Source organism: Lissotriton vulgaris, chromosome 10 (assembly GCF_964263255.1).
Source record: "Lissotriton vulgaris chromosome 10, aLisVul1.2, whole genome shotgun sequence".
In the NCBI taxonomy this organism is placed as follows: domain Eukaryota; kingdom Metazoa; phylum Chordata; class Amphibia; order Caudata; family Salamandridae; genus Lissotriton; species Lissotriton vulgaris.
Window position 1 is genome coordinate 259,276,104 of NC_141698.1, and position 288,358 is coordinate 259,564,461.

The 288,358-nt window shown below is 46.1% G+C and overlaps 1 protein-coding gene and 1 pseudogene across 1 annotated transcript; one reads left to right on the forward strand and one right to left on the reverse strand.

Moving 5' to 3' along the window:
- Positions 1 to 29,307: 29,307 nt before the first annotated feature.
- LOC147685072 (succinate dehydrogenase [ubiquinone] flavoprotein subunit, mitochondrial pseudogene) lies at positions 29,308 to 30,948 on the forward strand (annotated as a pseudogene).
- Positions 30,949 to 101,190: 70,242 nt separating this feature from the next.
- On the reverse strand, positions 101,191 to 223,956 carry LOC147685073 (aurora kinase B-A-like). Its single transcript, XM_086940954.1, is given in 10 exon segments — positions 101,191 to 101,540; positions 135,878 to 135,983; positions 135,985 to 136,050; positions 165,542 to 165,690; positions 172,130 to 172,268; positions 198,155 to 198,346; positions 198,816 to 198,879; positions 221,074 to 221,233; positions 223,417 to 223,468; positions 223,883 to 223,956. Coding segments are annotated over 9 exon segments (1,098 nt in total). The 5' UTR covers position 223,468; positions 223,883 to 223,956; the 3' UTR covers positions 101,191 to 101,369.
- Between the last annotated feature and the right edge of the window lie 64,402 nt (positions 223,957 to 288,358).

The following is a 288,358-nucleotide window of genomic DNA, read 5'->3' on the forward strand; positions in this document are numbered from 1 at the left end:
CTCCGGTGACCCCCCATTGCAAAACCAGGTCCTTTCAAAATAGGTAATTTTGATTTCTCCACAATTTTTTTTCGGCCCTTCCCTGCTGCGGGTACTTGGCCCACCCACACAAGTGAGGTAACATTTCTATTGGGATACTTGGAGAAATGCTGGGTGGTAGGAAATTTGTTGTTTCTTTCTGAAGCGTGAAAATTTTGGCACAACAATGCTAGGAAAATGTGACAATCACAATTTGAGGTTTGCAGGACATTGTGGGTAAGATAACTTGTTGGGATCCACAAGAGACATCACCATGTACTCCAATGGGTGTTTAGTTTACGACAATATCTACAGTTGGTAGATTTTTTCTTAGATGGAATGTACACCTTGGCAGAGAGATAAAAAAGACAAATATTAGAGCACAGCCATTTATTCCTCAGGCGCACACACATACTGGTTGGATTTGGCACAGGGCGAGTGAAGGTTCAGCATATAAAATGTTCACATCTTTCATACGCGATACACACAAGACCATGCACACCACCAGGCACGAAACCAACACATTACAACATTCACAAAAAGGGACAAGGTACACCCTGCTTGAGAAAGACAGAACAAGACAAATATTTCTGCACAACCACCTATTCCTCAAGCAGACATACATACCGGTTTGATTTTGCACGAGCGTGAGTGATGGTTCAGTATATACAATTGTATTAACAAGAGATTTCACTAAAATGAAATGCACTGTTAATAATTGAAAGGATGAAAAACAACCATTGACTCACAGCTCTTGAGTTGAAAAGCATCGCCAAACCACCACACCACCAGCCGCGGCCCATCACATTACAACACTAACACCAGCAGACAGCGCCATTCAAGGGCCCATCACTTTCACACGCCCACATTCCTGACACTGCAACCACACCAGCTGACGTATTGCGTGGAGTGGCGTTTGGCTAGCAGTGTGTGTAGTGACCAGCAGCAAGTCACTACTCACACACCGCCAGCTAAGTGCCAGTCCATGTACACTGCCAGCCAAGTGCCAGTCCACGCACACCACCAGCCGAGCGCCAGTCCATACAAACCCCCAACCAAACTCCAGTCCACCCACACCACCAGCCAAGCGCAAGTCCACGCACACAACCAGCCAAGCGCCCGTCCACACACACCGCCTGCCAAGCGCCAGTCCATGCACACTGCCAGACAAGAGCCAGTCCACCCACACCACCAGCCAAGCGCAAGTCCACGCACACAACCAGCCAAGCGCCCGTCCACACACACCGCCTGCCAAGCGCCAGTCCATGCACACTGCCAGACAAGAGCCAGTCCACGCACACCACTAGCCGAGCATCAGTCCACAAACACCGCCAGTCCACGCACACCGTCAGCCAAGCGCCATTCCACGTACACCACCAGACAAACACCAGTCTACACATACCGCCAGCCAAGCACCAGTCCAAGCACACCACCAGCCTACACACGCTGCCATCACTTTTAGGGTTTTTTTTTTTAATACAAAAAAGAAAATACAAACAAATTACAAATAGATACAAATTCACTAACACAAAATCTGAAACTAAATACATTGCACAAATGCCAACCTTGTAACTGAACAAAAAATATAAAACAATAGAGACCAAGCAGTTCACTTTATCACTCATGGATGTTCCCAAAAATTATTTTGCGTGTGGTACATTCTAAAACAAGTAGCCACACACAGAGCAGGGATAGGACACACGGGGCAGTACATACGAGCCTCCCGCTGCACACCTCTTCGCCAACAGACTCTACATCTCCTACTGGGAAAGTCTTTTGAGGGTGTGGGAGGAATCTGATCAGGAAATTGGCGATCTTTAAATCTTCAGATGGGTAACAATGGTCTAAATTTGCCCTAGGTGTCCTAAGGAAGGCTTGTGCCTGAAGCAACTTCTGATATGGTTTAGTCAGGATACACCAATTAAATTGGTGGTCAAGTATTATGAAACAGATGCTTGGGAACATGATAGAGGCAATGTAACATTTATTAACTCCATTAATGATATATCATAAAATATATGCTAGTTCCAGTGCTCAACAAATAAGTGTATAGTTCGTGGTGACAAGGTGATAGTGAAATTTAAAGAAAAGATCGCATTGACAACATTGTAAAATCGCCATAGGTAAATTCAAACAATTTAGGGAAGTTTTTGTTGTTAGCTGGACGACGACATTTTGGTCTTAACTAGTTGAAATCATCATCAGTACGTAAAAGTGAGCACCCGGAATCTAGGGTAATGTAAGAACAACCGTACAAGTAAATTAACCTTGAATACAATGAAAACTGTACATTTAAAAACCAATTGGAATCAGAGGTTACGTGAGACTCAATCAAGGAAACTTTAAGCACATTGGAATTGGTGAAGAACGGAATGACTAAGAAATTACGGGATTGGAAGAGGTAGAAGAGAAAAATTCACGGGATGAACGTTCAGTGTCAGAAGGATCATGAGCTGTGAGTGTATAAGGGAGTAAGTGAATGAACAGCAATATTCATGCTTACATACTCTAGAATACATTCTGAGAGGTGGGTCACGCAATCACGCCTTATTGCTCAATAGCTCCACAGGTAGAGCAACTCATGAGGAGATACACAATATTAAATGCGTCCTCCCATTACTCATGACGCGATAATTAGTAGTATGCAGTCAATTATGCTTCCACAGATAAAAGAATCTGAATACTACCGAAATGAAGGTAGGTGAATCAAATTAATGGCAAGATAATTCTGCCATCTTCTAGATTCTGCAAGGTGAGCAGCCGGTCAGATATCCATTCATGATGTGACTCTAAAGTAATTCACGCAGGCGTCTAAAAAGTGGTAGTTTTTTTGGGCCATACAACCCGTGGTATCAGAGTAATTCCATTCATATTCCAAACATCTGGTGATAAAACTAAAGGATTCAAAGCTCACATACGTATCGGGCGTACAGCCTATTACTAATAACGCATAAGGCAGGTGCTCATAAGGTGAAAAAAGTTCACGGTGTGAGTGTGCGTGCTCACGTGCGCTCAGTATGATATGGGTAGTTCCTGGGGGTGGTGCTCACCATGACGTTGAATTGGAGAAGATCAGAATTCTTGAAATGGCGGGAATTTACACAGCAGTGTCCTGTATGGCAAAGAAGGTTGTTAGGAGACTGGCGATAGTGCCGGTGTAAATCAAGGAAGGTGAGGGTGGGTACTTACTGTGCCCTATCACTTGGGTAGGCGCTTATTGAGCAATTCAATGCGAGGAGTTTCACCATACACTTCAATCTAGGAAAGAATTGGACCACGTTAAGTGAGCGGTAGAGTTGGTGGGAAGGGGGTCGGGGGGAGTGTTTCCTCATGAGAAGAGGTACTTACTGCAGGGATCGTGGGGATTGGTCCGCGCAGCTTATGGCAGCACTCAATGCCGAGTTAGAGGATTCTCTGTGTGGCAGATACTACTGCTAACAGGAACTGATCTCTTTAAACATGATTGCACAACTTGAGCGTGAATTATGCATGCGCAATAGCGTTAAGGCGGCCATATTGAGTGAGGAAGGACTCGCTGTAGCAACCTGTGTGATAGTATTTCACCATTCATCCGTGAAGGTTGGAGAAAGTGTGGGTTAATCTACGTTTGGAATCCAAACAATCCTTCAGAGTTGGGTTGAGTGAGGACACGTTGCTATGTGCATTACCTAACCTTAGGTTACTGTTAAAATGTATCATGTGTCCAACCAATCACTCAGACCTAATTAAGTTATGGGGAAAGAAGGGAGAATACAAGATAGTATTCCTCAAGACATCGTGAAAGGTACATAAAGGAAGGGAGTCATGTGACAATTTACATGGTCATAAAATCCCAGAGCAGTTTGAAGAAGTTACATAACAAGTAGTATTACAGTATTGCGCTCCATTTTTCAAGTGTGTTGAGTCCTTGTTCTATGGATTTACAATTAAAAATCTTTCAATCTAGCCACATCGTCCACTACTCCAACTCTAGGAACACTTACTTGTTCCACTACAATAAGGCTGCCTTTTACAGACTCCTGAAACTTAGCAAAAGTCATCTTTGACTCAGGACAACAATCCTTGAATACAACAAAAGCATTAAAGTTTGCCAAGTTAAAAAGATGGATAGCCAACTTCTTATACCAAATGTAAGCCTTACGAAGAGCAGTGTATGGTTCCAACCTCTGATCCACTCCATCAACACCACCCAGGTGCCTGTTATGGTCTAAAATGCACACAGATGTGCGGGCTTCAGCAACCTGACCCCAAACAGTCAGAGGTGAAGTGCTTTCATCCTGGATGGTAGACAACATGTAGACATCTCTCCTGTCTGAAAACTTCACAGCTAGAAGTTCCTCACAACGCAATGCACTGCCCCGGCACATGCTTTTGAAAAACAAGTTATTTTGGGAAAATTTTACAGTTAGAGCGGATTGTGCCACAAGCAACAGTGTCTACTTTGGCCAATTCCCTGAACAAATGTACACCAGTGTTGAAGTTATCTACATATAAATGGTGACCGTTGTTAAAAAGTCCTATACCAAGTTCCCACACAATGTTCTCAGTCACTCCAAAAGTGCACGGACAACCAGGGGGTTAATCCTGGAATCCTTACCGGTGTACACCCTGAAATTAGAGACATATCCAGTCCTACTGTCACACAGCATATACATCTTAAGTCCATAGCGTGCCCTCTTACAAGGAATGTATTGCCTAAAAAACCAAGTGGCACTTGAACAAGTCCAAAGACTCATCCACTGCTATTTCGTTCCCTGGAGCATAAATCTCAGAAAATCAATCTACAAAGTGATCAATGACAGGCCGAATCTTAAAAAGACGGTCACAATCAGGGTGATCTTGTGGCAACACTAAACCATTATCGACAAAATGCAGCATCCGAAGCAGAAGCAAATACCTATCACGACTCATGACTGCCGGAAATATAGCTGTTGCCAGCAAGGGATTAGTGGACCAATATGAAGACATTGATGGTTTCCTTTGCAAGCGCATCAAAAAAGTTAAACTCAAGAACTTTTTTTTTTATTGAAGAAGATTTACAAACAAAGTTTCATCATGAATTCATACTTAAACATATTGTGATACTTATTGTATTTTCGGCAGTTAAAGTTAAAATGGCATTTAGTGTGCCTCTTATGTAGTAGAGGGAAAAGAGAAAAAAAAAGATGTTATCTGAGCACAAAGAAAACGAAGAAGATAAAAGGGTAAAAGAGAAAAAGGGGAGGAAACACACAGGCTATAGCACAGTTGTTAGACAAATCCCCCGACCGCCTTTGTCTAAGTGATAGCTAGCTCTGCGATAGTTGGATCGGTGATCCATCTTTTAAGTGGAGCCCAAATTGCTTGACCCCGTTTCCGGGCAGCCCGACCTTTACATTTATACAATTCCTTCACTATGTGATATATGGCCAGCAGCCGGCCAATCCATGCTTGAAATCGTGGGGGTTCTAAAGCTTTCCAATGAGTCGAAATTAACAGTCTCATTACCGCAGTTGCAATAAAGATAAATTTACTCACTTGGTACACACAATGTACGTTTTCATCACATCCTAATATCATTAAGGTAGCAGATATTTTGATGGGATTTCCTACTACCGTTGTTAAAAACGATTCCAGTTGTTTCATCACAGTATTTAATTGTTCACAGCTATAAAACATGTGTATCGTATCGGCAGGTCCTTGATTGCATCCAGGGCATTTATTGTCGTCCCTTTTCCTCCAACGATGTAGTTTTTCAGGAGTAAAATAGAGATCATATAATGTATAGTATTGTTGGGCTTTTAGATTATTCAAACAAGAAAAGAGTGTCTCGAAAGAGCACATAAATCAAAAAGACAAAATGGAGCAGAAGGGTGATGAAGATATGGAGTTGACCTCACTCAGGTCAGTATAGAAAGCCCTCACTCACCATCCTGGTTAGTGACATGCTTCATCATCAGACCCCACTGGATAGGCCGAGTGCCTCCCCAGTGTGCTTCAACGCCAGGTCTACTGCGGAGTGGGTTTCGTGAAAGATAGGCGTGAAGTGAGTTAATGTACAGTGATAGTGATGGTTAAAAATGTCTTAAGTGTTTCCAAAAAATATTTATTGATTGATCACTTGGACATGGATAAAAATAGTGTAGGAAAATGGTCCAAATAAATTGTTTGGTTATTTCCAGAGGGTTAATCGTCAGTCAACATGTTTCTGCCTTGAAACGGTGTAAATTTACCAGGCATTCATCAGGGCAAAAGGTGAACTAAACCCTGGCGGAATGAGCACTCTAAGGCCCACCCTGACCTAGGGGCGTGAAAGTAAAAACAGTGAAAAAAGTGCGTGAAGAAGGAGCGAACTCCTCCTTTGGTGCTCCTGGATTAGGAGACCATGTAAAATAAGTAAATGCACCTGTAAGGAAAAAAAGACAAAGACATACATATAAGAGACAAAACAAACGGTTAAAAGTTGGTCTATTCTCATAGGTATATCTGCAGTGCTCCCGTTGTCGTGGGAGGGCAGTGGGTGGCGTTATAGCACTATTGTTAACACCAACCTCTGTCCCTTGGATAGAGCAAACTACTTATAAGGGGTGCAGTGGACTACAAGTGGTGAAACACAAAAAAGGTAGCCCTTGCTTAAATGCTTGCACGTGTACCTATAGGATCAATGGACCAGAAAGGCCAGTGACCCCGCCTAAAACATATAGGTCAAGAATAAAATGTCTCACTCAATCGGTAGGTCAGTTGCACACCATGAATTTCGGGAGGGGGGTGGTGGCGTAATTGGCACACCCTTTGGGAAGAGGAAAGACACGAACCAGAAGTTAAACATTAAAGTGTAAAGGACGTTCTACTTAGCTTGGATATGCCGGTAGAGATCATGGCTTCGTCGCGCTGTCTCTCATGAATTCGGATGCAACTTACGCCCTCAACGCCAGGCACCCTCTTGGAACCTGCAGACACCCTCACAAACCGGATCCTGTAGATGAGTGCGGGCTCTGGAGAAGCCGTATAAATGCCTGGGTGTCCGGGCGGCAAACTTCCGTGATGGGCGTGGCGGGGTAGAAAGGTGGGAGGGGTTGGCGACGTTGACCAATAGGATTGATTCTATGGTGACGTATTACAATCACGTGGCAACTGGAACGTGATGTTCAAGGAAGAGGCATTGCAGGGTTAGCCCGTCTCTATGACGACTGAAGTAAAAAAAACTTTATTGATAACGGAGCGGTCAACAAGACAAAGCTCGTTCTATGTGACCGTTTGAAAACACGACATGATAGATAAAAGCATGTGTCGTCAGCCAAGAGCAAAGCTCATCTCTCTGGCGGATGAGGTGTTTGCAGATAAGACGGCAAACAAAGTCCAGTCAACTGCGGGCTCCGCGAACTTGGGGTGTCACGCCGTGTAATTGGTGTGAGCATACAAACGGTCTGAAATAGTGGTGGCTGGTTGGTATGGAGCCACGCGCTAGTTATGGCAATTGCAGCTATATCGGCAAACACAGTAAACCAACTAAAAGCCCAACGGACAAGGGGGTGTCACATAGTGCAATTGTTATGGGTGTGCACATGATATAAAATGACCGTTTAGCATGGCTCCACGGGGTGGTGGTGGCATGGCAAATTCTAACGTTTATTAAAATCAGGGGCTAACAGATATTAAATACTACAGTTATGAAACGAAGATGGCCGTTCTCATAATCACTAAATCCATGGTGAAGGCGTAACTAATCATAACTGGGTTCGGGAGTGCAAAATGGTACGGGACACATATCACTGTACTCATTAAAAGTTATTTCAGTACTGAGTTTCAGGGGATGTCATCATTGAGTCCTTTATGATGGGTCCCCAGCCTATACACCCATCTTTGCTCCTTTTCAAAGAGTTTATTTGAGATGTTGCTTCCCCCGATCACTTGTGTGAATATGGTCCACCGTAAGTCGTTGGTGGTATGGTTGGATTCAAGAAAATGTCTGCTCATTTTGGTAGTGGTCTTGTGACATCTGATATTACTCCTATGCCCACATATTCTCTGCTTAACTTTCCGGGTGGTCATACCTATATATCGTAGGCCACAGGGGCAAGTAATTAGATAGATGACATTAAGGGAATTGCAGTTGGTGTGGGCTATCTGTGTCCATACCTTTCCCTGTTCAAGGGACAGTTCTTTGGATGTGGTTGTGAGACGACACATGCTACAGTCTGAGCATGGGAAATGTCCCACCACTTTAGGCATGCCCCAGGTGTCTGTGATAGAGCGTGGGCCTGGTGGTGTCTTATCTTTGGGACGTGTGTGGACCAGAGCGTCCTTCAGGCTGCGTCCCTTCTTAAAAGAAAAGAGTGGTTTCTCCCAGGTTTTTTTGATACTGGAGATGATCTTCCAGTTTTTGTTAATGGACTTCTTCATTAAATTGGATAGGCTACTGTACGTAGTCACACAAGTGAGGGGAATTTCCTGGGGTAGGTTGATCTTGTCTTCCAGGAGAGCCTCACGGGGTTGATTGCGTGCTCTTTTATACCCTTTGGTAAGGGTCGATGTGGGGTAGCCTCTGGATTGTAGTTTTTCTGTGAGGCCTGCTGGTTGTTCCTTAAAGTCCTTTACATCACTGCAGTTGCGTCTTATTATCAGATACTGGCCATACGGTAAGTTCTCTTTTAGAGGGCGTGGGTGGAAACTTGTGAATTCCAGCAGGTTGCTCTTGGCTGTTGGTTTGTAATGGGTCTTGGTTGAAATGTTGGTGCCAGTGCCACAATGGTCACATCTAGGAAGACAATCTCGGTCTTACTTGTGGTATGGGTAAACTTCAGATTATGGTCCAAGGTATTGATCCATTGGAGGAAGTCAACCAGCAAGTTGTCACTGCCCTTCCACACCAAAAACACATCATCGATGTATCTCCTCACAGATGGATTGAGGAGGAAAAAAGCCCATTTGTTGGTAAAATGTGTTTGGCTTCAAAGTCAGCGACGTACAGACCTGCCACACTTGGGGCGAAGGTACTTCCCATCGAGGTACCGGTGCTTTGTAGAAAGAGCTGCCCTTTGTATGAGAAGAAAATTTCTTTCAAGGCTATGGTGGCACATTCCAGGATGAATGGCTTGGGTGTTTGGTAATCCCAAACAATTGAATCCAGAGCCGATCCCAGGACTTTGATGGTGTCATCCTGAGGAATGCTGGTATACAGGCTTTCTATGTCTAGAGTAACAAGCATCACTGTATTCTCAACAAAAGTCACTTCCTGTAACAGCTGTAGAAGGCTCTTAGTGTCCTTTAGATAAGTTGGGGTGCTCTGTACTATGGGTTTTAGGTAGTGGTCGCAGAAACGTGATAGTGGTTCGAGTAGAGAGCCAATACCAGAAACGATTGGTCGTCCTGGTGGCGGTAATTTGTTTTTATGTGTTTTTGGCAGAGTGTAAAAGTAGGGGGTAATGTTATTTCTGGCACTTAGGAAGTCAGCTTCATTCTTTGATAGTTGTCCATTCTCTTCTGCTCTTCTTACTAGATTTGTGATACGAATCTGTAATTCAGCTGTAGGGTCTCTGGTGAGAGGGGTATCGTTTTTCCTCTCATCCAAGAGGTCTTGGCAGACCTTCTCAAAATCAGTAGTATTTTGTATCACTATTCCCCCACCTTTGTCCGCTGGTTTGATAGTGATATTAGGGTCGTTCTGAAGGTCTTGATGTGCTTTATATTCTGCTGTGCTGAAATTGCCAAATGTGTCAGGTTCTCGGCATGTTTCCAGATCCTGAAAGACAGCTTGTTCAAACGCAGTGATGGCTGCTGGAACAGTGTGGGGTGGTGGCGTAAAGGTGGAATTAAGCCTTAAACCAGTATCCCCTTTGCGAGTTTCCTCGTTTGGGTCATCTTTGCCTTCAAAGAAGGATTTGAGCTTGAGTTTGCGTAAAAAGCCTGCTAGTTCGCAGTGTAGTTTAAATTTGTCTGGGCGTGCTGTTGGGACAAAGCCAAGGCCTTTTTCCAAAACCTTAGTTTCAATTGAGGTCAGAGTCTTGCTTGATAAGTTTGTGATTAGGCTTATTGTCCGCTCGTCCCCGGCAGTGGTGTTTTGCTGCGTGTGTGGTTGCCTACGGGATCGTCTGTTTCCCAGGAAACTTGGTTTGTTCCTCTCCTCTTCCCTCTCCCTCTCCGGCCCCTCTCTAAAAAAGGTGGCTGGTATTGATTTTGGAAGTTGGGTGGTGGCATAAAGGCTGGATTCCAGCCCATAAGAGGGAAGGGGGGTTGTTGGAAGGGAAATGGATGTGCATCTCCTCCTATCTGCGAGGCTGTGGCCACCTTTGTTGTTGGTTATATTAGCCCGATCTCCCTCTGTTGCCTCTTCTCTTCCCTTGTTTAAAGGAGTTGTTACTCGAGCCGTTACTCTTGGACGAGTTGTCATCTGAGTAGTCAGAGTTATTCGAGTTCCTGGATGGTGGTGTGTAGTTGGCAGAAGAATAAGGGTAGACCTTTTCAAATTCGAATTTTTTGAGGTCTTTTTGGAATTTCGTGACCTTCGACTGCATGAGGTTGTCCTTGTATTCGTTCAGTTCTTTGTTAATTTCATCTAGCTTTTTCTTATAGCCTGTGACAGTGGTCTGAAAGTGTGATTCAGTTTTTTGAATTTCGACCATTAGTGCATCCGATAGTCTTAGTGCCGTCTTGATTATTATCGCTAGCCAATCGTGGGTACAATGCCACGCGATCATCGCCCATTCCTTGCGAAAGGTGGCGTCATTCAGGAAAATTGGCGGTGCATTAGTTACTAGAAGGCCTCTAGGTGCCGTGTTGGAGAGGAGATATTGTTTAAGGATAGTTCCATGTAAGATCGCTCGAATTCAATTGCGTTTAAGCTCAGTGAGCTTGTCCCATTCTGAGGTATGAGCTATGACTTGGGAAATCGCAGGATCTGCAAATAATGAGGAGTCAGACAAGATTGCTGCTATTTCTCATTCGGAAAATGTCAATCCCAGGTTCGCCATGGTGTAAAACGATGAGAGGAGACAAAGTGGTGGTAAAATGCAAAATGATACAAATGTGTATCACTGCTCAGTAAAAACAGCTCTCCCAGCTCTGCGCTGCTAAGTACTCAACAACAAAAAGAGAGGTAGGGAGAATGAGGAAACACTCTTTGTCCCCGGTTATACTTTTCAAACAAGAAAAGAGTGTCTCGAAAGAGCACATAAATCAAAAAGACAAAATGGAGCAGAAGGGTGATGAAGATATGGAGCTGACCTCACTCAGGTCAGTATGGAAAGCCCTCACTCACCAACCTGGTTGGTGACATGCTTCATCATCGGGCCCCACTGGAGAGGCCTAGTGCCTCCCCAGTGTGCTTCAACGCCAGGTCTACTGAGGAGTGGGTTTCGTGAAAGATAGGCGTGAAGTGAGTTAATGTACAGTGATAGTGATGGTTAAAAATGTCTTAAGTGTTTCAAAAAAATATTTATTGATTGATCACTTGGACATGGATAAAAATAGTGTAGGAAGGCGCGCATCCGAGATGGCCGCATGAGCACAGGGCTCCCGAGACCCTCGCCGCTTCCCGCATATATCCTGAACGGTATCCCGATTACGAAGACGGGTTATTGGAGAGGATACTCAGCTGATAGATTGGCTGCTTTCAAAAATTGATTCGTACTTCGGGAACCGCTACTACGATAACCTGAACTTTTGAGGCCCAGCCCATAGCGACGCCTGGGGCTCGAGCCGTTGAGACGCCCAGGCAGTAGTTGAACAACAACAGCCCGCGGGGCTCTTCTCATTGCCTTGGAGGTAACTTTTGGTTTCGCTTTTGGGTCTTTGGCCTTATCCTATCTCAAGATCGATCTTGTTGCCCGAGGTCTAGCCGAACTCTGTGAATCCACTGTGTGACAACGGTCACGAGTGTCTGTGTGCTGAGCTACAGCCGCTGGCGCCTGCTTTTGAAGACTCCGATGGGTTGACCGTGAAGGGCCATTTTCACCAGGTCTCACAGGCCCCTCGGGGGCACATTGCCCAACATGGCGGGCAGGCCCGACAACGAGAAGCGGAAAACCAAGACGCCTCTTCGGGGGGAACCATTCAAACGAATGTGATGGATCGATATACCCATCCCAAGGGGTCCCCCGGTGGTACGAATAGGACCCTGGAAGAGGCAAAGGAAGACCTGGCTGCGTCGATCGAGTTGACTCTACAGGATGTCATGGGCGCCATTGCTGGTATTAAGACTTCCATTGGCCAGCAATATGAGGCTCTCGCCCTTAAGCTTGACACCGTAGCCATTGACTTCAATTTGATTAGAGTGGACTCATCAAAGACTAATGAGAAGGTCAAATCCTTAGATCTGAAGACCTCCAGCCTCACGACCGACGTGTCCGACTTACAGACGGAGGTCGGAAATCTGCGATCCTCCAATGATCTCATGACTCGTCGACTGGAGGATTTTGAAAATAGGGCCAGACGCAATAATGTGCGTATTATTGGGGTCCCTGAAAAATCGGAAAATCCCGCTGCAGATCTCCTTGTGGAGGATATCATCCTAAATTACCTCGCCCCAAAGGCCTAAGTAAATTCTTTGCAGTGGAGCGTGCGCACCGAGTGCCGGGTGGGAAGCCGAAGCCGGGTGCCCTTCCAAGGCCGATTATCGCCAGAATTTTCAACTTTAGAGACAGAGACGCTATCCTGCAGGCATTGTGGGTGGGCAGCCCGGTGAAGTTTGAAAACACAACGGTGAGCTTCTACCCGGACTTTACCCAGTTCGTTCAGAGGCAGAGGATGGGGTTTCAGGGGGTGAAGCGACGGTTGAGAGACATGGACTTGAAATATGCGATGCTATTTCCAACCAGGCTCCATGTCGAATATGAGGACCGGACGTTTTTCTTTGATCGTCCCGAGAGAGTGAGTGACTGGCTGGATACATTACCAATGCGGAGCGATCGAACGGAGCACCCGGGTGGAGCAGAGGGTGGCGTGCCGCAGCAAGAATGACAATGTTGTTCCTGATTTCCGAACAATTAACATACCATACAGCTCGGTTTGATGTCTTTCATACTTATGTGATTTATGATGGCATACCCGAGGGTGGCGAGGGAGTGGGACTCTTTACTCCTCTGGGTTTCTTTTAGTAGACTAGTTTAATGTTAGGGCGACAGGCACACTGCAAGTTGGGGTGGCTTTTGAGTCTAATGCAGGGGTGCAGGGTGGGGGGTATTGTAACGGGTCCATGTTGGGGGGTGGAGGGGGGAGTTTGGGTATGTTTCTTTTTTTCTCAAGGCAACGTATTGTTTTATTCTTGGATCTGGGTACTGTGTTCGCTATGGGGTGGATTCTGCATTCATTTACGGGATGGGGTAGTGGGTTGAAACTACTGTGTTGGAATGTCAATGGGTTGGGTGATAGGATAAAGCGGGGAGTAGTGTTGCAACTGCTGAGACGCCTCTCCCCTGATGTTGTGTTGCTGCAGGAGACGCACTTGATTGGAAACCCTTGTTACGCCATGAATTGGCGAGGATATCGTCTTGCAGTACACTCTGGGTTCACTACTGGTTCCAGGGACGCGGGCATCCTAGTCAAGAACTCTCTCCCCTTGGAAATAGACAACATGATCCTTGATGACAGGGGGCGCTACGCTGCTCTCACAGGGAGGTGGGAGGGGAGGACTGTCTCACTGATTTCTGTATATGTCCCGCCTGGTCTACAGACCTCGACTTTTGCTGATCTTGGGCGTGTGGTACTGGGGCTTCCGGATGGTATCCTGGTGATGGGTGGAGATTTCAACTCGGTTGTCTCTGGTAGTGTAGATCGCTACCCCCCGAGAGACCTCACTAGGTCACAGTCTTAGTTAAGTGGGTTTTTGGAGACACTGGGTTTGGTAGATTGTTGGAGGTTGATGCATCCGGGACAGGTACAATACACCTTCCACTCTGAGGCCCATGGCAGTCTCTCTAGACTTGACTATGTTTTGATGCCGGCAGTGCAGGCCTCCTCTGTCAGGGAGATTAGGCATCTGGCCCGGGGTATATCAGATCACTCCCCACTGTGGCTCCAGATTGGCACTAGTAGGGGTTGAGGTTCCGTGACAATTGTAAGTGGTGTTTTTAACCCACACAAATATGGTCGAGTCTGGTATCTATGAACCGCAAATGACGAGTTTAGTAAGTGTGCGCAGTTTCGCTGTGCTACCTTAAACCGTTCGTTTGTTATGTGGGTTTTTCATCTGTACCCACGGGTTCCATCTTAGATACGGCATCCATTTTGTCTCTTGCCCTCAAGTAGCCAGCGAACGGACGCTGTCCGCTTCGCGACCCTGGGACTCCCAAGATATTTGCGGAAGACACATGTTCTTTGTAAGTGTCTTTATGACGAGGGGGATGATACTGTAAGGCAGATGGCCCCGCTCGAGGCTCATCTCGCCGTGCCGGTTTATTGTCTCAGCCGTGCATCTCATTAGGCACGTCCCTTTGATGCCTGTATCTCGTGTTTCCCGATACCTCCCCTTTTACACCCTTTCCGATCTCCCCACTGTCTCCGTCTTCCTCTGCACCTGTCCTTGTTCCTATTTCGATCTGTTTTACTGCTGATTGGAATGCACTAATGTTGGGAAGATGGGTTTTTACAGTTGGGAACCACCAAATGTTTCCGCACTTATGTTCCGGATCTTATGTGTATCAAAGTGACCAAAGCGACCCCTCTGAGGGATAATGGTGGGAACCGGGTTGTAAACTTTTGTGTACCATGTTGTCCTATGGGTAAAAACTGTATAAAAGGAGCGATCCACAGAACCAATTTGAAGCAGTCTCCCCAAGTTGCACGAGTTGTACTTGTCGTGATATCTGTGTTCCCTGCAGCAAATAAACCTTGAATCTTTGACGCCGAAGGAAGTGTCCCGTGTCTCTGTCATTCGTACGCCGGAGCAGGTTACCCACGAAGGTTTCAGGTGTTGTGCCCTGGCACCGCTGGGTCTTAAAGAACCCAGTCCTTCAGTTGGCGCCCAACGTGGGGCTGCATCAGTGGTACCGGTCCAAGCCCGACGATCGTGAGGAACTTCGTGTGAAATCTCCGAGGGAAGGTGCACTCCGCTTCATCGATCCTGTTGTCGAAATAAGTGGCCCGAAGACTTTTCCCGCGAAGATTCCCGCCTCCTGACGGCTGCGACGGACTGCTGCCCTGACTGTAGACCTGTTTTGGCGCCTGGCATAGACCTTGGTATAGCGAGACGATTGATGGGCCTTCCTGGAGACGCCATCGATCTTTGAGTTAAGTATTTGTGGGTCGCTCCCAGAGTTCTTGGTTGTTGACACTTTAGCGAGTGTTTTTGTTGTTAACGCTGTGTGAGTGTTTTTGTCGGTGACACTTTGCTAGCGTACTTTGTTGTGTTGTTTGACGACTGCAGCCGCCAAAAACCGAGGGTTTTGTTCTTTGCTGGGACTTGGTAAATCCCGTAACCCTTGAAGTTTGTGAAACTCGGCTAGTGTGCAAGATGCCTGGTCGCAGTACTTTGTTTAGTTGTTTCAGACCTTGTGGTACGGATTCCCGACTGGAGGACTCGTGTCCGATACCTCCGGTTGGAACTCCCACGTATGAACTATACAGCAAACATGGGCTAGGCCCGATTACTTTTAATGAATACTGGATCAAATATACGAAGAAAGATGGTGACCTTCGTTGGCCACCACATGGTAGCTTCGAGGCCCCGATCTTAGATAATCTAGAGGTTAAATTGTTCGCGAAAAAGTCAAGGCCGGCCATGTTTGATGCCTTTCGGTTGTGGCGTAAAGAAGCCCGACAGAAAGAAATCAGACAGACTAAGCGAAATCAGAGAGATAGTGCTGGTACCATTGTAAAGAAAGCAGAGCAGTTCCAGCATGATAAGGAGGTTAGGGAAAAGGAAGTGTTTGACAGATTACAGCGTATGACTATAGATAAATGCTATCCTGCTTTGCCTACGGAGTCGGAAAAGAAGGATGAGGCAGTTGAGGATCCTTTGATGTCTTATCTTATGAAATCGCCACCTCCGTACGTACAGGGTACCACAGCCCCTGTGATTCCACCTGTACCTGTTCCTGCACCTATTCTTCCTCTGCCTGTTCCTCAACCTGCACCCGTCCTTCCGACTGTTCCTGCTCCTTCGTCTGTTGCTATTCCTACTGCTCCTCCACTTCCACATACTCCTGCTCACGCTACTGCTCCTGCTCTATTAACCCCTGCTGTCGTTTATGTTTCTACTCCTTCACTTGTTAGTCCTGTGTCCTATACTTCTCACTCTACTCGTAGTCGTAATTCTCCTCTTGCGGCTAGCTTCTTTCATTCGCTCGGACCTGTTCTTGGGTCCGCTGGTTCAGATGGTCCTCAGAGACGTAGTCAGCTTCCTGGTAATAGGGAACGTGCTTCGCTATATAATATGGCGATGGGTTGGATGACGCACCCCCTTAGAAATCCACCCCGTGTTGTACTCGACACGTTTTGTCAGTTCAATATACCAACCCAGAGATTTGTGTTTGAGGAAATGTGCAAGGTCCTTCGTGATCAGATATCGGCCGACGCACCTGACGAGGTACTGACCGCGTTGTCTGATTTACAGCTTCAGTTTTCGGCTGGACTGATAGTGGATACCAACGTTCGACGAGCCGTTGAACGGTTGCTATCTTTTCGTCCCACTCCTATACCTCAAGCCTTGTTTGTTGAGGATATTGAAAGGCAGCCAGATGAGTCTGGTCAGTTTCCTATGCGAGATGTTCCACCGGTTTGGATACCAGCTGATCCTAATGCTCAACCCCCGGTGTTGGCGCATTTCCAGAAAGTATGGATACATCTCCCATGGAAACGCTCAGAAGTGTTACAGGTGAAACAATCACTGCCTGACCCACGCAAAAATCCTACAGGATATTACAAAGAATTATCGCAGCTCGTAGATGCTACGGTGATGAATCTTGCCGATATCGATATGTTGTTCGGCAATGTTGTACCGCAACCGGTATGGGCTAAGATTCGTCATGAAAACCATCCGAATGAACTAGGTGGTGCTTGGGCTGCCATTGTAGCGGCAGATGCCGGACAAGCGGCTGCTACTAAACCCGATCAGTTGATTATTGACCTTCCTCAAAGAATTATAACGCTAATGAAAACTCTTATGCCAGCTATGAGGGTAAATTGGGACAAATTGTCAGCTTGTAAACAAAAGAAGGACGAGAGTGTTTCCGACTTCTTTACGAGGTTCGAGGAGGCATTCATCGACCATAGTGGTCAGGATATGAGCACTGAGGGTGGTCAAAGGTTGTTCGTGGATAAATTTGTTTCGAACTTATTGCCCGGTTTGAGCAATAAATTAAAGAATTCAGAAAGTGCATGGGCCGTTTCTACTTCAGCTCAGATATTGGCTACGGCACAATATTATGAGAACAGAGAGAAAGAAGAGAATGACCGCGCTGATAAAAAGACGAAAGAGCTGAAAACTAAAGTGCTGCTTCAGCAAGCGTATCCTCCACGTTCGAATCAGAATAATTCGCAACAAAATAGATCACAGCCGCAATCGAACAGATCCCAAACTCGTAATGACTCCCCTTCCCAAAGACCTTCGTTAGGGTACAATCAATGTGCTTATTGTAGACAAGAGGGTCATATTAAATTCAATTGTCCTGTTCTAAATGAACGTAATAGTGGTAACTCGTCTAGAGGAGGTCGTGGTGGTTCGCAGCAGGCACCACGTGGTAGAGGTCGTGGAGCTCAGAACGATCGCTCAGATAATTCATCAAATTCCGGTAATTGTTTTGATCAACGTGAATCGTCGCAAGGACGGTCTGCACAGTACAATGTAGACGATTATTACGTCGATCAGGGAACTGACGACAGTAATTACTAGGACAGCTATAGACAAGGAGAGGGAGTGGTATCAGTTCCGGTTGATCAGAGAGGGCCTTACGTCGCAGTTGCTACATCGGGCGTCGTTGAGCCCTTTCTGTTGGACACTGGTGCAGCGAAAAGTTCCATTAAGCATTCGAAACTCCCTGGCGCACCTTTGTCTGGCTTTACAAATGTGTCTGTTGGATTCTCTGGCGCCCCTGTTCGCAATCCAGTTTCGTGCCCTTTGCCCCTTAAAATTGGGCCACGTGAGCTAGAAGCTCCGTTGATTCTAACCACGGGTTGTGGCGAAAATCTTTTGGGCCTGGATTTGCTTAAACGTTTGTATGCGACTTTGTATTGTTCTCCTGCGGGTGTAAAGCTTACGTTAGGAGAGAGGGTTGTCTCTCCCATGTACTTGTCCCTCGATAAGCTCCCACCGGAATTGAGTTCTCTTCCTGCGTCCTTGTGGGCAACGGGTCCTAATGATGTGGGCCTACTTGATATCTCACCATATGTTGTTCAGTTGAAATCTAATGTGCGATTGCCACGTATTCCCCAATATCGTATCTCCCTTGATGGTGAACGAGCACTGTTAGCGATCATTTATGATCTGATCGAGAAGGATGTCATTGAGGAGACTAGGGGAAACGTGTGCAACAGCCCTGTGCTGCCCATTCTAAAACGTACTGATCCTTCTAAACCGCCTGTTTATCGCTTTGTTATCGATTTACGGGAGGTGAATAAAATTGTGGTTCCTCAATTCCCTGTTGTGCCTGACATCACGGCGCTACTGACTCTGATTCCAGCTTCTGCATCGTGGTTTTCGGTGATTGACTTGAAAAATGCGTTTTTCAGCATCCCGATTGCCGAGGAGAGCAGAGACCTTTTCGGTTTCTCTCTCGGTGGACGCAGCTTCCGGTTCAAACGCGCTCCTCAGGGCTACTGTGAAAGTCCATCAATTTACAGTCAAGCCTTGAAGGGCCAACTGGATGCGTTTAGGTTGCCGGCTGGTGCGGCCTTAATCCAATACGTCGACGACTTATTGGTGGCTGCTGATTCTCAGGACATTTGCAAAATTGCTACGGTGTCGTTGCTGCAACATCTCTGTGAGCTGAATCATAAGGTGTCCCCTTCTAAACTCCAATATTGTTGTCAAGAAGTAACCTATTTAGGTCACTTATTGTCAAAGGAGGGAAGGAGGTTGACCCCAGAGAGAATTGCAGCAATCGCGCGCATGGCTGTGCCAACAACCCAAAGAGATGTGCGTGCCTTTCTAGGTATCACGTCGTACTGCAGGCAATGGATTCCTAATTTTTCATTGCTAGCGAAACCATTAGTGGCTCTTACGTGCAAGGATGTTTCGACTCCTTTACCATGGACGGAAGAATGTCAGAAAAGTTTTTCTGAACTGCGTGATTCATTATGTTCGGCCCCTGTGTTGGGTACTCCCGACTACAGCAAGCCGTTTACATTATATGTTCACGAGAGAGAAGGTTGTGCTTTGAGTGTCTTAACGCAACCTTTTGGTGGTAAGCAACGTCCATGTGCATATTTTTCCTCGACTTTGGACCCGGTAGCTAGAGCATTGCCGAGTTGTTTGAGAGCAACAGCGGCAGCCGCGGTCTCCATCCGACAATCAGCAGGATTGGTCATGGATAATATGCTTACGGTGATGGTTCCGCATGCAGTCGATACTCTTTTAAATCGAACGAAAACTCAGCACTTGACGAGTGCAAGGTTGTCTGGGTACGAGTTGACGCTGTTGGCAAGCCACATTCAAATAAAACGTTGTAATGTTCTGAACCCGGCAACTTTGTTACCAATTAGCACAGAGTCAGATGTAGTAGCAGAACATGATTGCTACTTGAGGACAGAAGAAGAAACAAAAGGTCGAGTGGACCTTAAAAACACCCCATTGGAAGATCCGGATGGTACGCTGTATGTGGATGGGTCATGTTTTAAATTGCCGAATGGCGATGTGACTACTGCTTATGCTGTTGTAACGTTGAATACTGTTGTAGAGACTGCAAGATTAAATCAGAATTCTGCCCAAGCTGCAGAGCTGATTGCTCTTACTAGAGCGTGTGTGTTAGCAAAAGGGAAACGTGTGAATGTGTTTACCGACAGCCAATATGCATTTGGCGTCGCACATAGTTTTGGACGATTGTGGAGAGAGAGAGGTTTCTTGACGTCGCATGGTACGAAAATTCAGCATGGCCAGCTTGTGAATGATCTTTTGGATGCACTGACGTTGCCTAAACAAGTAGCGATTGTTAAATGTAGTGCGCATCGTAAGGTGACGGATGATGTTGGTCGTGGTAATGCGTTTGCGGATGAGATTGCTAAGGAGACTGCCCGGAACCTTAGCACTCGAATGTATGCGACGAGTTCGGTTAGGTGGCCTACAGAATCGAGTATGTGTGAGGACACTATCGAGAGTGTGAAAGCAATTCAGAATGAAGCCACCGACACTGAAAAGACGAAGTGGAAAGAAAGTACGGGAAAGTTGGATGCGAATGGTTGTTGGATTGATTTGTCTGATCAGAAAAGATGGATGTTACCGGATGCGTATGTGCTGGCTGTTGTGACTATGGCGCATGGGTTAGCACATATTAGCTCAAAAGGTATTTGCAAATTGTTGTCTCCTGTATGGAAGAATGATGGTATCACGAAATGTGCTGAACGTCTGGTGAAGAACTGTATGGTGTGTATGATGTACAATCCTGGCAAAGGAACCCCAACTCCTCCTGGCAGTTTTGCTCCCCCTTCATGCCCCTTTGAGGTGATTCAATTGGACTTCATCCATATGGAGCGATGCAATAACCTGAAATACGTTTTGGTTGTGGTTTGCGCATTCTCCCGATGGATCGAGGCTTATCCTCTCAAAGACAATACTGCCTTGTCTACTGCGAAAATCCTACTGAAGGAATACTTTCCTCGGTATGGAATGCCTAGAGTCGTGTGGTCAGATAACGGAAGTGAGTTTGTGGGTAGTGTAATGAAGAGTGTGTGTAAGGGCCTTGGAATTAATCAGAAATTCCACAGCGCCAATCATCCCCAGTCAGCTGGTTTGGTTGAAGGGTATAACGGCACCCTTAAGCTAAAGTTAGCGAAGATTCAGGCTACGACTGGTCTTTCGTGGCCTGACGCTTTACCCTTAGCATTACTGTCAACTAGGGCAACTGTACACTCCCGAGTAGGGCTTAGTCCCTATGAAATAGTGTTCGGTCGTCCTGCGAATGTGTGGGGGGTTCCTAGGCCAGGTATTTTCTGTGATCTTGAGTACCCAATGTTGATCGATTATCTTCATGACTTGACTGCTAAACTGAGGTTAATTCACCAACAGGTTCACGAAGCATTGCCGACGCAGACGGAGGGTCCAGGCCACCAGCTCCAGCCCGGAGATTGGGTGGTGACGCGGAACTTTTCGCGCAAGAAAAACTTGGACCCGAGGTTTACCGGACCCTATCAGGTCCTCCTTGCCACGAGAACTGCAGTTCGTCTTGAGGGGCGGAAGAATTGGGTGCACGCCACCCACACAAAGAAAGTCCCCATCCCGTTGCCAGCAGACTCGTGGGTGAGGAAAGGCATTGCATCAACTGAAACCGAAGGATTGCCGGCGTTTGTACCTTTTAGCGACGCACAACCTGTCGGAGAATCCTCAGTGCAGCAGAGAGACACTGTTGAACAATTGTCAGCAAAAGACTCGAGAACGAAACATTCAGCTGATCAACAGGACGCTGTCCCTCCAACGGATCCTTTGTTTGACGAACAGACACGTCCTGGGAAAACTCGATACTTTTTACGATCTAGCACTAAAGACTAATAAAAGATCCTGCTTTGCTGTATTGACAACTGCATTATCCCGTTTTCCGTGATCAGTTTGAACATTCGTACCACTGTAATTATTTTTGTACATATTCATTGAGTTTCGTTCCTTACATACATCCACAGCTGAGAGACATTGTTTTTGCATACATATATATATTGTGCATTAAAGGCCGTAGGGCCGCGCGCGTACTTCCTTCTGGATAGTAGGTCTTGACGCTAGGTTAAAGGCCGTCGGTTCCTGGGAACTCCTAGGGACTGACTATTGCTACACAGAACGAAGTGCGTCAAGAAACGTTGCGGACGGTCGTAGGGAATGGCATTCTCGAAGCTGAATGATTTGGAAGGAGCTCAGGCTCATAGATTCAAGCTGCAGCAACTTAGCCGTACCAAATGCTTTATATTCCAACTATTTGTATTGTTTTTGACTGCTTCTGCATTATTGGCGGGTGGGGTGTATTACACGATGTCTTACTTCCTACCTTCTGCTACACCTACTCCTACCCCTGACCCTACACTTACCTCCACTGTTTCTCCTCATTCCTTTCATATGTTACCCGAACACGAGCAGGCTAGACGTGTAGAATTCCGCAACAATTCCTTTATTCAGCTCCTTCATCAGCATCAGTTAGTGGTTAACACTACTAATTGTTGGGTGTGTGGGTTGATGCCACATACTACGGATAAGGGAATTCCATATCTGGTGTTACCGTATAGTTCCCAAGGGTCTGCTCGAGCATTTCAGACAATGTTTCGAAGCGAACTGGGTTTCCACCCCATTCGAGAACCACGTTCTCCCTACTCTGGTCCTACCTCGTATCAAAAACCTTTGTCGATAGCAATAGAGGACCTAGATAGCGATATCTATGATCCCTCGCTTATTCCCGAAGAAGAGATACAAGCTTATAGGGTCCTAAGTAGAGGTGAATATAGTGTGTTCACCAGTGAAAGGCAGCTTAAAAGCTCGCCTCCGATATGGGTCGTACCCCACATTGGTAATTTTTGTCTCATGGGTCGTGGCCGAAGATCGCAAGCCCGACTTGGAGCAAGTGCTTGCACTGAAAATTACATTCTGCCGATGTTCTCGTCCCCTGTGTTTCTGGCTGCCAAGGGTACATACTTTATCTGTCATGATCGTGCATACGCATGGTTGCTCGCTGACTTCATGGGCTCATGCTTCATTGCAAATTTGTTGCCTCCGACGTTCACTGCAGATGCCGATTATCATAAGACTAGAGTTGTGCGAGGCGTAATTAGCGAAGAGGATACTGCCGGTCAAGAGGCAGGAGACTTTTTCAAGGGTTTCCTCCCGTTTTGGGGACCTATGGTCAATAGTAGGAACCTGAGACAGTTGACTCGAGTGGTAGAATCGACAGCTAATATTACTGCCAGTGCCCTTGGTAATATCACCACAGAACTTCAGGCGGATAGACTCATGACGTTACAAAACCGTATGGTTTTAGATGTCATCTTAGCAGATCGAGGTGGGGTATGTAAGGTGATCCATTCGAGCTGCTGCATTTTCATTCCAGATAACGCTCCAACTGTCTATCAAGCCATCTCGAGGTTGCATAAGATCTCCGAATCCATACACGTGGATGTAGGGGATTGGACGCTACTTGGATGGTTTTGGGGCCTGATGTCGACTTGGGGTTGGAAGATTCTGATGATCATCGGAGTTGTTGTGGTGTTCCTGTTCACGTGTTGCCTTTGTGTGCAGTGCGGTCCTGCCTTATGTGGCCTTTGTGCTACAACGTGTATGAGACAGCCACCTGTTACCAAGGGGACTCGGTTGGACAGAGCTATGCTACAGCAACATCTCGATGGTCTGATGAATATCGAATATGATTCCGACTAGTGCTTGCCTACATGAGGGCAAAAGGAGCGTCTGAGGTTCCGTGACAATTGTAAGTGGTGTTTTTAACCCACACGAATATGGTCGAGTCTGGTATCTATGAACCGCAAATGACGAGTTTAGTAAGTGTGCGCAGTTTCGCTGTGCTACCTTAAACCGTTCGTTTGTTATGTGGGTTTTTCATCTGTACCCACGGGTTCCATCTTAGATACGGCATCCATTTTGTCTCTTGCCCTCAAGTAGCCAGCGAACGGACGCTGTCCGCTTCGCGACCCTGGGACTCCCAAGATATTTGCGGAAGACACATGTTCTTTGTAAGTGTCTTTATGACGAGGGGGATGATACTGTAAGGCAGATGGCCCCGCTCGAGGCTCATCTCGCCGTGCCGGTTTATTGTCTCAGCCGTGCATTTCATTAGGCACGTCCCTTTGATGCCTGTATCTCGTGTTTCCCGATACCTCCCCTTTTACACCCTTTCCGATCTCCCCACTGTCTCCGTCTTCCTCTGCACCTGTCCTTGTTCCTATTTCGATCTGTTTTACTGCTGATTGGAATGCACTAATGTTGGGAAGATGGGTTTTTACAGTTGGGAACCACCAAATGTTTCCGCACTTATGTTCCGGATCTTATGTGTATCAAAGTGACCAAAGCGACCCCTCTGAGGGATAATGGTGGGAACCGGGTTGTAAACTTTTGTGTACCATGTTGTCCTATGGGTAAAAACTGTATAAAAGGAGCGATCCACAGAACCAATTTGAAGCAGTCTCCCCAAGTTGCACGAGTTGTACTTGTCGTGATAACTGTGTTCCCTGCAGCAAATAAACCTTGAATCTTTGACGCCGAAGGAAGTGTCCCGTGTCTCTGTCATTCGTACGCCGGAGCAGGTTACCCACGAAGGTTTCAGGTGTTGTGCCCTGGCACCGCTGGGTCTTAAAGAACCCAGTCCTTCAGTGTGTCGAGGGACGGGTTGCCCCGATCAATCCCTGGTATCTTCACAACCCCAAAACTCGTGCTGAGTTGATTAAGTCCCTGGATCAGTACTTTGCTGAGAACGAGGGGTCCGTGTCCTCTTCTGTGTCACTGTGGGAGGCATTTAAGACGGTCATCCGAGGACAGGCATTATTGTTAATCGCTGGAGTTAAGAAAAGTAAAAAGGAGGAGGTGGTCTGCTTAGAGACTGAAATAACTGAGCTAGAAAGGGATTTGGAACTAGGTGTGACGTGTAACAAGCTTCATGCCCTCAGCCTCAAACAACTGGATTATAGGGCCCTGGTGACGGATGCCGCTAAAGTCATGAGTAGAGAGCAGCAGGGCAGACTGTATGATGTGGGAGATAAGGCAGGGAAACTGATTGCTTGGCTGGATAAAAAGGAGAGGGCGAGTTGTGTGGTTCCTGTGATTGAGAAACTTGATGGAGTGTGTGTGACTGACCCGACTGAGATTGTCGAGTGTTTCGCAGAACATTTCCGAAATGTGTATTCCCCAGTCTCTGATAGACCGGAGGAAGACTCCCACCTGTTGCTGCGTGACATTGCATTGCCTCGCCTGTCGGACTCAGATGGGGACCTAATGGACGCTGCGTTCTCAGCTGACGAGGTGGCCCTCGCTATTCGCTCTGTGCGCTCGGGCAAAGCGATGGGCCCTAATGGTCTTCCCATCAAACTCTACAAGTTGCGTCCTGACAAAATGGCGCCGTATCTCCCTGATATGTTTCTAGAGTCGCGAGACATCAGCTCCCTTCCTCGTGATCAGCGTCTTGCTACCATCGTGGTGATTCATAAGGAGGGGAAACCGCTGGATCGCTGTGCGTCCTACAGGCCCATTTCGCTCTTAAACGCCGAACCAAAGATTCTCGCTAAGTTGCTGGCAAACCGCTTGATAAAAGTAATTAGTGACTTGATTCACCCGGATCAGTCCGGTTTCATCCCACACCGCAATACAGCACTTAACCTGAGGCGCTTGCACAGTGTCCTCGTGAGGGCGGCGCCGCTGTGTGAGCCGGCCATTTTGGCTTCCTTGGACGCTACGATGGCCTTTTGTACGTTGGAGTGGCCGGACCTCTGGGCCGCTCTTGCGAATTTGGTTTTGGTCCTGGTTTCATTGGCTGGGTGAAACTTCTGTATGAGGAGCCATTGGCGCAGGTGGTAGTGAATGTTCGAGTGTCTAGCCTTTTGATCTTGGGAGGGGTACGCGGCAGGGCTGTCCGTTGTCCCCACTTCTTTTCGCCCTTGCCCTGGAGCCTCTGGCTGCCTGGCTGCGATGGGAGCCTTCGATGAAGGGTATTCAGTGGACCCCGGAAATCGAGGATCGCATATAGCTCTATGCAGATGACATTTTGTTGTACCTCAAGTCCCCTCGTAAGTCGTTGAATGTATTGTTAGATGTGCTCACCTCGTTTGGAAGGAACTCCGGCCTTGTGATCAATTGGACCAAGTCCTGTGTGTATGTGCTTTCGGGTTATAACCCCCCTTTACCGCGAAGATGTCCCATCCAGGTGTCGCAGACGGGATTTAAGTACTTGGGGATTTTTATAACTTTAGATCCCGTGGCTCGTTACGATCGTAATCTGCTCCCTCCACTTCAGAGGTTAAAATCTGACATTGCGGGCTGGCTCAGGCTACCACTTTCACCACTTGGGCGCGCAGCTCTTTTTAAAATGATGTCCTTACCGCGATTTCTATACGCACTCCAGAATACGTTTGATGTTATTCCGGCGAGTTATTTTCGGGAGGTGGAGAGTCTGCAGAGACGATTGTTCTGGGATGGACGCTCGCGTATTGCCCTCGCCAAGCTCACACTGCCCTGGTATGACGGAGGTATAGCACTTCCGGGCCTATCAGTTGGGAGCGATTAACCATGGAATGTATGGTCCAGCCTCTAACCCTGCATTCGAGATGGATAAGTACTTGTTACCGGGTGGGGACTATAACAGGGCCCTTAATTCCAAAGCAGCAGCATTTCATTAGCGATAGTTGTCGCTCTCATCCGTGGTGATGTTTTTTGCGCCAGCTATCGCTGGAAAACTGTCAGTTTGCACCAGCTTGGGAATGGGGCGATAAATCCATCGCCACTTTTGCCACGCTAAAGTCCCGTTAAATCGGCAATGAGTCCTTGAGAATATGCCCTTAAGCTGCTTCCAGGAGCTGAGCAGAAGTACAGGAAGGTAGAGGGTACAGAGTCTAAATGTACAACAGAAGGTCATGAGTCAGTAAATATACTTTATTTCATTACATATTTACATAGCTCCCAGAGGCCCAAGTAGAGTCAAAATCGCCAGAGTGTAGCTGCAGGGGCTCTAAGAATGGGTGAAAGAACAACAAAGCCTTGTTAAGTAAATGGTCCGGACCAGAAGCAGTGTTTTCTCCTGACACCTCTGCACCAGGCCACCACAGGCAGGCCAATGGGGGTGTGGATACAAGGGATGCCAGGCCTTCATTCCACCTCGTACCTCTAATTGAGAGTGCTAATACCAGGTATTGAGTTAGGGGAGCATGTGTAGTGAGAGATCCATTGGCTTCCCATGAGAGCTGTTCTTATCATACTCAAAAATAATTGCAAAAGAGTGTATCACGGTACAAAAGGGGATGGTGATAGACGGAGCATCTGAATCAATCAAACACTCACACCCAGTCAAAAGATCTGGGTTTAATCCATCCCCGTTCTTTAGCCCACTCTGCCACCCCAGTTCAGACATGGCTATATGCAAATCAGTCTGACCCTGTGCCTCATGGGAACAGTCCAGCCCGAACTGCCAAGCCATGTCTTCCCTGGACCGGAAACAAGCTTCCGAGGACCGGTTTCTGGCATTCCAGCCGTCTTCAGCCCAGCTTGCTTGAATCCAGTGGCAAAGTGAGCAAAGGATTCACGTCTGAGCATACCCTGCCACACTTATGGCGGCCAAAAGCGGTACATAAGGGGGTGGTGATGGACGGAGCATCTGAATCAATCAAACACTCACACCCAGTCAAAAGATCTGGGTTTAATCCATCCTCGTTCTTTAGCCCACTCTGCCACCCCAGTTCAGACATGGCTATATGCAAATCAGTCTGACCCTGTGCCTCATGGGAACAGTCCAGCCCGAACTGCCAAGCCATGTCTTCCCTGGACCGGAAACCAGCTTCCGAGGACCGGTTTCTGGCATTCCAGCCGTCTTCAGCCCAGCTTCCTTGAATCCAGTGGCAAAGTGAGCAAGGGACTCACGTCTGAGCATACCCTGCCACACTTATGGCGGCCAAAAGCGGTACAAAAGGGGGTGGTGATGGACGGAGTATCTGAATCAATCAAACACTCACACCCAGTCAAAAGATCTGGGTTTAATCTATCCTCGTTCTTTAGCCCACTCTGCCACCCCAGTTCAGACATGGCTATATGCAAATCAGTCTGACCCTGTGCCTCATGGGAACAGTCCAGCCCGAACTGCCAAGCCATGTCTTCCCTGGACCGGAAACAAGCTTCCGAGGACCGGTTTCTGGCATTCCAGCCGTCTTCAGCCGGGCTTGCTTGAATCCAGTGGCAAAGTGAGCAAGGGACTCACGTCTGAGCATACCCTGCCACACTTATGGCGGCCAAAAGCGGTACAAAAGGGGGTGGTGATGGACGGAGCATCTGAATCAATCAAACACTCACACCCAGTCAAAAGATCTGGGTTTAATCCATCCCCGTTCTTTAGCCCACTCTGCCACCCCAGTTCAGACATGGCTATATGCAAATCAGTCTGACCCTGTGCCTCATGGGAACAGTCCAGCCCGAACTGCCAAGCCATGTCTTCCCTGGACCGGAAACAAGCTTCCGAGGACCGGTTTCTGGCATTCCAGCCGTCTTCAAGAGTGTATCACTGCGTACCTCTTTGCGTAGTGAACATGTTAATGCTAATATTTGTGGGATCAATTTTGTGTTACTTTTAAATGTCTTTTAATTTCCTATCTTTGCACCTTTTGTTGTCTTTTAGCAGTTACTGTACACAGTTTGCTTTTTTATTTATGCTTGTGATTCTTTGTTTTGCTCTTTTATTTTCTTTATTGCTTTTTAAATTGCACATTTGGTTTATTTGTTCTTTCTTATTTTTAAATTAACTTGTACCTTATAATATACTCTTTCTTTTCTGGCTCCCGTTTTCTTTTCGCCATTTCGAAATGCTTTTAACTACACACCGTGTCTTTCTCCATGCCTCTTTCCAAGCAATGTTGAGGCATTGTTCTATAAATGTGCCCGCACCTGTCCCAGTAGATAGTGCCTGCCTAAATGCTAGCGAAGAACTTATCTGTGGAATAACGCTACCCTATGGGATTTAGTTGGTCACAATGCACGCATAATGTCAGGGCTACCGATTTCTGCTCCTGGGTTTTTTTTTTGCCTCTCGTAAAGGAAAAAAAAACACAAAGTCGTGGCATTACGGTTACATAAGCCTCACCTGCAGCAGTGCTCGCTCCAGCGCCCATGCACTTCTGAGACCATTTGTTTAGCCGAACACGGTCTCTTTGAAGTGTCTGCAAATGTTACCTCTCCTTTCCAATTAAAAACACAGCAGGGCCGACCACCTGCTCTGCATGGCCTTCCCCGGCGCCCCTCTTGGCTGATGGTTTGTACAGCTACAGGCCGCACGAAGAATCCTTGCTCGCACAGCCCTTTGGTACAGATTCCACAGTGAAGAGATTCGTCTGATGAGTGATAACAAGTGTAAACTGAAGTGTGAATAGGCTAGTCTTCCCAAACTGAAATGTTTCAAAACTTTCATTTGCATATATTTGCAATGCAAGTGAGCTTTATATGATGCTGATGGGGTTGAAATAATTAACCACAACAGCGTCTCTAAGTTATTGATGGGGCCGTGGTGGACTGGAGCTACCACAGTTGTCACTCGAAATTTTAATTTCACCGTTCCAGAAAGGGACAATTCTGCTAAAGTTTCAGATTCGATTTCCACCCAGTACCCTGTGGTGGACCATGAATTCGATACCATTGTGGTTGGTGCTGGAGGGTCTGGCTTGTGGGCAGCCTTTGGCCTATCCGAAAAAAGAGAACAAGGGAGACCCTACTCACAAAGGAACCAGGGTAATGCGTTTATCCAGAAAAACAATGGTTCCTGTGGCATATCACTTTATAAATATTTGATAAACTGGGACTTAATAACAATCCAAGTATTAGAGAAAGGGTGGCATAAAGGAGAGAGAAACTCAATTATTTCAGTTTCAAACCATTTTTTTATGCTTCAAATGACAAAAATAAATAAAATAAATAAATAAAATAAAATAAATTTGACTATGACATATAATACAATATACAAAGTGCAATGTGTCCCCAGAGTCAAATTTATTTTATTTATTTTTGTCATTTGAAGCATAAAAAAATGGTTTGAAACTGAAATAATTGTGTTTCTCTCTCCTTTATGCCACCCTTTCTCTAAGCTTGGATTGTTATTAAGTCCCAATTTGGCCTATCCGAGGCAGGGTTTAACACCGCATGTATAACTAAGGTTTTACCCACCAGGTCTCACACTGTTGCTGCACAGGGTGGAATCAACGCCGCTCTGGGCAACATGGAATCGGATGACTGGAGATGGCACTTCTATGACACGATGAAGGGCTCGGATTGGCTGGGAGACAAGGATGCCATCCACTACATGACCGGGCAGGCACCCGCCTCTGTTATTGAGCTGCAAAACTATGGCATGCCTTTCAGCAGAACAGAGGAAGGAAAGACCGATCAATGTGCCTTCGGAGGGCAAAGCCTTCAGTTTGGCAAAGGGGGGCAGGCACATCGGTGGTGCTGCTGCGTGGCAGCAGGACAACCCACTGGCTGCTACACCCCATGTATGGCCGGTCTCTCAGATATGACTCTAGCTATTTCGTGGAGTACTTTGCTCTTGATCTGCTGATGTAAAACAGCGAGGCTCCATCCACCGCTTCAGACCCAAGAACACGGTCATAGCCATGGGGGATACAGGCGCACCTACTTCAGCTGCACGAACGCTCACACTGTAACCGGGGATGGCCTGGCCATGGTCACCAGGTGGGGCTCTCCTGCCAGGACTTGGAGTTTGTGCAATTGAATACCACAGGTATCTATGGTGCGGCTGTCTCATTACTCAAGGGGCTCGTGGCGAAGGAGGCTTGCTCACGAACAGCGAGGGGAGATGCTTTATGGAAAGATATGCCCCTGTTGCACAGGATCTGGCTTCGCGAGATGTTTCCCGTTATATAACAATTGAAATCCGCGAAGGAAGAGGGTGTGGTCCTGACAAAGATCATGTATATTTACAGCTGCACCATCTTCCACCTCAGCAGCAGGCCACGCGTCTCCCAGGGATCTCTGAGATTGCCATGATTTTTTCATGTGTTGATGTCACGAAAGAACCAATCCCAGTCCTTCCAACGGTGCATTACAATATGGGCGGCATCCCGACTAACTACAGAGGTCAAGTATTAATCTATGAAGGCGGGCAGGATCAGGTGGTGCCCTGATGTTTTCTGAATTTATGCGGGACAGCATTCACTTTCTCCTCTCGTCTGTCCCACGCTCCGACCGCGTTTGTCTGTGTGACCGGGACTGCAGCAGCCCCCCTGCTCTGTCCTGTCTGTCCTATCACTGTTCACGAGGATGCCGGGCCCCTCCCTGGGCTGTCAGGGAGCTCGCGGCTGCAGCGTCCCCCCTCGCCTGCCTTTCTCTGGCTGTCAGTGAGCTCGGGATAGCTGAAATACCGCTATTCCCACCTTTTTCCTAGTTACCCAGTATGTGAGCTCAAATATGCAGCTCCCACCTTCTCTTGCCCTCTCTGGTGCTGGCCTCTTTTGCTACCCCAGTACTTTGGAGACTCCGACCCGCGTGCTCTTGGACCGCGAGTCTGCCTCTGTACTCAAGCGATGCTGCTGCTCCTCGCCAAGAATTTCTTCTCCTTCCACATCGCATTTCGTGCCCCTAGTGGCAGATCCAGCCAGATGATGATGTGAGTTTTTTGTTGTAATGCTTTGGCTCCATCAAGTGGCCAAGTGGTGCAACAACTATGAAAATCAGCGACAGTCGGTTTAAAGCTGATTTTCATCCGGTAGGGTATTATCGGGCAGAGTCCGTTTTAACCGAATTCCGGACAGCCTAATAATAAACCTCACCCAGTATGAGACCAACCCTTCTGCACTGCATTTCTTTACCAAGACTAGCAACATCCAGTTAGAGGCAGACAGAATTTCGTAGAAGGAGCACCACGAGGGGCACTGTATGGCCCCAGTACTTTGTAGAAAAGAAGTTCCTGGAGGTAGCAAGACCACTGCACTAGTGTATAAATATACCCGCTCCCGCCTGTGTCTGTGGTCCCAGGGCGGCCCTTAACATCTTTGGGGCCACATTCTTTGATGACAAGTGGATCTTGGACATGGAATTCCAGTACAGGGCCGCCTCACGTTGGGGGAAAGGAGTCACATGAGAGGGGGTTCAACGCTAATATACCCACCCTGTGCCATGAAATCTGGGATAGTGAGATTAATGGGTACACATGGTTGGAGGGGAAGGGGAAACCCTCAATTGTACAGAAACTTACATTGTACTCTTTGTTTCAGAGGCAAAAGAACCAAACTGTTGGACAATAATGGGAACTGCACATGATACAACACATACTGGGCCTGTAATGGGGCACCTCCTCGTTGAAGGATTTCTACTGGCAATGTGGTGGCCTTGCCTGCACCTAGCTCGTCCCCAGAGGGCGAGGCCTCTGCACCCTCGAGACCATACACACCCTAACCCTGGTCATCCATTGAGAAGATCCGAGTTGTCTCTGTTATAGCAGAAACAACTCTGTTGCATCAGGCTCGAAAGAAAACCGCTGAATATTTTGGCTGGGCTCAGTACAAGGACTTCCCAGACAAATCCAGACTGCTCACAGAGACTCAAGTAAACGCCGGAGGGTCAATTCCCTTCTTCACCATGCAAACAAGTGTAAACGCTCGTTAGTTACCAATAATGAGGTGGGAAATGATGAAGATGATCCAGAATACTGAGCTCGGACAAATTGCTATCAAGTAATAACTTGGAGCCATCCACCTTTCGGTGATGCTACATCTGTACCTATTGGACTTTAAGACTGTAATAGAGGGTGGGGTCTGTGCCAAGATTGGTGCTTCCTGTTGTACTTTTAGTCCCAGAAATGATATGTACAATGGGACATTAGCTCATGCCATCAAAGAACTGCATTGTCTTCAAGCAGACATGAAGCATGGATGTGCCCCAGAGCAGGACTGGTTGCATAGGATCTTTTAGTGGATCCCCCTATGGGTGTCCAAACTATTCCCGTCATTGATGTCAGTTTTCATTACCGTACCCCGGTAATGTGGTTTCCTGCTGAAAAAACACATTTCCAAAATTAAGTAGCATGCACATAGCTAGGGAAAAAGTAACAGCCACTACAGACAATATAACTATCATGACATATGAGGAGGATAGAGTAGTACAAGAATCAACTACAGGGAGGAGTGCTTGAATGGGTAAATGCAATGTTAATGGATACCATGATATGTGCAGGCAATACCAATAAATGCAATGACAATGTATGCCATAACCTGTGTCCACATAACAGTGTCAATACCCATAAATGCAACAGCAATGTCTGCCCTAATCTATCCCCACACAACAGTGTCTATACCGGCAGTAACAATACCAATGTCTGCCATAATCCATGCACGAATGACAATGTTTCCAGTAGAAACAGTTTTGATGTACGCCATGATATGGGCATGCATAACTATGTCAATATCAGGAAAGACAATTTAAATGTACACTATGACAACTGTACGCACAATGTTGAGAACGTCCATAAAAATTATACTAGTGACTGCCATGTTATTTTTAGGAGTTTCATTGAACTTGTATCATTGCTGTCAGATTCACCCAAGGTGACCTCCCCATTAACCCAGTCATAGAAAGTGGTCAGGCAGGTCCTGCGACCCAAACCCAAGCATATTGAATGACAGGTCACAAGTGGGGTCATACTTAGCCCAAAGACAAACATGCACCCAGGGAAAACCCTGATCGATTACACTGAAAGTTGCACCACAAACATGTCGGAGGAAATTGCCCTCAATAAAACATGTTTGGCCAAAGGCTTGTATTCTCCAAAAAATACCACAAAGCTAGATACCACATGTAGATAGGAACACTCAGCCAATCACAACATGACATGCACACTGCACATAGTGATCATACGCTCCTCATGCCGGACATCTGGCATATACACACTGGTCCACACAAGCTCTCCCCGATGTCAAGAGACATCTGTGTCCCTATCAGATGCATAAACTCGTTAATTTATGATAGAGATGCTTTTTCAGGAATGCAGAAATTACTGTATTGTACCGCATGAGATGTATATGTTAGCCAAAACTCTGTACACCAAGAGATTTTCCTCAGACGCATTCCGTCAAGACTTTCCCGGTCGCTGCGTTTAATTAAACCAACTTGTTCCTGTTTTGCCAAATACCTCTTGTCTTTTCATTTCTTTAAGGTACATTTATATCCAAGCAACAGAAGGAGGAAAGACAAGAGATGAGGCTGCAGACATTTGCCTTTTGACTAGAATCAGACACCCACCATTGAAAAAGTTATTGTAAACAACTCAAGCAATTTTCTTAATAGAAGTTGATCCCAATTGATGGTGTGCAGAGCTCCTTGTACCCTCCTCCACGTAACCTAGAGCTAAATGGGTGATTGCAGAATGCTAGATTTGGTGGACTGGCTCGGAAAGTTATTCTCCCGACTTACATGCTAGGTGACTGAGATCCAGAATGTTATATGAGCACTAATACCCTCATCTCTTCCCCAGCTAGAGTGAATTAAGGGGGGTGGACACGGGGGGAAGGGAATCAATGTAATGCCATCCTTAAGGAAAACCTGTTGTATGGTGTCAGGTAAAGGGGATGGGTGGGTAGTGCATTGGGGCACTGTCCCCTAAAACATTTACCCCTTTGAGGGAAGAATTTACCTTAATTCTTTGTTCGGTTATAAATGTGGAAAAGGATAGGTGGGATAAATAACAATTAGGCCAAGTAGTTTTTCCGCCCTCTTGGCAATGACCTCTAATCTATCCCACAACAGATGCTTACGGTTCTCAAAGTTTAGGGTGAATGGAGGGGTTAGATTTAAAAGAAAAATGTTTGTTCCGAGACACACTGCAATACTACACAGGAGCTACTACATACCCTTACCTTATTCCTTACTGCTAAGCATAACCTAGCGTATCATGAAGGACAGTTGTGTAGTATCACTTGGAATGTTAAAGGCCTGCTTGACAAAATTAAAAAGAGAGAAGTCCTAAGAGCAGCCAAATGCTGTAGCTTAGACATCCTCTTTCTAGAAACCCATCTTACAGGTAAATGTCAGTTTTTTAACCAAATGGCTTTCTCACAGGCATTCTACATTGTTTTCACTAGATGATATAAAGGATCAGCCATTCTAATTCGCAACTAATTGCCCCAAGAAGTTATGGCATGACAATCTCTGAGGCATGAGGCTTACCGGGATGATGCATGGAAAACCACTGTCTGATTAGCTTATAAGCAACCCTCCCCCAGATTTTCTCCAGTCTGTAAGCGCAGCTTTCATCTTGGCTCCAACTACCCCCATTCAAGTTTCCACCAGGACCAACACAGGCTTGGGAGGGGCTGACACCCCAGCAGAGCCATTCCATTCTTGCCAAATTCCTAGATGCCTAGGGGGTGAAAACGTGTGGTGAGCAAACCACCTACAAGGGTGAGGCTTTGCATTCTACTCTAGGTTTCCCAGATAGTTCTCCAGACTTCAACAGACATTGATGGAGGAGTTGTGGCTTACAGCTGAGCCAAATAGATCAGCGGGTTAACAAGGCAAGTAAGACACTGGTTGCGCCACAACACATCTAACCGAGACCCCACCATACAATTATCCAGCAGCCAGGGCTCAGTGGCTAGGGGTGACTGGGACACAGCTCTCCTACTACTTCTCCCTAAACTCTCATATGACCGCTCCAACAGCAGACACACTGGTCCCTTTTATTGTCAATCTCCCAGTGAGGTGCCTGGAGGATTAGAAAAGTCTTCTTGAAGGGGAAGTCCCTGGTAAAGAGCTAGTAGAAGCCTTGGAACAATTACACTCTAGCAATGCAGAGTTTTCACACTATGCAATAAAATCAGTCAACCCACTCCTAGATGTAGACTCAATCAGAACTAGGTTGACTGTATAGTTAAGTCAAAGAAAGCTTTATTCGATTGCCATATGAAACAATCGTAAAAGCACATAAAAAGACAACTCTTATTTCATGAAATAAAATATCATACAAGTAAAAAATGGCACCCATAAATAATGGTGAATAATGTACATAATGAGATTGATCATATTTCAAATTACAGATAAAAAGATTAAATAGACATACATTTCCTTTGGCTAAAGACTTGTATAAAAAAAGTTAAAATCCTAAAAACGTTGTGCACATTGTCCAGGAGTTGTAATGCAAGAAAAGCCAGTCTGCATTGCCGAAGCCCCAGTGATTTCAAGATCGTTAATAAACAAGCTTTACACGCATAAAGATAACATTTACAAAAAAGTACGACATGTATCGTGGACTTAACTGAGTGGTTGTCACAAGGATACATCAAGATCTTGTGCCCAATCATTCATTTTGAGAATAGTGACGAGTCTGTGAAAAACCCCCAGCCTGAATTCAGTAAATAAAAATCTGTCAAACACCTGGAACAAAAGTTAAATAGGGTTGAATGTTAAAAGTAGTTGAAATCAACTGGTTGTACATAACTGTTGGCTTTGTGATCCCGGAGGATATTCTAATAGTATCCAGGAGCCTCAGAGCCTCCTTTTTAGGTCTCTGCCTGCGTAGGCTGCGCTTGCGCAGTCTCGCAGGCGAGTTCTTATGTCTTAGAGTAGGGGGCTTGAACCCGCCCCTCTTCTCCATTGGCTGGCTTCCTAAACAGAGGCCAGCCATTGGAGGAGAGGGGCGTCTGTCCCTTTAAGCCCCGTGTTTTTGGGATTTAGGGGCGTGTTTCTTTAAGTTCTTTCTCTCCTCCTCCCATTGGCTGGAATTTTACATTCCAGCCAATGGGAAGAGGAGAGAAAGAAAACACTCCTGAATCAAAAAATGACGCTGCCTTTCTCCGAGGCATTCTTGCTTCGCTTCAGAGAAACGTGGTGGTGTCATGGCGGAGCTCGCTTGAGGAGTCTTCTGAAGGAACACCACCAACTCCTGCTGACACATCCGGCAAGTAATCACTTTCCACGGAGCAGCAAGATAAAGTGATCCACTCCTTGGGGCAGGCATTGTTGCGCGTCGGGATATCCCCGTACAATAATCAACCTCTGGGCCCAGGGAGCATGCGGCGCTGCGGCCTGAGGCGGCTGGAGACCCTTCCCACAACGCAGTAGAGGGTCCGGCCTGCCGGAGCTGAATTTTGGGCCTATTGGGCATGGCACACACAGAGAAAGCTGTCGGCTCCGGAGCCCCTGCATGGACGAGACATCTTGAGGGAAAGGAGGGCCGGTGATTGCGGCTGCGAGAGCAGAGCGGGGCCTGCGTACCAGCCAGTGTGAGGGAGGAAGTTGCGGGGCGCCGGCAGTGGACAGCGGGACTCTCTTGACTCTCCCCCAGGTAAGCGGGCTGGTGAGGCCGCGAGGTGGTGAGAGGCGGTGTAGGGCGCCAATGCTGCTGCCGTGAAGGCCACGCTTTGAATCTGACCGGGCCCTGGGTGCGGAAGCCAGATCCCTGCCCCTCGCTGGGCCCAGTGAGGGGCATTGCGTTAGGGCCTGCTGTGCCTCTGTGGCGGTGGCAGAGCCCCCCCGCATCACTCGCTCCCCACCTGCGGTGGGCCAGCCCTGCGAGCCGCGTTGAGCTGGTTTAGATCTTACTTAGCTGGTCGCTGGCAGGTGGTCTGGGCCCCCCATACTCTGCCGAAGTGCCGCCTTTGGAGGTCGGAGTCCCTCAGGGGTCGGTGTTGAGCCCAACTCTCTTTAATATCTTTATGACCCCTTTGGCGGTGCTGGTAGAGTCCTTTGGGGCTCAGATCATATCATACGCCAATGACACCCAGCTCCTTTTCACTTGTGGTAAGGGGGCTGAGTTTGATGGAGAGAGCATCCGCGGGTGTCTTGGGGCTATTTTCGAATGGTTTCAGCAAAACAGCCTCAAGTGCAACCCTGATAAATCAGAGGTGCTTTTCTTCGGATGTCAGGCCGACCCAAGTTGGCGGGATTGGTGGCCTGTGAACATGTTCCCTCCTGCGTCCTCCTCCTTGGCTGCTAAGAACGTGGGGGTCAAAATTGACAACAGCTTATCGCTTAAGTCCCAGATCCTTGGTCTGACTGGCACTTGCTATGGTCTCCTCACAATGTTACGCAAGTTCCTTCCTCTGCTCCCGCTGGCGCATAGGAAGACTACGGTCCAGGCTCTTATTTGTTCTAGGCTGGATTATTCAAATGTTTTATACTTAGGTCTTCCAGATTACCTACTACAAAAACTTCAGGTGGTCCAAAACTCGGCGGCACGGGCGATTTTTGTCCTTTCCCGTCGAGCGAGAGCCTCGGACCTACTACACTCCCTTCATTGGCTCCCTATTCGGAAGCGGATTGTTTTTAAAACACTAACGCTGGCACATAAGGCTCTTCATGCTGTGGGAGCTGAATATATTCAGAAACGTCTTGCTTTCTACAAACCAACTAGATCCCTTAGATCGGAATCTCTTGGTCTTGCCATTGTCCCTGCTGTTAGGAAAGCAAGGGTAGGGGGACGCTCTTTTAAACATCTGGCTTCCCAGCTCTGGAACACCCTCCCTCTGTCACTCCGCTGTACTCCTAACTTGTTGGCTTTCAGAAAGGGTCTGAAGACGTGGCTCTACGGACAGTGATCCGCTTGCTTTTTCTCTATTTTTCTGCCTGCCCTCTATAGTCTGCTGTGGGTTTGAAAGCGCCGGGACACTCCTTAGAGTAGCCGAGCGCTATATAAGACACCCATCACATAACAGGAAGGTAAAAATAGGCTGCGACTGGTGGTCGGCGGAGTTGCTGGGCCATACCTGGGAAGGCCTCTGCAAGGACCTGTGTTCTACTGCAGCTGACTGTCTTTCATGCTTTGGGGGGCGAAGACGGGCCTACAGATTGTCTGCTTGGGTCTGCTGTGACCCCTCTTCCCTCGGAGTGGAGTCCTCGTGTGGGCCAGGAGGCTCATCTTCTGCTCTGGGCCCCCTCTCCTCCCGTTGATTTCGCCCAGGTGGACTGTGTGGGGGGGGGGGACCTTGGCCTATTGCCTGCCCTGATGCTAGGAGCACTGGACTAGTCCCTGGAGTATCCTGGCTGAGCCCCCTCCCCCCTGCATCAATATGGGCAAGACAGATGGCAAGCAGCCCAAATTAACATTTGAAAATAAGCGACACACTAGGCAGGGAGAGAATGCGTCAGAGGCGGAGGAGCAGGCTATGCAAAAGGAAGGCGGAGCATCCCACAAAGTCAAGTCAAGTCAAAGATTTATATAGCGCGCTACATACCCGGAGGGTCTCAAGGCGCTTGAAGAAGGGTGGGGAATTACTTGTCGAATATCCAAGTTTTAAGTTGCTTTCTGAATGCTAGGTGGTTCTGAGTGAGACGAAGGTGAGTGGGGAGTGAGTTCCAGGGTTTAGATGCGAGGTAGGAGAAGGATCTACCTCCCATGGTGGTTTTATTGATGCGAGGTACGGTAGCAAGCGCTTGGTTGGAGGATCGTAGTTGGCGGGAGGGGGTGTAGAAGGAAAGTCGTGTGTTGAGGCATTCGGGTCCAAGTTCGTAAAGTGCTTTGTGTGCGTGGGTTAGGAGGCGGAAAGTAATCCTCTTATTGACGGGGAGCCAGTGGAGGTTTTTCAGGTGATTAGAGATGTGATCTTTACGTGGGATGTCTAGTATGAGTCTGGCTGATGCGTTGGAGTTTATTCTGGAGTTTTGCAGATTACCTATGGACACTCCTCCTGCATGTAAAAGCCAGTTTATGCACAATCGACTCTAAGTTCAACCAGCTGACAGAAAGGCTTCACCAAGTGAAGGCCAGAGTTGATACCCACAAAGCAAAAATCACGCCATTGGAGGAAACCATGTCAGGCAATGACGACGCCCTGGCATCCGGGAACTCGAGGATGCTAGAAATGGACAAGATATTAAGCCTTATCAAAGCTAAGAATCATTGTGATTGTTTTTCTGCCCTCTGTTCCCTCATGGTCATTGTTTTTCTGCCCTCTGTTCCCTCATTGTGATCTGTTTTTCTGCCCTCTGTTCCCTCGTTGTGATCGTTTTTTCTGGCCTCTTCTTGCCTCTGTTCCCTCATTGTGGTCGTTTGTTCTGCCCTCTGTTCCCTGTGTGTGGCTCTCTGTCTATGGGGAGGGGCTCTGTGTGTGTGGCTCTGTGTGTGTGTGTGGCTCTGTGTGTGTGTGTGTGTGTGTGGCTCTGTGTGTGTGGCTCTGTGTGTGTGTGTGTGGGGCTCTGTGTGTGTGTGTGGGGGGGGGCTCTGTGTGTGTGGGGGGGCTCTGTGTGTGTGAAGGGGGGCTCTGTGTGTGTGTGGGGGGGCTGTGTGTGTGTGGGGGCCTGTGTGTGGGGGGGGCTCTCTGTTTGTGTGGAGCTCTGTGTGTGCGTGTGGGGGGCTGTGTGTGTGTGCTGGGATGTGTGTGTGTGTGTGTGTTGGGCTGTGTGTGTGTGTTGGGCTCTCTGTGTGTGTGTGTGGGGCTCTGTGTCTGCTAATACTCTCTACTACTCACTAATGCTCACCTATTGCCATTGTAAATGACAATACCATTTATTTGTTAAAAAAAAATGAAAAAAATGCCATTTGCAATGCCAATAGCTCTAACTTTAACAAAGACGAGACCATTGCATTGTAAATGCTTGTTTGTATACCCAATTGGTTAACAGGACCTCGGCTGGACACGTGATCCACAGATGAGACATGTTAAAATATTTAAGGGTTTACATAATGCAGGATTCAAAGACAGTCGGGGACAGGAACATTCAACTGTGAATGGCTAAATTACTTGGAGATGTCAAGTGTTGGGTGGCTAACCCTCCATCCTTGCTATTCAAGGTTGCCGATGTTTAAAATCGTGTTTTTGGCATGTCTGGTATATCAGTTAAGAACTTCTCTTTTAAAATACCCTGCACATTCTTTATGCAGATCAACTTCATTTGAAGGAGTTCTCTCTGGAACCAGAATCTCCCTAAAAAAGATTAAGCAGAATATGTTAAATCCACTTAGGGAGGTGGTGGCCAACATTACTTTCTGTCACAAAGCTACACAGCTAGGGATTCTCAATGAGTGGTGGTATGACATGCGAGGTGACTCAGCTTTTCCATCAGAAAAGTCGGTGATGGATGGACTTCCAATTATATCCACTCTATGCTGGAACAATTAATCCCTCCATCCCCTGGCTACCAAATGGATATTCAAAATTTGGAAGGACGCAGGCACCAATTTGGCATGAAGGCAAAAATGAACAGAAGAAACACGGCTGTGGGTTGAAGGAAGACAATACCAAGTTGCTGCTATACGTGGATATAAGCAATGAGAAAATATAGGAATCACTTGCCTGAGGTAGGTAATTTCAGGTACAGTGATGAAATGTATGGATTCGCTGGAATAATATAGCCTTCTTCCGCTAACATCAGCTCTGACGTGATTACCTTTTACATGACTGAGCTGGAGAACTCACTCATTTTAGTCCACTGGTGGCAAATGTATAGATTGGTGAGCTGAAGGGTCATAAGATCAACACATATTTACCACTCCTTAGTTTTAAGTACCCCAGACTTCTTTGACCAGCTGTATTGCACTTGAGAACATGATCTAGGACCACTTTCCGATGAGAACTGAATGAAGGCACGGGCCTTCTCATAAGAGACTGCCATTGCATCACAATTTAGAATTACCCAATGAAAGTATCTGCATTACACTTAACTCACTTAAGATAGGCTGCAGACGTTTCACGCAATAGAATCACCACTATAAAATGCAAATCACACACTGGGAATCTTAACCATACGATATGGAGTTGCTGGGCAATTGTCCCTTTTGGGGAGAAAGAGGGGGTCTCCAAAGTGTTGGATTGGAGACTGCCTGCAGACCTCAAGATGACCATTTTACATATCATTGTTGATTTAGATACAAAATAACACTGATGTGGATGGACTCCTCATTGCCAAAAGGGATATTTCATAAGGCACACAAAGGAGATGCCGCCCCACAACATACACACTTGAGTGATATTGGGTGGGGATGCGGGGGGGACTTGACTACTGTGAGCCTTGATAAATCAATTTACTTAGCTAGAGGGTGCCCGCAGAAACTAAAAGAATTGGAAGGACTGCTGCAATATTGGAGGATCGTGCTAGATCAATGTGGGCCTAAATCATGGTATGTTGACGCTGAAGTTTGAGGTCGCACAGATACGAAAAAAGGGTAGTAAATGTATTCATACCCACTGCTTTGAAAAGCTTGTGTTGTGGAAGTTATCAAGGTATATTGCCTCAAACTGTGGTTGATTCTTTTTGTTGGTATGAAGAAAGAGGAAACAAACAAAAACATATATAATGGGGTGGGGTGGAGACATAGGGCCATCTTTTTGTCAAAGCACTAAGATTCCTTGATCGATTTAAAGGAAAGCATTTGTGTTCACTGTTAGACTCGGGGGTCTCTGGTTGGCACAGGTATGCACTTGTGACAAACAGGGCCCTCTTCTATAGTCAGGGTAAGAGAACTACTCCTTTAGAAATACCCCTTTCTCACCCTTTAGGTAGTGTGGCGCGAGCAGACAAGGCTAATCTTCAGGGCGATAGTTAGTCAAGCATTTATGATCACATACAGGAAACCCACTGACCCACCACAAACGGACACCAGTCGTAAGATTATATAAAAAATACGTAGACTTTATGTAAAATATATGCAGGTTTATCACAAGACCATATAACGTTTTGCGAATGAAGGCCACCAGATTTAAATAGGCAATTGTTCGTAATTAGTAAGATACGATGACCGGGAAAACAAAACGTTGCGGACCCTGGATCTGATGCGAACTCAGGATAGAGTTCCAATGTACCTTGTGAGGAATGGTCGAGGCGTTTCAGGCACAGCTACTGGTGAGGGCGGACCCTGGACAAGGCCAACGGTTCTCCTAAGGATCTATCCGTCTCGGAGCCCCCTGGAGGTGCGAGGCGGGTGAGCGGGACTGTGTGGAGGGTTGTGGCGATCCGGGATCTGATGCAGCTCACGGGGCGAGGCGCCGTTCAGGCCTGCGGGCGTACTACTTCTTAGCACACCAGCTCGTACCTGTGGATCTGTGTGGGGCGTCGCGTTCTCGGGCAGACAGGTGCAGCACCGGGCCTTCGGTACCACAGTACGGAAGACCTTCTTGAGGTGCGGCACGGCCTTGGTATGCAGGAGGGCAAAGCGAGACAGTCGGGTACATTACGACGTACGGACCGTCTGAGGCTATCAAATGCGCTCCGTGCAGATTCCGGCGAGAGAAGATGAGAGGCGCACAGCGTGCTCCGTAGCAGGCGAGGTGACAGGAGAGTGGGCGGCCCGGCACTGAAGCGGAGAGCGACTCAAGCTAGAGCGGGGCTCTCTGCTGCGGGGCGACCAGGCTCCGAGCTGTCACGACCTTGGAGGGCGAAGGCACCCGAGTCACAACTCTGGCCAGGGAATAAGAACTAAAGGCCCAACAGCAAGGGCACAGTCAGAATAGAACCCAATGGTCCTGGGGTTCCGTTCAGGGGGCAAGCTTGTGATCAAGCCCTTGGAGATAGTTTCAGGCACAAGTCTTCAAAGTCCTTTCTGGTCTTTTCCTCTCCGTTCTCAGCAAGGCACCACTGCAGGATTCCTTCTTCTCAGCTTCTCTTGGTCCTTCTAGTCGGGCAGAGGTTTGTCGTGGTCAAAACTGGATCCGATTTCTTAGGAGCAAGGCTCCTACCTTTATACTCGATTTCTTTTGTCTTGGCAGGCCAGGGGGCCTGAGCCGGATTCAACCCGGTTTTGGAGTACTCTGTTTACAGGACGCTGCCGTCTTCTTTCAGGGTGCAGGGCAGGGACATCAGACGCTCCGCAGGAGGTGGAGCCAGCATTGTGGTGGTGGAGCCCAACCCTATTCAGAGTCAAGGACTACTCCGCCCGGTGTAAGCACTCTATTCACCACCTGGTCACCCCGACTGTCCCCGGGAATTCCCCAGCCCTGTCACTCACACAAACCTAGACAGCAGATACACATCCTGGCAGAGGCGGGCTGAAATAGTCAGGCAAGCAAATGCTAACTTTCTAAAAGTAGCAGTTGCAAACACAGGATATTAAAATAAACCTTGCTAAAGGAAGTATTTTATTATTCTGAGTTCAGGCATACCAAACTCGACATGCCACCGTGTTCCCTGAGCCGGTTGGGACTATAGGGTGTAATAGTTCCAGCCGCTCACCTTGGCCTAAGAGAACAGGCAGCCCCTCAATAGTGAAGAATGAAAAAGGCGGTAATTCACTACTAGGACATGCCACACACATCAGGCTTGTCCTACCTTACGCTTACAAAGCACCCTGCCCGTGGGCCTACCCTAGGGGTGACTGATATGAAGGTTAGGGAAGGTTTAGGGACTGGCAAGTGTGGGCACTTGCACAGTCAGCGTGACGGTACCAGACTGTACGCGTGGTCTGCAATGGCGGACCCGAGACATCTTTTACTAGGCCGCTTCTGTGGGTGGCACAACCAGCGCTGCAGGCCCACTAGCGGCATTTTTATCTGCAAGCCCCGGCACTCCTCGTGCACGTTACTGGGGACTAACAGTAAACCAAATAAGCCAATCATGGAAATCAATTACGGATACACTTTACATAGGGAGCACTTGCACTGCGGCACGGATTGGCCGTGGTGCAGTGCCCTGAGCATCGAACACCAGCAAAACATCTGAGGCACATCAGCAAAAAGTGGAAGGGAGACTCACGCCAAGGTGCCAGGTCTAACACGTGTCCCCTCCAGCTGAAAGGTGAGGAGAACTACCCTACCCCAGGGAGTTCCTCATCACTAAGGTGGAAAAACCTGGACAGACAGTCAGCATTGGCGTGATCTGTGCCAGGGCGGTGTTCCACCGTAAAGTCCATACCCTGTAGGGAGATAGACCACCTCAACAGTTTCGGGTTCTCACCCCTCATCTGCATCAACCATCTGAGGGGCCTGTGGTCTGTCTGAACGCGGAAGTGAGACCCAAACAAGTAGGGTCTTAACTTCTTCAAGGCCCAGACCACAGCAAAAGCTTCTCTCTCAATCGCACTCCACCTACGCTCCCGTGGAAGTAACCTCCGACTGATGAAGGCTACAGGGTGGTCCCAGCCCTCTTCAGTCATTTGTGAAAGAACAGCCCCTACCCCATGCTCTGAAGCGTCTGTCTGCACTAGCAACTCTTTGGAGAAGTCAGGGGCCAGGAGCACGGGCGCCGTGCACATGGCAGTTTTCAGGGTGTCGAATGCTTCCTGACAGGCGTCAGTCCAGATCACTTTCCGGGGCTGCTTCTTCGAAGTCAGCTCTGTCAAGGGGGCAACGATGGTGCCATACCCCTTGACAAACCTCCTGTAGTACCCGGGGAGTCCGAGGAAGACCCTCACCTCCGTTTGGGTCTTGGGGGGTTCCCAATTCAGGGTGGTCTCAATCTTGGTCTGAAGGGGCGCCACCTGGCCGCTCCCAACTTGGTGTCCCAAGTACACCACAGAACCCTGCCCGATCTGACATTTGCTTGCCTTGATCATGAGGCCTGCCTGGCGCAGTGCCGACAACACTTCCCGTAGGTGTCGCAAGTGTTCTTCCCATGTGCCGCTGAACACTGCGATGTCATCCAGGTAGGCGGCACTGAACGCGTCCAGTCCAACCAACACCCGGTTGACCAACCTCTGGAAGGTGGCAGGGGCGTTCTTCATCCCAAACGGCATAACCCAGAACTGGAAATGCCCGTCTGGGGTTGAGAACGCTGACCTCTCTTTGGCCCAGTCAGTCAAGGCGATCTGTCAGTACCAGATGTTAAGTCAAATGTGCTGAGATAACGAGCAGCCCCCAACCAATCGATGAGCTCATCAGCTCTGGGGATGGGGTGCGCGTCGGTCTTCGTGACCGAATTGAGTCCTCGATAGTCCACACAGAACCGGAGTTCGAGTGTGGCTCCCAGCGTTGCAGCCTTCGGGACCAAGACCACTGGGCTGGCCCAAGGACTGCCGGAGGACTCAATCACCCCAAGAGCAAACATCTTCGAGACTTCCTCCTTGATACAGGCTCTTACCTTGTCAGTCACGCGGTAAGCCTTGTGCTTCACCGGCAAACTGTCTCCCATGTCCACGTCATGGACGCACCAATCTGTGACACCGGGAACCAAGGAGAACAGATCAGGAAACTGCCCCAGCAGCTGGCGGCAGTCACTCTGTTGTTCAGGAGTCAGGGAGGGTGAGAGGTTAACTCCGTCCACTGACCCATCTTTCTCAGAGGCTATCAAGAGGTCCGGAAGAGGTTCGGTCTCCTCCTCCATTCCGTCATCGGTTGCCAAGAGCATGCCCACTTCGGACCTCTCCAAGTGGGGCTTAAGGCGGTTGACATGTAGGACCCTCAAAGGGTTCCTGGGAATTTGCAAGTTCACCAGGTAGGTGACAGGACACTTGCGCTCCACAACCTCAAATGGACCTGTCCACTTATCCTGAAGTGCAACGGCTCCACTGGGGCCAAGATCCACACTTTTTGTCCAAGTTTAAGCTCTACCAGAGTGGCATTCTGGTCGTACCACCGCTTCATCTCTACCTGGCTGGCTTCCAGATTTGCCTCAGCAAGTTGTCTGAATCGCCTGGTCTGGTTTCGGAAGGCCAGCATGTAACTGTATACATTCTGGGGAGGTTTCCTGGGAGATTGCTCCCAGCCTTCCTTTACCAGACTCAGAGGTCCGCGTACCGGGTGACCGTAAAAAAGTTCGAAGGGACTGAACCCAAAGCGACTTTTGCGGCACCTCTCGGTAAGCAAAGAGTAGACATGGCTAGAGGACGTCTCACTTACGCCTCATTGGTCCTTCTAGGCCCATGATCATTCCTTTCAGGGTTCGGTTGAATCTCTCAACCAACCCGTTTCCTTGGGGATGGTAAGGGGTGGTGAACTTGTAGGTTACACCACACTCTTGCCAAAGGGACTTCATATATTTCGATATGAAATTGGTGCCCCGGTCAGACACCACCTCTAGAGGGAATCCCCCTCGTGAGAAAATTCCCATCAGCGCTCGTCCCACCACGGGGGCCGTCACTGTCCTCAGAGGGATGGCTTCCGGGTACTAGGTGGCATGGTCCACCAAGACCAGGATGAACCTGTTGCCCATGGCTGTCTTGGGGTCCAGAGGCCCCACAATATCAATTCCCACTCGCTGGAATGGGGTACTGACGACGGAGAATGGTTGGAGGGGAGCCTTGTTCTTCCCTCCACACTTACCACTTGCCTGGCAAGTTCTACAGTGAGCATCTGAACTTCTGTGCATTTGGGGCCAATAGAAGTGGGTAACAAGCCTGTCATAGGTCTTGTCCATCCCCAAATGTCCTGCTAACGGTACATCGTGAGCCAGCCCCAGTAGGAAGGCTCTGAACTTCTGGGGTACCACCAGCACACGGGTCTGACCCAGGTTCAGCAGCCTTAGGCTCTGAATACAGGAGATCGTTCTCCCAGTAGACCCAGTGTTTCCGGACTGAGCACCATTGGCCTGGTCTGCAGCCTTTTACCGCATACCCGCGAGAGAAGGGCACTCGCTCTGCTCCTTGGAGAATTCCTCCCTGGAGGGACCTCCTTCTTGCTGTCAATGGGTCAGCTCAGGCAGGTCTCCCAGTTCGGCAATCTGTTCCCCGGTAGGCTCCAGGGCATCCCCCTCGAGGTCTGCTTCCTCCTGGGCTGTGGGAACAGTGGGGGCCGGCTGTCCGCGCCCCCTGCGCCTTCTCTCTAAGGCCAGTTCCTGGGCCTCTCCTTCAGGCTCCAAGACTTCTTCAACACCCCTACTGGCTGCCATGGACCTGGTCGTCACACATGCCCATTCGGGTAGACCCACCATCCGCAGATGAGTCGTTTTCTCCACCTTTCTCCAAGGGGAGTTCTCCAAATCGTTCCCTAGCAGGCAATCTACAGGCATGGAGGTCCTCACTGATCCTAAGTGTCGCTTGTATGGAAAACCCTCACCCACTGGTGCTCCCCCCGGCAAATAGCTAGCGTTAATTTTGGGGGAGAAGTTACAATCCCAGAGGGTGGGGATAACGTACACATGACCCTAGTCTCGCTAGGAGACAGTGAGATGGTCCCCGAAAACTACCTCCCCAGTAACACTAAGAAGTATGGGCAGGAAGTGACCATCAACGGTAAGAAGGTGGAGGCTCTTCGAGACACAGGATTCAGTGTGACTGCCGTCCGGCAGCAATTGGTGTCTCAGGAGCAGGTGGTTCCACACGCCTACTGTAGGGTTGTCAATGCTGACAATTCTGAGAGCCAGTGTCCGATGGCTCAGGTTCCCTTTGAGTGGGGGGGTCTCTGGTACTCTACAATGCACCCTGCCCATGGGCCTACCATAGGGGTGACTGATATGAAGGTTAGGGAAGGTTTAGGGACTGGCAAGTGTGGGCACTTGCACAGTCAGCGTGACAGTACCAGACTGTACGCGTGGTCTGCAATGGCAGACCCGAGACATCTTTTACTAGGCCGCTTCTGTGGGTGGCGCAACCAGCGCTGCAGGCCCACTAGCGGCATTTGTATCTACAAGCCCCGGCACTCCTCGTGCACGTTACTGGGGACTGACAGTAAACCAAATAAGCCAATCATGGAAATCAATTACGGATAAACTTTACATAGGGAGCACTTGCACTGCGGCACGGATTGGCCGTGGCGCAGTGCCCTGAGCATCAAACACCAGCAAAACTTCTGAGGCACATCAGCAAAAAGTGGATGGGAGACTCACGCAAAGGTGCCAGGTCTAACATTCACTTTACTCATTGACATCTGTACAAGGTTTTCAGGCATGGGGCGTTTTGTGAGGAAATCAGTTGCCAGAAGTCAGTCAGTGTCACCTGGGTACAAGTTGGGGAGTCGAGCATAGTTTTACGTAGGTGCCAATGAAAGTGGCCAAGTGCCTCTTTAAAGGGCAGTAGAATGTCAGAGGTTCCTGCTCAGAGTACCTCCATCAGTACATTAGATTTGATTTCAACAGTATATAGTTGTAAATCTTACCCCTCTGCTGCTTTGCACACTACCACTGTGAAAAAAAGACTTTTGTTGGTAGACCTGGTGGAGAGTCTAACCCAGAGGAATTGGGCATGTCTAAGCATTTTGAAGGCCCTGGCCAACATCAGAGTAGACCCCAAGGGCCTCTAGTAATACTGGTATCATGGAAGAGGTAGATAGTCTTGTTCAATCACTAATGGTTGCACCTTGATAAAAAGGGACATACTCCTGCAGACTCTGGCGGTACTGGCAGGGACGTTCCAGAATCCATATAGCCTTGGAAGCAGATCCCATAGAGGCAGTCTGTCAGGGAAAAGCCCACTTGCAAACATCCAACTGGAACCTCATGACTTCAGAGTCCCAAAGTCACTCCAGAGGGGGAGACAACAGCATCTGAAAGATCTGGAGTGTGGCCTCTCTAAAGGCTTTGACTTGCTCCAGGAGTGCTGTTGACATCTAGGCACACCAGAACCAACTGTGATACCGGAGGCAAGGCACCCTTCAAATGTCGCCTTTACAAATTCTCATTTAATTTTAAGTGGTAAGGGGGGGGGGGCAGGTCAAATCCCCACTTGGTTTTCTTGCACTAATAGCCTGTTTTCCACTTACCTGTAGACGTTTACCCAAAGAGACCCTAGGTGCAGCTTCACGATTTGGAACAGGACCACTGTCTTCATGTTCGGCAGTATAAAACTACTCTTTCTGCTCTCGGATTGCCTTCTGGTGAATAAGGGCACAGAGTTTTAGGTTGACCCTAGATGAACAAGTTACTTTCCTTTGGTAACTCTTATCTGATAGAGACATCATATAGCGGCAGATTCATTACCTTCGAACTTCCAGGCGCCAGGGTGGATCCGGAAGATTTTTCTTAGCAGTACCGCTGTGTTGTAAATGAATCTAGGACCCTAGTGTAATTTTCCCGATCCATGCCCTTCTATAGGTATACTTTATCATATCCTTATATAGGCATAGAAATCCCTACCATATTTGGCCTGAGCCATACAGTCCAAATACGGCATGACTACTTCCACTAAGTTCCAAGAATCAACAACGATTTCTTGGAAAAACCTGACTTCAGCAGCTAGGGACTTCCCCCTGCTGAATATTAAGTTCTCCAAGAACTCCTGGCGTTTTCCAAGAAATTAGCCTTTGAGTGACGTTATTAAGTCCAAACATGCGTCAAACTCGGCACCTCCAAAGTACAAATATGCCCAGGTTTGCCCAGTCAAACACACAGTGGTTTGGAGCAGATCGACTATCTACTTGCCCGACACCCTGCAGCAGTAAGTGCTGAAGGAAGCCGACCCTCCAACTGACGTACTGAGAGAGACGCTGTCTTTTCTCTTGCCAAGAAATCCAGCTCCAGTGTTTCCGGCTTACCATTGCGGGTATCTGGGAAATCGAGTCCTGAGAGAGAGAGATACAAGACCTCCTTCATTCTAAAACCAAGGTACGGAGCTGATTAGATCTCTTAGAGAATTCTTGGAATAGATTCCTGGCAGAGAACTACTAAACTTAGGCTACTCTTCACTTACTTCTTCCCTCGTACTAGACTTAGGTTAGGTACACCAGGGTAGGCATATTTTAGAAGCACCAGTTGAGTACTTTTAGTCATTATTTATTACAGTATGTATTTTATACCTTTTATGCACTTTATGGCTTAGAAACCATATCATGCTTTTACAGTACTACTTTATAATACTATTTGTATTATATGCCTCGTACTTTATAACCACCATTACGATTGTAGCAGTTCATTTCCAATGCTTGAGAAAGAAGACTATTCAATAAAAACCTTTTGTTTAAAACGCCCGTCTCTATTTCTCAGCACCGCTGGTGAAACGAAGCATGCACGATTGACTGAGTAAAATAGTTATCTATTGTTTCCGCGACTCTAGCGATACGTTTCATTCTGGGGAAAAAAAGTTGTCATGTTTTATGGTTGTCAGAAACTAATCCCTTCTTGTAATTTCGAGAAAGTTTCTAGTGACCTCTGAGCTAGCTGGCACTCACTATTAAGTTTAATATATTCGGTAGAGACCTAGTCGAGTTCAGTCCTACGTCTAAACTACAGTATATATTATTCCAATGCGCAGAGCCTAAAGGGGATTATAGGAACTACACTACATGGTGCCCAACGTTTGGTAAGGCGATAATTTACCGCTAGATACTAGAGTAACTCAGTCGTGCTTTTCCACAGACCCCTTTTTCCCGTAAAATACTCCAATAGACGTCTGGAGTGGGTAAAAGGTTAATATCCGCCAGAACTAAGTAGGACGAGAATCCTATGTATTAGTTTTTTGGTTTGTTCAACATTGAAGGATACAGTGTTCCAAAATATTGTGCACCTAATCTTTGTTTCCTTGAAACTTTGCTCTGCAAAAAAAACTTTCAGTCGACAAAAATGTCGGAAAGTGACGATGAAAGGGAGAGAGCTAGAATAGCAGCTCAAGCAGTCTTAGATGACACAAATCTTCAAAATGACACGGATGCAATAATCATCCCGGTAAATGTAAGAAAAACCATAACTATAAAACTCATAAAAATGTGGCATCATCAAGAGGTGGTAAAGTAATCTTTGTTAGAGGCACATGAATATCGGCTGACAGAGGTATTCTATTCATGGTTTATGTTTCCTGCACCTCCAGAGGAATATGTTCCTTTCAAAGACGTTGAAATTCCATTAACTTACCAGGAGCATCAGCTCTGGTTTAAATGCGCCTTACAACATCAAAATCACATTACCAGGCACGGTCCACTAGGTAGACCAGGAGCAACATGGCCTGTACTAGCCAGCTACACACCAAATCCTGACATTAATGGAATGACAGGTCCAGAACTGTTAGCTCAGCTGAAACAGTTAATTAAAATACACAGACAATTGGTTTAATATGTCAAGCAGACTTTAACGGTCCAACCAGCTGTAAGGATTCCACAGCACACCCTTCACCAGGGGAACACAAATAAAATAACACCACAGACTATACAATCAGTCATTGGCAAATTACCACAAAAAGGAAACAAATTCCGTTCTGGTTAGCTCAAAACATCACTCAAATAGAGTCAGTATTTCCTGATAGTACACCTCATGAGAAACACAGAATTCTGACAATCTGTTTACCAATGGGGATAGCACCACATGTGGAGTACTGCGACACTTGGGGTACAGTTTTTGCTTCAATCTACCCAAAAACACATGGTGTACCGTCTATGGCGGTAATACCAGACGTTCTGAGACAGCTTCAAAATGAATACGGTCCGGAACCTTCCTTAAATCTAGGTATGAAGCTACTGAAAGATTTCAAACAGGTCTCAGCTATATTATTAGCTAACATTAGAGGTGAAGCAGCATCAGTGGCAATCCGCCAAAAGTTAAAAGAAACAGATACAACAGATCAACCATATGAGCTTGCTAGAATTATTAAAAAATCTTATGAAGAATTAGGAAGAGATAGTTTGGGTGCGAAACCAGTAAAACCTGAATTAACAGAAAATCCTGAAAAGGTGTTTATTAAAAATAATCTCACTACTCCTAAAAAGAAGGGGGAAAAGATTAAACAGACTCTTCCTAGAGAGTTACATTATTATTAGCTCCTTTCAAATCGATCTACAACAGGCTCAGGAGTGAATAAATATGTACATATTTGCAGTTTTTGTATAAAAGTTGCACATGCACTGTGGAGTGGTGTGGCTCACTGGTTAGAGGCGGCAGACCTGGAAGCAGAGGACGGCCCGGGACCAGGGTTCAATTCCTGACGCGGCAGGGTCGTGGCCCAGTGTCAGCGGACTTGATAATTCTCGCCTCGGTGCCTACTTTAACCAGGGATCACACTCAGCAACTCTGGGCATTAGCTTGCCTTATCTCCACAACGGCCCCCCACATACGCCGGGGATGCCTGGTTTCACCTTGGAGATACCCAGCAGGGACCATCTCACAGGGAAAGCCAGGACGGGTTCCCCAGCAGTCTACAGCGCTGAGATACCCCATGGCGGGGTGATACATGCGCTTTACAAGACACCATTACATTACAAATACAGCATGTTTATCATTGTTAGAGTGAAAAGGAGGTATTTCAGAAAGTCTGTCTGTAGCAAAAATGGTAGATCGATTTGAACGGAGCTAATAATAAAGTAACAGTGAAACGCATCAGATTATGTTTTAAAATACGAGTGCAATGACAATTAATGCATGTTCAATGATTCAATTTCAGTTACCCCTGAAGAAGGACCGTGTTGGTCTGAATTGCATTGGGTTTGATTAAACTGCTTTTCAATGGATTTGGCTTTGGTCGTGTTCATGGGAGAGGTTCAGATGGCCCCGCATGAATATGAGAAACTTGGGAAATTGCTATTCTTTGCATATGGATGCAAATCGTGTTGAACTAAAAAATGGATAAACAAACATTACGTAAAAGGAGGAAAATAAGTAATAAGAGACTAAGGACTAAAAAAGACTTCAAATGCAACTGTAAAAGTGCTGTGCCACGAGTTTTGGGGTGTAAAAGTGCCCCTTTATGATGCTGTTTAGTTACTTACGTGCTGTATGGGCTATGCACGTCTCTAATGTGCACGCAATGTTAAAGTGGATGAATATAGTAAAAGTATAGTGTTGACAAGAAAGGGTGTGCTACCCCACCCATATGTTGTTTAACGAAGAGATAATTATGCCAGCTTTCTCAAATCATATTCCAATTCAGAAAAAATACACATATGCCAGAACATGGGCAGTGGCTCTCCTCACCATAAAATCCAGTTAAAAAATCAACCTGCTGCACAAAGGCAGTACCCAGTTAAGCAAGAAGCTAAAAAACACGTCAGGGAGATTTTAAATCAAATTGAGTACCAATGGGTGATTGAAACATGCACCTCGTCAATGAACAATCCTTTGTTTCCTGTCTCCAAACCAGACAATTCATATTGTCTAGTTTTGGATTATAGACATTTAAACTCCTGTTGCAAAACATTTCCAGTACAAAATGCACATAGTGCAGCACTGATGAATAACATTGTGGCCAAAAAATATAAAACCACATTAGATATTTCAAATGGGTTTTTTAGTAAAAACATTGCACCTGAAAGTAGGCATTTGACCGCTTTCTCAATTATGGGGACTCAGCTGCAATTTTGCCGTCCCCCCCAAGGATTTAAGAATAGTCCAGGGTTATTTTCAGCCAGGGTAACAGAGTTACTAGAGACGTACAATGATGAGGCATTATCTTATGTCGATGACATCTATCTTACAGATGACTACTTGGACATACACTTGAAAAGAGTGAACACCATAATACTTGGGTTCGCCTCTGAAGGGTATAAATTCCATTTTAAGAAATCACGAATTGCCCACCTCAACGTCCTATTTCTAGGATATGAGTTATCAAGTGAAGGCAAAAGCCTGGCAGCAAACTTTCTAGAGAAATGTGCGCTGCTACAAGCTCAAAAAACGCTAAAAAACTTGCAGTCAATTCTAGGTTTCCTGAATTTTGGAAGAACTTATGTTCTAAATTACGCAGAAAGGGTTACACCTCTCTACCAACTAATCAAACCTGATTTCAAACCAACAAACTGGACTAAAAAACACACAGAAATTCTGCGTTCAGTCCAAACTGACATGTTAACAAAAACACAGTTACAGACACGCGAAAACGTGCGCAATCTTGTGATCCGAATCATCCCAGGGAGATGCGGATTCACGTACCGGACCTTTAATGAAGGAGAAACGGTACCAATAGCATACAAATCACACTTGTACACACAAGTTAAAATGAAGTTCACTTCTACTGAAAAAATTCTGACAGCGGTTCAAACTGCAGTAGCAAAAGAGAGAGCTCTTGAGCAGGGTAAACGCATAATGATCGTTACACCTGTACCTGCCTTAGAGGCAGTGACGAAAGCAAGCATCCCAAATGCTAAAGCTCTACATCCAAGATGGATACAATGGGTTAACTCTCTTGCTGCAAAAGACGTTAAATACTTTTTTGACCCCAGTTTGAAAACACAAGAATTTCTCCAATACGAACACGAATGTCCTCTGCCGACCGAAATTCTGCCTCTTGAACATTTCGGATGTATAATATATACAGACGGATCATCACAGCCCGCTATTGGGGGTAAACAAGCCTATAGTGCTGCGTGCGTGATTGTTAAAGGTAGCTGGCGCGAAGGCAAATTCAGACCTATGGTCACTAAAACTCAATCACTCGGAGACTGTACAGCTCAGCGAGCTGAACTACAGGCTTTTAAGATGCCGCTTGAAAATACCGATCGCGAATTCCCCACACTCATAGTGTGCGATTTGTATTACTGCATACAATCTTACAATAAATACTTGCAGAACTGGGTTCAGAATGGCTTCAAAGATGCTAAAGGTGCCACAATCAAGCATAAAATGCTTTGGGAACAAGTAGTTCTTTTACAGAAAGAACTACAAAAGACTCATGTGATACATACACTGAGTCATCAGCGTGATGGCGTTCACGTTGCAGGGAATTCATTGGCTGATGAAGCCACGAAGGCAGCTGTGCAAACGGCTTCCGTAGCTGCAATCACTCGGTCAAAAACAAAAATAGACAGCAAAATAATACAAGCTGTCACTACTTCAATCGAAGACAGTGGTAAGACACTCCCGAAAGGCTTTCCAGTAAAGTACTCATATAGAACTGATGCGAATAATGTTCCTTTTGCTCGAATCCCTGGAGTGGGGGATAGAGCAATTCCAAACATGGAACATAGGTTAGGACTAATTGTAACAGCACATGCACACGCAGGAGTTTCCGCCACAGTGTCATTATTAAAACAGAGATATTAGTGGCCTCGCATGAGGAAAAAAACTAGAAACTATGTTCTAGAATGTGAAATCTGCCAGAAAATAAAACTTTCTACAGTGAAACGTCCTGCACAGATGCCCCTTCTTATTTCAGATAAACCACTAGCGTGTGTTTACCTGGACCACTGTGGTCCCTTAACAAGGGATGGCAACTATAAATATATCATGGTCGCAGTGGATTCCTGCACAAGATTTATTTGGTTATGGCCCCAGCGCTCGGCTGACGCCAGAACTGTTATAAAGGATTTGCGAGTCTTTATCGGCACATACGCAATTGGCACGCTACATTCTGATCAGGGTCCTGCGTTTAGCTCTCGAGCTTACAAGGAGGCCATGGTTAGCTTGGGCGTTGCATTGCGGTGTTCTAGTCCCTTCCATCCTGAGGGTAATGCGGTAGTGGAAAGAAAAAAACGTGACATAAAGCAATCCATAACAGCTAAGGTATTAGGTTCGGGTGATGGGTGGGTCAAACATTTATTAAGTGTCCAACGTAGTCTTAACAATCTGCCAAGAAATTCTCTGGGGGGAATCACTCCTTATGAATTACTGTTTGGTACTAGAATGATAATCGAAGATCTTGATTGTCAAACTTCAATGGTGGAACAAAAACCCTTTGATGTCAAAGATCCTTTGGCTGTTTTACAGGACTTACATGAAACAAGAAGAAGTCTGAGTAACACAACACAAAAGCCAACAGCCACTGAAGAAAAACCACCTGTCCCAGCAAGACCTGTCTGGATTCCAAAGATTGGGGATCTAGTCAGGGAAAAGATAGCGGTGAAGAAGGAATTTGGGCCTTCTTACAGAAAAGCAGTACCTGTCTTAGCAATCCAAGCAACAAGATCAGTAGTACTACCGCCACTTGCTGGTAAAAAGGAGAACCGAGTCATGTCCATCAACCTGGTAAAACCACAACATGTGGCCAATAATACGTAGTAGGCCCAGTGGACTCCCAAGATGTAGCAGAAGACCAACTCTTGCTACTATCCAAGAGGTTCAGACTGAAAGACTTATCACGTTTGATAAACCTGCAGTAAGAAAAGAAGGACTATGCAACAAAGCCATGGAAATCGTGCCTCTTGACACCCAAATAACAGTTTGTCAAGAAATACCTGTCTAGAATGATGTAGCCTCCGATTACACCAATAAGACAAAGGAAGAAGCAACTCCAAAGATTAATAACGATCCTGATGCAATTCCAACAATTGACAGAACTGCCTCTGGCTATTTCATCAACTTCGATACATTTTCTGAGGATTCCAGCGAACCTGAAGAAACGTCAGTAAATAAAACTCTCAAAGAAAAAATAACAGAACTCTTTCATCAACTAGAGAAAATATATCTGGTTTTACCATGGATTGAATTTTGGATTGGTTTTGGTGTATTTTTTTTCCTGCTATGGCTGATTTTAGTTTTAAGCTTGGGACAAATGATAGATGGAAAATACAGTACAATGGACACAGCAAGTCAGAAAATCAACTTGGTCCTAAAACTTCACAAATCATCCCATCGTGAAAAAAGAGACCTGTCATCAGTAAACATCACAGCCGTTCCTATACCAGGTGGTATAGCATGGGATAGAACTGATTATGACATCTATGGCCCGGTGGAGCTGCTGAAAATTCCACACCAGTTCAAGGTTTCTTTAAGTGACTTTGTATCACCCAGCACATTTTCTGATGATTGGGACTTTGAGACTATTAACAATATGATGTCAGATTTAGAAATGTCGGCAACATTTACAGAACATGACTATTTAGAAGGGTCATCAGAATATTAACAAATGTATTGTTTTAACCACTATGGTCACCATTATTTGCATAAATCTGCAAGTCCTAGGAATGTTTTTACGTACAATCAATGGGAACATTGTCCCACGCCACCAAAAGGCAGTTCAAAAACATTTCAACATTTTTTTTTATAATTCACAGGGTTTAATGTTACAAATCCAGAAACGTTTTATTTCAAAAATGTAAATAAGACCGGAATGAAAACAATGTTGACCAACACTAAACAAATGTATTCTGCAAACTTTTATGCTCAGCTGTCTGCATTAGGTTTCGACTTTTGGAAAGACTACATTGAGACAAAAACTGTCTGGGGCACGAAAGACGGGCAGGTACAAGGTTTAGAAGCCTTGTTCAGAGCCTGCATTATACCAGAACAAATAATGTTTTTAAATGACACTGTTCAACAGACTTCTTGTCTTGGCCTGGTTAAGATAAAATAATTAAATAAAAAGTCTATACCTAAACCCTCTTCTGAGAGTGAAGATACTACAGAAAAGGAGGTAGACGTACCATATATTTTAACACAAAACAGAACTGACCCCGATTGGAAAAAATGGTTAATCTGGCCCACAGACACTAATAACTGTCTTGATAGATTCCGGAACAAAACACAGGGGTTAAAACTGAACAGGCCAGATCCAAAATACTCCCAGAGACAACATCCAGGGATAGTCACAACATACAGTGTAGGAAAACTATGCCTAAATTGGCTAAAGACATCCACACTTCCGGAAATCAAACAACACTTATCTTTACTTTAAAAAAGCAATGATTTGCGAGATTTCTTAATGGGGCCTCGCAAACCACGGAAAAAACGTTTCATATACGCCGGTATATACGCTGCGTACAACGAAGCTTGGAAAATAACGCAAATGGATACTGAAGAAAGAATACGAAAAATTGATCGTATTCATTTAGAGAAAGCTCTCTCTGTAGTGGACAATGGGTTAACGACTCTGTCCTCCAGGATATATTCATTGGACAGCATTGTATTCTCTGCAATTGATCTAATGGAACAGGACTTGCTAATGTTACAACATGGCCAGTCTCAATTACGTTCTATAATGCAGTTAGGCTGCACGTTGCAAAATCTTCGTTCAGGCTACGTGCCATGGCGTCACACAACGTCATTGTTTGCTGTATTTAACCTTACAGATAAACAAATCTCTTTGGCACAAAGAGGAGCAGACTATAGGGTGCTGAGCATTAAAAAACTGGAAAGATTACCAATGACAGTTTCTGAGAAGCCTGTTTTTGAATGGATAGTTCATGGCACCATCATGATACAAGTAACGATTTTCCAATTTCAGTATTGTCTACAGCATATGCCAGCGGACCTGTACGAAAGGTTGGGTAAAGAATACATTAAGTCAACATGGACTTTACCTTACACACACAAATGTTGGAACAAGGGAAAAGAGGTATTCCTTAGTGGAAAAAATTGTAAAAACTCACTAAGTGGTACACTTTTGTGCAAAGGTATTAATTTACACAGAGCCTGCATCGGTTCTGAAAATAACCTCTCTTGCCACCTGCACGGTACTCCATCCACTGTGATAGAACCCATTTTCAGGCAGCTATCCAATGGCAGTTACGTTATGTTGAATGATCACAGCTGCTGTGGCATGATGCCAGGACAACTTTCTCGTTAGTGTGTCGTCCATGGTCACTTGTTGTATGCAAGTATTGCATCCAACTCAAAAGACAGACAGTGGGACTACAATATGGCCTTTACTGAATATCTCTTCTATATGAATTGATACTTTAAGCCGAATAAAAGCCATTCTTTTGCAAACGTCTGTGCCACTGACCTTGTCTAGAGAAACATATGATCTGCAAGTTGCGAGGACATCTGCAGAGATATATGCATGATTATCAACAAACTGCCCAGTACATGTCGCAGAAATGTTAAGTCAAATCTTAAACGTGTCTGATACCAGTGGCATCGCACATGTATTTAAGACGATTTTTTTGGGACTGTTAACACCATTTGAAGCAGTCCTCTGCATTTTTCCACATTTCGTTCACTCTGTGTTCGGCGGCCTGCCTCTCATCTTGGGACTCGTAGCAGGAATTCTATTTTTATTCCTTCTGCTCCGATATGGCAAGTTCGGCAACCAACGATACCCAAACCAACATGGAAGGGACCCTCCTTGCCATGAGGTATCGTGAAAGGATTTCGCAGATTCTTGGCTTGGCTCGTTTAAGAGATCTGAACACAACTTGGATGCTTTCGTTCAGACCAATCTGGCAAGATTGCATCTTACCTGTTCTACGATGCCTGCTTTGCGGATAAGAATGCGTGTTGGACATATGTCTTACACTTCCATCAGTCCTGCCATCGGATGTCGATGCCTTGCTAGATCTGGTAACGACTTATGCATTGGGTCTCCTGATGACGGCATTCATTGAGGTCTCACCAGTACATCTAACTGAGGGTGAGATACGAGGATCAACAGGCACGCAGGTACCATCTGATTTGAACACTGCTAATGCGGCACCTGGCGCTGACGGCAATGCTTCTCATCTGTGCACATTTGATTTGCTTGATCAAGTAGTTCCACTTTCACCTTCTGTGGTAGACTATTTATTTGCCAGCCTTGATGATCTAATATTTTCTCCTGACACCAAGAATAACTTTTGATTCATGCACACAGCGTTCCCTGAACTCTGAAATTCGGCCTTCAAAATTTTGAAAACAAAGACTTCTAATTTTGGAACTCTATTTTTTCACAACCAGTTAAAATGTTTTCTCTCCAAAAAACATTTGAACTTTTTTGGCACAGACTAATCTGCTTAAAGTAGAACTATTCTTGGAGAACAAGAATCTTTTTTTTCTTTTAAACACTGCCTAGAAAAATATTTGGCCTTGTCCTCATACAACAATTGACATGTTATGGCATGAAATGGTCTCGACATTTCTTCCTGTATTTCAGAGCCATTTTCATGAATGTAAATTCATGATTTATTTAGTTTGCATATTTAGATACCATACTATATGCTTGGAATGTCATCACTTCCTTAAAAATGCGTACTGTAGAAATGCTCAATATTTCCCATGTACAACCATTTCAAGTGCATTATTTTGTATTTTGGGGGGGGGGTTGTAAACACTAGCTTTAGATATGTTCAGTGCTTATTAGGTTAGCTTTATTGCACTTAAAATCGTTGAGTGGTTGTTGTAAATGAATCTAGGACCCCAGTGTAATTTTCCCGATTCATGCCCTTACATAGGTATACTTTATCATATCCTTATACAGGCATAGAAATCGCTACCATATTTGGCCTGAGCCATACAGCCGAAATACGGCATAGCTACTTCCACTAAGTTCCGAGAATCAACAACAATTTCTTGGAAAAACCTGCCTTCAGCAGCTAGGTACTTCCTCCTGCTTGAAAATTAAGTTCTCCAAGAACTCCTGGCGTTTTCCAAGAAATTAGCCTTTGAGTGACGTTATTAAGTCCAAACATGCGTCAAACTCAGCACCTCCAAAGTATAAATATGCCCAGTCAAACACACTGTGGTTTGGATCAGATCGACTATCTACTTGCCCGACGCCCTGCAGCAGCAAGTGCCGAAGGAAGCCGACCCTCCAAATGACGCACTGAGAGAGACGCTGTCTTTTCTCTTGCCGAGAAATCCAGCTCCAGTGTTTCCAGCTTACCCTTGCGGGTATCTGGGAAATCGAGTCCTGAGAGAGATACAAGGCCTCCTTCATTCTAAAACCAAGGTACGGAGTGGATTAGACCTCTTAGAGAATTCTTGAAATAGATTCCTGGCAGAGAACTACTAAACTTAGGCTACTCTTCACTTACTTCTTCCCTCGTACTAGACTTAGGTTAGGTACACCGGGGTAGGCATATTTTAGAAGTACCAGTTGAGTACTTTTAGTCATTATTAATTATTGTATGTATTTTATACCTTTTATGCACTTTATGGCTTAGAAACCATATCATGCTTTTACAGTACTACTTTAGAATACTGTTTGTATTATATGCCTCGTACTTTAGAACCAGCATTACGATTGTAGCAGTTCATTTCCAATGCTTGAGAAAGAAGACTGTTCAATAAAAACCTTTTATTGAAAACGCCCATCTCTCTATTTCTCAGCACCTCTGGTGAAACGAAGCATGCACGATTGACTGAGTAAAATAGTTATCTATTGTTTCCGCGACTCTAGAGATACGTTTCATTCTGGGGAAACAAAGTTGTCATGTTATATGGTTGTCAGAAACTAATCCCTTCTTGTAATTTCAAGAAAGTTTCTAGTGACCTCTGAGCTAGCTGGCACTCACTATTAAGTCAGACGCTGTTTGTCTTAGATTTGAAGTGCCGACTCAATATACGCCTCCTGGTGACACGGAATAAATTGTCGTGTTGTGCACCATTGTGTGTTGGATCTTGAAAAATAAAGGGAGAAGAATTCCACATTATTGAATAGAGTCCTGGCTAACTATCTTATAAGCACACTCAACAGAGAATTCTTGTCATACGTTGTCGCCTAAGATTTGAAGTGCTGATTCATTACACGCTTCCTGGGGACACGGAATAAATTGTCGTGTTGTGCACCTTCGTGTGTTGGACCATTGATAAATAAAGGGAGAAGAATTCTATATTACTGAATAGAGTCCGGGTCAACTATCGTACCAGCACACTCAACAGAGAATTTTTAAGGATTTAATTGATTGATCCATCCAATGTGGGAATTATCACCACCTTGACTCCTAGAAGGGATCATCATAAAGATCCCTGTTTGCCCCGTATATTATGTCCTGAAGAAGACTCGCAGGGCCCAGGCATAACTAACCGCAAGGCCCTAAGACGAGTCAAAACGTCGACACCTTACTAAACCTGGACCACCTATTTTTATTCTCTCTACGATTACGTGCAGATATTATTAATTTTGTCCTAAATCAAGAAAGAGAGATTGTTTGTTTATTAATTAAGTGGCTAGGTCATGCAGATCGGTGATTTGTAGGTCCGATATGGTCTTCCAAAAATTATTTGAATTATATGTCACCTTTTTTGATTTTTCCTTCTCCTTCTTCTTCAATCACTTCACATTTTCTTGGCACCCTTTGCTATGCTGCACGCTCTATTTGGGGCAATGTATGTATTTTGTACTGACTTGCAAATTGAATTTTGAATTTTATACTCTTGGTTTGAGATTGAGACAATAGATTAAAATACTGGATTGTTGGGGGCGTGGCTTGGCGGGCGAAGATGGCGGTCGCAGCCTTGTAGAGCTCCCGCCGGCCCGGACTTAATTCGATCATTTATCCTGGCCCCCGAGCCCGCTGTTGATATCCAGTGGTTCACTTCGATCTGGCGAAGTCTCCTGTCTACTTTGGTGCGTCGATCCTGCGTTTCTTCCCTTCCTGGGATCGGAGGGAGACGGCGGCGAAGTGCGGCCTGGTGACCGGCCGGAGACCGGGGTCCTCGAGTTTCGCGACGCCTGGTGGCGGTTGCGATTTGGCGGGTGCGGGTGGCATCCACTACGCCGCCCTTGGCTCAACTTTCTGGCTGCGATCGCCTGGAGATCGGGACGGTGCCACCAGCTCCTCACCATCGAGAGGACGGCTCTTCCCCTGTGTGACCGCGAGCGGCGACAGCACGGCGTAGCCCGCGACAGCCTGGAGACTGGGATCCTTGAGCCCCGAGGCGGCCGGTGACGGACTGGCGGACGGAGCGGACGGTGGTGGCATCCGACATACCGCTCCTGGCCCAGCCCGGCCCGCTGAATACGGCTGCCCACAGACCACGGAGTCACAGCTTCTTCCTGTACCTTGGACGGCCGCTCGTGGTGGCGAGTGTGGGTGAGGCCTGTTCCACCTGGGTGACGCCGGGACCTCGATTTTCGCGACACCGGATTTGGGCCGCCAGGCCCGCTTTCTCCTCTGAGGCCTCGTCTAGGCTGTCCCATCCAGGACTTGTGACAGTGCCCGACGGTTCAGGGGTGGTGTCCGCCCTGCCCAGCGTGTGCCATGACCAGGGACAGAGGAGGTGGCCCGCCTAAACATGGCCCCATCGATAAATTCACTGGGCCGAGTGGCGGCGCGGGGGCGGCCGGTGGCAGCGGTGGCCCTGGACCGGACAATGCAGCTATACTGGCGGCCATCACCCAATCCCGGGACATGCTCGATGCCAAAATTGGGGCGGTCGGGGCGGATGTCACGCTCCTGCGCCAGGACCTCCGCAACGCGGTGGAGCGGATCACCGGGGCTGAGACCCGCATCACAGCGACCGAGGCTGACATTGGTGGCCTAAAGAAACGATTGGCGGAGGTGGAGGGCATTCAAAAGACGCTGGCGGCCCGCGTGGAGGATGCCGACTTTCCGGAGCGGTGCGAGAAGGACAGCATGGAGCGGTTCTTGACCGAGTGGCTGGAGAGCTGGCTCCCCGAAGGGGCACTGTCTACGTGCTTCGTGATTGAGAGGGCCCACAGGGCTCTGACCCAGCGGCCGCCGGAGGGTGAGCGCCCACGACCTGTCATCGCCCGGCTGCTGAATTATCATGACCGGGATGTTATCCTGCGGGAGGCGAGGAACAAGGGCTCGCTCGCCTTCGAGAATCATACTATCATGATTTTCCCGGACTATACGAAGATGGTACAGCAACAGCGGCAATCTTTCATGGACGCTAAGGCTAAGCTGAGGGGCCTCAAGCTCCAATACTCACTTCTGTATCCGGCCCGCCTGCGGGTGATATATCAGTCCCGGACTCATTTCTTCGATTCACCGGAGGAGGTGTTCCGCTGGACCGATGAAGCGGTGCGACTCAGGCCCCACGCCCAGCCGGGGCTGGACCCGGGCAGGTCCCAGGGATCGTCGCCGGAGCGGACGGATCGCCCGAACAAGAAGGGCCGCCATCGGAGGTCCCGCTCCAAGAAGAGATCTGCCTCCCCAGTGCATCGCAGTCGGGTGGTGCCAGGGACTCGGAGCACTCCGATGCGGGCAGCTGAACATTGCCGGGACTGAACACACTCTTTATGCTGAATACTGAAATGCTCTACTTTGGCTGGTGAGACTGTTCCATTCTGTCCTTGATATGCCGGTCGGTTCCCATGTGTGGACTCCAGTTATTGCCATGGGGTCGCAGTGGGGCTCGGGGGGTACTGTTTGTGGGCCTTAGACCCTCACGGATGTGAGTGTTGTTGGGGGGGTGGTGTGTGTGTCATGGTTGGGTGGTTGGGATCCATTGGTATGGCGGGCCCTGGGTCCTCTGTTTTGGACCCGGGTCTCTCCATGCCGCGACAGATACTTCAACGTTCTCTGAGGTATTGGGGTGGTGGGTGTGGGGCGTGGGGGGGAGTTTTGGTGTTGCAAATGTTGGGGGGGTCCTGGGTTGGGGGGGGTTGTTGAGTACGCAGGCTGGGGGGGTGGGACCACACGTGCCTGAGGTTTTGATTTTTGTTGATTTGCGGGTTGCGCCAGGGTGGGAGGGGGGCCGGATTCTGGACTGTGTGTCGAATATGGCTGATACTGCGACTGTGTCTCCTCAAAAGACCCTGCGGGTGGTGACATGGAATGTGCGGGGTATCCTAGATAAGATCAAGCGTGGGGCTGTGCTGCGGTGGGGGAAGAGGGAGATGGGGGAAGAGGGAGATGGTGGATGTGCTCCTGCTCCAGGAGACTCACATGCTGGGCTCCAAGGCCCTCAGCCTTCAGAGGTATGGTTATCAACAGGTTTATCATGCTGGCTTTACGAGGGGGTCGCGGGGGGTGGCCATATTGGTACACCGTAGGGTGGCTTATGTTCATGAGAAGCAATGGATTGATCCTCAGGGCAGGTTTGTCTTTATCAAGGGCCTGCTGGGTTCCGAGCCGGTGGTCTTTGGAAGTGTATACGCCCCTCCCCCCCTGCAGTGGGCATTGTCCGAGCCGCTGTTTGCGCTGTGGGACGAGATCCCAGAGGTTCTGACCATGGTGGGGGGCGACTGGAACGAGGTCATGGATGTGGGCCTAGACCGCCTGAGACGAGCTCCTGTAGTGTCTGACCCCCTCCCCGCGGCTGCCCCCACCAGATTGTGTGCGACTGTGAGTAGTCTGGGTTGGATTGATGTATGGCGGCATTTTTATCCCGCAGTGCGTGCATTCACGTATGTATCGGCGGTGCATGGGTCCTTCTCGAGGCTAGATTATTTGTTTGTGCCGGGCGCCTGCCTGAGTCGCGTCAGGGATGCCGCAATACTCCCCAGAGGCCTCTCGGATCACTCCCCTGTCCTGGCCACCGTGACCCTCCCCTCTAAACGTCAACCTTTTCGCTGGCGTATGTCCGCCTGGCAGCTGCAGCGGCCGGAGTACGTGAACCATTTACGCGAAGCGATTGATCACTTCTGGCGCGAGAACTTGGTGGGGGATGTCGATGCACTAGTTGTGTGGGAGGCGCTGAAGCCTACGCTCCGGGGCATCGATATAGCTTGGTGTGTGGCTGCTCGGCGGAAACATCGGGAAGCCATTGTAACTGCCGCGGCCCGCGTGGAGGAGCTGGAGCAGCGTGGTCGGCTCGGGGGTGATGAGGGCGTCGTGAGACAGCTCCTGCAGGCCCAACAGATGTATGCTTCGGTCCTGTACGAGGAGGCCCGACAGGCGTGGCTCGCCACGCGCAGCAGGGTGTACCAGTGGGGCGACAAGTCCTGCACCATGTTGCATAGGCTTTGCCAAGCGACTTTCCAGCCCCTAGAGCTGCCAGGTCTCACGGCGGATGACGGCTCGGTCATGACCGACCCGGGTCTGCTGGCGGCTAGCTTTGCCCGCTACTACGAGGCGCAATACGCTCCTCGTGACCCCTTGATGGAGGGCGAGATTGCCTCATACCTGGACGACCTGCTCCCGCAGGCAGTCCCCGATGAGACTAGAACCGCCTTGGAGGCCCCGCTTACGTCTGAGGAACTCGGGGAGGCCCTTGGCCAATTGAACACTGGGAAGGCGCCCGGCCCGAGCGGTTATCCTAGCGAATTTTATAAAAAGTTCCACGTACAGTTGGGACCCCACTTTCGCAGAGCCCTGGAGGCGGCGCGGGCTAGGGGCGAGCTGCCACCAGACTGGCGTCATGCCGAGATAGTGGTATTTTTGAAGCCGGGCAGGGCGCCGGACCGGCACGACTCTTACAGGCCGATCTCCCTTCTCAACATCGAGGCCAAGATTTTGGCGAAGGCCCTGGCGAACCGCCTCTTGCCCTACATTGCCGACCTGGTCCACCCTGACCAGGCCGGGTTCATGCCGCGCAGGGCCACCCGGCACAATATCCGGCGGGCGCAGGCGGCGGTCGACGCCATGGGTGCTAGGGATGAACAGGCTGCACTCCTTCTTGCGGACATGGACCGAGCCTTTGATTCGGTGAGTTGGGCATATTTGTTCACTTTGCTGGCCCGCCTCAACCTAGGGCCTGTCTTCCTGTCGTATATTCGTCTCCTCTACACTAATGTTACGGCGTCGGTCCGCGTGGCCGGCGCGGTCTCTGAGCGCTTTCACATCGGACGTGGTACTCGCCAGGGTTGCCCGCTGTCCCCCTACCTATTCGCCCTGGCCATGGAGCCCCTGGCGTCGCGGAAACGCACTGATGCCCAATTACGTGGCTTTGTCTGGAACGATGACCTGGCGGATAGGATTGCACTGTATGCAGACGACGTCCTTCTGTTCCTCACTGATCTGCGGCGCTCGGGTCCCCGGGTTTTGGAGATCATGCGGGGGTTTGGCGAGGTCTCGGGGCTACACCTTAATCTGAATAAATCGACCCTGTGGATCTTGGGTGGCGGAGCGGCTGCCGACCCGTGGGCAGCCGAATTGCGTGTGGCGACGGATGGCCTGAAGTATCTGGGCGTCTTCCTCTCGAACTCGCGGGCCGTGGCCTGGACACGTAGTGTCTTGCCGGTGTGGGAACGGGTCCAGACAGATGTTAAAACTTGGTCCAGAATGCCCCTCACGATCTTTGGGAGGTCGGCCATCTTTAAGATGGTGGCACTGCCGAGGCTGCTGTACCAACTCCAAAACTTCCCGCACCCTATTGGCATGGAGTGGTTCCGCCAGGTGAACTCTGTGCTGGGCCGCTTCCTGTGGGATGGCGGTGCAGCCAGGGTGGCCTTGAGGACGTGCTTTCTGTCCACATACTGTGGTGGTTTGGCCACATCCGACCTCCTCTCCTACTACCAAGCGTCGCACCTACTTGTCCTCAATGACTGGTGGTATGGTGATAGGAGTGACCCGGCCTATGCCCTGGAGAGACTTCTCATGGGAGATCGCACGCTTCACACTATTCTCTATTCGGCTCGCGTACGCCGTGGCTTGCCGTCGGTCACTAAAGTGGTATTTGCGGTGTGGCGACAGTCCCTGCGCCGCATGGGGTGGTGGGGCAAATTAACAGCTGAAACGCCGCTGTGGCACAATGGCCTGCTTCCGGAACTGGCGGCCCTGGCCGGGTTTGAGGGTTGGGAGGCTATTGGAATTACACAACTGGGCCAGGTCATGTCAGGCACCACCCTCAAGTCCTTCGAGGAACTCCGCGCGGAGTTCCAGATGCCTCAGTCCCAGTTCTTCCGCTACCTCCAGCTGCGGCATGCCCTCGCCCCGAGCATTGCCGGCCTCGACTCCCTGCCGGAGTTCAGCCCGCTTGAGGCGAAAGTGTTTATGGGAGACTTGGGAGACAAGAAGGTCTCTAGGATCTATCAGTCACTTGTTATCCACTGCTCCTCCACTCTCCGCTCCCTTTGGGAGGCGTGGGAGGTGGACGTGGGCGCCCTCGATGAAGACGATTGGAGGGAGGCGCTGGAGTCCCCGCGCGGCACCGCTGTTGCGGTTCGGCTCCGCCTGATACAATTCAAATACCTGCACCGTGCCTATTATACACGTGAACGTCTATGGAAGGCTGGCTTGATTGCGTCACCGGAATGCCTGCGCTGTGGGGAGGTGCCTGGCTCCCTGATACATACGGTGTGGTCGTGTGGTCGCCTGGCTGGATTCTGGAGGGGTGTGTGGAGCTGCCTGTCTGAGGTCCTGGGTTGGGATCTTCCTCGTACCCACCGGCTGGGCCTGCTGCATATCATGGAAGGGGTTGGGGGTAACATGTATAAGCGTCATCTGCTGCTCCTGGGTCTAGTGGTAGCCAAGCGTGACCTGGCGCGGGCATGGAAGTCTGTGAGGGCCCCCCCCCTGTCTGCATGGAAGGCTGGGCTAGACTATTTCATGGGCCTTGAAAAACCGGTCTTTGAGGCGCGGGGCTGCCCGCGCAAACACTTCAAGATCTGGAAGCGGTGGGCCGACTACCGTGGCCTGTCCTTGGAACCCCCGGCGGAGCAGGAGGAGGACATTTGACCGCAGTGACACTTCCGGCCTCAAGTGGCAAAGCCCTGGTTCCGCTATACCTGCTTATTCTTTGTACATTTCCTTTGTGTTGCTTTCTGTACACGTGTGGTGGGGGGGGGGTTGGGTACGGGGGGGTGTAGTTGGGGTTTAGAGTAGGCTGCTAGGGCATCTTTAAAGCTGAGCTTCATTGGTATCTGTTTCATTCATTACTGTCTCTGTCATCAATACATTGATACTGTTGTGGTGATCTTGGTGTGTGAAGATACCACATTCTTGATACTCTTATGCTCAATAAAATTGGTTGTGAAAAAAAAAAATACTGGATTGTTTCTGGAAATGGATGCTGTTGCCTTATTTATGTGTTTATCATAAATTGAGTGGAGCTGATCAATGTGTGCATGCTCCTTACTTGTGAATTTTGATTGATCAATTCAATTTGATTGGAAATATAGAGGTCTCGGACCATTGTTGTTTAATATTGACTGATACCCAGGTCCAGCACCTTATGGGTTACCCCATTACTTTAATGGTTACCAAAGACTTCAGGTGGCAGCTTCTTTGCGAAGGCTTATCACATTTTAATACAGAGGATAACCCAGTGAGAGATGGTCCTCTTTTGAACAGCATGCCCATTCTTTGCTACCACGTACCTTATAAAGAGTTGGTCATCTACCCAGAACTCTGGTGCAATCAAAGGAGAATGATAACACTCTTTTTGGGTCCGACACTCGTCTTCTTTGGAAGGGTGCGAAGGTGCATAGAAAGTGGGCAGAGTAATGGACTGTCCCAGGTGGAAGGGTGTTACAACCTTGGTCAGAAAAGATGCCCTAGTCTTGGTACTACTTTGTCCAGAAAGACGGTAAGGTAAGGAGGCTGTGATGACAGGGCCAGCAGTTTGCTCACTCTCCTGGTAGAGGCGATTGCCACAAAAAAAGGCTCTTTTGATAGTGAGCAATAGTTGAAGGCAGTTGTGCAGCGGCTCAAACAGTGCACACATCAAGAAAGTAAGGACCAAATTAAGGTCCCACTGTGGCATAACAAAAGGAGAAGGGTGAAACAAGTTGGTTAACCCCTTCAAAAATCTTTGTACCACTGAGGATTTAACAAGTGAAGGCTGATCTAGCAGCCAAAGAAAAGCTGAGGGCTAAAGGTAGCCCTTCAGAGTGCCCAGAGCAGAGCCTTGCTGGGCCTAAGAAAGGATAAACAGGAGAACATCTGACAGATAAGGGGGTCGATAGACCTTTGTGTACAATATTTACAACATTTGTTCCATCAACAGTGGTATACCGATTTCGTGGAGGGATGCCTGGCTGCCAGAATAATTTTGCAGACTTCAGGAGGAAGGCCAAAAGCTGTCACTACTCAATCTGCACACAAGTTGGCCGAGAGTGGACCGGTCCGGGTGGAGGAACCTCCCTTGCTGCGGAGACAGAAGATACTCCTGAGGGTGCCGTCGGATCGAACGATCAAGGCTTATAGCCAGAAGTTTGGGATATCAGACTCTCTGTGCCCAATCCAGAGCCACAATAATGACTTGTGCCTGGTCGCTCCTGATCTTTACCACTTTGGGCAGGAGTGGTATGGGCAAAAAGGCTAACGGGAGGCCCGAGCTCCACTCTCTACGAAAAGCTTCACTGAGAAAGAGTTGCCTTGGAAACTCCAACGTGCAAAACTGCGGGCATTGCGCATCCCCCTCAGAGGCAAACAGATCTAACAAAGGCTTTCCCCACTGCTGAAAGAGCTTGTACCACCTCCGGATGGAGATGCCACTTGTGAACCGCAAGGCACCTTAGGCGGAGTTCTGCCACTCTGGCTTTCAGAGAACCAGCCAGATGTTGAACCACCAGGGAATCGCCCTGTTCCAGCCAAGTCCAGAGAAGCAGGGCCTCTTGACAAAGTCTACGACCCCACACTGCCCTCTTGGTTGCCGTATCACATGGCAGTAGTTGTTCGTGAATTCCTGAACCAGCTTTCCCTTGATAGATTGTCAGCCACCACTGCTGGTCTTTTGCAGTGTCCTCTGATATCGGAATCAGCTCAGTGAGATTCCCCGGATGCTTTGACCACTGGAACTTCAGGTCCCACTGCATAACCCACAAGTGCCACAAGTGCCATCTTTCATGGTCCACCAGCAGGATGCAGGAGGCCATGAGGCCATGAGGCCAAACACCCTCAGAGTCACTCACCGAAATCCAGGATAGAGGCTGAAACATCGGTATCATAGCCTAAATATCCATGACTTTCTGTTCAGGAGGAAGGCCCGAAACTGCACCGTGTCCAAGACCGAGCCAACGAAAGGGAGCATCTGAGAGTGAATCAGGTGAGACTTGGGCACGTTGATAGTGAACCACTGTAATGGCCGGATTTTCCGCTTAGATGGGATCAGCCCCTAGGGGCCCCGATAACCCAGCCAAAACGTACTCACCTCCCTCTGTAGAACGTATTCACAATGGATATGGATAGATATATGTATATACAGGTCGTACCTAAGGATGGGGAAATAGCAATACACATGCATGGATTTTCTATAATATCTTATTCACATCAGTTAGTCTTGCGGCCACTCCGACCCAGACTGATCTACCCCAGGGCAGATATGACACACAATCCGGTGCGTCTACACATGGGCCTGCAGAACCCAATGCTCTCCTTTCCAAATGGTTCGCAATCCGGCAAACCTACACGCCAGTCATCCCCCCTGACGCTCTCACTTATGCAAGCCACAATCCTGTGGGTATACACGCTGGTAATCCTACCCAACGTTCTCACTAACGCCGCATATCAACGACGACCACATTCCTATGAGCACTTATTGGAACAATTTCTCCTTTGTCTACGTGGGATAAAACTATAATAATAGGATTTGGTATGGTTTCCAAATAGTTTAATGTGCCTACTATCCTCGGCATCGAAGGTCCACGTTATTCCCTATTTATGTGATCACCTCTTACCTGAGTGGGATTACTCGTCCATTCATATAAATGGAAACCGCCTAGGAATACTGTTTACCAGGATTGAACAAGAATACCAGGCACACATTAGTTCACTAAGAACTAGGATATTTATTGACAATGAACATACATCACAATACTATGCAACATAATTTCTGCAAAGAAAAGGTAAAGGTTAGAATGCGCGCTCATTAAAGAAAGGGCGGAGATCACCTTGTTAACGTGAAGTCGGGACTCGGCAGTCATCTAGGTTCCCTTCTCGTCTCTGTGTCCTGGCTCGCCTCGCAGTCACACCCCAGCCGTCACAAGTACACGTCTGCACCGCTAGGCTCAACCTCGTCTGCTTCCCTCCAGGCCACCGGAACCTTGCTGGTTATTAACTACCGTCTCTCTCTCTCTCTGTTTCAGTGCGCTCCGCGCTAATTCTCCTTCAGTCTTTCTCAGAGAGTTTCGGTCTTAAATCTTTCTCGGACTTCAAAGATGGTGACTGTCCGCCATGAAGTAATTAATGGCAGAGATGCTAACGGCCAGATGCCGCCTACGAACTGACTAGCGACTGACTAACACCTTCGCTAATATCAAAGCCCGTTCCTTCATGGAAAGTTACGGTCAGCCACCTGCCGCCCACCAAATTCTTGTACCTCCCCGTACCAAGGACACGTTCCCAGCCGGCCGGCCTGAAGTTGTGTCTTCGGAGTGGAGAAAAATACATTCCTTCGATAAGGGCCAGCCTGAGCCGGTTCTCTCCAAGCGAACAACAGCTTGAAACTAAAACACTACACTTGACCTAGAAGGCCTCTCAAGCTACCAGGCAGAGAGCAAGATGGAGTCTGTCTCGTTTAAGGCCTACAGGGCCCGCCATATGCGCAACTCCATGGAAAATATCCTAACACTTTAGCAAATGGGCAAATCATGATTAATACTTATGTATCTATCCCCTAACTTAGATTCATAAGCCCTACACTAAGGAAAGGGACACAAAAATACTCTACTATATAAAAGGCAGGGATCCTGTCTATAGTCCTAATCCCTATGCTATGGGGGTGATAGACTGGAGTCACTCTCCATCATGCTCCCTCTTAAAGGAGCCAGAAAAGGGCAGCCATTACAACCACGGTGAATGCAGGAGGTTCGCCATAGTTCGGAGGTGGGAGACGACTGCTTGGGACAAGCCCGCCTTCAACAACCAGTCGTCGAGATGGGGGGGAAGACTGGAACCCCTTACATTAGCTTCCTTTCAGAAATCGCATTGCTTAAATCACTCTGCATAGTGCATAAGCCTCTCTTCTTCCCCAGCCCATCAAGAAGAAAAAATATTTTGCTGGTATCATCCAGGGAGAAACTTGCAATCAGCGCATCAAAATCAGCTAATGGTACCTAGACCCAAAATAAATGGGGTGACTGAGCACTCTCAATTGTGGGAAAACTTTTGAACTCTCTCCTGCAAAGCTTTAGGGCTATCTCTCAATCAATGCCTTTCAGGAAGGCACTCAAGACTTGACTGTATATGTTAGACAATTTTTCCTGAACACCTATAGGCTAAGTATGGTTCTCTGGACGGTAGTCTACTGTGCCTTGATGCCTTAGGGTTATTGTCGCTCTTTACAAATAACCCCATATCTCCGCAGATGGGCTTCGACCACCGCCATCACCTTGGTGAATACCAGAGGGGTACTGGTGAGGCCGAAGGTGAGCACGACAAACTGAAAGTGCTTGTGGCCCACCATAAACAGCAGGTAGCGACAATGGGCATGCAGGACGGGGACATGAAAATAGGCATCCTGCAAGTCCAGTGCTACCATCCAGTCTCCTGGGTCCAGGGCAGATAGGACCCGAGCAGGGATGAGCATCTTGAACTTCTCCTTTTGAGGAAGTAGTTGAGGGCTCAGAGAATGAGGATAGGACGTAGGTGGCAGTCCTCTTTGGGACCAGAAAATAGTGGGAGTAAAAACCTCAGCCTATTTCTGGCCTGGGTACCCTCTCTATAGTTCCCTTGGCCAAGAGAGTTTTGACTTCCTCAGAGAAGGGTAAAGTGATTCTCAGTCAGCCGATCGTAAACTGGAGGTATGGATGGAGGGGAAGTCTTGAAGGGGAGGGAGTAGCCCCTATGGACGATTTGCAACACGACCAGTCTGAGGTGAAGTCCTGCCACCGGTGGAGATGATGGCTTATTGTGCCACCTACTGGCTGTAAAAGGAGTCTTAGGATTGGACTAGGAGGGTTATGCGGTGGAGGAGGAGAGTTGTGACTTAGCTCGACATCTGGCCTCCGGACCTTCAATGTCGAGGTGAACCATGTCCACGGCCCACAGCGCCTGTTGAACTTGCAGGCCCTTTGGCTGGTATAGAGTTGGCGCAGGTGGTAGCCCCTTCTATAGTCACAAAACTATCAAAAAGCAGATACATGCCGGGATGTTGTGGTGAGGCCCAAGGACTTAGCCGTAGATTGGGAGTCCTTGAAATGCTAAAGTACAGCATCTGCTTTGTCTACGAAGAGACGCAAGATTAGCCTGGACATCCCCCAAAAAAACAGATGTCCTCAGTCAGGCGTAGTGATGTACGGCCACAGTCATGGAAATCGTTTTGCCCAGGGAGTCTGTAATGTCCAAGCCACATTGGATGGTGAACTTCACTGCATCGGTCCCACCTGAAATAGCTTGGGAAAGTAGATTCCAGTCCTACTCCGTGACTCTGGGCAGCACCTGTGCAACTGTATCTCATATTGAATGGGAATAGCTGCCCAAAAAACATGCGGTGTTTGCCGACCGCAATTCTAGACTGGGGAAAGAGAACATTTTCTCCCCAAAGTTTGCCAGTCTTTGATTCCCTGTCTTGGGGTGCAGAAGGGAACGCGCCACAGGAAGTGGAAGCATGAACTCACTAATCTTTGTGGGGTGGGTGGGGAGGATAGCTGAGTCGCCCTGTGCAGGGCGATGGCAGCAGGCAATTGTTCTGTTCACAGGAGCCCCTGTGCTGTGCTTGGACCAGGTGCCTAAGAGAAACTCCATAAAGGCCTCATTGAAAGGCAGTAAGGGTTCCGAGGTGAAGACACCAGGCTACAGGACCACTGTCAAAACGTTAGTTTTGACTGCCACTATAGGGGGCGATAGGTCCAAGATCTCCACATCCATACACACCACTTTAGAGAATGATGCTCCTTCCTCCGTAGCCAGATTAGGGGTAGACACAAAATGTGAGAATCTAGGGAGGTGTCAATGCCACTGGCATCACCCAGGTGCTCATACCCGTCCATGTCCTAAGGCTGTGGGATTTCTAAGGTATCCTGCTCCCCCTCCCAATCCTACTCATCCATTCCTAACCATTGAGGATATGACAGGTTACACAGTATGGAGCCGTATGGCTTCAGTCTCAGTGGACTCCAGACAGGCTCTGTTGTCTGCAATGAGGATCGGGGAGGTGCAGTCAGTGGGCACCGGCAAGGACCTTGGCGGCAGACGCAGCATCTAGGAATGTCACTGTGGAGATGTTACCAGCCCCAGAACCGGGTCCGATAGGCGGCCATGGCTGGATCCGAAGGTATGGAACCCACGTGGACTCCTTCATTTGAGCCTGCCGGGCCAGAGGTCACACCGGCAGTGTCAGGCTGCCTAAATATGGCGCACATGGCATCCTAGAACTCCAAGTTGTGCAGGGATCTCTTCCAGAAAGGGAGGGAAATGCCGAACCTACCCAGGCACTTGCTCTGTTGAACTGGGCAGAGCCTTGCATGCAAAGGTTCTGTGTGCTTTTTCTGATGCCTCTTACCGGACCGTGATGACTTGGAATAGGACTTCTATCCTCTGGAGCTGTGCTCGGACCTTCCTCTCGACAGGGAATGTGATAGAGACTGAGATCGACAGGAAGGATGCCCTCCGAGGCACCGGTCACCAGCCCGACAGTAGGTTTAGGGACCGCGCCCTTCAAAGCTTTCGGTGCCATGGCCCGGCAATGGGAGCACAACTGTCATGGTTACGCACTGCGCACCGGAGACATACAAAATAGGGGTCCGTGACCGATATGGTGTGGCGACAGGTGCTGCACAGCTTAAACCCTGCAGTCTTCTTGCTAGACACACCTTGTACACCAAAAGATGTCAACAAAAAGTCAAAGAGTAAAAAAATTGACAGGAGGTAAGCTCTGACAGATCTGCGTTGCTGGCACTGAAATGAAAGAGCTGCCGTCAGCACACTAGTGGCGGTTATATTGACAATGCGGACATCACGCGGAGTCGCATCACCATCTACTGGCGCACAGGGGTACTGCTAAGAAAATTCTTTTGAAAGTGTAAAGGTAAGGAATCTGCAGCTAGATGTCTATCATAGTGCTTACAATTTCGCTTAGCGACCTGTTGTATATGTTTGTGGGGTTATACTCAGTCCATTACATTTCATTTATCTAAGTCAGTGTCCTTTAAAAATCTTTGCTTGTTAGTGGTCAGTCTGGTCTCTTTTTCCCTCCTTTTTCTCTTCCACTCCTTCCCACGAAGCACGGATTACCTACGGTCGCATTACGCTATGGTTCTTTACCTGTTCTTTGGAGGGACTATTTTTTTCTTTGTTTCCTGCTCGGTTACTGTTTGCCTGTGTTTAGCTTCGGTGCCATAGCTTGTTACACTTTAATATAGGATTCTTCCCTTCGCTTAATGCCACAGTTGTGTTAATGCTGCCCCACGCGTCGTGCCTCCCACTCAGTTGCTTGTATTATTTTCCTTGTGCTATTTTTGATGTCGCCTGAGTTGGGCTTCTTTTGGTAAGATATTAGTTTGGTTTTGGGCTTATTTTTAAGGGGGACTGGGCATGTTGGAGTTTTGTTACAACTAGTACTAAACTAGTGTTTTGCTAGGACAGCTGCAAGCTTGCCGCCACTAGACCATCCACCCGAGTGAATTAATTCCGTTACTGTAAGAAGCTACAGCGGGTCATTTGAATGACATTAATACTAGTAAGTACATCATGGCTAGGGCAGTCACTGTACTCAACCCTGCTGAGCAGCAACTACTGTGACGCTGTAACCCATCCACAAGCCGCCTCACGTGTACACTCCATGAGTGCAGATCTGCTGGTCCAGACCTCTGCCACTGCACAGTCCTCATCCTGCCTTGTGCTGCCTCGGAGTACTCGTGACTGCCGTCTGACGCTCAGCGCCACCGCTCCATCCTTTACCACTGTTGCACCAAGCGAGTTTGATTCACTCATGCTGGAGTGGGGGCAGAAGCGATACCACCTACCCTTGTACAACCGCCTTTAAAATGTTGAAGGGTGCTGACTTCTAGGGCAGAGTCGGCTGGAGACAGCTGTCCCTAAAGTTTGTATTGCTTGTGATTAAACGGAACTGCTTACCTTACACAGAGCTCAGTTAGATGTATAAAGTCCAGTTTTGAGCCAGAATTGAATACAATTAAACAAGTGTGAACACCATTGAACATAACATATTGTAAGGCTGCTGCACTATGCCGTTTTATATTGTGCTGGTCTATGAGGCACTTAAGTAGTGTTATGTACTCCCCAGCAAGTGACCAGCGTTGTATACGTGGGGAGAGCGAGAACATTTGTAGTGCTGTATGCTACCAGTTAAGGGGCAACATAAGAGATCTCATTTGCCTTCAAGTGAGACATTTATAGTGCTATGTACCGCTAGCCAACTTGTAACCGTGAGAGTCCCGTCTAACGCATTTTAGTAACTGGTGTCGGCCAAAGTGATCTTTGTGCTGTTTAGTACCAGCCAACATGTGACATTGGTAAAACTTTGTCATGACTACAAAGAGGAATACTGATAGGGCAGTCTTCTTCCAACCAACATGCAACTTTTAGTTCAGATTGCGGTTGGAACAATGTGAAACATTAGTACTGCTATGTGCTGCTAGCTGGTGAGGAGAAAATGTCCTACAAGCCAAAGTGGTACAATAGTAGTGTGTGTACTGAAGACTCCACCATGCTGCATGGTTGTGCGGTGTCCGCTGCCTGAACTCGGCTTACAAAACTGGGTAGTAATGCGGCAGACCCTAGTATTCTGGTTGGCAGTCTCTTCCACTAATATACTAGTAGTATGCTGTCATCCCAGCAGAAAACGGCCCGAGTTCTTCTTTCACTCTTCACCTTGTGACCGGTTTCACTGCATGGTTCTTCATTTTCTTTTTTTTTTACACCCAGACACAGATCTGGAGCAGAGCTCCAACCAATTTGTTTTTATCAATCACTAAAAAGGCTAAGCTATCCATAGTTCCACGGCACAATTAAATGCCACACATTTATCTACACCACATAATTAGACACCAAATCACATTATTCAACACCACAATTACACAACACACCACAGATTTCCACAAAGTTCAACAGCACACCACAAACTCCACTACATACCACAACACAAACTACCACTCCACATAATGCCAGCACTCAATACCACATAATTACTATCCACATAATTCCACTGCACATCACATAATCCAACTACACAAATCCACAACTAAATTCCAACCCAAATTTCCATTACACGCCACATACATACACTCCATAACACATGGGTAAAAGACATTGTCATTCACAACACCAGTTGCCGTAAATCAAGCAAATACGAGACCTTTTGCATTTCCAGTGCTTGTTTTTTCATTGAGTTTGGCGTAAGACCAATAAAGTTGAGTGGCAGTCAGCATCTACCTTAAAGGGTGCAGAGAGGCAGGCACATGTCAGTGTATGGGGTGGCACCTATCTGTGGTTGTGGTCTGTCACTAAGGCAGTGCATAGTCGCCGTCTAGTCACACAGCACAATCTACTGGTGCACCGGAGTATGTGCAAAGAGTATTTTCTAGATCTAGGCAGGTGTCAGGAACATTCTAAAGTTTAGGAATCTGAAGGGAAAAGTATCAATCAGAATGTGCCATATCAATGACTGAACATTTACAAGTAGATAAACTTTGCAAAACGTAAACTGTTATATGGCTTATAACATTTTGATCCTGACAACAGTTGCAAACGCTTTGTTCAGTCATAAAATGTTCACGCAAGCAAATCATTTTATGTGAGCTGACAGGTTTCATTTTCTTTGCCCCGCCCACTGACATTTACATATGCAAGTTAGCATCATGTGTCTAACTGACGAAGTATACACTTATGCTCTTACGTTATTTTTACTGCTTATGTGATTATTCATTTATATGTGTGGTGATATTTGGTTTCCTTAGCTTAGCTTGTGTGCCTCCATTTTGTGTATTCCTCGGTGTTTGCGAGTCGCACTCGCTCATCCACCCCTCCCGTAGGAATAAGAAAATCACTAATGCAGCAGTTTTCGTTTCTCAGCTAACTGTGGCTGAAACTAACAAGTTCCTTATCAGTAGTGGTCTCATGCACCAGAGACGCTGAGGCTCGGCTCCGCGGCCTTGGGCAGAGATAGCTAATGTATCCCTCGCAGGTGCAGATGCCTCTTGTATGATGCCATTGTTCCTCTCTCTGGGGTTCAGTAATTTTCCAGAAGGGGCGTGTTTTTATTCCACTGTACCATGTTATAATGTATTGCTGTGATGATATGAGTTAGTCCTCTCGGCGCACTCTTAGGGGTGAGGTCGGACAGGGCCCTCTCATATGGGAGTTTGTGGCCTAATAAAATTACCTTGTTTATTCTTCTCCACTGTCCGGCTGACTTCTTACTGAGTAACTATAGGTGAGTGTGGTAAGTCACTCGGGTGGATTTGAGCCACGCTTATCAGATGGCACCCGAATAGGGACCCCGCGATAAGGATCTTTCTCGCCTGTAGGGGGGTAGCAGAAGACCAGGGACCCGCTGGTCGGCACGGTGGGTCTGGGTACCCATTTTGATGCCGAGCTTGGTTCTCGCAGCGCTGCCCCACCCTGCTGATCGGGAGAGGTCCCGGTTCGGATCTTACGCCGGGGTCCAGAAGGCAGAACCTGGAGCTGACCGTGTTGGTCTTGGCAGCCGGAGGTGGAGAACGGTAGAGGTCGGTACCGCATACGGAAGGTGAGTGGTCCGCCTGTTGTTTGCAGGAGCTGGAGTGCTCCGAGAGACTGGGGTGTCTCTAATGGTTTGAGGAGCCGGTGTGCTCCTGGGGATAGTGTGCTACGGTGAACTCAGAGTGCGAGCGGTGCTCTGACAGACTTAACGGAGGTTGGGAGGACATTTTGTTTGTGGTCATCCGACCGGGTGGTACTGTGGTGGAGGCGTGGCTCATTGCGGGTAGGCTCCAGAACTCACCCCGACCCCCTAACGTGGCGGTTCAGTGGGAGTGAGCCCTGGGTCCCCTGTGAAAGTGCTCAGCGATCTGTAGTGCCATCCGGGTGACGGATGTGCTTTCCATCCTCAGAACAGTTTTGTACTGTTCGGTCTGCGGTAGGGTCCAGGTTCCCCAGGACTCGGTCGACGGGCCTTGTCCCATTTTGGTAACACGTGTTTGGCAGGATTTTGATGTACAGGATGTGTGTGTTTTGAATTCAATGTATACCATACGTGTGTGAATGTGTTAGGAGCCAGTGAGTAGAGGTAACGGAATTTGTGAGAAGGTGTGATTGTATTGTGGTAAAGATGCCGTGCTTCAGTAAGTTGCGGTGTTTTGGATGCTGTTGTCGTTTATCGGATTCTAGATTGGCCGAAAGCCAACCCGCCCCTCCAGAGGGCACCCCTAATTTTGACATGTATGTGAAGCACGGATTGCCTCCGATTTTGTTTGGTACCTTATGGCATAGATATACCAGCGACAATGTGGATTTGCAGTGGCCCCTGACAGGTTCTTTTGAAGTGGCTAAATTGGATTATTTGCAAGACAAATTGTTTGCTAGGCGTAGTCGTCAGAGCATGTTCGATTCATTAAGGATGTGGTGGAAGGAAGTTAGGGAACGTAAATTGAGAGAGAAGGCGGTACAGAAGAAGGCGGCACAACGGATGGCACAGAAAGCGAGAGAACATACAAAGAATGAGAATGAGCAACGCATTGAGCGCGCAGATAGGCTTTGCAGGTTGAAAGAACATAAAAGTTATGTAGTGCGAGAGGATGAGCAGGATGAGATGGAGGACGTTTTGAATGCCCGACCCCCTCCCCCTTATGCCCCGCAGCCGCTGTATCCCGCATTGCCAGTTCCGGTCTCCCCCGGTGGGGTTTCGGACCCACAAGCAAGTGCCCCACACCCGTCTGGCGCAGCGCCTTCCGCCTCCCCATCATTGCTGGCGCCCCTTGTTTCTTTGCTCACGGCAAGCTCACCCGCTCCCTCCCAGTTTCTCCCAGCACTCCCTGCCGTCTCTGCTAGCGCTACCCCTAGTCAGGAGTTGTTGACACCGAGTAGAGGTGTAGGGAGTGGGTTGCTTTCCCAAGTGCGAAAACTGCTTACGCGTTCTACAGTTGGCTTAGACGAAAAAACGGTGGTGGCCAATCAAGCCTGTCAGTGGGCCAGGAATAACATTTATTCGTTTGAAGACATTTGGTCCACAATGAAAGATTTTGAGCCTCTGATGCAGCAGCATGCTTTGTGGCACATGTCGAATACATTGATAGCGCTATGGGAGCAGGGGTATGGATGAGTGGCTCCCGCGACCCTACGGGATATAAAAAATGGAGCTTATAGAGCTAACACTGGGGTACGGGAGGTGATGCGAAGTTTACAATCCATATTACAATATAGAAATGAATTACCCTCTGCAGGTTCACCCCACTTTCCTGGGATACATCCAATACGCGAGGTGCACCCTATTTTTCACCCTGAGGTCCGCTAGGTGGTAGATTCAGTAACGAACGCCGTCACTAGGGCTCGTATAGATGCCCATTTTCAGGAGCAGTGGGTATATACACCGTGGAAGAGGAGTGAGGTGTTAGCTTTGAAGGCTCAGCTACCAGATTCTAGAAAGAATCCGACTGCCTATTATAAGGAATTGACAGTAGCCGCATCCTCAACTGTTATGACTTTAGCTGATATTGAATTATTTTTTGGACTATTGGTCCCGGTGGACATGTGGAGGCAGGTGAAGGGTACTGACCATGCAGAGGAGTTAGGTGGTACGTGGACGGAATTGCACGATTGGGACAAGGAACGTAAGCCAGGGGAGAAGCCGAAAGCGGAGATTTTGGCATTGCCGGGGCGGATTATTAAGTATATGCACTCTCTCATCCCTCCGAAGAAAGTGGACTGGGATAAGTTGACAGCCTGCAGACAGAAGAAGGATGAAGCTGTCTCTGATTTATTTACCAGGTTTGAGGAGACGTTTATGGACTTTAGTGGACAGGATATGTCACAGGACGGAGGGTTACGACTTTTCGTTAACAGGTTCGTAATGAACTTGTTACCGGAAATATCGGCAAGGTTGCAGGCATCGGAGAGTACGTGGACGACGTCCACTCCCTCTGGTATTCTTAGCATGGCTCAGTATTATGAACACAGAGAAAATGAGAGTAAGGACAAACAGGAAAAGAAGGCCAAGGATTTGAAGACGACGGTTTTGTTACAACAGGTATCCAGAGGTCGAGGAAGAGGTGCTTCGACTGCGGCAGCGGGGCGAGGGGGCGGTGGTTATGGCAGCAGTGACAACAGAGAGCGATTGGGACCGAATCAATGTGCAAAATGCAAACAGGAGGGGCATTGGTGGAGAGATTGTCCTCTGTTTCAGTCGAATTCTGGCAGAGGGCGGGGCCGAGGTGATTCCCGAAGACATGATGGGCAGTCTGATGGTGGTGGGAGACAAGGAGGAAATTGTTTCGATGGCAATACGGATAGGCAACATTTTCAGAGGGGAGGTGGACAGTACTACAACGATGATTTTGCAATGGATGATTTGACAGGATTCTCTCATAACTAGGACAGCGTAGGACAGAGAGAGGGGCCAGTTTCTGTGGAAATTGATCAACGAGGACCCTATATGACTGCGGATTTGTCAGGGTCCCAACAGAAATTTTTAGTAGATACGGGTACTATGAAAAGTTCAGTGGCTGGTTCTCAGGTCCCAGGGGCGGCTCTGTCTGGCAAGAATAATATCTCCGTGGGGTTCTCAGGTACTCCGGTGATTAGCCCCATCTCCAAACCACTCACTCTTACGATTGGCCCTTTCACTGTTGATTCACCTTTTCTGCTGACTTCCAATTGTGGCGAAAATGTGTTGGGTTTAGACTTACTGAAGAGGGTGCATGCCACCATTTATTGTTCCCCGGATGGTGTGTACCTTACATTGGGTCCTACCGTTGCGCGTGCGCAACAATGTTTTTCCAAAGATGAGCCTCTACCACCTGAATTTGAAGGGGTCCCTGAGAGTTTGTGGGCCAACAGTGATACAGATGTGGGAAGAATGGACATTGCCCCCGTGACGATTAAGGTTAAGGTGGGAGCCAAATTGCCTAGAATACCCCAGTACAGGATATCTAGGGAGGGAGAAAAGGCCCTATTACAGATAATACAGGATCTGATTCAGTCAGGAGTCGTGGAGGAAATGGACTCTAACATATGTAACAGCCCTATCCTCCCGATTCTTAAAAGACGGCCACCCGATGCCAAAGAGGATACACCTGTTGTTTATAGGTTTGTGATTGACTTACGCCACATTAACAAGGTGGTGGAGCCCCAATACCCAGTGGTTTCTGATATTACTATGATACTGACAATGATTCTCCCATCGGCTAAATATTTTTCTGTTCTGGATTTGAAGAATGCTTTCTTCAGTATTCCCGTACATGAGGATAGCCGTTATCTCTTCGGATTCTCATTGGCTGGCCGAAGTTTTAGATTCAAGAGAATTCCCCAAGCATATACAAAGAGTCCCAGCATTTATAGTCAAGCAATAAAAGCACAATTGGATGATTTGGAACTTCCCGTAGGCAATGTCATGTTACAATACGTGGATGATATTCTTATAGCATCAGACACTGAGGACGGTTGTCGGGATGCTACGGTTAAATTGTTACATCATCTGGCACACAAGGGCCACAAGGTGTCCCTTCCTAAATTCCAATATTGTCGAACGGAGGTAACCTACTTAGGTCATCTCCTTTCGAAGGAGGGGAGGAGGTTGACACCGGAGCGCATAAAAGCGATAACTAACATGGCTGTACCTAACACGCAGCGAGAGGTGCACGCGTTTCTGGGCATAACCTCGTATTGTCGCCAGTGGATACCCAACTACGCCTTACTAACAAAACCCCTACTGTATCTGACTACTAAAGAGGTGCGCGAACCCCTACCCTGGACCCCCGCATGTCAGGAAGCTTTCGAGTCACTAAAAACTGCTTTATGTTCTGCACCTGTTTTGGGAACACCTGATTACCAGAAGCCTTTTGTGCTTTATGTACACGAGGCGGAAGGTTGCGCGTTGTCTGTCTTAACACAATGTTTTGGGGGGGAAGCAGAGACCTTGCGCCTACTTTTCTGCGATGCTCGACAATGTGGCAAGAGCGCTGCCGAGCTGTCTGCGGGCCACAGCGGCTGCTGCGGTCTCTATTAGACAATCGGCAGGGCTCGTCCTGGGTTCGGACCTCACAGTGATGGTACTGCATGCTGTGGACATTCTATTGAACAGAACGCAGACGCAGCACTTAACTAGCGCTCGTCTTACTGGTTATGAAATGACCCTTTTCGCACCCCATGTCACGATAAGGAGGTGTGCCACTCTGAACCCTGCCACGTTGCTACCCATCCCAACAGACACAAAAAACGATGATACATGATTGTTTGTTTCGGACAGAAGAGGAGACGAAAGGGAGAATTGACTTGACTGACAAACCCTTAGATGATCCAGACGGGGAACTGTATGTTGATGGGTCTTGTTTTAAACTTGCAGACGGCACATCGACGGCAGCATATGCAGTTACGACATTACAGACGGTAGTGGAGACTTCTAGGATCCCTTATCATTCGGCTCGGGCTGCAGAAATAATAGCCTTGTTTCGAGCGTGCGAATTGAGTGAAGGACTAGACGTGAACATCTATACTGACAGCCAATACGCCTTCGGCGTGGCTCATAGTTACGGGCGACTGTGGGCAGAACGGGGATTCCTGACATCACATGGACAAAGAATCCAACACGGCCCACTGATATTACGACTACTTACAGCATTGACGCTACCCAGACGACTGGCTGTGATAAAGTGTAGTGCACATAAGGCAGTGGTGGACGATGTGGGACGGGGTAACGCTTTTGCAGACCAAACAGCAAGAGACTGCGAGGACGAAACTCCCACGAATGTTTGTCGCAGACCCAGCTAGATGGGTACCAGACGTTAACATGTTTGCAGATACTGTACAGAGTGTAAAGAATATACAAGGAAAGGCGACTGAGGATGAATTGAGGACATGGAAAGATGGTGGAGGGCGATTGGACTCTGACGAATGTTGGACAGATGTGACCGATAAAAGACGATGGTTACTCCCAAACGCATATGTCCTCCCAGTGGTGACAATGGCTCACGGGCCGGCACACATTAGTGCCAAGGGTATATGCAAATTACTAGACCCAGTGTGGAGTAATAAAAATATCCCTAAAGTGGCGACTCATCTGGTCCAACAATGTATGGTATGTTTGAGGCACAATCCAGGAAAGGGAACACCCGTCCCAGTGGGAAGTTTTGCACCCTCTTCTTTCCCTTTCGAGGTGATCCAGATGGATTATATTGAAATGGAAAGGGTTAATAATCTCAAATATGTCCTGGTGGTTGTATGCTCTTTTAGTAGATGGGTGGAGGCATTTCCAACAAAAGATTGCACGGCCATTTCTACAGCTAAGATGTTGATTAAAGAGTATTTTTCTCGTTTCGGATTGCCTAGGGTGATCTGGAGTGATAATGGCACATCCTTCAATGCTGAATTGATGAAACAGATATGTAAGGGCTTACAGATTTCCCAAAAGTTCCACGCGGCCCAACACCCACAGGCCGCGGGACTTGTGGAAAGATTTAATGGAACGTTGAAACTTAAAATGGCCAAAATACAAGAGAGTACAGGACTCCGTTGGCCAGATGCCCTTCCTTTAGCCTTGCTTTCTACCAGAGTGACAGTTCATTCCAAAATGGGTGTCTCCCCTTACGAGGTAATATTTGGCCGTCCGGCCAACGTATGGGGAGTACCCAGACATAAGTCTTTTTCTGAAATTGAGTATCCTCTGTTGATAGACTACTTGTATGCTTTGACTAAAGATCTTCGTTCTATTCATCAGCAGGTAGCAGACACCCTGAAGCCGTTGCCGGAGGGGCCCGGACACTCCATCCTACCCGGGGACTGGGTAGTCGTGAGACGATATCAGCAGAAATCCTGTTTGGAGCCCAGATGGTCGGAGCCGAGGCAAGTACTTTTGACGACGCGTACCGCACTTCGAGTTGAGGGCAGGAAGGCGTGGACCCATGCGTCGCATGTGAAGAAGGTCCCGCTGCCGTTACCCTATGACAAGTGGGTGAGAGAGGGTGTTGCTGACGAGGAATGCGAGGAAATACCAAGTTACATTCCTTTCTCTGATGCCTCACTGAGGGGAGCCGAGTGCAGTGAAAAGAAAAAAAGAAAAATTGCAAGCTCCAATACTCCCATTGAGAATAGTGATCAGGCATCGACGGACGCAACACTTGCCACGGACACACCCATTTTGTTCACAGATCCTGAAGTGAGAGGGAGCACTCGCTATAATTTGCGGCCCCGAAAAGGCATAAGGGAGTAAACACTGGAAGAAGGGCTTAGATAGAACACTGGAACAGGTGGCGGAGCGGACATTATCTCACAGAAGACTAGTGATAGGGATGGACTTGTAAGAGCCCTGGTGTTTGGCCGAAGATTCTGTTTTACGAGACATTAGAGTGGTGCCTGGGCCCAGATTAGTGCTCCTGAGTTGCGGCAGTTGTGCAACTCCAACAAGGGATTAGGGAATGAACAATAGAAGTCTACCTGTGAGGCTTTAACGGACACAGGGACGAAGATCCCTTTTAAGGGTTGAAGAACCCCTCTGGTCGGTTTTAGGAGTGTCTGGGACTATTTTTCTTAGTTTAGTTTTTCTTCCTTATTTTTGGTTTTGATTTTTGATAAAAGAAATGTACCCCTTTGGTCGTCCCGTCCCGGACGAGGAGCAGCCTTTTGCGGCTCCTCGTACACCCGAGCCTGCTTCTCCATGGTTGGCCTGATCACGAAAGGGGAAAATAGTGGTCATCATAATAGTGCTTATTGCTTTCCTTGTGACTCTCGGAACACTGTTCCTCCTGGATAAGGCTTATCCTGTACATGTGTTTGGCCCCACACCTTCTGCCATTCCTGAGCATAACATGATCACTGTTGACTATGGTGAACAAAGCTTACGTAAAGGTTACAAAGATAATGTTTTTATTAAGACTTTACATCATGCTCATGCCGTGTACAATGTAACAGATTGCTGGGTTTGTGGGTTACTACCCTCTGCTGCTTATAAGAAAGATAGATTTCTAGCACTTCCTTTGACACCAGTGAATAGTTGCGTGGGGTGGTACACTTTGATTGGTATGGTCAAATATTTCCAACAGCCAGATTTTCTAACTCCCCGACTACAAGACAGAGGATCTACTATGACAATGCGAGTACGTCCTATGCCCCCTTCTTCCCTTGGACAGTTGTATACTGATGGACGTTTCGACCAAACATTTTTGGAGACATGTGAAAAGAAAGTAGGACGGTTCTTGATTCCCAATGACACGGACAAAGTTAGAGAGAGTTTCCTACAGTTAAATTCCTCCCTGTCTTATAGACATCCGCCAAAGGGGAATGGTAGCAATAAGTCTTTGGTGCCCTTAGCAGTTGTAGGACCATCACCATTCTTTTGTATAGCGGGAAGGGGTCCTATAAAGGTTGGGAACAGTTCCTGTAACGTGACAGCATCAATACGCCTGCCCCTTAGCCCTTCTCTGGTCACGCCTCCCAACATCTACTTCGTGTGCAGGGACAATGGGTATTTGTGGCTGCCTGAGGGTTGGGGTGGGGTCTGTTATCTAGCTTATATGATCCCACCTGTGTATGGGGCACCTTCTGACTATCATAAGACTCACCGTAGGTTTACAAGCTCGCCAGAGCAGCGTAAAAGGAGGGCAATTTAGGTTGACGACTTAGATCAGACAGATACCTCATTCCAACAATGGACAGATTTCTCTAAGGGCCTCTTGCCTTTCTGGGGTCCGATATTTAACAGTAGGGCCATCCGTAGGTTGTCAACTGATGGAGAAAGTGGTGATTACTGAAGCAGACATTGCTACTAATATGTCCGTTGAGATTCAGGCTATGAGATTGTTCACGATCCAAAACAGGATGGTGTTAGACGTCATCCTTGCTGATAGGGGTGGAGCCTGTCACGTCATCGGGACATCTTGTTGCGTGTATATCCCTGACTCAGCTCCGACAGTTAACTTAGCAGTACAGAAACTCCATAGATTAGCGACTGAACTTCATCAAGATAATGGGACATGGTCACTACAGAGGTGGCTTTGGGGTGTTTTCTCCTCATGGGGTTGGAAGATACTGATGGGACTAGTTGGAGTAGTGGGTGTACTCCTGACATGCTGCCTTTGTGTTTACTGCCTTCCCCCATGTTGCTCAATGTGTGCTAGTAATTTGCGGCCCTCCAAAAAAGTGACTGGTCAATATCCTGCCTCCACTGCTATTGAACTTCCTGATGTTCGTTGGTTGATGCTAATAGACGAGGATATTTTTGATTAAAGTGTGCCCCGCCCTTAGAATGGAATGTAAAGGCGCTACCTTTTTAGCTAATAAAGGCTACGATCCAGTTAGCCAAATGATGCTAAAAGGAGAGTCTGATAGGTTTCATTTTCTTTGCCCCGCCCACTGACATTTACATATGCAAGTTAGCATCATGTGTCTAACTGACAAAGTATACACTTATGCTCTTACGTTATTTTTACTGCTTATGTGATTATTCATTTATATGTGTGGTGATATTTGGTTTCCTTAGCTTAGCTTGTGTGCCTCCATTTTGTGTATTCCTCTGTGTTTGCGAGTCGCACTCGCTCATCCACCCCTCCCGTAGGAATAAGAAAATCACTAATGCAGCAGTTTTCGTTTCTCAGCTAACTGTGGCCGAAACTAACAAGTTCCTTATCAGTAGTGTTCTCATGCACCAGAGACGCTGAGGCCCGGCTCCGCGGCCTTAGGCAGAGATAGCTAATGTATCCCTCGCAGGTGCAGATGCCTCTTGTATGATGCCATTGTTCCGCTCTCTGGGGTTCAGTAATTTTCCAGAAGGGGCGTGTTTTTATTCCACTGTACCATGTTATAATGTATTGCTGTGATGATATGAGTTAGTCCTCTCGGCGCACTCTTAGGGGTGAGGTCGGACAGGGCCCTCTCATATGGGAGTTTGTGGCCTAATAAAATTACCTTGTTTATTCTTCTCCACTGTCCGCCTGACTTCTTAGTGAGTAACTATAGGTGAGTGTGGTAAGTCACTCGGGTGGATTTGAGCCACGCTTATCAGAGCAAATGACTCGCAGGGCCTGAACTAGCTAGAAACGGCTGTTGCAGGATTGAATGCTCCGATGTAAAAAAGCATTCACCAATTCCTCTCCCATCACTCCTGCCCCCAGAAACGTTCAGATGTTTTCTCCTGGCACAGACCATTGCAAAATATTTTCCAGGGAGAAGGGAGTTTCTCCATGGGGGGTGGAAGTTTCTGCATGGGAAGCAGGGAGCAGCATTTTACAAACCCCTCTACCCCCTGGGGAAAAGTTCAACCAAGTTAATTTGCAGTTGCTGTGCAAACCTTCGCAAGAGAAATTATAGGCACACATTTCCACATGCTAAAAGAGAAAAGGTTTGCTAGGAGTAAGTCTAGAAATCTGCAACTATAGCGGTTTCCAGATCTACTTCAATTTTTTTTAGAATTCGACGTTGTAAGCCTGCAAATATGTTTGGTCAGCCTTGAAAGTGCACTTCTATGATTTTAATAGGGCCCACTTTGGTCTTAAACTGATTTTCCATTATCATTTTTTAATTATCGACATTCACACATTTAATTAAACAAGACTTTAGAGAACAGGTTAATTCTCTTCAGTAACGATCTTTCTGGTGCATCCTCTAACCGCTCACCTTGTGAATTCTCCCCGAGGTGTCAAACTGGATCCAGAAACTTTCAGCATTGCCTCTGCTCACCAGCAGGTTGAGTTGTGCGGCTGCTCACTGACATCGCTCTGCTCTAGAAGTGTGCTGTGGAGCTGCATTGAAGCACTACCCAGGCATGCTGCAGTCAGTTGCTTTCTAGTCTTTCCACACAGTCAGACGCAGAGCCCATCAGAAAATTGGTTCGCCCAATATGCAATTCTGTGGGTCAGCTCCCTTTTCAGATGGGAAAACAGCCCAGGTCACATAGGTGGTGAGAGGGTCCATTAGGAATCTGCAGTTCGATTACCCACCATTAAGACAATTACCAAAGGAAAGTAACTTCTTCTGGTGGATACTTCTAACCGTAGAATTCTTGCCTTGTAAATAGATACCAAAGCATCATCTCCCATGGTGATGGGTCTGAACTGGCTAAGACCAAACAGGCAAAATGCCCCTCTCGAAGGACTCGAGAATTAGTAATGCTTCGACAAGGTGTGAACAAAAGCCCACTAGGCAGCCTGACAAATGTAGAAAACAGGCACTTTGTGTGCAAGAGCAATGGTAGCAGCTTGAGGGATATTAGCCTGTAAGCCATGCTTGAGGGATATTAGCCTGTAAGCCGTGTGGACACTGCTTCTTAGTGCACAGCAGATCTTTATGCAGAAAACAATCCATCAGGAGATGGTCCATTTTTGCACTGGCTGTTTGTGCTACGGTACAACACCTACAAAGCTGATAGTCCACCTGATGTGCCTTGGTAGGATGGATATAGAACCTCAATGCTCTTTTAGGATCCACGGATTGGAGTCTCTCTTCTTCCTTGGAGGGATGAGGTGGAGCAATGATTGCCGGGGCAGGGATAGCCTGACTGACATGGAAAGGAGTGACCACTTTTCAGTAGAAAGCAAGCCTGGGTGCTCAAAACCAACTTAGTAAGGTGGATTTACACAGAGTGCTTGAAGTATGCCTACCCATTTAGCGTATATTATAGCGAAAACAAAAATATGGGCTTGAAGGTCAGAAGTCTCATGGGACAATAGTGCAGAGGCTCAAAGGGGTGCATCATTTAGAATGCAATGACCAAGTTTATGCCCCACTGGGACATCCTAAAGGGTTTGGGGGAAAACAAGTGTTGGAAACCTTTCAAAAACCTAATCACAACTTGTGAAAAGATGGAGTCAAGGTTCTCCACATTGCTGGAAAAACGCCTGTGCCACCTCTTGGTGTAAAAGAAATTCATGATCAGCTGGATGCCTGCTGCTAAGTTCGTCCACCCTAGTGTTTAAAGATCTGTCCGGCGGTTCATACCATGGAAATCAATTGGTGGTCTAGCCTCTTTAAGAGGCGCAAGGTCTTCTGGCCCATGGTCCAAAACCAGATTTCCTTGGATGGTGGGCAAGAAGGACTATTATGCCAAGTGAATCACTCTACTCCAACAAGTACATGTGGAGTCTCTACTCCCCCATATCAGTAAGATGCAAACAGTAGTGATGCATCTTGTGACCACCAACAGCTCTGGAATATAAACGCGGTCCGTGACAAATTTGTCCTATGGTAAATCAATTACAATCAACTGTCTGTATTGTGTGGATTACTACAATACTGATAATCAATATCTCTGCATATTAGCAAAAACATGCACTCCAATCAAAATGTAGGAATACATGTATTGAGACCACAAAAGTAGATGCGTCAAACAAACCATAGTTATTCACGAGACATTTATTAGTATGCAGTGATTTGTTCAATGAAAACAGGTTGCCCGCAGGAAAAGGATGGGGAAGGAAGTGGTAGTGGTGGGTGGTAAGAGTAAGTCAAAGAATTGGGTAAAATAACAATTTGATGTTTTTCAAAAACACTGGTAGTAAAATCCAGTAAGTGAGACCTGTCTGATGTACAACATTCATTTACATATAGTCTGTAAATTTACACCATGCACAAAATGCATTTTACAGGGGTACGGGGTGGAGAAAAGGTACAGGTCTTTGTACAGTGGAAGACGTCGACGTTTCGGCTGATGCTACAAGGGAATTTTAGACCTCAGTGGAGAGTCTTCAGGACGGGGTGTGTGGCAACCTATGGATTGAGAATGCTAATTAGGAGAGGCGCTATGTGTGCGGTCAAACACAGTAAGGTCAACTTAAGAGATACTGACCTAAGCCTGGTGCCAAGTCTGGCTACTCAGCTATGAGGTTCAAAATGCTCAGCCAAATGGCCCCTAGTCGCCACAGGCACAATAGTTGATGGTCGGTAGTAACTGCGACATCATCCAAGCATGTAATTCCGTGGAAACTTGGTGTGAATTAATCACAAACCTAGAAAACAAATACAATGGTAACCCTGTCAATCAAACCATACGTGATGTGAAGGCTCGAGCTAATATGCCCAACAGTTACTGTGAAAATACTCTAAGGGCGGTAATGGGCGTGCTCCTAAGGATACAACCCCGAGATGCTACTGTGTGCTCATTCTAAGCCCTGTAGCAATTTCTTTTTGTTGACTCATCAATTAAAAAACAGGGGTGAACCTATACATATATACAGTGAATACAAAAGGAAGGGCTACGCATGCACGGGCAGACGATCAGTTCAGAGGCAACGTGCAGCGCAAGAAGTGAGGAATGAATTCTGACACGCCGGTGGTAAAGCCGGTGTCAAGAACGTGCGCGCTGGTAGCGCCGTGCCCGGACAGTCGAGCGCAGATGCTCGGAGTGGAATGCTTGTGTGTACGAGTATCACAAGGGTGAAGAGAGGATCCCCTAGTGAATGGATGACTGGGGATGAACAGCTGAATCAATTTACAACATGTATACCGATTAGTAAGGCTAAATCGTCACATGTAGGTTAGTTGTAACCTGAAAAATTGGACATTAACCTAAACGGTCGGGGCACAAGGTGGTGGAAAGGTGCACCTTACAATTGAATTAAGCAATGCGTATAGTACTGAAATTGTAACAAGCAATATTCAATGGGGCAACACTGTACAGCTAATAAAGTAATGACAAGTGAGCACCACAGCCATGATACAGTTCTATAAGTCTATTTACATTGGTGTATATAATATCTGGCAATACAAGTCAAGCCACTTTGACAGTGTTTAAACAGTACTGAAAATGTAACCCGCAATATTCAATGGGGCAACACTGTACAGCTGATAAAGTAATGACATGATTATAGTTCTATAAGTCTATTTACACTGGTGTGTATAATATCTGGCAATATACAGTACAAGTCAAGCCAGTTTAACAGTGTTTTAAATAGTACAACAATATAAAACCAGCATATTACAAGTGTATATACAATTGAGAACACATTAGCCAATGTGTATGTGTATTGTGAAGTTCCCATAGTTGCGTCATATGGGTACTCATGAGCGTGTTCAGAGTCGAAGTGGTGATGGTACAAGGGGAGTGTGTCTACCCAATGCGCAAATTGGCGGCCTGTCTTGCTATTTCCTCATACTCATGGAGTCCCTTGTGTATAGTGCCGAAAGTATGAATCCATTTACACTCACGATAGTTCAGATTGTGGGACAGGCAACCTCCTCTAGGATTGGTATGTACCTTCTCAATCACTCACCATCTCAGGTAGGTTTTCAGCAGAGTGTCCAAATTTGGTGAAATTTTCCACCAATGGAGCTCCCTGTGTAGCACATCTTATCTTGCTGCAATGTTGCAAGATCCGACATTTTATCCTCTGAGTAGTCTGGCCTATGTATAGGACATTACAAGGACACTGGATGGCATATATGACTCCTGAAGAGCTACAGTTGGTGTGTTCCTTAAGGGTATGTGTGTAGGCATTGTGTGTGAAAGATTTGATTACCTTGGTCAAACCACAGGCCTTACAACTCCCACATTAATAGTGGCCCTTGATGGGGGGGGGGGGGGGGGGGGGGGGGGGGGGGGGGGGATGTCCCATAATTGGGACCGTACCTTAGACTCTTTGGGTGGAAGGAGGGATTTCACCAGAGCGTTTGACACTCTTTCCTTTGCGGAATGCATGTAGGGGTGGGTCATGCATGTTAAGATCATCTGCGACCATATGCCAGTGTTTATTGATAGTCTTTTTGATCAGATTACTCTTGGTGCAAAATATGGTGACGCACATCAGCCATTCTTGTTTTGTGGAAGTTGAAGAAATTGATGTACATAAACAGCATTCATTTCCCTTCTTCTCCCACTCCTCTCCCTGTGAGCACCATGAATACCGTAAATTATTGACCGTATCACTCTGCCAGTAAGAGCCCGTACCCATATGCATATGTACAGCCATTCTTGGCACCATGGCCTTCTACCCATTGGAATCCCCGGCTTCCCTCCTGCGCGTATCTCATGCATAGACCATGAAACCCTCTCCCTCTGCGCGACCCTGCTGCGAAAGGCAACTCTCCTGCTTGACCCGCACAAAACCCCCCCCATTCCCTCTTGAAGAGGTATCCTTCGCCTTAGCTGACATAGCCCTCCCCAGCTGCACCGGACTGCCCCCGCTCTCTCATGTACAGGTCATAAGATCTCTCTCTCTCTATGTGACTCTGTCCCTGTGTCCACCCTGGCTACCCCTCCCTTCTCCTCACATGGGCAAGCCGTAAACCTTCTTCTTCTGCAAGACCCTGTCCTTGGGAACCACGGCCGCGCCTGACCAACACCTCCTTCCCTTCCATGAATGCCCCTCTGTTGACAAGCCTTCCCTCCGCGCTCGATTGTCCATGCGACATGAATACCACTCCTTTGATGACCCCTTCCCCCGGGTCCGGCTGACCACACATGTCCGAGGCCATCGCCTGAGTCAGGAGATACCATTTACTGCCCTTATTGTATGAAGTCACTCTTCTTCAAAGGACCCACTATTGATCCTGGCCACCCCACCCCCTGGCTATGATCAGGCGCGCACATCCTAAACGGTTGACGGAACACTCAGCTGCGTGATTGCCCTCCCCTCTTATCAGCAGGTCAAGGGTCCCTGTTGAGAACACATGTGGGGTAGGATTGACACGAGGATTATAGGGATGTCTTTTCCTTTGCGTCACACTGTCCTGATTGTACTATCAAGTGTTTTGTAAGGTATAAAAGAAGGAGTCTCAGCTCACTTGTTAGAGCACCTCCTGAAAGACACCGTGTTTCGTGTCCGAAATGACTGGCTCTCCTCATGAGAAATAAACTCTGTTCTTGATTCCTGCTTCCAGCGCCCGTCTCTTTATTTGGTAACTATTCAACATGGGAACTAAGAGGCGGTTTGCGCCAGCGGCCTGGGCATCGATAGAATTATGGGCTCCTGTTTCACAGTTTGGTGTGGGCTTTTTCTTTGGTTGTCAATAAAAATTGTATGTGGTTGTACCAAGCTCTCTTGCGGGCTTTTTTAAGGAGCCTGATAGGGTAGCCTCTGTCCCTGAGTCTGTTGAGAAGATCAGGTGATTCAGAAAAATAATCTTCTCTTTTGGAGCAATTGCACCGGACCCTCAAAAATTGGCCATATGGTAAGTTATCCTTTAAGCTCCGTGGATGGTGGCTAGAGTAGCTTAATAATGTGTTTCTTTCACTAGCTTTTCTGTAGTGCGTGGTATGCAGTTTCCCTTCCTCTGCCTTAATGGTGATATCTAGGAAGTGTATTTCTTTGCTACTGTGATCCAAGGAGAATTGTAGATCACTAGATTGAGCGTTAAGCCAGCAGTGGAAATAGAGTTGGAGTTCAGTCCCTTGCCAGATTAGCACATCATCGATGTACCTCCGCCAGAGAACGATATTGTCCCTATGTGGGTTCGGAGTGTTGAGGACACAGCATTGTTCATAGGCGTCCATGAAAATAGCCAAGTTTGGGGCAAAACTTGCCCCCATGGCCACGCCTTTGGTCTGGTAATATTATCTGGAGAGAAAGGATAAATTCATTCGGGACTCTGGTGGGTGTAGGTCTTTTTTCCAATACTACCCTGATGACATCCAATGCTGCCTCTTGGGGCATGCTAGTGTATAACGAGGAGATATCCATGGTCACCAGTATTTCCTTACACGGATTAAATGGAAAGCGGTTGACTAAGTTTATGGCTTTCATTGTGGCTCTAATGTAAGTGGGTGTTTCAATCGCAATGAGTTTGAGGAAAAAGTCAATACATTTGCACAGAGGTTCTAACAGAGAGCTGCACCCTGATATGATGGGTCTTCCGGGGGGTTTCTCCAACAGTTTATGGGCAAAGTATATATTGTCGGCATCCGCTGCTGTTAGTTATTCAGATAGCCGTGCTCATGTTTGCTCAGAAACCCTTCACTCAGGCTCACCACTGAGGCATTCTTAATGAGTTGGGCAACCGTGGAACTCAGGTCAGATGAGAGTAAGGTATCATTTTCAACATCTCCTAATTGGGTCAGGATTTCCTGTCTATAATCAGTATTGTTCTGAACCACTATAGCGCCCCCCTTGTCTTCGGGTTTGATGACAATTCTAGTATTGTTTTTGAGGGAGAGCAGGGCTGAACGTTCATTTTTGGAGGTGTTAAAGCGGACATATTCCTTCAGATCTAGTGATTGCATCACATCACTCATTACTATTTGTTTGAAAGCCATGATTTTGTGTGACGTGTGAAGGAGGGTTAAAAGTTGAAGGGGGTCTGATGAAAGTCGGGTTAAAAGGTATCTCCGTGAAATAATATTTCAACCTAACCTTTCTGAAAAACTGATGGAGTTAGAGTTTCAAATTGAAGCGGTCAGGTTGGTTAGTTGGGACAAAGGAGAGCACCTTTTGGAGAAGGTCCAACTCATCACTATTCAATGTGTATTCGGAGATGTTAACTATGGGATTCTGGCCACTTTGTTTCACCATCGGTAGTGCTGTCGGCGTGTCCGAATATCTCCATGTATCTCTGGAGAGAAGTGTACCTGCTTCTTCGCCCTGCCCCTGTTCCAAGCTGGTTTGTTCATTCCCCTTGATGGGCCCAGGGTCGACCCCTTCCCCTGTAATCGGACCATTGGGCTCGCTCTAAAAAACTAGGCTGTTCATTGTGCCATGTGAATCACTCCACTCCAACAAGTACATGTGGAGTCTCTACTCTCCCATATCAGTAAGATGCAAACAGTAGTGATGCATCTTGTGACCAACAGCTCTAGGCGGGACAACTAGAAGGGAATGTCACTCACAGAATCGCTGTGCAGTAGCCACCACTGCAGATCTTTTTCAGCCTCCTCTTAAATCTGGATACAATGCAACAGATTGCCCCAATGTTGTATCCACTGGAATTTTAAATCTCATAATAGAGCCTGCAGGTGCCATCTGCCATGCAACACTAGGATATTGTAGACCAACAATCCCAGCAGCCTAACTCATCTGCACAGAGATCCAGAACAGAGACCGAAACACCAGGACCAGAGCCAAAATGTCCTGAGTCACAGATCTGGGAGAAAGCACAGAATCAGACCATACCCAGATTGGCTCTGATGAAAGGGAGCCATATGCTAAAGAAGAGTCAGTGTGACTTCAGCTAGTTGATAGTGAACCCTAAAGAGGTTCAAAGACTGGAGATGGATGACTATTTTTGGTGCAAGCCGGCTTTCGGCAGCAGTTTGAGGTATTGGAAAAGCTGGACCCATGACAGTCAAATATGCCCTGCGACCACCATAACTTTTGTGAACACCCAAGGAGCACTGGTGAGACCACAGGAGAGCACTGAACTAAAAACGCTCCTTACCCACTGAACTGCAGGTAGTGGCTATAGCGCAGCAGGACAGGATGTGGAAATAAGTACCCTGCAGGCCCAACTCTACCATATGTTCAGGGTTGAGGGCAGACAAAACCTGGACCAGGGTGAGCATCTTTAATGTCACGGGGTGGCATTGAGAGGGCACAGGCCTAGAATAGGATGTGGCCTCCATCCTTCATACGCAACACAACATAGTTGAAGTATCAACCAGTGCCCATTTATGAAGCCAGGGCCACCTCTATGGCTTTTTTGGCCAAAAAGGCCTGCACTTCCTCCTGTAAATACAAAAAATTGTCCTCAGTCAGCCGACTTAAGATGGTGCATCTAATAAATGACCCACTTGTCAGTCAAGATGCTCTGCCCCCTTTGAGAGTAATATTGGATCCCGCCTCGGACAGGGAGACTGCCTGTCAGCAAGGACACAGTACAGAGGTTTGTGATTCCAGCTGCTGGAGGGGAACGGGACTAAGCTGTACATTACTCCAGATGACCTTCTGGTTCCTGGGAATTGCAGCCTATGCCACAAAAGCGAAAAAGCGGTGTAGGGAGGTCTGGCATGGATAGACCTGAAAACCTTTAATGTAACTATGAAAAGGTTGAAATGGCTGGTAGAACTACCTCGTGGGGGTAACGCAGCCCAAAGAACATGCAGTAGATCTGCTCCCTTACAAGCACTCCAGTCAGCTTTATCACCAAAAAGGTAGGATCAGTCGGTCGTATTTATTAAATATGCCTCGATGCCCCCTCTTAAACCTGTGAATCGCAAAGAGACACACTGGTGGCCAAGTATTCAGTTGTGTCCAGTCCTAAATGTATTACAGAGGTTGCCAATCGCAGCCATTCTGAATAGTCTGTATCAGAGATGCAAAAAAGTAGTCTGGAACAGCTGGTAAACCCTGAACCACTGTATCTCAAATGGGAATATAGCCAAGGAGACAGCTGGCATTGACCAATTTAAGAGCACCTGGCATGGAGGAGTATATTCTTATGTCTAAAGTCTTGATTTCTTTGTACCCATAATCAGGAGTGGTAGGGAATGTTTTGATAAAACCCTGCTGGAGGAAGCTTGACCACCAGGCTCTCCAGAATGGGGTGTTGCATTTGAAAGGCAGGGTCATCAGGCGCAGGGCAATTGGTCTATTGATGGGCAGTACGAAACAGGGCTTGGCCCGAATTAGATGTGATTAAGTGCTTCATTGAGGAGTAACTGGCTCAGTTGGAGCCTTGCCAGTTTGCAATACTTCAGTTAATGCATTCGTTTTAACTTTCCATGGGTGGGAGTTGTAAGTCCAGTACTTCATCAGCCCTTTGCATCATAACAGCGAAAGAAGCTTTTTCCTTGCAAGACAGACCTTGGGGAAAAAGATAGTGATATTTCCCTTGCATACTGTACAATTGGAGAGGACAATTCTGGTCTAAAGACCACAGTGAAGGTCGACCCATGACTGAAGGTGCAAAAATAAAGAAACTGACAGCCCACATGGGCGGTGTTTTGGTGCAACTAGGCACGTTACTTCCAGAAAAGAAATCAGCTAGGAGCCACAGGACACCACCTATCATCACGCAGAGGAACTGCTTTAAAGTTTGCAGATCCAGTCTGACACCTGGGGAGCCAATCTGAAGAATCTGCAGTTAGAAATATCCGGAAGAAATGGTATTTTGAGTATGCCCACAAAACTGCACTATAATTTAGTAGCACTTTGTGAGGTACACCCATTTATTTTATTTATTTATTTATTTTGTGTACTTGTAGAGCGCAGACCTGTCACCCAGAGGGCATCCTGGTGCTTTGAACTTCTGGACGATTACACTTCTTACTGCTCAGACAGTTTTCGGGAAAAGATGCGTTTTCAATGCTTTCCTAAATGGCAGGTAGTCCTTGTGGCTTCTCAGAGAGATAGGCAGGGAGTTCCAAAGTTTGGCCGCTGCAACACTAAATGAGCGGCCACCCATCCTAGCTCTGCGAAACCTCGGGACCACCAGCAGTTGTGCCGAAGAGGAACGAAGGGGCCGCGAAGCAGAGTACCAGGAAAACATATTCCGCAATGGTACTGGGCCCAGTTGGTGTACTGCCTTGAACACCAGGCACGCGGCTTTATACAGCACTCGCAGATGTACCGGAAGCCAATATAAGTCTCTTAGCGCGAGAGTGGAGGAGCTGGACCTGGGACGAGAAAGAGCCAACTTGGAGGCCATGTTCTGCACGCGTTGTAACTTCCCCAGCAGATTTTTTGAGGCCTCCAGAAGTAGCGCATTGCAATAGTCTAAGCGACTTAGAATGGTACTGCGGACTACTTCTGGCCTGGCCTGGCCAGGCCTGGGCGGGGAGAAGGGGCAGGACTTTACGCAACATGCGTAACAGCATCATGCACGTCGAGATGGTTTTATTAACGTGCAGGTCAAGCTGTAAATTTGGGCCGAAGATCACCCCCAAGTTGCGAGCTGACCCCCCCGCCGCCACTGGCTCGGGAAAGGTGGCAGGCCAGAAGTTCTCTGGAAGAACCCGCGGAATCCTGTCTATGGAACAATGTAGCACCTCCGTCTTAGAGCTGTTAAATTGGAGGGAGTTGGCCCGTAACCAGTCCGCTGTGGCTGCCATACAGCGATGAAATGTCTCCAGCGGGACCGCGTTATTTCCCTCCAGAGAAAAGACCAGCTGGGTGTCGTCTGCATAATTGAAAGCCGAGACACCAAAAGATTTTATGAGCTGGACTAAGGGGCGAAGATACAGGTTAAAAAGTATCGGGCTGATAGCCGAGCCCTGTGGGACCCCCTGTCCAACTTTCCTTGGCTCAGAGCTGAATGGAGGAAGCGAGACCAGCTGTTGCCGGCTACCCAGATAAGATATCAGCCAATTCTAGCGCTCTCTGTGACCCCACACTCCTCTAGTCTCCTGATGAGGGTCTGATGGCAAACCGTATCGAACGCGGCCGACATGTCGAGCAGCACTAGAAAGGCTGCCCGACCACTGTTGACACGCGACCGAAGATTGTCCAGTACAGTTACCAGGGCAGACTCCATCCCGTGCCCGGGGCGGAAGCCAAACTGTGCCTCATCAAACCAACCGATGTTCTCCAGGAAGCCTGAGAGCGAGCGGGTCACCCATTTTTCCATGATCTTAATTGGAAATGGGAGCTGTTTTACCAAGTTTAACAAAGATTGTTTGGGTACATGACTTGCATTCAAAATAAAATCACCAAACTTGCTTCCATTCTTCTGCACGTATTTGCATATAAAATAACAATGAGATATAAACAGCAACAATTTGTTACGACTTGACAAAATGTGTAATGTTTTATATCATAACTAGTGTCATTAATGCAAGCTGAGCTCATAGGTCATTTCCTTAGAGTGCACTCCCTAATACTAAAGACTTTGTATTAATGAACCATATATACGGTTTTGAACATCTATATATGTAGGAATAGCCTTCCTTAAATAGTCCATGCAAACTAGCTGTCCTTGACCCCAGGTATGAGATATGGGGCCTTTACAGGGGGATTGTGCTGTGACCTGGGAGGTGCACATGGTCTTATTGAGGGATATTGTAAGGGAGCAGAATCCAAGCAACATCCTATGTACAACACCAATGCTTCCGAAAGGCTTGTGATGTACCCTCTGATAACAAGGATTCAGAAACCTGGGCTGAAGAAAACATTATTTTGCTTCATATTTCATTGAAATGGACAATAAAGTTAGTTATAAAACCATCCTAGCCCCCATATAAAACGTGTTGAACTGCTGAAAATAGGATGGGGGCATTGGGAAGTCTTGGGCATCAAAGCACAATCCTAGGAACCCCACCAGTACTGATAAACTAGAATCAGAACCTAGAATGAGACCAGCTCAACTTCCAAATGAAAGGCCCAAAACGAAATCAGTAACTTTCCTCAAAACAAAGACCCCCTTTATTAAATTGTTTATTAATATCTTCAATTATATAAATGAGATTTTTTTTACAAATGGACTAACGGACACAAAACAGACACCTGACAACAAATATAGGAAGTTAAATATTGGTTTAAAAAACACAAGGCATCCGCTTATTTACAAATCCTGCCAACAATAGTCATGGCTCGTTCTTATGGCTTGGCAGCGTACACGGGAGGCAGCACGCGGCGGGAATTCGCCTTGACCCATGGGTGTTCGAGAACACTTTTCAGCGGTAATCTCTGGGCAGGATTGTGGCGCAACAGTCTGGATATCAAATCTTTGGCACCTTCTGAAACGAAGGGTGGGAAATTAAGATCCACCTGTGAAAATATAGAAAAGTCAGACAATTAAGCAATGATTACACAGTCACCTAGAACTAATATTTGGGCAGAAAATAAGATAGCCCACAGTCCTTACAATTGTGCTAATCTCATAATACGCTCTAAATTTGATCAGCACAACAAAACCAATAACCGTATAACTTATAATCAGTATAAAAAAATGATTCTCCGTACACATGTTCCTTAAAACAAAGTAAAAATATAGCACAGCAGGTCACCTCACAAAATACCCTTTTGCTTTGGGCTTCCTTTGCTTAAGAAAGGGTATCCATAACACCATCTGTGCCCACTCTACTCAATACTATCAACTAGCGAGGCTAGGAAACATGCAAAGTAAGTACCACAAATTTAGTTCCTGCTTTTCAGTAAATGTTTTACCTAGACTGTTAAACAGCCCAAGCACAACTCCCACCTTTTAATAACACAAACTGGCAGAAGCACTTACATTTTAAAGGCAGGTTTAATAACCACATACTGGAAAATAATGTAGCCCATAAAGGTTAGTAATCTCTGTACTGAACAGCAGATTTTTCAAACTCAGGAAAATAAATACAAACTTACAAGGAGGGTAGAAGAAGCCTGAATGTTTGCAGAAAAAGTGGCGCTAGAAACTCAATATGTATCAAGTATGGAGAAAGGATAGATATGAATGGGTACAAAAACGAAAAGAGGGCATTTTCAAAGCACACAGATGTACCAAAACAGTTAAATCTACACCAGGCTTTTTTAATAAGTAGCATGTGAGCTAGTAGTAGTTCTCCATCTATCACCAAGTAGCTCTATGTTCAGCCTTCTAAATTAGAGGCTTTTGCTTGGTCAAATTAACATGTATTCCAAAATTTAAGTGTAAATTCCCAAGGTTACCTTAGGAATTTTTTTTTTGAATTTCCAAAATATAAAGTGGATATTTGAATATTAAATCATGTGGTGCTGGGGAGTATTATTACTCATAACCTTGGTGCCAGGGGCTTTGCAACTAGGGCAGTTTTGCATTACCCCCGTGTAGGCATACCAGATGGATCTAGGCCTTATTTGCATTACTACTGGAGCCCTGTCTGATGCACTGATGCGATCACGGCTTACAGTCTTGCTGTAGGGTGTCCACTAGTGTAATCTTGTCCGATGTGGTCTCCATACAACACTTAGTAGCTCGGGATGATTTTCATTGAACATAAGTAGCTCTTAATACAGAAAAGCTGGAGAACGGTCTACACAAGATGCGCATTTTGAGTGCAGCTAAATCAGCTGGCCAAGGATTATGGAATTGAGTGGGATATGTGGAACAAACATTGTTTCAGACAAATGAAGCAACTTGCATTTTTTCATCTGATATTAAACCGCCAACAATTCTACAACACATTATCAGAGCAGGGAGAAGAACTCCCCAAATGTACTGTGACAGAAATAAGCCTATGCATATGGCTATATAAATGCATGTAAGAAGGTCAATGAGAAATGCTCCAGGTTTATTTAAAATATTTGCTTCAGACTTATGCCTAAAACGGCAATGTGGTGAAAACTCCCCTGCGCCGCTTTATACCTAGCAGTCAGGCTGAGCCTTGAGGATATCATAAGAGTCAAACAGTGGAAGTTGCTCTACTGAGTGTCTAGGTAAGACTGCCCAGACACTGGGAGTAAATAGGCTCAGTACCACTGAAGCAATATCAATTTAAAAAACATGCGGAGCAGGGAGCCTCACAGGAGGCCCCCATTGGTGGAGCTGAAAAAGAGAAATCCCCTCTGGACTGGACTGTGTTGGGGAGGTCAGTGACATGGACCTTGCCTTCTACTGGAAGGAAAACATCCCTCAGAGCATAGCACAGTGAGTTCATAAAATGAATCAACTATTTGCAAACTATATGGTAAGCTAAGGCATGATCTCAAAGGAAATTCAGGAGGATATGCAGCCCCTTCGCACATGTAGTGCACAGAGTACCTAATTTACACTGCCTAGACTGCAAACACCCTGCTTCCTAAGGGCATGTTTGCATCTGCGCCCATGTCAGTAATACAGAGGGCGCAGAAAGAAAAATATCCCCTCATTTGCAAAAGCCACACCTCCCACGCAAATGAGTGAACACCCTCTCTTGATAGCACTATATGTGCACCAGTGCCATCTGCATTGCAGAAGGGGCTGCACAAGCATCCGTGACCCATTCTGTAATACCAAAGTGCCTTGAGAGTGCAAACTCCCATTGCATCCCAGAACACTGCTGTAAAATGGCCCCTGATAATCATAGATAAAATTGCTACTAATATTCAAAGGCAATTAATGGTGTGATGAAAAGTGAACACCTTGAGATGGTCCACCCCGACAAATACCGAATTGGTATTTTTTTTAAAAACAACAAAACACATTTCCAGGAGCCCAAACAATATTTCCTTGATCGTAGTATTTGAGGTCACTTGGTTTTAATTACCACTATGGCGTTCAGAAGAGACCATCTGAAAAAGCTGGGTTGACCCTGGGAGAAATGTTTGCACTCAAAAAATTAAACGTCTGGGCATTTTGTCAAGCTCGAAGATTGCTACCCTGTGTTGAGCAAGGCGATTCACCTTGAAATAGGGCTGAGCTCATTGCACGTTAAACGCGACGTTGCATATATTAATTTCATTGCATCCTTGAGAAAATAGCTAGTCTAGCAAAACAGTATTTAAAAGATGTGTTAAAACTAGAGTTGTTACGCCTGTAAAAGTTGCAATATGCACAACACATTAAGACACTAGCTACAAATACAGTCATTTTGAATAGGTAAGTCATAAGGCAATACATTGAGACCTCATTCAATGGGGATAGAAAGTGTTTTAAATCAAAAAGTAGGTTATCACATTTTTTTGAAGATTAAAAAAAAAATGATTTGCGGATTTGCTAAAATGTCCCCAATCACTCATTTTGTTGCTATGTGTTATTTTTACAATTAGGTGTGTATAATATGAATATTAATAGAGGTATTACTTTTGATTTTTGCCTGTGCCAACATTTGGATTCCTCACAACCTTGCACACAGCACATTGTACTGGCCGAAATGAAAAACTTTTGAACGTGCACTCAAACATGGATGCCTGTCACGTTTCAGCAAGCTAAGCAACCACGTATAACAAAAGACTACACTCACAGGTACATATTAGTGCCGTACTACAAATATATGTTAACATATGCCTGTATTTAAGGGAATCGTATCCTGTATTTTATCTCTTTATGCGGTCCACCTGCTCAGCTGTTGCCTAGAATTAATGAAAGGCAGCATGGAGAGTCTCACAAGAAGCACCATTTTCAGTATTTTTCCGCTTTTAAAAATACAGACGGGGTCACCAAACAGAGTACAGTGCATTTCCTGTTTTGTGTGACCTTTATAAACACCTACGCGTTGCCTATCTAAAACCATTATTTAAAAAACGGGCAACTACAACGGTTAATTTGGCAATGAGGTTACTGTTTTCCTTAGATGATCCCGATATTTGTTGTCGCACAGCCATGTTTATTCTGAAATCTGTGGCCGCAAGGAATAGTATGGTTTTTTAATTATTCTGTTTTATTGTATCACTGTTGTACCAAATTGGTCTTTTTAATTCCTAATGATTTATCCCATGAATAATTATGGGGTACCCCCCATTCGAGTTTTATATTATGAATGTATATGTATTGTATGCTTTTACGATTGTTTTTAATAATCGAATAAAGCTTTGAAACTTGGAAATACAGACAGAAAAAACATTGTTTTCTGTCTGTACTCACCTGTAAAAATTTGTAAAAACGGAAGCCTTAATTATAAAGTGGGGAGATTCGTTAAAAGGAGTAGTACTGTATGGTGACAGAGGGATGGTAACACAATTGCTGGTGCTTTGAGAATCCATGCTCCAGCCCCAAGGTTACCGACTAGCCATCAAAAGAGCTTGCTGATCGTGGGCATTGGCAAAGCGCTCTGTGTACCAGAGATTCAGCAGGTTTGGCTTGAGATGAATTGACAGTTACTGCAACAGAAGACTAGCAGGGGGTGCTGCTAGTCTGGATGTGCCAACACTGACTGAGCTCTCCCTGTTCCCAAATTAAAAGCGCACAGCAAATCTAAACTGAGAAGATTTCGCAGACCAATTTTTTTTTCCCTTTAAACATAGCGTAAATTTGGTCGAAATGCCTTAAAGTGCTTCACGTGAGCATGAGGTTCCATTACTCAAGAGAAGACTTTCAGGAACGGTAAGATTAAGAAATTAGCTAGAATCACAGGATGTATTAGTCAACGCCGGGACTCGGAACCACCAAGTTCCGAAGTCGGCAGCTCTGCACATTAGCCTACGTCTTTCACGATGCTGCGTGTCCTGGTGCTGCAAGTCGGGGAGTAGTGAGCACTGGCTGAGCTTTGCAGTGTACTAGACGCAGAGATGATGGCTATAAGGATGCATCGCATAGACTCGTCCACAAGTCATAGGTTTAGGTGCCCAATGGGAGGATGAGGATAGCTCTGTTCTTAAAATGGAGCAGCGGCGCTCCGATTGAATAAAAAGGCATTCATTACAAGTTCGCAGCACCAAACAGAAGCAACACAACAGAGAGGGAGGTGGGCGGGCGAGCAGACACCTTCAGTGTTGAGCTGATTTTCATTACCACGCTTCCTTTTAATTGCCACACACGGACCTACAATTCAGGAGTTACTGGCATAAAGCTTCCAACTCCAGCGCTAGTACATTCATTTAAACGAGTGAACCCTATTTTTAAAGCATAAATATTTGTACGCGAGGACAGTCTGATATAGGACTGCCGATAGCACACAATCACCTGCATGAAAGCACGAAGCGGCGCTACATGCAACAGGTGTCCAAATTGTGACGAGAGAAAATCGCCCAAAATAAACAGACCCAGACACTTTTTTCCAATAGCAAAAAATGCCACTTATTTTAGATCAGGTAAACTCAAATTCAGGCAATTCATCAACAATTTAGTAAAATTGGCCCAAAACCTTTAAAATTCTCATTCGTTTAAAATATTTGCATTTCTGACCGAAACCATCAACCATATGGTGTAACCATTCCTTCAAACCATGTGTTATATAGCCCTTCATTTGATACCGTTACCTCTTTCCCCTTTCTTTTTCCCAACTGGAGGATGGGTAAGCCCGCTCCAGACTTACCCACCCCAAAAACACCGCACCTGCGCTATAAAACACGCCTGAGAGCAACCTGCCTAACAGTGGCAAAATGGATAGATCAGTCAACAACAATATATATATATATATATATATATATATATATATATATATATATATATATATATATATATATATATATACACACACTGAAAAAAAAACCAGGTTTCACAACAGTTATAGTTAGGAATTAGCATTTAAAAAAAACCTATTAAATTCACTGAAAAAACCATAGGTTTGACACCAGTTATAGTTAGCTGGAAATTTTACTGACATAAAACCATTGAAATTCCCACATTATAGTTAGTTGGACTCACTGTAACTTGCGCGCCTGCAATGCACTGCTGATGACGTCACATATTAAATCACTCATGACATCACTGATGACACCATCCAGTGAATGTGTGTCTTTCTGAAAAACAAATATGTTTTATATATGTAAAGGTTGATGGAAGAATAAATGTTTAAATAAGTGTCTTAATGGATGTTTTTTTTAAAATTGATTGGTTAACTGGCTTAAGTGTATCTTAGGGAAAACATATATTAGTGAGTATTGTTTAAATATTTAAATGTTTGTATCAGTGTTTCACTTTGTCTATAAGTGGCTGCATGGGTTGGTGAGTAGCTACATGTGTGTATATGGGTTATTAGATTTTTTTTAGTATCAGTAGGAGTGTCTGTATGGTTTGGTTACTTAGCACATAGATGCATCAATGACCGACTCACTGTTTGTATGTGTTTTGAAGACCGCATATGTGCAGGACTGTATGGGTGGATGAGTGTGTATGTGTGTATGTTAGTGAGTGAATGACTCACTAGTGTCTTTATCAGTAACTACATATGTTTTAATCTAGAATATGTGAGTATTGATGTATATAAGTGAGTATATGTGAGAGTGAGAGATTGAAAGAGTTCTTGTTTAAATAGGTATGTGTTTCTATACATGATTGTTTAAGAGAGTAAGTATGTGTAAGTTTCCTTAGAAGTAAGGTGGTAGTGTGTGTATAGCTGTATATGCAAGTAAATGGATGTTCAATAGTTTATTTGCATGTGAGATTATGTGTGCGAGTAACTTTTGGATGACTGTCGGTGTGTAACAGTATGTATAGGTGTTTCACTGCATATGATGAGTGAATATATTGTATGAGTGACTATATAGAACTGTTGGTGAATGAGTGGATATGTATATAGATTGTGGTATTACTGAATTGGTTGTAACTGGTATGGGTATCTCTATTTTTTGAAAATTTTTGTTTCTATTTTTGAATATGTGTTTCAAGGGTTACATTACACTGAAAGGAGGTCTGTCACAAGGATGGTGTCATCAGTGATGTCATGAGTGATGTCACTGACCAAGTCATGAGTGATGTAATATGTGACGTCATCAGCAGTGCATTGCAGGCGCGCAAGTTATAGTGAGTCCAACTAACTAGAACGTGGGAATTTCAATTGTTTTAGGTCAGTAAAATTTCCAGCTAACTGGTGTCAAAACTGTTTTTTTCAGTGATTTTAATAGGTTTTTTTAAATGCTAATTCCTAACTATAACTGGTGTGAAACCTATGGTTTTTTTCAGTGAATTTCATAGGTTTTTTAAATGCTAATTCCTAACTATATAAGACCTGAAAGCCCACCAGGAATCTCCAGTATGCGCCAGGGGACTGCATTGCAGAGAGGTGTAATGAAGCCACGCCCCTTTTTACACCTCTCTGCAACGCAGCCCCCGTGCATGTTTGAAGAGGGGGAACTAATTCCCCTTGCATACTGGTGGCCCCTGGGTGCCAACTAGCCCACCTGGAACCTCCAGCATGCGCCAGGGGGCTGCATTGCAGAGGTGTAATGAGGCTATGCCCCTTGTTACACCTCTCTGCAACGCAGGCCACTGGCGCGTTTGCAGAGGGGGGACTAATTCCCCTTGCATACTGGGGGTCCCTGGGTCATATCTGCCCAAACACCGCTATTCCGAACGATTGAAAATGACTTTTCTTGAGAAACATTCGGATTTGGATTATCAAGTCCTATACTTTGGAATTTTTGAAAGACTGACTTTGAGGATGCTATAAATTACCCAAGTCTGCCCGAATTGTGTGGGTAAAATTGATACCTAGTCACTTTGAATAAGAATGTGCTTACGTCTCGTCTAACATTTGGAAGAAATATCTAGTTATATGACAACAGGATACCGACATAACTTGAAGGAAATAAGAATGCCCTGAAGAAGTTCTGTTGTACAGAACGAAACGTTTCGGCTGGCTGTGGTACATAAACTTAAGGAAAATAAAAGCATTTTAATATACACCAAGATTCAGCGCTTCAATAAGGACTAAGTGATATGATTTGATTGGACTTATTGTGCAAGTGGTGCTGTGCCAAACTTTGGAATATTCTCCACTACTCTCTACTACTTACTCTCTCCTACTCCACTACTCTCTACTACTTACTCTCTCCTACCCCACTACTCTCTACTACTTACTCTCTCCTACTCCACTACTCTCAAATACCTACTTACTCTCTCCTACTCCACTACTCTCAAATACCTACTTACTCTCAAATACCCACTCCACTACTCTCAAATACCTACTCAGTCTACTAGTCTCTCCTACTCCCTACTACTCTCAAATACCTACTCAGTCTACTAGTCTCTCTATAATTAATGAGGCTGCACCTATGCAGCTAAAAAGAGTCTCTACTAAAATCTCCAAACCATGGTACGACGGGAGTCTCAACGAGGATAGAAGAGACATGCGAATGGCAGAACGGACCTGGAGATCAGCTCCCTCCGCAATGCACCTAAAAGATCTGAAGAAAAAGAGAAACGCCTACTTCAGGAAAATAAAACGCTCAAAATCGGACTTCTTCAGCCTCCAACTCGACCAAGCAAAAAACCGCCCGAGAAAACAGTTTGAGCTAATCAAGTCACAATCCAAGGAGCAACCACAACCACTCAACACAGGACGTGAGGCACCCTCCTGTGAAGACTTCGCTGCTTTCTTTACCCAAAAAACTGACAAAATAAAAAGCGATCTCCTCACTGACGCAAGCCTCTACTCCAAACCCCAATGCCTAGCACCCACTGAACCAAAAAACAATGCTACATGGTCAACCTTTGGCACATACTCGGAAGAAGAAATTGGCAAATTACTCAGCACCTTGAAACCATCCAATCACCTCACGGTCCCCCTCCCTGCCTTCGCAGTAAAAGACTTTACCCCTTTGCTTCTCCCTCTCTGGACTAAAATCATCAACAGCTCTCTCCAACAAGGAAGCATACCTGACTCCCTCAAAGTTGGCCAGGTCACACCTCTACTAAAGAAACCAACAGCCGACCCCTCTGATCTCAACAATTACCGTCCCATCACCAATATCCCAACTCTCGCCAAACTGCTGGAAAAATGCGCCCAACTAAACGAGGGCGAGATCTATTGCATTTTCAATGCTTGTTTACTTTGGTTCCATCAAGAAGGCATTCAGATGTGTCACACATTTGCCATAAATTCTGAATGTTAGCACTCTAGTTGCTCATTAGATCACTGTAGTAAAGCTACTGTTTACCAGGGAAGTCTGCTGCTGGTATTCAAAGTACATGTTTCAGTCTGCATGTCAGAATTTTTTTAATGAAATAGAGGATTACAGAAGTCACTCAAAATGATCCCCAATTTTCCTTTCTGCAGCACTAATCATACTTTCTATGGCAAAATATACCCCCTCATTTTGTTCTTTTAAATGAAATGTTTTAAGAGTTACCACTTTATTCCAATCAAGATGGCTTCAGGTGTGCCATACCTTTGTAATAAGTAGGACTGTTAGCGCTCTAGTTGTTCTTTAGAACACTCTGGGACATTCTGTCATTGGGCTATACTTGGGCTACATCTGGGTGATATTTGGGCTACATTTGGGCTCTTTTGTGTCTGGTGGCCATCTTGGGAGACTGCATGTCATAATGTTTAATGAAATAGAAGAGGATTTGAGAAGTCACTCAAAATGTGCCCTAATTTTTCTTTCTGCAGCACTAATAATACTTTCTATGGCATAATATACCCCTTTTAAATTAAATGTTTTAAGAGTTACCACTTTATTCCCATCACGATGGCTTCAGGTGTGCTATACCTTTGTAATAAGTAGGAATGTTAGCGCTCTAGTTGTTCTTTAGAACACTCTAGGAGGCTGCAGTAGAACAAAAAGGAATCAACTGACAGTCTCTGTCCTTGTTGGATGTACATGTTTTACTGAGAATGTCAGACTTCATTCTCACTTGACTGAGAAAGATAATGTGAATTTACAGAAAAATGCTTTCAGTTTAGCTTCTAGATCCCCTTCCAAACCACTGTGGGAAAATCATGAGATATTAGTTTTCTTTCAAACATGATTCAAGATATCACAGCAGAAGGCTTTTTCACATGGTAAAATCACCTTAGAACACACCACAATTCCTAAAATGAGTATGGTACCATCAACAAATGATTTATAATGTAACTTAAGTCCTAAAACCCTCTATTAACTACAATGCTTTTTAATGAGGTGCCATCATGTATATTGGTCCCAAGATGGCTACCAACACTTCTTGGATGAAGTGCTGACAGCCAACCAGATCAGATGTGTGGTTAGGCTCCGCCCATATATATATATTTTTTTGAACCCAAATTACTCCAAATCCACTGGAGCACAAATCTTGAGTCATAGCAAAGGCACATCGGGCTACCAGTCCCTACAATTTTGCCAAGTTGTGAAAATCCATTCAGCCGTTCGGGCTAAAAGTGAGTCCAACCATCCTATGGAAATTAACATGGGGAAAAAACGTTTTGGGACCCCCCCTTTTATCTCGGCCCCGCTTGACGAATCCCCCCCAAACTTTCAGGGAAGGAGCGGAGCGCAGCGAGGCAAACTTAAGGAAAATTACAGGCAGATTCCTCAACCGGCGCCAAAGTTATTCCCATTAGAATGTTGCGGATTTCCTATAGAAAACAATCCTAACTATAACTACCTACTGGCGACCGCCAGTAGGTAAATATATATTAATTACCGACTGGCGGTCGCCAGTAGGTAGTTATAGTTGCCATTTCCCTATTGAAAATAATCCTAACATTCTATTGGGAATAACTTTGGCGCCGGTTGAGGAATCTGCCTGAAAATTTCCTCAAATTTGCCTCGAGGCGCTCCGGTCCTTCCCCAAAAGTCTGGGGGGGATTCGTCAAGCGGGGACCGAGATAAAAGGGGGGTCCCAAAACGTGTTTTCCCACATGCTAATTTCCATAGGGCGGTCGACCTCACTTTTAGCCCGAACGGCTGAATGGATTTCCACCAAACTTGGCAAAATTGTAGGGACTGGTAGCCCGATGTGCCTTTGCTATGTCTCAAGATACGTGCTCCAGTGGATTTTGAGTAATTTAGGTAAAAAAAAAAAGATATATAAGCGCGCCCCGGTACGCGAACCAGTGCGCTACTAGAGTTCGCGTGCAGAAACCTGATTGGATCTCGGGTGTCTGTAAACTTTCCAAACAGTCCGGAGCAGCCGCCATCTTGTGTCTGGGTAGGATCAAGACACAAGAGGTGACAAAAACAAAGGGGGAAATGACCATAAGGGGGCAGAGTAGACCCCCCGACCCCCTAGGTTTGATGTGTGGGCTATAAAAAGGGCCCCCGGGACAAAAACATTTTTTTTAAATTGCGCGGGGGGAGCGCCCGGTACGCGCACCGGGAAGCGTACCATGGGGGAAAAAAAAGAATGACCGTTTTTAAAAAATGTAGCCTTTTTTTTTTTTATAAATTGGAGGTAGTTCTAAAAAGAACTTTCTTTTCTTCTTTTTTTTTTTTTATTTTTTTAACATTTTGTACTTTTTTTGGCTTTTATGAACTTTTTTTATATTTTTTTGTTATTTTTTTGGGGAGAAACCAAAAAAAGTGAATTGAAAACGGCTCAACTGGAGCAAAAAAAATCATGAAAAAATTATGGATTTTTGGGGCATTTGTGGTTGTCACCAGCACGGTTGATGAGCGTTATGCTTTGCTCACCATAGGTGATGGTCTTACCACAAAAAATACAAGAGATCTTGTATTGCCCAAACTTTGGTTGAATGTTTGGGACCATCTCCCTTGTCTCTGGTCCCGATGGAGTGGGTTGCTTTCGTTTGGAGGTGCTGGGTGAAGATTGGGGAGGGTTGCTGGCCAGTTCTCACCTCTGCCGCAGCATAGTTGTTGGGATGCTTGCGCTGCATGTGCCGAATCATGGTATTGCCAAATGAATATTTCTTATTAGGGTTCCCCCTTGAAAGTTCAATGCCACAGATTCGGCAAGTCACCTTTGGCGCATTCACTTTCTTCTTGCCCTCTGGGATGGAAAAAAACTCCCATACAATGTGCTGCTTTGGCCTATATGGGGTGTTATCTTCTGGCAGCCAGCTCCTCCTCCCCCTCCCCCTCTTCCTCTTCATCTCCACCACTGTGGTGTTGGTCCTCTTGGTGGTGGTGGTGGTGCAGATGCTCCAGCTGCTGCTGCTACTGTAGCCATTTTAAAGTAAGAAATATTTGTCTCAGATCTCCAAACACGTCTTCCTCAGTCAAAGGACAAAGTCAGAATAAGGAAAAAAGGTGGGGGCTTTCATCATTTGAAGAAAAAAAAACTGTCCTGAACCAATGAAAAGTGTTATTTTCAGGTCACATGACCCAACGCTCTTACGCTACGCGCCCCCGAGGGAACGCCCCGGGGCGCGTCGGATGCTTACATTGCGCGATCGTATTCGCTCGAGTGCGCTTACGCGGTGCGTATCACGCGGACGCGGCTACGCGATACGTCACAATGTTTTCGTTCGCGGCAATAGCGCCAACAGGACGCTCACCGGTGCGCGCCGGAAAACTGCGCTTTCCCGTGCGCTCACCGGGAGCGCTCCAGGGCAAAAAAAAATAAAAATTGTGTTATATAAATATACAATATAGGATTCATTATAAAAAATTACATTTCATAGGTTTGAGGCCCTATATATAGTTAGGAATTAGCATTTAAAAAACCTATGAAATTCACTGAAAAAACCATAGGTTTCACACCAGTTCTAGTTAGCTGGAAATTTTACTGACATAAAACCATTGAAATTCCAACGTTTTAGTTAGTTGGACTCACTATAACAAGCGCGCCTGCAATGCACTGCTGATGACGTCACATATTACATCACTCATGACTTGGTCAGTGACATCACTCATGACCACTTAAGACACCATCCTTGTGACAGACCTCCTTTTAGTGTAATGTAACCCTTGAAACACATTCAAAAATAGAAACTAACATTTTCAAAAAAATGGATACCCATACCAGTTACAACCAATTCAGTAAATCCACCATCTATATACACATCCACTCATTCACCAACAGTTCTATATAGTCACTCATACATATACTCACTCATCATATGTAGTGATACATCTATACATCCTGTTATACACCAACAGTCATCCAAAAGTTACACATACTCACACATGCAAATAAACAATTGAACATCCATTTATTTGCATATACAACTATACACACATTACCTCCTTACTTCTAAGGACTTACACATACTTACTCTCTTAAACAATCACTTATAGAAACACATACTTATTTAAACAGGAACTCTTACAATCTTACTCACATATACTCACTTATATACATCAAAACTCACATACACTAGATTAAAATATATGTCATTCACTCACTAACACACACATATACACACTCATCCACCCTTACAGTCCTGCACATATACGGTCTTCAAAACACATACAGTGAGTCAGTCACCAACCCATGCAGCTACTTATACACAAAGTGAAACACTGATACATATATTTCAATATTTGAAAGTTACTCGCTAATATATGTATTCAATAAAATACACTAAAGCAGTTAACCAATCATTTTTTTTTTTAAACCACCATTTACACATTTAACCATTTATTCTTCCATCAACCTTTACAAATACAAATATAAAACAAATTTTTCATAAAGACACACATTCACTGGCTGGTGTCAGTGATGTCATGAGTGATGTCACGGACGATGTCATGAGTGATGTAATATGTGACGTCATCAGCAGTGCATTGCAGGCTCGCAAGTTATAGAGAGTCCAACTAACTCGAACGTTGGAATTTCTATGGTTTTAGGTCAGTAAAATTTCCAGCGAACTATAACTAGTGTGAATATAGGGATGGGAGGGTGGGACTTTCAAAAGAAGCTCACCTCCCTCAGAATGCCGTTAAGCTATTTCTGCCTAACTAAACATCTGTGCGCGCGCGCCTGCCACAGCCCTCCTACCCAATCCAGTGCTGCGGTCCGTCCCATCCGGGCGAAAGACCCCGGGGGAGACCGCTTGTGCTCTGCTCCCCCCGGGACCCCAGTTTACTACAGACCAAATAAATAAACATCCACTTAAAGCGCTGCCATTAAAATTTCGGATATCTTCCCGAATCGGCCTTGCCTTGAGCGGGTCAAGCAAGCAGGGGGCGCACGTCAACACGTATCAGAATTCACTTGAGTCAGTTGGAATGTTCACGAACATTTCTTTTCTACCGTACCTTATAGCAAAATGGCTATATAAGCGTTTGTTTTCAGAATGCATACCATGCACCAAGTCGTCACCAGAGGGAGCCAAAACATCAATTTCAATTAAAAAAAAAATGCAGGCAACTTTATTTTGTATTGTCTCGCAACATTACTAAGGATGGCAATTTTCGAAAACTAGGCAATGTAAACTATAAAGACGCTACAGATGTAATTTAGAAGTGATTTTATTTCATGTCAGCAATTAATTTGTCTTCAGTAAACTAACCCATAGGCACACATCTTATTAAAAAATAGCTCCTGTGAAAAGACCCTGAAAAGATGGTCAAAGAAGGTGTCCCATTAGTCGCAAGCCGACCAGCAGAGGAGTGAAGTTAATTTACATTGGCATTTTAATGCAGGATCATAAAAGAGCCGTAACGTGGATCTCCTCTCCGAAGCTTTTGGCGGCATAATCACTCGCACCAGAGCAAAGCACGTCAGCCAAGCATATATAACGAAAGCCTACTGTGCAGGTAACAGCGCTTTTGCAATAATCATAATATTAGCTACAGCTTAACCCCTTCCATGCTGGTGACGGAACCTCGCCGGCATGAGCCACGGGTGGTGTGTGCTCATGACGGCGTGGTTCAGTCATGCCGCGGCTGCTCCGCTACGCGGCACTGATTCCCCGCCTGTGCGGGCGAATTAGTGAGTGGGCGGAGTCAAGACGTAACCACGCAGTCATAAACACAGCCAGCCCGTGGCTCGTGATGGTGTGGTTCTGTCACAAGCATGGCGGTGCCGCGCGACACCACCCCCGCGCGCAGCGGCAGAATTCCCACCGCGGCCAAGGGGTTAAAGAGCGTCAGAAATGAATCTAACATTCGCATATTGGAACCGGCGAAAATCACTCGACCATTAGTCCCACTCTAGTTGCACTCGGAAAGCCTTCTTGCTGCTAAGCGGACGCGGACCTTAAGAAAACTTTTGGTTGTTCTGTGCACTCCTTTCACCCCTTCCAAACAACCTCACCCGAATCAGTAAACAGTTAACCTCGGTATTATTTGAATATCTCTGGTTTTACTTAAGTTTAACTCCTACACAAGAACGGAAACAGAGGAAGCAAGGAGCAAATGTAAGCAAAACAGACATCAGGTGTACTCTGTCGGGATATGTAGGTTGGCGTGATGACTTGTTTGTACACTACTCTGTCCAGCAGTGACCTAGAGGTGAAGGTGTAGATTCCTCTTCTGCAGTTAGAAGGAACACTTTCAGGATAGTTCCTTCACACTATCGAACTGAAGAAAACCTCTACATTGTGGAACAAAGGGGGCGCAGTTCCTTTAGCCATATGCGTATCCACTTCACGCCAACACCCAGTCGAGTCAAAGGGCACATTTTACCAAACTATTCTACTCTTTTAGTGTAGAAGACATGGTTTCATAAATTTACCTCGAAGTATGTTGAAAGAGTAAAATAAGTAACTGTTCAAAAATGTTTTTACAACTTTTAATCTGTGTTACCTTTACTTGTGCTGTTAAAGAAACAGCGATATTCAAACTAAACTCAGTATCTGGACTGTGTGGCTTGCATTCCAGAGGGAGGCTAGAGCATGTAATGAAAATAAAAGGGGAAGGACATAGGATGTGGCGTAAGGGACAGAACTGCTGACCTTGGCGCTAAGGAGCCGGGGTAGAGTCTCTGCGTATGCACAAAAGCACGGCAGAAATACATGGGCTAACGTTGCACACCCCGCCAGGCTTTAACGCGTGCAGTTTAAATGAAAGCCAGTCTTAAAACAAATAAAAAGTTCCACTCAAAGCAGGTGCATGAGAGCGCGTACTTGGGCAATGGGAAACTGATAAACTCACTGAATAGAACGAATAGTTTCTTACCTGTAGCTGTGGTTTTGCAGCTTGAAGATATTTCTGGATTCACTATGCTGTGCATTATTCCGCGGTCTAGTGGTTGGGTTCGGAATCGTAGTCTTTTCTCCGTAGCCCAGGTGGGCGTTAACGTCCCTTCTGGTGTCCTTCCTGTGACGTCTGCACGCTTCCTGCTGAAGCTCCCACCTTTGGGCGCCATCTTCGGATTCTTTTTTTCTCGTTTTGTTCGTGAATCCTTGGCAATGTTTTCAAGTTATTAAAGTAGATGAATTTCACTTCGTCTCGTAAAGTATCTTTTTGTATTTTAATCCTTGTATTTCCACCTTCTTCTCCTGCCTCATCTTTCTGGCGGAGGTGGGTTAGCTAGTGAATCCAGAAAGATCTTCAAGCTGCAAAACTACACCGACAGGTAAGAAACTATTCGTTTTGCAGCGTGAATCTTTCTGGATTCACTATGCTGTGCATAGACTTTGTAGCAGTTTGTTATGTTTGTGGCAGCTAGGAGGAGGATGATGATCGTTGGTTGTTGATTATATGTTGAAAGCACTTTTTGTCCTACCTGTGCTTCCTTGTTCATTTGTATATCCACGCAGTAGTGCTTAGTGAACGTGTCCACCGAAGCCTATGTTGCCGCCAGGCATATGTCTTGAATAGGTGTGTCAGCCAGGAAGGCTACTGTTGCTCCCTTTTTCCTGGTAGAGTGGGCTTTTGCCCCTTCTGTTAATTCTTGACCTGCCGGTTTGTGGCAGAAGTGTATGGTTTGTGCGATCCATTGTGCAATGGTGCCCTTTGTTACTGGTCTACCCAGGAAACTGCTTGCGAAGGACACAAAGAACTGTTTTGTTTTCCTGTGTTCTTTTGTTCTTTCCATGTAATGCATTACTTCCCTTCTAGCGTCCAGAGTGTGCAGTGCCTTCTCTGCGCTTGTGGATGGTTTCTGAAAGAAGCTTGGTATTTGTATTGCCTGGGTCATCTGAAACCTTGACACCACCTTTGGCATAAAGTGTGGGTCAGTTCTCATTACCACCCTGTCATTGTGTATTTGAATGTAGGGGTCTTGTAGTGTTAGAGCTTGCAGTTCGCTTACCCTGCGTAGCAAGGTGATTGCCACTAGAAAGGCTGTCTTCATTGTGAGCATTTGTAGTGATGCCTGATCGATGGGTTCGAAAGGCGCCTTCATAAGCTCTGTTAGGACTAAATTAAGGTTCCATGCCGGTGGTGGCATCCTTTTGGGAGGTGCTATCCTTTTAGCCCCTTCCAGGAATCTCTTTACTACTTGTGATGTAAAGAAGCTCTTTCCTGTCTCTCCTCTTGTGTAGGCTACTATCGCTGCTAAGTGTACCTTCAGTGAGGTGGAACTTAGGTTTCACTTGAGGAGGTGTGTTAAATATTTTAGCACCGTTGATTCCCTTGGCATCTTCTTGTGCAGTTTCTCCTTGATACACCATTGTGTGAATCTTTTCCATTTTGCCACATAGCACCTCCGTGTGGTAGGTCTTCTTGCCTCTCATAGTACCCGCAGTGTGCTCTCCAGCAGTTTCAGGTGTGCAAACTATGTCTTCAGGAGCCATGCCGCTAGGCAGAGGCTCTCTGGCTGGAGTACCTCTCCGTTTTGCATGGAGTGCAAGTCCTTTCTTTTCCCGAATTTGTGAGGCGGTCCCTGCGCCATCTCCACTATTTGTGAGAACTATGACTGCCTGACCCACGGTGGTACCACCAGAATCAGCGTCATGTTGCTGCTTCTGCACTTGCTGAGTACCCTGTGTATCAGAGGTATCGGGGGAAAAGCATAGGCAAATGTTTGACCAGCTTGTCCATAGGGCATTCCCTTGTGATTGTTCCCCTGGTTGCCTGGATGCGAAGTATCTGCATTTTGCATTCTGGTATGTTGCAAATAAGTCTATTGTCGGAGCCCCCCTCACTTCTTGAATAGCCTTTGTGTTTTCTGTGCATTGAGCTCCCACTCGTGGGATGCCAATGTCTATCTGCTGAGCCAGTCTGCCTCCAGGTTGTCCTTCCCTAGTAGGTGTATAGCTAGGTCTATTTTGAGTGGGATGGCCCATCTCCATATGTCCTGCGCTAGGTTGGATAGACTGTTTGTTGATGTAGAACATAGTTGTGGTGTTGTCGGTCTGTATCAACACTCTTTGCCTGTACAGTTGTTTCTGGGAGGCTTTTAGGGCGAGGAACACTGTCTTTAGTTCCAGGTAGTTGATGTGCCTGATCGCATCTGATGGAGTCCACAGGCCCCGCAACTAGAGTTCGTTCATGTGTGCTCCCCATCCCTTCTGGGATGAGTCTGTGGTGATTGTCACTGTTCGGCTTCGTGGTGTTAAAGGTTTCCCCTTTGTTATGCTCTCCTTGTTCCACCACGCTATCTCCTCTTGCACTGCATGCTTTACAACCACTAGATCTTCCCAACTCCCTGTAGCCATCATCCCCATGATCTTGCTCGCTGTCCTCACTGTTAGAGCTTGCCCCTTCTGGTACGGACGGGTCTCTTTCAGCAGGGCAAGTGTTCTCTTGTCACTGGGGAACACTTTGCTCTGTATGGTTTTGATCTGTGCACCTAGGAAGAAGATCTTCACTTGCTCTGGTTCCATTGAGAATTTCCCCCAGTGTATTGAGAATACCAGTTCCGTTAGCTTTTTTGTGACCCGCTGTGCAGGTTCCTTGCACTGTTTGTAGGAACTTGCTTTTATGAGCCAGTCGTCAAGGTAGGGGTATACATGGATCCCTTCCCTCCTTAGGTGCGCTGCCACGGCAGTGAGGCACTTGGTGAAGACCCTTGGTGCGGATTTTAGTCCGAAGGCCAGGGCGGTGAAAGGGTAGTGTGCTTTGTTGATGGCAATTCTCAGTAGATGTTTGTGCAGTCTGTTCATGGGAATGTGTAGGTAGGCGTCCTTTAGGTCTATGGTGGACATAAAGTCTCCATCCCTTATCTGAGGAATGACTTCTTGAAGAGATATCATCTTGAATTTTTGTGTTCTTATGAATTGGTTTAGGAACCGTAGGTCCAGGATATGTCTTAACGTTTCCTCCACCTTTGGTACGAGGAAGTAGTTAGAGTACACTCCCTTGTTTCTTTCTTTGAATGGTACTGTTTCTATGGCTTCTTTGTGTAGGAGTTCTTGAGCTACCTCTATGAGTAGCGCTAGTTCTTTTGCCGAGAGTTTTTCTTTTCAGTTTCCTGTTTGGTGGTTTCTTTTCCAGTTCTATGCAGTATCCGAACTGTATGATGTTCAGTATCCATTGGTCTTGTTATTTTCTTCCATTCCGGGAAGAAGTGTTTCAGTCTGCCTCCTTCAACTGGTGTTACTTGTTCGTTGATCTTTAGTCCGTATAACCCTTTTATGTTGACTTTGTTGTCCCCCTCCCCTAGAGGCGTTGTGGGTGGGCACGGTTGGTGGTACGGAGTCACTTTGAGGTGGGTTGCTGCCCCACCCCCTCTTGCTTGCCCTCGTCCATTCGCCCTCCCGCGAAAGGACTGGCCCAGAGGCTGGTATTGCCAGGTTTCTTTTTGCTGGCCCTGCTGTGCTTGGTTGCCGCCCTGGTAGCCCAGCTGGAATGTCTGATGTGACATTCCAGGCTGGTTTCCCCCTCTTCCGTTAGGCCTCCGTGTCGGTGTGCCTCTCCTCATACCTCTGAATTGCAAGGCCCCCGTGGACCTTGCAGTTTCATTTTCCTTCTTGATTGGGCGAGTTTCTCATCCACTAGTGCTCCGAACTGGGTTTCACCATTGAAGGGGGTGTTCAGAATATTATTCTGCACTTCCGGTTTGAAGCCAGATATTCTCAGCCAGGCATGCCTTCTCTCTGTGACCCCGTTCAACATGAGCCTGCTGGACTTGTTTGCCGTATCCAGGGCTGATTTCAGGCATGAGTTGGCTATACTCTTACCTTCCTCCACCAGGTGTGTTGCCCTCTGTTGGTACTGCTCAGGGAGGTGTTTCAGCAGTTGTCCGACCTCGTCCAAGTCCTGGTACGTATGCCTGTTGAGTAGGGCATTTGAGTTGGCAATGCGCCAGTGTACTGCTGCATCCCTCTCTATTTTTCTTTCAGGGAGGTCTATTCACTTACTCTCCTTGTCAGGTGGTGGGCATGAGTTTGTGGAAACGTTAGCTCTTTTTTGGCTGTTGCTGCAATGATGGAGTCAGCTGTGACGGATCCCTGGATGTAGGGAGGATCCTTAGGGGAGTGTTTGTATTTTTTCTCTGCCCTAGGTGTGACAGACCTGCAGCTTGCTGGTTCTTTGAATGCCTCCCTCCCCTGGTCCAGGACACTTGGTAGCATGGGGAGGAATTGACTCCTGGTTTGAGTGGGGAGCAGGGTCTCTAGGAGGAAGCATGCTTTTGGTTTTTCTTCTTCCAGTTTCACTCCATAAGCTGTTGCTGCGTTCCTGTTGACCATGTTTTAGAACCAGTCATCTGGCGGCGAAGGCCTTGAAGGGTACATCTCCACGGCCTCACCTGGGCTTTCGGCATTGAGGAACTGCCAATCCAGGTCCTGCGCCACCGAGGATGCAGAGTCCAAACTCGTGCGCTGGTCTTCCTCGAAATAGTATAGGCCCTCTTCCTCTTGGTGTTCCTGGGGCTCTGGAGTTTTCGGCGGCTGCGACAGGATGGTGAACCTCTTCATCTGCTCATCGAAGTCTCTTTTCCTTTGCAGGATGTTATCCATTTCGGCCTCAAGCCTTCTATTTTTCCTTTCCTGCTCGGTGTCTAGTGTTTCGAACGATCTCTTCGACGTAGAAGTCTACTTCGAAGAAGCCTTCGGGTCCTTTTCCTTCGGTGTTGAGTGCTCCTTTTTGGGGGCATGCTTCGACCGGCAGGCAGAGGTTGCAAACCGGGTGCTGGTCCTACTGCGCGTATTTGTGGTGGCAATTGCGGCAGAATTTGAACGGAGTCTTGTCTATTCCTGCATTCAGGGGGCCCCCTGTGTGCGCATTCTCTGTTGGATGTTGAAGTCTTCGATGTTCTCCTCCTTCTTAGTTGTCCCGCCTCAGTGGTCTTGTTCCTGGATGTATTCTCCAAACTTTTTCAGTAGATTTCAGTCTTTTCCTCCTTTTCTCCAAAAACTCTGGAACCTCTTGGTGACGATCCAGACCCAACAGCGGAAAAAAGAATCTGAAGATTGTGCCCAAAGGTGGGAGCTTCCGCAGGAAGCGTGCAGACGTCACAGGAAGGACACCAGAAGGTGGTACGTAGACGCCCACCTGGGCTACGAAGAAAAAAAAGAGAAGAGACTAAGATTTCGGACCCAACCACTAGACCGCAGAATAATGCACAGCATAGTGAATCCAGAAAGATTCACGCTGCAAAACTCCTCCAAACAGAAACAAGGAAAATTAAAGTGACAATCACACAGACCAATAAGTGAGGGCAGGATGTAAGCTCATTTTAAGATATATTAAATACAATAGGTTTCACAAGTGTTACAATTAAATGAAAGATACCTAGTCCAGTGATATAGTTCAGGACCACAGCTTTATTCTTCAGGTAGGATCCATATTAAGTCTCATGCTAGGCCTCATACAATGCCCCACCAGGAGCAGCCTCCTTGCCGCTCAGACCTTCAACAACAACTGATTCCTTCTTCCACTCAAACACTCAACATTCTGATGACATCGCATAGACTGAGCAGCAAGGCAAAGGCAGCAACAGAGGATGCATTAATCACTTACTAGATTATAACACATAGCGCAAGTGCTGTGCAGGCAAAACCTAAAAAGCACTAGTGGACCATATCGAAGAAAGCTCCAAAAGCTGCCAGGAGATTTCGATCATCAAGGATTTCACCTTCGCCCTCAGCCACTGTTAACATTGCTGCCTCCAACAACTTACCCAACTTTCACAGCAAAATAGGAAACCTCTACAGCAACTTCGCACCTTAACCCAACCCCAGAGAACTCATCGTTTAACCACCCACCAACACCCAAGACTGCCACCTGACTGAATGGATATCCCTCACTAGAAACACAGCAACAATCATGCAGGCCATCCACTTAGGGGCTCCAACGGACCTATGCCCCCACCACATTTACAACTTGGGATCGCCACCAATCAGACCACCCTGACCCACATCAACACCTCCATCACGTCTGTCACTTTACTGGATGAACGTAAACTTGCAGAATTCACTCTCCTCAAGTAGCCCACAGCCAACCCAAATCAACTGAGCAACTTCCAACCCATCTCCTTACCCCCCCAAAGTGATTGAAAAGCCCTTCAACAAGCAACTCTCAACCCACCTAGAGCTTGACCATCTTCTAAACACAGAACCAGGATTTAGAAAGAACCACAGCACCGAAGAACATGTTACCTGCAATAATGCATTATCTGGTAGAGACAATATCTGGCTGCAGATTCCTTACCTTTGAATTTCCCGGGCACCAGACTGGATCCGGAAATATTTGCGTGAGCAATACCCCTGCATGCCATCACTGGATGAGACATCCTGGACACCTATATAGGTGCCACCCAGGTACGCAAAGGTCAGTTACTTTTCACAGCAGAAGCGCACAGTCATGAAGTGAACTGACTAGCGGGTATCAAACTAGGGCCCTGAAAAGGAAGCAACCCTAGCCCTATAAATGTGTCCACAGAGCGGGGAGGTATGGGTGGGTCTGTAAGGAATCTGCAGTTAAATATGGTCTCTACCAGATCCTACGGTACTGGAGCCAAGTAACTTGCTTATCTGATAGAGACTTTTAGATGCAGATTCCTCACCTTTAAATCGATCCCAAGCCATAACATCCAGGCATTGGGGTAAGGACAGAGTGGCTAAACTAAAGAGTCCTGTAGGACCGAACAGGAAAAATGCCCATCCCATGGACGGACTGTAAATGCAGTAGTGTTTTGCAAAAATGTGCACGGACGCCCACGTTGCTGCCTGACAAATGTAGAGAAATGAACACAACGGAGCCAACACAGTGGTCTTAGCTTTTCCCCCTAGTGGTATTGGCCAGTTAGCCCTGAAGAGACTTCTGTTTAGTCCAGGCATAGCAGGTCTCAAGTCGGAGAACAACCTAGCGCAAAATGGTTAGTTTATGAATTGTCTGACCTTTTTAGCCCTACATAGCCCTAGAACAGTTGCTCATCCACCCAGAACTCTATCTGGGTCCTTTCGTGGAGTATTCCTCCCCTTTAGAGGGATGTAGAGGAGCATAGAAGGTGGGCAGGGTGAATTGTCCCAAATGCAATGGGGTCACCACCTTTGGTAGAAAAGAGGCCCGGGTGTGAAGCACCACCTTCTCTGGGAATACCATAAAATGGGGAGGCTTGGATGATAAAGTCGGCACCTCAATCACCCCCTGGGCAGTTATTGCCACAAGAAAGGTTGTCTTGATGGTAAGCAGGCAGAGGGGGCAATTGTGCAATGGCTCAAACTGAGCACACAGGAGGTAAGTGAGAACCAAGTTCAGATCCCACTGAGGCATGATGAAGGGCAAAGGGGGAAAGATGTACAAGCCCTGTCAGAAATCTATTTACAATAGGGGACTTAAAGGCAGCCACAGAAAGCAGACCGAGCAGAAAGATAACCCTTGAGAGTACCCAGAGTCCAGACCTGCTGGGCAAGGGTAAGAATAAAGAGTGTAACAATAGGTAGGGGAAGACAAGGATCAATTGTGATCCAGTAGGGCTTTGATTACCATTCACAAGAGAAGGGAATGGAAGGTCCGGCCACAGTCGTAGCCCCAGATATGAAGACAACAAAAGAGATGACTGGGCTGTTCCTTAGGGCAGGAAGAAGGAAAGGGTCAAAGGGTTAGTGCTCAATGGAGGACAACCCCTGGGTATCCAATTTGTTGGATATAATGGCCTCACACACCCTTGCGAGTGTCATGCTTCATCATCGGCAATGCTCCTCGTTGGGCAGGCGGTGCAATGCCCAACAGGCTCACCTCAAAGAGGGGCTCTTTATCGGAGATCTTTTATCCAACTGCCTATGGGTGAAGTGGGGATGAGGGGCCAGGACAGAGTAGATTGTGTGGGCGAGGATAAAATATGGCACAAGGTACCGGAAAGCAATTTTATTCTGGTGGTCCTCTGCCACAAGGAAAATCAAGGATAGCCGGTGCTTATGGGGGACTATGGTTTCCCAGGGTGGACCAGGGCTAAAGTGCAAATGGTGTGGTCAACTAGTGACCCTTTCCTTCTTCCTTCCCTAAGGAACAGCCCAGTCATCTCTTTTGTTGTCTTCTCTAAGAAAGATAGAGTACAAAATCAGAAAGAGGGTCAGTAGACTTTTCTGTACAAAATTGCACACACTTTCAGTGGCAGACGTATATCCATTTTGTGGAGGGCTGCCAGAATAACTTCACAAACTTCGGGAGGACGGTGAAAAGCAACTGTTGCCGCTCAATCTCCACACAAGGAGGAGGAGAGTTGACCTGTTCGGTTGGAGGACCCTCCCATGAAACAGAAGATCCGCCCAAAGAGGCAGCTTGAGCAGCGTATCGATGCTCATTTTCAGAAGCTTGTGATAAACTGCCCAGTCCAGAGCCACAATAATGACTTGGGCCCGGTCGTTCGTGATCATTTTGAGAGCTCTGGACAGGAGTGGTGTGGGCGGCAAGGAATACAGAAGGCCTGAGCTGTACTCAGGATGAAAAGTGCAGCTGAGCGATAGCCACCTTGTGCAGAACTGCTGCCATTGCCTGATCACTTTAAAGGGAAACCGTTCTAACCAAGGCTCTACCCACTTGCTGAAAGAAACCATGCGCCACCGAGTGGAGACGTCACTCATGATCAGCTAGGCGTTCAAAGAACCTGCCGGGTGTTGGACCATCAGGTATATTCCCTGCTGCTTCAGCCATGTTTAGAGACGCAAGGCCTCTTGACAAATGATAAACAACCTGATCAACAACCCCACCCCGCTTGTTGCAGTACCATATGTCGGTGGTGTTGTCCGTAAAAACGTGCACTTACTTTCCTAACGGCAGTAAGAGATGATTTCAATGTTAGTCGGATCGGCCAGATCTCCAACAGGTTGATGTGGAGTCCTAATTTTGCCAGAGTCCTCTGATCTCACCTCTCCTACATGGTTACCCCATCCCAGGAGTGACGCATCTCTCACTACTGCGAGATCTAGCTGGGGAAGGGAGATAGGGTTGACTCTGACCCAGTTACGGTTCGTTAGCTACCACTGCAGTTCCTTCGCAGATCCCATGAGATCCGGACCACTTCAGTGAGATTTCCCTGATGCTGCACCTACTGTAACTTCAGTTCCCACTGCAGAGCCAGCATATGCCATCTGGCATGATTTATCAACACGATGCATGAGGCCATGATGCCGGGCAGCCTCCGAGTTACTCAGCGAAATCCATGATCGAGGATGAAACATCGGTATCATAACCTGAATATCCTGGAATCAGTGCATTTTCAGGTTATCCTCCGGGCAAGCATGTCCAGAACAGCTCCAGTGAAAGGGAGCATCTGAGAAGTGGTCAGGTGCAACAGGTACTTTTATAGTGTACCTCAGCGAATGCAGTTCTGCTGTAGTCCTGAGGTAGAAAACGACAGTCTCGGGCAAGGCCACCTTCAGGCAGTCATCAAGGTAGGGGGAAGACTGAAACCCTCCAACCTGCGCAGAGGAGCGGCCACTATCACAATCACCTTTGTGAACAACCAAGGGGCGCTGGTAAGGCCATAGGGGAGCACAGTGAACTGAAAGTGCTCGTTGCCTACCTTGAACCACAGGCAACGCACCTGCGAGCAGTCATGATGGGGATATGAAAACATGCATCTTGCAAGTCAAATACTATCAGCCTGTCATATTGGTAAAGGGCATACAAGACTTTGGGGGTCCGTAGGGAATTGCAGCGCGGCCCTACGAGGAGCAACCGCCCGATGATTAAGCATGACACCCCTTGGGGTGTGTGAGGGCATCAGAGGACAAAGGTTTCCTTCCCTTCCACCAGTGGGTATCCCTTACCTAAGGTTTTCTCCTCCTCCCTCTTTTCTATACTTTTCTCTCTAGATGCATGGGTGACTTTTTTGCACCCTTAATTATGGGTGACTTTTTGCACTCTAATTTAGGAACTGTGTCCTTCTGGTGGTTAAAAATACAAGACTTAAGCCAAAGTGAGCATCTTCAATTTCTCCTTTTTGAGTAAAAGATGGCTGGTTCGGCGGTCTAAGTTAGAACGAAGACCTACGTTCATTTTGGGTATCAGAAAGTAGTGGTAACAACTGCCTGTAGGAGTGTAGGATCTACTTCCTATGGTTACCCCCACTTTTTGCTGTGTTTCACTGGTTTATCGACTTTAGTCTGGCTATGGCCCTGCTAATCAGGACCCCAGCCTAGCTGCTTCCTCTCTAAATTGATTGCATGTGCATTAGGTACACTCCAGAGTGGTTACTGGGTTACCCTTGTGAGTCCATAGTATATGGTACCTTAGGTACCAAGGGCATAAGTACTCCAGAGGCCTACCAGGGGCTGAAGCATGTATTATGCCACCCCTGGGAAGCCTTCCAAAATGGCACTACAGGCCTGCACTTGCAGGCTGGGTAAGGTGATGTAAGCACCCCTTACTGGGATATAGCATACCTATATCCACCATTTAAAACAGACACATATTAACCTATAAGTCACTCCTATGGCAGGCCTTGACAATCCTGAAGACTGAGAGTTTGGTTTTGTGTGAGAGGGTGCCCTAGCATGAGCTGAGCCCCTCTGCAGCTTTCGGAATCCCTTCCTAATAGCGGTTCTGTGATATGGCCATACCATATACTCTTAAGTGCATTATAATCCTCGCGGTTAATGCTAACTTTGTCAAAACGAATAGTTTACCTGTCGGTGTAGTTTTGCAGCTTGAAGATCTTTCTGGATTCACTATGCTGTGCATTATTCTGCGGTCCAGTGGTTGGGTCCGGAATCGTAGTCTTTTCTCTTTTTTTGTAGCCCAGGTGGGCGTCGAGGTCCCACCTTTCGGTGTCCTTTCCGTGACGTCGGCACGCTTCCTGTGGAAGCTCCCACCCTTGGGCGCCATCTTCAGATTCTTTTTTTCTCGTTTTATGTTCTGTTTGCGAATCCTTGGCAATGTTCAAGTAAGTGATTTACCCGCTTTGTCCTTTAAGGTGTCTTTTTCAGTATTGTCCTCGTTTTACCACAGTCTTCTCCAGCCTCATCTTTCTGGCGGAGGTGGGTGGATTCGCTAGTGAATCCAGAAAGATCTTCAAGCTGCAAAACTACACCAACAGGTAAGTAACTATTCGTTTTGCAGCGTGAATCTTTCTGGATTCACTATGATGTGCATAGACTTAGTAGCGGTTTGTTATGTTTGTGGCGGCTGGGTGAAAGAGGAGCGTTGGTTGTTGAATATATGTTGAAGCACCTTCTGTCCTACTTGTGCTTCCTTGTTCATTTATATATCCACACAGTAGTGCTCAGTGAACGTGTGCACTGAAGCCCATGTTGCCGCCAGGCATATGTCTTGAATGGGTGATGTTAGCCAAGAAGGCTATCATTGCTCCCTTTTTCCTAGAAGAGTGGGCCCGTGCCCCCCCCCCCCCTGATAGTTCTTGATCTGCTTGTTTGTGGCAGAATTGTATAGTTTGTGCAATCCATCATGCAATGGTTCCCTTTGTTACTGGTCTACCCAGGAAACTGCTTGCGAAGGACACAAAACTGCCTTATCTTACTATGTTCCTTGGTTCTTTCTATGTAGTGCATTACTCCCCCTTCTAGCGTCCAGAGTGTGCAGTGCCCTCTCTGCGCTTGTGGCCGGTTTCTGAAAGAAGCTTGGTATTTGCACTGTCTGGTTGATGTGGAACCTAGACACCACCTTTGACATAAAGTGTGGATCAGTTCTCATCACCACCCTATCATTGTATATCTGGATGTAGGGTTCTTTTAGCGTTAGTGCCTGTAGTTTGCACACCCTGCGCAGCAAGGTTATTGCCACCAAGAAGGCTGTTTTTATTGTTAGCATTTGTAGGGAGGCCTTATGAATGGGTTCAAAAGGCGCTTTCATAAGCTCTGTTAGGACTAAATTAAGGTTCCATGCCGGCAGCGGCATCTTCTTTGGTAGTGCGATCCTTTTTGCCCCTCCAGGAATCTCTTTACTATCTGTGATGTAAAGAAACTCTTCCCCGTTTCTCCTCTTGTGTAGGCTACTATTGCTGCCAGGTGTACTCTCAGCGAGGATGAGCTCAGCTTTGCCTTCAGCAGGTGCGTGAGATACCTTAGCAACGTTGATTCTCTGGTCATCTTGTGTAGCTTCTTCTTGCTGCACCATTGTGTGAACCTCTTCCATTTCGCCACATAGCACCTTCGTGTGCTAGGTCTCCTAACCTCTCATGCTCTCAGGTAACCTCAGGTGCGCAAACTCAGTCTTCAGAAGCCATGCTGCTAGGCTGAGACTCTCTGGCTCTGGGTATAGTACCTCTCCGTCTTGCATGGAGAGCAGGTCTTTTCTTATCCCGAACTTGTGGGGAGCACCTTGTGCCATTTCCATTATCTGCGAGTACCAGGTCTACATGGCCCACTGTGGTGCCACCAGGATCAGCTTCATGTTGCTGGTTCTGCACTTGTTGAGTACTCTGTATCAGTGGTATCGGGGGAAAAGCGTAAGCAAATGTTTTCGACCAGCTTATCCGTTGGGCATTCCCCAGGGATCCTTCCCCTGGTTGCCTGGATGCAAAGTGTTGGCATTTTGCATTCAGGTGTGTTGCAAATGGGTCTATTGTCGGTGTTCCCCACCTTCTGAATAGCCTTAGCATTTCCTGCGTATTGAGCGCCCACTCGTGGGATGCCGATGTCCGTCTGCTGAGCCAATCTGCTTCCACATTGTCTTTCCCTGGTAGGTGTATGGCTAGCAGGTCTATTTTTAGTGGGATGGCCCATCTCCATATCTCCTGTGCTAGGTTCGATAGCGGAGCGGATTGTGTTCCTCCCCGTTTGTTGATGTAGAACATAGTTGTGTTGTCTGTTTGGATCAACACTCTCTGGTTGTACAGTTTTGTCTGGAAGGCTTTCAGGGCGAGGAACACTGTTTTTAGTTCCAGGTAGTTTATGTGTTTGACCGCATCCGCTGGAGTCCACAGACCCCTCACCCTGAGTTTGCTCATGTGTGCTCCCCATCCCTTCTGGGATGAGTCTGTGGTGATGGTCACCGTTTGGGTCGGTGGTGTTGGAGGCTTTCCTTCTGTTATGCTCTCCTTGTTCCACCACAACATCTCCTCCTGCACTTCGTGCGTTACAACGACTAGATCTTGCCCACTTCCTGTAGCTTGTGGCCATTGTTCTTGCAGCCATTCTTGGAATGGTCTCATGAGAAGGCGTACATTTGGTACCAAATGTATGCAGGAGGCAATCATGCCCATGACCTTGCTCACTGTCAGAGCTCGCCCCTTCTGGTAGAGGCGCATCTCCTTCAGCAGTGCCAGTGTCCTCTCTTGTTGCTGGGGAACACCTTGCTCTGTAGGGTGTTTCTGTGCTCCTAGGAAGATTTTTACTTGCTCGGGTTCCACAGAGGATTTCCCCTAGTGAATGGAGAATCACAGGTCCATCAGTGTATTTGTCACGCGCTGTGCGTTCTCCTTGCATGTCCTGTGTGAACTTTACTTTATTAGCCAGTCATCCAGGTAAGGGTATATATGGATCCCTTCCCTTCTTAGGGGCGCTGCCACTGCTGCAAGGCACTTGGTGAAGATCCTTGGTGCGGATTTTAGTCTTAACGCTAGGGCTGTGAAATGGTAGTGATCTTTTTGATGGTAAATCTCAGATGTTTGTGCTGCCTGTTCATTGGGATGTGCAGGTAGGCATCTTTGAGGTCTATGGTGGCCATGAAATCTCCGTCCCTTATCTGGGGAATGACCTCCTGCAGGGACGTCATCATGAACTTTTGTGTTTTTATGTACTTGTTCAGGAACCTTAGGTCCAGGATGGGTCTTAGTGTTTCGTTCACCTTTGGTACAAGGAAGTAGGTGGAGTACACTCCCTTGTTCATTTCTCGGAATGGCACTGGTACGATGGCCTTCTTTTGGAGCAGTTCCTCCGCTTCTTTTTGAAGTAGCTGTAGCTCTTTTCCTGACTGCCTTTTTTGGTTTCCGGTTTGGCGTTGTCCTTTCCAGATCTATGCAGAATCTGAACTGTATGATGTTGAGTATCCATTTGTCTGTGGTTATCTTCTTCCACTCCTGGAAGAAATGAATTAGCCTGCCTCCGACTGGTGTTACATGTTCGTTCAGTTTTGGTCTGTGTAACACTGTTGTTTTTTTTGTGCTCCACCCTGGGAGGCATTGGGCGGGTGGGCACGTATTGCGTGACGGAGTCACCTTGAGGTGGGTTGTTGGCCCCCTCTTATTTGGCCCACGTCCGTTCACCCTCCCGCGAAAGGACTGGCCCCTTTGCTGGTGGTGCCAGGTTTGTTTTTGGTGACCTTGCTGTGTTTGGCTGTCGCCCTGGTGGGACTTTTGGAATGTCTGGTGCGACGTTCCTGGCTGGTTCCCCCCCCCCAATCTTCCGTTAGTCTCCGTGACTGGGTACCCCTTTTCATTCCTCTGAATTGTAAGGCCCCCATGGACCTTGCAGTTTAGTTTTCCTTTTTAAGCTGGGTGAGCTTTTCGTCCACTGGCGCCCCAAACAGTGTCTTCCCATTGAACGGGGTGCTAAGGATGTTGTGCTGTACCTCTAGTTTGAAGCCTGAGATCCTGAGCCAGGCCTGCCTTCTCTCAGGGATTCCCAACATCATCAGCCTGCTGGATGTGTCTGCTCCATCCCAGGCTGTTTTGAGGCAAAATTTAGTAGGAATTTTGAGTTTGCCATGCGCCAGTGCATTGCTGCATTCCTTTCCATCTTTTTCCCAGTTAGGTCCATCCTCTATTTTCCCTGTCTGGTGGTGGCCCCGATGTTGTTGGCACATTCAGGCGGCGTGGGTAGCATTCCACCCTTCTAGAGGGAAAAGGCATGTACACACTTACTTTCCACAGTAATAGTTTTAAAGAGCCTCAACATCACAAAATGGATGCTGCTGCTGCCACAGACACAAGTCTGACCTGCTGCTGCTGGACAAAACTCCGGCAGGGGAGGCCTAGACAATAGGTTTCCTGTCCAGGGAGGTGCCAGCACCTCCCCAGACAGGCTTTAGTGTATTGGGGCAGGGTCAGTGAATGCTTTTTAGACAGTGCCTGGGGCACACAAGGTGTCCCCGTGCATTTCCCAGTTCAAACCGGTTGCTGGGGAACTCCGCTCCAGCTCTGGCGCGAAACTGGACAAAGGGGAAGGGGTGTAACCACCCCCTCCCCAGGTCCTCCCATAGGTGGGACCCTAGAGTTAGTCCAACCCCTAAACTTGGTTTAAGTACAGGAACCCAGTCCCTAGGACTTTAGATTACCCTGGACGAAACTTTAAAATAAATATTGGACCTTCGACATTCCATATCGACTGGAAGATGGTAGAAATCTCCCTTGGGGTCAAAGAGTGACTCCCCTGTTCACACAGGCACCAAAGAAGCATCTTGCCGGTCTGCATTTTCAAGGCTCCCGCCGGATCCCGAAGAATCTGCAACACAGGACACGGACTTCCAGACATTTCATAGGCTGACACGAGTCCCCAGTGAAGCGGAAACCTGTAGCTAACACGAGAGACGTGGGACCGGAACTCCTGGACGTCCTGCACATTTGCAAGTGCATCGGCTTCCCGAGCTTTCCCGAAGTAGTGCATTGGGCTACTTGTAGTCCAAGCCCCGAGCACCTATTGCATCGAAGATTGTGGGCTTACACTCCACGAGTGTTCTGTGAGCCTGCTTTCAGGATCTCCGCTCGAGGATCCTTCGCGATCCCTAGTCCATCGACTGGTGGGCCCCCACGAAGGACAATCCTTTGTTCCTTGGGCTTTCCTGGTTGCTCCAGACGTGCCCGGACTTCCCTCCAAAGGGTGAGAGCCTCAGACCTTGATGGTCTACACCGAAGCCAATCCTGTCATCTTGTTTGGTTTGCTGTTGCCAAGGCTTGTTGGGTCCAATTTGGGTACCGACTCTGCAGCACTCGACATCCGACATGGGACAGCTCGAATCCAGCTCCTGGTCATCCTAGACGCCTCCTGGCCTAAGTAAATTGTGTATTTGGATAAATTAACCCAAGAACATTTGTTTGTTTCTATGTCCTGCATGCTTAGGTTAAAAAAACGATTTGCCTGTTATTTTTGAGGGATGGGGTTCTGTAAAGGATGCAGTACTTTATTTCAGGTTTAACAATGCATGTGTTAGACTTTTCAATTTATTGACTTGACTTACAATTTGGGAAAGGTAATATATGTTTTGAGTGTTTATGTACCTTACGAGTAATACGGTGTTGAAAATAACCCGCCGGAAAATGCGGATTAACATGTTTTTTGTATCCAAGGCTTTGTTGGTGTTGGTTTGTTGAAGGTTTCAATAACAGTATAACAATTTTGTATGCAATAAAACTTTCATATACTTTCCAGGCAAACTATTTGCAATACTACTAGCCCTGGATGTCCATTAGATGATAAAGAGAGACATCATAATTTTCAGCAAGTGTTCGGGGGCATTTGAATGCTATGAGAACTAAATACCTTACTTATAAATACACAAGTACAGTGTTTGTGCAAACCAACATTCACTTACTGACTAAAGTCAATCACAGTTCCCCATAAAATCAGACCATTCAAATACCAAGCTTCTTCCAGGAACCAAAGACTCAAGCCAAAAGTACCTTACACACACTGGACAGGTGTAGGGGGGTAATGTATTTCCTAGAGAGGACGAAACCGATCAGAAAGAGAAACTAGTATTTTGCATTCTTTCCAGACAACAAAAAAGTAGCAAAAGATACCACTGCAAGATAGTTAGCTTAGACTATACAGATATGCCACAAGAAAGCAAACGCACAACTGCAAACCAGGACAGGAGCATACTCCAGAATATAGAAAGAATCAAGCTGCAAAAGCAAATGGGTACTTATTGGAAGTAGTTTTCCAGCTTGAATTTTCTGGATGCTCATAAGACCGACCTCCGCAGGGAGCAATGCACCAAGGCAAACAAAGAGGAGAAAAATATGCAAGCCGTATTGGCTTTGTCAATGTGCTGTTTAACGTGTTGCTGGGCACCATGGCTTAAAGAAGAAAGAAAAAAAGCTATGGCGCAGTCAACGCACGCGGCACCATAGCGCTTTTTAAAAACTCTTAAGCCATGCTGGCTGAAGGTGAAAGAAGCAAAACTAACTGGAAAATGGGAAGAAGAAATCAAACTAAGAAGCAGGAGGAGAAGATGGGAAGGGTACAAAGAGAAAAGGGAGGTACAAACATAGGAAAGCCTGGGAAGGATCAGAAAGGTGTAGAGGAATGCAAAGGAGAGGGATTGAATGGTGGTGGTGATTTGGAGTGAGGAAACTGCAAAGAAGGGAAGGAGACGCTTAGTTTACTATTCATCCGTGACTGTAGTGATATTTCCTGGGACAGCGACAGAACATTTCTTGCGGACCAAACAGACAGTGAGACAAATCTCCACGAGTGGGAGCAATGTCTGCGCGTGCAGCTATGGGGACAACAGTGCACGGAGAAGAGGCTGCCAAGGGAGTGCCGAGGTGCATGTAGTGTAACTAAAGGGAAGGCAGTGTGTGTAAATTAAGTTGTGTAAAAGTATCCGTAAGTGTCACATTGGCTTTTGTTGCACACGACTGGTCCTACCCGGATGTATGGGACCCCCCAGTAAATCTCTTTTCCGCCTCTTGCTGTCTGAAGGTCTAAGAGAGGACTGCACACAGTGCAGTCCGGCACACAAGCAGCAGAAAACAAATCTGTTAAAGGACAGCTCTTTCGGGGGCATCTCTACAAAATAAATATGAACATAAAAAAACAGCAAAAACTACATATTGCTGCGTGTATGGCTGGAAAATTTAATTTCATGTATATTAGCATATGCTTCCATTTACTGTGGCTGTCACTAAATGTGTGTCTGCAAGCTTGAATAGCAGCCACACAGCGGCAAGGGGTGCGAGGTACAGGGAAAACAAAGATGAGGGAGGGGTAGAGAGGGCTTGCAAACACATGCACTCTTAAGGAGTGCTACTTAAATGAAAACAGAATAGTACCTCTACAAGCAGCGACCAGTGGAAGTACACTGGCCGCAGAGAGAATTTTACTTGATCCAACCTCCATGGACAACAGCAAGAACCGGAGAGAAAGTAGAAGCAGCAGGTGGCGCTGACTAATGAGAAGAAAGGAGAGAAGAGTAAAGTGGGTGGCAACTAATAGTAAGGGTAAGCATGGGGCAGGCTGTAAGCCAGTTAAAGATTTTATTTACAATAGATTTCGCTGTCTACGCATTTGTGCTGTAGTCAAAACCTAAAAAGGAACAAAAAAAATCTTGATAGCGACCATGCACAGGATCTTCTGGTGTGAGCTCCTAACGTCATGAGTGGGACAAAATGTTGCCAGACCCTGATGTCCAAGAGAGAAAAACAGCACACTAAGAGGAGGATTCTGGACCCAACCACTAGCTGATGAAATAATGCACAGCATGTGCTCCAGAAAACGCATCAACCAGCAAAGCTACTCCTTTCTTTATGGGCTTTTTTTTCTTTTTCCCCGATACAGAGGATGCGATTAAGACTTTAGCAACTGTATGTTTGATATAAATGATTGGATGTTTTGTTTTATTATTACATAATTTTAACTTAATGAATTAGGTGTATTTTTTGATGAAATCTTAATTTGTTTCATAATGTTTTTGCTACCAAGTCAAATTAACTAGTTACCAACTAGTGTCACAGGCCAGTATTCTGAAGTGGCTACAACGAGAAAGATACCACTCAATACCTTTGTTATACGCTTGTAGGTCTCAGTGTGGTTTGCACTTTCAAAGGGTGGATGTCCAACAAGGAACTCGTAACAGAGGACTCCAATGCACCAAAGGTCCACTTTCATCATGGGTCTTCCCTTCAATCATCTCAGGAGGCAGATAGTCCAGCGTTCCGCACATAGTTTTTCTCCTGCATAAACAAAGAAAAGAAGCATAAGGTGAGACAAAAGTTCAGTTCATATTGCCCCAGGATAGCAATGAAATAGCAAGTAACCATCTAGAACATGGGTACTCACAAACTTTCTCTCGGGGGCCAAATTTACAGTGTGGTTTGTGTCCGAGGGCCGCACCGGTGGGGGCGGGGTCAGTGGGGAAGGGGCGGGGCTAGAGCAACAAAAAAACTGACCATGAGGTTAATCATAGGTCCCTGCAGCGGACGCCTTCGTCTACTGAGCCACCAGACCCAGCATAGACACACATCTCTCTCCCTCTCCCTCTCACTCCCCCTCCCCCTCTCTCTCCTTCCCTCCCTCTCTCTCCCTCTCTGACTGTCTCCCTCGGACTCTGTCTCCCTCTGACTCGATCACTCCCTCTGTCTCCATCTCTCCCTCTGTCTCCATCTCTCCCTCTGTCTCACTCGCTCTTACTCTCTCACTCCCTCTCTTCCTGTCTCACTCACTCTGACTCCCTCCCTCCCTCGGTCTACCTCCCTCCCTCTCTCCCCCTGTCTCCGTCCCTCTGTCTCTGTCTCCCTCCCTCTCCCTCTCCCTCGCTCTCCCTCCCTTTTCCTGCCTCCCTTTCCCTCTCCCTCGCTCTCCCTCCCTCTGTCTCCCTCTCCCTCCCCTTTCCTCCCTCTGTCTGCCTTCCTTTCCCTCCCTCGCTCTCCTTCCCTCCCTCCCTCGCTCTACTTTCCTCCCTCGCTCTACTTCCCTCCCTAGCTCTCCCTCCCCCCTCGCTCTTCCTCCCCCTCGCTCTCCCTCCCTCCCTCCCTCCCTCGTAATGGAATTCATTTTTCATATGGTTTTGTCTGTGTTTAATCCTTAAAACACAAGCAATCACTGGCAGTGGCGCAAGGCTAATAGCTTGTTTTTAAACTTCTTGAAAGATGCGGAAGATGCGTTCCTTCTCACCCTCACCTCTCCCCCAAAAACACACAAGCTGCTCTCTCGGGACCCGATCTCCCATGTCAGTGCTTTAGTGGATGGAAAAGGTGGTGGTGTCTCCAAAAGGGGTATTTAGGTGTAACTAGGAAATCTTGGGAAAATTATGGGTTGGGCCTAAACGGGACCTATACTCGGCATGCCACCTGACAAGTATTCAAGGCACCTTTATGTGTGATGTCTGGTAGTGCTTATAAAACCATCATACTTCAGGTAACACAAAAACCTAAAACATGCCCAATCCATTACCTGTACCAATGCTTGTTAGCACAGATTTTTGTTCTATGTCACATGAAGGAGTAACTCACTTTCTTCCTGTCACATCACTTCCTGCTGCAGGCCCCCTCTCTTGTCATTCACGTACAACCTGTGCTCCACTCATGTTTTTGAAGTCTCTCCATCCACATATTTCACGCCATCCTGCACCACTGTCTTTCACTCTCTCCTACACATCCTTCCTTATAACTCCTCCTCCTCAACATCGCCTCTCACACGCCCCACATTTTCTTTTCCATTGGCACTGTCCCTATTTTGACAGCTGCATACCACCATACACTTTCCCATAGAATCGCCATTACAATTGGCCCACATGTGGCCATCGTTCTGGGCGCCCAGCAGAGAGGCCAAGGATTGGATGAGCATTTAGTTAGAACACCGTTATGCGAGTCTCTGTCAGAAAGTCGAACTGCCTTCAGCCTCAGCTGCAGTTCTCAATCATGCCCAGTCAAGAACAGTCACCCACACCCTGAACTCACACAGACACCTTGAGGTGACCGGGCTTGCAGTGCGGTTATGCAAGATTCGTGCAACATTACTGAAACCCATCTGAGATATGAACATATTCTAAGGAAATAGAGGCGCACACATAGTTCACCATTAAATAAAGCGAACGAACTTTAACAGGGACCAACTGGGGGCATCTGGAAGGCTGAGGACTTCTACAGCTTCACGAAGCTAGCCACGCGGTCTCTAGGCTCTGAAGTGAGGCGGGTGTAAACACGGGACCCCCCTCCCGCACCTGCTATCACCCCATACTCCACCTTTTCTCTGACTGCCTCCTTCTTGTGACCCTGCCTGTTTGTCTCTCCCCCACCCCCCTCCCCCTGTGACAGCTTCCAGGCGCGCGCGCACACAGCCGCACCCAAGCATTTCACAGGTCTTCAAAAGACCATTAGCATGTTAATGAGGCTCTTTTCACCTCACAGCGCTCCTGCAGCCCCACTCTGACTACGGCGGAAATCGCCCGGCCCTCACAGGCAACGGAGTCTCTGAGTCGAGCTCTGGTTGCAGACAGCCTTTAATAAAAATTTTAAAAAACTCGGGTACAATGTCTGAAAGGTCCGCGGGCCGCCAGGGAAGGCTTGCCGGGCCGCCACTGGCCCGCGGGCCGTACTACGAGTACCCCTGATCTAGAACATACAATTAAAAACACAAATAAGAAGCAGATGTACAACCACATTTTAAATAAGACTCCTGCTTAAGGTAAATGATAGGTCTTTAATCTAGCCTAAGAAGTGTGGCTCAATGGTTAGAGCAGGCAGACCTCGATGCAGAGCTCTGGCCAGGGACCAGGGTTCAATTCCTGCCCTGGCGTGTCTCGGGCTCATTAATTCCCCTGACCGGATATTCTCGCCTCAGTGCCTATTCTGATCATGGGTCCCACGCTGCAACTGGGCAATAGCTTGCTTAGTCTCCACAACGACCCCCACAACGCGAGGGATGCCTGGTCTGCACCATGGGGATGCCCAGGAGTGGACACTTCACAGGGAAAGCCAGGAAGGGTTCCCTTGCGGTATTCGTACAAGCGCCGGGAAACCCACTGCGGGTAGCTGTGCGCTATACAAGTACAAAAACATTTACATTTACAAGGAAGAGCCCAAACCTGTAAAAGGTTATTCAGTAGAGCTTATTCAACTTTAATAACCTTTAATGACATTGTGTACATATACAGCTCTTCTGAATCTTAATGTTCATTAGAATAACACCTGCATGTAAATTCACCATCCACGGACAATGAAAACAAACGCCACCATGACAAAACAAAAAAATCCAAGCGGGACTCGGTCCCTTTATGCCACTAACATTCTCCTGAAAAGGCGCAAGGGTGTTGCCATGCCTTTCGATGATGGTTGACATCGTAGCTCATCCTCCAATTTGTCCAAGCACAACCAGAATTTCCAAGGTTTCTGAGACACCAAGGCAGATCAAAGTTCAGCAAGGACATGCTCCGACTCATAGGATCTTTACAACTACCTCTTGGGTGCCTCTTGGCCCAAGGAGCCAAGAAGCCCTCCATGGGTGACATTCCTGGCGGCTTTGCCCTCAGCTCCAACTGGAACCTCTGAATACACGAGTATTTATTTGAAAGTTTTATATAGCGCGAACAAGATCTTTGCAGATATCAGAGCGCTTTACAAAGCCGGGAATGCCAGCAAGAGAGTGGGGTTACACATAATAAGTGGTAAGGGTAGGTACGTGAGGGAGCAAAGTAGTACAGCACATCAATAATACAAATATAACAGTTAGATGTGTGCATAGATAGTCAGTAGCGATAATACAGGTGAAATACATAGTCATAGAGTTCGAACAAAGTAATACAGGTCGGTGTAGGGTCTTTCCAGATCCACGCTAATAGGTCAAGTGTATTTGGCAATAAAAATAGCTTTTACTTCTTTCTTAAAAAGTGTGAAGGAGGAGAGGAGCCTGGTTTCAGGAGGGAGTGAGTTCCAGATCCTGGGTGCCATTCCTGAGAAAGAGCGTTTATAGGTTTTTACCTTCCGGAATCTTCGAGGTTTTAGCAGAAGATTGTTTGTGCCTCTAGTGTTTCTAGAGCCGCCAGAGATTGACAGCTTCTGGGTGAGGTATCCGGGAGAGCTCAGATGTAGAGCCGTGTGTGTCATGCAGGCGATTTTCAAATGTATTCTGGCTTCAAAAGGCAGCCAGTCCAGTGTTTTCAGATCAGGGGTGATGTGCAAGTGTTTTTTTGATCCAGTGACGAGTCTGGCTGCAGCGTTTAGAGAGGCTCTTAGGGGTGCAGTGCTGGTTAACGGGAGACCGCAGAGGGCGGTGCTGCCGTATTCAATTCGCGGGATTACTAGAGCTTGTACTGCAGTTTGGAAGTCTTTGGCTGGTAGGAAGGGTTTAAGTTTCCTCAGTGTATTGATTTGGAAGTCCGCTCCCTTAGTAGCCTTGCTGATATGATGCTGCATGTTAAGGTTGGAGTCGAGGGTTATGCCTAAAGATTTCTCTGAGTCCACTATGACGGGTTGGACATCGAGTGCAGTTAACTGTTTAAGCCAGGTTTGCGTGGTGGGGATCTTCGCGGGAGGTGTGATCAGCAGGAATTCTGTTTTCAGAGCATTGAGTTTGAGATGATTATCAGCAAGCCAGGATTGGGTGCTTCTGACCGTTGAGTTCAGTAGTAAAATATCATTGGGGGATTGTAATTTGAGATATAGTTGGGTGTCATCTGCGTACATGTGAAAAAGTACATTGGATGCTTGAAGCAAGGTGGTGAGAGGTTCCATAACTAGGTTGAACAAGGTTGGTGAAAGGGAAGATCCTTGGGGGACGCCTAACGACACAGGTATTGGAGAGGACATCAGGTTGTTACTCTTGAATTTCTGCGACCTGTTGTGTAAAAAGGAGGTGAACCACTTGAGAACAGTCCCAGAAAGACCCATTCTTGTGCTCAAAAGATAGAGTAACTTCTCATGTTTGACAGTGTCGAATGCTGAAGAGAGATCAAGCAGGATGAGGAGGCAGGTATCACCCTGATCTAGGATTTGAAGGGCGTCAATTATGTGAGTCATAGCAGTTTCAGTGCTGTGTCCTGCTCGGAATCCTGATTGGTGCGGGTTGAGGAGATCAAACATATCGATATGTTTGGTCAGTTGTAGTGGAGCGCATTTTTCCAATAATTTGGCGAGAGTGGGAATATTGGTAATGGGACGGTAGTTGTTAAGGTCGGATGGGTCGGCAGTAGGTTTCTTTAGCAAAGGTGTGACTTGTCCAACTTTGAGGGAGTCAGGGATGGTTCCTTCTTGGAGCGAGCTGTTGATGATTTTAGTCCAGAGAGGAAGGAGCAGTGGGGTGAAATCTTTGACAGCGTTAGCAGGGAGGGGGTCCGTGAGGTGATTGGAAGGTTTCAAGGTGCTGAGCAGTTTGCCTATTTCTTCTTCGGAGTAGGTTTCAAAGGTTGACCATGTTGCATTGTTTTTAGGTTCGGTGGGTGTTATGCAGTTGAGTGTGTTGTGGAGTCTTGCGTCAGCACGGAGATCATTCTTTATGTTGTCAGTTTTTTGGGTAAAGAAAGTGGCGAAGTCTTCACAGGAGGGTACTTCGTGCAAAGTACTGAGAGGTTGGGGTTGTTCCTTGGCTTGTGTTCTGATTAACTCAAACAGTTTTCTAGGGCAATTTTTTGCTTGGTTGAGCTGGAGGCTGAAGAAGTTTGCTTTTGAGCGCTTTATTTTCCTGAAGTAGGCGTTTCTCTTTTTCTTCAGGGTTTTCAGGTGTAGTGCAGAGGGAGCTGCCCTCCAGGTGCACTCTGCCAATCTCATGGCTCGTCTATCTTCATTGAGACTCCCGTCGTACCATGGGTTGGAGATTTTAGCAGAGACTCTTTTTAGCTGCATGGGAGCAGCCTCATTAATTATTGAGGTCACGGCGTTAAGATAGTAGTCAGTCAGGGATTGGACATCTGTAACGCCCGTAGGCGGGAGTAGGAGGTCGCGACTGTTCGGGGGTATGGAGAATGGGTTGAGTTTTTTCAGGTCTCTTTTCCAGACTTTAGGTCTGGAGGGTTGAACCGAATTGAGTTTGACTTTTTCATTGATGTGGAATGTGACAATATGATGGTCTGACCAGTCACAGGGTTGAAAAGACTCAAGTTGAGTAGCGCCCTCTTTGGCGATAAGGTCGAGGATAGAGCCTTTCTCGTGGGTCGGGCTGTTGCATAATTGTGTGAGGTCCAGGGCGCTGAGGAAGCTTTTAAGACTATTTACCACCGCATCATTAAGATCGTTCCAATGGAGGTTGAAGTCACCCAGGTATATTTGGGTGAGCTGTCGTCCTGCGTTGGTTGAAATCAAGTCCATCATTTGTTGGGCGAAGATGAGGTGGTCTCTGGGAGGGTGGTAAATGCCATGGAGAGAGCATATCGGTTTGCCATCACTGATGATATCGAGGCAGATGTATTCGTAGGAAGTTGGAGAGGGTAGGGACGGCACGGAGTCTTTCAGAGCAGAAAGGATGTTCCTGTATATGCATGCGATTCCGCCACCTATCTTGCCAGACCTGTCAAGCCTAATGCTGTGGTAGTTAGGGGGGACCAGAATGTCCATTATAGGTGTAGAGGATTCGGTTAGCCAGGTTTCAGTCAGGATGATTAGGTCAAGGTACAATCTTAGGATGAGGTCAGCGATTGCGGAGGAGTGTTTAGAAGCCGATCTGCAGTTTAGGAGAGTGCATTCGAGACGGGGTGTGTCGGGAGAGGAAGAGGGTACTAGAGAGAGGGGGACTTTTCTAAGGTTATTCGGGACAGATATTCTGTTAAGAGTGGAGGATCTACGGGGATTTGAGTGTATTGTGGGGATGAGGAGGTGCAAGGCGGTTGTGAGGTTTAGGGGAGCTGGGTCATAGGAGCGGAGGAGGGAGAGAGTGTCTAGGTCCGAGAGAGGGTTGCATGTACGAAGGGGGCGATTGTTGCGATTGTGGGCGGGGATTGCTGTCCAGTGAGTGCGGCGGGTGTGCTTGTTGCGATTGTGGGCATGGATCGCGGTCCGGTGTGAGGGACGTGGCTTAGGAGCGTTGTCGGGACGGGAGGGGAGCAAGTTGAGGGGGGGTGGTGGTGAGTGAGGCGGGTCTAGGGGGTGTGGTGAGCAGCTCTTGGATGGTGTGCATGTCTTCCTTGATGGTGTGAATTTCTTCTTTGAGTTGTAGGAGGAAGGACATAATCTTGTCTAGCGTGGGGTAAGTATTAGTGCTGGGGATGGAAGTCATGGTTGGGTGGCTGACCGGGTGGGGGGGGGGGGGGGGGGGTTTGGTGTTCATGCAGGGCTCCGTGTTGTCGTCGTACGGGTTGGTGTTAGGGAGGAGAGAGGGTAAGGGGGCGATGGGAGTGGATGAAGTGCGGAGGAGGTTGGAGGCATAGAGGCGGGAATTCGTGGCAGGCGGCGAGAGAGGGGTGGAAGTGGAGTGTATGATGGTGGTGAAGGGGGAGCCTGAAGGGTAGTGAGGGCTGAGAGTGTGGGGGGGGGGGGGGGGGGGGGGGGGAGCTGGGGTTGGAGATGGTCCTGTCGTGGGGAGGGAGAGTTAAGATAGTAGATGTGGTGTGCTCTGCATGGTTAGTTAGCGTGTGGAAGTGGGGGCTGAGAGAGGGGGGGGACAGAGTGTGGGATTTGTCGCTATGTGTGTCGATCTGGTGCTGAACTAGGTTAGAGGGGTTGTGGGCGGGGTCTATGATGTCAGGGGGGAGAGGAGGGGTGGGGGTATTATGAGTGGGGAGGGAGAGTTAAGATAGTAGATGTGGTGTGCTCTGCATGTTAGTTAGCGTGTGGAAGTGGGGGCTGAGAGAGGGGGGGGGACAGAGTGTGGGATTTGTCGCTATGTGGGTCGATCTGGTGCTGAACTAGGTTAGAGGGGTTGTGGGCGGGGTCTATGATGTCAGGGGGGAGAGGAGGGGTGGAGGTATTATGAGTGAGGGTCCCCGGGATGAGAGTGTGGGGGCGGCTGGTGTAAGATGGGAGGTTATTTATGTCTGTGATTGCGGAGTGTGGGGTTGTTGCAGCAGGTGGGTGAGTGACTGGTGTGGTGGGGGAGGAGGTGAGGTGCATATCGTTCTGGTGCTGAGCTAGGTAAGAAGAGTGGTCGGTGGGGGCTGTGAAGTCTGGGGTGATATTACTGGAGGGGATGCGAGTGGAGGTCCGATGGTTGGAGAGGTTCTCTTTGAAAGTGGGGAACAGGTTGTCTAGTAGTTCCAGGTTCCTGTCTGTGGATTGAATTAGGACAATCCCGTTATTGTAGATAGTAATGGTGGTTCTGCCAAGGAAGAGTTGGGATGGTGTGATGGAGAGAGTTAAGCCATGAGCGGATTTCCTGGTGGTGGAGACAGTGAGTAAGGTGAGGAACGTTTTTCTCCATTGAGCTCTGCGAGAGGTGTGGAAGATGATATCAATGTTCAGGGATCCATTGACCGGTGAGAAGTAGGTGTCGACAAAGGGGGTTTCAGGGTGGGACCTCAGGAAATTGTGTTTAAAGCGTTTAGCGGCTTTTTTGGCGAGTGCAGATGGGTAGTTGATTTTATATGTGTGCTTGCCGATGGGCTCCATGCTGGGATGGAGGTATATGTGTAGGTGGGTGTGGCGGTAAAGGTGGGTGTGGAAGGGTAGATGATAGTGCAACACATGTGCAAAGAACAATGCAGACAGTAGGTTACATGGTACACAAGTGACACTAGTGAGTAACAAAAATAGCCAACATATAGAGGTAACAATCTGAGTAAAGCACAATGCCGACAATAAATTACGTGGTACACGAATGCCACTAGTAAGTAACAAAATATTCAAAATAATCAAGATAAAGAGGTAGCAATCTGTGCAAACCAAAAATAAACAGTGCGAATCGGTGTAGCTTACACAGTGTACACCAATGAATGAAGAAATATGAGGTAGCAGACGGTACAGCTTACACAATGTAACGAAATATACAAAAATATAAATGGTGTCAAACGGTGCATATCGAGAGTAGATATGAAATAGACCTGAAATAGGTGCGGCTTACATAGATGTACAGTGCCCAAATAAAGAAATAATATTGCTGATATACTAAAACCGAGTACCGGTGTCACTAAAAAAGCTGCATGAGCAATATTAATACTAGTTATTCGCCAGAACAATTTGAGGTAGCGCTCGGTACATTGACAGTGTAGAAAAGTGAGATATGTGCAAGTTTACAAAAAAGAAAATGTACAAAATACAGATAGAGGTATAATGTTGCACTAAATGCAGGCACTTAATCACACAAGTGTTTAAATACACAAACTAATTGTAAGTAGTAATGTACAAGATACAAGTAGAGGTAGAGTACTGCAAAAATAGGCAGGCACTTATGAGTTAGCAGTCGGTAAATTACATGAGAAAAAAGTGATAAATGGGTGCAGGTTGCAGCATTGTGCAAAGTAGTTCAGAGTATACTTGGGAGGAGTAGTTTTGATAAAATATAAACCTACACTATATGAGGTAGCAGTCGGTGAATTACAGGAGATAAAAGTGAGAAAAGGGTGCAGGTTGCAGAATTGTGTAGAGTAGTGCAGAGTACAATTGAAGGAATAGTTCTGATAAAATATAAATCTATAGATAAAATATAAAAATAAACAGCAGAATATACATGTAAACAGTCGGTTACAAGACACAGATAGGTGTGTGTCAGAGTACAGTAGTTGGGCTTAGTCTAAAGTGGTGAGTTCTTAGTGTCAGTTTATATAGTGAATTAGTTAATAGCCCAGCGACAATGACTAGTCCAAGATGGCGGCCCGAGAGAAAGAGACTGGACAAAATGGCCGCCACAGAGGTGGAAGAAACATTAGTCCTCTGTTTATTGTGATTGCTTTGTGAGCCGGGAGGGTAGTTTCACTTTCATGCTCGAGGGAGTCTTATCTTGAGGAGCCTCGTGGCCACAGGAGGTGATTTATTGCCTTAGTTTTTCCAACTTGGACCCCCGCCATTTTAAACAATGGGGTTTTGATAATTTATGTCGGCATAATCACATAAACAAATACCTTTTCTCTACTCCTCGCCTAAACGGTGCTTAGCTCTCGCGGATCCGCTGCGAGAGATTGTGTCACCCCTGAGTGGCGGGTGGGGCGTCCACAGCCTCCCGTGACCTCCGCGAGGCCTGTAGGGCTCCCGGTGCAACAACCAGCGATCCAAGCCCCTCTCAGCCCTCCAGGACTCCTCTGCCTCTAGAAGTCGATTGCTCAGTTTTCAGTAATCTACTGGGAGGGAGGGGAAGGGCGGCATCCAGCTATCATCCGTGCTGGGTCGGGCCGCTTCAACTCCCTTCCGCATGTCCCCGCTCCGTTGGTTTCAGTGGTGGTGATTGTGGTGGGGTGGGGGTGGGGGCACGAGCTCTCCGTTGCAGCCTCTAATGGCACATTTACCGACTCCAGTGCCAAGCTAATTCCCGAAGCTTTGATGCCAATGTAGACTCCATCTATGGCACAGGATGGGCACGGTCACGACCCCAACTGATGATACGCCCTATTTTTTTTGACAAAGCATAATTTCCCCCGCTTGACTTGCCACCTACACATGGAACAACACATGATGTATTCCTTATTTGGGACAGATTCGGACAAGTAAAATGATGCGGATGAGATACAGCAACCATACCACAAAGAAAATTGGTATGATGGCCTTAAAGAAGCTAGTGGCTTTGACACACCCCCTCCCAGAGGTAGAACTCCTCTCACCCTCCGGTCCTGTCACAGAGTGTATCTTTAGCAATGGTCATGCATCAGACAGCCGAAGTTCAAGCTTCCCACCAAAAAGATCAAAACCAATGCCTTGACTGAGTCCTCCAGCTGAGGCAAACATCTACTGAACCCCTCTTACCCTTCAATGAAGCACTTGCTCAATACTCTTCTGGGCATAGGCGAAATCTTGCTCCGGCCACTCATTGAGTTACTGAATTGCGAGATGCCACTGCCCTGCCGAAGGCGACCCTGGTTTTTTGGCTCAGCACCACTCCCCTCATAGCCAGGATATTTAAACCACGTCAAAGGGGTGCACATGAAGACCGACTTCAAGAGCTTCAATTCTAACAGGGCAGTTGTGTCAAAATGTACAGATCAGAAAGTCTGGACTTGCGCCCTGGCATTGTACCGCTAACCAAGTTTTGAATAGAAAATAAAACTTTACCATGGCACAGACCAATACAATGAAAGAAATCCCACCAATTAGGAGCTGAAGTTTACAAACTACTGGGACCAGCAAGTGTGAGACTCCAGTCGTATAAACTGGTACCATGGATTCACTGCAAAATAATGATTGAGGTGTTGGGGGAGGGGGGGGGGGGGTATTTTGCACCTCTGGTAATCCCTTATGGGAGTCTATTCTTCCATGGCCGTAGCACATTTTCCAGTTGGTCTACAGTTATCACAACAGTATATATACCCAAATACTCAGCACAAAATCCCCAAAAAGCCTGATTCAAAATCCTTTCATTAAAATAGTCAGTCAAGTCAAGATATTTGTATAGCGCGCTATATACCCAGAGGGTCTCAGGCGCTTGAGGAGGGTGGGGAATTACTTGTCGAATATCCAAGTTTTAAGTTGTTTTCTGAATGCTAGGTGGTTCTGAGTGAGGCGAAGGTGAGTGGGAAGTGAGTTCCAGGTCTTAGCTGCTAGGTAGGAGAAGGATCTACCTCCCATGGTGGTTTTGTTGATGCGAGGTACGGCAGCAAGGGCTAGGTTGGAAGATCGCAGCTGGCGGGGGGGGGGGGGGGGGGTGTAGAAGGAGAGACGTGTGTTGAGGCATTCGGGTCCAAGATCGTAGAGTGCTTTGTGTGCGTGGGTCAGGAGACGGAAGGTAATCCTCTTATTGACGGGGAGCCAGTGGAGGTTTTTCAGGTGACTGGAGATGTGGTCTTTACGCGGGATGTCTAGTATGAGTCTGGCTGAAGCGTTCTGGATGCGTTGGAGTTTTTTCTGGAGTTTTGCGGTGATGCCGGCGTTTAGGGTGTTTCCGTAGTCCAGGTGGCTTGTAACCAGTGCATGGGTGACCGTTTTTCTGGTTTCAGTGGGGATCCAGCGAAAAGTTTTTTTGAGCATGCGAAGAATGTTGAAGCAAGATGATGAGACGGCGCTGACCTGTCTGGTCATCGAGAGTGAGGAGTCCAGGATGACGCTCAGGTTCCGTGCGTGGTCCGTCGGTATGGGTGCTTTTCCAAGGGCCTCTGGCCACCAAGAGTCATCCCAGGCGGAGGGGGAGGTACCTAAGATAAGGACTTCTGTTTTGTCTGAGTTCAGTTTCAGACGGCTGTGCTTCATCCACTCGGCTACTTCTTTCATTCCTTCATGTAGGTTGGTTTTGGCGGTGTTAGGGTCTTTGGTGAGTGAGAGGATCAGTTGGGTGTCATCAGCGTAGGAGATGATGTTGAGGTTGTGTTGGCGTGCGATGGCTGCAAGGGGGCTCATGTATACGTTGAAGAGGGTGGGGCTGAGTGAGGATCCTTGTGGTACGCCACAGATGACTTCAGTTGCCTCTGATTTGAATGGTGGGAGGCGGACTCTTTGGGTTCTTCCAGTGAGGAACGAGGTGATCCAATCCAGTGCTTTTCCTTGGATTCCGATGTTTCTTAGGCGCTGTAGAAGGGTGCGATGGCAGACTGTGTCGAAGGCTGCGGAGAGGTCAAGGAGGATGAGGGCGACTGTCTCCATTGTCCAGTAGAGTTCGAATGTCGTCTGTTGCTGCGATGAGGGCGGTCTCTGTGCTGTGATTGGCTCGGAAGCCGGACTGTGAGGTGTCGAGGGATTTGTTGGTTTCGAGGAAGGCGGCGAGCTGGTTGTTGACAGCTTTCTCGATGACTTTGGCCGGGAATGGAAGGAGCGAGATGGGGCGGTAGTTTTTGAGTTCGGTGGGGTCGGCTGTGGGTTTTTTCAGAATAGCGCCAAGTTCGGCGTGTTTCCAGCTTTCTCGGAAGGTGGCGGAGTTGAGGGAGCAGTTGATGACGTCGGAGGTGTGGTGCTATGGTGGAATCAGCTTTGTTGAAGATGTGGTGAGGGCATGGGTCTGTGGGGGATCCTGAGTGGATGGAGTTCATCAGGCGGATGGTGTCCTCAGTGGAGATTGGGTTCCAGTCATTAAGGATGTTCAAGGGGGGTGAAGGTCCTGCAGAATGTTGGGTGGGTTGGACTCCGGGTGGGTTGTCGAAGCTGTTGTGGATGTCTGCGATTTTGTTGTGGAAGAACGAAGCTAGGGAGTCTCAGAGGGCTTGAGAGGGGGTGATGTCGTTGGAGTTGGCTGAGGGGTTGGTGAACTCTTTGACGATGTTGAATAATTCCCTGCTGTTGTGGGCGTTGTTGTCTAGTCGGTCTTTGAAAGCGGCTTTCTTGGCAGATCGGATTAGTTGGTGGTGTATGCGGGTGGCATTTTTGAAGGCATCCCTGGTGTTGGTGTTTGGGTCTTTTTTCCAGGCCTTCTCGAAGGAGCGACAGAGTTTCTTCGATTTTTTAAGATCGTTGAACCAGGAGGCGTTTTTGCTGCCTAGTTTGATTTGGCGTTTTTTCAATGGTGCTAGGATGTCGGCGCTGTTGGATAGCCATTGGGTGAGGTTAATGGCTGCTTGGTCGGGGTTTGAGGAGTGGACAGGGGGTTTTTGAAGAAGCGATGAGGAGATCTGGTTCGTGGTGATTTTGTTCCAGTTTCTTCGCAGAGAAGGTTGAGGATGGTTGTGAGTTGTGGTCTTATTGTAGATAAAGTGAACGCAGCTGTGGTCCGTCCAATGTAGAGTTGTGGTGTGACTGAAGGAGACATGTTTGCTTGGAGGTGAAGATGGGGTCGAGCGTGTGACCTGCGATGTGGGTGGGGGTAGTGACAAGTTGTTTGAGTCCTATGTTGGCCAGAAGGGTGGTGGCGTTGCTGTCATTGTTCTTTTCCAGATGAAAGTCGAGGTCTCCCAGTAGAATGTATTCCTCGGAGGGGAGGGCGTGTGGGGTGATTAAGTCAGTGATGTCGTCGCTGAATTGTGCACGGGATCCTGGAGGTCGGTAGAGGAGGGTGCCTCTGAGTGTGGTCTTGGGGCCGGTGTGGATCTGGAAGTGAAGGTGTTCGGCGCTCGTGAGATTGACGTCTGAGCTGGTTGAGATGCGGATGGAATTCTTGTGGACGATAGCGATTCCTCCTCCAGTTTGGTCGGTGCGGTCCTTACGGATGATCTTGTATCCTTCCGGGATGGCAATGGTGATGTCAGGGGCTGATGAGGCGTTCATCCATGTTTCTGTTAGGAAGGAGACGTCGGGAGAAATGGTGTCTAGCAGGTTCCAGAGGTCAATGGCGTGTCTATGGACTGAGCGGGTGTTGAGCAGGATGCATTTTAGGTGGTTGGTGTCTGATATCTGTTGTGTGTTCGTGGATGAGGAATAGTTCTTGTTGCCGTCGAGCTTGCAGGAGAAGGGTCCATGGGTGTGTCCAGGAGCGGCTTGGACGCAGTTGGGGAGACGGCCGGGGTTTAGGGCTAAGAGGGTTGAGGAGTCGTATGTAATGCGGGAGGGGTGGATGGTACGGGGGCCAGGGGGTCTGGCGCTGGGCGCGGGCCAGGCGCGGACGGGCTTACCTTTGGCGCTACTGGGGCGCGATCGCTGCGCGTGGACGCTGCGCTTTGGGACATCTAGCATAAGTGGAGGGGGGCGGAGCGTGGGAGGGGCAGCTGGGAGGCGGTAGCGGGGAGGGTAGGCGGGCCAAGGGGATCGTAATGGCAAGATGGTGGTCGGGATGGAAACCGAAACTGAGGCGATGTAAACAATGAGCAATGGCGAGTCCACAGATACAACAAGAGCAAGCTGATACAATGTTTCAGGGCAGTCGCGCTAGGAGCCAATCAAAAGGTGCGGCGCTATGGTGAAATGCGCTATGACCCGATTACAAATGTAGACAAATGAACAAATGCAGCATGATTACAAATGCAGAGAAATAAACAAATGCAGCAGGCTACGATACCAAGCGCCGGTAACAGGGCAATGCGTTTCTGGTGTTGAAGGAGCGGAGAGCAGTTACAGCGCTTCAGGGAAGGCACTCTGAGCGGAGTCAGGAGGCGTGGGGGAGCGACCGTTTAGGCACAAGTCCAGACGAAGTCTGAACAGATTTACACCAGCAGTTGCAAATGGTATGCACCAAATCATCTTTCTCCATTACTACTCTGGGTCATATGCCTATCTAGCCCAAAAGGACAGTTCAGACTGAACTTCTAGGCCAGGTCCATTGTGGACAGTTGGGCCGGTTAATGAGTTGGAAGCTTGAGTTCTAGGACAAAGCAGATTATTGGACATACGCCAGGGACTACCCGTCAAACGTACGAAGCATCACTAAAAGAGAAATTGACATCCAAGCCATTTGAGAGAAACGGACCAAAATCAGCCTTAACCATGATTTCAAATGCCATAATCTAAAGCTGCATATGCACTGAATGGGAGCACACAACCGAAGATCATTTTCAAACTTTTTGGGCCTCATAAGTGAAGTGCAGCTCAGGATTCTGGGCCACCTCAAGCATGTTCATCCACCGGCTCAAATTGGGTTCTGCCATGTGGGCTTTTGTCTGCCTTCAGTAAGATCCTGCAACTGGCATTTACAACAGAACCTTGGCTGGGTTACCGCCCTGCACGGTTGACGATTTAAAGATATGGCCTTGCACCCATTTAATGCACTTAAAAGGTTGCACATCTCTCTACCACTGACCTCAATCTGATGGTGCAGCAACGTTAAGTCATTTCTTTAGACAAATAAAACATGTACAGTCGTTAGAATTGCATGATGAGATGAAGTTATGGTTGCCTGGTTCACAAATCTAATTAAAATGGTCATTACCTGTACTACTTGTGCATGTTTCCCCATCAGCACACCCTATTCTAACACCGGTTACATGCATGCATCCTTTACAATATTTCTGCCAGATTTAAAATTATAAAATGCCCGATATAAAATGCAGAGATGAGAAAAAACCTGCAAAACCCCCCCCCCTAATTTACCAAAATCTGCAGTTTCAAAGGTTTCGAGACCCAAAACATTTGGTTCTAACAATTGCTAGGCATTCTGGTATTGTCAGCTTTTAGGGTGCAATACCATAAGCTGTTCGATGTTTATTTTTTTATTTATTCTGTGTTTTCTATAGTGTGAACCAGACCCTGAGTTGGCTGTCAAAGCGCTTTACATTTACAACCACTTTCATATCAGCAGATATCCAATTCTTTCATATCAACAACATCTCTATGTGTTCCGCCAACATTGTCAAATATTTGTCCATACACAAAAATATAGTGAGGAATAATAGAAATCAATATATTACATTCAAACTGGACTTGTCACACTTTATTATAGGAGTATGTTATGTTATGTTATGTTATATGTGGTTTTGTAACGCGCTCCGATAGGCAAGACTGTCCTGGCGCAGGTGAGAAACTGAAACAGAGTGGAAAAGGAGTATGCTATTCATGAACTTGAAAGAGGTGAGTTTTAAGCAGTTTTTTAAAATTGGTCAGATTGGGAGCGTGTCTAAGAGCGTCTGGCAGGGCGTTCCACATTTGAGCTCCCTTTACCGTGAGGGATTGTCCGCCCAGGCGGACTCTTCTAAATCTGGGGATGACCACCTGCTTTTTGGAGGTGGATCGCAGCTGACTGGTAGGGAGGTAGAGTGTGAACCTTTTGGCTAGATAGGAAGGGCACGGTCCATTGAGGGCTTTGTAGACGATGACCAAAGTTTTAATGCGCACTCGTTGTGCCACAGGAAGCCAGTGAAGATCCTTTAGCTGTTTGCGAACGGGGAGTCTCCTGGGGATGTGAAAAATGAGTCTCACCGTGGCATTCTGGACAACCTGTAGCTTTCTGATCATATAGTCAGGAGCCCCTAAATAGAGGGCGTATGAGTAGTCCAGACGGGAGAGTACCAGAGCCCTGGCAACCGTTTCTTTCGCGGTTTGAGGAAGGAGGGGAAAGAATTTGCGAAGAGTGGTCAGAGTTCCAAAGCACGTTCCCGCCAAGCGTGAGATCTGGTCGCGGAAACATAAGTCGGCTCCGAACCAAATTCCCAGGTTCTTGGCAATCCCGTTCTCTCCCGTAGGGCATGTTGATTCACAGGGCCAGATGGACTCCTTAAAGTCAGTGGGGAATTGGCCGTAGAGAAGGATTTCTGTTTTATCCTCGTTGCATTTGAGGCATGATTTGGCTAGCCAGGCAAATACAGAGGAAAGGCATTGGCGTACTCCAGAAGTGCACAAGTTCTCCTTTTTCCAGGTAAAGAGAAGCTGGGTGTCGTCGGCGTAAGCCATTATCTTGGCGCCCCTGCTCTATGCTAGCCGGACAAGAGGAGGTAAATAAATATTAAATAAAAGGGGACTTAAGGTCGACCCCTGTGGTACGCCACTTTCTACCCTTCTGTTAGAGGAATGATATAGGGGAAGCCAAATCTGTTGGGTACGGTCAGATAGAAAAGACCTAATCCAATCTAAGACCGTGCCAGAGATGCCTATGTCCTCCAGTCTAGCTAAGAGCTGGAGGTTGGGCACCGTGTCGAATGCGGCAGAGAGGTCCAAAAGAATAAGGGCCGCTCTGCCGCCTCCGTCAAGGCATTCCCTGATGGCCTCAGCCACTTCCACCAATGCAGTTTCCGTACTGAAAGAGGTGCGGAACCCTGATTGGGCAGGATGGAGAGCTTCAGAGGATTCCACGAATCTCTCTAGTTGCTAGAATACCGCCTTTTAAAGGCTCACTATTCAAGCTCAGTTAATGGTAGTATCTTGCATCGGGAGGTGAACAGTTTCTTTGTTAGGAACGTTGTATTAACATTTCCTTTCCCTAACTAATTAGACGTCCCTGTTGGACGTTATGGGAGATATTTCACCATCAGAAATTACTTAGTCTCCATTTTGAATCGAGGAGCCTTGGGGATTCTTCTGATATTCGGTGGGAGCGAATTCCAAATCCTTGGTGCTGCTCCCGTGAATGCTCCATTGTAAGTTTTTTTTCTTACGAAAGAGGGCTGGTTTCAGTAGAAAGTTCTCCGATCAACTTGCGGGTCTAGTGCCTCCGGATAGAGTAATTTTATGAGCTAGGTAATGTGGAGTTTTGTAGTGCATTTCCTTGTGAGTGATACAATCAATTTTTAGCTCTATTCTTGCTTCGTATGGTAGCAAATGGTTTGCTTTCAGATGAGGAGATGTGGTCGTATTTTCTGATTCCCGTTAGAAGTCTAGTTGCTCCATTCAGGCAGTCTTTTAAGGGTGCTGTTGATATCTTAGGGAGTCATGATAGGGCTGCGCATTCATATTCAATTCTTGATATGACCAGTGCTTGGACTGCCAATTTCAGATCAGGATAGAAGAGGGACTTCAGTTTTCGGAGGTAATGCAGATGAAAGCGAGCGTTTTTTGCCATTGTGTTGATGTGTGCTCGCATGTTTAGATCTTTGTCCAGTGTGATACCCAGTGATTTGGTGGAGCCAACTATAGTAGGGGTACCGTTTAGTGCTGTGATCATCTTGGTCAATTCTTTTATCTTGGCTGAACTTTTAGGAGGGGAGGTCAGAAGGAATTCGTTTTTTTGCGAGTTGAGCTTAAGCCGATTGTCAGCTAGCCATTCAACGTTTTTCTGGAGAGCATGGTTCATAGTGTTGATCTCTTTCGGGGGATGATATCTTCATGTACAGCTGGGTGTCTTCAGCATACATGTGAAACAAAATGTTGGCCTTATGCAGTACTTCAGTTAATGGTTCGATGTATAGGTTAAATATTGACTTGGCTCAAATCCCATCTCCTCCAACGAGATCAAAGCATCCAATACTCTTGTTAACGCCTCCTTGAACTCTCCAAAACAGTGGTCCTCCTTCATTCCCATCCAGGAAGCAGAGATAGTCAAGCTAATCTCCAATGCAAAGCCCTCATCTCACGCTCTGGATAAGCTACCCCTCACCTGGCCAAAGACCTGAAGCTCGTCCTAGCCCCACTTTGGTGCAATATCATCAACAGCTCACCAAGCTCTTGAATCGTACCAGACTGCCTCAAAGTAAGACAAGTCACGCTACTGCTTTAAAAAAACCAAAACACAGGTCTAGACACTGAGGATCTAAATAATTTCAGACCTGTATCAAACCTACTTTTTTTGTCCAAAATCATGGAAAGATGTGTACTCCCACAGTTGACCCAACACCTGGATAACATCAATCTAATAGATCCCCATCAATCAGGCTTTAGAAAGGGATGCAGCACTGAATCAGCAATCCTGAATGTCATAGAAGACCTACTCAAGTCACTCGACTCTGATCAATGCTGCCTTCTCATCCTCCTAGATCTATCGGCAGCATTCGATACAATTGACAACAAATTGCTCACTAAGGTTCTACATGAAAGGGCCAGTCTACAAGGGACGGTCCTCCATTGGTTCTCTTCCTTTCTTCACAACTGATCACAAAGAAAAAAAATCTAAAACTTCGAGCCTGACCTCCACCCAGTCATCAGAGGTGTTCCACAAGGGTCAGTACTTTCCCTTCAGCTCTTCCACATTTACATTGAACCCCTTACTTCTCTACTCAGAAAAGCCAACATCCCCTTTCATTTATATGTAAGCGACACGCAGCTTTATCTGGAAACCGCCTCATTCGATGACATCCAGAGACTTAACATGCTCAAGTAGATTCAACACTGGCTCACAAACACTTGAAACTCAACCAAGAAAAAACAGAAATACTCATTTCCAACAAAGACGAAAAAACTCACATGTGGAAGAATGGCTCAAAGCCATAGATTCCCTCAATGGTAACCTCATCTTGGCAGATTTGATAAAATCTCTAGGGATCACCCTAGACCCAAAACTGGACATGAAAAAACACATCACAAGATCCGCTAAAAGTGCCTTTCTCAACCCTAAACTACTATACAAAATAAAACCCTTCCTCCCACCCAAAGACCTTCAACAAGCCACCCAAGCACTGGTCCTCTCCACAATAGACTACGGGATCACTACCTTGACGGGGACAGCAAAATCCCACCTCGACCCCCCTTAAGACAACCCTCGATGCAGCAGCCAAAATGGTCATTAGAATTAAGAAATTCGATCATATCTCGCCAACTCAGATGGCTCCCAGTTGAGTTGCGCACCAGCTTCAGAACAGCCTGCCTCACGCATAAAGCCCTGCACATAGGCAAACCTGAATACGTGTCCGCCAAACTCAAAAGGGCAGGTCAGTCCAGAAACCTCAGGAGCTCCAACTCTCTACTACTCATCCCGCCAAAAACTCGCAAGCACAAAAACCACAACCAAATCTTTTGCCAGAAACGCTCCAAAAATCTGGAACTCCATCCACCCCCACATCAGAACAACCCCCTTGTTTCCTAAATTCAAGAGCCTACTCAAAGCCCTCTTCCTCGACCGCTCTCGAGCGAACTGACAGAGCCCAGGTAGCTCCATAGCAGACACTCCCATCTTACCCAAATTTCGAGACGGAAGACTGACTCTGATCAAGAAAACGGTGTATAAACGGTTTAAATGTCTAATGCGCTCGGATGATCAGACTTTTGGCTTGCACCCTCCTCTCCTCTGCCACTTCGCCCGTATTCTTGCTCCCTTCCCTAACCCCCATGTTCCACTTTTCTCCTTTATCATCTGTTTGCACATTATTGTATTTGCTGTGCAGCGCTCCGATACCCTTGGGTCCAGCTAGCGCTAAACAAAACTCCTAAATAAATATTAAATAATGTTGAAAAATCGTCACAGTTCAGGTCTGATTTCGATGTCAGTATAGAAGATTTGGCTAATTTGTTTGATTGATCTTTTAGCAAATCGAAGAGTTTCCTTGGTCTGTTCAAGTTCATTTCTAAAAAAATATTTTTTTGATCTAAGTACGCTTTTATTGTAGGTTTTTCTGGTTATTGCGAGTGGTGAGTGTACACACCAAATATATGAGGGAAATAAAAAACAGCAAAAAGAACACACATAGCCGAACGAATAACCGAAGCTGAGAACTCGTCTAAGGAGCTTCACCACATCTTAAAGGAATTTACTTCCTTTAAAAGTCCACAATCAACACCAAAAACCGAAGAATGGACGGAAGACCTTTCCAAATTCTTAGATGATAAAATCATAAATATATGCAAATCCTTCGAAATGGATAATACATCCCTCCAATATTTAGAACAGGATCCACATACGAAAGAATCTGTATATACAAATGACTCTTCCCCGAGATGGGCCACTTTCGATTTGTTGGACAACGAAAAAACTATGCTACTAGGACGTAAAATTAAATCAGGCTCCCCTAGTGACCAGTTAACCTCCAAGCTATTTGCCACCCTTGCCCCAGCGCTAGTAGACTCTCTTTCCGGCCTCTTAAACAAATCCCTGAAAGAAGTGGAATTCCCAAAAATTTGGAAGGCGGCAAGAGTCAAACCCATATTAAAAAAATCTGGCGCTGATGCAAATGCTTTTTTAAACAATCGCCCCATTTCCTTGTTGCCATATTCAGGGAAAGTGTTGGAAGCATTTGTAAATGAACAACTGGTAAACTACTTGGAGATGAACAACTTACTCGATCCCTCACAGTCAGGTTTCCGGGCTGCCCACAGCACGGAAACAGCACTGATCGAAGTTGCCGACAACATTAGGCTTGCTCTTGACAAACGTCAATCCTCTATTCTTGTGCTTTTAGATCTGTCGGCTGCCTTTGACACCATCTCCCACCAGATCTTGATTAGAAGACTGTGGGAGTGTGGTGTCAGAGGGCAGGTTCTAAAATGGTTTGTCAGTTACTTGACTAACCGAACAACCACATTACAAGTAGACAATACTCTAGCCAGTACTCGGCCCATCATAAGAGGTGTGCCTCAAGGCACTATTTTGAGCCCTTCACTTTTTAACGTTTATATGGCCCCCCTTGCCAAAGTGATCAGGGCATGCGGATTTGACGTGTTATCATACGCGGATGATACGCAAATATTGGTTACAGTTGGCCCTGACGCAAACGACACTAAAAGGCTATTTAAAATGTGTATGGTAGAGGTAAAAAACTGGATGGGCCAAAACCATCTCCAGCTGAATGGCACCAAATCTGAAGTCATGCTATTTGGTCGAGCAAGTGAACACTGGACCCAAGATTGGTGGCCTTCGGAACTAGGGGAGTGTCCCGTCCCAAAAGAATCAGTCCGCAATTTAGGGTTCCGCATGGACAACAAGTTATCCATGAAGGACCATGTAAATCATACGGTGGGCACCTGCTTCGGAATTATGCGGAGTCTACGCAAGGTCTTTAAATGGATACCAACCGAAGCACGCAGAATTCTGGTTCAGGGCCTCATAGTAAATAGGCTAGACTATGGCAATTCACTCCTCCTCGCCATAAACTAGTGCCATATTAGGAAACTGCAAGTTGTACAAAATACAGCTGCTCGTCTGATTCTAGATCTACCCAGACGATCCCCCTCTTTGCCATGCCTAAGAATCCTACATTGGCTCCCAGTAAGAAAAAGAACCATTTTCAAAACCATGTGTCTAGTTCATAAACACATGTACGGTCTAGGACCAAAATACTGGACTCAGAAATTGACATGGTACCGGCCTGGTCGACAGCTGAGATCAAGCACTAAGTCACAGCTCACGCCGCTCAGAGTTCAAACTGCCAGAAATGGCGGTCATGCCTTCTCTTTCATGGCACCATCCCTATGGAACAAACTTCCTCTAAGCCTACGCACAACAACGGAACTTATGAGCTTCCGCAAAAAATTGAAAACATGGCTCTTCTGCTAACTCCATCTTCTGGCTCATTCTCCCTGCTCAGGATCGTCCGCATGCGCCATGAGACTCCCTTGGGATGCGATATGTTGTGCAATACAAATATCCAGACTAGACTAGACTTAAGTGGGGGGATTACAGTGTGTCTCCATTTTCGTTCTGTTATTCTGAGTTTGTCTTTCTTCATTAAGCTATCTGTTGAACCAAGGATTTTTATCTTTGATCTGTATTCTTTTAAGTTTTAGCGGGGCAATGTCGTCAATTATTTTAGCTATCGTCTGATTGTAGTGATCTGTTAGTTCGTTGACGACCGTTAATTCTGAAGGGGGTTGGAGTTCTTTCTTGACTTGTATTTTTAGAATCCCCGGGTTCAGATTTCTAGTGTCTTTCTCCCAATGTTTGGGTTTGATTGGTTGCAATAGTGTTTTATCTTTTTTGGCTGATATTTGGAAGGTGATGTAGTGGTGATTAGACCAGTCGCAAGGGGCGATTGAGATTTCTTGGATCGCATTTTCTTTGGAGATGATCCAGTCTAATGCAGCTCCTTTAGAGTGGGTTGGTAGGGCACATGCTTGAACTAGTGAGTGATTGGCTAGGAATTCTTTCAGAATGTTGACCTGATTATCTTGGATGTCGTTGCAGTGAAGATTGAAGTCTCATAGGAAAATATCATTGGAGTGAGGTTATGAGTTAGTTAGGTTTTTGCCTGGAGGGTTGATAGAATGCATGTAGTTTGTATACTTGGTTGTTTGTGAATCGTGCTGTGAGTCTCAGGTATTCACATGAGTCTATAGGGTCTGCAATAGCTTTAGAAATGGTGAAGTTTGATCTGTGGATACATGCCACTACTCCTCCCGTTTTGATTAGTCTATCTAGTCGTACAATGTTATAGTTCAGAGGTACCAGCCTGTCTAGGCATAGGGAGGATGATTGATAGCCATGTTTGTTAGGATAGCCACGTCAGCATCTAGATTCAAGATTAGGTCTGCAATGTCAGCGGCATGTTTCATTGCTGAACGGCAGTTGATAAGTAGGCATGAGATTTTTTTTTAGGGTTTTCTATATCGGTGCTGTAGTCTGGCTCCTCTGGGCTTAGCGTTACTTCTTTCAGGTTATTATAGTTTGGTTTTCTGAGCTTTGTATGCGTGATTCTGTTGAAATTAATTGGTAACACCTAATTCTTCTGGTCACTTAATTTGTCAGGGAGGTTGAAGACCTATCGTATGATTAGTAGGTTTTGGATTTCAGTGTCAGACAGATATCTAAGGAAGGTACGTGGCCTGTAAATCCTATTTGATAGCTGCAGTGGGTTTGTGTTGCGCTTATTGTGGAGATTTTGTGCTGCTTTTTGACTCTGGATAATCTTGGAGAGATAGCTTTTTAACAGGTTTAACTCCATGGAAATATGTAGTAATGAGTTCCCAAACTGGGGTCTGTGACATTTGCAGGGGGTCCGTAGGCAGCAATTTTAAAAGCACTACGAGGTTCCTTGTATAATCAGCAGTTTTCAAAACAATAAAAGTGTCAAGATAACATCCGTGATTAATGTACCTGCGGGAGAGAGATGGGAGTTGTCGCTAGTGGCAGCTTTGACTCCTAAGGAAGCCCAGAGGTTTAATATGCCTGCTGCAAAGAACATGTATCATGCATTTAAAAAAACACAATATTTTACGTGCATAGCTCAGAGGGTTACTGCTTTTGTCACAGAGCTTCTGTTACTGTGCAGTTCATAAGTTACAATCGTAAACTAGCACAGTGAACTATGAACTGCCATCAAAGAGCTGCATTCAAACTGCATGGTACAAGTTAGTAAGTTATGTTCTCTCTCACTCTTCCATTATCCGGGCGCTGCTAATAAAGGTTTATTTGGAGAAATAAATTCTTATTACGTCAATGCAAACCACTGTGTTATGTTCTGAATCCTGAGTTTGTGCTTCCCCAGACCAAGCACTCTTAAAAAAGGCCTACCAGTATAGAGATGTGAATACTACACCTTGAAGTCCCCTCTGCCTTATGTAACATTTTCTACACACTAATATACACATGTATGATTCATTGTTTCTGCCCTAGACTGGTATGATGCTATAAAACAGATGCAATACATGTGACAGAGGGGCTATAGAGAGATAAGAGGCACTGTTGGAGGGCGATAGTAAGGTAATCATTGAAGAGCCCCAACAAAAATGGTATCCTGGTACAGTAAGGTCATCATTCCCTATGCTTTAAAAGCCAATACAATTCAATATATAAAAACAAATGCACAATTTCTCTAATTTTCTTGGAGGTGGGGGGGATGGGAAAGCTCTCTTTGTAGTGGTCAGGCTCACTCGCAGCATTTGGTGCACACAGTACAGGATCTGGTCTGACAACATTTGCCAGGGCTACTTTGGGTTTCCAGTACGGCCTTGGCAGGAGCAGGAGCCTTGTACGGCGAAATAAAAGCAAACTTTAGAAAGTTAGTCACCGAGGTGCAACACCAACCATCCATTTAAATCTTTAGACTTTTTGCAAGAATTACTGCTTTAATATTTGAAATTTAAAATCGTACGAATAGCTTGGGGGTCCCTGGCTTCCAGTAGCAACTTACTGGGGGGTCCTCAGGAGTCAAAAATTTGGGAACCACTGCAGTAGATTGTTAAATTATAGGCCAATAAACCTCACATCATTCCCCATGTATTTAGAAAGCAATGTCCCTAGAGCTAAATGTATTCCCAAGTGGACATAGAACAAAAAGATTTTATTGGAGGAGGCTGTTATGCAAACTAATACAAAGGGACACAAAGGAGTTATTTCAGCATAACCTGGGATCAGCTCCTTTAAATATGATCTAAGGGACACAAGACTTTACAGAGAGGAAGGCGTAGTTCTATCATGTGACAAGAACAGAATGGAGAAACAATAATTTGAACAATTGGAGAAGATAAGCATACTGAAACCCTGTTAAAGTCCCAGGGAATAGACAACATGAGGAGAAATTGGCAAACTTTGAATATGAAAGAAATGTGGCAAACATTTGGAATGGAAAGCAAGAGCAGATAGAGTCCAGAAAGATATAAATAAGATATACGATTAAGAACCCGGATTAACACAAGTGGATAAAACAAGGATTGAGGAAGCCTTATTTATGTTCTATCAAGGGCTTTACGCAAATGATATGAAATGGGAAGATGTTAATAGAGGACTCACTAGAGTGCCCCTTCCAAGTTTGGACCCAGAAGAATCAATAAGCATGGATCGAGAAATTGGGGGGGGGGGGGGGGGGGCGGGGGAAATCGGGAGCTCCAAGTTAGGAAAGGTATCTGGTCCAGATAATATCCCACATTAGGTATATCAGAAATTAGCGGAAAACAATTCTGGTATGGCGTAAACTATTTAATGCAATCGTGTAGTAAACTGGGCTTTTGTGGCAGTTACTCCGACCCAACCCATTTCACCTCCTTTTTAGCTACTAGATGCCGATTTTCAACTGACAGTGCACCACTGAGGCCTGCTAACCAGACCTCAATGTCACTGCCCCTCCCCTAAAATAAGGTGTTGTCTAATTATGCTATAATGGGCAAAGGACTGAAGCACCTCGTAAGTCCCTAGTAAATCGTACCCCAGGTATATAGGGCAAGAGTACTAAGGAGTGTCACTAACTGCTGCAGCATCTCTTATACCACCCTAAAAGGACTTGCCGACAAATTCCAAAAAGACAGCCCTTGCAGGCTAGGCTGCATGGCATGGTACAAACTAGGAGTGAAAACATAACATCACGCACTGAGTGTCATGCAAAAGTCACCCCATCTGATATATGCAAGTCGCCCCTACAGCAGGCCTTTGAGCCCGACGGCAGGGTGAATTATATTTTATGTGAGGACATATCTGTATGAGCAGATATGCCCCTGTGATGTATAGTTCTATTACTAGATGTTGCAAGTGAGCAGGGAGGCCATCTTAACATTGAGGAGACCATGGGTGAAACTGAGAACACCACGGAGAAGTAGCTCCCTATGGGGACTAGCGATGAAGCATCCTCCCTCCAAGTGTGGGGATGCCAGGACTGACCAGAGCCGACCACCACCAATATCTGGGGTATCGACTACTTGCAGCAGGAAAGGCTTTTTGTGTCCAATCCGGACACCAAGAAAGACCGTCTTGAACGTCGAGGGACTTCACAAACGATGAGACCCACATGGTGTGGCCCAGCTTTCCCGTTTGACCCTTTGCAGTAGAAAGACCAAGAGTGAGTCTGCGATCACCTCCACCCAACGCCTCAAATCACCCTTGCTCCAGAGCCCAAGTCCAAGGGAGGTGACTGTGCCAACAAGTTCCTCAGACCCACAAGAGCTAGACCTGCCCAGAATGGACTAGAGTTCTCCTCCTGCAGCCTTTTTCTGCAGGCCCTCTCCTACCGCGGGTGACTCCAATACAGGACCAAAACGCCAACAGACACCACGGCACCCGAACCCCACAGCCTAAGGAGAAGTGGACCAACTGTGTCCCTAAGTGACAGTGGATCTCAAGGGTTGCGCCCCCCTGTGGGTTTTACCAGACTGGTCCCCCAGTCACAGCTTGCAGCCTCTTTGCAACTGGACAGTTCTCCTATTGAAGTGAATGGACACAGACGCCGTAACACACCTCTCTGCACCATACGCCAAAGAGCCTCCAGAGGAGACCTGCTGATGTGGCCTTGAACCCTCCCCCATACTCCTCTCAAGTCCAGAAGAACAATGCCGCAAGCCGATGTTAAGTGTCCGCGTGCAGAACATGTTTTCCCCCATGTGATAAAATTACAGCACCCAAAAACTGCCCTGTCAACTTTTACAAACTGTAAAAATTAATCTCGAAAAATACTTACCCGATTCTGGTGACCTTGGTATCTAAATTTACATAAAAGTGGGTGTTATTTTTAAATGGTGTCAAATTTCTTGGAGTGTAGTCTCACTGCCATTGTGTGTGTAATATAGCTTAGCACTAGCCTCTGATATGCCCAACTGCTCACCCACACCACCATAAGAGCATTTGAGGTGTCATTTGTGCCTCTAATTCCTATGGGGTTTGCCTTTGCCTGAACTCTAGTGTGCCTCTTTTTGGTCCACTACATAAAAGAGGCTGGTTCCTACAAATCGTGTTAGGAGGAATGCTAATACCGCCCACCTGGAAGGCGGCAGTTATAACTACATCCTAAAACCTAATAAAGTACCAATGGAATATGAATCATAGACTAATCTCGCTCTTGGATTCAGATGATGAAATATTTTCTAACATTTTAGCAAGGAGACTATGCAACAATTAAACACAGTACATCAATAGCATAGGCTTTCTCACAGGTAGGAATATGTACGAGGTGGCACACTCTCTATAGGATCTATAGATAAGGCAACAATATTTACAACACCTTTAGTCATTTTAACATTTGACGCTATGAAGGCATTTGATCAGGTGAACTGTAATACCCAAATAGGATTGTTCTGCCCAAATTCCACTTATTGTGTAACAATATGCCTTTATATTGATAGGAACATTACAGGTCAAGATTATAGTTGGCATTTGGGCATTGAAAGCAGTCAACATCTATTGGAGGACGAGGGGAAAAAAAGCCCTTGAGTGAAGGTGGGAGGACTAACTGCTCTAGAGTTTCAGTAGTATTGTTGGGCTTTAACGCTTTTAACTAAACCCGATCAAACAATTGGTTAGATCCTATAATTAATGATGAGCATCTATGTGAAAACCCTTTTCTATAAGAGTTTAGAGCACTAAATAATTTAGGGAAGAGCACCTGAAGTTACTACTATCTGCAGTTAAACTTAGGTCAGTAATGAATACCACTTATAGTAAATTGGCAACAATTTGGGACTCACCAGGGACAACAGAATGTATAAAAGACCGATTAACTCTTCCCTCAAGGTAAGTGTGAGATATATATATATATATAAATGGGGAGATCTAATGGCAGGAGAAGAATTAATTTATTGGAATGCCTTGAATGAGAAAAGATCGAGATTTAAAAATTATCAGTTCCTAGACTGGTTTAAGACAAATCAAGACATTAATCAAGAAACAACTCCATCTGGCATAGATTTTCAGGACAGCACCTAGGAAACAAAGTGGAGAGGTGCTAAGGAAACTTCTAGTAGTCGCCAGAAGAGGCTCAGAAATCGCCAATGCAAGTATGGAACAAATGCTTACCTACGAGAACCAGATAAAACTTACATTCAGTGAAATACTCTTCTTTAAGGAAAAACACTTTTCACTCTACAGTGTCTCTTGTACTCCGGTAAGGTTGGCAAAAATCAAGGCAGAGAGAACAAAAACCCCAAATGTTGTGGTAACGATGTGGATTATGTGCATATGTTTGCCAACTGCTCGAAGAGCCAAACATACTGGCAAAATGGTAATACTGTATTAGAAATACAGAGGCAGAAGATGGTGGTAGGTCTGAATCTTATCTTTGGTATAGTCACTAAAGTAGAGAGAAAGGGGATGAACATTTTTTTCCTTTAAGTGAACTTCTGTTCTCCATGTTGCTGGCCAGAAGAGAAATCTGTAAGTACTGGGTTAAGGCATGGGCACTTTTACATACAGAATGGCTAGAATGTGATATATATATATATATATACACACACATATACATACACACACACACATACACATATACATATACATACACGCACACACACTGGACAGGCAATGATTTAATGAACAGAACACACAAATGTGGTCACTCTTGGATAACTGGTTAAACAATTCATAAAAGTAAACCCTGAGTCCCATTATTACACCACATGCAAGGGCACACAGCAATGCCCAGATAAGTGTCAATTTTTGAATGAATGTGCTCATTTGGATACTTAGCTGAGGAAGGTTGTACCTATTTAGGACTAAACCTGGCCGAACTAAGATACTTTCACTCAAAATTACAATAGAGCATTAGGAGAAGGAAAAAAAAGCCCATCTGTACGGCTTACGTCACCAAACAGTGCAGAGCATATTACAGTCAATCAGTGGATGGCTAAAGTAAAAAAAGTACTGTACTCCAATTCAGGTTACCTAAGTGAAGGTGCATGGACCGACCAGCCAAAATCTGCAATCTTCAACTCGCCCTTGTAACCCATCAGCAGGTTTTCCGGCTTTATGTCTCTGTGAATGACTTTCTTGTTGTGACAGTATATTAGGGCATCTGCAAGTTCCTCCATGTACTACCATAAATGAAAAAACAAAACAAAAAAGGCAGGTAGAAATTAGAAACCTGCTAAAGCAGCGTTATCATGGACAAACGGGAGCAAACATTCTACTATACAAATTTGCTTTACTTCAACACTAACTCACATAATGCTATTTATAATCTAAACACTATACAAATTCTCAACTCACACTATCAAAAACGTATAAAACAATGTTTCTCCAATCAGGCTTTAACAGACCCACACAAATAGGTGTGCAAAAAGAGAATGTGCTACAATGCCAAAACTATGGGGGTTGCAGCTTTGCGTTGAGGCTCTGCATCTAACCACTCCACACCCCTCTAGAAAAAAAAAATGGCATTGCCATTTACACTGCCAATAGCTTAATCTCTCGCAAATGCAAGACCTATTGAGTTTGCACCCACACAGACAGTGCCCCCCCCCACACACACACAGAGCCCCCCCCCACACACACACAGAGCCCCCCCACACAATCTTTCTCAGAGGCGAGGCAGAAATGCCTCGGAGATAGCAGCATAATTTTCTGATTCGGTTGCGTGGTTTTCTTTCTCTCCTCTTTCCATTGGCTGAAGGTAAAATACTAGCCAATAGGAAGAGGAGAGGAAGAACAAGAAAGAAGCTAAAAAATAAGACGCCCCCGAATCGGAAAAAGACTGGGCTTGAACAGAGTGAGGCCCCTCTCCTCCAATGGCTGGCCTCCGTTTAGGAAGCCAGCCAATGGAGAAGAGGGGCAGGTTCAAGCCCCACTCTAGAAAACATTAATTCGCGACCGAGACTGCGCAAGCGCAGCCTATGGTCCTCGACCTAAAAATCACTAGGACAGGGGAGTTACAGTTGAATACATCAACAAGCACATTCAAAAGTTACAGTATGCATTAATTGATCATTTCTACACATCCTAAAAATCACTAGGACAGGGGAGTTACAGTTGAATACATCAACAAGCACATTCAAAAGTTACAGTATGCATTAATTGATCATTTCTACACATCCTAAAAATCACTAGGACAGGGGAGTTACAGTTGAATACATCAACAAGGACATTCAAAAGTTACAGTATGCATTAATTGATCATTTCTACACATCCTCAAATTTCACAACTAACACAAACTTTATTGCATTTTCATTAAACCGAGATAGGCATTACAGGAGAATGGTATCCATTACATCCTCCGATTTCACTACATACTTCCATTTATGCTCAGAGCACAGTAGTACTGCTAACAATCTATATTATTTCAGGAAAAGACATTTTTTACAAACATCACTATCATCTAGCCATACACAAAGCAAACAGGTGTTTTAGGAGGCCACGAAACATCACAAATCATACTAAATGCTTCAAACGCTTTCATAATAAAAATAAGGTGTAAAAAACTGGCATACAATTTATTGGGGGTTCAAAATGACTTTCCTCTGAATTGGGTGTTCATCTCAACATCATAAGCTCAAGGTGCAACAATGTTCACCAAGTCGAAGTACCCGAGAGGGCAGATGTAGTCCTACTATGAGACTCATTTGAAAGGAAACCCCTTTAAAAGAACTTAACAGATTGGGCTACAAACTAGCGACTCTCGGGGTTTCCCTCATACCCTACTAACGTCTTGGGGAGGATGCTCTGCACTCCCCGCTGCCTCAGTACCACACGCTCTTTGTGTTCTTCTACCCGTACAACTCCGCTACGACTCTTCTGCTGACATCAGAAATGACAGGCTGGATCTGCTACACAGCACCTTCGATGCGTCACTTCCGCATCTCCCACCACGTGACGTACACCACCGGCACCACACGCAGGGCTCAGCTGTTCTGTCACCGCTGAGGTTTCTGGGGCATGTAGTTTATTAGTGAGCAGAGGTTTATCCGTCCTAGCTGCAGCAGTTATTTATTTCGAACGAACATGTTCACAAAAGCATAGACTTCAATCTTTCCACTGTCTAGAAAGTAAGTCAAATTTTCACATGGCGATATTTACGACTTGACAGAGTATTTCATTTGTTATTGAAATTGTCCTACATAAAAGATTAGTAACTGTTGAGCTTTTGTTATTTTTCCGTGACTTCACCATTATGATAATTGTATGTTTAGATGTCCAAGAATGCAGAGAGAATGCAAGAACATAAAAAACAATATTCAATGGGCAACTCGAGAACCCTGGTATCTACTAATGTGGATACAAGTAGTAACAAGCAACGAGGGGGCAGGATAGCAAGCACAAGGGGGGCGGAAAGCACGAGGGAACAGACACACAACAAGGGAACAGATGGCAAAAAACTTACCCGCACAATGTCATGACACCAGATAAACATGAAAGGGAGCTTCCCCAAAGGATAAAGGACCATACAATGCAATTCAACCAAAAATAGTTATCCCGACTATGGACGCGTGCGGAGGCCGCCGGCTGTGGGATTGATGTGCCCCATGCGCTTTCAAATAGAAAAGGACATAGTGCTGCTGGGAACGGGGAAGCGCCGGCGAAGCATCATTACTCTCTATATCGAGCAAACTGCTTCATGTTACCAGGAGGAGACTTTCTTTACCCCACTAGTCTGTTGACCCGACTATTTTCATTGGCAACATTCCGGGATATGATTTCTTCGAGTCTACAGCCACAGATATTTAAGGCAATAGTAACTCTGTTATCAGCCTGCCACCTCCCTCAAGATACTCTTCATTTGGAACAGTTTTTGGACCTTAATGTCTACCAAATATAGGTCAGCAACAGCATACGCAGAGATATGCTTTGTCAGCCCATAATTGAGACTGTGAACCGATTTTTATACTGATCATATGCTATGAATTTGGATTTTACAAGACCGCTCAGATCCATGGATTAAATACATGCGCCCTGATGAAGGAATTTTCTAAATAACTGTTTCCGAAACGCGGGTCGGCGCTTTTTCTTCCACTGTATGCCGTTTCTGATGCTTTATTGAGTGAGAATATATGGTTTGTTTGATAGAGAGTATGTGTATGATTGATAGAGTGAATGAACGGTGTGATATGTTTTTATTGTCCTATTTGTACTTGGGCTGATGTTTTTCTTATGACTCCACAATCCAATGTTTTTTTTGTATATTAGGAGCTGACCTTTATTAAACTTGGTCTAAATAAACAGTCAACATCTGCTCTGTATAACTCAGAAGTCCCGTTTCCTGACCTGGGCTCCCTCCTACTCAAATGACCAGATGGAAAATTGATAATGGGCAAACTTTAATCTAGCGTTGAGCGACGAACATGACCGTCGGCCTCCCAAACAAACACTCTTGTCATGACGTTCACTAGCGGATTTTCTTTAGGCACTTGGGTTGGCTGATTTATGGTGGGCCAACAACCCCTACGAGCAGAAATTCACCTTTCATTCTGGGGCAAACAAAATCTCTCCTGCATAGATTACCTGTTGACTTACAATTCACATACACCTCTTCTCAGACACTCATCTGGCACAGGGCATCACAGATCACTCCATGTGGGCCGGATGGGGAAGGACCACACAACGCACTGTTTTACTCAATCTTTGGTATCCTTAATCACTCAAGATCAATTAGAATTTCCCACGGTGTCTGCCACCGCGGAGGAATCGCTGGAGTTTGCTAACATACAACTGCCATCTTAATCTACCCCAGATCGAGAGCTCCTCGAAGAGGAGATCACAACCGAGGAGATAACAGGGATGCAGAAATTGTCCACTGGCAAGTCGGCTGGCCCAACGAACTGCAGATCGAATTATACCATCGAGTGACGCAAAAACTAGCACCATATTTCCAGAAGATATTCGTAGAGTCGCTGGTTTGGTGCGCAGCCCAATACCAACGTCTGGTTACCATTATAACAATCTTGAAGGATGGGAAGTCGCCCGAGGACTGTTCCTCCTATAGACCTATAGCCCTCCTCAATGCAGAGGCCAAGATTCTGGCCACCTGTCTCACCAAGGTGATATTGGCTTGGTACACCCAGACCAATCAGGCTTTATGCCTCATCGTAGCATCACACTAAAAAGGAGACCTCTCCATAACGTGCTGAGCAGGGCTTCTCAACTGCAGGTGCACAAACTAGTATTCTCGTTAAATGCCCGTATGGCATTTGACTCAGTTGAATGGGCATATATGTTTGAGGTGCTGGCTAGAACGGGCTGTGGCCCGAGTGTTGTAAAAGGAGTAGGACTTCCATATGCTGACCCACTTGTGCAAGTGAGGGTAAATGTCCAGAGTCTTACAATTGTGACGTGGTACACGGCAGGGTTGCCCCATGTCGCTTTTGATATTTGCGCTTGCATTGGAACCCATGGCGTCTTGATTAAGGCAGTACCCATTGGTCGTGAGCCAGCAGTGGAAAATAAAATATCCTGATATGCGGACGATATGCTGCTGTGTGACAGATCCAAAGCTTACACTAGACCGGTTAATGAAGATATTTCATATATTTGGCCGCTACTCAGGGTAACCGATAAATTGGCATAACACAAATTTACAACCTGGAAGGGCTACCACAAAGTTTGCCCCGATTGCACATCAGAATAGGTTACAGATGGCTTCCGTTACCTTGGACTCGGAGTCAGACATATACATATATATATATATATATATATATTTTCTTTTTTTAAATGAGTACCTGAGGCCACCTCTTGAAAAATTAAAAACGGGATGGCCAACATTGGAGATCCCTCCTGGGTAGGGCTGCTCCGTTTAATATGAATGTCCTTTCCGCTTTTTTTTCCCCAATAAGTTTTTCAAAACACGTCCTACCCAACGCACAGATCACACTTTCAGGCCATAGAAAGGAAAATCGAAACGCTGCTGTTGTGGGGTGGCTGCCCAGTGCAAATTGTGCAACATAAATTGACACTGGGTTGGTACGATGGTGAAGTGGCCTTGCTGGACATGCAAAAGTACTACTAGGCAGTGCAACCGTCCACTATCAATACCCCCCCACCCCCAAAATAGCTGTGTCTTTGCGCCCCGCCCCAATGAGCCAGCATACCAAATGGACAAAGCTAGGGCTGCAATGAGGGGACAGGTTATCTAAGGGCTCTCTACGGATCTCCTAGGTTTTTGAAACTTAAGGTAATGACAGTAATAGTGGTTGATATTTGGCACACAGCCACTCAACCCTGGTCTGGAGGGGTTAGATCAAAGGACATGCCCCTTTGGGACACAGCAGTTTTGGGAACATTGGGATGCCTCCCTGGCTTTGATAAGTGGGACCATAGTGGTATCTCCAGAATGGTGGGCTTATGGTAATACGATGTTGCTGTTCCCTTTACAGACTTACAGCAAGATTAGCATTTATCACCTAGTGAGAAATATCTGCAGGTCAGACATTCACTGTGGGTGGCGCTGCCAAGAGGAACAGTACAACCAGAGGTCTCACCACTACACGACAGGCTCCTTGACAAATACTTGCTACCACGCAAGGCCACACCACTGACATAAGAAAATACTGCAGAACACTCCTGAAGTCCTGACAAGTGCGCACACTATTGCTCCTAAAGAAATGGCCATACATTCAGGTTTCCACCTAGTACATTTAAAAATCCTTTACTGTTCGTATTATCCCACGACTATGTTGTTTTTCAAGATGGGTAGGACAAGTGTCAATTGCAGATGGGGTTGTGGCCAAGTGGGTACCTTTTAACACACGATTTGGGAATGTTAATAATAACATGGCTGTAATTGATTTTCTTTACAAAGTGGATCCTTTCTCACCCCAACAACAAAATGGCGTCTCCTGGATATTTGGGAGCAAACAGACATGCTCCATATGGAACGTATATGGCTAACGTTGGGGTTAGTTATAGCAAAAGGGAATATTGCCCTGCTGTGTGTTTGGCGGGGACGAATGGGGTCAAGTACCCCAGTTAGAAGATTGGAAACACAAATGGACTGGTGCTTACTATCCTAAACGGTGGTCTATGAAGGCCAGGCTAGCCTTGAAAATGAGTCTAAAATTTGGGGACACTGATGACTAGAGGTAATATTTGTGGTGCACCAGACACCGTTGTCATTTGCAAACAGAGGGCCAGGGCGGAGCCATCCAAGTAATGCTGAAAATAATACTGCAAGGGGAAGGGTCAAGATTGTAGCAGGAGGTTGGTTTAAAGGGTCCAGGTGCGAGATGCCTTTGTTTTTAACTGTGCTTGATTTTGTATTCTTATTACTGAAAATGCCAATACAGAGATTGGAGGGGATTAGAGTCTATACTAAACAGGTGCCCTAAGAACTATTCACGCTCTCAAAAACCACTTCTGTATAAGCCGAATAGACTCATACACTCAGACACAAATAAGGACCGAATGAGAGCCCACCTATTAACAAGACTTCAAAATTCCAATAAAAAGATACAGGAACTAGATGGGCTAAGGAGAAAAGGAATGCTGCACCAGCCAATGTCATGAATCTTTGCGGTCATGTAAAGCGGAATAGTTTATAACACTTACTGTGGCACTCCTCTGTTCATCAAACCGGCCACACCTCTGTAGCTCTTTGTACAGCTCACCCCGGGCAGCAAACTCCAGCATCAAGTAGATTCGTTTCTTGTCATGGAAATAATTATAGAACTGAAGGATATTTGGGTGCCTGTAAAGTAGGTTTCCAGAATGTTAATTCAGCTTGAAGGAAAAATGTGTTTATATTGATCAACAAGAGTACCACCATCCACATTTTGATGCAGCAGTACTTCAGCAGAGTGAATATTTGAGAACTGTGTCACGAACACCACACAGGCAAACTGCACAATTTAATTTCAATGGTTTGGCTCAATATGGTGCACAATGGGGGGGATTGGGGGAATAAATAGGACATTTAATAGATTATTCCTACTTGGGAGACGTAGAGTTGGTCACCTATCTAAGGATACTGGCATGGGTTAAGGCTACAAATCAAACAAGGGCAATTAAAACAAAACCATGGCATAGCCAATATGTCTTACTTTTGGGACCTTATAGGTATTTAGCTATGCAGCACAATATCCTTAGTACAACAACATCAACTGTTGCATGGCTAAACACTTATAAAAGGTCCCAAAGGCGAGACCTAATGGCTATGCCAATGCTTGTTTAAATAAGTTAGCCTGTCTACCTTTGGTCTATTATCAGCATGCCGTTATCTTTTGCAGAACTTGTTAAAGTGTCATTTTTATCTAAATACGGATTAGTTATAACCTCAGGTAACACGTCTTATGCAAGCCCCTCAATATCTACATCAGAAGGTTTAACAGTAGACATGGAAAGTGAAAAAGTAGTCTGAGTTGATGTATTTTCATTTTACTTGTTTAGACCAGATGCATCTTGAATTTTGGAAAATCGTCACTTGATATTGCAATGCCTGCTTTACAACCATAACACAGAGCCATGGTACACATTTTGTTTTCCAATCCACCCATAAACCAGGTATTGCAATACATCCAGGAATGGTGCACTTCCCACTTGGGGACAACAATGCTGTTCAAAGAAAGAGGAGAAAACATAAGTAGCGCTTCACTGCAAACTCTGTAAAGTGAGGCTGATGTGTTTGGATGTGAATAAAACCAATCTGGCCACTTTGCGACCACCACTCTGGCTTGCTTTATATAGTTCTATGTTTATTTTTCATATTTAAAGCTTTTATTTCTCTGTCAGAAAAAGGGCATTTCCTGCAAGAGTGTTTTTCTTTTTTGGAACCATTTCTCAAGGAAGCAACTAAATGAAAGATGAAAGAGGTTGTGAACAGTTTCTTCAAGTCACGGTTTTCATTAAGTGAGGAGCAAGACAGAAAGAAAGGGAATAATAGGAAGCGCATGGGGGTGGGGGGGGGGGGGGGGGGGGGGGGGGGGGGGGAAGAGTAGCTGCCAGCACAGAAAAAAACAAAGGGACATTTTCTCTTCCTTACTGCCCAGAGAAGAGACGGACACAGTCCTTTTCCTTCTCTGGCAGTCCACGAAAGCAAGCCGAGCATTATCTGAATGCCTTTGCTATTTCTGCCGTCTTGAGACACAGTTTTGAAAAGAAAAAGTAGGGGGAACTGAATCTTTTCAATGAAAGTAGGGGCACGTCGTGCCCTTCCGATCCCGCCCACTGCTCAAAGCGCTAGCTAGAGTGAGGAAAAGTGTTGTTCTGATCGGCATCATGTGCACCGGGACTCCATTGTTTTTTATTGCCATTTCGTGTCAAACACTTCCAAACGACCCACCTGGTCGTTTCTGCTGCTGCCTGAGGAAATTCTAACTGACACGACAAAAACCATCTTGCAGCCTGCATTTCTGCCCAGGAACTGTCGCACACCCAACCCCTGTTCTTTGCAGTTCGACAGAAAGCCCTGAGACACTCACGCCCAGTGTAAATGATTGGTTTTCCATCTCCTCTTCCCGGCCTGGTAAACATCCTTGACACTGTGATCAGGTTATCTGGACAATGGTCTGACTGCTGGGCCTTGATCAGGGTGATTGGACAATGGTTTGAATGACCAAGCTTTGATCAAGCTGATCGAACAATGACCTGAATGACCGTGCTTTGATCAAGCTGAGTGAAAAATGATTTGAGAACCAAGCCTTGACCAGGTCACCAACTGCAAACATCGTCTGAATCTGGTTATCAACTGCAAACACTGCCGGATTGAACATTGGACTAACAGCCGAAAGACTGGAATGAACAAGCATTTACAATGCAATGGTCTCGGCAATATTATAGGTAGAGCTATTGGAATTGCTAATTATTTTTTTAATCTTTTTTGTATCCCTAAATAAATGGCATTGTCATTTGTATTGGCATTAGCTTTGTATTTTGCATATGTGATACCTATTGCATTAGCAGAGAGAGAGAGTGAGGTAGTGAGATAGAGAGAGCGAGTGAGGTATTGAAATAGAGAGAGAGTGAGGTATTGAAATAGAGAGAGTGAGGTATTGAAATAGAGAGAGTGAGGTAGAGAGAGAGTGAGGTAGTAAAGAGTGAGGTAGTGAGGGAGAGGGATGTGAGGTAGTGAGATATTAGCATAGAGTGATGTTGTGATGTAGTGAGATAGAGAAAGAGGTAGTGAAAGAGAGTGAAAGTGAGTTAGTGAGAGAAAGAGTGAGGTAGTGAGGTTGTGAGCTAGAGAGTGAGGTAGTGAGAGAGTGAGGTAGTGATATTTTGAGAGAGAGAAGTGAGATAGTGAGAGAGTGGAATAGTGAGGTAGAGAGTTATGTAGTGAGAGATAGGTAGATAGAGAGTGAGGTAGAGGGATGTTCTGAGGTAGTGAGATAGAAACAGTGAGTGAGTTTGTGAGGTAGTGAGAGATAGAGTGAGGTAGTGAAAGAGAGTGAAAGTGACTTAGTGAGATAGAAAGAGAGAGAGTGAGGTAGTGAGAGAGTGAGTTAGTGAAAGAGTGAGTTAGTGAAAGAGTGATTTTTGGTGGTAGGGAGATAAAAACAATGAGTGATGTGACGTAGTGAGATAGAGAAGGATTGAGGTAGTGTAAGAGAGAGTGAAAGTGACTTAGTGAGATACAAAGAGAGAGAGTTAGTGAGATAGAGAGTGCCGTAGTGAGTTGGAGAGAGAGAGTGAACTTGTGAGCTAGTGAGAGAGAGTGAGTCAGCGAGAGAGTGTTGTGGTTATTTTTTGAGTGAGTGACTTGTGTTATAGTTAGGTAGTGAGAGTGATATCGAAATAGAGTGATGTTATGGAGAGAGTTAGTGAGAGAGAGAGTGAGATAGTTTTATAGATATAATTTGAGTAGTGATGTAGTTATTTTTGTTTTGTGGGAGAGTGAAGTAGATATAGAGTGAGGTAGTGAGAGATAGAGAGAGTAAGGTAGTGAAAGAATGAGGTAGTGAGGGTGAGAGTTGTTGTGCTGTATTGAGATAGAAACAGAGCGATGTTGTGAAGTAGTGAGCTAGAGAGAGTGAGGTAGTGTATGAGAGAGTGAAAGTGAGTTAGTGTATTTGAGAGAGAGTGCGGTAGTGAGATAGAGAGAGTGAAGTAGTGAGTTAGAGAGAGTGAAGTTGTGAGTTGGAGAGAGTGAAGTTGTGGGGTAGTGAGAGAGTGATGTAGTGAACTTTAGAGAGAGTGTGTCGTGATATAGTGAGAGAGATAGTGAGATAGAAATAGTGAGGTAGTATATAGAGAGAGTGTGAGGTAGTAAGATAGAGAGTGAAGCAGTGAGTTCGAGAGAGAGAGTGAAGTTGTGAGGTAGTGAGAGTGTTGTAGTGAATTTGAGAGCACTCTCTCCTCCTCCCTTCGAGGGCTTTATTGCCATGGAGATGCCTTATTCTAGCTGTAACATCCACCACTACCTCAGATATAACAGGAACAATGACAATATAAATTATGCACAACCCTCCTGAACGCAGGCTGGCGAGCAATTCTTGGAAATCGAAAAACCAAAACCCTTTTAAAATGGCATAAAATATTAAGTGGTAAGTGCTATCAAGCCAACAATTCAAACAATGCCACAAAAGGCAAAACATGAACAGAAAAAAACACACATAGAACAGCGGCCTCTTATCGGTGTTATTTATGGGCGTGGTATAGCCATATTTTTTTTTCTGCCAGTCACCTAAAAAGAAAATAGTTTACTAGCTTCTCTTATGTCAATTCTAACATCTCTTCCTTGTTACGCTGAAAGCAGTGTGCTCAGACTTGCACTACCAACACTGTGGGCCTGATGCAGGACCTGTCAGTATGTGAAGTGCCTTCCTTCATAAAGAGACATAGCACGGAAGTGTACTATTGGGAGGGTGGCGTCTGCTGTGCAACCATTCCTAGAGCACAGCCCACAAATGCCAGGATTATTAGCGCTGGCAACTGACTCCGGATATAAGAATACTACCATATAGAGAGGACCCAAAATACCCAAGAGTAAACAGTGGCTTGGTACACGTTTGTTAGTGTTAATTTTCTTATAGAAGCACAGCATATGACTTATGCCAAAGGGCGATTGCATTTCCAGGTTGGATGTTTAGTGCACCCACTTGGAGTTAAATATAATTTGACGCGCACACTTGCATGAATGGTGTAGATTTACACACACCCCCACACATGTTTCAATGTGCGCACAAAAAGAATTTCAGAACGGTTCAGAAACAAAAATAAACTACGTAATTTCTGTTCACGTGTTGCACCGAACGTTTAAGTCTACACAGAAGCTTAAAAATGAGATATATTCTCATCGTACAGTCAACACCCGAATCTCTCGATTATGTCTGATCATTTGTCTGTGTCACACGCACGTACAGACCTTTTAGATATTTTGCGAGCTGTGCAATTTCTATTATTTTAAAGCTATACACCTATATGAGCTGTTGGCAGCCGAATAGGGAGGAGTAGTAGAGTCAAGCTGCATACATGGGCTAACGGCCAGTTGATGTAGAGTATCAGTAGCTAAAAAAAGAGTTTGCACTTTAAGGTAAACATAACCCAGGGAACACTGTTCACGGGAACCGAGATTCTAAACGCCTATCGATTAGCGCGTAAACAGCGTTCTCGTTTTAGCGGGTGGGCTCCTCCGTCGCTTCGAAAGTGATCATATGAAGGGGGTCAATTCCCAGAGGGATAGGATTGTCGTATGAAGCGTGACCCGAGCTCCCAGGGAGTCCGGATGAAAAGGCTCTTGTACGAATGTAAAACAATTATTTATCAGCGCTGGAGGAGCTACTGAGGATATTGAGGTCACTAAAAGCCATTAAAGAAGCGAAAAGGGGGTAATGCATGTGGGTATGAAGATGAAATCTTACAAATAAGGAGGAGCAGCCGAGGCGCTCAAATACACGGAGAGCGGGAAACAGACAGGGGGAAAAAGGCACAAACAGACACAGACAGCGAAAATACACGGAGAGCGGGAGGGGGGCGGGAAACAGACAGGGGGCGGGAAACAGACAGGGGGAAGAAGGCACGGAGGGAAACAAACACAGGCTTACCTTCACTGCGAAGGATAAAAAATGGCGGACACAAGCTTCCAGATTTTGAGGATTTGTGGGCGTGGTTTTGCTGTCCTGAGTGACGGACGACGTCACAGGGCTAAAGAATGCAAAAAATCACGCCCCCAAATCCGAAAAAGACGGGGCTTCTTTGGAGGGATGGCTCTCCAGCCGACAATGAATCCACTAAGCCAAACATAGATCCTTTTTTTGGAAAGCAATTTAAAATTCTTTAAAAAATAAATATGCTGAATGCACATTTTTTACGGTGTTAGTTTATTTCAATCACTTATCACCAATTTCTCCCAAACATGAGTTTGGATTAAAGATAAAAGTTACCGCTGTTAGTGTGAATTACTCCCATTAGAACAAGACATTTAGTTCTGTATGTTTAAAGGTAACTCTAAATGTTAATATGTTTCGATATTAACACGTATGAAAGATATTCCATTAAAAATAACTAACGTACAGAAAAAATGAAACATACCTAAAATAACAACAAGATTGTGGCCCTGTTTTACTAAAAAGGATGTGGCAGCTGCCTCAGAAAGCTGACATCTTCCTGCCAGTAAACATAAAAGAAAGACTGCCCGTGATCAAAAGCTTATAGAGCGCTTTGGTCAGGAGGGGTGTGGCAGGAGTTACTTCTATCATTTGCAGTTCCCAGAAGAAGCTGCCATTTCCTAGTTTCGGGTGTATGCCCTGTGTTTTTTGTTTTGTACATACATTTGTATTACTTTGTACTGACACAAAGTGAACCCAGCACATCTTACCTGGGCACATTGTGCTATCAGTGGACAGCCCTACTCCTTATAGGCAATAAGAGAGCTGAACTAGTAGTTGTTTCAAGTGTTTAATTCGATGTATTTCTTTTTGAAGGAGAGTGAGGCTGTGTGTTAAAGTGCCAATTAATCGATAAAATAGAGAGCAAAAAGCAAGGAAAGTACACACACATGGATTACTTTCAGCCCCACCCACGTTAAGTGCACTGAACACGACAACTTAAAATATACAAGGCAACCATCTTTGTGATATAAGTGAGTGAGCTCTGCTCCATGGCAATCGGGTTCATCTGTTAACAGGAGATGCTCTTGTCATTAAAAGCATCAACCCTAGCTGATCAGGGAATCGACCTTGCTTTCAAGAAGTTGGAATGACGGATCTCTGAAGACAGGCTGCCAAGATAGTGCAGATTTCTCTCATTCAGTGACCGGAAGCAATTCCGAACAAGCATTATGAGGCCTCCTAGCATATGCCCCCCACAGACGGACATAATGCATGCATGCAGAAATATAACTGTCATATCCGTTAGGGTACCCTAAAAAAAAAAAAAAAAAATCAATGGTGGCTCTCTTGCATCACAGCTCGATCCGCATCTAGGTACATGGAGAGATTGTTCAATGAACTAGTGCCTCTGATAGGCCGGCTGAATCAGTCAGCTTTAGTGGTAGTGATAGGAGGCCCTGTCTCCAGACACGCCAGCACCGACACTCACACAACCTCCAGCTTCAATTCAGCAATGGGAACAGAGATGGCTTTGGACAACATTTCCTCAATGAAAAAAAAACACTGGTCTGTAGGAGCCCAGTCTCAGCACAGCAGCCTCCCCACAGGTATGACCTACCTTGAAAACCAAAAGATCACTAGCTCTGACAAATAAAGATGAGGAGCATCCATCCACTGGCTCGGCCAGGATTCAGGCGGCGCCTTCGATGGATGGAGGCTCCTGTGTGTTATGAGAGGCTGCACATGGCCACCAATTCCACTGCAACATCCCGCTCGGGAAAGCATGGCTAGTCCAAGGGTGCTGCTTCCATATGGTGTGCCATGTCTCCACTGCCAGTGTGTAAATGCCAGCATCCTAGCTGCTGGTACCAACATCGTGGAAGAAGTCGCTAGCCGGCATGGTGCTTGGAGGTATAGATAGAATGTCAACAGGTGGAGAAGGAACCACTGTGTGAAAAAATTCTATTCATTCAAATATAATATCGCTAGGGAGACAACGGTAATTATGAAGCGCACGAAAAATATTTTTTTTTAAAAATTAACAAAATGTTAGATTTATTATGTATATATACTCAAGTTAAAAACATTAAAATTCATAACATAAAATGAAAGAAAATACAACATCTAATCAAATATACACAACAACATCATTAATTCATAAAAACAGTGGTGGACAATAATAGTCCTCTTCGACGCGCGTTTCGGCGTTTTCACAAGAACGCCTTCTTCAGGAGCCACATGTACAATCTGAAACATGCAGGAGAAGGATTGTCCTCTGTGGAGATAACTGCGATTGCTCGAGTTCTTCTGATAGAAGTCTATCAACGGCTCAGAGTACTAATAATCTATTTAACGACGGGTGCGAATCATTCTTTTGTGGGCACCGTCATATATTCTCCAGGTGCTGATGTGTTTTGAGCCCGGTAGTTAATGGTCCACGTATTTTAATACTGCTTTTTGAAAAAGTGGCGCTCGTTATTCCTGATGTTAAGCTGCACAGTGATTATCATGTAGCTGGATAAAGCTGACGTTTAGTGCGATGTGTTACACGGTTCTATATTACAAAGGTAGAATGCTCCTAAGCCGACTTCGATGGAACTGATCAATTTCGAGAGGCGCAGGGGTCACGGATGTATCTCTATAACGATTAGAGCATCCGCGGTAGCATCAACCTGCGGGCGTCACGACCGATGTGTCAGATGGCGTCCCGCAACGGGCGGGACGCCATCTGACACATCGGTCGTGACGCCCGCAGGTTGATGCTACCGCGGATGCTCTAATCGTTATAGAGATACATCCGTGACCCCTGCGCCGCTCGAAATTGATCAGTTCCATCGAAGTCGGCTTAGGAGCATTCTACCTTTGTAATATAGAACCGTGTAACACATCGCACTAAACGTCAGCTTTATCCAGCTATGTGATAATCACTGTGCAGCTTAACATCAGGAATAACGAGCGCCACTTTTTCAAAAAGCAGTATTAAAATACGTGGACCATTAACTACCGGGCTCAAAACACATCAGCACCTGGAGAATATATGACGGTGCCCACAAAAGAATGATTCACACCCGTCGTTAAATAGATTATTAGTACTCTGAGCCGTTGATAGACTTCTATCAGAAGAACTCAAGCAATCGCAGTTCTCCACAGAGGACAATCCTTCTACTGCATGTTTCAGATTGTACATGTGGCTCCTGAAGAAGGCGTTCTTGTGAAAACGCCGAAACGCGCGTCGAGAAGAGGACTATTATTGTCCACCACTGTTTTTATGAATTAATGATGATGTTGTGTATATTTGATTAGATGTTGTATTTTCTTTCATTTTATGTTATGAATTTTAATGTTTTTAACTTGAGTATATATACATAATAAATCTAACATTTTGTTAATTTTTAAAAAAATATATTTTTCGTGTGCTTCATAATTACCGTTGTCTCCCTAGCGATATTATATTTGAATGAATAGAATTTTTTCACACTGTTGCTTTTCCCTGCCAAACATATTCTGTTACCTTAGCAGGGGGTCCTTGTTATTTACGGAGAAGGAACCACTGCCACCACCCCAGACGAGCCTGGGTCACGGCCGCATCCATGACAAAGACTGAGCTCGGCCTGAGGGCAGATCATTCGGTGCCTTTCGATACAACAGTGTGGAGCGTTGAAGTAATGGCTGCGCCCTAGTTTGGAAAGCCTGACATCCCTCACAGATGCCTGGTAGGGGAAGGGAGGGCCTATGCAGCCCTGATCTAGAAATGGCATCTTTCAGGTCTGCCATCCTGTGGCTCCTAAACTCTCGTGGGCGCGCAGGTGGAGCAGCGATGGGCATCGCGCTTTCCAGAGCTTACAGCGTCATCCTGTGCCCTGGTGATGGGGGTGCTCGTGCAGCACCCACCTCGGACACATACTGCACACAACTGCCCGGCGTTCTGAAGCTCAGCACAGCGAGGCGCTGCGAGTCTCGCGCGCAGTTCATCTTTGCCGGAAGTCCCTGGGTCCGGCAGGTCCACATACACCTGCTGTTTGCTCCTGGGCATGGCACGCCCAGGCGCCTTTTGTCTTTGCCACTGGTGGTAACACATCCAGACACCCCTGCTGTCACGTCCAGATACACGTGCCATTGCTGGTCACGCCCACACACCTTTCCCACTACACATAACAAAACCAGACACCATTCACCCCACAGATGGAACGCTCGAGTATTTTTTTGAAGTGTGCATTGAGAACCCAGACAACTGTTTGTGGTGAGAACCAACTCATGGGCTTTTGCTCCTGTTGTCTACACCAAGACACTGTTAGGTGTGAAGTGTGCAGGCCCAGATACATTTTAAGTAAGTGTTTACACACTAACATATGCTTGCTTCTGGTTGGGATACCCGACCACACTGCCCTCGTCACCTAGGGTTTTGAATGGCATGGCCACACAGCAGAGCCCTTTGTGATGGGGCTTTAGTGCGCCTTGGCACAGGGGTGCCACACAGCCATGCGCGTATGCCCGGGGCTATGCAGCATCTGTGTCCCCGAGCTCCACAGTCCACACAATTTATCCCGTTTTATAGCAGCGAATACATCATATGCCCAGAGGATGACACAGCCAGACTCAGTCCCCAAGCTGAGGCCCCCTATACACCGGGCACAGGCCCACACACGCCTGATCACAAAGACTTGGCCACAGCACACAGACACATTTGCAGATGAGGATGGCACGCCAAGACACTAAACAATAAATACGGTGCCCCCTGGAGGAGCACACACCCTTCGGGGGGCTCCCCCCGGGGTGCAGGGTCACACAGCCTGACGCCGCAGGTGGGACGGGGTCCCGCACTCACCTGCTCGGGACCTTGGAAGCAGATCCGACACTGGGGGGGTCCGCATGCCGCTGTCCAGGCTGCTGCTGAGGGACACCGCGTCCAAGGGAGGCGCCACCTTCTCCTCCAGGCCGAGGCTGCGGGGGGGTTGGGGGGTTTGCTCTGCTTCTGCTGCTGGGCTCCGGGTCGGACCCGAGCGCATCAACACCAGGACCTTCAGTTCATTGAAAAACATCCAGATCCGGTATTTGAACATCATTTACCGGTCCTGCCCCCGCCCAATATGTCAAAACAGATATTGAGGTCACTAAAAGCCATTAAAGAAGCGAAAAGAAGGGGGTAATGCATGTGGGTATGAAGATGAAATCGTACAAATAAAGAGGAGCAGCCGAGGCGCTCAAATACACGGAGAGCGGGAAATAGACAGGGAGAAGAAGGCACAAACAGACACGGACAGCGAAAATACACGGAGAGCGGGAGGGGGGCGGGAAACAGACAGGGGGAAGAAGGCACGGAGGGAAACAAACACGGGCTTACCTTCACTGCGAAGGATAGAAAATGGCGGACACAAGCTTCCGGATTTTGAGGATTTGTGGGCGTAGTTTTGCTGTCCTGAGTGACGGATGACGTCACAGGGCTAAAGAATGCAAAAAATCACGCCCCCAAATCCGAAAAAGACGGGGCTTCTTTGGAGGGATGGCTCTCTCCTCCAATGGCTGGCCTCTGTTTAGGAAGCCAGCCAATGGAGGAGAGACAGGGCAGGGAGGCGGGACCTACAGTGCTACTAAGAGTCATTAAATCTCTGGCCACAGACTGCGCAAGCGCAGCCTTTAGGCCTTCGACCTAAAAAGTATAAAAGGCTTGTAAGCCGAGTCGTAAAGCAGCAGCCTCCTCTGTCTTGTTTCTAACTAGCTTGGGACTCTGTTCCATAGCCCGGGCTATTTGAATAAATCTGGGTTCCTTCTGCAGACACAGGCTCCTGTGTCTCCTTTTACTACGTATGAAGGGTAGGGAAGACTTGGGCGGTTCCCCCGCTGCCGAGACCCAGTAAGTGGGTTATTCCGGTTCTTCAAATGGCGCCCGAACAGGGACTCCACGAGTACAAAGGTCAGGACTGGTGGATGGGAGGAGGTGCACGGAGAGACTGATGGAGGCGCCCTACCAGAGGGATTCTTGCAATCCGGTAAGCCGAAACGACTCACCCGCTGTTCCTCCCCACCCGGTCTGGGCCACATGAACGGGTCTTCGCTGGAGACCCCTAGCAAATAAATTCTGGAGCAGGACACAGCCCTACGCCTGCAGAAGAGAACTACCCCTATAAAGGTAAGGGTGGACTGATCACCCACCAAGTCTGTAAGATTCTGCTGTTCTTGACTTTTACAAAAGCCAAGCAAGGTGAGATTTTAAAACCCGCTGGTGTCTGTTATCCGTTTACAAGCATGCCAGTCAGTAGTAAGTTCAAGAAATTATGTTGTATGTGCACGCGGGACTCCCAGCTGGTGGCTTGTCCGCTTCCTCCAGATAGGACCCCTGGCCATATGATATATGTTAAACATGGCCCTTCTGCCATAATGTTTTACTCATTCTGGGTAAAATATACGAAACAAAATAACGCGGAATTACAGTGGCCACTTTATGGCTCCTTTAATTCCCAAGTTCTCGCCAACTTAGAGGAACAATTAATGAAAAGAAAAACGCGCCAGTCTATGTTTGAATCTGTCCGATGTTGGAGGAAAGAGAGAGCAGAGAGCTAGAAAGCAGAAGGCTCAAGAAAGAAAACAGGAACGTATGTCAATGGCCGACCACGCCAGAGAAAATTTGCAAAATCAAATGACAAAAATCGGTTAAAATAGCCGATGGGGAGCATGGGGGTACAAAAATGTTATCCAGCTCGTGAGGGGAAAGGGCCATATGGAAGAGGGAGAAGGTGATTTCTTGCTTGATACCATGCTAGAAAGCCTTCCTGCATATGCCCCAATGTACCCTGCCCTGACGCCTCACACCCCAAATGTCCCCCCGCCACCTCCCACTCCTGCCCCCACTGCCTCTCTTACTGTTCTCCCTGTCACACCAACCCTCCCGATTTTTCCTATGACACCGACCACGCCCGCTAACCCTGTCCTCGCTGCGGGAATGACAACAAGTCTCCATCCGCCCAACCCCTACGGCTTTACCCCTACTCACCCTTTTCCTACTTCCCGGTGGTCTACAGTTAAGCAAGATTTATATAAATTGTTGAATTACCCCCGACTGGCCTCCTTGCGCTCTGCAGTCAGCTTTTAGTCCCTTTGAGAAAATGACCTACAGAAGCAAGAGTGTGAATGTTGGATAAATAACAGGAATATGTATCCATTTAAAGACATATGGGCCACCTTTTCTCAGTGGACGATTATGGAACAGACCACCTGGGCTGAATACATGTGTACGCTGGTCATGCAAAGATTCGAGAATGTGCTTATGCAGATAACCACCGGATTAATAGACCTTAGGTCACAAATAAGAAGAGGCGATGTTCAGGGAGAGGGAATGTTTGGCGCCATGTCTGCTTTAATGGCTTAACGTGATATGACCGCTTTTTCCAACACCCCTCTAGAAATAGCTATGCCAATGAGAGAGGCAGCCCCTGTCTTTGTTAACACACTTGCCGATGCCCAAAATAATTGCCTAGGAGCTGTTGAGGCACACTGGTGCAGGCTTTGGGTTCATGTTCCTTGGAAAAGGTCAGAAGTAATGCAGTTAAAAGGACAATTACCAGATCCCCGGAAGAATCAGGCTGCCTTTTACAGAGAATTAGGTCAGATTACATCTGCAGGTACTCTCGTTCTTGAGGATATAGATTTACTTTTTGGTACGGTTGTCCCCACTAAAATGTGGGACAAGATTCAACATACTGACCATGAAGTGGCGTTGGGAGGTAAATGGGCTGACCTAGAGGCTATGGAAGAAGCAAGGGTAGGAGGGACTAAACCAGAAGGTGCCATCCTGACTTTGCCCGGTAAAATAATGATGTTTATGAAAACACTTTTGCCGGAAACGGTCATTAACTGGGATAAAATAAACTCCTGTAGACAGCGAAAAGATAAGCATGTGGTTGACTTCTTTACCTGTTTTGAGACAGAATACAAGGGACATAGTGGTTTGGATCCCCGGACCCCAGGCTCTGGCCCAGTGTTTGTCAATAAGTTTGTCAGCAACTTGCTTCCTGAGATTTCCGCCAGACTTAAGAAAGATGAAAGTACGTTGTCTGCCCAAACTATGACTGGTATCTTGGCTATGGCACAATATCACGAGAATAGGGAGAATGAAGATAGAGACAAGGAAAGTAAGAAGATTAGGGATCTTAAGACTAAGGCACTTCTACAGTAGGCTTACCCTCCCCGAGGTCCCGATGCCCGCAGGAATTTCAGACCTCAACCCCAACCCCCTCAGAGGGCTCGCCAGTCTACCCCCCCTCCAGCCCTCAACGTAAGGGAGCCCTCCAAACAGATCAGTGTGCTTATTGTAAGGGGTAAGGCCATTGGATAGATGAGTGTCCCGTGTTAGCTCAAAACATCCAAACAGGGAAGACTCGGCCTCGCGCTTCCAGGGAGAGGAGACCGACTAGGGACCATGGCCCGCCCCATCCACAGGATAAAGAACGTAGGCCCAGGGATGACGCTCCCATCCGGCCGCGCCCGGCCAATAGGTTTGATGGGTATGAAGCAACACGCACTTATTACAATGATGATTATGACAAAGTTGATGAGACAGGGTCCTGCCAGTAAAAGGGGTATTATCAGAGTGCAAATTCCAGTGGATCAAAGGGGCCCGTATGTTCAAATGTCAGTTGTGGGGAACAATCAGAATTCTTTTGGATACTGGGGCAACCAGGTCTTCTATTGCACGTCTGTCAGTCCCGGAGGCACCCCTTTCTGGCAATATGAATGTCTCCGTGGGTTTTGCAGGAACACCTGTGACGAGCCCGGTCTCTGAACCCCTCCCTCTCCACATTGGCCCTGCACATGGTGACGCTCCCTTGGTCCTTACAACAGGTTGCAGTGAAAACTTGTTAGGCATAGATTTATGGAAAGCTCTGTATGCGACCATATCATGTAGTTCTCAAGGTGTATCCCTAAATTTCTCCCACCGCAGCTTCCTATATGTATCCGTCTGATCCCCTCCCACCAGAATTGCAGTCTTTACCTTTCTCCCTCTGGGCATCATCAGACACTGATGTAGGGTGTCTCAACATATCCCCTCATGTGGTACGCATCCAGCCAGGTGCACTTCTCCCCCGCCTCCGGCAGCATTGACTACCCGTGGAAGGAGAAATGGCTCTTTTAACAACAATATCTGAATTAATGGACAAGGGTGTAGTGGAGGAAACATGTGGCAATATCTGTAACAGTCCCATTATTCCCGTTCTTAAAAAGACCAAATCAAGATGCTCTCTATCCCCTAAAATATACAGATGTGATTGACCTGACAGCCCTTAACAAAATCTCCCAATATCTTGTTGTCCCCGACATTACAGCCCTTTTAACAATGGTCCCTTCTGATGCAACACACTTTTCTGTCATAGACCTGAAGAATGCTTTTTTCAGCATTCCTATACATCCAGACAGAAGACATTTTTTGGTTTCTCCCTTGGTGAACGGAGCTTTAGATTCTGCCGCGCCCCTCAAGGTTTCACTGAGAGCCCCAGTATCTATAGTCAAGCCCTCAAAAGACAACCAGATTCCTTGATCTCCCTGATAACTCCACACTATTACAATATGTAGATGACCTCATTGCTGCAAATTCTGCACCATCATGTAAAGAAGCTCCTCTGTTCGTTACGCCACCTTGCCCTCCATAATCACAAAGTCTCTTTGAAAAAGCTTCAGTTTTGTCAAGAGAAGGCGACCTATTTAGGTCATCTCCTCTCGAAGGAGGGAAGGCAGCTCACCGCTGATCGTGTAGCCATTATCAATGCTATGACGGCCCCACGAACACAAAAGCAGGTGCGAGCCTTCATAGGCCTAACCTCATACTGTAGACAGTGGATTTCCAACTTTTCGGGCATGGTCAAACCTCTTCTTGCCCTCACCACTAAAGACAGTTCCTTTCCATGGACTAGAGAGCATGCGCAGGCCTTCCAAGATTTAAAGAGGGCTCTGTGTACTGCTCCAGTCCTCCGTACTCCTGATTATAGCAAACAATGTTTTCTTTTTGTACATGAGACAGACAGCTGTGCATGCGCTGTCTTGACCCAGATGTTCAGAGGTCACCATCGGCCATGTGCCTATTTTTCAGCCACCTTAGATCCTGTTGCAAGGGCTCTCCCAGGATGCCTACGGGCGACCGCCCTCATGGTCCATCAGAGTGCGGGGATCGTCATGAACTCCCACCTGACTGAAAGTCCCCCATTCTGTAGATACACTCAATAACACCAAGACACAGTACCTCACTAGCGCCCGACTGGATATGAACAGTCACTCTTTTCCAGCCACATTAACATCAAGAGATGCACTGTACTAAACTCCACCACATTACTCCCACTGGATATTTAGGATGCCCGCTTAGACCCATAGGACTGCATATTAAGGACAGAGGAGGATGGTAACACCTCAGCCGCCTATGCCCTCACGACATTAGGGCAAGTAGTAGAAACAGCTCAGATTCCGCAGTGCTCTGCTCAAGCAGCAGAATTAGAGGCCCTCACTAGAGCCTGTGAGTTAAGCAAAGGGATGACGGTAAATATTTATACTGACAGCCAATATTCCTTCGGAGTGGCCAACAACTTCGGGAGGTTATGAAAAGAAAGGAATTTCCTGACTTCCCATGGGACCAAGATTCAACATGGCTCCCTAATTCACAGATTGTTAGACTCCCTGACACTCCCCAGAAAGGTGGCCATTATAACATGTAAGACCCATAAGAAAGTGACAATGATATTGGGAAAGGCAATGCCCTGGCTGACCAGACGGCCAGACAAACAGCTCTTAGGAAAAAGGAAGGAATGTATGTAGGAGGCGCCACTAGGTGGGTGGCAGACGAGGGCGTGGTTGAAAACAGTACAGAGTGTGATCAATATTCAGTCCCATACTACTTCTGAGGAACTAAGGGTGTGGAAGGAGCAATTAGCAAAGGAGTGAATTGATGGTTGCTGGGTCCGTACGACTAAGGAAAGACAATGGATGTTACCCGACAGTCATGTGCTACCAGTAGTTACGATGGCCATGGTCCTGCCCACATTAGGGCAAAAGGGATATGTAAACTGTTGGAACCTACATGGTACAACTAAGATATCAGCATATGCTGAAAAGCTGGTTAAAACATGCATGATTTGCCGAATGTATAACCCAGGAAAAGGCACAGTTACTTCTAAACGAGGATTCTCTCCTCCTACCTTCCCTTTTGAAGTCCTCCAAATGGATTACATCCAAATGGACCGATGTAACAATTTGAAATATGTCCTAGTGGTGGTCTGTACCTTCAGCCGATGGGTGGAGGCCTACCCCGTCAAAGACTGCACCGCTATCACTACTGCCAAAATGCTATTAAAAGAGTACCTCCCATGATTCGGTTTGCCCCGCTTGGTCTGGAGTGACAGCGGGACACACTTTACGGCTCAAATTATGGAATATATCTGTACAGCATTGGGTATAAAACAAAAATGTCATGCAGCTAACCACCCCCAGTCAGCAGGTCTAGTGGAGGTGTACAATGGAATCCTAAAAACTAAAATGGCCAAAATAGTAGCCGAGACAGGTGTCACTTAGGTTGATGCTCTGCCCTTGGCCCTATTGTCTACAAGAACAACGGCTATCCCCCGATGAGATTGTGTTCGGGAGGCCTGCCAATGTATGGGGTTTCCCACGGCGTAAGAAACTGTCTGATGTTGAATACCCTGTATTAACCGATTATCTGTACAGTCTAACTAATACCTTTTGTATTCTTTATCGCCAGGTGCATGAGGCTATACCCGACAAAAGCAAGGGCCCAGGACACGTTATTCAACCTGGTGATTGGGTCTTAGTAAGACATTTTCAACAGACTAAGAGCCTCGAGGCCCGCTGGACACAGCCCCGTCAGGTGTTGCTGGCCACCCGCACCACCGTGAAAGTAGAAGGTCGGAAGAATTGGGTGCATTCGTCCCACTGCAGGAGTGTGCCTCTGCCCCTCCCCTATGATCAGTGGGTGAGGGAAGGACAAGGAGACTCAAACAGAAACAGTCCAGACGTTTGTCCCATTCAGCAATGCCAGACTGCATTCTACATCTACAGAAGCAGAGAGTGACAGCATACTGAAAGGAAGGGTGGAACCCTTCCTTAACTCTGCTAAACACCAAGAACAATTGTTTCCTGACCATACGGTCCCAACTTCCGACTGATTTAACTTGCGCCCCCGAGGGAAGGCTTGCCCTAGACTTCGCCATGTGCTTTATAGGCTGTAGGGCTATGATCTTCCCCGGCTGGGAGTAGTGCTGGTGTGTCAGACTAAGGCTCTTGGCACCTGCGCCCAGTGAAGCAACCACCAATCACAGACAGCCACTAGAGGTCCCTGGCTTAGCACAATGGCTGCCGTCCAAAACACCCGAATCCAGAAACAATAGGTCAGTCTCCGTCATAGTAAATGCTTCATGGCCACCGTGGTGACGCTGTTTGTCTCCCTCATCTCGTCTATCCTTGGTTGGCTGTTACTAATCTACCATCCGGTTACCTCACCAACTCCTACCCAGACTCCTGCAGAGCACCAGTATTACACGCTACCAGCCCAAAAATTACTCCGCCGTGCAGAATTCTTCAATAACACCTTCATCCAAATGTTGCATCATCAGCGGATCATGTACACTTCCAACTGTTGGGTTTGTGGACTGATGCCGCATTCCATGATACACCCTGTCCTGTTCTGTTCTTTCCATACCCCTTTTCCATCTCTGGGTCTAGTCTTGTATGGTGGATGTTGATACAGGAGGCCTACACTGTCAATGCTACTGCCAATTCTGCCCTTGGAACATCTCGGGATGACTTCTGGCAGAACAGATCTGGCCATGCCAATGCTACTCTTTGGCCGACCAGCTCATCCACATCGCTACTATCACCAGATGAACTCGGTGAGATGGTAGTATTCAACTCAACCACTCGACTAACATTTTCCAGATTCCGCACAAGAAGGATACTGCCCGATGAACGAGACACTGAATGCCATAAATGTGCAAAGCAGTGTCTGCATCCATGGCCTAGGGACTAAGAAAGTTGGTACCAGTAATTGTGATATCACAAAAGCTTTAAACTGTACATCTCCTCCGAAGCTGGCGGCATCCGCCAACACCTATTTAATCTGTGGCAATGCCACCTACACTTGGCTCCCCCGTAACTGGTCTGGTACCTGCCATTTCGTCTTCCTTCTTCCACCAACGTATTCTACCCATGGGGGTTACTACCTGTTGATGAAGGGCGATCTGCTTCGCTCACGTCAGGGCGTCATATCAGCAGAGGATACAGCAGGCCAGGAAACCAGAGACTTCTTTAAAGGTTTCCTTCCATTCTGGGACCCCATGGCAAACAGTCGGGCTGTAGGAGGACTGACCAGGGTCCTTGAAGCCACCATCACAGTGACAGCTGGTGCCCTCTCCAACATCACTGCAGAGCTACAGGCGGACTGCCTTATAACGATTCAGAACCACATGGTCCTAGACGTCATCCTCGCTGATCAAGGTGGTGTGTGTAAATTGATCGGCTCCAGCTGCTGCATGTACATCCCGGGCAACGTACCTACAGTGTACGATGCCATCCAACGTCTGCATCGCCTTTCATCCCAAATTAATCTGGATGAAGGCAACTGGTCGCTCACAGGCTGGATCTGGGGCCTCCTTTCCCATTGGGGGTGGAGGGTCTTTATCCTCCTTGCCTTGGGAGTAACTGTCCTGGTCTCCTGCTGTTTATGCTTTCAGTGCCTGCCAGTGCTCTGTACAATGTGTGTCCATACCATCAAGCCTCCACCCTCTAACATTCACAACACCAATATGATGATGATGCTCCAACAAGAAACCAATGGCCTTATGAACATTGACATTTCTTAAAGTATTTGCCACTCAATGGCAAAAGGAGGGTCTGAGGAAAAGTGTTCTTCTGATCGGCATCATTTGTTCCGGGACTCCATTGTTTTTTTCATTGCCATTTCGTGGCAAACACTTCCATACGACACACCTGGTCGTTTCTGCTGATACCCGAGGAAATTCTAACTGACCCGACAAAAACCCTCTTGCAGCCTGCATTTCTGCCCAGGAACTGTCGCACACCCAACACTCCTGTTCTTTGCAGTTAGACAGAAAGCCATGAGACACTCACGCCCTGTGTAAATTATTTGTTTTCCATCTCCTGCTCCCTGCCTGGTAAACATCCTTGACACCGTGATCAGGTTATCTGGACAATGGTCTGACTGCTGGGCCTTGATCAGGGTGATTGGACAATGGTTTGAATGACCGAGCTTTGATCAAGCTGATCGAACAATTACCTGAATGACCATGCTTTGATCAAGCTGAGTGAACAATAATTTGAGTACTAAGCCTTGACCAGGTCACCAACTGCAAACATCGTCTGGATCTGGTTATCAACTGCAAACAATCCCCTGAATGAACAATGGACTAACAGCCAAAAGACTGGAATGTAAAAGTAAAAAAAGGCTTGTAAGGTGCGGAGTAAAGCAGCAGCCTCCTCTGTCTGGTTTCTAACGAGCTTGGGACTCCGTTCCATAGCCCGGGCTATTTGAATAAATCTGGGTTCCTCCTGCAGACGAAGGCTCCTGTTTCTCCTTTTACTACATATGAAGGGTATGGAAGACTTGGGCGGTTCCCCCGCCGCCGAGACCCAGTAAGTGGGTTATTCCAGTTCTTCAAGAAGCGGACCCTGGATTACTTCTTCTAGGACAGGAGGCGGCTCGTTCTTGCATTTCAAGGGCAGGTGCGACCAGAGGCGATGAGCCGGTCTGACAATTTGTCTGTGTCAGTCATGAACAGTGGTCGAAGTGGGCGGGATCGGAAGGGCACGGCGTGCCCCTACTTTTATTAAATAGATCCCGTTCCCCTACTTTCTTTTCAAAACTGTCTCCCAAGACGGTAGAAATAACAAAGGCCTTCAGAAAAGGCTCCGCTTGCTTTCGTGGACGTTCGGGACGGGCAGAGACAGAAAAGGACTGTCTTTTCCTCACTGCCCAGAGAAGACACGGACAATGTCTATAGACCTACCTAACTTCAGATAAGAGCTCTTTTTTACGATACAATATGAAGTACCTGTGAGGAACAAATTATTAGAAGCACACAGGGAATGCGCAATATTCTGCCTCATAAATGTGTCTTTATTTAGCAGATTTAGAATTTATTAAAGAACTTCTAAGTGCTGGGAAGTTGCTGCAAGCTGGTACTGAAGGAATTTTTACTATTGTTTGTCTTGTAATCCCAAGAAATGGCAAGGAGAAACCCCCTTGTGAGTATCCCAAAATAACTTATTTTTTTAAAAAGGAAGCTCCATTAACCGAATTAACATTGGATATTGTTCTATAGGGACTTTTGAGAATAGTGAAAGGATGCTAGCCGAAACCACGCCCTCTTCATAACCCTCATTTTTGGGAAAACCTACAGCAGCTGACACTAAATACACAAACATGGATTAGTGAGAAATCTCAGTACGGAAACACCGACTTCTACTTAACCCCCATCCCCTCCTCTAATACCCCCCTTCGCTCCCCAAACCATGTTTCCCGATATCTCCTTTAGGAAACATGATTAGGGCAAGTGCTTCCAGAAGGCAAGGTAGGATGTCATAGACTGATCATTCCTAATTACTCAAAAAGTTCTTTAAATTAGCATTTTTTGGGTTGGAAGCGCTCAAGATGGCAACATGCTATTTTGTTTGAAGCACTGAAAATCCTTCTGCAATCCCTGCTTGCACACAGCAGTCACAAACCCAAACACTTATTCTGTGCCACCAGGTCAAGAAAAAGAAAAATGCTGTCAATCAATCTATGGCTTGTAAAGCGCGACTAATCCCCCCCCCCCCCCCCCCCCGGCGCTAGGGGGGGGGATTGGGGGGGGGGGGGTGAGAGAAGAGATAAGAGCAGCTGCTGGTCCGTCAAAAGCGCTGTGTTATGCAAAAATCAGGAGGTATAATAGAAGCAAGAGTGTGGACCGGATTGTAGGTTTCATAGGATTTATCTAAATTATCTATTCAGTACTGCACACAATGCAATATGTGTGGCTGGAAGTAGATTATAATAACTGTGCAATGACTTTGTGAGATGCAGGTGGATCTAATGACGTCAGTCCATCATAGATTGTGTCATTGTGCGTCCATTTGTGCCTCTAATATTTTTCTAGACCACATGCAATGTCCAAGCTACAGTTGGATGCTTCAGATGCTGGTCCTGTCCTGACCAGGACGCTCAGATTGTTACCACTGGCAGACCATATTGTTGAGGGCATGCCTTCTCTTCTTCATCTAAATGAAATCTGTGCTTTCCTGGGCAATCTGTGTTTTTTAGAGGTAACTTACCGAAAACCGTGACTTGAAGAAACAGTTCACAACCTCTTTCCTTTCATTTAGTTGCTTCCCTGTGAAATGGATCCAAAAAAGACAATCGCGCGCGCCTCCTCCGGCAGCAGGGTGAGGGGAGAGAGGAGGGGGCCTGCGCCCGTTTCCCTTGCGGGAGCGAGCAGAAACCATATGGTGTCAAGGCTCGCTCCCGCAAGGGATTTGCCAAACGCGCACGTGTTGCCATTGAAAGCAATGCAATGCGTGCATGTTTTTGGGGCGAAAAACAATCGATGACTAAAGGTCTGCTATGCAGCGCATGTGCGCTGCGTAGGCAAGACCTAAAAAGGTCTTACTATTGAGAAATAATGGGTGAAATGACAGGTTCCCTGCTATAATAATAATAATAATATAGAGTTTGTAGAGCGCTCAGTAACGCCATCGCGGCGTGTCCCCGCGCTGACGCTGTCCATGGATCAGCAGACAAACTACCAGTATTTATGAAGAGTATAAATGAGTTAAGCAGAGCCCTAAACCGCGTTTCACTGCTCTCCAGTCTCAGTGCAGAGGGAAGTTTGTTCCACTGTTGAGCTGCTAGGAGTGCAAAGGAGCGTCCACCCATTCTGGCCTTCTTAATCCTAGGGACTGTCAGCAGTCCGGCGCCCTCCGAACGGAGGGTCCTAGTTGGTTCGTATCTGCTGACTAGATCCTTTAGGTAAGTCGGTGATCTGTCCCAGACAATGCGGTGACAGAAGAGGAGGCACTTATACCGCACACGCTTCTTCACAGGTAGCCAATGAAGCGCATCCAGCGCCATTTTCGAGTTGGCTCTCCTGGGTCTTCTTAGCACCAGTCTGGCGGCGGCGTTTTGTATGACTTGTAGGCGACCTATGCTGCCCTCGGTAGCCCCAAGGAATAAGATGTTTCCATAGTCTAATCGCGAGGTCACCAGTGCCTGCGTTAGTGTCCTTCTGGCCGATAGAGGGAGGAGGTCTAAAGTTTTGTTTAGAGTCTTTAGTACTCAGAAACATTTGCCCACAAGACGCCTGATGTGGCCATCATATGAGAGAGCAGGATTCATCCAGATCCCTAAATTCTTAGCCTCCTGACATGGTATTGGGGTAGGGCCCAGACATGAAGGCTACCACTCAGCCGACCAGTTTTCACTTTTACCCCCTACCACCAGCACCTCTGTTTTAGAGCCATTTAAATTTAAACAGTGGGCATCCATCCATTCTGCTAGGGCCTGCATACAGGATTTAAAGTTGTGAGGGGTGTTGGAGGTGTTCTGCGATAGGGAGATAAGCAGCTGGGTGTCGTCAGCGTACGACACCAATTCCACCCCATAGGAATGTACAATTTTCGCTAGTGAGGCCATGTATAGGTTAAAAAGAGTGGGGCTCAGAGCTGAGCCCTGAGGCACTCCCTGGTCTAGTGACATCTCCACTGAGCGGCAAGTCCCTTGCTGTACCTGGAAACATCTTTCCGTCAGAAACGATTGCAGCCAGTACAGCGCAGGACCAGCGACCCCGGCTTCTTGCAGACACCGTAGCAAGATGGAATGTGCTACGGTGTCAAAAGCCGCACTTAGGTCGAGCATGATCAAGGCCATAGTATGACCTGCATCTGCCCCTGCTCTTAAGGTCTCAGTAGCTCTTAGGAGGGCCGTCTCCGTGGAGTAGCCCGCCCTGAATCCTGATTGTGAGGGATGGAGTACATTCCATTTTTCCAGGTGCTCTGTGAGCTGAGCGTTAACCACCTTCTCAGCTACCTTCGCCACGTACGGCAATAAGGAAATGGGTCTGAGGTTTTCCAGTACCTCCAGGCTTACAGTTGGTTTTTTTCTTATTGGCAGTACTATGGCCTTCTTCCACTCCATCGGGACCCGTTGAGTGGAGAAGGAGGTTTGTAGGACATGTCTAATGTGAGGTTCCAGGGCTGTTAGGCCCTCTGAGAATACCCAGGCCGGGGCCGGATCATTAGGGGACCCAGACTTCACACTTCGACAGATCTTTATTAGTTTGTCAGCTGCGGGGACCTCGAAATTTCGTAGTGAGGAATCAGGGGCTGTCAGTGAGCTGTCTGCTAAACAGTCTATACCCTTTTCTGGTTGTTTAGAGAAGGAGGCGTAGATCTTCTTGACTTTATTAGAAAAAAAGTCAGCGATTTTATTGCATCCCTCCATGGAGGTCTTAGTAGGGGTATTAGAGCTAGAGACAAGAGATATTTCCTTATAAATCCTAAACAGTTCTCGCGAGGAGCACTCAGCATCCTCAATACGCGTCTGAAAGTATTTGGCTTTTGCTCTACGCACCGCGTACTGATAGCTCCGGTGAGCTGAGCTATAACTGTTTTTTGCTTGTACACTCGGGTTCCTTCTCCAGGTCCTTTCAAGCTTTTTGCAGTTCGATTTTATTTGCTGTAGTTCTGTAGTGAACCATGGGGCGGTGCGTTGTCTGCCCTCTTTAGTTTTACCCTTGCACATGGGAGCTAGCTCATCTAAGGTGGCAGTTACAAGTAGATTAAAATCCTTGTTCGCCTGATCACTATCCGTGGACCGAAGGGATTGTGCTTTCTGGATGGCGTTTATAAAGTTCTCTTTGGAGTATTGTCTCCATTTGAGTTTCATAGTGTTTCCTTTCCCATTATCAATGGTCTTAGCAGTATGGTAGAAGCATTGAAATGGGACCAGGAAGTGGTCAGTCCACGGGAGCTGACAAGGGGTGAGTACTTTTATCATATCCCAGCTCGCAAAAATGGGGTCCAAACAGTGACCTCTTTGATGTGTGGCAGCGTCACTAAGCAGGTTAAGCTGTAGTTCTTGTAGAACCAGACGAACATCTTCTGCCTCCTTCTGTCCTTGATCCTCTAGGTGTAGGTTTAAGTCGCCCAGCATCAAACTTTTGTGTGTTTGATAGCGGTCTGAGCACCCCCTCTAGTAAGCTACTGCGGAAGTTGCCCAGGGACCCAGGGGGTCTATATATTAGGATGCCCGAGATGTTCTCATGTTGAGTCATTTTAATGCTGAATTCGCCTGCTTCGCTGTCATCAATTTTTACTGGCTTTAAGACACACTCGAACGGGTGTTTGACGATAATGGCAATACCGCCTCCCCTACCTTTTTTCCTGTCAAGTCTGTGGAGGGTGTAGCCTGGTGGGATAGTGTCCACTATGTCTGGATCAGAGTGTTCTCCCAGCCAGGTCTCCGTTAAGAACAGTATCTGCAAGTCCTCCTCCAATATGAGATCCCATAGCTGAAGAGTGTGTTTGCTGATGGATCTGCAGTTTAGGAAACCCCCCTTAACCAGAGTCGCTTCAGGGTTAAGGGCAGCTGGCGCTAAGCAGCTTCCTCTAAATGAACAATGAGGGCATGGACCTAGGTCCAGTGGCTCCATTGTATGATGACAGAGGGTAGGTATAGCGGGACAAAGGTCTCTCAATCTACTACTTGTGTAACACTGTCTGTGGCGCGTGGGAGATGTAGGGGTTAGGGCCCCTGGTCCCGGTCGGGCGCGGATGGGCGCAGACGGGCTTGCCTTAGGCGCTCCCGCTGCGCTCGTCCGCTGCGCTTCCTCTGGCAGCACATAATATAGTCTGCCCGGGGGCGTGGCCTGTAAGGTGGGCGTGGCCAGAATTCTCGCCAGAATGGCGTAGGGAATCGTTGCAGCCGGCGTATGCTCAAGAACGCTCTCGGCTGTTTAGGTAGGTTTCAATTTTAAAAAACACAGAGTTATACAACAATTTTAAAATATTTCCGGTTTGTTACAGCTCCCGGCGTGTGCCTGCGGAGTCCTGGTCAGGTCTGCTATCAGCGCTCGGTTTGGCGCTTAAATAGTCTGCCCGGGGGCGTGGCCTGTAAGGTGGGCGTGGCCAGAATGGCGCAGGGAATCGTTGCAGCCGGCGTATGCTCAAGAACGCTCTCGGCTGTTTAGGTAGGTTTCAATTTTAAAAAACACAGAGTTATACAACAATTTTAAAATATTTCCGGTTTGTAACAGCTCCCGGCGTGTGCCTGCGGAGTCCTGGTCAGGTCTGCTATCAGCTACTGATTGCAGTCTTTTTTTCATCTAAAAGATAACAGTAAAGCTTGCCATTGATAAAGTGGTCTGTTTGGACATGGACCCATGCTTCAATACTTGCATCTCACTACTTAAATCTATGTATTTCTTTCCAGATATGCCATTAAGGGAAGATGCCATAAGCAGTTATGTTTTTTTCCCCTAAGTGTGTGTGATGTAAAAATATGTTAACCAGTCCACAGTTTAATTGTACGCACAGACATGAAGGAACATACCGGAGGTGCGACTGAATTTCTATCTCACGCCGAAGCTGATGCTCCACACCCTCCTTTTCCAGTTGAGACTTGAAGAGCACTTTTAGAGCCAGGATGTAATGGTTCTCTCGAAGACGTGCCAGGTAAACATTCCCAAACTTCCCCTTTCCAAGAGGGCGACCAATGTCAAAGTCTTCTATTTTGAATTTTTTGCTGATTTAAAGAAATACATATTTAAGTTTCATTAGCATAATGAGGATTCTAACAAATGAACGAAATGGCAACAGTAATAGAATGCATTGAAGGAAGATGCCATTAGTTTACCATGAGAATAACAGGCGACTCAGGCATTGCGCAAACATGATTTTTTTATATCGATACACAGCAGGATTACGCTTTTCGAAGAGAATATACAGGACTGCACAGCTTTTTTTTCTTACGCAACTGCACGTCAATAATTTAGAAATTGTATACGTACATCAGAGTTAAAGTTAACACGCACATAAATGTGCCTTTACATTGCATGCCCCTTAATGGGAAATGCATTTTGAACCGGATTAAGTTCCTCAAGTTTCTCAGCAACTCTACTGTAGTCCTCTCTGCCCCATAAGAAATAAGACTTTAGCATTTAAAATTACATTAAAATCTGCAAGCATGTCCCCTCTCTTTTGTAAAAGTGTACCTTGGTAAAGTCTCTGCCTCTAGAGTGTTGCAACTGGGATCAACTGGAACTCTTCCTGGAACTGCTAACAGGAAAGGAAAACAAATATATCTTAAAAAACTAAGCCCTTGAGCAGTCTTCAAAAATAATTAAACAAATCCATTGTGTGAGATTTTTAGGGACATACAAGCTCAATGACTACACCAGGACATGGACCTTGTTGGTAATTGCACAGGAGCATGGAGAATAACAGAACCATTCTTAAAGCCTCATTTGTTTCCCCAAATCTGGACTTAAAGAATATAAATGAAGTGTATATCGGATTTCAGTTTAATTTTGGGAATATGCGCTCTCAGTCCAGGGCATTGCTTCAGCAATAGCCACCTGTTCCTTTCAAACCAACTGTGCAGTTACTCTTCCAATGTGTTTTGAATTCCGCTGAAAGAAGTATAGTCTTACCCCAACTAATAAGTCTCCATTTTTACGAAACTGATGTGCATCACAGTGCCCCATTAGCTGGCCAAGGTCCTTTAACCTTTCTCTGGCAAACTTAATTTTGGCCTTCTCTCTATTACTAAGCCTCCTTTTGCTCCTTGCTTTACACTTTCTCCCTTCTAAATTGTGAAACATGTATTCAGTGGCAGTACACGAGATGCCTTCATTGAAATTGTGACATGGGTTTGAAAAAGGTTGACAACTTATTTTGCTGTGCCTTTTTGGCTATAATGATGCAACAAACCTATTTGTGTTTTACAGAGCAGGGTGAATACACCTGCATTAGAAATGGAAAAAAAAAAAAAAAAAAAAAAAAAAAATCGCATGGTACAAAGGTGAAAACTGATGGATCCGCCTCAGAGCGTTTAGATATTTTTTTTATTTGAATCGTGAAGCAGTTCAGTTATACACAAATTGCGAAATAATGACATTTACTTCTAAAGATGGGGAAAAAAATCTGGTGGGGTGTTAGAGGCCTTTATTGCCAAAAAGTTCAATATCTCCTTTTAGGGATAGACCAGATTTTGCTTTACCTGCAGGTGCATTTCATGGCTAAACAGTACCAGGAAGTGATCAGACTGATCGACTGGTCTTTGAAAAAAGTGAGAAATTCTCATTCGGAGAGGCCCAAACCAGGTTGTAGAGCCCGAGATTCGTGTTGGTCTTTATCTGTTTTATAAGCTTTTGTCAAGAATGCAAGATACACAACTTGACTACTGAGTATAGCTCCCTCTAACGTGGGTGCACCATACATCACCAAGAAACCTAACCTCAACCACATAACATGATGAGCAGCGCATAAAACTGCCCCTTTCTATGGGAAGTGCGAGGAGCAGTGGCGGCCCTTTGCAAGGCAATGCAGAAGAGAAGCTATTCTGCCATGGGCATATTGGACATGCAGCAGGTTACAGATCTCAATGCTTCTACACCCAATGCTTGCTCTGTTAATGTAAGCGGCCTGCTATGGTTGTGCGGTGCGGCATTATGGCAGTACTGTCGACTGGAACTGGGGAACCAGGCGCGAGTTCAGGCATGCATCAACGGTCATTTTTTTGTAATGCCCCTAGAAAAGCTTCTGAAATGCCTTCATAAGATCGACTGGTTTGCATTTTTTTGTAAGCTGCAGCTCCCCGGAGCCCAAGATTACTGTGAGCCAAGACTAGGTGGTAAGAAGACAGTGCAGTCAGTTTCCTTGAAATTAAAAAGATTTTACCTGCCTGTGATTGCATCAATTGTCACCTGTTTGGTTTAGAAATGTGCGATTTACTTACTTGCCTGTGATTTTCATTTTACCTGTTGAATTGGGGGATTTGCGATCCAAAATATGTTTTTCACATTGCCCATGGCTACCCGTTTTTCCCTCCTAATTTCTCCGTTGCTCAAACCGGTGTGTTAAGCATTCGACCCCAGATCCGATTTTATGTTGGCAAGTGAGTGAAACCAGAATCTTCCCACACCTTCCCCCTTAATTATATTATGAATCAGAGAGTGCTTCGAGATAGCAGTAATCTGCTGTTAACTGTGTTTTAGGGATTAAACGTTCGTTTTTTGACCGGTAGAGTGAGTAATGTTTTGTACAACTAGTATTGTTAGAGGGCAAAGTTTGTGAGGCCCTTACTTGCAGGATTCCAAAGTGTGGATTGAGCCAGTCTGTCTCCTAGCAGATTCTGAATGGAGGACCAGCTTTCAACTCCGTGGCCAGCAAACATTGCCTTAGGTTGCAGGGCCCTTATACAGATATTAGATGCTACGTGTGCACCGATTGGAGGTTGCATCTGGCGTTTCTATTGGATTAGTGGTCTCATTGGTTGGGTATTGGAGGGTACTAATTGGTTCCTGGGTCATTTATTCTATTGATGTAGGGTACAGTTTCCAAACTGTGTGGCGCGACACATTACTGTGTCGCGCCCCAGCCGTAGGTGTGTCGCGCGGTGAGATGACTTCTGCCGGGAATCGGCAGAGTCGAGCTGCAGGGGCTCTTAGAAGTGGTGAAAAACAACAAAGCCCTATTAACATGCGCATGGTCTTTAACACCTTGGCTGCTAGGGGTTTCCCCCCCCAGTGCTGGAATCACAGAGTTGCCTCTATTCATGACGAGCTCAGCTCATCATAAGCACAGCTCAACCGTGCCTCATGGCGAGCTGAGCTCGTCATGAGCAGCTAAGGGGTTAAAGACGTGTGAAGTGCTCGGGTGCACACGACGGGGGGGGGGGGGGGGCTGCATAAGTAATGGTACACATTCAATTGTGCAGCAAAAATGTCTTTGCGTGAGCACAAGTGCATTTTATTATTTTTGTTCCTCCTTTGGGAAAATAGGTCTCCTCTCATTGTCACACCTAAATTGGTTAACTCCTGCCCCTGCCAGAAATAAATCTGATTTCCTGATTACTTTATATTTTCTACATTTTCATGGGCATGTCCACCCTGGAACTCCCACGCCCTGCCCCTGGAGAGGATTTACTCATACGCACTGGTACAGCAAACAGGGGCAATATTTTGCCCGAATAAGTGAATCCGTGCATGCAAATTCGCCGCTTGTGAAACCCAAAAGCGAGTTTGCAGTCATAAATTGAGCCATTTGCAAGTGAAAATTGAAATGACAAATGCCAGCCATTTGGCTCTGTGAGTCAGACCTGACATTTTAAAATCGATATGCAGATAAAGCACCTTCTGCTCAGCCAGTGGCGTCATGAGCCCGCCCTGCCCCCTATTATCTTTATCAGCCACAGACAAGGATTGCCCTTGTGCCACTAAAATGTCACAGAGTTGTTTATGGGCAGTTTCCATCACCAGGTTTTCTGATAGCTGCTCATACATGATGTAACATATAGGGATGCGAGTCAAGGAATGGATATTGGAAGGAGCGGTGGAAGAAAGGAAGGAACGAAAGATGGGAGGAGAAGAAACCGAAAGTAACAACATGTGGAAGGAAGGGAGGGAGGAAACAGAAAGGAAGGAAGGTGGAAGGAAGTGAGGAAACAAGCAACGAAAGGAGGAAGGAATGGGAGGAAACAGAAAGGAAGGCAAGGTGGAACGAAGGGAGGGAGGAAAGAGAAAGGAAGGAGGCGTAGTTACATAATTTAAGTGACACTGCTATCAGGGGATTTACTTACCTTGTGGCAGGATACAGCAAGGACAGGCTTCTGGGAGCCCCACCGTGCCTGCAGTCTACCGGCACATGCTGCACGCACAAATGGTGGGGTCGGGATGAATGGCTGTGCGCACATCCCTGTGTCTTTCCCTATATGTGTTTTCATACTGTTGTGTGTGAGTCAATGAGTTGGTACCTTCGGATTTGCTTCCAATTGCCTCTTGGCATGGTGTTGTAGTATTTAACATGCACGTCCCTACGCTACCTGTTTTTTGTGTTAGTATGTTGTGTTGTTAGCATGTCGTGTGTTTGTGTTAGCAAGGCGGCACACTTTTTCGTTTTTGCTCATCAATGTTTGCTTGATCCAGACACCTTTGACTGTTTTTGAGCATGTTTGTGACTATGTTTTTGAGCATGTTTGTGACTATATTTTTTATGTCAGGTACTATATTTCTTGCACTTGCCCGGATGCATTGGCCTCTGTATGTAGGTCTGTGATTGTATGTTTTTTGTTTGCGCATCTGCCCATGTGCGTGCACTGATGTGTATTTTTACTCTGTGCGTGTACCTCTGTTCTGTGTAGGGGTATTTGGTTGTGTTTCTTTTTGTGTTCTTGTTTCTTATCGGAGTTTGTCTGCGTGTGTGTGCACCGGTTTGTACTGTGTGCTCCTGGGTCAATGTCTGTTTACATTCATGTTTAGGCTTTCCAGCCTGCATTTATTTGCCTTCCTGTTTTTTTTGTTTCTGAACCTTTTTCTTTGTGTAGGAGTTGTTGAGTGCGTTTGTCTGCCTGCGATGGTTTCTGCATTTGCTTTGCGTATTTTTTTCACAGCTGTGTGCAAGTTTAAAGCCAGTTGTATTTGAAACATCTAGCAGGGCAGATATGTTTAAGTTACTTGAGGGTGTACTGTCAAAAGTGCAGGTGCTTCCGTTTTTGTTTTGGAGTGCTCCCGGAGAGTTTGTCTAGTTTCAGCATGGTGTGTTTGCTAGTCAATTGCCCTTTGTGTCTAGGAGAGTGCAAGCTTTTGTGTATGCGAGTGTCTGAGAATTTGCGTTCATCATGCTGGCGCTTCTTTGAGTCCTCTCTCTGTGTGTGAGTGTGTGTATATGTGTGGGAGAGCGTGTGCTCAAGTTTGGAAATGTCACATATTTCTATGCATGTGATTTTTGAACATGTCGGTCATCCTTTGTTTATTTATGCATGTTTGTGGCAGAGTATGAGGGGGAGGTATGGGAGACATTTACATACTCCAGCACTATAAGCAGAGTATGAGGGGGGAGGTATGAGAGACACGTTTACATAACTCAGATACCCGCTTCTGTGGTACGGTGTGCATTAAAATAATTCATATGCGCTACAGGTGAAACATGTTTTCTAAGATTGACTTTTTCATCTTTAATGTTTATTTTATTATAGCGATACTAAGGGCGCAGGTGGCAATCGGCCACCAGTTTCGCAATAGATCAACAGCACGGACGTTATTATGCATGCACAATGGTTGTGGGCATGTGTCAATGTGTGCATGATTATATTCTTGTTTCAGGCACAAACTTAACCTTGCTTACACCCAGTTTTGCGAGTCACTCTCTTTGTTAGAAGAGATTCACAATTGCTTTATTAGCCATCCTGCTTTCTCAAATTTGCTTGAAAATGCACCATTTGCCCACTATTTTTTCAAAATTCTCAGGGGGAGGAATCCCCCCCCAAACCTTCCTAAGGTGGTATGGGCTCGCACGCTTTAGCGTGTCACACGATGAAGATGGTCTAAAAGGTGTGTCACTCACATGAAAAGTTTGGAAAGCTATGATGTAGGGCTTGGGGCTAGTGATCTGATTGGTGGATAGGTTTAGGCTTGGTTCCTGGGGCTGGGCTTTGGATTCGAGACTAGGGCTGGGGCTAGCGCTAGGTTTTTTATTGGACGTAGGGCTTCCTGTATGATTGGCTGCTGGGACTGGGGTTGGGCTTTCTATTGGACTTAGGGCTTAGGGTTTTGGACCAGATTGGGTGCTTGGTCTAGGGCTGTGATTGGTTGTAAGAGCTTGGTCTCCTATTGGGCTTAGGGATAGTGTTGTGATTGGTTAGGGTCCTCACTGGCTGAAGGTGTCCCCACTGGTGAAGGGGCGAACTAATTACTAGGGCTATTTAAGGCCAGGGGTTAGGGCGTCTCAGCCCGGGCGTCAGGGCTAAGGGCGGAGAGGACAAGTGCATGTTCAAGATTGGTCAGGACTAGGGCTAGAAATGCTGCCCAAATGTACATACACCAGAACCCACCCTATCCCATCCAACCCAAAACCAGATTGACACAGACTAAATGTACTCCACTCATTAACTATAAACTAACCCTATGCACAGTTCAATGTCTCAGCACCCACTACTAAACACCTGTACACCCTTCTATCCCAAACTACCACACATTTCCACCATTACCTACAAACAGTATACAACTCATCCTATACCACTAACCAATCTAGTCACCACTAGCACAACCCAAATCCACACCATAATTAACTATATCCTGTCCAAACACACACGCCCCACTCTTACTCCTAACAGACTCCTTTTTGTCACTAACAAATCTATACTCAACCTTCCATCATTCTTCCAACCAACGCCCTCCTCTTCTTTCTACCACAATAACACAACCTAACACTTCCACTTCACTAGATCACACATTACCTAATGAGGCAAACACGTCTAAGACAAACTCTAACTCTACTTCATCCCTTCTTACATACAACATAAACTCTACTCACAAACACATCACCACCCCCTTTACCTTACTACTTCCACTCACAAACAATACTATACAAACAAATCCTTCTCATTAAAACAAATATGTCAGCACATCTTTTCACCACTCCTCAAAAACAAATCACGCACACCAGCACAACAAAATCTCTCAAGCGCAACACTTCATAATACTTACCATCACAAAATACAAACATACACCCACCATTCAAACTACAGAAATGAACAAACTCCAGTGTCAAGCTTTCTCTCTTACACCACACCTAACATTTATACAGCAACGCTAACCGCCACTCATCCATTGGACAATTTAGAACCTTACTACATGACCCACAGGCTGAACCACCACCCCTAACTCGTACACCTTCAGCCCTAAACACACGGAAACAATATAAGCAACGTGCTACACCTCACAATTGCGCTTCTCCATGTGTACTGCACAAGGAGACACCACAAAACCACAGTGCACCAACTCACTCTCAAACACCATCACCACCACCTACAGACGAAGACCCATCAAAATGCCTTCTTAGCCTGCTGGACAAGGAACACAGAACAGCTATATTATTTCTATCCTCCTACAGTTAATAGCAGCACTAAGGACACCTGATACAAGCCAACAAAATACTGCTCACTTCTACAACACAAAGCCACTCGGTCACCAAAGCCCATTCTTAAAACGGTCTAATAAATGCTGATCGCTCTCTAAAAACAAATATCACACCTACGACCTCACTGACGCAAACCAGACATGCGATTCATTACTGAATCAAGGTTGGGAGATATGGCTCCAGTCCTACATGAAACCATTCCTCTAGGCTACTAAACGATCACCCAAAATCTTATAGGCAAAAAAGGAGGTGGCCTAGTTGTTGTGTTCAAGCAAATATTACTTAGTACTAAAGTGGACGTCTCCATAAAAATTTGTGAGGCTCATCACAGCAGATGCAATCCTACAGTGAATTCCTCCTGTAACTTCCTACTACTTTACAGACCTTCACCTAGCAATGCAACATTCCCAGACACGCTTATAGACATGGTTTCAAACCTGATAAACACTACACTCCAACCTGTGTATTCTGGGTGACCTCAACATTTGGTTTGACAAAACCAATATGCACCATACAAAAACAACAACTGGCCTAGACACACTGAACCTGCATCATCAGATCATCCACAAACCCACTCACAACACAGGTCACATCCCAAATGTCATTTTTTGCTAATACCGAACTAGTTACCTTTCTAACTATTACTCCGGTCACATGGTCAGACCAATATTTGCTCGCTGTCCAACATAAAACACTAAGCGACAAACCTAAAACCACCCTACATGCATCCATCTATTGACCGTGGAACAAACTCAATTTGGAACACTTAGAAACACAACATCCAGTATTGATCTAGAAACAATAAATTCTGTTAAACTATGAGTGGCTACAGGAAGCTTTTGATATCCCGATACCACTAAAAACCACAGAACAAAAGAATACAAGCGCCTTGGAGAAATTGATAAAAAGACAAAACAACAAATAGAAAGCTGCAATGTGCCTGGCTCAAAACAAAATACCAATCAAGACAAACTTCACCTACAGAAAATAAACAGATTATACATGTTACCTATCAAAACAAGCATTGTAAATGCAATAGGTCTCGCACCATTAGAGTTAGTGCTTTTAGAATTGTTTATGGGTTTTTTTGTAAATGTTTAGCATTTTTGTTTCCTGTAGCCAATGCGAAAGTATTACAAATAAAAAAAGCCATAAACATTTCTAAAAGCTCTAACTGAAATGGTCTGAGAACTATTGCACTGTGTGAGGGTGAGTGAGGGTGAGTGAGGGTGAGGTGTTGAGGGTGAGTGAGGTGTTGAGGGTGAGTGAGGTGTTGAGGGTGAGTGAGGTGTTGAGGGTGAGTGAGGTGTTGAGGGTGAGTGAGGTGTTGAGGGTGAGTGAGGTGTTGAGGGTGAGTGAGGTGTTGAGGGTGAGTGAGGTGTTGAGGGTGAGTGAGGTGTTGAGGGTGAGTGAGGTGTTGAGGGTGAGTGAGGTGTTGAGGGTGAGTGAGGTGTTGAGGGTGAGTGAGGTGTTGAGGGTGAGGTGTTGAGGGTGAGTGAGGTGTTGAGGGTGAGGTGTTGAGGGTGAGGTGTTGAGGGTGAGGTGTTGAGGGTGAGGTGTTGAGGGTGAGTGAGGTGTTGAGGGTGAGGTGTTGAGGGTGAGTGAGGTGTTGAGGGTGAGGTGTTGAGGGTGAGTGAGGTGTTGAGGGTGAGGTGTTGAGGGTGAGTGAGGTGTTGAGGGTGAGGTGTTGAGGGTGAGGTGTTGAGGGTGAGGTGTTGAGGGTGAGGTGTTGAGGGTGAGGTGTTGAGGGTGAGGTGTTGAGGGTGAGGTGTTGAGGGTGAGGTGTTGAGGGTGAGGTGTTGAGGGTGAGGTGTTGAGGGTGAGGTGTTGAGGGTGAGGTGTTGAGGGTGAGGTGTTGAGGGTGAGGTGTTGAGGGTGAGGTGTTGAGGGTGAGGTGTTGAGGGTGAGGTGTTGAGGGTGAGGTGTTGAGGGTGAGGTGTTGAGGGTGAGGTGTTGAGGGTGAGGTGTTGAGGGTGAGGTGTTGAGGGTGAGGTGTTGAGGGTGAGGTGTTGAGGGTGAGGTGTTGAGGGTGAGGTGTTGAGGGTGAGGTGTTGAGGGTGAGGTGTTGAGGGTGAGGTGTTGAGGGTGAGGTGTTGAGGGTGAGGTGTTGAGGGTGAGGTGTTGAGGGTGAGGTGTTGAGGGTGAGGTGTTGAGGGTGAGGTGTTGAGGGTGAGGTGTTGAGGGTGAGGTGTTGAGGGTGAGGTGTTGAGGGTGAGGTGTTGAGGGTGAGGTGTTGAGGGTGAGGTGTTGAGGGTGAGGTGTTGAGGGTGAGGTGTTGAGGGTGAGGTGTTGAGGGTGAGGTGTTGAGGGTGAGGTGTTGAGGGTGAGGTGTTGAGGGTGAGGTGTTGAGGGTGAGGTGTTGAGGGTGAGGTGTTGAGGGTGAGGTGTTGAGGGTGAGGTGTTGAGGGTGAGGTGTTGAGGGTGAGGTGTTGAGGGTGAGGTGTTGAGGGTGAGGTGTTGAGGGTGAGGTGTTGAGGGTGAGGTGTTGAGGGTGAGGTGTTGAGGGTGAGGTGTTGAGGGTGAGGTGTTGAGGGTGAGGTGTTGAGGGTGAGGTGTTGAGGGTGAGGTGTTGAGGGTGAGGTGTTGAGGGTGAGGTGTTGAGGGTGAGGTGTTGAGGGTGAGGGTGTTGAGGGTGAGGTGTTGAGGGTGAGGTGTTGAGGGTGAGGTGTTGAGGGTGAGGTGTTTGAGGGTGAGGTGTTGAGGGTGAGGTGTTGAGGGTGAGGTGTTGAGGGTGAGGTGTTGAGGGTGAGGTGTTGAGGGTGAGGTGTTGAGGGTGAGGTGTTGAGGGTGAGGTGTTGAGGGTGAGGTGTTGAGGGTGAGGTGTTGAGGGTGAGGTGTTGAGGGTGAGGTGTTGAGGGTGAGGTGTTGAGGGTGAGGTGTTGAGGGTGAGGTGTTGAGGGTGAGGTGTTGAGGGTGAGGTGTTGAGGGTGAGGTGTTGAGGGTGAGGTGTTGAGGGTGAGGTGTTGAGGGTGAGGTGTTGAGGGTGAGGTGTTGAGGGTGAGGTGTTGAGGGTGAGGTGTTGAGGGTGAGGTGTTGAGGGTGAGGTGTTGAGGGTGAGGTGTTGAGGGTGAGGTGTGAGGGTGAGGTGTTGAGGGTGAGGTGTTGAGGGTGAGGTGTTGAGGGTGAGGTGTTGAGGGTGAGGTGTTGAGGGTGAGGTGTTGAGGGTGAGGTGTTGAGGGTGAGGTGTTGAGGGTGAGGTGTTGAGGGTGAGGTGTTGAGGGTGAGGTGTTGAGGGTGAGGTGTTGAGGGTGAGGTGTTGAGGGTGAGGTGTTGAGGGTGAGGTGTTGAGGGTGAGGTGTTGAGGGTGAGGTGTTGAGGGTGAGGTGTTGAGGGTGAGGTGTTGAGGGTGAGGTGTTGAGGGTGAGGTGTTGAGGGTGAGGTGTTGAGGGTGAGGTGTTGAGGGTGAGGTGTTGAGGGTGAGGTGTTGAGGGTGAGGTGTTGAGGGTGAGGTGTTGAGGGTGAGGTGTTGAGGGTGAGGTGTTGAGGGTGAGGTGTTGAGGGTGAGGTGTTGAGGGTGAGGTGTTGAGGGTGAGGTGTTGAGGGTGAGGTGTTGAGGGTGAGGTGTTGAGGGTGAGGTGTTGAGGGTGAGGTGTTGAGGGTGAGGTGTTGAGGGTGAGGTGTTGAGGGTGAGGTGTTGAGGGTGAGGTGTTGAGGGTGAGGTGTTGAGGGTGAGGTGTTGAGGGTGAGGTGTTGAGGGTGAGGTGTTGAGGGTGAGGTGTTGAGGGTGAGGTGTTGAGGGTGAGGTGTTGAGGGTGAGGTGTTGAGGGTGAGGTGTTGAGGGTGAGGTGTTGAGGGTGAGGTGTTGAGGGTGAGGTGTTGAGGGTGAGGTGTTGAGGGTGAGGTGTTGAGGGTGAGGTGTTGAGGGTGAGGTGTTGAGGGTGAGGTGTTGAGGGTGAGGTGTTGAGGGTGAGGTGTTGAGGGTGAGGTGTTGAGGGTGAGGTGTTGAGGGTGAGGTGTTGAGGGTGAGGTGTTGAGGGTGAGGTGTTGAGGGTGAGGTGTTGAGGGTGAGGTGTTGAGGGTGAGGTGTTGAGGGTGAGGTGTTGAGGGTGAGGTGTTGAGGGTGAGGTGTTGAGGGTGAGGTGTTGAGGGTGAGGTGTTGAGGGTGAGGTGTTGAGGGTGAGGTGTTGAGGGTGAGGTGTTGAGGGTGAGGTGTTGAGGGTGAGGTGTTGAGGGTGAGGTGTTGAGGGTGAGGTGTTGAGGGTGAGGTGTTGAGGGTGAGGTGTTGAGGGTGAGGTGTTGAGGGTGAGGTGTTGAGGGTGAGGTGTTGAGGGTGAGGTGTTGAGGGTGAGGTGTTGAGGGTGAGGTGTTGAGGGTGAGGTGTTGAGGGTGAGGTGTTGAGGGTGAGGTGTTGAGGGTGAGGTGTTGAGGGTGAGGTGTTGAGGGTGAGGTGTTGAGGGTGAGGTGTTGAGGGTGAGGTGTTGAGGGTGAGGTGTTGAGGGTGAGGTGTTGAGGGTGAGGTGTTGAGGGTGAGGTGTTGAGGGTGAGGTGTTGAGGGTGAGGTGTTGAGGGTGAGGTGTTGAGGGTGAGGTGTTGAGGGTGAGGTGTTGAGGGTGAGGTGTTGAGGGTGAGGTGTTGAGGGTGAGGTGTTGAGGGTGAGGTGTTGAGGGTGAGGTGTTGAGGGTGAGGTGTTGAGGGTGAGGTGTTGAGGGTGAGGTGTTGAGGGTGAGGTGTTGAGGGTGAGGTGTTGAGGGTGAGGTGTTGAGGGTGAGGTGTTGAGGGTGAGGTGTTGAGGGTGAGGTGTTGAGGGTGAGGTGTTGAGGGTGAGGTGTTGAGGGTGAGGTGTTGAGGGTGAGGTGTTGAGGGTGGTTGAGGGTGAGGTGTTGAGGGTGAGGTGTTGAGGGTGAGGTGTTGAGGGTGAGGTGTTGAGGGTGAGGTGTTGAGGGTGAGGTGTTGAGGGTGAGGTGTTGAGGGTGAGGTGTTGAGGGTGAGGTGTTGAGGGTGAGGTGTTGAGGGTGAGGTGTTGAGGGTGAGGTGTTGAGGGTGAGGTGTTGAGGGTGAGGTGTTGAGGGTGAGGTGTTGAGGGTGAGGTGTTGAGGGTGAGGTGTTGAGGGTGAGGTGTTGAGGGTGAGGTGTTGAGGGTGAGGTGTTGAGGGTGAGGTGTTGAGGGTGAGGTGTTGAGGGTGAGGTGTTGAGGGTGAGGTGTTGAGGGTGAGGTGTTGAGGGTGAGGTGTTGAGGGTGAGGTGTTGAGGGTGAGGTGTTGAGGGTGAGGTGAGGGTGAGTGAGGGTGAGTGAGGGTGAGTGAGGGTGAGTGAGGGTGAGTGAGGGTGAGTGAGGGTGAGTGAGGGTGAGTGAGGGTGAGTGAGGGTGAGTGAGGGTGAGTGAGGGTGAGTGAGGGTGAGTGAGGGTGAGTGAGGGTGAGTGAGGGTGAGTGAGGGTGAGTGAGGGTGAGTGAGGGTGAGTGAGGGTGAGTGAGGGTGAGTGAGGGTGAGTGAGGGTGAGTGAGGGTGAGTGAGGGTGAGTGAGGGTGAGTGAGGGTGAGTGAGGGTGAGTGAGGGTGAGTGAGGGTGAGTGAGGGTGAGTGAGGGTGAGTGAGGGTGGGTGAGGGTGGGTGAGGGTGGGTGGTTGAGGCTGAGTGAGGGTGAGTGAGTGAGGGTGAGTGAGGGGTTGAGGGTGAGTGAGGGGTTGAGGGTGAGGGGTTGAGGGTGAGTGAGGGTGAGGGGTTGAGGGTGAGTGAGGATGAGTGAGGGTGAGTGAGGGGTTGAGGGTGAGGGGTTGAGGGTGAGTGAGGGTTTGAGGGTGAGGGGTTGAGGGTGAGTGAGGGTGAGGGGTCGAGGGTGAGTGAGTGAGGGTGAGTGAGGGGTTGAGGGTGGGTGAGTGAGGGTGAGGGGTTGAGGGTGAGTGAGGGTGAGGGGTTGAGGGTGAGTGAGGGTGAGGGGTTGAGGGTGAGTGAGGTTGAGGGTGGTTGAATGAGGATGAGTGAGAGTGAGGGTGAGTGAGGGGTTGAGGGTGAGGGGTTGAGGGTGAGTGAGTGAGGGTGAGGGGTTGAGGGTGAGTGAGGTGGTCAACATATGAGGTCTGAGCGTAGAGTACTCAGTGAACTGAGAGGCATGAATAGGCGGCGGGCACTGGAGTGGGGAGACAGTGCTCAGAGCGAGGTCATGGTAACAGCTGAACGTGTCACGTCGACCTCCCCTTGCCTTGTCTTCCCAGCGGTTTGCAATGGAAATGCTTTGAGAGTTGGACACCGACTGAGCAGGGACACATTTTCAATCGATTCCACGTCCTTCTGCCGTGTGATCTGACCTTACACTGCAGCTGCGGGCGAGAATCCGGCAGTCGACACACGTGGACCATAGTCGATCACAGGAGGCAGCCATGAATTATGCGCGTCATTGCCCTTCGCGGAACACTCATTGCACTTCATAGTTTTAAAGAGTGCGGAGTGGATCTCGAATGGCAAAAGAGCGCAGCAGCGGAGTACCGGACAGTCCAAAACAAATGACGCGCGTCAAAGGAGGGGCCGGGGCCGGATGCACAAAGCTATTTACCAAGAGTAGCAGAAACTTCAACCTGCTAATTAGGAGTTGGTGAGCAGTAACACAGTGTACTTTTTACTACTCACTCACTACTAAACGTAGAACTATCTTTACGAGTCACAGAAGCTAAAGTGGAAAAAGAACGGTAAGCTCTTTAGGACTGCAAAGCATAACGGAAGAAAGTCAGTGTGTTCAGACAGGCACAGTGGCCATCCCGGTTTACAACCAGAGATCTTCGCCAACACCTACCGCACCAAGCACAGAGCCAAGGACGTGAAGACGAACCTCTCTGAAGGGCAGCTAGACATGCTGGACACGGACATGGACACATCAGGGGGCGGGTTCAGGGTCGACGGAAACTGAGGCGGGGAGTGAAGGATAGAGGGGGCTTCCACATGTATGTGGGCAACGGAGCCTTATAGATCAGTGCAGTGGATGAAGTGAACAACATCCTGTACGCAGTATGAAGAGGGGGAAGTGGGGATTTTTAAAAAAATGCGACACGGCGGGCAGGGGAGGGGGCGGAGCGGGTAAAATAAACAAACAAGACGGAGGGAAGAGAGGGGAGGAGGGAGGAGAAATGCGACACGGCGGGAAGGGGAGGGGGCGGAGCGGGTAAAACAAGACGGACGTGCACGCGCTTTTAAGCTCAATGCGCATGCGCATTGAGCTTAAAAGTCACGGGCACTGCAAGGAATCGCCACGATTCCTTGCAGTGGATAAAGAGTGGATAAGCCCCCATAGTCTCGCTTGCTCGATGTGCATGCGCATCGACAGGCGAGACCTAAAAAGTGAAGATACTATTCAGACAGAATTCAAAATGCTAAATGTGCAAATAAAGAATTCTATAAAATGCTCAAGGAGTTTTGTAAACCTAATTGCCTAGAAGGAGCTCATTTACACAAGATTTCATAGGCAAACTGGCAAATCGTTACACGGCCAAAGCAGACACGGACTCATACTTAACTGTATGCCACAAAATCAGGGGTCCCACAAGGCTCTTTCATCTCTCCCATGCTTTTTAACATCTACGTGAAGTGATTACCAGCACTGATCAATCAATTTCACCTCACATGCTACAACTATGTAGATGACGAGCAAATACTCCTTTAACTGGAATGCCTCCAAAGACATTGGAAACTCGCCTATTTTCAGTCTTAAGAGCCGTGGATCAATGGATGACGCGGAGCCATATCAAATTGAATGCGTCCAAAACTGAAATCCTCATGTGCAGAGATTGGAAACATTATGACCCAGTCACCGCCTGGCCTGATGATCTGGGAATACCGCCTAAAGTATCAAAGGAAGTAAAAAACCTTGGAAATTACCATGGACCCAAAGCTATTGATGAATGCCCAAGAGGACAACCTAGCAAGATCAAGCTTTGTTATTATAAAAACTCTGCAACAAATCTTACTCCCCCTCATTCGGGATTTACACACAAGGTCCAAGCTACAAGCTCCCTTGTTCTGGCTAAACTCGATTACGCCAATAGCCTCTACTACGGATTACTTTTAACAACCATGAAAAGACTACACATGATTCAGAACTCAGCTGCCAGACTACTATCTATACTACTATTATAAAGAGAGAACACAAACCTTTTGGCAAGGTAAACTCGGGAACCGCAGCGCCAATCCACACACCCAGTACATTGTTGTAATGCTCAGGGTGTGCAGATGGACATAGGCTATAGAAAATAAAAAAATAAAAACGTACATTTAAAAATATAACGTAACAAAAACAAAAAAAAAGTAGTGCCCTGAAAGTAGCGCCGGCCGCGACGCTGACGGCCACGACGTACCGCTGGCCGCAACGTACGTGATGACGAGGAGGAGCAGCGGTGAAGTGAGGAGCTCGGGCAGGAGCGGCGGCTCAGGTAAGGCTCTGGGACACGGGACGGGAGGGAGCCGGTGCGGGAGGTTGGCTCGGAACAACTGCGGTACGGCTCAGGGTCTGGGGGCAGCATTTCAGGGACATGGGACGGGAGGGAGCTGGGACGGGAGGGAGCCGGTGCGGGAGGTTGGCCCGGAACAACTACGGTAAGGCTCAGGGTCTGGGGGCAGCATTTCAGGCTTGCGTGCACTCCTGCCACGGACCCCACCCGCCACAACATTGTCCGGGACACAGACAATGTCGTGGCGGGCAGGGGCCGGAGTGCACGCAAGTCTGAAATGCTGCCCCAGCCCCCTTCTGCCCCAGGCAACGCTGGGGCGGGCTGCTTGTTACATATAAAACCGCAAGACCACATCACCCATGCCATGAAAGCCCAGCAATGTTAACCGATTGCCAGAAGATCCACGTTCAAGCTGATTTGTATCACCCACAAAGCGATTCATGGAAGGGGACTGCTCTTCATCAGAAATGAAATCACAAAACACATTCAACAAAGGAACCTCCGCTCTAGAGTGGCACCTCGCCTCAAAATCCCAAGATACAAGAAAAAAAAAAAACATGGGTGGCACATGCTTCTCTGTTGAAGCAGCCAAACTATGGAACTCTTTACCCCCCTGCCTCCAACATAAGATCCACAGATACCCACCTTATCTTTAGAAAACTACTCAGGAATTGGCTCTTCCCCACATAAGCACCATACACAAACAGAAATATAGAGCATATCCCTCTGTATATAAGCATTTGCACAATAGATATGTACATACATATACGTGTGTGGTGCCTTGTATAAACATGTAGAATTTCTTTAGTTGTATTCTATGTTTTTAACAGGTATATAAGTGACTGCATCAATCTATTAGGAACTATCTACAGTTGCTTCACTACTGAATTACAAAAATGTACACACAAATAAAATGTAATTTTAGTACAACACTTGAAAGCCGGAATTTATTTAATGCATTTATAATCTATATATACACACTTATTTCCTTTATGCATCTATATACCTTCCATGAACTTATGGATCTATATATTTATTACTTTTCTTCTAATTCAGCATATCCAATGCACTACCCCATTTCCCACCCTATACCTCTCTCAATATATATCCTCTTCCTCCGCTCTCATTAATCCCAAACACATAGCACTACAATGATCCCCAAAATAACCTTTCTAGACTCTTCCCTACTTTACCTCTATTTGCATCACTGCACACTTTCTACTATTCCGATCCCCAAAACAAGCTTTTCTAAACCCTTGCCTATAACTCCTGCACATCCCTTTCACTTATCCCAAGCCTCCTCTTACTGCTTTGACCTCCAAAACAAAAAAGTTTAAATCTTCCCTGTTCCATCCCTCCACTATCCTTTACAATCCAATTAACATACGAACATGTTCACCTCTCAAATTATTTTCCTATTTCACTATACTAATTCATCACTAAATAAAGAAACTGGCAGGTAAGTGTTTTTGGCACACTGAAATCCCTTAGGAAGTTCCTAACATTACTACCCAGGTCTGCCATGGAGATGCTCACTCGTGCTCAGATTCTCTGCCGCCTTGACTATGCCAACGCACTTTATATAGACCTACCAGGATACCAGCTCAAGAAACTCCAAGTAGTACAAAATGCAGTGGCCAGAGCTTTGATGGGCATCCCAGGCAGGTCTAGCGTAAAAACATTGTCATGATCTGCACTGGCTTCTAGTGGCTAAAAGAGTCAAATTTAAGGCTCTCACTTTGGCCCATTCAGCCCGTCATGGAGCTTGCCTGCTCTACCCGAGGAAACTGTTTAGTTTCTATTCCGCCCGAAGACACCTTCGCACGGCCTTACAGTGCCTGGCATCGATCCCTCGCTTTCGGCTTGTTGGAGTTGGAGGGAGCTCTCTATCTTTTAAGGCAGCTGAAGCTTGGAACTCCCTTCCATTTGAGTTACGGAACACTCTAGACCCCAGTTTGTTTAGGAAAAGATGAAAAACTGTTTAGTTAATCGGCAGGGATGCATAGTTCCCCACATGGTTCTATTTGGCTCCCGCACCGGGACACTGATGAGTAGCAGTGCGCGATACAAATGCATGTAACATAACATAATTAATCCTTTATGGGTTCCGGAGTAGCATGCTACTCGCCAACAAAAGTGCTTCAACCACTCATCAGGGGATAGCAAGCACTATATAAAATGCAAACCTTTCCCCCCCCCTCTTCTATCCCTCAGCTATCCTTCTAAATCCAAAAAACTGAATAATATCCACTACTCAAATTATTTATTATTGCACTATACTAATTCACCACTAATCCTTTATGGGTTCTGGAGTAGGAGCAACTTGCTGAAAAAGCACTTTGACGCCTCGTCAGGGGTCATAATCGCTATATAAAAACAATTACAAAACAATACAATTTAATAATTGAGCAATTGGTCCAGAGTGTCTGCAATCAACCAGATGGCTCTGGCCGGAAGAGGAGCTGCGATAACACTGAAATTAAGGGAATCCAGAACAATCAACTGTAGTATAAACAAGTAGACATTGAAGGGGACACGTTTATTTGGCTTTCAACTCCACGTCCCCCTGTAGACAAACAGCTTCCAACCACCTAGGCTGTGTCTTCCAGGAAGCTTGGCGTTTATTTTTATTTCTCCGATTTCAAAGTGAGAGGATTTATGTGACAATCATGCTGGCTAGTGGGGGTCTGCTTCAGTAAGGCTGTACAGATATTTTATTTCTAGCCAACAAAATATAAATGTCTGAATGAACTGAGCTGACGATCAAATAAATACATTGGGGGAGCACATTCCTACACTATTGTTTGTGCCCTGTATACTTTTATCAGGAAAACTGTAAGCAAATGTAATGGTAAATTCAAATAAAGATGTGTGGTCTACAGACAGTATGCTCCCATACCATGCATACTCCAGACTGCATCACTGCACTTTTAGCCTCTACTCTACACCACACCAATGCACTCTACTCCACTATGCACCACTGCACTCTACACCACTCTACGCAAATGTACTCCACAATGCACCACACCCCAAAACACTGCACTCATCAATGCGCTCTATGCCACTACTCTATACCACTCCATCCTGCACTACTACTCCATGCCACTTCACTCTGAAACAATACACTACTCCACTGCAATCAACGCTGTGCCACTCTATGCAACTGTCCTCTGCACCACTTCACTCTGCACACCTCCTCTAGGATACTTCGATATGCAACTCCACTGTGCTCTACGCCAATCTACTCTGCACCTCTGTACTTTACTCCACTTCACTCAACGATGCTCTACTCCATTAAACTCTGCTCCACTATCTCTACTCCACTGACTTATGACTACTCCACTGTGCGATGCTCTACGCAACCCCCTCAATGCCACACTACTCTACGCCATCTAAGCAAGCCCCTCTACTCCACTGCATACTATGCCACTCCTACACTGTGCTCCAGTCAACTCCAAGCCCTTCCACTCTCCCCCCCTCGATCACATTCCACAACACTGTACACTACTACAACACTCCACTCAACTGTATGCAACTCTGTGCTACTCTATGCCTCTCTACGACACTCCACTCCGCTTTACTTTACCATACTAGCACGCTGAATAGCAGCCACTCTGGTGTACAACATGAAAAAAAACATATTAGAGCCAATAGCTCCTGTATAGGCGAGACCTATTGGCTTGGTTAATGCTAGTTATGGGTCTTGGGCTTGCAGAGATCTAAATTGTCGTTATTGTGCCTCATCTGAAAACTATTTATAATGTGTCTGAGAAAACACTGTGTCCCAGCGGGTGCAAAACGCGACAGAGTACTCCGCCCATCGACCCATGGCCAGAAGCAGTTGCACTCATCTTGCACTATCAGGGCAGACCTTGAGCATCAACCATTTACCCGCTCCTTTCTTTACCAGCAGCGTTCAGAATTCAGCGCATGGCTGTAATTCACTAGCCTTTGGAACAGAGAAGGTTTTGGATCCTACGTCTACCCAGCCCAGATCTCAACAACAGAGTAAACAGAACAAGATGGCTGGATAGGGAAAATTCGTATCATGAGTAACAGTAACGCAGTCAATATGTACTACGTAACCACAGTCTTATGTACCAAAACAAATTTATTTTCTTTTTATCTGGTTTTTTCAAAATTTCAAAAACACATGGGCAAACCAAAGACTGTCACGACAGTGAATTCATGAGTACAATATCTACACATATACAAACATCCAAATATACAATATTTACAAAGTGAATGAAACACAATGAATAAGAACAAATAGAAATGACACACCAAAAACAATGACGTAATTCAGTATTCAAAAATTAATTGCATTTATATACAGTGAAAAATTCGTGCAAAAAGCAAGGGTACAACCAGTCCATGGGAACGTGAAACCAAGGGACAGGCGGGGACAGATGGAGTGGGACGCCTGCCTGCCTGCCTGACAACACTGTGGTTCAATGTTTATATTGGGTTGCACAACTAGGGTCCCAAATGGTAGACAGTTTCTTTTCTAGGTGCACCCTTTTGAATAACCACAGGGTGGAAGTGTCGACGCGTTTCGAACCGGATTGACGGTTCTCTTCAGGACGGGGACTGGGAACAGTGAGTCTGCAAGTGGCAAAGAATGTGCCGTGGTGTCGGTAATTCACAAGGGAATGGTTGTTTCTGTGGTTAGCCGAGTGTGATTCTTGTTGATATGTTGCCCGCCGCGCGGTACAAACTCGAGAGGGGAAACGGCTCACATTATGACTGTATTGTCTTTGGAAAGCTGGGTAAGTAGCTTTGACAGAGTGGGGCGTCTGATCACAGAGGCCAATTTGGAGCCGGCGGGCGGTGTCTCAGTAAGCCGGGACTTCTTTGGGAGGATTCAATCTCTCGATCTCTCTCAGTTGAGTGAACACTGATAGACTGTGTGTTCACTCAACTGAGAGAGATCGTTTCCCCTCTCGAGTTTGTACCGCGCGGCGGACAACATATCAACAAGTATCACACTCGGCTAACCACAGAAACAACCATTCCCTTGTGAATTACCGACACCACAGCACATTCTTTGCCACGTGCAGACTCACTGTTCCCAGTCCCTGTCCTGAAGAGAACCGTCAATAATCCGGTTCGAAACGCGTCGACACTTCCACCCTGTGGTTATTCAAAAGGGTGCGCCTAGAAAAGAAACTGTCTACCATTTGGGACCCTAGTTGTGCAACCCAATATAAACATTGAACCACAGTGTTGTCAGGCAGGCGTCCCACTCCATCTGTCCCCGCCTGTCCCTTGGTTTCACGTTCCCATGGACTGGTTGTACCCTTGCTTTTTGCACGAATTTTTCACTGTATATAAATGCAATTAATTTTTGAATACTGAATTACGTCATTGTTTTTGGTGTGTCATTTCTATTTGTTCTTATTCATTGTGTTTCATTCACTTTGTAAATATTGTATATTTGGATGTTTGTATATGTGTAGATATTGTACTCATGAATTCACTGTCGTGACAGTCTTTGGTTTGCCCATGTGTTTTTGAAATTTTGAAAAAACCAGATAAAGAAAATAAATTTGTTTTGGTACATAAGACTGTGGTTACGTAGTACATATTGACTGCGTTACTGTTACTCATGATACAAATTTTCCCTATCCAGCCATCTTGTTCTGTTTACTCTGTAATTCACTAGCAGCAGGCTTAGATGAAATTGCAGCATATTGGTCAAAGTTAATTGCACAAAAACTGTCAACACTAATAATTGACAAAAGTCCAAAAAGGGTATGTTTGTTAAAGCTTGCAACGTTGTACCGTTTAGATGTACAAACACCCCCTGCATGTTTTAATATTACCATAGTACATTTCCTTTACTGCCACACACTGCAAGATGGCCTTTACAAACCAAGTTGATGTTTCCATATAACAGTAAATGCCCATGCAAATTTCTTCACCAACTCAACACCAATGTGAAGAGGACTGGAGAATGGCAAGAACTGAAGGGACTGTGAAGACCTTCATCCACCACAGCTTCCCAAACCTACATGAGATTCAACCCTGCGCAAAACTTTCATTTCAAATACACCTCCTCAATCAGGTTCCTTTGCAAATACATATATTTGTGATAAATAGAATGCAATGCCTTTTTCTGGGGCTCAATCGCCATTCTTCAAGTCCAGTCCTCTTATGTTAACCACCCATCGAAATCACAACTTACATCCTTCTCGGACAGTAAAAATAATATTTTGATAGAACAATTATCATCAGAGCTGTAAGACGAGCCCACGGTCTGGCCACTTAAATAGAAATATATAACCAGTTAACAAGTAAAACCGGTACAGGCTCCAGTGGAGAAGTGTGGCTCAAGTGGTTGGAGCGGCAGACCCTGATGCAGAGGTCTGGCCCGGACCAGGGTTCAATTCCCCGCCTCGGCGGGTCTTGGGCTCAAATTTCCCCGGACCTGACAATTCTCGCCTCGGTGCCTATTCCAATCATGGAGTCCCACTCTGTAACTCTGGGCAATAGCTTGCTTAATCTCCACAATGGCCCCTCGCAGCGGGATGCCTGGCTTTCACCTTGGGGATGCCCAGTAATGGGTTATCTCGCAGGGGAATACCAGGACGGGTTCCCTAAGCAAGCGCTGGGATGCTTTCGGGCAGCCATGCGCTCTACAAATCAAATTTCATTCATTCATTCAAAACGTTCTTAACTATGAATCCAAAAGAACATATTAGAGAGCCTGCACACCAGAAGCATCTCAAAATGCATCATATTACTTAAACAGTACTTTGAAAAGAGAAACCTTAAAAAATAAATAAATTAAAAAAACGTATTTTGTGGTTTTCGTAGCAACATACCTACATTTTGTCTATTGTAGAACAAATCACGGTTACTGCAAAAACACATCACAGACGTCTCAGAAATTAGGAGTAAAACCATATTATACAAAAATCAGAACAAAGAAATAGATATGCATAGGGATTCCTCACCAGAAATCTGACTTCCTGTGGTTACAACTCTGCTTGCACTGGCCATTGCTCTCTGAGCCAGGATGGACTCAGAGGGAGTTGAGAACACAGAGACGAAAGGCTCCTTGCGAAGGACGCGCTGTGGGCCCGGGTGTCCCAGGGGAGTGCAGGATGCCAGAATCTATCAGAAAAAAATAGGAGTACAAATAATAAATGTACTTTGTGACAACAAAATCTCTGCTTAGGAGATTCATTTTCACGATAAGATTTGTCACCCTTTGAAAGAATTATCCGCCAGATGTCCACACCTGCAAACGATGCCACCGGAAAACTCACTGTTAACATTGCAATTCAACAATCTTTATTCGATCTATAGTGATCAATAAAGATAAATACACAAATACCAATATCATTAAAAAACACTGTACAACAGCGACAATAAAAACATGAATACATCACCAATGATAAACACTAAAAAAACAATGCATTAAAAACACACAAAAATTCATAACACTATGCTAATTAATCGCCAAGTACTAATTAACATTAATTATACATTCTAATCTAGCATTCCTTTTCTTAACTGGATACTCCATTTCAGAAAACAACACACGTTGGCGTACTTAAGAATTGTAAATAAAGCAGAGCTACTCAGCATTAGTACAATACAATGTTGAATGTATTAGGGCAGACAAGGTTTGGTCCCCCTCGATATAATAAATAAAAGTAAAATGAGACACTCAATCTGTCCCAGAAATGCTATTGAACAGAGGGTCGGGGAGGAAATCCTAGTTCTTATCCGTTTTCAGAAGAGCCCAAAAATGCACGCTATCCTTCCTGGATGCTGCACTTTCCAATAATTCCCCATCCCTTTTTAAAAAGTTAGTCATCCTATTTAAGAGAACAACTTTCTATTCTTGTTGTGCCTATCGGATCTCAGAAGCTACACTGTGATGGGCACTCCATGATTTTCTGAGCCTGCGGTTGGCAATGAAGAAAGACCCATCCAACCACAGAGTTCTCATTGTGTATAGAAATTAGTTTTAACAAACCTCCTAATTATATATGCCAGGCTGTTATAGTACTGCATCTTCATCCCATGGTCACCATCAGACAAGCAGTCTAAAAAGATTCCTAAATGGGATGTAACCAGAGTATTTCATTTTTCAATTGGGTTACTGAGCCGCCAGGCTGATCCTAAGCCATCTGTAGAGCACTGGGTGATAGAAGCTAAATTAGCGCTACACTGATATCTATTAAATCGGCAATGTAGCAAAGGCACACAGTGCATTGTGATCCCCCCTAATCTGTAAATACAATATCTCATTTAATGAACCAAGATACAAAGTCAGAAATAAAATAAATCGATAACTCAAGCTCTCCCAGCCCCTCTATACAAGGGTAAAACTATAGCAACCCCTCCTAATACTTCAAGAAGAATTAACCCACTCATTAGTGGGTAAACAATTAAAAAGTTTGGTCCCCTGGAGTCCAAATAGCAGCAGTCCCTTTAGCTGGTACACCTGGGTCCCGTGGACACACAGGAAGCTTAGCGCTAAAATCACTGCACAAAAGATAACCATGGTTTTGTGAATGTTGATTAGCACCAGAGGGTTGCAATTTAGCAATAAAGCTAAATAATTCAGTGAAATGAGCACAGACAGCAGTACTAAAATTATTACAAATATAAGTCAAATAAACAGTGCGGTCTGGGAAATGCAAAGTATTAATGCTAAGAAGGAAGGCGAAGCAGTTTTGATCAGTGTCACCTCTACCTGGAAGCTCAGACTGATCCATACGACTAAACCACCCATGGCTCGCTCTCTTAGTGACGAAGTTACAGGACAGGAATAACAAGCATATCCTTCAAGGTGTGGTGCATCTATCTGTAAGCCAAGTCTCCTGTATTGTTATTATATTGTACTTTGAAAAACAAATGCCTCCCAGTCTTTATTGTCACTCACGGTTGTTAACATGTGGGCCTTAATTTGAATAGTGAAAGAATGAGGCAATATGCAGCTCTGAAGTAGGCCATCACTAACATAGTATGTCATTTAGATCCTGGCTGGGAGTAGGTGTCAAAGTGTAAGGACACAAAGATTCTCCAAAACTCGCCCCCCTCCAACTTCTGACCAGAACACTGGGGACTTTTATAATATAGTAAGGCCTGGCTGAGTAGTATGCTTGGCAATCATGTACTGGATTGCATCTTTTTAAAATGGTAACACTTACCTGCAATGTGTAACATTGCTAATGCAATAGAATTTTCCAAAATTCTGGGGGGCCCCGATGAGATAGAAAGGGCAACGGCATTAACAAGTTTCAAGTCCCCTGCAGTAGGGCCACGTTCCCTGTGAAGCTTACCTTGGAATTGTTTCCAGAGACAGCGGGGTTCAAGTTCTCTTTTGAAGACATACTGTGAAATGGATACAAAAAGGGATTTACAACGAGCACTCCCTGCAACTTATCACTGTGAGCATGCAAGGAAAATACACATCACTTCTAGCTTGCAGAACCAGGCAAGCAGTGGGTACACTACTAAAGACAAGACAAGTCAGATCATACTTTCGCACTGCTGCAAACACGACTAGAGTTCCAATTCACATAGCCGCTCAGCCGCAATTTAGACCTCACCCACTTTAATACATTGGCATTTCCATGTACCCCAACACCAACTGCCAAAACCTAATGCATTCTACCATTCACCCATCACCTCGAGAAGAACGAATAATCAATTCCCAAAAAAGGGGAGTACTACTTAAGGGAGAAACAACGGCTTGAAAACCTCGCCGATCATAGAACAATGTCTCAACACACTTTCTCTAAGCACCTCGAATCCTACTAAAATGAGACGAGTTGATTCTGAACCTCAACTCCCCCTGCCCTGACACTAAATGGCATAGCACACAAACCCTCTTACCCGGTGTTCAGGTGTCTTCTGCTTTTTTTTTCACCACCACCAGCAGATGACCTAAAAGCTAAAATCCACTCCCCAGTGATGTACTGTTTTCAAATTTCGCTGATTTGGCACCCGATTGGTCGACGGAAGAAGCGCGGATCAGATCTACGTGATGACGTAATTTCACCGCTGCCCGTTTCCGGAAGAAAAAAAAAGCCGAAGACTTTAACTGGTATTAGAGTGGCCATCTTAGAATACATGTCGTCTACCGGGATCAAATCGGCAGTGGATGCGGCAAATTCGCGTGAAGTATAATTGTGCCCGACTCTGTAGTAATCTCTTGACACTTTTCGATATTTGTTATTATTATTTTCAAATCTTACCATTTTGTATAATTTTCTGTAATCTGGAAAGCAAAGTTTAGTTACACTGGCTGTAGATGTATTTCAGCTGCAGGACGATTCACAATGAAGGGCTCTGAGCGATACCAACGGTATTTGTGAATCATACATCCGAAATCAACAACTCAAATACAGAGCATCAAACGAGCGCCGTTCTCGCTCGCTCTCTCCCCTCTGCTGGTTCCCGGCCTGTGTAGGCCACCCCCTTCCCTCTTCAAGGCAGCTCAATCTGTCATGCAGTGGGAGATTGTATTTTATTTATTTATTTATTTAATGCCATTTAAATAGCGCGAACTTTACCCGAAGGTGTCAGAGTGCTTTACATTTACATAAGAACCAGTTGCAAAACATAAGGACTTAGGATTACATGCGTTACATCAAAGACACAAACAGAAAAAAATTCAAATGTACAAATAGTAAAGTCACTCAAGGAAGAGGTACAAATGGATATACTCAGTACAAAGGTCTACTGCGTATACTAGTGATGAGTTATCTCTAGGGAAGGGACACGAATGGATATACTCTAAGCGTCACATAGGAATGTTAGAGAGTACAAAGGTCTACTGCATATACTAGTGATTAGAGTTATTTCTATATAAATAGGGAAGGGATCAGGGGCGGATTGGCAATGCGGGCATTCGGGCATCGGCCAAAGGGCCAGTATCTCCGTGCCCTCTGTGTGGGAGGGAAAAAAATGGCCCACAGAGGGCACGGAGACAGAGACAGAGAAATGAATGCAGCTTCACTGTGCAGTGATTATCTGCTGTGGCCTCTCCTTCAGCCCCTGCCCAGCAAAGCAATCAGGCTGAGGGTGGCTAGGGAGGGGGTGATTGTTTGCAAAAATCGGCCTCCCTGGGGGCCAGGTGTTGCTCAGGCCTTTGAGCCATTTTCACCAAGGCCCCCCTGGGGCCCACGCAGCACATAAACAGTGTTAGTTTTTTTTTGTTTTGTTTTTAATTTAATGCGATTTTATATAGCGCAAACTTTACCAGAAGGTGTCAGAGCGCTTTACATAAGATTCAGTTGCGAAGCATAAGGACTTAGGATTACACGTGTTACATAAAAGATACAAGCAGAAAAAATTGCAAATGTACAAGATGTAAAGTCACACAAGGAAGAGATACAAACAGAAAGAAAAATTGCAAATGTACAAGTAGAAAAGTCACTCAAGGAAGAGAAACAAATGGATATACTCTAAGAGTCACATAGGAATGGCAGAGAGTACAAAGGTCTACTATATATACTAGTGATTAGAGTTCTCTAAATACCTAAGGAAGGGATACAAATGGATATACTCTAAGAGTCACATAGGAATGGTAGATAGTACAAAGGTCTACTTCATATACTAGTGATTAGAGTTCTCTATATACATATATATACACACACATAGTAGATTTTCTCAGGCAGAGTTCCATTAAGTGGGGTTGGAGGGGGTTGCAGTCACAGCACCAACGGAGGGTGGGAGGAATACAAGGGTATGGAGAAAAGGCAAAACAGAAAAGGGAAGAAACATTTGAGGATCGTCAAGGGGGAAACGAGGGAGAAAGGTACAAGACGAGGGAATGGACAAGATGGCGGGTCGGGGTCCAGAGAAAAACGGACGAGGGAATAGTGGGCGAGGAAGAATGGGTCTCGCTGTGGGGGCCAGGTGATCTTTGCAACTTGCACCATCTTCACCTCAGCCTCCCCCAGGCTACCATGGATGACCCAGCAACTGTGTTTTGTGCTCCCCTGCCAGGACATTGCCCTGAGGCCTGGAGGGCTGGGGAGGGCTGATTAATTTACTAATTGCAGGGGCCTCACTGCTGTTCATGTGCTCCTGAGCTGAAGGTCTGGGGAGGGCTGAGTAGGTTAGTAATAGCAGGGGCTTCGCTGCTTATTAGGTGCACCTTCCCTGAAGAGCTCGAATAATTTTGTGACAGAAAGGGGCCTTGCTGTTTTTTTAGTTACTCAGCATGGCGCCATTGTCACCTTTCCCCCCGTGTCTCCTGTGCAAGAACAGTATCCTCTCACTTTAATTAATTTCTGTGCCAAACATCTTAAGGATTTTGGGGGCCCTGGGCCAAACATATTTTTGGGCCCCTGTTCGGAACAGATTTGAATTTATAATCCAATTTTTGATCTTTGATGCCCTCTTTTAGCTGGTCACTGGACAGTGCACTACCATACTTGTCCGAATTCCTAATGTATTTACATCTAATATTCAAGGACATTGACGTGTGTAACCAAATGGTGTTTCATGAAAGGGCACGCCCCTTGAATGTGGGCCACGCCCCTTAATTGTGAGCCATGCCCCTTGAATGTGGGCCACTTTTTTCGGCAGTGCCTGGGCCAAATTGTGATCCCAATCCGACCCTGGAAGGGATACAAATGGATATACTCTAAGAGTCACATAGGAATGGTAGAGAGTACAAAGGTCTACTGCATATACTAGTGATTAGAGTTATCTCTATATACATATATACACAGTAGATTTTCTCAGGTCAAGACCCAAAAAAAAACAGAAAAGCAGAGTTCCATTAGTGGGGTCGGAGGGGGGATGCAGTCACAGCACCAAGGGAGGGTGGGAGGGATACAAGGGTATGGAGAAAAGGCAAATCAGAAAAGGGAAGAAACATTTGAGGATCGTCAAGGGGGAAACGAGGGAAAAAGGTAAAGGACGAGGGAATGGACAAGATGGCGGGTCATGGTCCAGAAAAAAGCGTCCGAGAGTAGCAGCAAAATGGCGGCTTGGACAAAAGAAAAAGTAAAGAAGTCCAGGAGAGTCTGTGGCGTAGTTTCTTTCATTTGAATGTGGCTGCTTGGGCCTGTCTAGGCCACCCCCTTCCCTTTACATGAGCTTTACATGAGCACCAGTTACATTACTCTATTGTTGCCGAAATTAATTTTGATATTCTATCTATTGCGAGAGGATACCAAACAAACAAACAAACGCTTTACCCTGATACTTTAGGGTAACAGTTTAGGATAGTAAATCATATTTTTCTTGAATATTTTGATTCCTCACTCAGGCACTGGAAAGTGTCAAGCCAGGGCATCTAGTCACATGAGGAGATATCCAGGCAATTGTACAATTTCTTTCTTAGATGTCAAACTCGCTTTAGAAAGACGGGTTATTCAGTCCACAAAGCAGATGTGTGCTGGGTTACTGTTGCTATGGGACTTAATGTGGAGAACTTCCATAGATCTATGCTGAAATATGAAATTAATTTGAGCGGTGGACATACAAGTCTAGTATTTGGGTTGAAAAGTATAGTGGGGGGATAGAAAAAAGAAGGGGTTTGCATCGATATACTGCTTGGTTCCCCTGATGAGGCATCAACGCACTATTTGAGGAGTAGCACGCTACTCTGGAAACCAAACAGGATTAGTGGTGAAATATGAAATAATTTGAACGGTGGTCATGTGAGTCTGTTAGTTGGATTGAAAGGATAGAGGAGGAATGGGTCTAGAACATGTTTAGTTGGAGATCATAGTAGCAGGAGGAGGTTTGGGAAGAGTGGTGGGATAGTCAGAGGGAAGGGTTTAGAAAGACTTGTTTAGGAGATCTGAATAGTAAAATAGGTTTGAGATGATGCAAGGGAGGGGTTGAGGAGGGAAGAGTCTAAAAAGGGTTATTTTGGGGGTTATAGTAAGAGTAGAGTAGGCAAGAGTCTAGAAAGGGTTATTTTGGGGATCATGGAAGTCAGAGAGCGCAGGTAGAGGATATATTGAGAGAGGCATAGGGTGAGTAATAGGGTAGTGCATTGGAGAGAGTAGTAGTTTGAGGTTTGGGTTGAGTCCGAGAGTTGAGGTAGAGGATATATTGTGAGCGGTATGGGGTGAAATATAGGGTAGTGCCTTGGAGATACTGTATGAAGAACAACACTCAGTAATATTGATTGTTCCTCTATTTTAATTCTGATTGCCTAGCCAAAACGTGTTTCGTCTGGGTGGTAACGCAAGACTTCTTCAGGGCTTGTAGGCAAGTGAGGGGTCTTGTAGGAGCTCTCTGCCGGTTTTAATTCTGTCCTGGCTGGAGTGGGAAAATATAGGTTTTCTGCAGATGCGGGTGGTCCTGAGGTATGGACTGGTTACTAACAGTGGTCGTCACCACGTGCAGCACACTCGCTGCCGAAAACGTTTAGCAGACAGCACTCCTCGGCTCCTAGGCGCTACACCCACAAATACCTATTGGAACTAGTTCTTGTTACAAACGTAATAGAGGAGTGCAGTCTCCACCGAGCTCCATTACATGGTCCATACCTCAGGACCACCCGCATCTGTGCGAGAGCCGCTAGCTTTCACACATTACATACCACACGGAGAACATGGCAGAAAACCAGGGATTGGGTTTCACAGAGGACGATGTCCGTCTCATCCTCTCAGACCCACTGCTTCTGGCGGACCTCAGCGTAGCTTCTTCTATTGCCCAAAAGGCAGATTCGGACCACCTGAATGAAAAAAGAGGAATAGAATACGCACTATCCTCCACGGAGTCATCCTTACAGAATATTTACGCAACAATACAGCCCCTAGAGGGCTCAAAGTCACCAATGCCCCACGCATCTTCCTAGAGGATGCCACTTTTCGAAAAGATTGGGTGCAGATAGCACGGAGATGCACGCATGACTGGATTATTCTCTTCATCCAAACGGCTAAGAGGTTATTCAATGCTATTCTTACAGTGATCTAAGCTACAGGGGCTCATTTTAAAATGACAATGACCTCTTAAGAAGAAACTAGAAGAGACCAACAGGGAGATAAACGAATACAAAGAGGGGCTTACCCAAGCCAAAATCAAAAAATTCCAGAAGGATCTGAAGAAATTTTCATCCCTGAAAACCTACCTGTATGCTGAAAACGACTTTAAACCAACAAAACACTCAGACACCTCAGGAGGCTCTTCAGATGAGGACTCATCTGCCAGTAGTAGCTCCAGCACAGGGAGCAACCGGAACAGACAACGGGGAAGAGCAAGAAACAACAGTTGGCAACAACCATGGCCACAACCTCCCCCAGGTACCAACCTGCAGTTCCAAACCCCATACCCCCAGATGAACCCACATTTCATGTATGGCTGGAACCACCCCTTTGGATCACCCCCACCATACATGAACCAAAACCAAGGGTTCCATTTTTTAGGGGGAGGCCACCGTGGACACTGCAGGAGACGCTGACAAACCCAGGTACAGTGGGAAGACGACCAACACTCAAGAGCCCAAACAAGAAGCAAGACAAGGGGCCAACAACCAGGCCCGAGCTCCAGGTAAACCATGTGACCAACCTTTCTTCACATGAGCTCACCCATACTGAAGAAACCATCCTCAACAAAGGACTAGGATTTACACCAACCACCAAATTGGATAAATTCCAGCTGCACTGTGAGCTCGCAGAATTCTTCCGCAATCTCAAACTCAAAGCCTTCTTTGAAACTCTCTCTGAGCAACCAGATTCCGGACAACTAGGTGACACCCACTTTAAAATCAAATATACCTTCATCCCAGCGCCATACAGCCGGAAATACTATTCAATGAGCAAGCTGTCTTCAAAGAGATAGAAGCTTTAAAGGAAGACCACACCTTTCAAAACACGAGCAACAAGGAGTGACAGGCCCTAAAAACCCTCAAAGCCAATGAAAATATAATCATCAAATCAACGGATAAAGGCGGAGGCTTTGTTATCCTGAATAAAGAAGACTACTGCAATGAGTGCAAACACCTCCTCAATGACACGAAAAATTACCAGAGACTTACGGAGGACCCCACTGCTCAACTCAGAACTACGATCTATGACTTGATGACTGAAGCGGAAAACACTGGACAAATTTCCAGACAGGAAGCCCAATTCCTCACCACTACAGAAGGGAAAATTCTGTATTTCTATACTGTTCCCAAGATACACAAGAACAGGATACCACCTCCTGGGCGCCCCATCATCTCAGGCATAGGGTCACTGCTGGAACCCATCCCTCGCTACTGCAACTTCTTTTTACAACCCATAGTGCAGTCTACTAACACCTACTTGAAGGACACTAAAGACCTCCTAAGACTGATTGACAATCTGACATACAACCCAGAGACTTCTTTTCTTGTCAGCCTTGATGTGGAGAGCCTCTACAACAGCTTGCCACAAGACGACACACTCACTGTACTCAAATTGGCTCTGGACAACACAGTTTGGAACTAACACACTCCTAAACAAATCATTTTAGAGTGTGCATCATTAGCACTCAAAGACAATTACTTTGAATTTGAAGGCGAAATATACTTGGAAAAATATGGAACTTCCATGGGAAGCGTTTTCGCTCCCAGTGTGACTGGACTTTATGTCCACAACTTTGAAACAACTTACGGAGGACCCCAGTGCTCAACTCAGAACCAAAATCTATGACTTGGTGACTGAAGCGGAATACACTGGACAAATTACCAGACAGGAAGCCCAATTCCTCACCACTACAGAAGGGAAAATTTTGTATTTATATACTGTTCCCAAGATACACAAGAACAGGATACCACCTCCTGGACGCCCCATCATCTCAGGCATAGGGTCACTGCTGGAACCCCTCTCTCGCTACTGAGATTTCTTTTTACAGCCCATAGTGCAGTCTACTAACACCTACTTGAAGGACACTAAAGACCTCCTAAGACTGATTGACAATCTGACATACAACCCAGAGACTTTTTTTCTTGTCAGCCTTGATGTGGAGAGCCATTACACCAGCTTGCCACAAGACGACACACTCACTGTACTCAAATTGGCTCTGGACAACACCGTTTGGAACTAACACACTTCTAAACAAATCATTTTAGAGTGTGCATCATTAGCACTCAAAGGCAATTACTTTGAATTTGAAGGAGAAATATACCTGGAAAAATGTGGAACTTCCATGGGAAGCGTCGCTCCCAGTGTGACTAGACTTTATGTCCACAACTTTGAAATAACTTACCTTTTCTTTAACAACAGACCTCAAATTCCCCAGATCACCTTCTATAAACGGTACATCGATGGCATTTTACTAATCTGGGAGGGTGACGAAGATTCCCTCCAAACCTTCTGTCAGTGGGTCAACACCAGTGACCCAAACCTCAAGTTCACTCATAATGTCCTTCGGCACAACATGGTTTTCTTGGATCTAGAGATCATAGCTGATAATGGAACACTTAAAAGTAAAGCACATTTCAAACCTACATCCCACAATTCATTGTTACACTACTCTAGTTTTCACCGGAGAACATTACGTGAAAACCTCCCTTGTGGCCAATTTCTGTGTTTACGCAGGAATTGTAGCGATGTACATGATTCCAAAGTTCAGGCAAATGCCCTTAGCGTCAAGTTTCTGCACCAAAGCTATCTCAAAAAGATTAAACCAACAAAGAATAGCAGTGAGTCAAAGGACTAACTAAATTATGTATCTAACAGAAAACAACATATGTGTTGGCAAACAAGTAAAGAATCTTGTGAAGGAAAGCCACTCAACGTGAACGAGTTCCCATCAGTCCACCCTCGAGACCGCCCTTCATCATCTGGGATCTCTTACACATCAAGAGAACTGGTACCCACAATAGACCGACAGATGTTATAAACCAAATCTAGAGTGTACCAGAAACACAAACTCAGATGTGAACAAAGTGTGTCTTGCAGGGAACTGAATAGCAGTGCTAAATAAAGTGAAAGTAATGAAGTGAAAAGAAAAAAGAATTGCTCTAAAATTGGATAGTGATAGGGGAAAAAAAACCTTTAATATGCACCCCTTCACTCCCAAATCAATAAAAACAGTGCAAGTAGTAGTGTAACAAATGACTACCAACGAGAATGTTAGGTCAACATGTTTCTGTAGTCACTCGGAGCCATACGGTCTCCTGCTGCTTCCTCAGGACCATTAGTCCTACTGCTATATACAGAAATAAAAAGATATCACCTGAAAAGTGTGATATGTACTCATCCTCCTGACCATTAAATGGAAGGGAACAGCCCCACCTCACCTGGCACCAGCTCTGGGCTGTTTCGTGGGGAGGCTCCCCACAAAACAGCCCAGAGGGACGACCGGTGTACCGACGGATAGAGCGGTGCATCCAGTACCTGAGCTGGTGCCATGTGAGGTGGGGCTGTTCTCCAGACGGTGTTTACATGGCTAAACAATGCTTTGCAAAGGATGCGCCCCTCCCCACAGAGATCTTGAGATTTGCCGCCCACATTATGGGCTACCGATTACTTCAGATCCCGCCAGTGTCCATACAGATTAAAGACAATGCTCGATTGCCCCGTATTCCCCAGTTCAAGATATATCAGGCAGGTGAAAGAGCCCTATTACAGATTATACAAGATTTGATTAGGTCTAGTGTGGTTGAAGAGACTGCGGCAAATGTGTGTAATAGCCCTATTCTTCCTATTCTTAAAAAGACACCCTCGGATTCTCCTGATACCCACCCTGACATTTACCATTTTATCGACCTCAGAGAGGTCAATTAGTTTGTGGTTCCCCAGCACCCTGTGGTCCCAGACATTACCGCGATACTGAAGATGATTCCCCCATCAGCAAAATTATTTTCCGTGACAGATTTAAAGAATGCTTTTTTCAGCATACCAATCCATACAGATAGCAGATATCTGTTTGGGTTTGCAATAGCCGATCAGAGCTTTAGATTCTGTTGTGCTCCACAAGGCTACACTGAAAGTCCCAGCATCTATAGCCAAGCCTTGAAAGCTCAATTGGATTCCTTGGAGCTTCCCCCTGGTAATGTATTGTTACAGTATGTTGACGACCTCCTTGTGACTTCGGATGATGAGGATGGTTGCAGGGAGGCCACAGTAAAATTATTGTTGAATTTGTCACATCACAGACATAAAGTGTCCCTTTCCAACTTCCAATATTGTCGACAGGAGGTCACCTATTTAGGTCACCTACTGTCGAAGGAGGGTCGGAGACTAGCACCTGAACGCATAGCTGCTATTACTAATATGCCTGTTCCCATGACCCAAAACGAGGTTTGCTCGTTTATGGGGATACCTGACCACTAAGTATGTACATGAAACTTTGCCTTGGACACCTGCATGCCAGCAAGCTTTTGAGCAATTAAAGGTTGCGCTTTGCTCTGCTCCTGTGCTTGGTACTCCTGATTACCAGAAGCTTTTTGTGCTCTACGTGCATGAGGCGAATGTCCTAACACAGGGTTTGGGTGGTAAGTAGAGACCCTGCGCCTACTTTTCTGCTAGGCTTGACAATGTCGCCAGAGCGCTACTGAGCTGTCTGAGAGCCGTCGCAGCAGTGGTGGTTTCTATTAGATAATCGGCAGAGCTCGTCATTGATACTGATCTCACAGTAATGGTACCCCCTGCGGTGGATAATTTATTGAACAAGACAAAGACACAGCATCTTACTAGTGCTTGTCTAACTGGTTACAAATTGACCCTGTTTGCTCCACACATTGCATACAAAAAGAGGGACTACAAGCTTTTTGGGAAGGTCCAGCAAATGGGCCCAGAGTTGATGAAAGAAAAAGTGATATGCTGTTCCTGCTCAAATAAAAAAGGGAGAGTTTCAGCTATAGGGGACTATGGTTCCAAGACCATAGGAGGTTCAGGGATGGGAATCCATTTTATTGGAATATAGGACCCTCACACACCAGGCTGGGTGTCATGCTTCATCATAGGACTGCTCCTCGTCCGCATCGGCGCTGCAATAACCGACGGGCTCCGCATGAAGGGCACTTTGGGGGAGATCTTTTTTCCAAAAGCCGTTTGGTGCCCTGGGGGTGAGAGGCCTAGTGAGTGTAGATGATGGAATATGGTATGTAAGTAAATTAAAGCAGGATTGGGAGTACCAGCAACAAAAAATGTAATAAATGGGTCTCCTACCCAGAGTAAAAGAAAAACAAGAGGTGCAAGGCTGAGGTAATGTCTCAGATGAGGCGCTCTTTTGTGTGTACGGCCAACATGTTTCTCGCCTAATCATTAATATGGGGGCGATTCGTCAGGACCTAAAAGAATTTGTAAATCTATCTACAATCAAGGTGGTGATGTGGTGAAAACTCACACCAATGACCACTCAAACATCTAATGTGTAAAGTACCTGATAGAACTGGGTCTACCTTTAGGAATCCATCATCTACACTCACTAGGCATGACACCCAGCCGGGTGTGTGAGGGCCCTAAATTCCAATAAAATGGATTCCCATCCCTGCTCCACACATTACCATCAAAAGGTGCACTACTCTGAACTCAGCCATGTTACTACCCCTCCACTCGGAAGAAAAGGACAATGATGTCCATGATTTTTTTTTTCGGACTGAGGAAGAAACAAAAGGACGGGTAGACCTGACTGATGTTCCATTATCTGACTCCCAAGGGGAACTATATGTCGATGGCTCTTGTTTCAAATTACCAGATGGCACCACCACTGCAGCCTATACAATCACAACGTTGCACACAGTAGTTGAGACATCTCGTATCCCACACCAATCTGCCCAAGCTGCAGAGTTGGTTGCCTTCCTTAGGGCTTGTGAGTTGAGTGAGGGACTGGTTGTTAATGTTTACACCGACAGGCAGTACGCCTTTGGGGTGGCCCAAAATTTTGGGCGCCACTGGGCAGAGAGAGGGTTCTTGACCTCGCGCGGGCAGCGAATACAGAACAGCCCACTGATAGATAGATTGCTGTCAGCATTGACACTTTCCACTAAGTAAGCAATAGTGAAATGCAGTGCTCACAAAGCCATTACAGATGATGTTGGGAGGGGAAATGCTTTTGCAGACCAGACATCTAAGGAAACAGCTTGATCAAAGATGAGAAAGATGTTGGTGGCAGGTCCCGCTAGGTGGGTCTCAGACAAAGGGTTGTTCGAGGATACATTGGAGAATGTCAGGGAAATTCAGGCTGAGGCAACAGTGGATGAGTTGTCAATGTGAGAGGCGAGACACAGTAATTTGGATGAGGATGGGTGTTAGACTGGTTTGTCTGGGAAACAGCGATGGTTGCTCCCCAATGCATTTGTACTCCTTGTTGTCACTATGGCCCATGGTCCAGCGCACATTAGTGTCAAAGGAATATGCAAGCTACTGGAACCGGTATGGCAAAATAATAATATTACTAGGATGGCCATGCACCTGGTTAAACACTGCATCATTTGCCTGAAGCACAACCCTGGGAAAGGTACCCCTATACCCGCTGGTAACTTTGCTCCGCCTTTCTTCCCTTTTGAGGTCCTCCAAATGGATTTCATCTAAATGGAAAGTGTGAACAACCTAAAATATGTTCTAGTAGTGATTTGCGCATTCAGCAAGTGGGTTGAGGCTTACCCTACAAAACAGAATACAGCCATGGCGACGGAGAAGGCACTCCTAAAAGAGTAGTTCCCACGCTATGGATTGCCACGTGTGATTTGGAGTGGCAACGGAAGTCACTTCAATAAAAAGTCATTAAATTGGTGTGCACAGGCTTACATATTAAAAAGAGGTTTCATGCAGCGAACCACCCCCAGTCAGCAGGTCTAGTTGAAAAGTACAATGGTACTCTCAAACTAAAATTGGCAAAGATTCAAGAAAGCGAAGGATTGCGATGGCTAGATGCGTTAACTTTGTCTTTACTATCTACCAGAGCGACAGCGCATTCTAGAACAGGTTTGTCACCGTACGAGGTGGTCTTCGGCGCCTTGCCAATGTTTGGGGCGTCCCGAAACCTAAGGGCTTTTCCGAGATAGAATATCTCCTGCTTGTAGACTATTTGTACGACTTGTCTAAAGATCTCCGTTCTCTTCACCAACAGGTGCATGCCGCATTGCAGCCAGTACCAGAGGGGAATGGGCAATGCATCCAGCCCTTTGATTTCGTTCTAATGAAGAATTTTCAGCGGAAAAGCAGTCTGGAGCCGAGATGAAAAGGGCTTGTGATCGTCCTACTCGTCACTAGAATGGCTGTAAAAGTGGACGGTAGAAAACTTTGGATCCATACCTCTCACGTGAAGCGGGTGCCTCTCCCGCTCCATATGATAGCTGGGTTGTATTGTATTGTATTGTATATTGGATTTATATAGCGCTTATCACCCAGGGGTCTCTAAGCGCTTGCCTTGGGAACCCGTCCTGGCTTTTCCCTGTGAGATAGCCCCTACAGGGCATCCCCAAGGTGAAAGCCAGGCATCCCGCCGCGGGGGGCCGTTGTGGAGATTAAGCAAGCTTAATGCCCAGAGTTGCAGAGTGTGAACCCATGATTAGGTCAGGCACCGAAGCGAGAATTATCGAGTCCGTGGACATTTGAGCTCAAGACCCTGCCACGTCGGGAATTGAACCCTAGTCCCGGGTCTGACCTCTGCTTCAGGGTCTGCCTGCTCTAACCAGTGAGCCACACTTCTCCCACAAAAGAAGGCATCACTGGCCAGGAGTGCAAAAGGGTCAATTTATTCCCTTCTCTGACGCCCGATTGAGGTGGGTGCAGATGGATGAGGAGAGTGACGCTGCCCTGTCAGAGGCGATTCCACCAGAGATAAGGGCAGCCTCAGATCAATCTGTGTCCAGTACACCCGACTCTTGAGTTGCATTGCCCACCTAATTTTGAGTTCTGACCCTTTTTGTTAATGAAACAGTGCCTGGAGTGACAAAATACAACTTGAGTCCCAGGAAAAGGGGTGGTGCACCAGCTGAACAGTCTAGGAGTTAGGGAAGGACTTGAGCTTAGGGCGCAGGTGCTGTGCCTAAGGTGCCTGAATTAGACTAGTGTGAACAATACTGGTGCGCTGCCCTAGACACTGCACAGGATAGCTGAGGGTATTTGCCCAGGAGGGAGGTTGTCCTATCCTGAAAGAAGAAGGTTTTGTTTTTCTGCAAGAGTTGCGATTGGGCAGCCACTCTGTGGGAGCGTTTATTGATGAACAATAGAAGTCTGCCAGCGAGACTCTGAAGGACGCTGGGTGAATTATGCCCCGTGGTGCTGTTGTTGCAATAGTGGATCTAGCCTGTGATTTTTTCTTTCCCTTGCGACATCTATAAATTGCTCTTGACGTTCACTAAAATGTATCTCTTTGGTCGTCCTATTCCTGATGAAGAGCAGCCGTTTGCGGCTCCGTGCCCTACTCCTCATGGTCCTGTTTGGTCCTCTTGGTCCCCCAAGACTAAAATAGTGTTTGTAGTAATAATTTTGCTTTCTTTGAAATTTGTATTTGGGGTGCTGTTTTTCCTAGAAGAGAAATATCCTGTGCATGCTTGGATAAGTATTACGCCAACACCTCCTGAGCATATTATTGCTACCTTAGCGTCTCACAAAGTAGAACACCGTAAGTCCTACAAGGACAATGTTTTTATTCAAATGTTGCACCAAACACATGCTGTTAATAACAAAACGAAATGTTGGGTGTGTGGGTTGTTACCTTCTGTCACACATCAAAGTGAGAATTTGCTGCCTATGCCTCTGCCCTATGCTAAAAGCTGTGAGGATTGGTTCACCTTACTTAGTATGATCTGCTCATTCTCCCAGCCTGACTCTTTGGAACACAGGAGCACCCGTTCCCATTCTCTGACAATGCATGTGTATTCACAGCATAGGTCCCACCTGGTGTTTTCCCTGGAGATGGGCGATTTTATCAAGTGTTCTTGAGTTCTTGCCTCAGAGCAACAGATCGAGGAAGAAAGGCAAACAGAACAGGGATGGAAAGAGATAGGTTTTCGCAGTTGAATATATCTGAATATTACCAATCCTTTCAAGCCTGTAATGTCACTGAAGATAAGCCCATACCCCTGGCAGTGGTAGATGTACCAGCTCCCTTTTGTGTTCAAGGGATGGGAGACATAGAGATGGGGAACAGTAGATGCAATACCACTTCCATATTGAGAATGCCCAAAAGTCTCCCATTGATCCCACCACCCAATGTTTATTTTGTTTGTGGTGGTTGTGGCTAAGTGTGCCTCCCAGAGGGATGTTCTGGGCGAAGCTACCTTTCTTACCTCCTTACCCAAGATTATATAGCTCCTTCAAACTACCACAAAACTCATCGCTTGCAGCGTAGGGATGTCCGTGTTCCCAGAGTTAAGAGGGTTGCCAATCCAGGCGATATTGATTAGACAGGTACTGCAGCAGTTTACTAATATAATGAAGGACATGCTGCCGTTTTGGGGGTCTCATGTTCAATAGCCGCAATATTAGATGTCTGGCCTGAGTAGTCGAGGGAGTTATTAATACTACTGCAGGTATACTGACCAGTATTACTGTCGAGCTTAGGCTACGAGGCTCATTGCTCTTCAAAATCGGATGGTTTTAGACGTCTCCATGCCTGATATGGGTGGATCCTGTCACGTGATCGGCAGCAGCTGCTGTATTTACATCCCTGGTAGCGCACCCACTGCCTACTGTGTAATACAGAAATTGCACAGACTTGCCTCAGAAATTCACAGAGACAACGGGTCCCTCACAGAATGGCTCTGGGGTCTATTGACATCATGGGGTTGGAAGATACTACTCGTCTTAATAGGTATTGCAGGTGTCATCTTTACCTGTTGTCTATGTATTGATTGCCTTCCGGTGTGCTGCACTTACTGTGTGACTAAGCTTTCCCCTACTTCTAGACTTTCAGGCCATGATAATAAAGTCTCCACTGTGATGATGCAGGGTATTCAGGATCTAATGCTCATAGATGAAGGCATCTTTGAGTATTAGATTGGTTCACACATCTAGGCGTGTTGCTTCCTTACATTGTTGCACATTTGCTATATGAGCACCTGTGCATTTCCCTCTCCCTTAGCATTGTAAAGACCCTACCGGATAGCCAAATAAAGCGTTTAGCCACTTCTGTTAAAAGGAGGATCTGTAGGATTTGAAAATTCCCATTCCAGCAATTCATGTGTTTCGAGCTGTCCCATGAAGGATGTCGTGGACTGAGGGGTCAGTGTCCAGCGGGACCACCAACAGACCTTGGCAGTGGCAATCAAAGAAGATGATCAAGTTCAGTGTTGATTTGGCCCAGCAAGGACCAGGAGACTCACCACAGCAAGTGAGGGTCAGGGCAGGCCTGGAGCAACAAGGGGAGCTCAAGAAAAGCAGTATTGACACTCAAGTGGATCCACAGGCTGGAGGCACAGGAGTCGCGAGGGGACCTAAGGCGATTTCACAGGTTACCAGCTAGTAGGGCACAGAGTGTGAGGATGCCAGAGTCCTTTGTAGAAAAGATGCGCTGGGGTCAGCACTACAAATGGCCCAATGCACAGAATTGTTGCACGACAACAAGCATATGCAGCTGCAAGTGCATGTGGTGCACAGAGGTACGAGTTATGCGGTCACCACAAGGGATACTGGCCGCAACCTTGGTGAGAGGGCAGCTCGACCTCGGAGACCTTCAGAAACCCAACTCCTGTGATGCTGGAGCCTTAGGAGTCCGCAGGAGCATAGGATCAACCAACCGGTCAGATGCATTACGGTGTCTGCAAATGTAGGGGAGTGACTCCTTCACTCCAAGGGAGATACTTCTGATCCCTTGGTTCAGCCAGGCTAGCTTAAATCCAGTGGCACAGTGAGCAAGGGACCCTTGTCTGAGCATACCCATCCCACTTAGGGTGAAAAGTGTTACAGCAAACAAATGATGGACGGAATGCTGACAATGCAAACATTCTCCCCAAGTCAAAACATCTGGGCTAAATTCATTCATTGTTCTTTTGCCCACTGCGCCACCCCAGTTTGGACCCAACCATATGTAAATCAGAGTGACCCTGTGCCCCATGGGAACAGTCTTGACCGAACTACCAGGCCAGGTCCTCCCTGGACCAGAAACAAGCATCCTGGGACTGGTTTCACAGTATGTCACCCTTCTTCCACCAGGCTAGCTTGAATCCAGTTGCACAGTGAGCAAGGGATCCACGTCTAGGCATACCCATCCCACTTAGGGCAAAAAGTGTTACAGCAAACCAATGATGGACGGAATGCTGACAATGCAAACATTTTCCCGCAGTCAAAAGATCTAAATGCGCCCTTTATGCCTAGACGTAGGTCCCGGGCTCACTGTGCCACTGGATTCAAACTATCCTGGCTGAAGAGGGGTGAAATCCCATAAACGGTCCTAGGATGCATGTTTCCGGTCCAGGGAGGACCTGGCTTGGCAGTTCAGGCTGGACTGTTCCCATGAGGCACATGGTCAAGACTGATTTGCATATGGTTAAGTCTAAACTGGGATGGCATGGTGAGCAAAAGAATGATGGATTTAGCCCATATCTCTTGCCTGGGCCGGAATGTTTTGATTTGTTCTGCATTCCGTCCATCAATTGTGTGTCTTTTGCTTTCTCGCCCTAAGCGCTCCGGATATGCATAGACGTAGGTCCCTGGCTCACTGTGCCACTGGATTCAAGCTATCCTGGCTGAAGAGAGGTGAAACCCCGGAACCGGTCCTAGGATGCTTGTATCCGGTCCAGGGAAGACCTGACTTGGCAGTTCAGGCTGGACTGTTCCCATGAGGCACAGGGTCAAGACGGGGGTGGCATGGTGAGCAAAAGAATTATGTATTGAACCCAGATCTCTTGACTGGGGGAAAATGTTTTGATTTGTTCTGCATTCCGTCCATCAATTGTGTGTCTTTTGCTTTCTCACCCTAAGTGCCCCGGGTATGCCTAGACGTAGGTCTCAGCCTCACTGTGGCACTGGATCTGAAGAGGGGTGAAACCCTGAAACCGGTCCTAGGATGCTTGTTTCCGGTCCAGGGAGGACCTGGCTTGGCAGTTCAGGCTGGACTTTTCCCATGAGGCACAGGGTCAAGTTTGATTTGCATATGGCTAGGTCTAAACAAGGGTGGCATGGTGAGCAAAAGAATGATGGATTTAACCCAGATCTTTTGAGTGGGGGAGAATGTTTTGATTTGTTCTGCATTCCGTCCATCAATTGTGTGTCTTTTGCTTTCTCACCCTAAGTGCGCTGAGTAATCCTAGACGTAGGTCCCGGGCTCACTGTGCCACTGGATTCAAGCTATCCTGGCTGAAGAGGGGTGAACCCCTGAAAACGGTCCTAGGATCCTTGTTTCCGATCCAGTGAGGACCTGGCTTGGCAGTCCAGGCTGGACTGTTCCCATGAGGCACATGGTCAAGACTGATTTGCATATGGTCAGGTCTAAACTGGGATGGCATGGTGAGCAAAAGAATGATGGATTTAGCCCAGATCTCTTGCCTGGGCCAGAATGTTTTGATTTGTTCTGCATTCCGTCCATCAATTGTGTGTCTTTTGCTTTCTCACCCTAAGTGCGCTGGGTATTCCTAGACGTAGGTCCCAGGCTCACTGAGCCACTGGATTCAAGCTACTCTGGCTGAAGAGCGGTGAAACCCTGAAACTGGTCCTAGGATGCTTGTTTCCAGTTCAGGGAGGACCTGGCTTGGAAGTTCAGGCTGGACTGTTCCCATGAGGCACAGTGTTAAGACTGATTAGCATATGGATAGTTCTAAACTGGGGTGGCATGGTGAGCAAAAGAATGATGGATTTTACCTAGATCTCTTGACTGGGGGTGAATGTTTTGATTTGTTCTGCATTCCGTCCATCAATTGAGTGTCTTTTGCCTCCTAGGAGAGGGGCAGGACAGAGGGGTGGCTACACCCATGTCCTTTGTCCAGTTTTGCGCCAATACAGCCGCAAAAGGCTCCCTGAACTGATTTGAGTTAGACTATGCACGGGGACACCAAGTGTGCCCCTCGTGCAGGCTTTCTGGCACCGTGACAGTGCACCCAAACAGCACCTATACACTAAATTCTGTCTGGGAGGTGGTAAAATCTCCCTGTGACAGGACGTCTATTGTGCTGCCCTCCTCTGCTCTAGCTTGGATCAGCAGTAGGAGGGCAGACTTGTGTCTGTGGCTGGCAGCAGCCATTTTGTGCTGTAAGGATTGAGAAAATTGGTACCGGTAGACTTAGGTACCCCCATAACCTCGGATCTGAGGGGTGGAATCATACCTCCCATATCAGTTACTGGTGTGGAGGTATGATTCCAAAGTGTTTGAAACCAAACACGACATACTTCGTTGCAGTCATTTTCGAGATAGCATTTACCGCAAGGTTATAATGCACCTCTACCTATATATCTGGTTGTGTCACAGACAACCTGGGAGAATGGTCTCCAAAGGCTACAGAGGGGCCCTGCTAATGCAGGAGCACCCTCTCACATAAAACCCAGCACCCTGCCTTTAGGATTGTCAAGGCCTGCTATAGGCTTGACTTATAAAGTTTTAGGTGTAGTGACATATAGATATAGTGAACCTATATCTAATGTAGGTGGTGTAAGCACCATCTTACACAGGTTGCAGTAGCAGACCTAAAGTTCCATTTTCCATGGCCTCTCATAGGTGGCATAATACATGCTTCAGGCCATGGGGGGTCTCTGGGGTACTCATGCCCTGGGTACATGAGAACTGTATACTAGGGACGATAAGGGTACCCCAGTATCCAATCTGGAGTGGTACCAAATTACATACATAACAATTTAGGGATAAAGCAGATAGGCTGGGGTCCTGAATAGCAGGAACCCAGCCAGACCAGTCAAAACAGTGGGTGCAAAAAGCAAAAAAGTGGGGGTAACCATAAGAAGCAGATCCTACTTTCCTACAGCCTCTATGACGACAGCAGTAGAATTGTGGTCTGTGGTTTTGGTAATTATCCTGTTGGGATCTCTGGTTGAAGGAGCCTCTGTTGAAAGAGGTTCCCCTTGAGGAATAGCAGCTGGCAAATTGATTCCTACCTTTGTCGGCCCTCCCAAAAACACAAGAAGAAAAATCATCTTCATTAACAACTGGGCTTTATTAATAGTGGCAAAGATGGCAACATATTTACTCATCTCTTTAATAAAAGAGTCTCCAAATAAAATTCCATTGGCTTGTATGCCTTCCTCCTTTGTTGACAGACTGTTATGCATAGGGTCTATTTTAACAGATCACTCTTGCACCTCTCTTGTAATATGGCAGAGTTAGCATTTCCTAAAAGACAAATAGCCCTCTGGGCCCAATTTGAAAAATCCTCCGGGTCTACTTGCAAACCCTCCATATTAGTTTGTCCATCTAGATCAAACAATCTGGTTAAGGGACAGAAACTCTGCACTGGCAATTAGACCAGGCCCTCTCCACCCCTTTTTTCAGATCTTTTCCAACTTTGGTAAAAAATATTAGCATATTGGGGTCAATAAGAGGAATATTAGTGACATTATTGGGAAGGGATGGGCGAGGGCACTCAGAACGTGACTTGTTCCTAGTAACGTTCTTGAAAGTGGTGTCATAAATAAAAAGATACATAATCACAAACATGTTCTGATGGGAACCACTCATTAGAGCTTGGGTGATGAATCAAGGCAGGATCAAACATAGGTTCCCACAAATGGTCCACCAAATCAGAAGATTCTCATAGCAAGTGAACTTTTAAACCTTTTCTCTGGAGGCCCATGTATAAGTAATGTAATGTAATGTAATGTAAATATCAATTTATAACGCGCGACAATCGCTCCAAGGAGCATCTAGGCGCCCAGAAAGGACCACCAGATGTTAGGTAGTTCCTATGCTTACTTGACCGAGACCCGAATTACACTAGGCTTTTGGCAGTCGTATCTTGTAGGTTAAAGATCCAGGTTTTTAGGTGTTTACGGAAATCCATTTCTTTATCCAGTAATCTCAACTGGGGGGGAAGGGTATTCCATGCTTTTGCTCCCAGTACCGCCAGGGATTTACCCCCTCGAGTTTTGAGTCTGAAACTTGGGACGGTAAGCAGGTTGGCCGTTGAAGAACGCAGTGCTCTGGTTGGGCAGTATCTGCTGAATTTTTTCCTCAGGTAGGATGGGCCTAAGTTGTGGACAGCTCTAAAAGTAATTAAGAGTACTTTGAACAAGACCCTTTTTGTAATAGGCAGCCAGTGCAATGCCTTAAGGGCTTTGGTTGCAGATGATCTTTTCGGCCACTTTAAAACCAACCTCGCAGCTGCATGTTGCACCATCTGAAGTTTGTGTGTGACAGCTTTATTTGTACCAGCGTAGAGGCTATTACAGTAATCGATGCGTGATGTTACTAGTGCAACCGTAACTGTTTTCCTTGCTTCAAGGGGCAGAAGATCAAAGAACTTTCTCAGTCCCTTTATTACCCCAAAGCACATGCCTGCCACTCTAGCCGCTTGTTGTCTAAAAGACAGGTCAGAGTCAAAATGCACCCCCAGATTACGGGCCAAGTTGGTTGTATGAGGTGGTATTTCAGCTTTTTCTGGCCACCATAATCGTGGGATGAACTCATTATTTGGGCCTATAGGCATGATCTCTGTTTTGCCTGTGTTGCATTTCAGATGGTTTAGACGCATCCATTCGAAGGTGGCCGTTAGGCAACCTTTGAGATTTTCCTCCCAGGCTTGGTTATCCTTATCCATTACCAGGATAAGTTGTGTGTCATCGGCATAGGCTACAGCGTCTATGCCAAATGACGAAATCAATTTTATCAGGGGTGCAGTATAAACATTAAACAGGGTCGGGCTCAGGCTCGAACCCTGCGGGACTCCCGTCAACAGAGCTTTTTCACTGGAGCAGAATTCCCCCAGGGTCACCACTTGCCTCCTGTCACTTAAAAAGTTTCTTATCCACTCAAGCACTGTCCCTGTGACGCCAGATGTTATTAGCCGGTCTAATAGGATGGCATGTGAGACCGTGTCGAAGGCCGCCGATAGGTCTAATAAAATCAAGACGGCCTTCTTACCTTGGTCTAGGGCTGAGCGGATAGTTTCTGTGGTGAACAGGAGGGCCGATTCGGTGGAATGTTGGACCCTGAAACCTGCCTGGTTAGGGTGCCATGCATCACTATCTTCCAAGAAACGAGTAAGTTGTTTATTTACAATTGACTCTGTGACTTTACACAGGGCCGGAAGTAGTGAGATGGGTCGTAGGTTCGACAATGTGGTGGGGTCAGGGAGTTGTTTTTTTGCAGTGGTTTCACTGCTGCCAGTTTCCACTCTTGGGGGACTTTGGCTGTGGACAGTGAGGTGTTGACAATGGCATTTATTATTGGGTTGGCGATGTCCACAATGAGGTGTAGGAGTCTAACTGGACAGGGGTCAAAGGGGGATCCGGATTTTGTTGCCAGAATTCCTCTTTTGGTATCCTCCAGGCTAACTGGAAGGAAAGTTTTCAGCTGCATGGCTCCTTGCCTCACTATATCCTCCTCTATTCTGGGCTCTAATATAGGAACATCTAAGTCCTTCGTCAGCCCCTGTACTTTTCCCTCAAAGAAATCTGCGATCTTATCACAGAGTGCCTGCGAGGGCGGGATATCCTGCGCTAAACATTTAGGTTTGTTAAAGCCGTTGACAATTTTGAATATTTCCTTTTGTTTGCTGCTGGCTGTTTCTATTGCCAACGAGAAGTACCTTTTTTTTGCTTGTTTAATCAGCGCATGATAGGCATTTTTTATCCTTTTGTATTTGCTGCGTTCTAGGCTAGAGTAATTTTTCCGCCAGCTTCTTTCAGCTCTTCTGAGCTCCCCTTGTTTGTCTTTGAGATCTCGATCGAACCAGGGTGCAGATGTTTTCTTTCTACCCTGCCTCATTCTGTTTTTTCCCTGCCCAACTGTGCCTTTCAGATCATTCATCCATGTTCTGAAACTGATGGGATTAGCAGGTACTACCAGCTGGGGTCTACAGTTCCTGGCTATGGTTTTAAGTTCTGGGTGGGACAGTATCGTTTTCCATTCATCCCTTGTGACCATGCTGTGTTCCTTTTTATAATCGTTTTCTCGGTAGGACATAAGAGGGAACGTAAAAGGAATCAGCATATGGTCAGTCCATATTTGGGGTCTAAGGGGGTTAGTTGTCAAAGCGTCTAGGTTAGTGGCAATGCAATCTATTGTATGCCCTGCCTCATGGGTGGCTAGGGTGTCTTGGATAGTCAGGCCCATTACCTCCATGGTTTCCCGATAGGAGGCGGCAGAGGTATCGGTTGTGGACTCTAGGTGGATGTTTATGTCACCCATCAGAGTGAAATTAGAATACCTAAGTATCAATGGGCTGAGCACCTCTCCTATGTTACTCAGGAAACCCGCACAGGGTCCTGGTGGGCGGTAGATCAAACCATTCACGTCACTAAGCACCTCATCGCTCTCATCATCAGTGTTCCTTACATGCTTAATGTTAAGAGGAGTTTGGGTAAGTGACCCTGAATTATAAACCTCTCAGGTGGGAGGACCAGATTTGACAGAAACGCCTTCAGAAAAACCATTTTGTTGGTGGCACATTTCTCATCCTTCTTAGCGGGCACTCCAATACTACCAGACAACATTTTGGCCAAATAAACTTTCACATTGTTTTAAACAGCTAGCAAAGGGATGGGGGGTTTTCTACAAGGAGTCTGCCATTTTTAATCAGGTATCGGGACATAAGAAACAGAAAATAGCAACTAAAACCCAAAGTACTAGGGGGAAAAACTATATGACTGTCTAAAGCAGAGAAAAAATACCCAGCAAAGGTTAGTACAATAAAAGGAGACGGCAACCCCTTTAAGAAGGTGGGACCAACCGAGAAGTGAGAGGATACATGAATTCCCCAGCTGAAGGAAGAGGGATGGATGAAGTATTGTGCAAATGAATGGCTAATAAGAACTCCGACATGGAGGTTGAGCAGTAGAGAGAAGCGCTGCATCAAACCAAAGCAGAGATTGTGGAAAACAAACTATTTTACTTGGCATAAGCTGCAGCCACTTTGGCTGTGGTATTCATTTAGGTTTCCTTCGTAATTCTCCCATCCTCTGCTGCTCGTCTTTTTCCCTGCCTGTGCTGTCAGTAACAGTCGCTAGAATCCACAGGAGCGAAGATAAATACCCCCAACTTCCAAAAAGCAGTCCTCAGAGGAGAATCTAGAAACTCACTCAGAGACACTGCTCTCAAAAAGTATGGGGGAATAAAACCAAGGAGTGTCCACCACTCTCCCCATATGATGAGGATTGAGGTCAAGTAGAATGGCATCCAGGGAACGTGGATGCTGGAAAGGAAAGAACAATAACCACCATATATATCTCTATGCAACTTTAGAACATTTAAACATTGAGCTGTGTTCAGTATCGTTTCGCACTCACCAGAGTTCACCTGGAAGACTCCTTGAAGAGGATGATCACCAAATATCCAGGTACCTCTTTGTATATGGCTGGAATGAGGATAGGTTATCTGAATTCTAACAGGAGGTCTCGAACTGAGGGAACCTTGACACACATTCATTCACCATTCATCCAAGGGAATCTGCGGTGGATGGAAAAGCAGGTAAAAAGCGTCTAAACTAAAGGGACAAGGGTCTGAGGTGTTCCAACCGGCCAGTTGGTCCCAACGAGGCGGAGCAGATACACGCTCACTGAGGGGTGTCGTCCGGTTCCACCAGAGAATATGGAGTGGAACAGCAACTCCCTCGCGGGAAGGAAAGGGGACGGGGGTGTTCCGCCCGGCCCTGTCAGCCACAGCAGGGCGGAGCAGACACACACTCGCTGAGGTGTGCCGTCCGGCTCCACGGGGGAATATGGAGCGGAACAGCTACTCCCTCGTGGGGAAAAAAAGGGATGAGGATTATTAAAGCGAGTCTTGAGTAACACTGAGACCGTGACAGACTTCACAGTACTTGGTATATGGCACTCGAGGTAACCCAATGAGGCAGGTAACAAAGAGGGGGGAAGGCAATGCAGCGGAGGGGGAAGCTGCAAATGAAAGTAATACCGCTACACCTTCAGGAGGAATCCGACTCTGTGGGGTTCTGAGTCGAGGACCCGGGCAGCGGAAAAACCAAACCACGAAGACGCCAAGGAACAGCGTCGAGATGGGAACAACGCGGAAGTAGAAGGGGGCGTGGTCACGGAACGAGTCAGTAAGCCAAGCGTCAGGCTACGTGCGAGGCATTCCTTTAGAGGATTAAGGGAGTGTGTGGAAAGTGCGCCTCCCAGGTCTGTGGTCCGACCCTAAACACAGCTCAAGATCTCCTTCTTCTCCCTCGAACCCTAACATGTGCTGTCTATTTTAGTTGACTTCCTAACTCAGCTAAAAGCAATTTGCATGCTAAGATTTTGTAGCTGCCAGAACACCTGGTCTTAGACTCAACTGTCAATCATTTTCAGCTGTTGTAAACAGTTCTGTTCCCCCTCCCACTTTGCTGAGTAAGTGATCTCCCAACTGCCCATGTTTGTCGGTAACTATTCACGTGTAGGACTGTATCTTCTATTTGTATCCACATGCTTACCAGTGCAGAAAAAGCTGTATGTAAGGCTTGTGTTTTATGACTTCAATGTACTACCTCCTCCAGCACTTGAGAGTGCTACGTGGATGTGGTCCCACTCATGAGTGATTAATAAACTTGTTATTTATTCCCTACTCCAGTGCTGATCTCTACTTTTTTGTTTTTTGCACCCGTGGACAAAAGGGTGACCCTGCACCAGTGTACCCCCAAAAAAGGGGTACATTTCCACAGTTGGTGCCCGTCATGGGACCCCATTGGAGACGCGGACAACCGAAGGAGTGGTCTTGCCGGAGGATTGGAATCTTACTGAGGAAGTTCACTGCACAAGGAGACCTTTGTCTTTGCAGGCCGACGTGAATTTTCCGGTTTTCCTATTTTGACTCTCCAGGTGGTGGCTGGTCTCAACTGGGGTTTTCCTTGGCTCACTTTTGCAGTGACCATTAGGTCGACCGGAGATCAGTAGGTGGGAGTTGGAGTCTTCTGTTTGGTAAGGTCATTAAAGCGGCACTCTTGATTTGTTTAGCCCGGGCTTTTTGTTTGAATTTGTTATTTAATTTTTGCAAAAATTAAAGGCAGGTAATGTGGAGATTTTTCTCTTTTTTAAATATTTTGAAGTAGTAATATTTTACAATACATTTTTGAAGCAGGACTGTTCTCAGCACGCTTAGTAGGTGGTGTTGCTGTTCTGGTGGTACCAAACAAAGTTTAGAAAGAAGTCAGCCGGCTCCCCCAGAGGAGACACCTAATAAAGACATAAATGTCAAATATGGTATTTCTTCCATAATGTACAGTACACTGAGGAACACATACACAAAGAAAGATTCTGATCTACAATGGGCTGTGAATGGGCATTTGATTTTTAAAAGGTTCAATATGTAGAGTAGTGTTTATTTCAAAGAAAAAATAGACAAGATATGTTTGATTGTGTAGAAAAAGAAGATAGGGAACGTAGATTAGAGATAAATGGCCAGTATCCTATTAGGCGCCATTAGATCAACCCCCACCCCTGTATAAATTCCACACTCCAAGTGCACCTGAGGATGAGGTTTTTGATAAGGTGCATTTGTCTTCAGAAGAAAAAGATAAAGATAAGCGAATTGGGCGGCAGACTCGCACTACTTTATCTAGAGAAGAGAAAGATAACTTGCAGGATATTGCTAGAGAGGAAGCATGTCGGATTACTACAGCAACAGCCCTCACAGTTACAGTTCAGACTTTGGAAGACACCAAACAGTTATTTTTTTTAGAAAAATTCACTTGGGAGGTAAAATATGGTTGGCGGCATATTTCTAATGCAACAGAACCAGATGATATAAGTACTGATTATAAACAGTAAGGAGATGGGACTTTCCGTTTTTCCTAACCTACCTGATATGATTAGACGGGTGGTCCAATTACGAGATAACACATTGTGTTTGAGAAAGGAGCAAGAATTAGGAAAAATAAAGTTGCAGAAGCAGTTCAATCTCAGGCAAATAAAGTAGATTCTTTGGTGGATGCAAATAAACCTAGTAGTAGTGAGTCTGCTATGAAACCTATGCGTGAAGCTGCACCCCTGTATGTTTCTCCGAAGGGTGCGGGAACCAATAATGATACAACTTCGGATGATGCAAAGGGATATTTTATATAATTGGGTTTACACTTTTTGAGTATAACGGATGTGATGGCTCTTAAAACTGCTTTGCCCGACCCCCGGAAAAAAAAAGTCCTGCCGTCTTCTATGAGGAGGTGGAAGGAGCCATTAGCTTCTGCACTATGACCTTGCCAGATATTGATATGTTCTTTTGGCTTATTTTGCCCCCTGATATGTGGAGAACAATACGTAAAATAGATGACAAATGCGGCATTTGGTGACACATGGGTGAAATTAGAAAGAATAGATACGGAAAGAGAGCCTGCACAGAAACCTCAGAAGGAGATATTAGATATTCCTAAAGCTATTGTGACTAAGTTAAAGACTCTCCTACCCCCTAAGAAAATAGATTGGACCACGTTACCGTCCTGTAAACAGAAAAAGGATAAGTTAGTTTCTGACTTTTTATTTTCAAGGCTTGAAGAAACATTCCATGATTTTAGTGGTAGGTCATTGGCCGATGATACGGGTAGGCATTTGTTTGTTGATAAATTTGTCGCTAATATGATACAGAAATAGCTAGTCGCTTAAAGGCCAGCAAGATTTCTTGGACCACGTCTTCCCCAGTTTCCCTTTTGACTATGGCCCAATATTATGAGCGAACTGACGGACTTCCGATCCCAGGCAGATGATCTGACAACCAAGCTCCGCAAGCGGGGCTATCCATACAGAATACTAAAGAAAAGCTGCAAGAGGTCCAGGAACCGACACAGAGAAGCCCTTCTGGAAGAAAATCCCCAAAACCCAGAGGAGATACCACTCACATGTGTTACTACGTACAATGTTGGTTCAAATGCTATCAGCAGATCCATTAGGAAGCACTGAAGGACCCTGGGAAGCAACAACCACAAGTGGGAAAAAACATCTTTTCTTTCAAAAGAGCCAAAAGCATCAAGGACACCATGGTGCATACGCGCCCGAGCAGCCTGGACAGGGTTGGTAACTAGTCAGTACTGAATGCCTGGGGCCTTCCTCCTGTGACAGGCTATTTCCCTTGTGGGGCATGCAGCGTGTGCCACATGACCGCTCCCACAAAGAACCTGGAACTGGAAACTGGGAAATTATGGCCGGAAAGGGCCCACATCAACTGTAATTCCATGAATGTGGTCTACTTGCTACTTGATTACATGCCCTTGCGGTTCCAGATATGTGGGTATGACTACACGCAAGATCAAGCAACGGATATGCGAACAGCGCAGCAATATCCTGTGCCGGAAACACACTACGAAACTCACAGAACATTTCTTACAACACAATCATACCACAAATGATTTATGTTGGATAATCATTGAGCAATTGAAGCAAGGTCTAAATATACAACAAGCCCTGTTTGAGAAAGAACAGCGCTGGATATATCACCTCTCTACACACAAGACAGGGCTAAATGATAATATTCCTTGGGGTTCAGTGATGAAACGCTGACATCTTCTTTTCCGGCTCTGTTCCCTCATTTGTACTTCATTGGGCAATCTGACTGGACTGTGATTGGACTTTAAGAGCCCCTTGGGTCATACCTTCAGCCCCTTCTAACATACAAGTAAGCACCACATCAGGGTCTCCCTAGCTTAGAAGGTGACATCCACGTCTATGTATTATACATAGAATTAGTATCATATCCATAACCTGTTCAGCGAAAACATGGCTAACAGTTCAATGCCTCACTTAACGGCCTACCAACCCACAACAACAGGGATCCTGACTACCCCTACTCATTGGGGTATTCCTCCAATTAAAATGAGTTAACATCTAGTCAGTAAACCTTGAGGCTTAGTAGTAGCCACCAACAATCCCTTTGCATCCATCCTATATACATATAATTATTGACTGATCCATTACAAGAGCTGTGGATACCGAATCAATACCTTCACATTAACAAATGCCAACCGCACTTGTTCGGATAAGGTTAATGGTTTGAACCGTCATTTGTCCCACACAAACACTGTAGATTCAATCAATTAGCTTTGCCAGCGAAGTTCCTATCATATTGAATTTCAAGCCACTACGTGAGCTTACGCCTCTCTACATACATAGCGCACGAGTGGTGATCAGCTCAAATGGGTCAATAAAGTTTTATTAGTTGACGACCGCGAACACAGTCTAGTGTTCCGCTTGACTTGTTCCAGACGTGCTGCATCACATGGTACGTGCCCTGGTCACGTGATCAGAACTTGTATTTGAATCCCCGGCTACAACACCGCAGTAACATTCGGGTCCGAGGATCGGCTCAGATAGGTTGTGAGCGGGAGAGTGCTCTTTGGAAGTAAGTTGGCAGGGAGTAATCCCAGGTGGTGACTGTTCCTAACTGCACCAGGTCTATCCTCAATGTATTTCCTTTTTCCGCATAGATTCCACAATCGGCACAAGACCCCCTTCTGGACCCATGATGTGAAGTTAGTTCACACTTCATGTAAGCCATAGTTTTTCCATGTATTTTAACCTGCCATTTTATATTTGAAAGCGTATTTATTCCTCATCTGCGCTTTTTAACGGACTAGTCACTATCACCTATAGTTTATTGCATGAATCAAAATGCATAACCCACGCTCAGTATGTAATGCGCCTGAGATGACTAGGTGTTACTGGTGATAACATCCCCTCCTGATGAAAAAGTGTACACAGAGTGGCAATACATTTTGTTTTACCCTGATTGACACGAGTGCCTGATGTAGAGAAATACATGTTATTACCTATAAGCACCTATTGCTAATTCACAGCACAAGGTCAGCTGGTGGTAGGCCTTTCCCAGTCGGCGCACCATCCCGACCGGCTGCACGTGTGTCTTGAGAAGATCTACACGTGGATGTGCAGCTCAGCACTAAAGCTAAACGGCTCCAAGACGGAACTGATGCTGCTGGCGAACTCTTTCCCATCCTTGTCCCCCAGCAGCTGGCCTGACTGTCTGGGACCGGTACCCACCCCCAAGCAGGAGATCAAGAGCCTGGGGGTGTGGCTGGAGCAGGACCTTTCGTTTAAAACTCATGCTAAAAAGACTGCTGGCGTGTGTTTTGGCCTGCTCCGTTCAGCCCGGAAGATTCTACCTCTGCTCCCAGTGGCCACTAGGAGGCTTCTCATCCAGGGACTTATCATCTCGCGGCTGGATTTCAGCAACGCGTTATTCTTGGGCGCACCCGAATCTACCCTGAACAAACTGCAGCAAGTGCAGAACGCGGCCGCCAGGCTCTTGACGGGTCTCCCCAGGCGTCAGTCTGCTCGCCCGGCGTTGAGGGCATTGCACTGGCTCCCTGTTAGGGACAGGGTGAAATTCAAGTCACTCTGTATTGCCCATAAAGTTCTGCATGGGGTAGGTCCACCTATCTTGGGGGAGATGGTCCAGCCCTACAAGGCCCCCCGCTCTCTTCGCTCTGACCATCAACATCTTCTTCAGGTCGGGAGGGTGAAGAAGGCCAGAACGGGTGGCAGAAGGTTTTCAATAAATGTGGCCACCTTGTGGAACTCACTGCCCCTACAACTGCGCTCGGAAGCCAGTCTTCTTCGGTTCCGTAAACTTTTAAAAACTTTTCTGTTCTCTGCTTAACCCCTGCATTCTTTTGGTAGTGTTATTTTCTGGTGAGCGCTGGGATGCCTACGGGTAACCAGGCGCTATACAAAACTCAGAATAATAATAATAATAATCAACGCATTAGACCTCTCAAATTGCCTAGCAAGAGATACCACCAAACTCACTGAATTGTCGTATGTGTTTTTATGTGTGTTTTCTCTTACAGCGTCTAGTGGCTTTTTGGAATTCTAGAAGGCCCTGTGGTAAAACCGTGAGTTTTACCATGTGTATTCCTCCACAGGTCAGGGTACGCCTTAGAGAGTGCACACCGCCGTGGAGGCTTGTTCCTGATGAATGCTTAGCAAATCGCACTTCATAAGCAGAAACATGTCGACCACCCACACACTAAGACCAATTCGGATGCATCTGGTCAATCTAGTCAGACAGCTAGCCTCCACCACTCTTGTTTTTAATGATACCTGGTGTTCCACCATTAAAATTACTTTGGGATTAAACCAGGCATCTTTTAATCTGCACTATTACACAGCTGCACTGTCACTGTTTAACCAATACCCGCTCCGCTATAATTCAGGCATCGTAGCACACCGGGGAGGCACTCGGCCTCTCTGGTAGGAACCCTATGATGAAGCATGTCACCAACTAGGTGGTGAGTGAGGGTTCTGTTAATAAGAGGTATTTCTTGTGCTGTCCCGCTTTCTATGCTCTCTCTTTTGTTTTTATTGAACCAATATTATGAGCAACAGGAATAGGAAGCAAAAGGCAGGGAGGATAAGAAGGTTAAGGAATTAAAGACAATAGGTATGTTGGCTCAAGTATATGGTCCACCATTTAGGGGAGGTGGAAGAGGTGTACGCGCAATGTATACACCTGGAGTGCCCCCTCTTCCTCGAGCAAATTTTTCCCTGATACTGGACATTGGCGTTCCGAGTGCCCCTTTTTGCGAGGCCAGCAGTATCAGCGGGGAAGGGGAAGTATGAGAGGACGCCCAGGGAATCCAGGAAACAGGGGAGGTACAGGACCTCACCCAGATTTGAAGCAGTTGAACTATGACCAAATTACTCTAATACTTTTGATAAACAAAAACAATATCAAATGTCTGATTATTCTGCTGATGCTCTTGCAGATTATGATTATGCATAGGGATGCCTAGGATGGGGTAAGGGACCGGTTGAGGTGCCAGTAGATCAAATGGGTCCTTATGTTGATGCAAGCGTCTTGGGATCTACTGATTAGTTTCTGGTTGACACAGGGGCTGCCTGTAGTACTCTGTCTAAAATTGGTTCCTAGAGCTCTCCTGTCCGGCACAATGATAACATCGATAGGATTCAATGGGACACCTACGCTTTCACAGACACTTGAATTCGGACTTGACAAATTCACTGCAGTATGTCAATTTTTTGCTTTCCCCTACTACACCTGACAATCTTGTGGGTATCGATACGCTTAAATATTTTCGTGCCACAATACGTTGTTCTCCGGAAGGTGTGAGTGTTATTTTAAATAACAACTATTCAATAGTTGAGAGATCCTGTCTGTCTTATCAATGAGGATGCCGCTCTGGCGTCCTTACCTAGTGTGAAGAAGGAACACTGTTATTGTTCCTATATCGTGCCTCCCATCATCAGAAAGACTCTAGAAAGAAATTACAATTTTATAGACAGCAGGCTACCTATTTAGGTCACCTCCTGTCTAAGGGGGAAACTGCACTTACACCAGAAAGCATTCAGACCATTTTAGATACTCCTGTGCCCCGTACTCAAACGGATGTCCGTGCACTGATTGGCCTCACTTCTTTTTGTAGGCAGTTTTTTACACATTATTAAACCTTTGTTGGCCTTTTCTTTGCCACTCCCATGGACCACTGAATGTCAGAATGCTTTCCAACAGTCACGCCAAGATCTTTGTTCTTCCCCAGTATTAGGAACTCTAGACTACACTCACTAACAAGAGCTTGTGAGCTTAGTACAGACTTACTTGTCAATATTTTTACTGACAGCCAGTACGCAGTCGGGTGGCATATAATTTTGGTCGCTTATGGAAAGAAAGGGGTTTCCTCACGGATCACTGAAATATTATCGACGGTCACATTATCGACTTGCAAAAATATCGTTGAAAAATTATCGACGACAAAAATATCGACTTTCTATACTTATTACACAAACTACAAAAATATCGAGTAAAATATATCGACTCTTTACAATATCGAGTACATAAATATCGACTTACTATATATCGACTACAAATATATCGTTTTTCATGAAATTACACCTAACACTACAAAAATATCGACTACAAAAATATAGAGTACAAAAATATCGTTTCCTTATAAATATCGAGTTTATTTTTTTACCCTTTCATGTCTAAAATACCATATTAATAGTCTAAAAAAGGCATAGCACTATACTAAATACTTTTTACATATAATACCAGTTACTTTTATAACATTCCTATTTATCTACATTTGCTATACATTCTATAAAATGCGTTCTATTATTTTATAAATATTCATTACATTTAACTAACATTTTGATTATTTATTTTCACTTACACATCTATTTTATTTAACAACTAACCTGCTTTAATGCTGAAATCACCACATATCACCATTCTCACATCAACAAACACACCAATTAACTAAAAAAATTCAAACTAGCCTATACAATGCTTCATTTCATCCTACACCCAATCAAATCAAAGCACACAAAATACACATACTATAAAAGGGATACATGCATGCTACCATTTGTTGCTGCTAACTCTATAGAAAGAAGATGCCAACACTCTGAGGATCTTGTTCCTGAACAAACATCTTAAAAGATCCAGCTTACTAGCAAATTATTCAAGTAAGTTACAGTGAATTATTTTGGATTCTAAATTTGTAGTCTACTATTTTACTTATATCTCCTAACTCTTTCACTTATTTTATTTTTATCTCCTCCTACATTTCTGATAGAGACTACTCCTAAAAAACTACTAATACATGCTCCTATTTCTTCTCCTGGAATTTCTGATTGTAAGTATATATTAATGCTCTGTTATACACCAACTGCAGTTTTTAAACACTATTTTACAAGATTCATTCTTTATTTTCAATATTGTATTCACAGATAGTCTGAGATTTTCCGATTTCAACACTACAAATGTATAAAACTACACTAATGTAAGTATATATGTATTTGTTATTAAACACCCAAAATTAAATATGCTATTGTCTAAACAACATATCTTGCATATTACATCTTCCCTACAGATCCTATAAAAATATCCTACATCAACTATACCAAAAGACAAGACTACCCTTGTTAAAAATGTAAGTATACTTGTAATTTGTCTAAAACTCCCGAAAAAAACTAAAACTATGTTCTAAACACCATGTTATATATTTTATATTTCCTCTACAGATATTCTGAATACATAATACATCTACTCTACCTACAGCAAACAAAACTACTTTTTTACAAGTAAGTATATTTTTATATATTTCCCATTTCCCAACCGTTCATAATATTTTTTCTAATAAATTACATTTATTTATTCTATCTTCTTTACAGATCTCAACTTTACTACCTTGATGTACTCCACCAAATACTACAACTCAACTATTTAAACAAGTAAGTATATGTAATGTTTACATCAAATGTACTACTAAGCTAAATAGAAAACAGCTTTATCCTAGGAAAAACGTTTGTTATGTCTAAACATTTACTTAGCATTTCTATATTTTCATACCAACAGTAATTAAAGAAGAAAATACAAGATAATCCTTCAAAACACAGTTCAGCATTTTTGATTACAACTTTTAGTAACTGTAAGTATAAATGCATCAAAAATTATGTTTACACCACAAAGTGAAATATATCTTTTTAAAATGTGTTTCTTTCTACTCTTTCCTAGAACAAGTAAAACAAAATGACAGAAGGTGCAGAATTTGTTATGTCACAGAAAAATTAATTACTGTTATGTTATATGGGTTATGTTTATAATCAGGAAAGACAAAGTGGTAGAAAAGGTTTCTGGAAATGTACCAAATATTACTCAAACAAATGTTATGGGAGGGCTACTACTGAAGAAACAAATGTGTTATTTACCAGGGAACACAATCATCCCCCCAATGTCACAGAAATAGAAATAAGAGATGCTTTGGAAAGTATAAAAACTGCTAGCACACAAAGTGATAAACCAACAACACAAATCCTTAAAGAAGAACTGTTAAAAGTCCCAGCCCATGCTTCAGGTCAACTACCCTCTATTGACTCCCTTAAACGCACAATTGCACGCACTAAAAGACTAACTACCACAACACAACCTAACCCTACTACATTTTAGGAAATTATTATTTCCCCAGAAATGAGCACAACACACAATAAAGACAAATTTATCCTTTTTGACAATGAAAGCAGTACAAACAGAATCATAATGTTTGCAACTGCAAGTAATTTAAGAAAAATCCAACAATGTCCCCAATGGATGATGGATGGAACATTCAAACCATGCCCAAAACCTTTTTATCAACTATATTCCATCCACGGTTTATACCATAACTATAACATCCCTTTCATTTACTGTTTGTTACCTAACAAACAGCAAAACACTTATACAGAAATATTAAATGTTGTCAAAAATGAAATCAATAATTATTTTCCACAAAAAATAATTATTGATTTCGAGTTAGCTATGATTAATAGCATTTTGAAAACATTTCCCCACACAGCAATCCAGGGTTGCTACTATCATTTCAATCAGAGCATATGGAGACATCTCCAGAAATCAACCTTAAGTATTCTATACTCAACAGATAGCACCTTTGCCTATCAAATTAAAAAATTGATAGCACTGGCCTATGTTCCTGTTACCGATGTAGCGGAACACTATAATTTATTAATTGACAGCACATATTACAAGAGGAATGAAGATAAACTAACCCCATTACTGGACTATTTCGAAGATACTTGGGTGGGAAGGTTACACAGATCTGGACATCGACGCCAACCCAAATTCCACATCCCTTGGTGGAATGTCTATCTTAGTACATCAAACCAAGAGGCAAAAACAAACAACAGTGTAGAAGGGTGGCATAATGCATTCCAAGCTACCACTAGCAGAGGCAAACCCACATTCCATAACCTACTAGAAGCTTTAAACAAAGAACAAAGCTATCAAGAACTAAGAATGGAACAATCTGTGACCCAAATTGGTCCAAAACTAACTAAACAAAGTAAACAAATGTTCAGACTCCTGCAAAGTCAAGTCACACTATATCCTACAACTAGAGGATTAGAATACCTGTCACTAATAGCTAAAAGCCTACTATAAAAAAGTAAACAAAAAATACTAATGTCTTCTTACAAGAATGGTAAATATAAAATTCATAAACATTTCTAAACAATTATAAATAATACATATTTGATTAACATATTAATAAAATTTTCGGACATTATTTCTGAACAAATATGCAATGTTTATAATAACATCACACATACACATTACATAAATATCGACATTTCCCACCCAATAAAAAATAACTTTAAAGACTTACAATTTTTGTAGATGAGAAAGACGTAATCCAGCAAAATAAAATCCATACAATCCCTTCCAATGCAGGACAATTCCAATATCGTAAACCCTCAAAAACCCGAACGTTATGTAAAAATGAAATAAACGCTCCAGGAAATCCCGAAAACACTAGTGTGGACACTTTAGTATTTAAAGTGATATACACACACCTTAAAAAAACGGTCACGCATAATAGTGTATCAATCCAATACGAAACCCTCCAAAAACCCGAAAAATGTTTAAAAAATGTAAAATCCGCTCCAGGCAATCACGAAAAATAGGAGATACATGTAAAAATATAACCATAATAAGTCATACAGTAGTTTCTCCGCAAAAAACACGCTTCCTTCCATGTACTTTTCATGCGAGGAACCGGAACCTGTAAAAAAGCATACATAACGAAACCCACCCACAAATACCCCATAACATTTGTAAATACACTCACAATTAACATTAACCATGTAAGAAGACATTTCCTAACACTTAAAAGAACACTAGAACTGAAACATACACGACGCATCCATAACTACGACATTTCAGCTAAAAGATACATAAACAATTCATACATACACACAAAAACACTACACAGTTCGAATATACCCTCAAACAGTACCACTCACTTAAAAATTGTATGTAAAATTAACCTTACCTCTCTCCACGCGAAGCAACTCCCAACCGCGAGCTTCTCCAGTCCTGAATGAAGCTCAATAACCTTACCCGGTAAAAAAGTAGTCCCCTTAAACCATATTTGAAAAGGTATCATAGAAAATACAATGTTATAGTTAAAAATATAATACATACCCATACTTTTTATATAAAATTAATACACTAGACTCATTATAATTTAAAGTGTTTCAAAAAATATATTTTTTTAATATTAATTAATATATAGTAATTATTATATATTATTAATATTAAAACATTATGTTAAACTGGAAATAATAGATGTAAATAATTTCTTATTGTGTACATTTATAGGAATAACTTTTTGTTTCTTTTTAACTAAACATTATATTTTTTTATGGTAATTATTAATAATAATAAATAATATAACTTATTTATTGTTATTAATATAAAAAATTATAACCATTTGATATATAAACAATGACCTAAAATAATGTATTTTTCTTTGGCTGAATGTATGTGTTTCTGAAAAGAAGTGATAAATTATTATGTTTAGTAATTAATAATAATAATAAATATATTTGTTATTATTTTTATTAATTATTACAAAATGTTTTGTAATAATTACTAAGTATTCTAAAAGAATATAATTGCATAAATAATATTTTTCCAATACCAGATATTATTATTAAACATATTGTTCCCCTATACTGTTATAAAGTTTACAACATAATGTATTTATATGTTTTATTTAAATGAACATTGTATTAAATATGTACCAAAAAATGTCTTAATTTGTATTTACATATCTTGAACAAATATAAGAAATTTCCTGTTACTTTATAAAAATGTAAATAATAATAATATATATTACTTAAGACCTGGCTATTCACCCAGCCACGCTAGCTTTCCTATTCTTTAGCCCAGGTCATTTGTGTTCTACTAGCGGTGGGACACCTCCTTGTGAGGTAGCGGTTCGCGCTGTATAAAATCCAGTATTATTATATTTAATAATATTAATATATAATTTTAACATTATTAAATATAAATGGAAGAAGCAGATAAAAAAGTGATTTATTATTTTATTAAATATAAATACTTGTTACTCAAACTTAATGAATAAAAAATTGATTATTTACTGAAAAAATGTTGTGAAATATTTTTGTGTGATAATTTACAACATGTACATAAATGATAATGTGTTATTCTGCGAATACTACATTGCAAAATAATGTTATGTTAATTTTGTTTTTGATTTTATTGTAGTAGACATAAATAAATAAAAAAATCTGAATTAAGTTTTGTGTAAACATCCATGTTGCATTATTTTCTAATATAATGACACAGTAATGTACAATTATATGCAAATGTGCTGGTGTACCGACAGGATTTTCGGACCAGATGGGATCAGCTCCTGAGAGCCCCTCTAACCCAGTCGGAACGTAACCACCTCCCTCCTCAGGACCATCTATCCAGGCACCTGGGTACCTACCTGAGGATGGGGAACTCGCAATATACAAGCTCATATTATTAGAAACACCACTAAATCTATAGGGATACTAAGAATACTCACTGATTACTAAGGACATCCATGCCCTACACCACACTCATACCTCATAGTCTCGCGACCTCATGGGTCCAGACTAATCTACCCTGGGGCAGTTCTGATTATCTACCATTACGCACTGTTCACCATCAGTGCTCACTCGACACGCAATCCAGCATGTCTACACACATGGGCCTGCAGTCCCAGTGCTCTCATTTATACCCGGTCTGCAATCCGGCAGACCTACACACCTCTCTACCTTAGGTGCTCTCACTTACACACGGCCCGCAATCCGGCAGGCCTCCACGCCGTCTCCTTCCGGTGCTCTCACTTAACACAAGCCACAATCCTGTGGGTATACACACTGACCACAATCAGTGCTCTCACTAACGCCACTTACCAATGACGACCACTTTCCTATGAATACCTTCAGCTCTCTGTCTCTCTATGTTGGGAAGTCTCTCTCTCTATTCACTAAGGGTTTGCTACTACGACAATAGAAATTGGTATGGCTTTCCAAATTGCAATATATATGTACCTTCTGCTCTTGGCATCAAACGTTCCCTCACTTCCTACTTGCTCAGTCACTCCTTACCTGATCGGGAACCACATCCGTTCATGCAAACAATGTCTAACTAGAAGAAGAGGTTACCCTGATTGAACAAGAATACAAGGCACATGTCAGTTCACTAAGAACTGTGGTGTTTTATTTTGACAATGATACAATACACATACATAAATCTATGGGGTCTCTATAACTAGCAGTAACTTTAACACACCGCTGAAAGAAAAGGATTAGACATACAATTTATCTGCGGGGTAACAGGAACTTTTAACACACCGCTGAAAGGGAAAAGATTAGACATACAATAGCCTAGGGAATAAGAACAAGATTAAGGAACGAAATCACCTTGGGAGTGTGAAGTCTTGCTCTAGCTGTCATCTGGGCTCCTCTCTCATCTGTGTCTTGGCTCATCTCAGACTCTCTCTCTCTCCTGCACTCTTGGAAACACGTCTGCGCTGATCACTTTGCACTGGATTTCTCTCCCCCACGGACTCTCTCCACCTTCCAACTTCAATCTAATGGTTTCTGCCGCTCTGATCACCGTTCATTCCACTAGCTTGTTCATTCTGGGTACGATCTCTGTGCCAATGTCCAATTAACTCCAGCTGCTCCCACAGGTTAATCCATGATATAACTTCAGTCTCTTCTAAAAGGCATTACTTCAGACTCCAGCTATTCACACCTCCTCCTGATAAGTAACTGCTTCTGACTGCTTCCTTCAGTTCCAGCTCACTGACTGTCTGTTTATCTTCTCTCTGTTCCAAGCATGTCCTGTCTCTTCTACTCTTGCAATTCCACTCCTCCAACTCTACCAACACTCTCTGCTCCTTCAATTCAACTCAGCTCTCTCTGGCTTGAACCCTCTCTCTCTCTCCTACTCCAACAGCTCCTCACTCTTCTACCACTCCAGCTTGACTCCTCTCCACTCCGCCAACTCCACTCGACTGCCTGGCTCCGCCACCTCCACTCGACTGCCTGACTCCGCCTCTGCACTTCACTGATATAGAATGCTGTTTCCTCATGGAAAGTTCCAGCCATCAGCCTGCCGCCCACCAGATCTCTGCATCACCTCGCATCAAGGACACACACCCAGCCGGCCGGCCTTTTGTTGTGTCTTCCACACAGAGAATAATACAGCCTACCGATAAGGGCTGGCCCAGACCGGTTCTCTCCAAGTGAAAAACAGCTTTAACTATAAACTTTACCTTTACCCTGAAAAGCCTCTCAGCTCCATCAAGATGGAGTCCCTCTAGTTCTAGGCCTGTAGGCCTGAAAGGGATGAAATACCCCTTAGCTCTGTCAGAATACCTACATAAACCATACCAATGTGTCTACTATAAGCAAGTATGACAAAGCCAATAGGCAATAGACAGGTTAGAGTCAAGAATAAGGGATCTATCATCATATTAAGCAGCTATCCTCTTCTAGGTCTGGAAAAAGGGCTTAAAAGGGCCAACACAAGCTAAGAATACGGGGAGCAAGATCAAAGTCTATATCACTGCTAAATAGAGCCAAAAACCCTGCCAAGACATTCCACCCTTAGACTTTATTTTGCGAACATCTATAAACAACAACATCCATATAAACAAACATCAACATAATCTATCAACAAATCAAAAACCAAAAAGACTCTCTAAAAAGAATGACAAATTAAGGAAATTCCACCTAAAACTCAATGTAGGGAATACAAATGTAACAACCAACTGAAAACAAATCAAAGCACCCTCGACTTGAATGCTGAAACATATCTAAGATTGGATCTGATAACAACAGAAACTAACCAAAGCATCCTCAAACTAAATGTGCCTCAACTTCTAGTGATAACTGGTGAAATCTAGTGATGTAGGGACTTATGTGTTGAATGAAAACAGCAAGGGGCCTAAATGGGGCCTACCTACTTCGGACAACTTAAGAGCTAAATGTGTTTCAACTTCTAATGAAAAAACAACAAAGGGCCTAAATGAGGCCTACCTACTATGGTCAACTTAAGCTAATGATGACTCATGAAATCTATTGGTGTAGGGCAGGGGTACTCATAGTACGGCCCGCGGGCCGGTGGCGGCCCGGCAAGCCTTCCTTGGCGGCCCGCCGGACCTTGTAGACATGTACCAGTTTAAAAAAAAAAAATTCAAGAGTTTTAGTAAACACCGCCGGTTGATGCAGCCTGACTCGGAGAGGCTCTGCTCTAGGGGGGCCGGGAAATTCCAGCCATAGAGTGGAGCTGCAGGGGCCTCAGAAGAGGTGAAACAGAACAAAGCCTCATTAACGATTTAATGGTCTTTTAAAGACCTGTGAAGAACTCCGGCTGTGTGCGCGCCAGGCAAGCTGACTCATCCCGGGCTGCCACAGAGGAGGGGGGGGTTGTTGGACAATTACAGTGATCAGGACAAACCCCGTGACTGATTGAACCGAGCCACTTGGAGATCACTCTGCGCAGCCTCGAGTAGCATTTGTTTTATCGACACTGAAGGGATGAAAGTCTGAATCAGCCCAGCCTTATTTGGAATCTCTGCCCTCCGGATTACACCTGATCTCTGCTGCAGTGGTCCAGCCAGCTCTCGTGCACCCTCTACATTAGGGAGTCACTAATAATGTGCTGCAGATTTTGGGAAGGCTGGGGAAGGTGGTTCGATGTGTGCAGCAAATAGCTCTTGCTTTTCGTGATATTTCTAATAGAATTAATACACCTCGCCTAGACAGAGATAGGGAGACAGAGATGGAGAGAGAGGGCGAGGGAGGGAGAGACAGAGGGAGGGAGAGTCAGGGGAGGTTGAGGGAGTGAGAGAGTCAGGGGAGGGCGAGGGAGGGAGTGAGAGAGGGAGGGGGAGAGTCAGGGGAGGGTGAGACAGAGGGAGGGAGAGACAGAGGGAGGGAGAGACAGGGGAGGTTGAGGAAGGGAGAGTGAGGGCAAGAGAGGGAGAGTCAGGGAAGGGAGACAGAGGGAGAGCCAGGGGGGTGAGGGAGGTAGAGAGAGGGAGAGTCAGGGGAGGGAGAGAGAGGGAGAGTCAGGGGAGAGGGAGGGAGGGAGGGAGAGGCAAGGTGAGGGAGAGTAAGAGTCAGGGGAGGGCGAGGGAGGGAGAGACAGAGGGAGGGAGTGTGGAGGGAGGGAGGGAGAGTGAGGGGAGAGTGAGGGGAGGGAGGGAGAGTGAGGGGAGTGAGGGGAGGAAGGTAGAGAGAGGGAGAGTCAGGGGAGGGAGAGAGAGGGAGAGTCAGGGGAGAGGGAGGGAGGGAGGGAGGGAGAGCCAGGGCAGGGTGAGGGAGAGGGAGAGGGAGAGTGAGAGTCAGAGGAGGGCGAGGGAGGGAGAGACAGAGGGAGGGAGAGTGAGGGGAGGGCGAGGGAGGGAGAGGCAGAGGGAGGGAGAGTGAGGGGAGGGCGAGGGAGGAAGAGACAGAGGGAGGGAGTGTGAGGGGAGGGAGGGAGAGTCAGGGGAGGGAGGTAGAGAGAGGGAGAGTCAGGGGAGGGAGAGAGAGGGAGAGTCAGGGGAGAGGGAGGGAGGGAGAGCCAGGGCAGGGTGAGGGAGAGGGAGAGTGAGAGTCAGGGGAGGGCGAGGGAGGGAGAGACAGAGGGAGGGAGAGTGAGGGGAGGGCGAGGGAGGGAGAGACAGAGGGAGGGAGTGTGGGGGGGCGAGGGAGGGAGAGACAGAGGGAGGGAGTGTGAGGGGAGGGAGGGAGTGTGAGGGGAGGGAAGGAGTGTGAGGGGAGGGAGGAAGAGAGTCAGGGGAGTGAGAGAGAGAGAGAGTCAGGTGAGGGCGAGGGAGAGAGAGAGTCAGGTGAGGGCGAGGGAGAGAGAGGGAGAGAGGGTGAGTCAGGGGAAGGCGAGGGAGGGAAAGAGTCGGGGAGGGAGAGTCAGGGGAGGGGAGGGAGGCAGAGGCATAAGGAAGGAGGGAGACAAATGGAGGGAGGGAGAAAGAGGGTGAGAGGGAGAGAGCGAGGAAGACAGGGAGAGAGAGGGAGGGAGACAGTTAGATAAAGGGAGACAAAGGGAGACGGAGAGAGGGAGGGAGACAAAGAAAGGGAGGGAGACCAAGAGAGGGAGGGATACAGAGAGAGGGAGGGAGACAGGGAGATGGAGGGAGGGAGGGAGGCAGGGAGGGAGGGAGGAAGTGGGAGGGAGTGAGGAAACAGAGAGAGGGAGAGAAAAAGAGGGAGGGAGAAAAAGAGAGGGATGGAGAGAAAGAGGGATGGAGACAGAGAGGGGAGGTAGAGAAAGAGAGAGGGAGGAAGACAGAGAGAGAGATATGTGTGTATGCTCGGTCTGGTGGCTCAGTGGACAAGGACATCCGCTGCCAGGGCCTGTGTTCAACCTCATGGTCACAGGTTTTTTTTGTCTCTAGCCCCGCCCCCTCTCTCACTGACCACGCCCCCACCGGTGCGGCCCTCGGCCACAAACTACACTGTAAATTTGGCCCCTTAGAGAAAGTTTGTGAGTACCCATGGTGTAGGGGCTTGTTTGTGGGATGAAAATAACAATGGGCCTAAATGAGGCCTACTGACATCGGTCAACTTAAGGAAAAAATTTGATGAAATCTGAGAAGTAAACATGACAAACGGTTCTCAAGGTCTGGGCAAACATTAATACATAATCATACTAAAAGACACACCTCCCAGGACAACCTAAAATCTAGGGTAACCACCCTTTGATCAATTAAGGTGAAAGTGTAATAACAGGAAAATAAAGACAACCCCATTTCTACAAGATAGCTGGTGTAGCACTAAGCATTGATATATATATATAAATGCAATGTATATGTAAAACAGGAAAACTATAATAGGTGACTGCATCCTAAAAAGCAAAGATAATACTACATAAACATCAAAACCATGATGACATGTTTTTTTTTTTTAAAGTGGGGCCTGTTCGTAGTGATTGCAAAGAAAAACATGGGAATAACGCAGGCCAAGGAATTACATAACAAAATCCTTTTGCGGGAAATCGTATTATGATGGAGTCTGTCACAAATAAAAAAAAAAATGGAATTGATTTGTCAAAAATATAAGTCCAATGTCAATTTTGGGACATCAGTGTAGGTCACCACCCGGCATCTCGGTATCCGGACACTTCCTCCGATGCGGCCATCCACCACCAATCCGGTCTGGTCTGGTCTAGTTCCATCTTCCAAAAAAATAATAAACTAACATAAAAACATGAAAGTAAAAAACTAAAATAAGAAAGGAAGTGGGGGGGGGGGCCGACCCACACACCAACACCACAACCCAGCAATCCTAGGACAAGAAAACAAGTATCATTAATCTTGCAAAATAAAATTTTCCATTTAAAAAGCACCCCAAGTGCTTTTCATTATTGAAAAGAAAATATCCTAATTAACTAAAAACATTATCAAAATCTAATTTTTAAACACATCCAGAAGGGCCTAGTCATACCCTAATCCTCTGTGAGACAGCCCCTCCCTTCAGAATACGCAGGAGCCAGGCTACAGTGTGAAGTAATTTGAATCACTGCCAAGTGATGATCTCACAGCAGGAGCAGGGCGCTGCAAGCCTCCCTTTCCCTGATCAGGGAAGCCTGCCCAGGCCTACTGTATCTAACTAACTCCAAGGGCCAAGAGTCCCTTATCAGCAGGCAATGAAGCTGTCTGCGCCGACAGCAAGGAAGAGCGAGTTCACCCCTCCCTTACATAAACATTCCGTCCGCGGAACAAAATTGGATTTTGGCCAATCATAACAAGACAGGCCGTGTTCGGAGCCTGCAGAGGAAAAAACCCGCCTTCACAAACCAGCTGGTCTGCCAAGGTCGACAAACACATTCTTTGTAAGCTGTTCCCAGGCCTCATTCTCTAACTAACGAAAGCTAGCATTTTAAAAAAAAAACAATTCTGTTACAATGTACTGCTACTTAAAAGCTCCATTTTCTAAAAAGACTTTAGTCTAACTAATTCAGCTAAAAGGCAAGACATTTGAAAATGAGCATATATTCAGCATGCAGATCAACACACAAAAAGGGGCAATTTACTTCTGCACACAAGACTATACAGTCTGCATTTAAAAAAACGAATTATCATGGACTATTGGGTTTAATATTACCCTGCACATATCTTTTACCGTGCAAGGTATTACCTTTCTATCAACAGCTTGTCAAAATACATAGGCGAGCCTTGTAACTAAATGCAAATTAAACTAATGTAAGGGACACATAGATAAACGGTAGTGCGTTATAGTTATCATTTTTAACAATATATTCTGCTCCACCCTACCTATACACACTAGCATCCAAAAATAAAAATATATACTGTCAGCTGTTGAAAGAGAAATAAATTTAAAACAACATAAAATGCAGACACATTTCACCATTGTATTTTGTTCAACCAGGGGCAACATGTAATTTTGCATTGCAGCATAATTTACTAATAAAAGGGCCACATTCATATATTATCAAACAGCCATTTATTTTCTAACTGAGTGGGTTAACTTACATATGCCGGTTTTGCTGCATATCAAAACATCTACATTTGAAAAAAGGTTCAGCTTGCATTTGGGAAAATAATAATGAGAATACATTTATTTTTAAAAGCACACGGTTGCCTTTCACTAATTAAAAGCACATGTTACCATGCACTGTCGGGCAAGATTGATTATTCTCAACCTGTGATCATTGCAAAACATCGGCCAGCACATTCCTTTCTAGATGGAAAACCCTCAAAGAAATAATTAATGAAAACAGCCCCGTAGCGTGCACTCTAACCGAGCCATCTCCTTAATATTACACTCATTTCAAACATGCCTTCAAAAATAATTCTCCACACGTCTGTGAATGCATATTAAGAAGCACATTTAAAAGAACACAGCTCTCTCCGTGCAAACCCTTATCTCAATCCGACTGGTTGATTTATAACTTACCGACCTCTAAGAGTCAGACACATGAAGTCATCAGTTCCAAGGCAAACCCACACAAATTCGTAGACGCATTTCAAAAAGAATGTGAAATGAACAGAGCCCTACGCTCAGCACAAGATGTTACCTCTCCTTCAAGAAGCTGACAAAGCACGTAGGCAGACCCAGGAACCAATAAAAGTCAAAATCAAACCACCAATCATCAAAATATTCACTGACTTTTATAGTCAGTTCAGATAACCATGCATGTTAAACAGCATATTAAAATAAAGACTGCCATCTCAATTCAAGATATTAACCCTTTGGCAGCTCAAGCACAATCAATTCCCAATGACTGCAGATACATGGGAAAATCATGAACTCATCTCTCCACGTTTACAGATAATACGTACACACATCTACAAAACAATTTCTCCAAGCATTTGAAAGAGAACCAGCTCTCTCCTACCTAATGCAACAATAACATGCTCTATCCAAGCCATGACCACATGGCGCTATTCACAAGCCATATTTACAAGACAAGCTCTTCATAAACAATATATCCAAGGCGCAATGCACAAGGAACACAGCAAATCAACATGAGAACATGCTCCTCACAAGCCATATTAACATGGCGCTATTCACAAGTCATATTTACAAGGAGCTATACGCAAAGAACTCCACAAATCATATAACAATGAACACATTTCACATTGCACAGCATAAGCAGATGCAGCAAGCAATTTAATGGACAATTTAAAAGCATTTTTTACACACATTTATACAATTGGACCACCACAAAGATGTTACCGGCTCCCTCATGTAATGCCATCCTTCAACCCTGACAGTTTAAACACCAAGAGGAAAACCATTCCTTCCACCCTGAATAAGCCAAATGCCATGATGTAATGCAATCTCCTCACGCTGCAACTGTTCAAGCCCATAGGTCACACAGGCTACATAATCTGCAACATTACGCCAGATGGAACCGGCGCTCAGGGCACTCCCTCACAACACATGGGAAACTCTCTAAGCACATGGCCAGGCACACAGGATTCGTAAGATGACGACTATGCCAGATGTACCGACAGGATTTTCGGACCAGATGGGATCAGCTCCTGAGAGCCCCTCTAACCCAGTCGGAACGTAACCACCTCCCTCCTCAGGACCATCTATCCAGGCACCTGGGTACCTACCTGAGGATGGGGAACTCGCAATATACAAGCTCATATTATTAGAAACACCACTAAATCTATAGGGATACTAAGAATACTCACTGATTACTAAGGACATCCATGCCCTACACCACACTCATACCTCATAGTCTCGCGACCTCATGGGTCCAGACTAATCTACCCTGGGGTAGTTCTGATTATCTACCATTACGCACTGTTCACCATCAGTGCTCACTCGACACGCAATCCAGCATGTCTACACACATGGGCCTGCAGTCCCAGTGCTCTCATTTATACCCGGTCTGCAATCCAGCAGACCTACACACCTCTCTACCTTAGGTGCTCTCACTTACACACGGCCCGCAATCCGGCAGGCCTCCACACCGTCTCCTTCCGGTGCTCTCACTTAACACAAGCCACAATCCTGTGGGTATACACACTGACCACAATCAGTGCTCTCACTAACGCCACTTACCAATGACGACCACTTTCCTATGAATACCTTCAGCTCTCTGTCTCTCTATGTTGGGAAGTCTCTCTCTCTATTCACTAAGGGTTTGCTACTATGACAATAGAAATTGGTATGGCTTTCCAAATTGCAATATATATGTACCTTCTGCTCTTGGCATCAAACGTTCCCTCACTTCCTACTTGCTCAGTCACTCCTTACCTGATCGGGAACCTCATCCGTTCATGCAAACAATGTCTAACTAGAAGAAGAGGTTACCCTGCTTGAACAAGAATACAAGGCACATGTCAGTTCACTAAGAACGGTGGTGTTTTATGTTGACAATGATACAATACACATACATAAATCTATGGGGTCTCTATAACTAGCAGTAACTTTAACACACCGCTGAAAGAAAAGGATTAGACATACAATTTATCTGCGGGGTAACAGGAACTTTTAACACACCGCTGAAAGGGAAAAGATTAGACATACAATAGCCTAGGGAATAAGAACAAGATTAAGGAACGAAATCACCTTGGGAGTGTGAAGTCTTGCTCTAGCTGTCATCTGGGCTCCTCTCTCATCTGTGTCTTGGCTCATCTCAGACTCTCTCTCTCTCCTGCACTCTTGGATACACGTCTGCGCTGATCACTTTGCACTGGATTTCTCTCCCCCACGGACTCTCTCCACCTTCCAACTTCAATCTAATGGTTTCTGCCGCTCTGATCACCGTTCATTCCACTAGCTTGTTCATTCTGGGTACGATCTCTGTGCCAATGTCCAATTAACTCCAGCTGCTCCCACAGGTTAATCCATGATATAACTTCAGTCTCTTCTAAAAGGCATTACTTCAGACTCCAGCTATTCACACCTCCTCCTGATAAGTAACTGCTTCTGACTGCTTCCTTCAGTTCCAGCTCACTGACTGTCTGTTTGTCTTCTCTCTGTTCCAAGCATGTCCTGTCTCTTCTACTCTTGCAATTCCACTCCTCCAACTCTACCAACACTCTCTGCTCCTTCAATTCAACTCAGCTCTCTCTGGCTTGAACCCTCTCTCTCTCTCCTACTCCAACAGCTCCTCACTCTTCTACCACTCCAGCTTGACTCCTCTCCGCTCCGCCAACTCCACTCGACTGCCTGGCTCCGCCACCTCCACTCGACTGCCTGACTCCGCCTCTGCACTTCACTGATATAGAATGCTGTTTCCTCATGGAAAGTTCCAGCCATCAGCCTGCCGCCCACCAGATCTCTGCATCACCTCGCATCAAGGACACACACCCAGCCGGCCGGCCTTTTGTTGTGTCTTCCACACAGAGAATAATACAGCCTACCGATAAGGGCTGGCCCAGACCGGTTCTCTCCAAGTGAAAAACAGCTTTAACTATAATCTTTACCTTTACCCTGAAAAGCCTCTCAGCTCCATCAAGATGGAGTCCCTCTAGTTCTAGGCCTGTAGGCCTGAAAGGGATGAAATACCCCTTAGCTCTGTCAGAATACCTACATAAACCATACCAATGTGTCTACTATAAGCAAGTATGACAAAGCCAATAGGCAATAGACAGGTTAGAGTCAAGAATAAGGGATCTATCATCATATTAAGCAGCTATCCTCTTCTAGGTCTGGAAAAAGGGCTTAAAAGGGCCAACACAAGCTAAGAATACATATCCTAGATGTGAGCAAGATCAAAGTCTATATCACTGCTAAATAGAGCCAAAAACCCTGCCAAGACAGCTGGACACTGACCAATTAATATTTACTATTGCTACTCCAGTCAAGCTAATATCAGGGAAGGTGCTGGGCACCGACCAATTATTAATTACTATTCCTACTCCAGTCAAGCTAATATCAGGGAAGGTGCTGGACACTGACCAATTATTAATTAATATTCCAACTCCAGTCTAGCTAATATCAGGGAAGGTGCTGGACACTAACCAATTAATAATTACTATTCCAACTCCATTTTAACTAATATCAGGGAAGGTGCTGGACACAGAAAAAACTAAATTATTATTCCAACTCCAGACAAGCTAATATCAGGGAAGGTGCTGGACACTGACCAAATAGAAATTACTATGCCAACTCCAGTCTAGCTAATATCAGGGAAGGTGCTGGACACTGACCAATTATTATTTACTATTCCTACTCCAGTCAAGCTAATATCAGGGAAGGTGCTGGACACTGACCAAATAAAAATTACTATTCCAACTCCAGTCTAGCTAATATCAGAGAAGGTGTTGGACACTGACCAATTATTAATTACTATTCCTACTCCAGTCAAGCTAATATCAGGGAAGGTGCTGGACACTGACCAAATAAAAGTTACTATTCCAACTCCAGTCTAGCTAATATCAGGGAAGGTGCTGGACACTGACAAATTATTAATTACTATTCCTACTCCAGTCAAGCTAATATCAGGGAAGGTGCTGGTCACTGACCAATTAATAATTACTATTCCAACTCCACTCAAGCTAATATCAGGGAAGGTGCTGGACACTGACCTATTAATAATTACTATGCCAACTCCAGTCAAGCTAATATCAGGGAAGGTGCTGGACACAGAATAAATGAAATTAATATTCCAACTCCAGTCTAGCTAATATCAGGGAAGGTGCTGGACACTGACCAATTAATAATTACTATTCCTACTCCAGTCACGCTAATATCAGGGAAGGTGCTGGACACAGAAAAATAAAATTAATATTCCAACTCCAGTCTAGCTAATATCAGGGAAGGTGCTGGACACTGACCAATTAATAATTACTATTCCTACTCCAGTCAAGCTAATATCAGGGAAGGTGCTGGACACAGAAAAATAAAATTAATATTCCAACTCCAGTCTAGCTAATATCAGGGAAGGTGCTGGACACTGACCAATTAATAATTACTATTCCTACTCCAGTCAAGCTAATATCAGGGAAGGTGCTGGACACAGAAAAAATAAAATTAATATTCCAACTCCAGTCTAGCTAATATCAGGGAAGGTGCTGGACACTGACCAATTAATAATTACTATTCCAACTCCAGTCTAGCTAATATCAGGGAAGGTGCTGGACACAGAAAAAAATAAAATTACTATTCCAACTCCAGTCTAGCTAATATCAGGGAAGGTGCTGGACACTGACCAATTAATAATTACTATTCCTACTCCAGTCAAGCTAATATCAGGGAAGGTGCTGGACACTGACCAATTATTATTTACTATTCCTACTCCAGTCTAGCTAATATCAGGGAAGGTGCTGTACACTGACCAATTAATAATTACTATTCCTACTCCAGTCAAGCTATTATCAGGGAAGGTGCTGGACACTGACCAATTAATAATTACTATTCCAACTCCAGTCAATCTAATATCAGGGAAGATGCTGGACACTGACCAATTAATATTTACTATTCCAACTCCAGTCTAGCTAATATCAGGGAAGGTGCTGGACACAGAAAAAAATTAATTATTATTCCAACTCCAGTCTAGCTAATATCAGGAAAGGTGCTGGACACTGACCAATTAATAATTACTATTCCTACTCCAGTCAAGCTAATATCAGGGAAGGTGCTGGACACTGACCAATTAATAATTACTATTCCAACTCCAGTCAAGCTAATATGAGGGAAGGTGCTGGACACTGACCAATTAATAATTACTATTCCTACTCCAGTCTAGCTAATATCAGGGAAGGTGCTGGACACAGAATAAATAAAATTATTATTCCAACTCCAGTCTAGCTAATATCAGGGAAGGCGCTGGACACTGACCAATTAATAATTACTATTCCTACTCCAGTCAAGCTAATATCAGGGAAGGTGCTGGACACTGACCAATTATTAATTACTATTCCAACTCCAGACAAGCTAATATCAGGGAAGGTGCTGGACACAGACCAAAAAAAATTGATATTCCTACTCCAGTCTAGCTAATATCAGGGAAGGTGCTGGACACTGACCATGTATAAATTAGTATTGCTACTTTCGTATATTCTTATTGTATAAAATATTGTCCACTATTTATATTCCTTTAAGTAAATTATTTAAAAATTTTAAATTTTACTTTTTTTGCAGACTAGTGCTAATTGTTTTAATTTGCAGAATTATTTGCAACTTTTTGTCACTAATATTTCTTCAATTCTTTTAATATTTAATGTAATTTATTTGCACACATTATATTCCTAAGACTAATATTATGTTTATTTTATTAATTAAAAATATTTTCATACTAGTGGTAAAAGATGTATTTATTAAAAAAATTGCTAAATTGTTTGTAAATGTTAAATTTGTTTTACATTATTTGTTATACATTTTTTTACAATCATTACATTCCATTAACAAATATAATGTTACTATATGTTTTTTTAATTATTTGCAGACTAGTGAAATTAATTTTTATTTGCAGAAAAATTTGCAACTTTTTATTTTGCATATCTATTTTTTCCTATATATTTTTTTATCCCTTTTACAATATTTGTTCTTATTAATGTTTTATAACACTTTTATATATTTGACATTTTTTTTTTAAATTACTCCCCACCCTTATCCCCTATTAACCCAACATCCCGCTCCTAAACATTAACAAAAATTGATATTACTATTAAATATTTTTTTATGTCCTTTTTTCTACATAATATCGATATTTTTTACTTTAACTATTTATCGATATTTTGTCTAGTCGATATTTTTGAGTCGATATTTTTGTACTCGATATTTTAGTACCATTATTTGATTCGATATTTTGACCAACGATATTTTTGTTAACGATATTTTATTATTGTCGATATTTTTGACTCGATATTTTGTCCATTCGATATTGTGGAGTCGATATTATGTCTAGTTACCTTCCTCACCTCACATGGGACACAGATAGTGCATGGAGAATTAGTGCATAATCTTCTTATTGCCCAACCTATCCTAAGAAAGTAGCAATTGTTAAATGTAGTGCACACAAGAAAGTGACTGATAAAATAGGAGCAGGTAAATGCATTTGCGAATCACACAGCCCGTGAGACTGCAATATAGCGAAGTACCACCTTCACGTTTGTGGTGAATTCACAAGCTGAACGTTGGCATGATGCCAGGCAGGAAGTGCTGGACATGCAACAATCTGCCTCTGCTGATGAACTAGATCAATGGTCTAAGAAGGGAACACTGCATGATGAGGGCTGTTGGGGGAATAAAGATACGACCAAATGGAAGTTACCCACAGCCTACTTATATCCCTTGATTCACATGGCACATGGGCCGGCACATGTTGGTGCATCCTCAATAGCAAAACAACTTATGCAAGTTTAGGATCATCCTGGTATTGCCAGCACTGCTAAAAAGAGAGTCCAGTCTTCTCTGGTCTTTCTCCAGTATAATCCTGGAAAGTGAATGCAAACTCCAATAGGAGGGTTTGCGACACCAACGGCATCTTTTGAGGTTCTGCAAATGGACAACGGACCTCATTTCATTGGACAAGTTGTAGAATATGTCATGAAAGGGTTGGGGATTAAGCAGAAATTTCATGACACTTTTCACACACATGGGCGTATAAAGAGAGAGAGAGAGGACTAGATAGCTAGTCCGAGTCCCCAAGGGTTTATATGTTAATCAACAAGAACTAGCTACAAGTGACTTATTACAGGACTCTGGCTTGTTTTGTCAGCTGGCACCTGTTAGGTGTGTTCATGTAGCCCTCACCCACGAACTTAGTTGGTGGCATGCTTCAGCATTGGGACCACCCAGTGACACCTAATGTGTCCCGGGTGTGCTTCTACGCCTGATTTCAGCGGAGCTGGTATTTTACTGAGAGTGCAGTGTAGGGGATTGTGAAGTGAGATTAAAATGGCTTGGCGGGGGTCCCAGTACCCGAGGGTAAATTAGATTTTAAAAACTGGGCCTCCATCAGCGGTTAAAAAACAAGGCAGGTGGATGTTATGGTGCAGGCTAAGACCTACTACATCCGGTGTTGGTCGACATGTTTCAGCCAGTGCCTTTAGTAATGCTGGTTTTCCTCAGGACGGTTAAAAAATGTGCTGGTGCAATTTAAAAGAAAACATTAAGTGGAGTGTATTACAGACTATGTGTTACACTCACTAAGGTGTTCTAGGTGTGAGAGGGGGATTCCCTTCTCAAGCATACGCTAGCGATTTGCAGCCGATGCTTCCTGGAGTGAATCGGCAAAGGGTTTTGACCAGTCGTCTTGGTCAAAGCCTGCGGGGTACCTGTTGCGCCATCCTCCCCACCGGAGTGTGAGGATGGCGCTACAGGTCCACCCATAGGAGGGACCTAGGCAGGTAATCAAGCCCCTTAGACTGCTGCAGTTCTGCCAAAATTCTCACTACAGTCCTGACGCTGTGACCTACAACAGCAGCAACAAAGGCTGGACACAGTGACTATTTTAAAAAGAAGCAACGTTTTTAATATTATGTAAAGCTATGTTCCATGTACCTCGAGGCTGATTACTGCAATTGAGGTGGTAATTGGGGTTCTTTTGAAAGCTGGGAACTAACGCTATATGTAACCTGTCACTCACTTACCTGCACACTGCACCAAGCCCACAGCTCTCCCCAGTCACCCTGGTCCATCACAGCAAGTGCCGATTGTACGGAGGGTGCGGCGGGGACCGAAGAGAAGCACACTTCCGGTGCAGGGGCATTTCCGACTGAGCGGTCTATTCGCTCAGGCCACTTTACAAAGCCCTACTTAAACCATGATAAAACGGACGCTCAGCGGATGCGTGTAGCGGGCGCGCCAGAGGCAAGCCCGTCTGCGCCCGTCCATGCCTGGCCCGGGCCTAGGGCCAGGACCCCTGCGCAAAATAAGACTAGGACAAACAGGAAGGTATATAACAGTTCACAACTGAAAGAACTACGGACTAAGCTGACTTGTGCAACCCTCAATCCCGGGGAAGAAGTCAAACACTGCACTACTTGCCCGCTACAGCTTTGTTACACACTCTGTAGTACAGCCGCTCACCACTGTCAGCAGCCGGGGCTCACTTCAAGTAAACAGACAAAGGCAAGCCCGTCTGCGCCCGTCCCTGCCTAGCCCGGGCCTAGGGCCAGGACCCCTGCGCAAAATAAGACTAGGACAAACAGGAAGGTATATAACAGTTCACAAATGACAGAACTACACGACTAAGCTGACTTGTGCAACCCTCAATCCCGGGGAAGAAGTCAAACACTGCACTAGCTGCCCGCTACAGCTTTGTTACACGCTCTGTAGTACAGCAGCTCACCACTGTCAGCAGCCGGGGCTCACTTCAAGTAAACAGACAAAGGCAGCGCTAGTGAATGCCAGGTCCCCGGTGAAACATAACACGGAAGTAGCCAACATGATCGACACGTACGATCTAGACCTGTTATTCATAACGGAAACATGGGCAGATAAATCCTCAGATATTGACCTGGCATTAGCAGTGCCGGCGGGTTACTCTCTCCTTCGCGCAGACAGAATTGGTAAGCGGGGAGGAGGGCTGGCCATTATCAGTAAAAGGTATTTCAGGTGAGGGGTTTGGAGGGAGTGAACTCCCCGGAGTGTGAAACCCTACCATTTAAAATCTGTATTACCAAAATGACTGGGCCCTGCTCTGGAGTCCAGTCTAACCGGGACAGATTACACGATTCTGGGGGATTTCAATATCCACCTGGAAAAAGTTGATGACAGCAACACAGCACTTATCACAGAGGCCATGACCAGCTATGGCATGACCCAACTAGTACAACAAGGAACCCATTCCGCGGGTCACACCCTGGACAGGATCTTCTCCTCCAATTCTAACATCAGTATCGAGGAGGTGATGCCGGTCCCTTGGTCGGATCACAAAGTAGTTCATTTTATCCTAACTCTTGACCACTCAAAAATGGTCAGGGCCCAGCGGGGGGGGGGGGTGGGGAGGGGGGAGGACCACCCGTACCAGGACTGGGACAAGATCGTTATTGCCGAACTGCAAGCACAGCTTGGTGCCACTATATCTGGCTTAGATCAAGACTGCGATGTACCTACAAACCAAGTAGAGATTTGGATCAAATCAGCAGTTCTCACAGTGGCTCCTATTAAAATTAAAAACCATAAAAGGAAAAACTTCTCGGAGCCCTGGTTCTCAGAGAAATTAAGACTACAAAAACAGACTTGCAGGCGGGCAGAAAGGAGATGGAGGGCCAATTATGAGGCAATGGAGAAAGAACATTTCTGCAAAGCATTAGCCACATATAAGAAACTGATAGCGGGAGAAAAATCTGCTTTTTTCATTAAAAAAATCAACGAGGCAAAAAACTCGAGCAAAGAATTGTTTGCCACTGTAAAGAAACTCACTGAGCCCACGGCCGAACAGGTTGTAGGTAGCGCGGATCTGGGTAATGAATTAGGGCTATTTTTTTACTGATAAGGTGAGACTCATTTATGATTCCTTCACTCCTCCGCACCATGATCCACAAGTAAGGGGTAATGTTCAGCCTAGTCAGGGCAAGCCCACAGTCTCTAGCCCCCCAAAATTCAAGTTCTCAGTTCCTTCAGTTGAACAGATCAATCATTTGGTTTCATCAAATAAATCTGGGGGCTCTTTGGACCCATGCCCCCCCAAAGTCATGCACATGTTCCCAGAGCTGCTCAGTACCCAACTCCAGCTGCTCCTTGCCAAAATAATACGGTCCAATTGCTTCCCGAAAGCCTGGAAGGCGGCTTCCGTTCTGCCACTCCTTAACCCCTTCCATGCTCATGACAAGGTCAGCTCGTCATGGGTGTTACCTGTGCTGTGCGTTTGACGAGTTGACCTTGTCATGAACAATGGGGATCATGCATATCCAGCACAGGAGGGGAAAACCCCCTAGCACCCAAGGTGTTAAGAAGCCTAACCTCCACCCTTCCATCCCTGCCAACTTCAGGCCAATTTCGAGAATCCCATTCCCGACTAAGATCTTGGAAAAACCGTTGAACTCGCAACTCGCGGGGTTTGTCAGGGATTCCCATGCCTTAGATGTTTCCCAATATGGGATCCGAGAGGAACATGGGACAGAAACTGCTTTGGTGATGGCAGCGGAGGAAATTAGGAGCATACTGGATGCAGGGGGGAAGGCTGCCCTCATTTTGTTGGATCTGTCGGCGGCCTTCGACACTGTTAACCTTGATATTCTCCTAACGCGGCTGGAGGAAATAGGCTTACAAACATCTACAATTGCTCTGCTGGCCTCCTTTCTGGGAGAAAGATCCTTCTCGGTTCAGCTTGGGGAATTCGTATCAAGGTCCTTCAGTCTGCCCTGGGGGGTTCCCCAGGGTTCCTCGCTGAGCCCTTCCCTCCTTAATATATATGTTGCCCCCTTAGCCAACATCATTAGAAACTGCGGGTTCATCCCACTTTCCTACGCTGACAACACCCAAATAGTGGTGGCAATCTCCAACAACACTACTGAGACTGTGGGAATATTTAGGCATTGCATGGACCAGGTCAGTCATTGGATGCAGGCTAATTGCTTAAAACTTAATAGCGATAAATCAGAGGTCCTGCTTCTGGGGGCTGAACCTAACATCTGGTCAAGCAAATGGTGGCCCGACAGTCTCGGTATATGTCCATCGCCAGTGGACAACGTAAGGAACTTGGGGGTTATATTCGACTCCAAACTTACTTTTAAGGCGCAAATTAACAAACAAGCCTCTTCTGTATGGTACACGCTAAAACTAATCAGGAAACTGCTGCCATACATTGCACCGGACACATGTAAAACCCTGGTTACCTTGTTGGTCCTTTCAAAATTAGATTATGGCAATGCACTATATGTAGGGTTGCAAAAACAGCTATTATCAAAACTTCAGCAGCTGCAGAACGCTGCAGCCAGGCTGGTAATGAATATTCCAAGGTTCGAACCAGTGGCCCAAAAAATGAGAGGTCTCCACTGGCTCCCTGTAGGAAAAAGAATTCAGGTGAAATCAGCTTGTCTGGCTTACAAAACACTGCATGGATCAGGTTCTCACTTCCTAAAAAGAAATCTACAACATTACGAACCATCCAGGACACTAAGATCTAGTAGTGCTAAGCTTCTCATAACCCCCAGATATAAACAACTAAGATGGGGGGGGAGAAATTTCCTACTGAACACAGCAAAAACTTGGAACAAGTTACCAGTTGAATTAAAAAACAACCCCTCACTGTTGTCTTTTCGTAAGAACCTGAAAACTTGGCTTTTCTCAGCTTAGTCCAGTTAAGTGGGCAGCAAGGCTTTCCCACTTCTGCAGCACAGTTCATCAGCGCCAAGACGCCCTTGGGCATTCGTGCACTCTATAAATTTACTAATCAAATCAAATTAGCTTAGTATAAGTATAGGAGCTGTGTCCCCAGGACTTTAGATTATCCTGCAAAGAAACTTTGATACAGAACTCTTGGACCTTCGATGTTCTATTCTGACTAGAAGACTGAAGACATCTCCCTTGTGGTCAAGGAGTGACCACCCTGTACAAACAGGCACCACCAGTAACTTGCCGGTCTGCTTTGTCGTTGCTCCCGCCGGAACCCGAATACTCAATGACACAGGAACTGGATTCTCAGACTTCTCTAACTCCGACCCACATCAACAGCAAAGCTGAGACCCGTGGCGGACACAAGAGTAGGAGACGGACACCCTGGATATCCTGCATTTTGCTAACAGCTCGACTACCGAGGTACCCTCGCAGTTGTGCATTGAGGTACGAGAAGCCCAAGACCCGAGCGCCATTTGCACCGAAGCTCAGCCCTCGAGTGCCGTGTGGGGCCTGCTCTTGCATTTCAGCTCGACACGTCTTCCCGGTTCCGTACCCGTTGGCTAGTAAGCCCCCTGAAGACTTTCCTTTTGAACTAAACTGCTTTCCTGGTTGCTCCAGGCTTGCTCTAGCTTCCCTTCAAAGGAGAAGCGCCACAGACCTTGCTGGCCTGCAACAGAGACAATCTCGACATCCTGCGTGGGTTGTGATTGCCAAGGCTTGTTGGGTCCAATCCGGATACCGACTCCGCAGTCAACTAGATCCATCATGGGTCAGCTCGTACCCAGCTCCTGGTCATCGTCGATGCCTCCTAGACTTTGTGGCTGAAGAGACAAACTCACCTTCACCTTCAAGCATGCAACATCGCCTGGTTCCTTCCTGGTTCCTTCCTGGTCACTGGCTAGTCAGACCCCCCAGGATATAGCGGCATGGATTAGCAAATTTAGCGGCACGAAAATGGAAATTTAGCGGCACGAAAATGGAAATTTAGCGGCACAAATATGGAAATTTAGCGGCAATTTTGCGGCATTTTATTTGTCTATTTTTCCTACAACAAACACAGATATCTTCGCTTTTTTAGTTATTTAACAACATGAAGCTGTGTATGCATACTAATGTAAGCATTCCTCCATAGAAACACTCTTGATTGTGGGTTTAAGTAATTCCCTTTTCCTACAGCTTGACAGTTACACGAAATGAATGTCCACAATGTAGTGGTAAAGCTCTGGTTTAGGGGTTACTTTTTGTTAAAACCTCCTGAACTCCTACTTGCATATATTGGGAATTTTTGGAAGACGAAAAATGACAGAATTAACTGCACAAGATGCGTTTTTTTCAAGAAATTATTTTTTTACATGTTCAGTCAGCCCTGACTCTTAAGAATTCAAGAAAAGGAATTCTGGGACTTGTAGTTTTTTTAAAATAAAAGGATGAGCTCAGAATCCCGACATGAAAAACGCTGATGGAGCTCAATCGTGTCATGATGAGGCGACTTAGCAGCTGTTTTGTTCCTAGGAGGACTGCACAGATTGTTGCAGTGCGGTTTGGAGGACTCAGTGCTCCGGTGACAGAAAGGTTGGAAAAAGCTGTTCTTGTGGCCTTTCAGCAGTCTGTGAAGTGAGTCTGGGGCAATTTTCTTTTGAAAACGCTTACATGTAAAGGAAGCCTCGCACGGGGGGATGGACAGGACTGAGACGGATGGCCCACCTGAGCGTTTCCAGGTTGATGCACAAATGGGGGCAGGGTGCTTTGAAATGCGCCAGGCCGAGGCCTGGAGCCCGGCGCCCTTTGATGGGCCGGAGCGGTGCTAGAGGATCGCCGGGGGGCCGATATAGATCAGGCCGGCCGAGCTGAGCGAGGGTAGAAGTGGAGCCGGTGATAATTGAGTGTCAGCCTTTGACTTGCTAATTGTTATGTTATTCTAATTCTGCCCAGCGTCTGCCTGCAGCTTCTCCTGCCCCCCTCACTCCAATCGGCTGGCTGGGGGTGGGGGTTATTGCAGTGGCGTCACTAGGGGGTTGGGGGGGGTTGCGGACCGCACCAGGTGACATCATAACATGGGGTGACACCTTCGTGCTACTATCAAAATGCAAAACAGAACACCATTGACGCCTGCGTGACCTACAGTGCGTGGGCCACGAGCTAGTGAAGATTGCACCCCTGCGTGTGCCTCTGAGCGACGGAGCTGCCTGGGCTCCAACACCCCCCCCCCTCTGCTCGCCAGTATTTTCTTTTACATTCTCTCATTCTCTCCTCTTCTGCCGCGCTTTCTTCCCTCGGTCCCACGCCGCCCCCCCCGTTTCTTCACCTCCTTCCTTTACTGTAGCTCTCCTCTTTCAATGCCTTTCATACTCCTCCCTCCCTGTACCTCCCTGCTCACCTCCACTTCCCCTTCTCGAAATGCCGCTTTTCTGTGACACACCTTTCCTTGTAGTCTCGTTTTACCTTCCTCTGCATGTCCTTTCCCACAATAAAAATATCCTCCAATCTCCCGGGAGGGAGAGGCGCTGCAGGGAGCACGCAGTGAGAGAACGGGTTGTTTATGCCACTATTGCACCGGGATTTTTTTTTACAAAGATGTCCTTTATTGTTTCATTCCCTGAACATCGCAGCCCTTCTGCTGACACACTCCCTCGCAGACGGTTGTGGGTTTCATTTCTGTGACACGCACAGCCGTCCTCTGGCAGGCGTGGTGAGAAGAAACACAAGCTTATTCCATGTAGGCCTCCGGATCGAAGTCGGGGAATATTGGCGAATTGTCATTGGATGGAAACTGCCTCCTGGAAATGTATCTCCGCAGTGTTTGAGCGTCGAAATATTGACCCATACATGATGTGTTTGTCTGTGAGTGTGTGCGGGAGGGAATGCGGGTGTACAGGGCAAGTGGCAAGTGTAGACCGACCTCGTCAGTAGCCAGAGCTACCTCTGATTTATGAAAACCTCCTGGGGCGATTTATTGCTTACTATTTGGTTTAGGCACAAAAAGCCAGACCCCCCAGGATATAGCGGCTTTTGTCAAAATGCCGCGATTTCTAAAAAAGTGCCGATTTCGGGGGCACTTTTGCAAAAATCGCGGCATTTTTACAAAAGTGTCGATTTCGCGGCAAATCACGAAATCGCGAAATCCCGATATCCTGGATGGTCTGGCTAGTGACCCAGAGTCTGTCCCCTCTGCTTTCAGGTTCTTCACTTCACCGATCCACCTTGGGATCCACCCGAACACTTTTCCTCTGGTCGCCTGCAGCACTTCTTTGCAGCTCTCCATAGAAAACAACGACGAAACCCGACACCAAAAGGCACCTATGCACTCGGCTTCCCTGGATGAGGTAACACGAGAATTCCGGTGCTCCCATGGGTCTTGACTCTCGAAGTGTCCTAGTCTAAAGGGGTTTTATCGTAGTCCATCCGGAAGTGTCCTTAAACTGTAACTTTGTAACTTCTTCGTTCTCCATTATAAGTCAATGGTAACTCGGACCTGTGTTTAGACACTGCACGCGACTCCTGTGGGTCTCCTACTTCCTAACCTTTGGTTGTTTAGTGTAGCCCCAGCGATTCTACAGGCCCTAGGCCTGTTGACTAACTCTCACGTGGTTCTTATACCACTTCTTTAGTATATGATTTGTGAGGCCCCTAGGGCATAACTGTATTTGTGCAACTTAGTGTATGCTAATTGAGTAACTTGTGATGTGCTTCGATCTCTGACCTCAAAAAGAGTGCAGAGGGGTTGTGTTTAGAATAAATACATATATATATATTTGATATATACCTTGTGTGGTGTCCTTTCATTTGGTATTCAAAGGATTATAATTGGTAAAACAGCTTTCTTCACATGCTCTCTGAAGTCTTAGCCTAAGACTGCTGGTCCATGCTACCACTAGGATTAGCTTGTCTATAAGGTTGACTTTACAACCACCATCAATAAGGGTCGATTAGACTGGTGCAAGGTGCCCACTAGAATCGTGGACATCATATGCCAGGCTAACCTCTCACATTGGTGTGCAGCGGATGGGATAAGAGCTTGCTGTTGTTTTACCATATAATCTTGAGATATCATTTGAAAGATCACATTAAGGAACCTGTAGGTACATATAAATCAAGTTCTTATAATACATAAGTTCTACTGAACTTAACAGTTGTAGGTGGTAAGGGCCTAGCACACCCTGACTACAACTCCTACAGAGGTTCTAGTAGGAAACCATTTAGTGTAGGTAGGTGCACACACCACACCTCACTAGAAAATGTCCTTGGAAGCAGTGCCTAGTGGACCTCTTCAAGAAGAAACCCAGAGGATGATGACCAGGATGCAGCTGATGAAGCTCCCCTGGGCAACCTAGGACTATCTGGAGGTGGAGAGGGCCAAGGGAGGCCCCGTTCAACTGACCCCAGTAGGCCTAACCTAGGAAACAGAAGGAACAGATCACACTCCAGTGGTTCTGATCATTCTGATTCCTCAGTAGGGTCCAGTGCCTCAGCTCTAGGGAGAATGACTTCCCCTCAGAGGAGAGAGCACAAAGCTAGAATGAAGGAAGTCAGCTTAGGATCAAGAGGTAAGATGTTGCCCTTGGAAAAGAGACCCTGGCTCTTGAAAGAGAGAAAAAGTTGTGTGGGTTAGAGCCCACTGGTGGCAGCACAGTACCTAGAGATAAGGAAAGGTCTCATGACAATAGAAACCTGAAGAAGATCGCCCCTCCCTATCAGGTTGGGGATGACATCCACAAATGGATAACTGCTTTGGAAAGGACCTGCAAAGTGCAAAAGGTCCCCAAGGAGCAGTGGGCAGCAATCTTGTGGCTCACCTTTGCAGACAAAGGCAGAGATAAGCTCCTGACAGTTAGTGAACAGTATGCTGACAACTACAATGTCCTGAAGAGTGCTCTGATAGATGGGTTTGGCTTAACCACTGAGCAGTACAGGTTACTGTTCAGAGATACCAAGAAGACACAGACTCGGGACTGGACTGACTTTGTAGATTGTGCTACTAAGGCTCTGGAAGGCTGGTTACTGGACAGTAAGGTTAATGACTATACAGGATTGTATAATTTGATCATGAGAGAATAAATTCTTAACAACTGTCAGAACCAGTTATTGCATCAGCACCTAGTTGACTCTGATCTGACCTCTCCCCAAGAATTGGGAAAGAAGGCGGACAAATGGGTCAGAACCAGGGTGAAGCAGAAGGTACAGAACCAAGGTGGTGAGCAGAAGAAGCAAGACCAAAAGCGTGGGGAGAAAGCAAAAGACCAGAAGTATTCACCAGGTCCCCAAAAAGCTTCTAATGGTGGGGGTCCCCAAAAATCTAAAAAGAAAGGTGGTCCAAAGAAACCATGGTGCAACTTTTGTAAGGTTAATACTCACTGGACCAGTGATTGCACAAAGAAGGAGGCAGCTCCAGCCACCATTGTCCCTAAGCCAACTGTTCCCCCTAGTACAGCTAATAGTGGTGGTTCTCAACAGAAGGGTGTCGTAGGGCTAACCCTGGGAACTGAGATGGATTCTGGCCTAGTCAGAATACCAACTCAAGCTGTTCTTGTCTGTGATGTGGACATGGCTATGTCCTCTACTGTGAGCCCCAGTAACTTGGGCAAGTACAGACAGACTCCTTTAATTAATAACAAAGTAGCTCAGGCCTACAAGGACACCTGTGCTAGAGTCACAATGGTGACACCTGGCTTTGTGGACCCTGGACAGATCATACTAGGTGACAATTACCTAGTGACCAATGCAACCAATGTTTTTACAAATCAAATAAAGTATTGTTACATGCAACCAATGTCACTACCACCCATAGTATGGTAATTGTTAATTTCTCCTGGGGAGGGGTAACTGGCCTCAAAAGAGTTATTGTTAGTTCAGACCTCCCTGTAGAATGTTTGCTTGGCAATGGCCTTGAAACTTCAGTCTTGTCTGAAGTGGAGAACAGGACTCATGCAGAGATGTTAGGTATATCAGCACATGTCCTTATTGTGACCAGGTCCCAGGTCAAAACTTGAAACACTGAACAGGCCCTGGATCCTAAAAATATGGACCAGTTGCCTACCAGGAGGAGAAGCAGTAGGGTTAAGGCAGTGCCTTCCCCCTTGCCTCAGGAAGAGAGTCAGCCTTCACAGGAAGCTGCTTGTGAGACCCAGGAGGAAACTGTCCTAGAAGAGCTTGAGCCTGATCAGGTTGAGTTTCTTGGGACAGAGGGACCCTCCAGGGCAGATCTGAGGCAGGCGCAGTTAGACTGCCCTTCTCTTGAACCCCTCAGATAGCAAGCTGCTGCTGAGGCTGCTGGGAATGCTAGTGGGACCCACAAAGTCTATTGGGATGATAGGCTCCTGTATTCAGAGGCTAGAGACCCCAAGCCTGGTGCTTCCAGGAGGTTGGTCATACCTTTGGCATTCAGGGGCTTCCTTCTCACACTAGCCCATGATATTCCCTTAGCAGGACATCTTGGCCAGAACAAGACTTGGGACAGGCTTGTCCCACACTTTCACTGGCCCCACATGTCAGAAGACACCAGGGAGTTTTGTCGCTCCTGGGTCACCTGCTAAGCCAGTGGCAAATCAGGTGGCACCACAAAGGCCCCCCTAATACCACTACCTGTGGTGGGGGTTCCCTTTGAAAGAGTATGGATTGACATTGTTGGACCAATGGATCCCCAAACAGCCACTGGGCACAGGTTTATTCTGGTGGTAGTGGATCATGCCACCAGATACCCAGAAGCTATTCCCCTAAGGTCCACAACAGCACCTGTTGTGGCAAGAGCCCTCCTTGGAGTTTTCTCAAGAGTGGGTTTTCCGAAGGAGGTTGTCTCAGACAGAGGTGCAAACTTTATGTCTGGATATTTGACTGCTATGTGGAAGGAGTGTGGAATGAACTACAAGTTCACCACACCCTATCATCCACAGTGCAAGGGTCTGGTGGAGAGATTCAACATTCAACACAGAAAAACATTCTTTTTAATCTTTATCTGCAGCCCCTGATCCCCATGATCAAATCCTTCGGTGTAGATTTGATAAACTACGCCGATGATACACAACTGGTGTTCTCCCTAGAAGGAAGACAGGCGGTGACCATAGAGACCTTCCAGAACTGCATGAACAAGGTGGCCAGGTGGTTGACAATAAACTCCCTTCAATTTAATGAGGGGAAGACAGAGGTTGTCTACTATTCGTCAGCCAAACTGAGTCAACAACCTTCCCATGAGATCAGGCTTGCGCCGGGAGCAGAACCTTGCATCCCAGTTAAGACCGGGCGCAATCTAGGGGTACTGTTTGATGCGGATCTCCAAATGACCTCCCAGACCAATAAAACCATCAGTGTCTGCTATGGATTGTTGAAAACGCTTAGACAGATTTTGCCCCTCCTGCCTGATGAGTCTAGACCACTAGTAGTTAGGAGTGTGATTCTGGCCAGACTGGACTATTGTAACTCTCTATATTTAGGGGCCCCCTTATATATCCTACAGGGGCTCCAGAGGGTCCAGTCTATAGCGGCCAAGCTGGCACTTAAAAGACCTCGCAGTTCCTCCACTATGTTGGCGCTAAGAGATCTACATTGGCTGCCAATCGGGAGTAGAGTTGCCTTCAAGTCCCTATGTATCGTGTACAGAGCCCTGCACAACACGGGACCTATCCCTCTACAGGAAAGGCTCTCCTGGTATAGACCTTCCAGGTCCCTGCGCTCTGCTAGCCAGAGTCTGGCAGCTACTACCAGGATCAGAAGATCGAGGATGGGAGGCAGAGCTTTCTGCACCTCTGCCTCTAGGTTGTGGAACGAGCTTCCCCAG